This window comes from Podarcis vaucheri (assembly GCF_965113315.1).
Source record: "Podarcis vaucheri genome assembly, chromosome: 15".
Classification (NCBI taxonomy): Eukaryota; Metazoa; Chordata; class Lepidosauria; order Squamata; family Lacertidae; genus Podarcis; species Podarcis vaucheri.
In genome coordinates this window covers 27996111-28283402 of record NC_138753.1, presented here as the reverse complement: position 1 = coordinate 28283402, position 287292 = coordinate 27996111, and the positions used below count along the sequence as shown (strand labels likewise).

Sequence of the window (287292 nt, the reverse complement as noted above, 5' to 3'; positions counted from 1 at the left end):
CCCTCAGCTCCATAAGAGCCCTTCTGCTCTGCTTCCCTCATTGCAGATGCTGAAGCAGTTGCTCCTTCTTGCACAGAGGATGCTCTGTGCGGACAACTCTGGATGGGAGATGCAGCTTCGTCCCTCTGAAATGGAAGCCCGCAGTGTGCTTTCTAGGTTTCCCAGTACATCTAATGGGTTGTGGTCTCCATAAAAGGTTGAGGGGTCACATTATCTCCCCACATGCTCACACTTCCAAAGCTGTGGCAAATTTATCCCTTCTCTCTATGACAGTGTGGGAGGATCTCATCTCCCCCTCCATCGATCTCAAGGGCAGCTCTGGCAGCCAGTCCTCAACATTCCACCTGGTCCTCTAGACTTAGCTCCCCATTGGATGAAAAGAGTTGGAAGGGCAAGAGGAAGCCATTTGGAAGTGAACAGGGCTGCACTAGACTGAGGTGGATGGTGGAGAAGACTGGGCAGTTCTCCAGTGAGCCAGCCTTCAATAAGAGGTTCACTCACCAGTCATGCCCATGGAGATGCATATTAGGCACACAACTTCCCAGTCCATATATCATTCGATCCCCAGCCTGGCAACACCTCCTCTTGCACCTGTTTGTCCTCATTCTTCTCTTCTCCTTTCCTTCCCTTTTGCACATTTGTCCGTGGTCAGTGATAGATTACCCCGAGCAGTTGCTTCAGCAGGAATTTTTCAGCCAGAGACAAGCTACAAGCTCTCCAGTTTTGCTCTCCCCTTTTTACTTTCAGGCGGTTCATGCAGTTCTGTCCTTTTCTTCTTAAAAAAAGCTTGGTATGGCTGCTTAGATGTACCTCCAGGATCAGAGGAAGTAGGTCTCTGAACACCAGTTGATGATTGCTGTCATGTCCGGATTGGGACTGTGCATTGGTCTGGATTGAGGAGCCTGTGACCCTGCAGATGTTGCTGGACTCCAACTCCCAACAGCAGCAGCAATGACCAGCATCTAGACAGCAATAGATCCTCCACCTTTGTTGTATACTGGATGCTGTGGGAAACAGTGTGGTTCCAGGCAAGTAGATTCTAGGCAGTTGGGGTGCAGCAGGGTTCCATTATATTATATTATATTATATTATATTATATTATATTATATTATATTATATTATATTATATTATATTATATTATATTATATTATATTATATTATATTATATTATATTATATTATATTATTATATTATATTATATTATATTATATTATATTATATTATTATATTATAAATCACCTTGTCTTCCAAGGAGTTCAAGGTGGCCTACATGGTTCTCCTCCCCATTTTATCCTTACAACCACTCTGTGGCACAGTTTAGGCTAGGGGTCAGCAAAACTATTCAGCAGGGGGCCAGTCCATTGTCCCTCAGACCTTGGGGGGGGGATGAATGAATTCCTATGCCCCACAAATAACCCAGAGATGCATTTTAAATAAAAGGACACATTATACTCATGTAAAAACATGCTGATTCCCGGACTGTCCATGGGCTGGATTTAGAAGGCGATTGGGTCAGATCCAGCCCTCGGGCCTTAGTTTGCTTACCCATGGTTTAGGCTGAGAGACCGTGACTGACCCAAGGTCACCCACTGAGCTTCATGGCTGAGTGGGGATTTGAACCTTGGTCTCCCGGGTCATTATCCAGTGCTCTAACCATTACACAACACTGGCTCTCTGATGGCAGATAGAATTGTGTCTCTAAACTGCTAGGTCCCTTTCTCATTTTGCTTTGTTACCTCTTTTGAAGAGTGGTGGGTTTACCCTTTTGATGGCATTTAGGAAAGGGGTTGCCAGCTCCACTACTACAATCTGCATGTGATTACTCTAGTCCTTCAAGCTGAAAGTTGTATCCAAGACTTCTGTTGACTAAGTGGGGCATGTACAATGGGGAAGAACAGTAGCTCAGTGGTAGATCACTTGCTTTGAATGCAAAAGGCTCCTGGTTCAATTCCCAACAACTCCATGCAGGGCTGGGGGAGATTCCCTGCCTTAAACCCCAGAGAGCTACTGCCAGTCAGTGTGTACAATACTGAGCTAGATAGACCAAGGGTCTGATTCTGTATAAGGCAGCTTCTGGTGTCCTATGACTTTCCCTCACCGGCTCCTGTACAACCTTCAAAATCTTCTCCAAATGGTTTGGGGGCACTCTGGAGCACATTTTGTGGGTGGGTAGGGGTCTGAAGGGGCAAAGAGAGGAAGGGGAAGCCCTGATGTCATGAACTGGTTGGACACAGAGGAATGGTGGGAGGAACCAGTTGGGGAACCACCAAGCGAAGAAGGCAAAGAACCTGGGGATTGATGGTGGGACAACACTGAGTCATCACAGGGAGAAGACCAGGAAGAGAAAGTGCCAGAAGCTGAAGGGATAACAGGGCTTTGTCAGCTGGGAGAGCCTGTGGCAGGGAGAAGCCCAGAATCAGAAGCACAAGGGAGGCCAAGAGGCAGAGATGGTGAAGAGTGGTCCCTTCCAACTCTACAATTCTATGACTTCTATGACTTCAATTATTTCCTCCCTGCACTACCACTATGGCTCAAGATTCCAGCACCACCACCACACCCCCAGCTTGCAATGAGTCCCTAGCCACCCATTGGTCTCTCCCTCCCTCTTTGCATGCTCTCTCTGAGACCATCCGTGTGAATTGGAAACCTTGGTGGCTGTGAGTGGCTGCGTCCGTCAGGTGGTTAACAAGCAGCATTAAAGCTCCTTAGCGGAAGAACAGAGACATCAAGGTCTGAAGAGTGCCAAGGGGCAATTGGGTTGAGGGAGAATACATTTTTAATAAACTATATTTGACTTCAGTGACGAACAAATGATTAAGCAGGTTGACAGCCAATGGCACAAGGAAAGAGGAACATCCCTGGGAGGTAGACAGTCCCTGGCAGATAAGGAAAGGAAAGCGGGTGCGGGGAGAATGCACCAGAGGGCCAGAGGGGATGGAAGTCAAAGTGCAAATAAAGATATGAGACTTTGACTTTCATGCACACAGAGGGGAGGGGAGGGGAAAAGAATCAAAGTGATTTTAATAAGACTGTGCTGAATGTTTGTCTGTCTTTTAAGATGAAAGTGGCGCTTCCGGGGAGACCCAAAATGTTTCATGGGGCAGTAGGGAAGCTCTACCCTACACGGCAGTTACCCTTCACTTGGCAAATGTTTCTTCCATGGAGCAATCCCAATCAATAAGGGATCATGTAATGGACACGATGACTACATAGACATTGCTGAGTGTTCGGTCCTTCAACACTGGGACTCTGCTGGGTGCAGAGGTGGTTTTAGGTGGTGTGACCTAAAACTGCATGCCGTGCTGATGGGGACACCAAAACAATGCTGCAGAATTTTAGCGTTGCACAGGGTACCACTGAAATTTTTGAGAGCCCAAAGTCCACCACTGCTGTGTGTGGCAGACAACAGTGGTTAGGATAAGACTCTTGAGTGCTTCCTTGATGGATCAACTGACAGTAAAGAACTCCTGGAAGATACTCGGAGGAGGACTCCCCTACAAGATCTCCATCTCCCCAGCCTCACAGAAGTCAAAGACAGATGAGAACAACCCAGTCAGCTCCTCTAGAGAAGTAGACTCATGCCCTTTGCTTTTGGTAGATCTCAGACAGTCCATACAGGTCACGAGGGGGTCAGTAACTCAGGGGTAGAACACTTGTTTCACATGCAGAGTGTCCAGTTCAAAGCATCTCCAGGCAGGGTTAGGAATGTTCCCTGTATGAGACTCTGGGGGGGTCAGTATTGGTCAGTGTGGGCAATGCAGAGCTAGATGAACCAGTTGTCCAACTTAGTATAAACCTATATTCATTGGGTGAGCAGGGTAGAAGTTAGTTTGAGTGAGCTCCCATGTGGTCAGCTGGAATCCTCAGTTGCCTTCCCTCCTGCCTTCTGCAAGTGCCCTGGAGTCAGCTTTGTGTATTTATTCCAAGGCCTTTGTGACAAACACAATCAAGAGCCAGGGAGCTGGAAGTCAGTCACACAAATGCACATCGCTTGTGATAGAGGCTGAGGCTGAGATGCAATCAGAGATGGCAACTCCTGAGCATGGGGATCTCTCTCTCTCTCTCTCTCTCTCTCTCTCTCTCTCTCTCTCTCTCCCCAAGGAGCTTTACAAACATCAAGTTAGATCAAGCCTTGAGAGAAAAAAATGTTTTGGAGGTTTGCTGCAAAACTTGCAAGAGAAGCGATTTGGTTTTATTTTTTTTAAAGTCACATTCTAATAACCCTGGAAGTCCTGGCAATTATTATTGAAATGAGTTTGTAAACGGTGTTCCTTTGCTCTGACTGGGCAGGGTCCTCTGTGTACCCCAAAAGTCAAACAGTGCTTCCCCAGCTACAAAACATTTCCCCTCTAAGTGCATGGAAGAAATGGGCTTTGCTTCCTTGTGCCATTGCATGCACAGATCCAATCCTTCTTATTGTTAGACTGGAATTCACAGCCACAGAATGCCGTGATAGACACAGACTTGGACGTCTGTAAAAGTGGATGACACAAATTCATCGAGGAGAAGGCTAGCACCGCTACCAGCCATGATGACTATGTCCTGTCTTTATTTGTTGAAGGCAGTATGCCTCTGAACACCAGTTGCCCGAAATCTCAGGTGGAGGCAGTGATGTAGCATGCAAGTCCTGCTTACAGGCTTTTAATCAAGACATCCTCCTGAGGAATATACGGGGCCTTTTTAAATTGCAATTGCCCCCTAAACCTGATGTTTTCTTGTCTGGCATTCTTGCTCCAAATGTTAAAATGAACCGAAAACCTGATCGTTGGAAGCAGAATACATTATGATGCGGAGGCAAACTTCCTATGTATTATGAGATGGAGAAGGCTTCATCCTTTCTCCCTCTTGGACAGCATCAGAATCAAGGCCCTCCCTTCCCCTTCCACACTTGCGCACAAGACACTCCTTTCCTCTATTTATCTCAATGTCATTTTCTTCGAGATGTGAGCTGGAACAAATGTCGAGCAGCTGCTGGCTTCTAAGTGCCCTTTAGGGACCCCCTCAGCAGACACTTTGCAGAATATAATGATGACATTCTAACGAGCATTAATGCACATGTTGTCATTTTTTCCTATATTTACACTTCCCGCAGGAGGCATCGTTCTGAAAAGGGAAGAAAGAGAGAGAGAGAGAAAGTTTTGCAGTGTAAATTTCAGTGTCTGAGCTTCGCTGGGCAGCCATAGCCTCCGTTTGGAGTAAGTTGTGATAGCATGAGATTGCATTTGTTTATTTTGATGTGAGGTATTGGATTTTTTGTTGTTGTTTATTTGTTTAACATTCAGATCCCCCTCTTTTATCCAAGGAGCTCAAGGTGGTATACACATTTTATCCTCGCAACAACTCTGTGAGGCAGGTTAGGCTGAGAGGCAGGGACTGGCCCAAGGTCACCCATTGAGCTTCAGGACCAAATGGGGATTTGGACCTTGGTCTCCCAGATCCTAGCCCAGCACACTAACCACTGTGCCATACAGCTGAGAGATTATCTTGGCCAGCTCTTCAAAGCAGCAGTGACTGGGCAGGGAGAGGCCACTCAAGGGTGGATTGCTAACCTCCACTGCCATCTCCATACAACCTCCATGGCCTTTACTGCTGCCACCCCAGCTGAGTGGGTGATGTGCAGCTGGAGCAAGAAGATCCCTGCTGAAGCAAGTAAGAGATCCAATTAATCTAGTTTCTCATCATGTGCCACCCCAGGGAATCCTGCTGTCAGGGACTGGTCTGAAGAGGAGGAATGGTGGAGCCCACCCTCTCCTCCTGCACTTCCCACAGAAGAGGGAGACCACAGTATAGATCAGGGGTCCCCAAACTAAGGCCCGTGGGTAGGATAAGGCCTGAGGGACTCGTTTATCTGGTCCAAGGCGACCCCCACTGCCACCACCCACTCTTACCAGTGCTGCACTGCATGGCTGCCCATTTCTGGGTCGGAGGAGCACCAGAAATAGCTTGTGCCCATGCAGAAGCGTTATTTGCACATGAACAAGCGTTATTTCCGGTGCACATCCGGGTCGGAGGAGGCCCGTGCACATGCGCACAAGCTATTTCCAGTGCTCCTCCGACCCGGAAGTGTGCTGGAAATGTCGTGTGCGCATGCATATGGGCATGTGATCCCCCGCCCTCTGGCCCGCCACGTGATCAGCACTGGAGACACCGACCTGGGGCACGGTAAGTTTGCTGACCTCTGGTATAGATTTAGAACAGTGGATTGCAGAAGGGCATAGTTCAGAGGCTGCAAAGGGGAGAAGCTGGGAAATATTGGGAGGGGAGCAGGAGCAGGAAGAAGAAGCACCAGAGGAGAGACAGCTAACAGACTCAGTGTCTCTTGAAAGCATTCCTGACCCCCTCTCCCAGAACCAGGCATGCCTTGAGGGTAGTAGAACAGATAGCTCAGAGACAGAAAGCACAGATCAGCCGGCACAGTGGTGATGTAGAATAAGAGGGGATGAGGGGGGTGGGACTTTATATGGAGCAACACCATTGTTTTTGGGAGACCGCATTCCTTCATCTCTCTCTGTGAATATTGAATAAATTACTTGGTAAGAACTTTTGTTTCTCTGTTTCTTGGCTGCCACCGTGGGAGGGATAGGATTCCGTGAAGCCTGACACCTGCAAGGACTCTTGAAGGAAAGAGCCTTCTCTTACTTCTGCTGCCAAGCAGCAAGGTGCTCAACAGTAGACTGCTTCCGAGCATGGAGACTTCATATAGTCTTAGCACTCCTCGATAGATGCATCTCCATCAATTTCTCTAAGCCCCCTTTAAAGCCACCAATCGACACATTATTGGTCCACCTAGTCCAGCGTCATCTGTTTTTACTGCCAGGAGCTCTCTCATCTTTTTTTTGAAGGAAAAGGATGCATAATCAGAAATTCTGGGGATTGAACTTGAGACCTTCTGCATGCAGAGGAGCTGCTCTGCCACTGAGCTACGGCCTCAGACCCCACCACCTTGGGGTGTTAGCAAGGTTTAGCTCACATCAGAGTGGGTCACCTGGCCCCAGAGTCCCAGGTACGTGCTTCATCATTCAGATGCCATGGGTGCTCTAGTGCATGGGTAGGCAAACTAAGGGGCCGGATCTGGCCCAATCGCCTTCTAAATCTGGCCCATGGATGGTCCTGGAATCAGTGTGTTTTTAAATGAGTAGAATGTGTGCTTTTATTTAAAATGCATCTCTGGGTTATTTGTGGGGCATAGGAATTTGTCCTTTTTTTTCTTTTCAAAATATAGTCCGGCCCCCCACAAGGTCTGAGGGACAGTGGACCGGCCCCCTGCTGAAAATGTTTGCTGACCCCTGCTCTGGTGCATGGCTATAGTTGCTTGGAATCACAGGCTCTTCCTCCTCTTAACTTGCACTTGTGGAAGGGTGAACTGAGCAGGGGATCCACTGCATACCCCCTCCACATATATGCTCTGCTACCAAACAAGCAAATAAAATTAAAATGGAGGGAGAAAGTCGATGCACGGTATATTTCACATTATGCAGCTGAAATGGATAAGGTCGTTGCTTTGTCCTCTGCTTACTGATTTTATCAGGGGGAAGATTGTATCAAATAAATAATGCATCAAAAGATTTTTCTTTCCTCTCCCCCCTCCCACCCTCGGCTACATTATCCCGATCGGGAACGTGAATCCAGCCGCTATGATAAACAGTAATAAATGGTCGTGCTTGTCTCTGAAATTTTTTTGCCAGCAAATTTCTGAACCAGATTAAAAAGTAAATTAGATTTCTTCTGGAGAGGGTTTTTTGTGGGGGGGGGGGAGGATGTTGTCTGTTGGTGTTCTTGTGCAAGATTGCAGCTTGGGGGTAGTGGATAAGTAGAGTGTGGAGGAATCTATGTGGTAATGATCTCTCCTATAGGAAGCATCTTATCAGGAAAGTCTCAAACTTGCTTACAATATAATGTGCAATGCAGAATTTATTTACAAGGGGCCTTGCCCACTCAGATAAAATTGTTTCCAAAGCTTAGGTGATTGCAGGAGACAAGTTGTGAAATGCAGCAGATAGGAACAAATCAGGTATTAATAACAGCAGAATGAAGTAAAGAAATGCATTTTCTTTATCCCTTTTGGAGCAAAACTGTCCTGGTTTTTTGTTTGTTTTTTTACCTCCAGTTCCTTGCGAAAATAACTGAGCAGACTGAAGGGATTCCAGGTACCTAGGACTGTCAGGTCGTTTTCTGAGAGGTGCAAGGAGGCAGGTTATGGGGCAGTTAAGTCACTCCACATCCTAGCTCTTGGTGCTTCTGGGCATGAATACTTTCTTGTTAACACAAGAGTGCCATAGAGGTGCTCTGCGGCTGCTTGTTGCTTGCTGGAGCTGTCAGTCCAGGGAAGGAAGTGACAGCCACTTACTGTAGCAACAGCCACTTCTGTGATCTCCAGTGTCTGCTTGCTCCACCCCATCATGCCTTAGCCAAAATGCCTCTGCCAGCATCTCTGCTGTGGCAGCCAAGGGAAGGGGCAGGCACAGAGAGCCAAACCCCACCCATCCCTTGGTCATACTGAGTTGTGACCAAGACATGTAGGCATAGCAGAGACATACAGCCATCATGCAAGGCAAACGCCTGTGTGTGTAAGAGTGTGGAAACAAATATCGCCTGTGCATTCTGTATTATCATGCACCTATAATTTTTGGACCTGTGCACAATTTTTCAAAAGCAAATGAAACCCCCGAAGGGTGTTTTTTGTCTGCAAAATGCAGGCACAGCCTCTCCCTCCAATTGCCCACCCTACTTGCTTTCCCACCGAGACTCTGTGCCTTTCCCCTCCCCCACCAACCTCTTTGCATGCAATGCCCTTTCCTGTCCATGCATTTGGACAGCCAAATTCCCAGGGACTGAACAGCTGCCTGGCTGATCTGAACAGTGCTCCAAGCCCCACATGGCCTGACTTCTATAATTGGGGTCAATCATAGAAAGCATCCTGAGCCTGAGACGTTGGAGAGCAGGCGGGTTCGAACATTGGGAGCTGCTGCTGCTGCAGCAGCAGACAGGGCTCTGGGGATGGCAGAGAAAGCCTCTGGGCTGCCCTTTCCTGCCCTTGCCCTCTGCTCGCTCCCCTGCTCTTGCCTGCTGCCTGTTTTTCTGTTCACGTAGGCTATCTCCTTGTCACTCACAGTTTCTCTGCAGTCTCTGTGGGTGCGTGCGCATGCATGTGCTTCTCACATGTCTGGTGCTGGCCTCCAGGCCTGCTGTTGAGTAAAGGCTCCTTTGCCAGCCACAAGAATGACCGGGGCCTTTTGGGTGCCCTCTGTGCCCTTGACGTTCTCTCCCTGCCATCCCAGCTCAGTTTCATCTCTTTTGTAGCCCAGAAAAAGGGATTCTTCTGAAATTCTCCTTATTCTGATTTCTCCCCTAGATTTTAGGTTTCCAAACTGCTTTATTCCTGAAGTGGAACTGATGCATTAGAAATGAATTTGGCACTCATCTATTTTTCTTTATGTTCCAAATGTTCTGCTGTCAAAATTTTGTGGAGGCAGAAAATAGAATCCCTATGACCCACATGTGTGGGGTAAATAACAAAAGGATTGATGGGTAACTGAATTCAAAATGCAGGGTTAAAGCCCCCAGTAGCAGAGTTTAAACACACAAAATTCAAGCAACAGTATAGTATTAGGAATATAGGTTGTTCTATGACATTTAGTTGCATAAAGCACTCTCCTCTTTCTACTCCTCTTGCAATGAACAAACCACACACTGCTAAGTAAGCTTAAAACAATTTACTGACAAAACATTCCAAAGGTCAGATTCATGCATTTATCCAAGCAGCAGCAAAGAGAACTCAAGCAGAGTAGAAAAAACAGAAAGATAGCTTCAAACACGTGTTCTAAGTTGAAACTTGCTTAGGCACATCTTTCTCGGTCAGTTACATGACATGGAGAGAGAAGGAACAGGAAGAGGAGGCTTCACTTCCTCCATCATCAGAGTAGAAGGGGCATGACCTAGCTGAGTCTAGGGAATCTAACTCTGTGAACTTAACCCTTTCCTGCACTAACCAGCACTCGAGCACAATTATGTTTGACTGCAATTTCACACAGATTTTACCATGGCTGTTAGTTCTTCAACATTCTCCACACCTTTCTCCATTTCTCTCTCCCTCTGTGTTTTTTAAAAACTAGGGGCTTCACTCATCAACTCCCTTCCACTCACCCTATATTAACCCTCTAGACACTAGAGCTTCCCCTTCCCACTCCACTAACCTCATTTTTCACCATCTCAACTTCCTTCTTCCGTTCTGCAGACCAACTTTGTGCCCATTTTAAACCCCATGCCCGTGCTTCCTCCCTCCTCTTGTGCAGCATGCAAATCCAGGATTGTTATGTGGCACAACAAATCCTCCAACAGAGGCTGAGCAATGACTGCCTTACATTTTTATGTATATAGGAAGTGTACATATGCGCTCTTGTAAGACACCACACACACACACAGAGAGCCAACTCAATGAATTTTCCCCTGTGATTGTTAGCCACATACTAGAGCTCACATGAGCCACAGTAAAGCACCTTCAGGCCCCAAGGCCATTTGGGGTCAGAACCAGCCCCTTAAACTGAGCCCAGAAACAAACAGGAAACCAGTGCAGAGTAGACAGCACCAGAAGGATGTGCCCTCCTCAGTCAGTTCCTGCCAACAACCTGGTGGCTGCATTTTCCATTTGTTGAAGTTTCTGGGTGATATTTATCTGAAGGCAGCCCCAAGCCAGTCAAGAATCCATGACTGTGGCCAGGTCTGTTTCTAAGCTTGGATCTAAACATACTTCATGTCCTTCTCAGACCCTCCAAGTATCCTTATTTTCCAGGGATTTCCCTGATTGAGAGAAACCATCTCAGTTTCTGATTTGATCCCAAAATGTCCCACTTTTCCTTGGAACGTCCCTATTTTCATTGGATAAATGTTGGAGGGTATGGAGTGATCCAACCCCCAAGCCATCTGAAGGCAATACTGTATAGAAAAGGTTTTTTTTAAAAAAATGTTTAATGTTTTCTTATGTTTTTATATATGTTGGTGGCTGCCCAGAGTGGCTGGGCAACCCAGTAAGATGTGTGGGGTATAAATAGTAAAATTATCATTATGGAATGGGGTGGCCCTATTTTCATTGGAGAATTGTTGGAGGGTAGAGGCAGTGAGAGATTTTACTTTCTTGGGCTCCATGATCACTGCAGATGGTGACAGCAGCCACGAAATTAAAAGACACCTGCTTCTGGGGAGAAAAGCAATGACAAACCTAGACAGCATCTTAAAAACCAGAGATATCACCTTGCCAACAAAGGTCCGTATACTAAAAGCTATGGTTTTCCCAGTAGTGATGTATGGAAGTGAGAGCTGGACCATAAAGAAGGCTGATCGCCGAAGAATTGATGCTTTTGAATTATGGTGCTGGAGGGGACTCTTGAGAGTCCCATGGACTGCAAGAAGATCAAATCTATCCATTCTCAAGGAAATCAGCCCTGAGTGCTTACTGGAAGGACAGATCCTGAAGCTGAGGCTCCAATACTTTGGCCACCTCACGAGAAGAGAAGACTCCCTGGAAAAGACCCTGATGTTGGGAAAGATTGAGGGCACAAGGAGAAGGGGACAACAGAGGACAAGATGGTTGGACAGTGTTCTCAAAGCTACCAACATGAGTTTGACCAAACTGTGGGAGGCAGTGGAAGACAGGAGTGCCTGGCGTGCTCTGGTCCATGGGGTCACAAAGAGTCAGACATGACTAAACGACTAAACAACAAAATGCCTTCTACCTTGAGATCTTTGAGGAGGGGCAGTGGGGAAGCAGAATAAAAGAAAGAGCTAGGAAGCCGGACTCAGTTTTGTGCTTGCACAACAATGTCGGTTTCTCCCTCCCGTTGCCAAAATCTGTCTGGATGAACTCATAAAGGCTGAAATCAGGAAGATGCTTCCCCAACAGTAGAGGCCAGTGTTGGTGTCTCACTGTCTGCTAGGAAGGATAAACAAACACCTAGATCATTCCTGGCCCTTTCTGCTCACCTCAGCAGTTCATGGCAAAGGAGCAGCAGCCTTTTTCATTGAGATAAATATAGTGTAGGAGGGTCATTAGAGTGAGCGATTTCTCAGCTGCTCATGGTACGCCTGCTTTGGCTGATATCTTTGCATTTAAACTCAGGAATAACAGGCATAAAGGCTCACAGCTGAAAGTTTGCAAGCTGCACCAAAGCATAGAGCTATGTAGACAATAAAATACTCTCTCCCCCCCCCATATTTTTTTAAAAATACTTCCTCTGCACAATTGCACCATAGAGTCAGAGTCCTAGCAGAGGGCTTACCTTTTCCTGTTTGAGCATATCAGCATGCTCAAACTGTCAAGTGACACTGTACTTTGGAGTCTGTCTATATAATAATAATAATTTATTATTTGTACCCCGCCCATCTGGCTGGGTTTCCCCAGCCACTCTGGACAGCTTCCAACAAAGACACAAAATACACTAAATGTCACACATTGAAAACTTCCCTGAACAGGGCTGCCTTCAGATGTCTTCTGAATGTCAGGTAGTTGTTTATCTCTTTGTCATCTGATGGGACGGCATTCCACAGGGCGGGTGCCACTACCGAGAAGGCCCTCTGCCTGGTTCCCTGTAGCTTTGCTTCTCGCAATGAGGGAACCGCCAGAAGGCCCTTGGTGCTGGACCTCAGAGTCCGGGCAGAACGATGGGGGTGGAGATGCTACTTCAGATATACTGGGCCGAGGCTGTTTAGGGCTTTAAAGGTCAACACCAACACTTTGAATTGTGCTTGGAAACATCTAGGCTGAAGACTGCAAAAGCAGGGCTTCTTCATGCCTTTGGCAAGGAGCTGTGTGTGTGTTCCCCAAATCTAATGTGCCCTAGGCAAGGAGATGTATTGATGCCCCCCTTACCCCACTGTGGTGACCAGATTCCTCCCCGTGGGGCCTGGAGGAGCCTGTGCACCTTGCCTGACCACCCAGAGCAGCAGAGGAATGGCCTGGGGGTATGCAGGCAGGCTCCTACCCACTCCAAGCCAGAGTGGAGAGGCACAATTTATGTGTCCCCCTGGGCCTGCGCCTTTGGCAGAGGCCAATTTGGTCAACCCCTAATTACACCCCTGTTTCCACCAATAACCCCTTGAACTGTGAAGCACGACATTTTAAATCTCCCATATGGTTAGTTGCATTAGCGGGCTCCATATCCTGATGCCCTATGAGTCACGTACCCAAACCAGCATGCCTTTAAATCCACATCACTGGCTGGCAGGAAAAGCCTAGACATCTTCATCCTACTTCTCACCTTCTAGAGACAATGGTTGGTATTAATTGCCCTTTCCTCCAGAATTTTCAGCCTATATGGGTCTGCCTTCCATGCACACCCATTGGTCAATTGCCTTTCCATCTGTCCATCATAATCATCCTGATTAAACAGCATTAAAAACATGGTGCCAGACCCCCTAGTCTACCGGAGGTGGAAGGGTCCATCTTTGCTACATTAGTTTGTAGCAACCTATGTCTACTAAACTAAAATGTGGTATGTATCTTCTGCATTAGTTTGGCTAGTATGGGACTAGGTAGACCAGTATTCTGGTTTCCTGTGCCTAGTGCACGCTCACCTTTCCACCCTCGTCACCTTTTCCCTTCTTCTCTTAAATAAACTTCTCAATAGGATTCCTGGGCTGTACTTGTTTCTATTGACACGCAAGAGCCGTCAATTCCTCCATTGTGCTTAGATCGCTTGCACTACATTGCTGGGTTCAAGAGCACAGGAGAGCAGGGGAGGTGACAAGTTGAAAGTGCCTAGCAGGAGACTTGGAATTTGGCTGGCAGCCCCCTCCTCCAATGTAGCTAACCCCAAGTTGATGGGATTCCTGCAACCATGGACCTAGGTGGCAAGTGGGTAGATACAATAGTACTCTCATTGTCAGTGCTAATTAGTGGGTACTGGGATAGTGTCACATCTATCTCCCCATAGGGGAGCAGGTGGCACTGTGATCTGAACCACTGAGCCTCTTGGGCTTGCCAATCGGAAGGTCAGCAGTTAGAATCCCCATGATGGGGTGAGCTCCTGTTGCTCTGTCCCAGCTCCTGCCAACCTAGCAGTTCGAAAGCACACCAGTGCAAGTAGATAAATAAGCACTGCTGTGATGGGAAGGTAAATGGCATTTCCGGGTGCTCTGGTTTCCATCATGGTGTCCCATTGCACCAGAAGTGATTTAGTCATGCTGGCCACAACCCAGAAAGCTGTCTGTGGACAAACACCAGCTCCATCGGCTTGAAGCCAGCTGAATGCTGTACTCCATAGTTGCCTTTGACTGCACTTAACCATCCAGGGGTCCTTTACCCTTTTTCCTTTACACTTCTTCCTAGTGGAGTTATTTTCCTAAAATGGCTCATTATGCCATTTCTACATGCCATGTTAACTGGGACAAGGTCACCCAGTGGGCTTCATGGCCAAGTAGGAGGAGGTTTCCCAAGTCCTAGTCGGACACTCTAACCACTATACCACCACCGTCTCCATAATGGCCTATTGGCTGCTGTATTATTTTGTATTGTGTATATGTGTGTGTGCGCGCACACACACACATCCTCACAAGGCATTGTAATGGAAGCTTTAATGTTGTTTGCATGAATCCATAATATGAAAATAGAGAAAATAAATAATAAATAAAGCAAATATTTGACCGACAGTCCCGATGCTTATACAGGAGGGTAGGCTGAGAGCAAAGAGATAATAAATATTTCTAATTGAATCTGTTACAAAACTCCCAGCAGGCTGTGCGTCTGTACACTGTCTTGCCCTTCGTTATTCTAATGCATGATGAACAGTGACCATTTTCCAATAAAACTTTTAGTCTCTTTCTGACTTTCTCTATTTTTGGTAATATCAGTCAACTTCAGCTTCTCCCGGATTCTGTTTAACCATTCTCTTTTGTGATGGAAATTTTCTCTGTTTCCACTTTGGGGTTATTATATACTGCAATTTTAATGTGTTTTGCACCGTATGGGGCCTTGTGATTTCAAATGAATGGTGGTATATTTGCAGGCTGTGAGCAGTCTATAAATGGAAGTTTAATAAATAATAATAATAATAATAATAATAATAATAATAATAATAATACGTGTGGGCATCCCAGTGGGCATCTGTTTGTCCACTGTGGGAGCAGAACTGGGCTATTTATTTATTTACAGCATTTGTGTTCCACTCTTCAGCTAAAAAAGTCTCCCCTAGCAGCTTGCATACAGTCAGTCCGAACAAGGCCGTCTCTGCCTGCAGGAGCACAATCAAAACAAACAGGACACACAAGGGGAAAGGAATAGGGAGGCTAAAGGGTGGGATTCAAATTCAGGTAGCAGTTCTTAAGGACATGTTCTTATAATGACCAGCTTGCATAGCTCAGGGGGCAGGAGGTGCCTGATGGAGCAGGGCTTTTTCCACAAAGCTGATGGAATGAGCCTTCTGCTTCCCATCTCTCGCACTGAGACTGCCTAGTGGAATGACTTCTCCCAGATGATAGTATACTCTCAAACGGTTCTCCAATGAAAAGAGGGACATCCTATATCCTCCAACATTTCTCCAGTGAAAATAAGGAAAAGCAGGACATTCCAGGATTAATTCAGAAACAGAGCCGGTTTCTGTAAATCCAGGGCTGTCCCTGAAAAATAGGGACCCTTGGAGGGTCAGTGAGAGAGAAGAGACCTGACGGAGATGACCTGTCACACCAGAGATGAAGGAGTGAGCATGACCAAGTCCACTACAGTCCAGCTTCCTTTAAAACCTTTGCTATTTGTTTTTCCATCCACTGCAGCCAAAACTAACGATGCATTTCAATGGACCTCAAAAACAATGCAGACAATAAAGCAATTATTTCCATAAAAATTGTGACTAAAAAAACCAAGCCCACTAATGACAAATGTGATTTCCCTTTCTGACTGCTGGCAGACATGTGGTTTGTGGCAATTTCCATTTCTGCTTCTGGTGGAATTCTCCAAAATCCCTAGCCGGATGAAGAGTGGGGGTTGTGTGAGGACCCAAGCAGGCTTTGCATCCTGGGACTCAGCTACATTAGTCAAAAAAACTAGTGTTTTGAATGCGTTATAAACATGCAACACCAGATGGTGCTGGAGAGCAAAAAAAAAGTTTCTATGTGATTTTCCATAGCAGTTTTTTCCTTTTGTTATAATGATTTAATTTCTGACTTATTTATAGCATTTCCCCCCTGTGTGTAGATCCATCCCTGAACCCAGTCTACCTCTTCAGCCAGCAACATGGCAGCCTCAAGCTCATCTGGCTCACCCTCTGACTCTGAATCTGAGCCTGGAGCTGGGACCATTACATCAACCTCCAAAGGTTTGATCCTCTTCATTTCTCACATATCCCAAGCAGAGAGAGTGGTACCCAAGAAAGATTGGTGGGAAGCAAATGTTTCTAGGTGACTCAATCAAGTGAGCTAAGCAAGCTCCTGGTGAATTGGGTGTGCTTCACAACACCAGCAGGTTCTTTCTCTCAGCCTCACTCTTCTCCCCCACCTGCTTCCTCCTGTGGAAACACCACTTGGGAGGGAGGGAGTCGAGAATCACAGCTTTAAGCTGACTTGCCAGCTTTTGCCCTCAGCTGTTTTCCTCCTCTCCTAAATCCAAGGACTTAGCTTTGGTGCTGTCACAGCTGTTGAGCCGACTGACAAATCTATTTTGAAGGTGAGATGCAGAGGTTGTACAAATAAGGTTCACCAGGAAGGTGGGGCCTTACAGACATGTAAAGTTGGAGGGAATCCCTCGCTCTAGAAGGGGGGGGGGACCAGAAAAGCCTCTGCGGGTGTACAGATATGTGGAATAACCAAGGGATCGCTTGGGGGCAGAATAAAATGTGCAAAGCAAGTTCTTCTGCATGAGTGAAATTTTATGAAATTCACATTTGAATTACACAGCAGAGGAGTTGAACTTTGCAGCAAATGTTTCCCTGTCTTCTTTTGTGGTTGAGAAGTTCTACATTTTTTTATTTCCACGTTTTGGAATTCACATTCCGTTATTTCAATATTAATGCAACAGGGTTTTGCATTCTGGCTCTGAAGTACATCTCCTGCTCAGATGGAAGACTTCAGAATGATTGCCTTAGAATAGGCAACAGAGACTCCAAAACAGTCTTATGACCCTCATTTTACTCTCTCTACTGCATAGTTAGTACATAGATTGCTCCATGTCAACTGTCCTGATCTAGGTAGAAGTACAAGGGGGTGGATGGGCATGTTTCTCTCCTGGAAAGCATGGTCTGCTCCATTCACTTCAGTTGCAGAGGATTATTCCATGCACTCACTGCGAATTGTGGCCATCAGGAGTAATGTAGAGCTTTTAATGCATCAACTGATTTCTAGCATATGGATAATACCATGAGAACATTTATAAGTTTCAAAACTACATCTTCTTCATTTTCTAGTCAATTAATTGCAGCAAATCCATCTCATCATTGCTGAGACATACATTAAAGTCATCCAGTAGAATAATGCATAATTTGGACTATGCATTTCAAGTGAGGGGAGCGCTGACGTGGGGAGATGCACTCCTTAGGCAACTGGATAAAATCTACCTTTCGTATGTTTATGTAATGCTCTAAATTATTATGGAGAATCATGGTGTAATTATTAGTGTGTTGCATCAAATGTTAGTCATAGCTGAATTGAAATTAATGGGCATGGTTAACATAGGTCCATTGATTTCATTTGGTTTGCTCTGAATAAAACTTAGTCAAACAGAGCCCTAAATGAACAAAAAATAAATCCTTGCTGATATTTAGAGATGGTCAGCCAGCTTGATTCCATCACGAAAACAAGCAATTTCACGATGTCATAGAAAAGATGGGGAGCGGTCGGTAGTTTTGCTGCTTTGAATTCCCCTCTCAAGTAAACATTTTGGAGCAGCTTTGCTAATTTGTTTTCTGATTAACAAGGCACAGATGGGCACCAGATGAAATCAGGATCAAATCTGGATTCAAAGCCTAATCTTGTTTTGTGCCGCCTCAGATGTCTCTTTTGCCAGCAAACTGAATCAGTGGTATGAACAAATAAATCAAGCCCCAAATCTGCCCTGAGATAATAGTGGACTTTAATGCCATGCATTGCAGGGCTGGCTTTCTCTGCAGCAACTCCAAAGAGTGAAGGTGACTGTGTGCTGGCTGCTCAGCCTGGTGTGAGTCCTGTGCTTTAACGAGTTACGGGCTGACATGTGCTTCAAGCATGTGCAATTCTCTCCTCCCTCTTCTCTTTATTTTAATCCTTCCCTGGTGTCTCTAAGTGGCTCCATTAAGGGTGCCCCCACTGCTTATCATAAGTGAAAATACGTCTCACCTTGTTTATGAACAATAAATGGTTTACATAGCACATGTTAATCACGGCTCTGCACCTTTAATCTGAAGTGTTATCCCTGGCTTCAACAGGCACTCATTTAGATTTCCTGTTTGTAGCAATAATTCCTTTTTAATATGCTAATTGAGCAAGCCAATGAACCTGCCGCTCACTTATGAGTTTTTTTAAATGGCCCTTCCTTGCCGGCTGAAGGTCATTCTTTCAGCAGATTTATGAAGAACCCTTAGGCCCCTGGTATCATGTGGGGGGAGGTTAGCGCTGTGGTTGTCTTAGCATATTAAGAAGCAGCAACTTGAAGTAGCAGTGACACGTTCTAGGTGGGAGATGCTGAAAGGCTGGTGATTCACTTCTGCAGACTTTTCCTTTAAACTTTGCTGCTGCAGATATTAAGGGATTAATTTGTTTACTCTAATCCCTACTATGCTGCAAATAAGCAGGGTTTCCTTACTTAGGCCATTCAGTTGTGACCCCCTCCTGCAGTTTGCACAATGTTGCCCTGCAAAAATAAATGTGAACCGTGTTCCTTGATGCCCTCCAGATGGCACCATCGCCGCCAGTTTGTTTCCCACTGTAAACCATTCCCAAGGTGGCTGTCTCTCAAAAATAAATAGGAAGTTGCCTTTTCCCAAGTCAGACCACAGGAACCCATCTGGCCCAGTATTGTCAGCAAGTGAGTGGCAGTGACTGCAGGATTCTGAAGGCGGTTGCAGGATGGATGGTGGTTAATGGATTGAGGTTGAATCCTGACAAATCAGAAGTACTGCTTCTGAGGGACAGGGGGTGAGCAGGGGTGGGGGACTCCCTGGTCCAGAATGGGATAACTGTGCACAGCCTGGGAGTCGTTTTACACTCACAGCTGTTCATGGAAGCATAGGTTAATTTTGTGTGGAGGGCAGCTGTTTACCAGCTCCATCTGGTATGACTGCTGAGATCCTGCCTGCCTGCCTGTGATCTGCCTCACCAGAGTGGTGCATGCTCTGGTTATCTCTTGCTTGGACTACTGCAGTGTTCCCTGTGGAGCTACCTTTCAAACTACAACTAATCTAGGATGTGGCAGCTAGACTGGTGACCGGAAGTGGCCGCCAGGACCATATAGCACTGGTCCTAAAGGATCTACACTAGCTCCCAGTACATTTCAAAGCACAATTCAAAGTGTTGGTGCTGACCTTTAAAGCCCTAAACAGCCGCGGCCCAGTATACCTGAGGGAGCGTCTCCACCTGAGGTCTAGCTCCAAGGGCCTCACTGTGAGATGTGAAGTTGCAGGGAACCAGGCAGAGGACCTTTCGGTAGTGGCACGCCGCCCCCCCCCCCCATGAGGAACCCTCCCATCCAATGTCAAACAGTGTATGACTTTTAGAAGACATATGAAGACAACTCTGTACAGGGAAGTTTTTAATGGTTGATGTTTTATTGTGTTTTAAATATTTTATTGGGAGCCGCTGAGATGGCAACACAGCCAGATGGGGAGCATTAAAATAAAATATAATAATAATAATAATAATAATAATAATAATAATAATAATAATAATTCCATGCAGGAGTCTTTCCTAGCACTAACTGGAGATGCTGGGGATTGAACCTGGGACTTTTCTCATGCAGAGAAAGTGCTCTTCCATTGGACTATGACCCTTCCTTTAACATCAGATTAGGATGATAACAGTGGCACAAACTGCTGGCACTAAAGAGTCCTTCCACATGACCCTTATACATGGCTCATGGGGATCACTCCCTGTTTTCCTCTGCTAAGCTGATTTGGGAGACAGTTACCTAAGGGCACCTGCCCTTGGGGACCCATGATCATGGCGATGGCCTAAGGAGGTGGTCCTTCAGAGATGCTAAGCCTAAGCCACCCATTGTTTCATAGGCCAATCCCAGCATTTAGAATCAGAGCTAGAAGCCAACTGGAAGCCAATGCTAATTTGTATTATCAAAAGTAGCACCATATGTTCCCTGCAGCCCACTCCACTCAACAGTCTGGTGACTGCATTATCTTTCAGCTGTAGCATTCTGGCAATTTTTCAAATGCAGCCCCGCATGAGGCACATTACAATAATTGTCTCGAGTGAGTATCTCCAGCTTCCCCCTGCCCAGATGCCAAAACCCAAAACAGAGGCTTTCCCTGCAGCCCTCAGTATTTATTCATTATCTTTGTCCAGTTCTGAAACAGGAGCAGAGATCCTCCCCTTTGCTCCATAGTGCTTTAGGTCTTCCAGGAAAGAAAGAAAGAAAGAAAGAAAGAAAGAAAGAAAGAAAGAAAGAAAGAAAGAGAAAAAGTTGCAGAAACATCGAAGTCCAGCTTTCCAATGTAGCTGGAGCGGGGCTTTATTTAGCATAAATGATGCCTTTCCCTCAGTGTTCATCAAGTGCCTTTCCTGCTTCTTCTTCCATACAATCCCTCAGCAACTTGCCACTGCCAAGGTCCACCCAGATCTCAGCCTTTGATAAGGAATCCCTTTGCTTCTCCTGGGTGACAGAGCTGTCTCTGCTGATGCTCTCGCCCATTCCTCTTCCTGCTCTTCTTAGAAGCCAACATTCGGGTGATCTATGAGGTGTTTGGAGAAGGAGCAAATGCTGCTTATGCATTATATACATGTCTTGTCTGTTCCACTTGATAATGTCATTCTTTAATATGCACAGCAGTAGCTTTTTTTAGCCGTTTCTGGTTTTTTCCCCCTTCCGAGTCTGCCAGAAGCGTATGGTGAGGTCTTTTGTCTCTCTTCCCTCCCTATAATTTCAGGGACGTCATTGTTTCACAAACTTTGTTTTACAAACAGTGGAATAAAAAGGCACACCACCAACAATAAGCTGTCACATATAGCACTAGAGGACCTTCAAAGTGATTTGTGTACATTGTTTCAGCAATCTTTACAGCAGCTCTGTAAGGTGGGCCACAATTCTCGACCCCATTCTGCTGATGGGAGCAGGAAGAGTAATCAATGTTCCTTAAATGAAGTTCTAAGCAATATAGCTCTGATATTGTTGGTAATATAGTTTTTATATTGTTACATGCTTAGGTGTGTCTACCTCAGGTATCAGAGCATCCCTTCAGTCTTCCTCCAAGGGAAACCATATTGCCTGTTCCCACATACACTTGGGAACTGCAAGGAATTTGACGTCCAAATTCTAGCTTAGATTTGTTTGCTAAATTCCTAAAGTTTTGATTTTAGGTAGTTTCTTTTGTATATATTCAACAGATAGAGTCTTCTTCTTTGGCAATCATTTGTAGCCAAGTAAGATTGTCTTCCATGAACACAGTCTTAACAGTGAGTCTGTAAGTGACTGTGGAGGCCAATTCTGGATCCACACGTCCTTCCACAGTGGGGACATAGGTTTCCGGGCAGGAGTTGATCATGGTGAGGGTTTGCCAAATGTGCCTTCCTCTTAGCTTGTTTCTCCCTTTTGTCCTGAGTTTGAGTGTCTTCAAAGTCCATGACACCTTTGATAAAGGCTGTTCTCTAATCGGAGCGCTTGCCAGTGTTTCCCAATTGTCGGAGTTTATATTACTTTTTTTTAGATTTGCCTTGAGAGAGTCTTTAAACCTCTTTTGTTGACCACCAGCATTACACTTACCATTTTTAAGTTCAGAATAGAGTAGTTGCTTTGGAAGATGATAATCAGGCATCCGCTCAACATGACCAGTCCAGCAAAGTTGATGTTGAAGAATCATTGCTTTGACACTGGTGATCTTTGCTTCTTCCAGTACATTGGCATTAGTTTGCCTGTCTTCTCAAGAGATGTGTAAAAAATTTTGGTGACACCTTTCATGGAATCTTTCAAGAAGTTGGAGATGGTGTTTATAAGTGGTCCATGTTTCACAAGCATGGTAGTACAATAGCTTTGTAAACAAGCATTTTGGTTTCCCTGTAAATGTCCCGGTCCTCAATCACTCTGCACTTCAATTGGGAGAAAGCAGAGAAGAAGAAGAAGAAGAAGAAGAAGAAGAAGAAGAAGAAGAAGAAGAAGAAGAAGAAGAGTTTGGATTTGATATCCCGCTTTATCACTACCCGAAGGAGTCTCAAAGTGGCTAACATTCTCCTTTCCCTTCCTCCCCCACAACAAACACTCTGTGAGGTGAGTGGGGCTGAGAGACTTCAAAGAAGTGTGACTAGCTCAAGGTCACCCAGCAGCTGCATGTGGAGGAGCGGAGACGCGAACCCGGTTCCCCAGATTATGAGTCTACCGCTCTTAACCACTACACCACACTGGCTCTCAGGCAATGCTCAGGCAATGCTTGATTTTGGCATCAATGTTGGCCCTTATGGAAAGATAACTGCTCAGGTAGGAGAAGTGATCGACACTTTCCAATGTTACACCACTGAGTTGGATTTGTGGTGCTGCAGAGGGGTTGTTTTGTGCTTGTTGGTGCAGCACTTTGGTTTTTTGGATGTTGAATGATAGGGCAAGCTTTTCATAAGCTTCTGAGAACAATGGGCAGGCTTCTGTCATATATGTGTGTCCTGTATAATACAATAAAGACAGAAATGAATTATTTGCACTTGCTTTCCTGATCAGCAGCTGTATTGGTCTGCTGCTTTTTTTAAAAAAAAAATGCACAACAACAACCGATTAGCTCCAACAGAATACAGCTGTCAACAAAACCAACAAAAAGTTCCAGACCCCTGTTAGAGAATTTAGGGGCTTCTCCAGGGTGAAAAAGAAAGTGGGAGAAAAGCAAGACATTAAGTTCTGTATTCAGCTTAGCCTATTTATTGTAGTTCATCAAGATTTAAACAAAAAGCAACCAACATGTTCTTAATACAATTTTCAGTGGTGCGAATTTCAACCTATTTTTGGATTGGTGCAACACTTTTCATATTGCTTCCCCTTCCAGCCACCAAAGGGCAAATGCAGAGTGTGGGACTGTCCCATTTTCAGCCTGGGACTGGCTGGCTAGGGAGTTGGGTTGGATCCAGCTTCCTTTTCACTCTGCAAGAACAGCAGACAGGGGAGCAGAACTCCCTCAGGGTCCCTTTTACAACCTCCAGTCCACCCTAGCTTATGCCAGGGAACTGCTGACTTCTTTACAGCCTCCACTGCTTAGACTGCACTTGTATTTTCCATCAGAACTGGGTAACTGCCAGCAGGCACATGGGGTGATTGCTAAAAGTTCAGGGACACAGAGGCTTCCTATGATTGGCAGAGATGCGGTGCACTTAAACAAACCCGCAGGAAAGGAGATGGAGGAGAGAGGCAGCCTGTCTGATTCATAACAACAGCTGCAAGCCCATTGTAGCTACTGCCTCTATTCAGTATCCACAGGGACCTTGCCCTCAACACTGAACTTCAGTATTTCATTCTCCTCTCCTCTCTCAAAATCCACTGAATCAAGCACTTGATGTGCAGTACTTACCACTCTGTGCCTCAGCTAGTCTTACCCCTGCTGGTCTGTTCTTATGCAAATGCCTGTGCTCACCTCCTCTGGAGTGTACAACTGGATAGCTCAGTCGGTGGAGCATAGGACTCTAAATCTCAGGGTTATGGGTTCTGGCCTCACTTTGGGTGAAAAATTCCTGCCTTGCAGGCAGTTGGACAAGAAGACCCTCCGGGTGTGGGATATTTACAATGCAGTCAGGCCAATAATGCATGTTTGGGAACTGAAGCTCACAGAGTTTTCCTGCAAGTTTGCTAGAGGGAACTCAGAGCTCCTCCCACTGCAACCTGACAGGGGGAGGGCAAAGTCACACATAATCTTCTCACCTGGCTGGGCACTTCTTCTTTGTCCTTTGCTCTTTTTCTTCTCTTCCCTCTTCATCTCATCACTAAGCCAGAAATGTGAGAATATCTGCTTGCATGTTTGCCACCCTGGGCTCCTTTGAGAGTAAGGGCCAGGTGTACATTTAAAACACTGGTATTGATAGTAATACTGAAAATAATAGTGTCAGACCTCCACCTGCAGTGTCCTCTGAAGACCAGATTCTGGAGAAAAACAGCTTAGGGGAGCTGCTGCAACTACATCTGGATTGTAAGCTTTCATGGGAAGCTGCCTTTCCCTAAGTCAAGCCATTGGTCCAGCTAGTTCAGTATTCTCTACTCTGACTTGCAGCAGCTCTGCAGCATCTCAGGCAGGAGTTTTCCCCAAACCTACCTGGAGATCCTCTTAGGGATTGAATCTGGGAACTTTGACATGCTTGGTCACTGACCTGGACCTCCTTCCTTCTGGTCGGCCACTGTGGGGAGCTGGATCTTTGACTAGATGAGGCTTTTTTTTTTAGTTCTTTGTTTTGAAAGCAGTTAAGATATGCAGTGACTTGCAATCTCAATCACAGGCAGTCTGTAGTCCACTGGTAGTAGGGGTACAATATGGGCATGTCTTTAAGTTAACATCTTACATTAAAAACCTGACAGTACCAAACTATCAAAGGCTTTTCACCAAAGCCAGACTAAACGTCTTTCCTTCTGCAGTGTTGGATGGCAGGTTGAGAGGAGTTCCCTATCAGGACAGACTTTGCTCGTGTGCTCAAGACATCGATTCCATAAAACATATTTTGTTGCACTGTGCAAAATATGAGCAAGCCAGGGCTGAACTGATATTACCCTTGCTGGTACCTTTCCCGGGAAAATCAGAGGCTCACTATGTCAGGTTCCTATTGGAAGACAGGACAAATGCTAGAACATTAGCAGTGGCAAAGCTTTTATCAGTAGTTGCAAGAACCAGTGATCCCCATATTCTAAGCAAAATGCTTGTTTAACCTGGAGGTAGGCTGTATGAATTGTGTATTGCTTTGTAACGATTTGTTGGGTCTCTGGATCGTAATAAAGATTGTTGTTGTTGTTAAGATGTGCAAAAGGTCAGAAGGTCTCTCTCTTCCTCCAGATGGTGCTGTGGGGCTGGAGATCCAGCCAGGGAGCCTCCCACTTCTGTCCTTGGCAGATGTGATATATAAAGTGTGTGGGAGAAGCAGCAAAATGATGGAGGCGCAAAGCTTCATGTGTAATGAGCCAGTGCTGGCAGAGAAGAGGCTCTGCTGTCACCTGTGGGCAGGTGGTATGAGCTGGAAGCATTCTCCCTGCTTTGCCTGATGAAATGCTCCCTTGGGGAAGGCAGCTCGAACTTCATGGTAGAAAAGAGTGGGGACCCACCAGTTTTTATCTTTCCAGCTCAGGAGCTCAAAGGAGCATCTTTCCAATAGATGGGTGCTGAGACGATGTGGTGCAGTAAAGCCCTTTGCTCACACGCACACCCCGCCTGCTATCCTTTTAAAGTTAGCAGTTGGCAAAGAGTTATCTGCTGCCTTATTCTGAAGGAATAAGGAAGGCATCCGAGCTCCCAGTAAATAGATGGCTCCATAAATAAGTGATGGAGGAGCGCAAAGGGATCCCTTGAAACAGCGGCGGAAAGAACAGCACATGAAGCAATTGGTGCGTTCCCTGCTTTTGGCTGTAGTCTCAGTGGGACACTGAGCTGCAGGAGTGGCGAAAACGACACAAAGAGGGAAAACTTAGCCCCCTGCCCCCTCCCCAGTCCCCACACGCGGAGAGATATGAAAGCCCGCGGGGAGAGGGAAGGGGAGTCGCCGAGGGACGAGCCCCATGGCTGCTCTAAACAGCGGTATAATTTCAGCCCGACTGGGGATCCAGCTTTTCCGGCAGAGCGCTCTGGATCCGGAGGGCCTCTCTCCGGCTGTGCATAAAGGATCACAAGGCAGAAAGCGGAGGGGCTCTGAACCAGCCGGTTAGCAAAAGAACTGAGAAATCATGTTCTGCCTCAGAGCGCTTTTCAGCACCGCGGACAGCTCTGTCCTCTCGTCTCGCCGCAGGCAAGAGGAAGGAAAGGGGGAACGGCTGCGGGGAGAGAAGAAGAGCCCAATCTTTTTCGGGGAGGAAAACGGAGGAAAGCCCGCGTATGGCCACATTAGAGTTTCCCCGCGTCTCCCTTTGTCAGAGAGGGCAGAGCCCAGGTAGCCGGGGTCAGCTCATTTAACCAGCTTCTCCTTGTTCCAAGTCTAATTCAACAAACTCCATAGCAACGCATGAACCACTCTGCTTACCTGACCTTGCCCGACCTCACTGTTAACATCTTTTTTCCTACTAAGTTGCTTCTAAAACAAGCCTGAAATGCCGCTAAAGCTCCTTTGACTCGGAATTGATGCTGGAGCCAGATGAAACGGAGGCCTCTGGCAAGAGCAGCGAGGAAGCTGGGGCGGAGAGAGAGAGCAGGTGGAGAAATTCCTGACTGTAGCCGCCCCCCCCAGTCCCGCCGCTGTCCTTGCCTGAGCATAAAGGCATTTCCAGATGCTGGGAAGTACTGGGAAGTTTCTTGCTAGGGAGGAAACCCCCACCCCCAAGGAAAGAGTCTTCCGTTCTTCTGCCTCACTGGAATTTCTTGAGAATTTTGTCTCGTAGCCCAGAAACTTGATCTACCCACCCCCTCCAGCACCCATTGCGTCTCATTCACACGTCACCAGCATTGCTTAAAAAGAGTAAATAAAACACGTGAGCCCAAAGGTATTACTGAGCCTACATGATGGTGCTCAGGGGTACCAACCTGGGGAAAAAATGGGGGGGGGGGAGAGGTAAGCCCCACCCTGTATAACCAATCACATGATGAGGCACACCCACACCATTTGAATGGAGGTGCCCATCAATTTTGGGGAGGCCCTTCCCCCTCAAATATATTATTGGGGGGGCTGAAGGGACCTCGGCCCCTAGCACTTTGCTCCTATGATGTAGCTAGTTTCTCATGGTTGCTTCATGTAGGAGGGAGAGAGAGTAAGTGCACACAAGAGGAAGGGGTGGAGCCTGGAGGTTTTATGAGACACCATGAAGTATATTTCCCCCAACTATCTGTTAGTCTCAACCTTGTCCTCTGGTGACTGGAGACAAGCAAGGTTACTTATACCCAGCATTTTGGTGGGCAGCAGGATTTCATTTTTATATGCCTGTTGTCTTTGTTCATGGCGTTTTCTTGGCAGGGATACTGGAGTGGCTTGCCGGTTACTCCTCCAGGTGGATCATGTTTGGTCAAAACTCTCCACTATGACCTGTTCATCTTGGGTGCCCTGCTCGGCATAGTTCTTAGCTTCTCTGAGTTATTCAAGCCCCTTCGCCACGGCAAGGCAGTGGTTGGATGGTGTTCTTGAAGCTACCAGCATGAGTTTGATCAAACTGCGGGAAGCAGTGGAGGACAGAAGTGCCTGGTGTGCTCTGGTCCATGGGGTCACGAAGAGTCTGACACAACTAAACGACTAAACAACAACAAGGATTTCATTTACTTTATCATTGTAAGATAGCCAAGGGTGTTGCATGTATTTCCAACATTTCTCCAGTGCCCCCACAGCCTCCCCAGCTGCCTGCACTTCCTGGTCTGAAAAACCCCAATGGGAGGAGTCATTGCATGACATTTCCCCCTGGGTGTTAATTGGATCTTGTTCTTAGAAGGAGACTTCTTTCCTTGGAAACTATCCAGCTAATCTTCATACTCTCATATTTTCCCACTTAGGAATTGATTTTTACATATGCACTCTACCTTTCAGTCCTTTTTAAACTGCTGTCATCATTGCCACTCAATCTTACATATATTTGATTTAAATCATCATCACCTGCTCTGAGAATCTGGCATCAGTTAAACTAGGAATTTAAAGCAGAGGGGCAGAAAATACGTCCAAGGATTCGCCTTCCCCTTGAAATCACCAACTGAGAAGCTCAAGAGGAATGAATCACAGCGCGAACAATGTCTGTATATTTACTCAGAAATAAGTCCTGTGTTCATGTACTGTAGACTTTGCCTACTTTCCTAAGCAGGTCACAGAAGCGACCAGTTACTACCATTGCAATGGGAGATCATTTATTTTGACACCCTTTTGTGAACGGGGTGGATGCCAAGGTGCGAGGAGAGAGAATGAATACATCCCCATTGCCAGGGAACTTGGATGGAGCTCCTTTATCTGAGTCAGAGCATGTGCAATAGTCTAGCTGAGAACATTTGGTCACACTTGCTGGAATCTGCATGAGATGAAAGTGCTATTGTGCTCAGGTTCTGCTTACATGTTTCCAACAGGCATCTGGTTGGCCACTGTGAGAATAAGATGAGCCATTGGCTTGATACATCAGGCTCTCCTTGTCTTCTTATGCCTTATCTTCTGTGGATTTGCCTAAACCCCCTTAAAGCCATCTAGATCAATGACCATTACTACCTCTTGTGTTATCAAATTTGATGCACTGCATGAAGAAGTCCTTCCTTTTGTCTGTCCTGAATTTTCTAATGTTCAGCTTCATTTGTCCCTGGTGGCATTCTCACACGACCTGGCAACTGGCAACATGGTGCCCTGCCATTGGCAAGTATGCTATGTGATTCCTGATTGGCTGGGATCGTGCGGTGAAGAAGCCCTTCAATTAGTGCCTTCAGAAACAGCATTGAGTATCAGCAGCAGGTCAGGGGAGCAATGGCTGTGCACAGGCAGGAAAATATTGCATGAAAAGAGTGGAAAGGGAGACTTTCGGAGGACCCTTTTTAGACCTGCTTTACAAAACAACTTCTGCATCAAACAGCAAATCCATAAAAATTCAGCACAGCAATATATCACACTGGAAAATGGTTGGGATGTTATGAGAAAAACACATACTGTGACTTTTTAAGAAAAAGGTATCCTAAGGGCCCTCCTTTCCTACCGTTGGGGGAATCTTGATCTTATTTTATTATTTACCAGCAAGCTGTTTCTATGCAGCCTCAGGAGTGACTTCTGCAGTTCTCCAAACAGCTGTGGAAAGCTTTCAGCTGCTCGCTTGCTCTCCTCCACAGCATCCCCTGTGGAGACAACCTGGGGCGTCTTCCTCCCACACCCACCAGTGGCTGAGGGAGGGCAGTCAGTGTGGGTGGATTCAGCAGCTGCTGCTGCCATTCAAGGCTCAGACCAAATCTTTTGCACATCACCAGGGAATCAGGGATGGGAGGTGAGAGGGGATGAGGGGGAAAATTCAGATAAAGCCCACTATGCTTCCTTTGTCTTCAAACACCCACCCACACACAACCTGACACAAATATTCAGTGGAGACCAAAGGCATTTCCATGGGTATTTTATTTCTAAAGAAGAAGACATTCAGGCTCAACATGCACAGGGACACCTAAGCTGTGGTTTCTTAGTGGTGATGGAAACACATGTATGGTATAAGAACATAAGGAGAGTTTGCTGGCTCAGGCCAGTGACCCATCTTGTCCAGCGTCCTGTCCTCACAATGGCCAGTCAGATTCCTGCTGGAGACTCGCAAGTGGGGCTTGAGCACAGGAGCACTCTGCTCCATCGCAATTTCCTGCAACTTGTATTCAGAATTATACTGCCTCCGGCAGCGGAGGTAGAACACAGCCATTGTAGCCTTTGATAGCCATATCCTCCATGCATTTGTCTAATCCTCTAGAAAAACAATGAAAGAGAAGGCATCATGGAGGTGCAGGGCACAATTTCTTAGCTCAATGCACTTCATTGTCTCCCTCTCCAAGGTCTGTAACCCTGCCATGGAAAACAGGTGCTTGGGCTAGGGCCAGCAAAATACACAAAACTCCCCAAGCAAATTTTTCTCATGGTTTGTCACTGTTTATCATGCCACTGCACAATTTAGGTTCATTTGAGAACTTTCTCTTGACAAAGCCATCACATTGGCTGGTCCCATTTTGCAAGGGTGCCAAGATCTCTGTGTCATCATATACCTGACTGAGATAACTGTTCCAAGCTAAGAAGCACACAGAGAGAGCTTTGCTGTTTGGAAAAAAGCTTCCCTCCTCTGTTTGGAGGAGTCTTTTGCAGTGGCAGGTTGGGGTACTATTGTGCCCTGTGTGAGGGGGAAAATGGGCAGCCACTCCACGCCCCCTTCAGTGCTTGTGCTGTCTTCCCAGTGGTTGGTAAGGAGATGCCTGGCTTTGGGAAGGAGGCATGAGGGCTCTGGCTGGGTCCTAGAGCCCTCCCACCTCTCTCCCAAAGCTGGAAAAGCACGAACCAGGCTTTGGGAAGGAGGGAGGAGGAATCTAGGACCCTGTCAAAGCCACACACCTCCTTTCCAAAGCCCAGTGCATGTCCAACAGAAATACATGGGTATCCATATATGCAAAGGTTTTGTTGGACAGAAATGGATCTGCAAGTCCTTTCCTAAGGATGCCTTTCCTAAGGATGGAAACAGAACTGCAGTAGGTAACAACTAGGTAAAAACAACAACGTTTTAGCAGGTTTTTGTGGTTTTAGATATTTCTAATAGTTTTTAAATATGTTTTAAAAATATATGTTTTTATTTTTAATTGTATTGTCTCACCACTTTGATGTCTGATGCCATGGGCTGTTTTGGGAGGAGAGGAGACATAGAAAAAATAATAATCACTAACTGGCTTTTATATTTTAAGACATGAGTGATCAGCCATCATGTGTTTCTTTTCCCCAGGAGGCCTTGATACAAACTCAAACCTGAATCGTAGCACCTAAAAGGACCTCATGATCCTGTTAGCTGTCTCCGCCTACTTTCTGTCTTTGTTCTAGATGCAAACATGTAACTCTACCCCCCTTTTGTTCTTCCTCCCCTCCCAACTTGCTTTGTTTACCATCTTGCATAACGAAGAGTTCTGCAGAACTCAAAAGTTTGCAAACTATTTGGCGACATTTTGCCTGACCTGATAAAGATACTGCTGCAATATGCATCCTTTCCAAGACCACCTAAGAGAGTTTTTGCAGCCTTAGGTCTACTGGGGGGGGCAACCTCCGAGGCCCACAAAAGTAATAAAGTCTGTCCCACCAAATCTCCTGTAGCAGGAGGTGGTGTTTTTTCCATTGTGGTTACTTCTTCCCTGTGTTTTTGCTTCGAGCTTCCAGGCAGACTTATAGACTCTGGCTACCTTTGCCACCCAGGGAGACAAACCTGTCAGTTTTCTCTTCCTTTAAATAATAATTTGGATTCGAATTAAAATACCTTAAAGGCCTCATTAAAGCTAAATTAAATGTGTAGCCAAGCATCCTTTATACATTTTAATCAGATCTTTGCCCATTTCAAGCAAACATTACTCTTGACTGTTTATACTCGAGGTGTAGCAAAGCCGCTCCTGACAGCTCATTTCCCTTGTGATCAGATCTGGTTTGTGGGCTTCCCAGAGGCATTTATTTGGTAGGCTGATAGGAGACCAGGATGCTGGGCTGGACAGGCCATTGCCAGTTGGGAGCTCAAGTTCCTTTCCCAATACGGACGGTTCTGTTCATACCATCCATTGGCTAGCTGGGGCTATGAATGTCTTGATGATATCTATACCAGCTTTACCCAATCTGGTGCCCTCCTGATGATGATGAACGACAACTTCCACCATCCCTTGCCATTGGCTATGCTCTCTGGGGCCAATGGAAGTTGCAATGCAAAACATCCGGAGGCCATCAGATAGACAGTGTATTTTCTCCACTGGCCAATTCATTGTCTGTTTAGACTGGGAATCCTGTGACCCTCCAGGTGTTTCTGGATTCCAACTCCAGCCAGCATCCCTGCAGCTGGCTTTGCTGCTCAGGGCTGAGGACTGTTGGACTCCAGCCCCAAATGTAGAAATTAACTTCATATGTTCAGTATGGTATGTATTGTCACAATGCAGAGCTTCTGAATCAGCATAGGCCTGGACTGGCATTCACTTATTTTATTTATCTTGCAACATTTAAAGGTAAAGGTAAAGGGACCCCTGACCATTAGGTCCAGTCGTGACCGACTCTGGGGTTGCAGCGCTCATCTCACTTTATTGGCCGAGGGAGCCGGCATACAGCTTCCAGGTCATGTGGCCAGCATGACAAAGCCACTTCTGGTGAACCAGAGCAGCGCACGGAAATGCCGTTTACCTTCCCGCCAGAGCTGTACCTATTGAACTACTTGCACTTTGATGTGCTTTCGAACTGCTAGGTTGGCAGGAGCAGGGACCGAGCAACAGGAGCTCACCCCGTCACAGGGATTCAAACTGCAGACCCTCTGATCAGCAAGTCCTAGGCTTTGTGGTTTAACCCACAGCGCCACCTGCGTCGCAACATTTATTTACCGCTTTATCATAATAAAACTTCTGTGGGTTTTCAAAAGTAGATTACTTCATCAGATGCATAAAATGAAATTTTTGGTTGCAGGTATATATGCTGAACAGTGAAGGAATAATAAGTAGTGAGGTCAGGAGGGAGTGAAATGCATAAAGTATAGATAATGGCAATTCAAGTAGAACTAAAACATGTAAAAAAGTAAGCACCATTACCCTAACCCTTTACAATAGTGATAGTTGATCTGCCAAACAACTTGACAGCACAGAAGTGGGAAATAGCTGTCCTTACCCAAAGGAGTAAAGCTGAACTTCTTGATGAATTGTGATTCCACCTTTTCACACTGCAGCTTTTTACCCAAGCTGATGCAATCTGAAATTCAAATTTGTTTAAGTATGGCCAGCTGAAGATCAGGGGCAGAGGGTGGCATCGAATGCCCTTGTTCCATTAGCACAAGGATTTACAGTTGTGCAACAAAACAACCTCTTTCCTCTCCCATGTGCTCTCCAAACCCTCCCCAAATCTGCTCCAGGGGTTAGGGTGAATCCCCAGAATAGATTTAGGGAGTGCATGGAGGGGAAAGGGAGCAGTGAAAGTTTCATTGTGCAAGGGTAAATTCATGAGCTGATGGAAGAAGACTTAGCACTACTTTGGAAACAAGCCAAAGATTCCTGATAAAATGAAATGCCCCCCTTCTGGTGTGTGTGTGTGTGTGTGTGTGTGTGTGAGAGAGAGAGAGAGAGAGAGAGAGAGAGAGAGAGAGAGAGAGAGAGAGAATAGTGCCATTTCAGATTTCTGATCCTTCTGCAGAGGGACTGGCCTGTTTCTCCTCCGTAGGATTCAGAAGGGTATTTATGGCAGACTGTGGCATATATCAAATTAGAAGAGGATCAGGTGAACAAGCCCCTATTGTTGTGGATGACATTATCAGGTTGTGTGATGGTGTTATCCATTGCTCCCCCCCAAAAAAAAATGTTTAGGGGTACTCTCATTTTGACTCAAGAAATTCACCATTTTGTAGTTCAAATCGGGGGAAATAAATACAGTAAATGGACAAAAGGCCGCCATTGGGGGTAGCAACGGAACTGATGATTCACCATGCTAGAGCATAAACCATTAAAAAAACCAGTTTCTTCTCCCGTTAGATTCACAAAATGTTTAGGGGTATGTGTACCCCTGCACCATCCCCCAAGGAAAAAAGAACACTGGTGTTATCAGAAAATATTGTGGAGGCAGAGCTGGGCAATGAGTTTTGTTGCAGGGTCTGATTCCTGTGCCTAACTGATGTGGTTCCCTGTTCAGATCATGACTCAAGCTAACTGTTACCTTCTGTGTGTAGTGTGTCAAGGCAGTATGCATGTGTGTGTGTGTGTGTGTGTGTGTGTGTATAAAAACATCAGACTAGGGCATCAGCCTGGGGCACACTAACCTGCCTCTTTGAGGGCTCCTTTGTGTGCACTCATTGGATTTCTGTTCCTGCTGTCCTTTCGTTCTGATGGAGGCTCTCTAATTTGTAAACATTAATAGCCATTATTATTATTAAAAAGGGACGAAAGTGAGTGGCCCTGTGACTAATTATTTTAAGTGTTTTCAACGAGCCTCGGCTCAGCTCTTTCATAAAAAAATATCCCCCTGCTGCGAAGACCAGATTGTTATGATGATCAGATCTTTCCTTAGCCCTATTAATTTTACCCAGAATAACAGCAGAGCAGATGTGGGAAAGAAGGCTAGCCTGATTAACATAATTCTTTTCAAAGACCATTTCCTTCCCTAAAGGCCACCGTAGCCACACTCCTATCTGCTTTCTGATCTAATTACATCCAGGAGAATTCAGACACTGACGGGCCTCTGCAGCAGATGTCACTTCTCAGATAGGAAGGCCCCCTTCAGGTTATGGAAGCAGATCAGAGAATCAATTGAAATTAACAGCCCTATTGTCACATCTCCCCCACCTCCCAGCCACCTCTCTCAATCCTTGAAATAAAGTTGCTTTGCAAATAAGTGAGTGAACACACCTCTTCTTAACAGGTGTGGACACACAGCCACTCAGCAGTGCTTCATCACTGAATGCCTGTCCAATCAGAGGGCTGTTCCACCAATGACAATGAAGCATCCTGAGGCAGCCCACTAACCATTCCAGAGCTAGCAACCAAGCAACTGACCATAGGCCCAACTCTTGTGCAAATTAGCCCTAGACAAGAAGATTTTGCTTCAGTTAAAGCTTTACCCCTTCCATTTCAACTGGGCTTGTGCAGCTTTCCCTTTAAGAGTTTCTCTATAGCAGCAGCTCGGGTCAGGAACTACATTTTATTATCCGCCACAAGCCTTCCTTTGCTGTATGATGAAGGCCCAGTAGAAGGTGCATTGCTTAAAAGAATCATTTCCAGTCTTACCTGTGTCCTGCCCATCTACAGCATGGGTGGGGGACCTAATGCTCTCCAGATCTTTATTTGGATCACCACTTTTCCCCAATCAAGTTCAAGGTGGCACACATGGTCCTCTGCCTTCCCATGCTAACCTCACCACAACCTGTGAGGTAGATTAGGCTGAGAGAGAGAGTGACTGACCCAAGGTCACCCACTGAACTTCATAGCTGAGTCTCCCATGTCCTGGTCCAACACCCCATCAGTTCCAGCCAGCAGGTCAGGGTGACGGGTGTTGGAATCCAGACACATCTGGAGGGCCACAGCTATCTCACCCCACACTCCACCTCCTGTGGGGTGAGGGAGCTGTGACCCTTCAGATGTTTCTGGATTCCAGCTCACATCACCTCTTCTTCCTGTGGTTTCCAGAAGCTGGTATTCAGAAGCATTAGTACCTCCATCTGTGGAGGGTAGAGCAAAGCCATCATGGCCAGTAGCCATCAATAGCCCTCTCCTCTAAGAACTTGTCTCATCCTCTTTTAAAGCTATCTAGGCTGGTGGCCATGGATGATGGCCAGCGAGTTCCATAGTTTAGCTATGTGCAGCACGTAGAAATACTTTCTTTTCTTTGTCCTGAATCTACCAACATCTGGCTTTGTTGTGTAATATATTGATCTGCCAATCTCAACAATATATGTATCAGCCTCAGACATAACTGTAAATTGGTTAAGATGTCAGGCACAGACCTTCACACATGTCAGCGACTGCAAAGGAGGAAAGCATGGGAAAGCGAGGCTTAGCAAGATATGTCCAGTATCATGAATTGTATAATTGGAGTGTGGGTGTGGGTGTGTATTTCATTGTAAAAATGTCAATTAGCTTTCAAGAAAGAATAACAACACCACCAAAAGTACGCAGTTCCCACTTGGGGAAATAGCTCTTGCGCCTTCCATGAACACACAATCCTGAGTCTACTGTGCACTGTCCAGAGCTCCCCCCCCCCTTGCACATCACAATGCAATAGTGTGGTTGGGGTGACAGGCCAACCAACCAGCCATTTACTGTTGCATTAAATCCATGTCTCAGCGGAGGCGGCAACTTTAGGGTCCATTTGCTGGCTGGCTGGCAGTTCCTTTTTTTTTTATTAAAAAAACCCCCAACATCTCAAACATTTGTTTGCTGAATGTAATGTTGTTATTACATTAACTTTCCCTCACAGGAGCACCGAGCCTTCATTACTGCTGATGCTAGGATCGCCAGCGTGTGGAGGTCTCCGAACAGCGGGTAATTTTTTTTCTGCCATATGTGCTGGGCTTAGCAGGCACAGCAGAACCAGCGAAAGATGGCACGGCCACACGTTTGCAGTCGCCTGGATCCTGAAAGAGGAAGCGGTGTTTCCTGTGGCTTTGGGAAGAAAGCATCTTGAGACAGCCATGTAAAAAAGAAAAGATAAAAGGAGGCAGTGTGGCACAGTGGTTAGCGCGTTTGGCTAGGACCTGGGAGACCAAGGATCAAATCTCCATTTGGTCATGAAGCTCACTGGGTGACCTTGGACCAGTCATTGCCTCTCAGGGTTGTTGTGGGGTTTAAATGGGGAGAGGGAAGAAATGATGGCATATGTAAATGCAATGAATAAATGAAGGTGTAGGAAGGCTAATGAACATTCCTCTGATATTTCATGACATAGGGGTATAGAAACACTTTACACACACTCTCCCTCATATATATATATATATGAGGGAGAGTGTATACTGTATATATATGGGGTTTAGGCAGCAGTTTCTTCCAGCCCAACCTGGATATACCACCTGAAACCTTCTGCATGCAACACAAGTGCTCTACAACTGAGCTATAGATCAAATCCTTCTGGGCAGCCTGAGATGGATGAGTGATAGGTACACTGTTTGGCAGTAGAGATGTGAAGGTTTGGGGGGTGGGATGGAAGTGTTGCAGAGGAAATTTCAACCTTTTTTTCTATTTCCCCCTATTATTTTGGGGAAATTGGGAGGCAAAACCAGAAAAAAGTGTGGGAGGAGGACATTTACCAATTTTTGCAGGCCTTCATATCTCTCTGTGGCCGTGGTTCTGTTCCTACCCAATGGGTCAGTGCTAGAGGCTGATGGTCTGCCCTTTGAGTTTTGACCTGTGGGGTAGTGCAAGATTTGTCCTGGGTGTTTTTTGAACCTCTATGTGAAACTGCTGTTAGGGTAACTAGGGTGGTAGCTCAGTGCTGGAACATCTGCTTTGTACGCAGAAGGCCCCAGGACCAATCCCCAATACCATCTTTGGATTGGGCTGGGGGAGAGTCTCTGCCTGAAATCCAGGAAGGTTGTTGCCAATTGCTGTAGACCAGTACTGAGGCTACATATGGACCCAAGGTCTGATTCAGAGTAAGGCAGCTTCTTCTGTTCTGTGCTGGTAGAGAACAACCAGTCACTGCAGATTGTCCGGTGCTGGATATGCTGGTGCCTGGATGTGGGTGGCGTTGTGGTCTAAACCACTGAGCCTCTTGTGCTTGCTGATCAGAAGGTCAGTGGTTTGAATCTCTGCAACGTGGTGAGCTACCGTTGCTCTGTCCCAGCTCCTGCCAACCTAGCAGTGCCAAAGCACGCCAGTGCAAGTAGATAAATAGGTACCACTGCAGCGGGAAGGTACTGTAAATGGTGTTTCCTTCTGGTTTCCGTCATGGTGTCCCGTTGTGCCAAAAGTGATTTAGTCATGAGGCCACATGACCTGGAAAGCTGTCTGCCGACAAACGCCGGCTCCCTCGGCCTGAAAGTGAGATGAGCTCCTTTGACTGGACTTAACCATCCAGGGGTCCTTTATGCTTACCTTTTTTATGCTGGTGCCACCTAACAGGACTGGCATTGGGATAGCATCTTCAGGCCCTTCTTTGGCCACAGTGTCCCAGGAGGATGTACCACTGGTCCCTCCCTCTTTCTCAGGCTATGGTAGCAGTGAGATAGGGCCCACCCCAGGAGGATTGGATCCTATCCCCTCCCCAGCTACTCCACCTCCTCATCTTCACTTCCCCCTGCCAGTCAGAAGCAAACACTGCTCACCACCAGCCTAGTGCTCTCCACTATCTAAAGCGGCATATAAATCCCAAGGATAACAAACGATCAGCCACCTGTTAATTCAAACATCTCAACATCTCCTGGCGATAAGCCTGCAATATATCTGAAAGAGGCAGTTGCTTTGCAGCTCTGGAATTCTGATCAACCTTTATTTACAAGGATGAAGACGGAGGAAATTTCCTGAGCTTTCTGCCACACGCTCTCATATGTCTGTGCTTTATATTGCTTTTTCCCTCCAGGTCTTAAACCCACAAGGATAAAGTCAGAATGCACAGTGTGAATAATAGACGCTCCCACACATATAGGGCAGAATGTTGGGCTGTCCCTTTCAGCGCAAAAAAGCATTTGTTGCGTCTTTCATGTCAAAGCGAAGCATTCAGCTCAAAGTAAGCAATATATACATTTCCCCCCTCTGCAAGAAAGAGGGGGTGGGGAGAGAGAATCCCTGGAAAAACACAAGCCTGCGGTGCAAGAGGGGGGAAAGGGAGAGAGGGAGAGAGCTCTAGTTTAAATGTTATGAGTATCTTTAAGTCACTAATGCCTCCCTTTCCAAATGGGTATGTTTCTGTTGCTGAAATTGGCAGCAATCAGATTTACAAGTGCTGAGAAAAAGATTTCTTTGGACAGATGAAAGAGAAGCATTTCCTTCTAAATACTGGTGCCTTGAGCCAAAAAATACGGCTCTCTGTAGCTTTGCATAAGGGCGCCTGCATTCAAAGAGCTTGTTTTCACATAAAATATAGCTATTGCGAAAGGAAATTTGAGGCTGGCTTCGGTGGGTTGGTTTTTTTTTTTTAAAAAAAGAAGGCTGTTGTCGGAGTTGTATGTTTTGTAAAAAGGTGTGTTTAAAAAGGAACTAGTGAGAGAGATAATGAAGGAAGGCAAGGGAGGAGGAGGAGGAGGGCTAAATCAGTGGTGGAGGCAGCATTGGGACTGAACTGTGGAAAGAAATAACTGCCTTTGACAGTGCCTGTGTCCCCTGTGTGTTTCCAAAGTCCTCTCATGTTCCTCATGAAGATGTAAGCTGAAAGAGGGAGACAGTTCTGGCAGGCCAGTGTCACAAGGAATATCAGAGCCCCAGAGGGAGAGGGGGGCAGTTAACCATTAAGAGTGCAACCTCAACACTCCCCAGCCTGTCCTAGTTGCTTAGCATCACCGCTTGCGCTGTGCAAGGAAAGAGGACGTGGGAGATGGAGGACCCACCTGGATGGAATGGAAGGGCAAGTATGGCAGGTGGGAGAGGATGATGCTCCCCACCCTCTGGCTTAAGGACTCTTGCTGTTGGCAGAAATAATAGATCAATGCTCAGTTGGTGGGGCACGTGCTTTGGATGCAGAATATGCCAAGGTCAATTCCTGACATTTCCCATTAAAATACCCATCACTGGAATACAAGTTGCTGGGGACCAGAGAAGGGGAGAGGGCTCTTGTGCCCAAATCCTGCTTGCAGATTTCCCAGAGGCAATTGGTTAACCAACAAAGATGCTGGACTAGATGGGTCACTGGCCTAATCCAGCAAGCTTGTGCCAGATACCTTGGAGAGCTCCTGCCAGACAGAGTCAATGATATTGGACTACACAAGGACAGCCAACAGATCTATACTATACAATTAAATAAGCCTGCTCACCTTTTCTGGTTGGCGGCATTGCGGCCAGGCATCGGGGACTCAATAGTTATCGAGTGCAGGGGTGGAGAGTTGACACCCCCCATGTGTTGTCCCGGCCGTATCACCAGCACTGGGGAGGGCCATGGCCAGTGTGGTCCCACTGGCCAATCAGCATTGGTAGTGGGCATGGACGTGGCTGATTTAACTATGGTGCAGCTGGCGGGGTCTTCCTCTCTTGCCCTTTTGCTGGATCTCCCTACCCACCCACCCTCTTTTCATGCTTTGCTCTGATATGACCTTGCTATGGACAAATGTCAGCCACCATATTGTTGGGGCTGAGTAGGAATTTTTCCCACTTGGCAAATTGGCACCAGCCATTTGGTTTTTGCCTACCTGGTAGCAATCGTCCCAACTTTGTGAGGTTAGGCATTGGGTAAGCCTTTCTTTGGATGGAGGGGAGGTTGTAGCCACTGCCTGCCCCTCCTCGTTAAGGGTATCCTGTTAAAGGGATCCAGAGGTGTGGATTCTGTCTGACGCCTGGATGTGGGCTAGGGCCATGCCACGACCCCAGCAGGGACTCCTCAGGGTGCCACTATTTGATGTAAGTCATAGGGCTCCCCATATTGGTGGTTTACCCTTCATTGGACTCCCTGCAGATGGGCGAGAGTCAAGATACAGCCTAGCTTCGCCGAATGTCTAAGCCAAACCGCTCACATCTGTAACCAATAAAGTGTTGGGAAATTCTATTCCACCTTTAGTTGCAGACATGGAACTGTTGCATGTCACATGTCTGTTTACATACCAGCACAGTCTGCTGGGAACTTCCATTGTGCTTATAGCTTTTGCTTTTCACTCTCTCTCTGAGAAGAAGAAATGGAGACATGTTTTCTTTGTCCTGATTTATGCTTAATAAATCTTTAACTGTTAGTATTTTTCCACAAGCCTCATGCCTGTTCTGTTTGTGCCGTATGCTCTGCTAATATAGCGTGCTCAGGCTTTTGAAGTCTGGGTCACTGATTTACGTCGCACCAGAAATCGGGGGATCGTCATGGCTGGAAGGGCATGATCCAGCTGGGGGCTAGCCATCTGGCATCTCGACCCCCGAAGGATGCTGACATAAAGTTGTGGCCTATTTGAACCCATAAACCAAAATACTTTGTGTGTTTATTATCTACTAGGGAACTGTGCGCCTTGGCACACACGTATCATCTTCATGACAGTCGTGGCTTCTCCCAAAGAATCCTAGGAAAGTGAAGCTTGTTACGGGTGCTGGGAGTTGTTAGGTGACTTCGTTCCCCCCAAAGAGCTACAATTTCCAGAGTAGTTTAACGATCAGTCCCTCTACTCAGGGAACTCTGGGAATTGCAGCTCTGGGAGAGGATCAGAGCAACCTTAACAAAATAAAGTTTCCACGTTGCTGGAAATGTAACAAACTAAAAGTTTCCAGGAAGAGCTGTTCAACAGTGGAATGGACTCCCACGGTAGATTGTGGACTCTCCTTCCTTGGAGATTTTTAAGCAGTGGTTGGGTGGCCAGCTGTCATGGATGCTTTAGCTGAGCTTCCTGCACTTCAGGGGGTTGGATTAGATGACCCCCGGGGTCCCTTCCAACTCCACAATTCCATTATTCTATGAGGGAAGCCATGACTGTTTAAAGTGGTATTGTATTGCTTGAAATGGTGTGACACTGGACTAACTTAGTGTGAGGCATGTTCCTATGTAGAGAGAGGAGTGGCATGTCCAATTAAAGCATCAAAATTTTTAGTTCAGCCAAAAGGAGGGTCACAGGCACTTGTGAAATGGACAGAGACTTTGGGTAATCACTAGCTCCGTGCTTAGGTTCCCATTGCAACATGGAAGGTGCTGTTAAAGTGGTCCCTTGCCAAGGCTGCAGATCCACTAATGGTTCCAAACATTTGCAAAGGATTGCTGCTCGGAGTTTCTCAGAGTTTGCTGTCTGCTGCGAGAAGCCACTTTCCTCCAGCTAATTGTATGTTTGCTCCCCTGGAAAGGACACCAACTCCTTGCAAACAGATTGTATTTTGATGCCCACAACATCCCCTCCCCTTTCAGCCTTGTTGGTGTTTTGATCAGGGAATGATGAAAGACTGAAATCAGATTTCTTTGTGGGCAGCCCTCATTTATCACGATGGTTTTGATCAACAAAACAGCATTCTGGATCTCTCTCTCCACCCCCACCCCCCACATCTCTTCTCCTAATAAAAAAATTATAACTTAGAAGTGGGAGAGTGAAACCCTGCAAGGAGCTGGCTGACTGGGCTCCATAAAAGTAAGGGGAAATAATAATAATTATCTCTCCCCAAAAGGGAGCTGCTTCTGTCCGCACCATCAAAGTTAGGCTGCGTCCTCCAGATGAAAGCTTTCCCTTTCATTTGCTTCCTTTTAACACCTCATTTGTTTCAAATAAGTGTGTGTACCTAAATCACCAAGAGCAGCATGAAAACAGAACCCTTCCATGTGGCCTGTGCCTAGCACCCAGGGGGGTTTTCTGAGCCCCCATAGAGGAGAATAAAGGTGGTGCAAGACTAAGGGGTAGAAGCATCTTTACACTTATTAATCAGCTTAATGAGGACAGAAGTTGCCAGACAGCCCTGCCCTGCTCTACATAAAACCGGACCCCTCCTCACCAGCATAGTTCTTAGTGTTGTGACCATTTGTTTCAATTGGGCCTACATAGGAGAATTTCCAGTTGGGTTGCGTCATGTGGCTGTCTGAAACACTCCTCCGAAACAAGGCAAGTGAACACCTTTATTTATTTTATGCAGATCATTTCTATGCCATTCACCATCACCATTACATTTATTGCCTGCCCTTCACCAGCAGGTGCCAGGGTGGATTTCAACAATTAGGTAAAGGTAAAGGACCCCTGACATGGGTGGTGCTGTGGTCTAAACCACAGAGCCTAGGGCTTAACGATCAGAAGTTCAGCAGTTCAAATCCCCGCAATGGGGTGAGCTCCCGTTGTTCGGTCCCAGCTCCTGCCCACACCTAGCAGTTCGAAAGCACACCAGTGCAAGTAGATAATTACGTACCACTGTGGCGGGAAGGTAAACAGCATTTCTATGTGCTGCTCTGGTTCACCAGAAGCAGCTTAGTTATGTTGGCCACATGACCCAGAAGCAGTCTGCAGATAAATGCCAACTCCCTTGGCCAGTAAAGCGAGATGAGCACCTCAACTCCAGAGTCGTCCGTGACTGGACCCTACGGTCATGGGTCCCTTTACCTTTAAAGGACCCCTGGACAGTTCAGTCCAGTCAAAGGCGACTATAGGGTTGCAGCACTCATCTCACTTTCAGGCTGAGGGAGCCAGTGTTTGTTCACAGACAGCTTTCCGGATCATGTGGCCAGCATGACTAAACCGCTTCTGGTGCAACGGAACACCATGACGGAAACCAGAATGCATGGAAATGCCATTTATCTTCCCGCTGCAGTGGTACCTATTTATCTACTTTTACTGATGTGCTTTTGAACTGCTAGATTGGCAGGAGCTGCGACAGAGTAATAGGAGCTCACCCTGTCATGGGGATTTGAACCGCAGACCTTCTGATCAGCAAGCCCAAGAGACTCAGTGGTTTAGACCACAGCGCCACCCATGTCCCTATGATTACAACAATTAAAAATGCTTAAAACAGATTACAATCACAGGAATAGGGTGGGCCCTGAATACACCCATCTCAGGTGTTGGAGGGCTGGGTAAAAAGGTTTGTTTAATATATAATAATAATAATAATAAATTTTATTTATATCCCGCCCTCCCCAGCCGAAGCCGGGCTCAGGGCGGCTAACAACAATAAATAAACAATATAAAATTATTCAAACAGTGTGCATAAAAAAATCAAAAGTGTCAGGAATTGGGCAGAGGAGGAATGGTGGAGACCGCCTCCCCATCCTGACCCTCCCAGAGAGGAAGAAGAGGAAGACAGCATAGATTTAAAACAGTGGTTTGTGGGAGGTCACAGCTCAGAGGCAGATGAGGGGGAAAGTTGGGAAATAATAGGAGAAGCGCAACAGGCAGAACCAAAGCAGTTGGCTGACATGGTATCACTAGAAAGCATTCCAGACCCTCCATCTCCCAGAACCCGGCGAGCCTTAAAAGTAGGAGAGCACAGCTCAAAGACACAGGGCACTTAATGGCACCCATAGAGGAGGTGATGATGATGATGAATGAGGAAGTGGGAGAGAAGGGGGGTGGAGATTCACTCGGGACAATGCCATTATCTAAGAGGCTGGGCAGCAGCTAAGCAAGCCGATTGGGCGTCTGGGGTGGCGCGAATGCCCTGAGCCTAGGGGCGGGGTGAGCTGGGGCAGAACACTCTGCGAGGCCTCCAAGGGGTCTGCCTGCCTCCTCCCACTCAGCTGCCCTACAGCTGAGAGGGAGGTCTGGGAGGACCATTTAGGGCAGTGCGGAGCCTGCGGGCACCCAAATCACCATGTCACTCCCAGGAGAGATGCGTGGCTTGGGCTTCTGCAGGCCTCACGGTGAGTGCCGCCTGACATTTTGCCACACCCCTCAGTGGTGACACCCCCTTCCTTCACCCCTGAGGATGGGTTCTATATTATCTCTCTGTAAAGTTTGAAATAAAAAAGGACAATAAGAAACTTTTCCTTGTCTTTATACTTTCCTGGGCAACTAGCCAGGAGCCACTGACAGCACCCTGACAAAAAGGCACAATTACAAAAATGTACAATAAAAGGATCAATAGAATGACATACATTCTACACACATACATACGGTAAAGGTAAAGGGACTCCTGACCATTAGGTCCAGTTGTGGCCGACTCTGGGGTTGCGACGCTCATCTTGCTTTACTGGTCGAGGGAGCCGGCGTACAGCTTCCGGGTCATGTGGCCAGCATGACTAAGCCGCTTCTGGTGAACCAGAGCAGTGCATGGAAACACCGTTTACCTTCCCGCCAGAGCGGTACCTATTTATCTACTTGCAATTTGATGTGCTTTCGAACTGCTAGGTTGGCAGCAGCAGGGACTGAGCAACGGGAGCTCACCCAATCGCGGGGATTTGAACCGTGACCTTCTGATCGGCAAGCCCTAGGCTCTGTGGTTTAACCCACAGTGCCATCCGCGTCCATACATACATACTAATTAATATATCCTTCTATCAGTGCTTATTTTTTCAACATACACAGGTCACCCCCAATGGGAGTCCCCTAAGATGCTGACCTCACCCTGGTCTCCCACTCTTTGGTTATGGGTGAGTATTAAGGTCTGATGGAGCTTCCTCAGGCTACCCACAACTGTGGTCAGCAGTCACCCAGGCCCTGCAGTCGCCCAGCTCCAAGCCACATCAGGCTAAATGATGGGAAAAAGGACACTCTTCCACTCATAGTTCTCCCTCTTGCCTGTGTACACCTTTGTTCTTCCAGCTGCCTCACCCAAACAGCTCAAATTGCTGATTTGTGTTGTGTTTGGAGGGAGCTTGAGGCTCTCAGGAGAAGCAGGCAGTGTCCTGGAAGACCTGTTCCCTGCCTTGCTGGCCCTTTCCCACCTAGCCTGGGAGGGAAGGGCCCTGATTGACTCCAGCTACAAAGCTGAGACTGCTGAAGATGCCAAAGACCATCCTAGCTGTCTCCTAGTGCAGACCCAGGTCACTGAGTCTGCAATTCCGCTTTTGTGGCCTGCCATGAACCATCATTGGTAGGATTGGCAGTAACAGCAGCAGATGTGTTCTATGCTTTAAATAATATTTCATTCTCTTTCAGATTGTGCTGTGCATTTTATATTTGACTTCCTTTAGCAATGTTTTCTTTTGAAATGTTAAGATTTTTTTGTTAACTTTGCTGTGTTAAATGTGCATTCTGTTTGAAATATTTAAGATGATATTTTAGTTTTCTGTTAATTATATGTGTACTTTATATTTGACTTCATAATGTTTTACTCTGGATTGTTTTATTTGATGTTTAAGTTGTAAACCACTTTGAGACCCCCCCCCTTTAGATATATAAAGCAGCATAGAAACAATATAAATCATCATCATAATCATCATCCACCTGCCACTGTCGGATATTAACTTAAAATAAATTTGCGGTTTAATGGTTGATGTCACCAGATTCACTGCCTTTCTGAACAAACCTTAGGTAGAAGTACTAAGGAAAAGATCAAATACAAAACACTTATCAGAAGGACTCAGCTACTAACTCTGAAGACAAAGTGTACATTTTAAGAACCAGCGCCGAGTGAATTGTAATTGGTTCTGGAACAGTTTTGCTTAATTGTCAGAGAAGGTTCCTTCATTTTGATGCCAACAAGCAGCTTCCTGAATTTGCCCAAACTGTTTCTTTAAAATGTGTTAAAGTGAAACAAATGTGGGATGCTAAGGATCGTACAAGGTGGTCCAAATATGCTGAAAGAGTCCATCCTGTGGCCCTTCCATTTGCTGGCTGGCTCCGAGTTGGTTGCAAACCTCCAGCCATTCCAACAACCACCAGAAGGTGCTAATCTCACCACATCTGACAATTCTAAAATAGAAAGAATAAAGCAAATGGTAGCAAATAACAGATGTTCTGAAACATAATTAACAGCTAAACAGTTCTGGATTCCCACCACCATCCCCTCCCTCCATTAAAGACTTAAAATAGCTACAAGGTTCTGTGAGGCATTTATGCAATATGTACAGCACTGAGGGAAAGTAAAGCCTTGGAAGGCATCAAGAGATGAAGAAGCATACAGGTGATTCAGAAGCACTTCATATGTTCTCAGCAAGGAGGATTAAGAGATGAGGAGCAGATGGTTTTGCTTTCTGCTCCCTTGCTTATTTAGAACTTCCAAAACCGAGCCAACATAGCTCCCTGCAAAAGGAGGTTTGTGTGTGTGTATGTTCTAGATGTGAAGAAATGGCTTTGTGTAGCAAGAGATCAGATCCCCAAAGCCACTCTCAGTAGTGCACGTTGTGAGATGGCAAATGTCATCAACTTGCAGTGTGTGTGTGTGTGTGTGTGTGTGTGTGTGTGAACAGGCTAATCTGTCACGGCAACAGCAACCAAAAAAAGCAAAGAGACTTGCAGCACTTCAAAGTCTAGAAGATTTATAGCAGCGCATCCTTTTGCAGACTAGGGTCGACTTCATCAGATTACAGAATGCAGTGCTCACCTGGAAGATCTGTGGGCATGGAAGGGGAGGGAGGATGTGGACATACGGTCGGGGGAAAAATAATAACAACCCACAATATTTTTTTCATAAAGTTTAACATAAGCCAAGCGGCCATTCACTACAGCAATAATTGGTATGCAACCATCTTGCCATTGCTAAGTTAATAAGCACATGTGCTGAAATGGGAGTCCATTGTCTTGATCAAGTTTAAATTGCTAAGATCCAACTCTGAAGCCAGTCGTCTGTGCAACATTTTGCTTTCCATGGCCATTCGACCTCACTGATTAGATATCCCCCACTTTATAGTCAGGTGTCTGTGTTTATGTACATGGGTAACCACACACCTGCCAATGGAGACTAACTTCCTGCACCTGTAGTCCACAAAAGCTTATGCCATAATAAATTCCTTTGTTTTTAAGGTGCCACAAGATTATCTGTTTGCTTCTAACCAGTTTTATGTCAGTTGTAGGAAGGCTGTTTTGCCATTTTCCTTTGAGCTCCGTGATGGAGGAAACATGGAATAGGGATATAATTATAAATAATTAACCAATTAACAAAATAAAATTATAATTATAAATAAAGTTACATCTTCCCCATAACTAACACAGATCTTTCAGTGGGGTTTTTTATGATTATTATTGATTTTAATTGCTTCTCCCTCCCCACTTTATTTTTCCAATAGGGACCTGAGAATTATGAATAAATTCTTTAAAGAATGAGTAGTATCTGAAGGGATTCATCCCTCTGCTTCTGCTTTTGCTTAAAAGATGCATCACATCAATATCATTTGTTTGTTGAGAGCTTTTGTATGCTCCTTTCCATCACAGGTGACCTCCAAGTGGTTTACATAGAATACTTCATCATTATCAATGCAAATCATAAAATACGATTAAAACATCAAGCAGGAACAATGGTAATCAATTCAGCAATGCAAAAAGAGACTTTGGGCTGAAAATGATCTAAGCATGGCCTTCAAACGATTTAGAAAACAGATGTATCTTGCAACAAAATTGAACAATGGCATCCTATGAAGCTGATTTATACTGAAATGGACCATTAGTCCATATGATCCAGTGCTATCACCTTTGATTGGCAGGGGCTCTCAGGCAAGGAGAGGACTTTTCCATCACCTGCAGCCTAAACTTTTAGCTGCCCCTGAGACATCCAGCATGCAAATTATGTGTTTTGCTACTAAGCTGTAGTACATAGGAAGCTGCCATATACTCAGACCACTGGACCATCTAGTTCAGTGTTACGCCATACTGACTGGCAGAGATTCTCCAGGATTTCAGATAGGGCGTGTTCCCAGCTTGGGGAATGAACCAGAGACTTTCTGCATGTAAAGAAGATGCTCCAACACTGAGCTATGGTCCTTCCCTGAGGCGTTGTCAGGCACTGAGCTCATGACTCCAGGTACTGAAGCTGGAATAAAGAAACAGGCATTGGCTGCATATGGCAAGGAGACCAGGGGAAATGGGGCAGAAGCAGTTGGTACCTCTTTTCAGATGCAATGGAGTCAGATTGATGGTGGCAGCAGCCACCTGTAAGTCATGGGACAGGTGGCAGCTCCCGTGTCAGCTGATGGTGGCTAGCTGATCCCACAATCTGTATGAACCCATCCCAGAAAACCTCCAGGAAGTCGAAACACACGTGTTAGTTTCATGGTGTGCTCTGGCCACCCCAAAAGGCAATGTGGCAACTAACGGCAGCGGCCAAATCAGCTCCCTTCCCTGAGAAGGATCTTTCGTGGGTCTCCATGCCCAGATCACACTGACATACCGTGCATATTGCCAGCATGTTGAAACAAATGCTCCTGGTTAGCAGCAGCTCCCGCTTTGATCTTAATCCCTGACGAGCACGTTGGGGAGGTGGGGAGGGGGAGGCCCGGAGGCGACCTTCTCTCCCAAATCAATACTTATCTTCTATCTGTGCTTCTCTCTCAACATGAGCTTTGTCGCACATCAGAGAAGAGTGAGGCAAAGAAAATTTCAGGGCCCAAGAAAATTGTTTCTCTCCATCTCTCTCTCTCACTATGAAGCTCAGCAGAGTGAAATAGGAGGTCTCTTTATGAAATTGAAATGAAAATGTTTGATCCTTTAGACAAAGCTTGCTATGTATCTCCATCCTGCAAAGACCAGGGTGCTCGCTGACACCACTCTTGCACGTCACCAGAATTCGCTGCATCAGTCCCTAGGGGTGCGGCTAGGTAATTAAAAAACTCAGGGCACAGACCCTCCGATATAAATTTGTGTGACATTTGCATATGCTGATTTATATGAGCAGGTGTACATTTAGGTTCCTGCGCAAAGATGCAGGGAGGCTGGAAGCTCACTGCCATTTTACAGCATGACCTGCAACCCCCTAAGCAAAGCAAAACAAAGCCAGTAGCTATGCAGAGTGGATGGAATAGGGCAGGTGATCTGGGGGAGTAGAGATGGATGGATGGCAATCCATTCTGATTTCCCAGTCCCCCCCCCCCAGTCCTATGCTTGGCTCACAACATTTCCATGTTGTTTTGCTTTTTAAAAAATGTCATTATGGAATTTTGCCTGCATCCTAGTGAACTTTCTCCTAATATATGCATTTGTGTACAGGCAAACCCCTGAACTGCGCAGGGGTTGCATTCCAGGTCATCATGTGCTTTCGGGAAATCACATGTAATTGAAAAATCCTGCAGAAGCTTGGAAACACCCCCCCCCCCCGCCCCTGCCTTGCTCCTACCCAATCTCTGTTCCACCCTTTTAATGACATCTTTTATGACATTTGCAGGTCACTTCTGGGTTCGATGCAATGAGCATATACACAGTCATGTGCATATGGAACACGTGTAAATGGGGGGGGGAGGTTTGCCAGCATATGATATTGCCCAATTTATTTATCTGTCAAATTTATCTATTAATTACTGCACACATTGCTGCAAGTCCCCTTAACATAATGCATTTTGCATGCTATTTGCACTCCTCTATGCATTGTTAGGCACATTTTCCCCTACAGACATATTTTGCATGCCTATTTGGGATGGAGGGCTGCATCTCAACATTTAGAGAAGTGCAAATCTCAAAGGACTGGTGCATTTTGGTTTCCATATCATTTCAGGGAGTGCCAAGGAGGTAAGTTTGCATTAAACTGTGAACCAAACCAACTTTCTCTCTCCCCTTCCCTTTATTATCTGAAACCCAGCTTGGAGGAAACAGTAAACTATTTGGACATCCAGCTGCCTCTGTACAGTTGTACCTTGGTTCTTGAACGCCTTGGTACTCGTATGTTTTGGCTCCTGAATGCCAAAAACCCAAAAGTAAGTGTTCCAGTTTTTGAATGTTTTTCAGAAGCCCAATGTCCAACATGACTTCTGCTTGAGTGCAGGAAGCTCCTGCAGCCAATCGGAAGCCACACCTTGGTTTTCGAACAGTTTCAGGAGTCGAATGGACTCCCAGAATGGATTAAGTTTGAGAAGCAAGGTAACCTCTGTATGGTGATAGGAACCCCGTTTGGGGGTGCCTCACTTCAGCTCCCCAACACCCAGTGCAGAAAGACTTGAGATTTGCAGGGCCCAAGGCCACCCCCTAAAAAATACCTCAATCAGACCTTCCTAGTGCAAAGTAAACCTCTGTCCCCAATTCATGAACAGGAAAATGTCACCACATGCTCTCCCCACCTCCCTGTGGACTGAGAGGTCCTGGCATATGCAGTGACAGCGATGCTACAGGGCTTAGTTTCCTTTGCATGAGAGAGCACTGGAGGCTTACTGCATCTGAAATATTTGCTTTATTTATAAAATGATACAAATAGAACATCAATGGAGGCAAGCGAGTACTCCTCCTTCCAACTACCCAAGAGAGTGGCAGAAGGACACCAAGCTTTGGAGGAGCAACCTGTTTTGTCGAAATGCGCTTATTTCTATTCCATTTTTTAAACAACAGCCCTCACTTGTTTTATTCTGCTTCTTGTTTTATTCTGCTTCTTATTCTTCTTTGGCAATCACTCATAGCTGTAAACAATATTTTAACAGTGGGTCTGTAAGTGGCTGTGGAGGCCAATTCTGGATCTACACGTCCTTCAACAGTGGGGACATAGGTTTCTGGGGGGGAGTTGATCACGGTGAGGGTTTGCCAAACGTGCCTCCCTCTTAGCACATTTCTCCCTTTCATCCTGAGTTTGAGAGTCTTCAAAGCCCATGACACCTTTGATAAAGGCTGTTCTCCAGTTGGAGCTCTCACAGGCCAGTGTTTCCCAGTTGTTGGTGTTTATACTACATTTTTTTCAGATTAGCCTTGAGAGAGTCTTTAAACCTCTTATGTTGACCCCCAGCACTACACTTTCCGTTTTTAAATTTGGAATAGAGTAGTTGCTTTGGAAGACGATCATCAGGCATCCACACAACACTGACCAGTCCAAGGAAGTTGATGTTGAAGAATCATCGCTTCGACACTGGTGATTTTTGCTTCTTCCAGTACACTGGCATTACTTCGCCTGTCTTCCCAAGTGATGTGTAAAACTCATTGCGACTGTGCTGTCCATTGTGAGAAACAGCTATACTTCTGTACTCATACTTGGAGCAGTCTTCACTTCTCAGGTCCAGGCACAGGCTACCTGCCACCATTTTCCTACCTGCCTGACACCTGCATTTCAGCATCAGGGGTACCAAAAGAACACAGGGTGCACCAGCCACAGTATGTCAGCTCCTTGCTCTTAGACTTCAAGATGCCTTTCTAGTCAAGGCATATAGCACAGCAGGACCTCTTGGACTGTCAAGGCTGATCAGCTGCTGAAAAGCAAATTATTTTCCCAGTTAACATCAGATGAGGCAGAAGTGAGGAAAGAACCCCTGATCATTCAGGGGCTCTTTGCCACCTTTTGCTCTCCTTCAGATTCCATTCCCGCTCCATCTTGATTATGTAAATGAATGCAAAACCAAAGTTGCTTGTTTTTTAACCCTAAACAAGGCCACACAGAACCACGATGTCCCATTATTCTCATCAAGAAGAACCTTGAAGGGCTTTTAACTTTGATACAGCTTCCTCCCCTCTCCCTTCAGTTTCCCTCCTTCTCCCAAGACTGCACAGAAAGACACCAATTAAAGGAGAAATGGCAGTTCATCTTCCCAGTTCACGTCTTTGGGTCTGACACATCTCTGGTATTTGACAGCAATTCTAGTTTGCAAGCTCTTGTCTGTTGTTCAGGAACACACACACACACACACACACACACACACACACACGTCTGCAGACAAATCCCACAAGATCTGTCTGTCTTGCCACCGTCCACAATGGTTTATGTTTTTTTTTAATGAGGACATGCAAGAAAAAACTTCACCATTTAAATAGTGTCCCCCCCCCCATTTTTTATTGTGCAGTTCAGAGCAATAATCACTAGAGGCTTTTTCTCCTCTTGCATCTCTCCTCCCCTCGCCCCCCCCCGCCTGTCCTTGCAAGAGTCTTTCAAGTTTTGTTTCGATTAAGATCTTCAAGCCAAGGGATCCTCCTCAGATCAGAGCAAAAGTTGATGGAGGCACTCCCTCCCCACCCCCCTTTCCTTTTTGATATTCAAAAATGTCATGTTTTGTAGTTCCACATATCCAACACTGTTCAGTAATGATTACATTTTGTGAACATTACACCAGGAAGATCTGAACCAAGCTCAGCCTTTCTTGCTTTCTTTCGAGAACACTCTCTTTCTCAAAATGTACAGCAAACAGGAGATGGGGAATGGTTAGAAGACAGCTTGAAAACCTGAGCTGTTAGAATTAAGCACCCTTGTTTGCATTCCAGTTTGCAGTAATACTTGGTATAAGACAGAAGTGAGGTACTTTACCTCTGAAGTGAATGCGAGAGGCAACCACTGCTGTTTGAAAAGTTGGGGGTGAATAGGGTGAATGACTGCAAAAGGGGAGTGGGTTTAATAGAACTGAATATCCATGCGGAAGAGAGGATTTCAGCAGCTGCTATCCTTCTGCTTCTTGCATGACTAGCAGTCTCAGCTGAATATTCTCGGCTCCACCCAACCCTGAGGGCAGAACTGGATGTGATGCCAAATCTTGAGCAACCACATCATCGTGATTTAAAAACAAAACAACAACAACAAGCATTTGGGGGCTTGATTTTCCCTTGGGATTGTGGCATACAGTGAAGGGGGCTTGAAGCATTTCTTCCTTCCCTTCAGTCCCAGGATAGCTCAGTCAGCAGAGCATAAGACTCTTAATCTCAGGGTTGTGGGTTTGAGTCCCACATTGGATGAAAGACTCCTACATTGCAGGGGGCTGGACTAGATGACCCCCATGGTCCCTCCTAAGTATACAAATCTGTGAAAATAGGTCTGTTCTTATGCTCAGAAGGGAAGCCCTTAAGTTCGGTTGGTCACTTATTTGTACATGCACACACACACACAAAATGCTGATGCAAGGAGCCGGAGATGCCCTAACAGTTAATTAGGCTTATCCCTGCAAATGACTATAGCCCAGCAGCAAAGAATTAATCATATAGAAATAATAGATTCAGCCAGCTCATAAACTCCATCAGCACAACAGCCCCATGAACTCCCGTTTCCCTTACTGAAGAGGAAATCCGTCCAGGCCTCGCTTGTAGCCCAGGCCATCAAACCCCCTCCCCACCTCACCTCTGTAAGCACAAACAGGCAGCTTTTACCATGGAAGCGGGGGGGGGGGGTTTGGGGGCAAGAACTCAGGGGAGCTGAGTTCCCTTACCTTTTACAAATTAATTACTGTTGTTGTTGTTGTTGTTGTTGTTGTTGTTGTTGTTCCGGGGTGGGTGGAACAACTGTAACAACACAGTAGAGTCCTCTGGTTTGTTTTAATCCAGCTGAGATGTTGCTGAAACTGGCCACTAGCTCTGCACTTCCCTCTCTGGCCTCTGCTTCAAGGGGGTGGGCTCCTCCTCTGGGCCTGCCTGGCCCATTGCACAGCAACGTGCAGGACTCTCCTTGAGTGGTTTATCACAGCGGGGTGTAGATCCAGCTGGACTGGGACTGTCTTGCTGCAAGAGCAACCTCTGTCTGAATCTGCGGTCACACTGTAACTCTCAGCCTCTAACCCTGTCCTGGAAGAGCCTCCTTCTCCTGACCCTCCCAAACCACCTGTTTCTAGCACCTCCCAGTTCATCCCTTCCCTAGACTGCTCTTCATTGTCCCACCACCAGGATCCAGGATCCAAGTTGTCTTCTTCTGTGTCCTCCCTGAGGGGCTTTTGGGTGGGCAGCTCCCACCACTCTTCCTCATCCAGCTAGTCCCTGACACTTTGCAACCTGCATAAAATTTCTGGAGAGGGCTGCTGGTTGTGCGCAGCCTTATTTTAAACAAACAAACACTGATTCCCTTCATGACACGGCACAGAAAACACATTGCGCCTTGAGATCACCCCAGCAGGCTCTCACCACTGGTAGCTTTGGGGGGGGGGGAGAGAAACTGAAGAACATTTTTAATTCAGGAAAGCCTTTGAGGAGTCTCATGGGGTGGTGGAACATCTACTGAGAAAAGAGAAAACACCTTGATCATTCTAGCCTGCTCCCCTCCCCTCTGCTGCTCTCTAGAGGCATTGCAAATGTGAGGCCCTGCGCTTAGAACGAGGATGAAACTTTATGAGGCCAGTTCATCCATGAGGCTGGAAAGAGGCCTATGAGACTATCAGGTCACTGGCATTATTGGTGTGCCGTGCTTTCCTCCAAATCCTGCTTTAGGGGTCTCCAGAGAGAGAGAGTGAAAGAGAGAGAAAGCGCTCTGAGCTCTGCTTAGCTGGGAGTTTCTCTGAAGCATAAAGAGAGCATAAAAGCATCGCGCGGTGCTTGGAGCTGTGTAAATCATGCATGTTTACTGCTTTGAAATCCTCATCTTCCAGCCACGCCTGCCCATTTTCTCCAGGCCCTTAGTGGTAGGCAGGCGAGCTTGAACAGCACGGCTGATTTACAGGCAAGAACCTCCAAGCTACAGCATCTAATCTCAGCTCAGAAGGAGCACCTTGCCAGAATCACCGCAAGGCTGGTGGGTGTCGCTGGCAGATAAGAGATGAAAACAGTGATTACACCTCTCAGAGGCTGGTGCAGATGATCCTGGAGGTTTGTGCTGGCCTCTGGCTTGGGATTTTCTTCCTGATGAGGGCAGCAATTACCACAATGCAAAGGGAATGGAGGAAGGGTCATAGGACAATCCTAACGCCCACATCCCTTCCTTAATGGCTATTGGAAGATGGAGAGCTTTCCAGTTAGCAACAGGGCGGAGATGCCTTCGTGCCTCACACACTGCTATTTATAGCTTCCACGTTGATTTTTCGATGATTACCTTTCAAAATTTTAAATGTGAGATCTGCTTTGTAGAAATAACATGGTGCAAACTAATTACAGGCTTCGCGGTTTTCGATGAAGGGAAAGCGCCCTCCTCCTCTCAACCTGATCATTTGGTAGAGAGACGCTTCCAGGGATTGCGAGGGGGGAAAAGAGATGTTTATGGTCACAGAGACCCAAACACTTAAAGGGGTGGAAAACTGGGTGCCTATTCCAAGCATTCGGAAATGACTTAATTGGCCTCTCTCAAGCACGGACGTCTTTCTCCTAAATGGCAGGTATGCGGAAGATGGATGGAGTGGCATTGACTGAAAAACAAGCCTTTGCATTGGGGGAAACGCTGGGAATGCCAGCAAGTTCACATATCAGTATGCCTCATACGATAGCCTGATGGTTGGCAGGTGAATGTGAGAACTGACTCCATTTGGTAAGCATTTATGCTTTGAGCTGCTGAAACTCGGTCGTCTGTGGCATCAGATTTGTCTTGGCTCATTCATACCTGCAAGTTGCTGCTTGATGCTGAGAGGAAGGAGTGCAGGAAAAGGGCCTGCCGCTCAGAGTAGAGCAATTGCTTTCCGTGTAGAAGATTGCATGCAGTGGTGTGTGGCCAGTGGACCCGGGGAACTAGGCTAGTACCCTAAATGTTCCCCTGGCACCTCCTTCCCAACATCCGGGAACCTTCTGTCTGGATTAGGGAGGGAGGTGTGATACTCTGGCAGGGTCCAAGAGCCCCACCACTACCTTCCCAAAGCCCAGGAAGCTTCTACCTGGTTTAGGGAGGGAGGCTTGGTGCTCACCATTGTGACATCATGCACATGACGTCCTTCCCAAGTTGCCCTCACAAGCTGGTGCCTCTGATCCTAACTGTTCCCCTATTAAAATTTTCACTACAAGCCACTGGTTGCATGTTCAGTACCTGCACCCTCTCCAGATAGGGACAGGAAAGACTCCATTCTGGAACTCTGCTAAGCTGCTGCCAGTCACTGAAAACAATATATAATGGATATGTTCTACTTCTGCTGTAGGAGGCATTGGGACATCTGGTTGGCCCCTGCAAGAACAGAGTGTGGGGTTTAGATATGCCTTTGGCCTGATCCAACAGCCAAGCTCTTCTTACACTCTTAGATGGATCAGTGATCTGACTCATTGAAAGTTGGGTTCCTATGTGCATGCATTTGGGAACCAGCCTGTAGTTGGGAAGGATAAATTAGTCATGTGGTCAGCGCCCATGAGCTGTTTTGCAGCACAGATCAATCTGCGTTCTAGGTGCAATTTTACATTAGAAGCCATCATGAGAGCCTTCCTAAAAAGCAGAAGATAACAAAGGAATAATCCCAAAGCGTTGTTGGCAGATGCTTATTCAAACTTGCAATCTAATGTTGCTTTGTTTCCTGATTTGAGCACCTTTCATGAAAGCGACCAGTCACTACTAGCCATGATGAATATATGCTACCTCCAGGATCAGAGGAAGTATGGGATTAAATACTACCTGCTGGAGATCATGAATGGAAGAGAGCTATGGTGCTAACGTCCTGCTTACATGCTTCCCATTGGGGCATCTGGCTGGTCTGTGTGGAAACAGGATGCTGAAGTAGAAGTACCTTTTTTCTGATCCAGCTGCAGGGCCCTTCTTATCTTTTTCTCTAGTTTCTGGCTAGAGAGGTATTTACAACCTGAGTCTACCAGTAAGCTCAGTCCAGTTGTAACCCAATGAGTACAGTCCCTGTTGTAAACCACCATGGTAAAAGAACACTGGACTTGATCAGGTTAACATTAGCTTGAACTGCAAGGGATATCATTATTTGCTCAGCTGTTTATTTATTCACTGTGGACTTGAACGCCCATGGGCAAGGAACTGACTGGTTATCTCAAATCAATATGTGAAACTCAGCTACCCCACCCCAGAGTTTCTTGGCTCTCTTAGGCTGCAATACTGAAGCCATTTCAGAAACCACATGTACCAGAATTCTCTTTGTTGCACAAGGCCTAAAGCTTAAGAAGACCTTTCAGAGAGAAACCTGGCAATGGTGTGCCACCTTGGCTTCCTAGCTTGCAGTCCCCAAGTCCCCCCCCCCAACCTCTTTCATTGACACCTGCTCTTCCTTCAGCTTCAAAAGCCCCACTGCATGTTCAGTCCCCTGATGGATGAGAACCAGATATGGTTCCTGGCTTGGAAGAAAGGCAATGCAGTTGCCTCCAGCAGCAGCAGCAACAACAACAACAACAACAACAACAATAATAATTTATTATTTGTACCCCGCCCATCTGGCTGGGCTTCCCCAGCCACTCTGGGCGGCTTCCACAGAAACCAAAAAACACTAAAATATCATACATTAAAAGCTTCCCTGAATAGGGCCGCCTTAAGATGTCTTCTGAATGTCAGGTAGTTGTCCATCACCTTGACATCCGATGGGAGGGCATTCCACAGGGCGGGCGCCACCACCGAAAAGGCCCTCTGCCTGGTTCCCTGTAGCTTCTTTTCTCGCAATGAGGGAACCGCCAGAAGGCCCTCGGCGCTGGACCTCAGTGTCCGGGCAGAACGATGGGGGTGGAGACGCTCCTTCAGGTATACTGGGCCAAAGCCGTTTAGGGCTTTAAAGGTCAACACCAGCACTTTGAATTGTGCTCGGAAATGTACTGGGAGCCAATGTAGGTCTTTCAAGACCGGTGTTATGTGGTCTCGGCGGCCGCCCCCAGTCACCAGTCTAGCTGCCGCATTCTGGATTAGCTGTAGTTTCCGAGTCACCTTCAAAGGTAGCCCCACGTAGAGCGCATTGCAGTAGTCCAAGCGGGAGATAACTAGAGCATGCACCACTCTGGCCAGACAGACCGCGGGCAGGTAGGGTCTCAGCCTGCGTACCAGGTGGAGTTGGTAGACAGCTGCCCTGGATACAGAATTGACCTGCGCCTCCATGGACAGCTGTGAGTCCAAAATGACTCCCAGGCTACGTACCTGGTCCTTCAGGGGCACAGTTACCCTATTCAGGACCAGGGAGTCCTCCACACCAGCCTGCCCCCTGTCCCCCAAAAACAGTACTTCTGTCTTGTCAGGATTCAACTTCAATCCATTAGCCGCCATCCATCCTCCAACCGCCTCCAGGCACTCACACAGGACCTTCACCGCCTTCACTGGTTCTGATTTGAAAGAAAGGTAGAGCTGGGTATCATCTGCATATTGATGGACACCCAGTCCAAACCCCCTGATGATCTCTCCCAGCGGCTTCATATAGATGTTAAAAAGCATGGGGGAGAGGACGGAACCCTGAGGCACCCCACACGTGAGGGCCCAAGGGTCTGAACACTCATCCCTCACCACCACTTTCTGAACACGGCCCAGGAGGAAGGAGCGAAACCACTGTATAACAGTGCCCCCAGCTCCCAACCCCTCTAGACAGTCCAGAAGGATGTTATGGTCGATTGTATCAAAGGCCGCTGAGAGATCCAGCAGAACTAGGAAACAACTCTCACCTTTGTCCCTAGCTCGCCGGAGATCATCAACCAGTGCGACCAAGGCAGTTTCAGTCCCATGATGAGGCCTGAACCCTGATTGGAAGGGATCCAAATGGTCCGCATCCTCCAGGCGTGCCTGGAGTTGTTCAGCAACCACACGCTCAATCACCTTGCCCAAGAATGGAAGATTTGAGACTGGGCGATAGTTGGCCATACTGGCCGGGTCTAAAGATGGTTTTTTAAGAAGCGGTTTAATGACCGCCTCTTTCAGCGGATCTGGGAATGTTCCCTCACAGAGGGAAGCATTCACCACCCCGCAGAGCCCATCGCCCAGCCCTTCCCGGCTTGCTTTTATTAGCCAGGATGGGCAAGGATCAAGGAGACAGGTGGTTGGTTTCACGCGTCCAAGCAGCCTGTCCACATCCTCGGGGACAACAATTTATTATTTATACCCCGCCCATCTGGCTGGGTTTTCTCAGCCACTCTGGGCGGCTTCCAACAGAACACTAAAATACAATAACCTATTAAACATTAAAAGCTTTCCTAAACAGGAGTGTCTTCAGATGTCTTCTAAAAGTTTGGTAGTTGTTTTTCTCTTTGACATCTGATGGGAGGGTGTTCCACAAGGCTGGTGCCACTACCAAGAAGGCCCTCTGCCTGGTTCCCTGTAGCTTGACTTCTCACAGCTAGAAGGCCCTCGGCGCTGGACCTCAGTGTCCGGGCAGAACGATGGAGGTGGAGACAATCTTTCAGGTATACAACAAATAATAAACAATTCATTTCTTCATTCATTCATATTGCACTTCAAAGCATTCCAAGTGCTCCACAGCCATTCCTTTGTAAGTCTTTCAGGCAGGTGAGTGTTGCTACCACATATTAAAGATAACAGGGGAGGTGGGGATGAGGCCGAGAGAGAGTTTTGCTCCAAAGCCAGCTCTCCTGTCTATCATGTTGTGTTACATCTCCAGTTGCTCCAGCCTCTTGGATCAATGTAAGAGCCTCCTGTCTCAGTTCAGGGATTTACTGTAGGCAAGGAGGTTTCAGTGTGTGCAGAGTCTCCCTCCCAAGCTTGCAAGAGCTTCTCCATCTGTGTCAATAGGGCATGCTATATTGCTGTCCCTTTGAGAGCTCAACATGCCTTTGATGAGAAATAGGCAGCCAGTGTGGAAAGGATCTTTGTCAGTGTGCAAGAGAACTCACACACAGAGCACTAGATCAAGATATGCATATGTGAGAGGGGATGCCAAAGTCCACAGCTGGGCATTGCTTTTATTGGGGCCAACCAAAATGTCACAAAAGAGACTCCCATATCAATCTCTGCAACCACAGCGGGTCGGGTCTGTAAACTTCCGACAGTTTGCCTTCAGCCCAAAGACGCACCCCTGTCTCTCAAGACAAACAGATGCCAGCCAACCAATGGCTATTAGTCATGACAGCTAAATGAAGCTCCATGTGCAGAGAGACAGTATACCAGTGAGCAGAAATTTTTTGAGTACCAACAACAGAGTGATTACCTTTTTCTAGCACAGTTTTGCAAACTTCCTAGAAGCCCCTTACTGGCTTTGACAGGCAACTGCATTGCATGGGTCTTTGGTTTGATCTGGCAGGGCTGCTCTTCTGCTCTTAAGGTCAGTGCCAGCACACTCACACATACACATGAGCTTCACAGCAAGAAAACTTCAGCCTGGTGCAGCCACCAATAATGGTTGTGTGTATAACTGGGGTGGTGGTGGAGGAGGAGGTGTTGCCCTGAGTGCCCAGAACCAGAATTATAAAGGGGAGGGACCTAAGAGTATTTACACAAAGGGTTTAAGCCATTTCTTGTTCTGCCTACCCACTCTGCAATATGAATGGAAAACATGGATTACTCAGAATGCTAACCTGCATTTATACTCCCTTCGCTCATCTCCTCCTCCTTCTCCTCCTCCTCCACATCATGCCCAGAGTTAACAAAAATAGTGCAGGAGAGGACTAGAGTCAAAGTAAGCTTCATGTGTGCTAAATGCCCAAAAGCCCTAGTAAAACAAGGCCTGTTCTTTCCCTTGGTGCTTGTGTGTCTTGTATGAAAACCCACTTTATGAAATCACATACCTTTTGTGTTTGCTTTGACATTCTACTTTCTGCCTCAAATGCTATTACAAAGCAATCTCACTCTCATTTTAGTTTTATCTGCAAGATATACATTTAATAGTTGCCTTTGGACTGCACTATTCATATTGTCATAACACAAGGAAGCTGGAAATGAATTTGGAGCCACTTCAATTAGCAGCGCTGTTTCCTATTGTTGTTTGTGTTCTGTTATTTGGGGGGAGATGGGGCTTACACCGCCCCCCTTTACTGCCACACTTGTGTTTGTTTCATAAGAGAATGGCATATCCTTTAACTGTGTACAATAAACAGAAAGGGGGCAGAGTTATTAGTGAGCAAATCTAGCTGTGACAGACGGATCAGAGATTAGATATTGAATTGCCATTACCTTGCAAACAAATGAATGAATGAATCAAAGGCTACTATTTTTTTATTTCTTATTGGGTGGAAACAGACAGCTGGCAATAATATAGTAACCACTTAAAAGCTTAAAGCTTGGTTGCTGGAACCGTCTGTGTGTGTGCACACACATGCATTTGTGTAGACACCTGTGGCTTTTGGCAACATAGTTGGCTATATGCACCCTACTTGCTTATTTTCAGAGTCATTGTCAGTGGTAATAGCAATAACACAGAGGGCTATTAAAGCTGGCTCAAGGCTCTTTGTTTCCACCCACAATTTTGGGAGGCAAGTGGAAAGTTTCTGAATTTTCCATCATTAGCTTAGCCACCACAGGGATGGACTACTGGAGATCAGAAGAACCCTGCTTGCTCATATGCAAGGTCTACAAGTTCCTGGATCCTATTTCTACAGTAGCCAGCCAAATACCTCCAGGAAACCTCCAGTGTATTCCACAAGCAATGGCCTTCACTTGCTCAGTAATTGGTTTTTGGAGACACATTGCTTCCAATCATGAAAGATGGCTGGACTAGGAATTCTCAGATGCAGATTCCTCTGGCAACAGTTGCCCTGTGGTGGAGATGGATGAACTTGCAAGGCCTTCCCATGTGGATTCGCTGGCACTGGAGCCCACAACTTAACTCCTGAACCCTGAGGAGCACCTGTGCTGTCAAGGCTCCAGTGACCAGATCACGGGCTCCTCAAAGGGTCAGGACAGCCCTGAGAAACACCCTCCCCTCAAAGCAGCTTGAAACCCCCTGCCTAGAAAAAGCCAGCCACTGCAGGAAAAGAGTCCAGCCCTTTAACAAGCCACATGCAGCATTCAATGGGGTGGGACTTTCATCTTGACTACCTAGCCCAGGCTAGAAAGCTATAGCTGTTGATCCAGGAAAGAGCTGAGACAAGTGACTTTTTCTCCATCAACAGCAGGGTTGCTAGCCGTGGTGCTGAACCTATTGAACCTTGTCCAGGGTCCGGGGCTATTGGTCTTCATCTTCTTTGCACTAGCTACTCTCTCAGTTGTGAGCATCACAATTGATCAGGATAACAGGTTCATAATTAAATGTAGCCCTTCTCAGGAATCATATTTGATTAACGATCACATGGGTGTGTGGGTGTGGGTGTGCTTCAGGACTGCCCTAATAGGCGGGGAGTTCCAAAGTGTAGGTGCTGCCCAAGATTCTTCTTCTTCTTCTTTTGGAGACAGGACAGGATATGCTTAAATGGTGTTTTAAATGTATGCTGTGTATGCAACCATAGAGACGAGGGAGGGAGAGGGAGAGCTGAAGAGGGACGGGGATCAGGGACATTGCTCTTGCATTTTGTGTCTCTGAGCACCATAAGTGGGCATCAGGCAGAAATAAACTGCAGCAACAGTCAAATGATGGACAGCAGAGCAGGGACAAAAGTGCTCTGCTCCAGGGATCTAGTGATGGGCCTTTCTGATTCAGCTGCTGCTGCTCCAGTGCCTGAGAGTGGAAAATGCCATTGATTACAGGCCTATCAAATTAAATCCTCTCCTAAGCAGTCAATTATTAGCAAGCACGAAAATGCTGGAAATTGGTTATTGGCTGGCAGCTTTTTGTTTCCTCTGACAGTTTCCTGTTGGACTCATTTACAACAATGTGCATCACGTAGAGGTACAGACAGCAGTGTATGTATGCTATTAGTTCTTCTTTCAAAAGCACATTGGAGGTATTCTGAGTATTCTTGCAACATGCTTGCTTTGTTGTTTGGAGCTGTTTGGGAACTGGAGCTCAGGTTCTCCTCTTGAACCATCTCTGAAACTGGGACTTAAATGCCTCGGGAAAACATACAGAGCATACAGGAGTGTGGGGGAAGTGGCTTTCTCATTGCTTACCCTTGAGATGCTCCCAGGGTCTTTAGGAGCCATTCAATGATCAAAACATATTTGGGGCCAAACCAGATGTTTGATCTTTCTGCCCCTCACTGTCTCTGCAGGGGAAATTCTGTAAATTGTGGAGTGACTCAGTCTAGCCAAGAAGGCTGAGAAGGATTTCAAGGGACTGGGGGTGGGGGATCAAAACTAGACTGCCACCCCCTTTGTTTTACATTTTAATACTTGTCATCTTGTGCCAAATCATCTCAATTCACCTTACAATAAATGTTAGAAATATTAAAAGATATGATAATAAAACAAAAGCAAAATAAAAACACAAATGATTAAAACAACACATGCAGGATTTTACAGCAGCAAACTATAACTGCTGATACAGCAGCTCATTTGACAGACACACAAACCTCCCAGAAATGCCCTCTGAAGCAAAGGCAGCTTAACCTGCTGTGGGAAAACCAGCAACAAGGGGGCAGATGTTTGAAAATGTTTATGTTTCAAAATGCTGATGATTCAGAATTGGGCATTGCATGTTCTCTACCACCCACTACAGTCCACAGTCTGGCGCATTCATTTTCTACCCACTACAGTTTTTGAGAACTCTTCAAAGGTAGCTCCATGTAAAATGTATTACAGTCTGTGTGTCTGGATGTGACTACGGCATGACTATAATAATGTCTCGGTCACTTTGTTGCATTTTCCAACTTTGGGTCATAGAATCATAAAACTGTAGGGTTAGAAGGGGCCCAAAGGATCACGTAGTCCGACTCACTGCAATGCAGGAATCGCTGCTAACTTGTAGTGCAATCTGAGCAAATCTATGCCAATTGGCTTGGTTTCCACATTCCAACTGGGATTCACACACACAACAATTCTTGGCGCATGCACTGACGCACACAAGTACACATGCTTGACCATTTTAAAGCAAAAAAACATGCAGAGTGGTGTTTTAAAAACTGTTGCCTCCTCATTTCCTATGGCACCCAGGAAGAAGCAGCTGCCTTGCCTACACTCAAATATGCAATACCATTGCAAGTTCCTGAAACACACACACACAGCACAGACATGGTGACTTTGGGGTGCCTTTTTCATGGAGCCACTGTTATCACATGACTACAGAGGGGAGAAGGCACCTCGTGATGTGTGACCCCCGACCCCAACTCCAGTCTGGTTGTGTGAACACATCTTCTGATCCCTGCATCCAAGAATGCTCTGTGCTAGATGTTCTTCTAAGCAAGCCGACTTCCCCACATGAGTGGGAAACCATTAGAGCAAAGGAGAGCATCTGCAGCAGTTCTACACCCTGGTTTTCTTTGAAGAAGAAAAGCTGTCGTTTAGCATCCGGGTAGCTTTCCCCTCCAGTCCACTGCCTTCTTCGTGCTGGATATCCCTCCTACCACCAGCAGGGCTTGTGCAAAAGGGAGAGAGAGAATGTTCCTAGTCATTCTAAGAACCTCCACTTCTTGTTGTACAAAGACTCAGGTCAAGAACAAACTCGACAGAAATGAAAGAGCAGGAGGAGGAGAAAAAGAGAGGGGGGAGAAAAGAAAGGTGCTCCCAAGGTTAGGGATTTTTATTTTTATTTTAACTCTCTGATATTAAGTTTGTATTATATAGGTTGGTGGATTCTTTCTGGAGTATCATCCCTGACTACAGAGGAGGAAGGGCTGCTGGTGAAATGTGCTGCGTGTGCACTGCAGATAGGGGAAGCTGGAAAACAGAGATCTGGGCACGGCAGGGTGGGGGGAGAAGGAGGTCTTTGAAACCTGTTTGGATTCTGTGTTTCTAGCTAGCCGTGACACAAGGATGCATGAAAGAGAGACAGAAGAAGGAAGGATACGCAAGCCCCATCCCTGGTGCATCAACAAGATATCAAGCAACAACAGGAGCTTCCCTGTGTAAGGCTTGTTTGTTGATTTAGTGGGGGAAGGCAACTGATGGTGTGGGTAGGAGATGTAGGCGGACAAAATTATGTGCGGTGTGGAGAAAGTAATACTAGAACCCAGTAGCACCATCCAGTGAGAGTGAATGTGGGAGAGGGTGAGTCAAGACAGGCAAAATGAAGGACTTCTTTAAGGAGCACAGAGTTAAACTGTAGAATTTGCTCTCATAATATGTAGTGGCGGCTCCCAACATGGATGGTTCCAAAATGAGGATTAGACAAATTTAGGACAGACATAGCTATCAGTAGTTACCAGCTATGGTGGCTCTATATTTTGCCTCCAGTATCCAGGGTGCTTCTAGACCAGGTTTTAATATTTCAAATGGTTGTTCAGGGATCTCAAATGGGTCATTGGTTGGCGTGGAAGGTTCCCTCTTCCTTGGAAAGAGTGAATTCAAGTTTAAGGAGGGGTGCGCGGACACAAACTGGCATTTTGATGCTGACAATGGATGCGTGAGAAGCACTCATCCCACAATAAATGCCCAACTGGAAGAACCTCAAGGTGGAAGGGCCACAGCTCAGTGGTAGAGCATCTGCTTTGCATGCTGAAGGTCCCAGGTTCAACCCTTGGCATCTGCAGGTAGGACTGGGAGATAACTCTTTCTCAAACACTGGACAGATTCTGCATGCTAGTGAAGACCATACTGGGCCACATGGAGCAAGGGTCTGATTTGGTTTAAGGCAGGTTCCTGTGTTCCTATGTTTGCTGCGGAGTATAAGTTCCTATCTTTGCTGGGAAGCACTATATTGCTGGTGCTGCAACCTTCACAAATGCCAAATTGTTTCTCTATATTCTATAAATCAGGGCTCTTTCTCTGGGGCTCCAGGAGGTCACTGTTGCCATGAACTGAAGAGGAAAAGAAGATCTTGCCCCTGAGAATTCTCCTTGCAAGATGACACCTTCCTTCTGGAACGAAATGAGATGAGAATCCCCTCTCAGATCCAGCCTGCACTGCCAAGGACTGCAATTCAATCCAACACCTGCAAATTGAAAAGTCTTTTAAAAGGATGTACAACCAAAGCCTTTGTTTTCTTAGCAGAATGTGGCTGCTATTAATAAAACTTGAATTAGAAACGGTCCTCTGCCTCTCCCTCTTTTTTAAAAAAGGAAATTGTTCCTTTATCTGTGCAAACGAACATTCGTCATATTTGACTGAAGACGTAATGTGACAAGACAAGCCCTAGCTGTCAGTCAAATCGCTTCGCTATAACACGAGGCATATGCGCGACCTAAGAACGCCTGGCTGTGCCATCTCTTGTTTGTTTGAAACTGTCACCCGTACAGCTTCAATCCCCGACCAAGAAGGGAAGAGACTATTCCACTTTTGAAGGGCATATCTGAGAGATTGCAGGGAGACATTTCGTTATGTAGAAATAAAATATGAATTTTAATGTGAGGCATTAACATGAACTCTTTTAGGAATAACTACAGGACTTTATGATGAACGTATTAGAGCACTGTTCTGCCATCACCGCCTGCCACTCTTCATAAATCAGCTCCAACAAGTTAATTCTTCATAAAAGAGGATGAATTTGATTCTCAAGGATGGATGGAGGAATGAGAAGGAAGAATTATACCGTCACCCTGAGAGCTGGGCGGCCATTAAAGAAACACAACGCAGAGAACATACAGATTGAGTTTGTTGGTCCAATGGGAATCTAGAAAACCCCATTCTCCAGTTCACTGGGGGATTTTGAACTGGGAAAGAACATCAGACAATCTTGCCAACACTAAAAAAAATACAATCTCCTCCAGTTAAATTTTATGTATGTGTGGATGTTACATAGCACTTAAAGGACTGAGCTACAGAGGAAAAGAAGCATTATATCAATGCTTCTATCAGGTCAGACTCTTTCTCCATCTACCTCAGTATTGTCTACACTGACTGGCAGTGGCTTTCCAAGGTTTCAGACAGGGAGTCTCTCCCAGCCCTATCTGGAGATGCCAGGGATTGAACCTAGGAACTCCCCCGACCAAAAAATGTACTCTGCGATCAAACAGTATTCCTCCCCATCAAATCTGGAACCTCTGCCATGAACTTACAAAGGAGCCAAGCCACGGTATCTCATTGTCTGTCTCCCTTCTGCAAAACAGAGATGATGATACTAACCCACTTTACAGGGTTGATAATGTTGAATGGTTTCTTTAAATGTAAAGGTTCATCATTGTTCCACTCCATGTGTGTGTCTTTAAGGGGCCAGAGCAAGGGCCAGAGCAAGATAACGAGACCCAGCTTTACAGCTGTGTAACATAGCAGGTGCTGCTGAGTTGTATTTGATTAAGGTGTGTCAGCATTTGGGTAGAGTATATAAGGAGCAGCATCTAGCTCTCCCATTACCCTGGGGGATGGGTTGGTGGTTGGGTCTGGTTTGTTGATGTATTTAGTGTAAATGGAGTTTTTGTTTTTCTTATTAAAACCTTCTTTAAGTTATTTTTGAGTCCTTTCTTTTTAATGCATGATCTCCCCAGCAAGCTCTCTGCAGCGCTACCATACTGCAAATAGCCAACATCTTTGGTTATGGGCCCAGCTGCTGAGTGGATGACTGCATATTTTTGGACTCTGAGAAAGGTTTGAAAACTCCTTCTCCTGTTAGCGTTGTTTTTGTGGGTCTGGAAGAGTTTCAGAATGGTTGACCGGGTTCCTGAAGCTGAGAAGGCTCTGGTCTTCCCACAGCTAACAGATGAGAACTATAGTTTATGGTCTTTTCGGGTGGAGGCGCTTTTGACCTCTAGAGAAGTATGGACCTATGTAACTGATGACCCTCCTGACCCTGTAACTAATGCTTGGTCGAAAGGAGATGCAAAAGCCAGGGCGATAATTAATTTGGCAGTCAGCGACCAGCAAGTAGTCTATATAAGAAATAAGAAAACTGCCAAAGAAATGTGGGACAGTCTTGCAGCAGTGCATGTTAGAAAAGAGTCGGCGTCTGCATTGACGTTTTCAAGCAGTTGTACCAGACGAAGTTGCAGCCTGGTGGTGATTTGGCAGCACACTTGAGACGTCTGGAGGCAATACGCGGCGAATTAATTCAAAGGGACATGGAGGTACCTGATATTCAGTATGTTTTTATCATCCTGTGTTCCCTTAATGAGGACTTTGATGGTATAGCTAGCCAGATATCTGCCGTTCCACCAGCACAATTAACTGTGGAAGGGGTAACGGCAAGATTAATGGGCGAGTTGGATAGAAGGGAGGCTTGTGCCATAAGCACTCCTGTTTCCAGAAAGAATGAGGAACACCATATGCAAACCTGTGGTGATACAACTGCATTTAAAGCTGCAAAGCGTTGTTGGTTCTGCAATAAGCAAGGACATTTTGCAAAGGACTGCAGAGCCAAAAGAAAGCAAAGTACTCCCAAGCCTGTTTCTGTTCGTCAGTCACGGTCGTCAGCCCAGCAGCCGACATCGTATAGTAGAGACAGAAACGAGCCGCGAGCTTTTCACGCTCGGACTAAAGATCGTAAAAGAATTAAAGATGCCAAGTGGAAGTCTTTTGTTATTGACTCAGGAGCATCGCAGCACGTTTGCAATGATCGAAGCTTGTTTATTTCTTTCGAAGAGGAAATTGGTAATGTACATTTAGCCAATTCACAAGTCCTGCAGTCGCTTGGCAGGGGTACTGTTAAACTTGACTCTTTAAACATAGCGAACTGCATTTACTGCCCGTCAATGGACAATTTATTATCAGTAAGGTGTTTTGCTCATCAAGGCATAACTGTGCGTTTCTTAAAGTCAATGTGTGAGTTTTTCGAGGGGAACACACGTCTATTGTATGCCCGGGAATCTGATGGTTTATATAGACTGAATTTTCGAGCCTACTCCCAATCGCCTATAAATTGCAGAGCAGCACAGTCAAGCCAGGGGTTGAGGAATGTAAGACCACATTCTGGGTGTGTCCACATGGCGCACAGAATTCTGGGACACCTGAATTTTGCTGATGTAATTAAGACACAGAATATTGTCAATGGCCTCAACTTAAAACCATGCAAATTCTTTATGCAGTGTCTATCCTGTTGCAAGAATAAGATTAAGGTTGCACGCAAGGGTAGGTGCTCAGATAGAAAAGTAACTGAGCCCTTTGAGCGTGTACATTGTGATTTAGTTGGGCCACTCCCACCATCATTAGGAGGTTCGAAGTACTGGCTTACCCTCATAGACCAGTATAGTAGATACTGTTGGACTTATGCAATAGCTGAGAAGTCCCAAGCATTTGAGAAGTACAAAGTTTTTTGCAACTGGGTAAAAACGCACTTTAACAAACCTATTAAGAATCTGTTTTCTGACCGGGGCGGGGAATTTGTCTCTGAGGATTTTGAGAAATTCCTGGAAGCGCAGGGGACTACTCATGAGTTATCTTGCCCCCGAAGTCCCTGGCAAAATGGGCTTGTTGAAGTTGTGCAGCGTGACCTGCAGGCAGGGGTTAAAACTTATCTGCACGATGCTAATCTGCCCAAAGACTTTTGGGCTGAAGCACTCCATGCCTTTTGTTATGTTAGAAATCGCAGTTATCATTCTGGTTTAGATGTCACCCCCTATGAGAAGTTGTTTAAAAAACGCCCTAATCTGAAATACCTACGTATTTGGGGTTCAGATGTAGTTATGCATTATCCTGCTAAGCAGAAATTGGGTGAACGTAGTGTTCAGGGAAAATTAATGGGCTACCAGCAGGGGGCGTACAGAATTTACATACCAGCAACTGGCAAATTTCATATTACCAGAAGCATGATACAAACTGTAAATTGGAATGGGGTTGCTGTTTTCCAAGATACTGATGGTATAAATGATACTGAGGAAGAAGAGGTAGAAGAAGCAGCAGCAGGAGAAAATGGTGCTTCTGAATTAATGGGGAAAGACAAAAAGCCTGTTGAATCTGATAATTTGTTTGATTTAAAGTCACAGGCACCCGAGGGGAGGTTAGATTCTCTTGAGTTTTCTGACCGTGAGCTTAGCCTACAGGCACCTCTTCAGTCTGACAATGATGATTTACAACCTGAAACTAGTAGTTCACTGAGTCCAATTAAGTCTGAGGAGTCTGACTCTCCTTCCGGACTGAGACGTTCAGATAGAAAGAGGCAGAAGCCACAACGTTTCGCAGATGAACATTTTAATACTGTGTATGCCAATAAGGCGGTTTTTGAGCCAAAAAGCTACAATGATGTTCAGAATTTACCTAAGCACCAAGCTGTAAATTGGTATAAAGCTATGAACTCTGAGATAGCTTCTTTAAAAGAGCATAACACTTGGTCTCTTGTACCACAAACCCCAGATATGAGACTTATTGATTCAGAATGGGTTTATAGAGTTAAAATGAATGACAAAAATGAAGTTGTAAGGTACAAGGCGAGATTAGTTGCTAGGGGTTTTCAACAAATTCCAGGCGAAGATTATGATTTGTGCTATTCACCAAGTGTAAAATATGAAACAGTTAAGCTTTTGTTAAAAGATGCATCACAACGTGGACATTCTGTTTATCACCTAGATATAAAAACTGCATATTTGTTTGCAGATTTAAAAGAACAAATTTTTATGCGTGTCCCTGAAGGCATAGACGCTGCTGAAGGTTTGGTATGCAAATTAAATAAATCCCTTTATGGTCTGCACCAAAGTGGAAGGAATTGGCACCAAACTTTAGCAAAAGAATTGCTAGATATTGGTTTTTCACAAGGAAAGGCAGACAATTGTGTGTTTATAAAGGAAAGGGCAAACTCTGTAACAAAAATATGTGTGTACGTAGATGACGTGTTAATTTCTACAAAAACTAAACAGGAATATGAACAGGTAGTTTCACAGTTACAGAAGAAATTTGATGTGGTGGAATTAGGCATAGCTAAAAATTACTTATCCATGCAAATTGAGAAAGGCGAAAATGGATCTTTTCTGGTTCATCAAACTGCAAAAATTGATGATCTAGTTGAAATGCTACGTTTAGAAAATGCAAATGGAAAGGAAACACCTATGGTGTGTGGTTTCACCTTTACAGGTGAAGATAAGCCATTTCCTAACAAAACTTTGTATCGTTCTGCTATAGGCAAGCTAAATTTCATTCAAAGAATCTCAAGACCAGATATAACTTATGCTTTTCACTTTCTGGCAAAATTTGTGGAAAAGCCCACTACACAATGTTTCTCTGCTCTTAAGAGAGTGGTAATGTACCTTAAACATACCAAGCATTATAGGTTGCAGTTTACATCCAGTATTGATAAAGGTTTTGAAATTTTCTGCGATGCATCTCATGCAGTAGAACAAAATAATTACAGGGGTGTGTCTGGTATGGTGTTTTGTTATAACGGTTGTCCATTTGAATGGAAGTCCCAGACACAAACCATTATTTGTCTCTCCACAACAGAGAGTGAATTATGTGCATGCGTTCAGGCCACTCGTGATGTAGAATGGTATCTGCAAGTATTTGCAGACCTACAGATGCAAGTAACACTACCAGTAAAAGTTTACCTTGATTCCCAGAGTGGACTCGCTATCCTATGTTCAGAGACCAATACGCAGCGCACTAGAGTCTTAAGGTTACGTTTACAGTTTGTAAAGAAACTAATTGCTGATGAAATGGTTGTATTTAAATATGTTCCAGGTGACAATCAAATTGCGGACATTTTTACTAAAGCACTTCCAAAGGTTACACATGAAAAACATGTACAAAGTATGCTTTATGTTTTTGTTCCACAATGATGAACCGCAGGGGAAATGTTGAATGGTTTCTTTAAATGTAAAGGTTCATCATTGTTCCACTCCATGTGTGTGTCTTTAAGGGGCCAGAGCAAGGGCCAGAGCAAGATAACGAGACCCAGCTTTACAGCTGTGTAACATAGCAGGTGCTGCTGAGTTGTATTTGATTAAGGTGTGTCAGCATTTGGGTAGAGTATATAAGGAGCAGCATCTAGCTCTCCCATTACCCTGGGGGATGGGTTGGTGGTTGGGTCTGGTTTGTTGATGTATTTAGTGTAAATGGAGTTTTTGTTTTTCTTATTAAAACCTTCTTTAAGTTATTTTTGAGTCCTTCCTTTTTAATGCATGATCTCCCCAGCAAGCTCTCTGCAGCGCTACCATACTGCAAATAGCCAACAGATAAGGGGCACAAAAAGATAATGCATGTGTAAGAGTTTGAGGTTCTATTAATTTGCAAATGAGTGCAAATTAAGCCATGTTCTATTCTGCTTGTGGAAAACCAGGCTCCCTGCAGCAAAATGTGGATTATGTGTGTGCATGTATTCTCTTACTCTCTCTCTCTCACACACACACACACACACACACACACACACACACACACACACTGAATACGAATAGCCTGTACCAAAACTCTCTATTTTGCAATTTGCGTGAGTGTTTCAAACTTCAAACTCTTTTGCTTGAGTATATCTGGGGTTCTTTTCTCTGCGGGTACTTCTTTGCCATGCATCTCTTCTCTGTCTGTGGATAGCTGTTGACGGGATGTCACAGCTTCACCAGCAGAGTCTTTGATCTGGGGGCGGCAAATGTGCATATGATGGCATTGCCTTTGGGCACTGGCAGCAACCAGTAGCTTCAAACCTACATTGGGAGCAGAGAGTGGGAGAGCCAAAGCAATGTCAGTGTCAAAAGCAGGACCATGGACAGCTCCCAAGGCAGCAAACGACTCAATAGTATGGGAGCTCAACAGAGCCCTAGCGTCCTACTGCAGGCCTTCATGTGGGGCCGAATCACAAGACCTACCACCCGCTATGTTGCCTGCCACTGAGTCCTCTTCCTTTCTCTTCCTTCCTTAGGCTCTTTGCCCACACAATGGGTTTCAAGTAAGCCTACAGGATTTGGGGGATCCTGGATCAGTATCAGTGTAGGCTGCAGAGTCACTGTTTAGCCCAGGAGTCATTGGCAAGGATATTGTGTTTAGTGGCATTAGACCCTTGCAAAGGCAGGACCAGTCTCCATCCAGCAAGGTTCGACAGCCCAATGTGCAAGGCTGCCTGTCGATCCATGCAGGAGAGAGGCAAGTATGTGGCCCACAACAGGAGGGGTCAAGCTTCAGAGCAGGGAACAAGGAACCACAGGGCGGTGCAGGGTCAAAACAAAGCAGCAGCCATGATCTAAGGTAGTAATTAGGAAAAGGAATCAGGAACCCATGACAGACTCATCATCAGAACTGAGGTGCAAGCTCAGAGGCCAGGTCAGCCATGGGCCTGGTGGTCAAGGAGTGGCCCTTGAGGTGAGCTGTCTAAGTACTTAAGCAGGCTGGTGATTCAGCCTAGTCCACCCCACCCCCTGCCATCCCCAAAGACCAGCAGATGCAGCAGAACCAGATCAGAATTAAGCAGGATACACCTAAGAGTACATAATGGACTATACCACTTCAGGTTGTGAGTTGGAGGAGAGAGAGCGCAGATTTTTAAATGCTCCTGACTACTCATGCTTTTCTCCCTGTTGCATTAGTTCCACATCTCTGTTAACTTGCAGAGGTTATTTTCCACAGAGGAACACTCATAAACGGTGCCTGCCTTCCAGTTTGAAGTGGCCTGGCCCATTCTACCCTGTTGGGAGTCAGCCATCTCACTTTGCTGCCATGTATAACCCAGGCCTCCACCTGTCAAGCTTGCAGGGGTGAACTGGGAAGGAAATAATTGGGGCATGACCACTGGGAGCCCCAGTTCAAGACACACTCATGGACCCTCTGCTGCCTCCCTGCCCCTTCCTGTTATTGAGCAAGCCCTGGCTGAGTAGCAAAATCCTTTGCTTTTCCCACTACTGTACAGTTTCAGATCATTACCCCCCCTCCTGCTCCACCTCCTCTCTCTCCCTCCTCCTCCCTCCCTCCCTCTGTGTCTGGCTCTCATCCAGCCTCTCATTTGTCATTCCTATGTGCAAATATTTCACAAGGCAGTGAGATGAGTGACTCCTGACGCTCTTCAGTTGCACACATGTCTGGTCAGATAAGTTTCAGACGGGATTTTGATCAAGTAGTCGGATGGAGGACAGCAGAGTGAGGGAGCTGCGGCTGTAATGATGTGCTTGTCAGCCCTGACAGAGGTGCTGGCGATATCAGCAGCTTTGATCACTTGCGCTTGCCACGCAGACACTCCCGAAGCAGCGAGGATGCCTTTCAGAGGGGTCCTGTGCTTTCCGCCTCTCAAATAGGCGTTGTCTTGCAGAGATAACTGGATTCTGCTCAGATGGGCCCCTATAGGAAAGGTCCAAGAGTAGAGAACGTTAGGCAGAGCTGGAGGGATGGTGCTTTTGAGCCAACAGAAGAGGATCCAGCCCTCCTGCAAGCAGAAAAGAGCATTCAAAGTCAGAGGTGCCCACAGCAATCTTGTATGGTTTCTCCTGAGCAGGATTTTTTCCGACCCCCTTTCCTGAACAAAGATGCCCACAAACAGAGTGTATAACATGCAAGCTCTCCACACACAAACATCCAGTCCCATCTTCATCCTTGGCCTTCTTTGGTGCTATTAAGACAAGTCCAGCCTCTATCCATGGGGAAATGCACATACCCAGCAGGATCAAGTTATTTTGCTTAGGTGGCACCACATCAGCCTTCAGGTGTACGGGTGTTGATGTAGGCATTTCTGAATATGTCCCCCTCTCAGGGGCACCATCTAGGGGGGCAACAGAGGGCCAAGGCACCCCAATATTTTCAAGAAGGGGACCAGCCCTCCCAAATTCCACAGTGATCCTCAAAAGGACACGCCAGGGTGTAAACACTTTTGAGGATCGCCAGGGAGGTGGCAGAGCAAAGCGTCTTCCCCCCGCACATTCCATTGACAATCACCAGAGGGCCTTCCTGGAAGGTGCCCTGGCAGTCTCCACCAGGGACGCAACAGGGAGAAGCATCTTTGCCCTGCCGTGTCCTTTCACAAAGGTAAGGGGGCGGGCAGTGGGCGGATGAGTGGGAGATGGTCAGTCAAGTTGGTCTGGCTGTGTTGGAAGGGTGTCATGTGTGTGACATCATACACACATGGTGGCTCTCCCCCCTCCAATGTTGGGTGCAACTTGGTGCGCCTGCCCCCTCCAGAATCAGAGGAAGGGTGCCCCCCAATTACCAGTTGTTGGGAAGCACAAATGGGGAGAGCGCTGTTTTGCCCTGCTTGCTGTTGGCTTCCCAGCCAGAGGCATCTGGTTGGCCATGACAAGAAAAGGCAGCTGAACTAGATGGGTGTGATGGCCTGGGATTTGGACTTGGAGGCTGAACCTGAGGAATCCCAGCCTGCACAGGAGTCCCCGCCTCCAGAACCAGCTGAGCCAGGGCTGGGGCCTGAGCCTGAAGGGTCTCACCTGTGCTGGAACCTCAGGTGTAGACACCAGCTGAGTCTGCTCTGGCCCCTGAAGTGATGGAGGACCCATTGCCTGCAGGTGCTCCACTCTCAGCCCTGTCAGAGGAAGGTGAGGTTGCCTCTGGGTCCGGTAACCCTCCAGCCTCTCCTGAGCTGCAGAGGCTCAGGGCAGAGAGGCAGTTCCTGCAGGAGGAGTGCTCGCCTCCAGGCCATGAGAGGCGAGTGACCTGTGGACCGGGGCCACCCTATGCATCGAGGCAGATAAAAGCCAGTCAGCCCCAGTCCCAGGTTGCGGGAGCAACATTGTTGGTAGCTTGTTCCTGCCAGCACCCTGTCCTGCTCCTCTGCCAGAGTTCCTGACCTCACCTGACTCCCTGCCTTAGACCCCGCCTCAGCTTTGACGGACAGCGTCTATAGTGCACCCTCGACCTCGGACTGAACTCGGACCTCGCCGCGCGGTTAGCCCTCAGGACCAAAACAGTGGTACTTTGGTGGCCTGATCCAGCTGCCGGATTCTTCCTATGTTCTTTAAAACACTATGCAAAACTAGAAGTTTGGAATTGGCTTTCTCCATCCCCCCACCCTGTTATCATCTAAACGCCCACTAAAACTGTAGCATTCCCAGGACTTTGATGGACTGCTGCCACCGCTGATGTGGCTTGAAGCCAGAGCACCACATCAGCCCCTGTGGTCACAAGAAGGACGGCTCTCTCCGCTAATGTTATTTATTTTCCGTGGCTTCCTTTCTTCTGGCTCCAGCTGGCCTTTGTCCTGGCGGCTTCCCGGGACGAGGCCTTTGTGCGCTAAGCATGTTGCAGAGGCAGCTTAAAATGTTCCCTTTCGGCTGTAGCCGGGAGCCAAGCTGTGCGGCTTTTACCAGTGTTGATTTTATTGATGGCATTGACTTTTTCACAGTGGCACTTTGGGACGGTTGCGTCGTGGCGTGCCTGTCCGCGTGCCTTCAGAAACGGCTTTGTGTTGTCAAGTGCTGAGCTCCCACCCCCAGCTTTGAGGGGAATATATTTTACGAAGGATATTTTTTTTTTGTCGTTTCTTTTTTTTGCTCCGAGGATAAAAATATATCACACGCAACACCTCACTGCAGCCCCTTCTGAACTGTTGCATTTTTCTCTTGGCGGAGCCTCTTGAGCAGGGAGGAAATAAATGTACATCTTTATGTTCCTTTCTGCCTTCAATATGACAGTCAGTAAAGCAGAAGCGTTTGGGGCAATGCCGCCGAGACCAGATGCTCATATCTTTCGGTCATCCCTGTGGCATAGGAGGTGGTGCGGGGAGAAAACATGTCTTTCTCCAAACACAGTCCCTCTCATTCAATCTGGATTCAGAGCCTGCCATCTCGGAGCTGCTCCCTTTTTCTCACAGATCAATTTTTTATACTGGAAATCCAACACAAACGCAACCCCGGGAGTTGCAGGTATGAGTGAGGAAAAGGCCTTGCTTGGATCATTTGTGAAGGGGAAAGGGCTGAGTGTCCTGTTCAAAGAGGCAGGGTGTCAGGGGCTGGACTGAGAAACTCCCCCCCCGCCTTCTCTAGAACCTTCCTGAGAACAGGAGGACAGTATAGATTTAGAACACTGGTTTGCAGAAGGGCACAGTTCAGAGGCTGCAGAGGGGAGAAGCTGGGAAATACTGGAAGAGGAACAGCAGGAAGAAGGAGGAGCACCGGGGAGAGACAGCTGACAGACTCAGTGTCTTTGGAAAGCATGCCAGACCGCCCCCTCTCCCAGGACTAGGCGTGCATTGAGAGTAGCAGAACAGAAAGCGCAGAGGCAGAAAGCTCAGATTAGCCAAAGAAGGGGTGACGGAGAATAGAAGAGACAGAGGGGGTGGGACTTTACTTGGAGCAATGCCATTATCCTAGTTAGACTGCATTCCTTCGTGTCTCTCTGTGCATAGTGAATAAATTTCTTGGTAAGAACTGCTTTTTTTTTTTTTTTGTTTCTCTGCTTCTTGGCTGCCACCGTGGGAGGGATCAGATTACCTGAAGCCTGACACAGGGAAGGAGAATGAAGAGTGGCTGGGGCAAACCAGGCAGATGGGTAGGGAATAATAATAATAATAATAATAATAATAATAATAATAATAATATTGCGGGATCAGACCAAGAGCCATTTCTTGTTCAGTACTTCCCCCCTCCCATACACAGAGTGGCCAGCCAAATGTCTCTGGGAAGGTCACCGGCAGGCCATGGTGGTTATGGACTCCTGACACACACACCCATTCTGTGCATCCCCAGCTAGCCATCATGGCTAACAGCAGGCGATGGCCATCCCATTTCCAGTGTATTCAGAGCCCTAGACTCTCACGGCTGAGTTGATGATGATTATATTTACACCCCATCTTTCCTCCAAGGAGCTTAAGGTGGCCTAGATGGTTCTCCTCCTCTCCCTTTTATCATCACAACAACCCTGTGAGGTAGACTATGCTGAGAGACAGTGTCTGGCCCAAGGTTACCTTGGCTGAGTGGATTTGAACCCTAGTCTCCTATGTCCTAGTCGGACACTTTAACTTCTACACAAAACTGGGTTTGCTGGCTTACACACCTGTTTTCTACTCATCTGCCTGTTCCAGGGCTGCCCCTTGGACAGCAATGTTTGGGTGCTGAGTTGGATCGCAATGTTCTTAAAGATGGCCTGTGGTCTGCCTTGTGTCTGGTTGGCGTTATCTGCTCAGTAACTGCCTTGCAGAACAATATTCTCTGTTGCAGCCTTCACCAGCCCCTTCAGCCCTTGGAAATGCATGGTTAGGGCAAGCTTGCATGGATGGTGAAAAATGAGGATGTTTATCTTCGCGCCCGTGACCTTAGGAGTGTTGGAAGTTGTCCTTGAGCTTCACAGCACCTCGATCGTATTCTGGAGGACTCCCAGACACACACAACCCCTTCAGATTTCTTCTTCAGTTTGGTTGACACTGTCATTCTTCAATTTGATAAATGCTTCAGAGGGAAAGGAACAAATTGAGGAGGTGCAACACAGGGAAGAAAACAGCTTCTGAATGAGCACGGGCAATGGCAAGGGGGGACACCTCAAATCTTTGCAGGGGCACCAAGAGAGAGGGAGCAAGGTCCTCACAGGAGGCTGGAAGCCCAGGTAAGTGGAGAAAATTCTGTGGCACAGTGGTGAGTTCCAGCAAGTAATACCTCGAGGGGAATTATCTAGAGCTCAGTGCAGATTTCCAAATATCTGCATTCTGCCACCCTTTCTGACCCCATGACCCTAGGAAGGGCTGTACCTCAGTGGCAGAACACCTGTTCTGCATGCAAAAGTTCCTCAGCATCTCCAGGTAGGGCTAGGAGAGACCCCAGTCTGAAATCTTGAGAGTCACTACCAGCCAGTGTAAAGAATATTAGGCTAGTGGACCAACAGTCTGATTTGGCATCAGGCAGATTTCCATGTTCCCAAGTCTTTGTGTGGATTACCAGAGTATCCATGTGGCACTGTCCTCCATGCTCTGGCAAATTCCAGACTGCATTATTGCAATGCACTCTATGTGGAAGATGACTCAAAAACTTCAACTGGTCTGCAGCCAGGTTGCTGGCTAGGGTTCCATTTAAAACTCATATAACCTCTGTGTTAAAACAGCTGCATTGGTTGACAGTTTGTTTCTGGACCCAATTCAAGGTGCTCACATTCGAGTTTAAAGCCATAAATGCCATAGGCCCCAAACATCTAAAAGAGCCCCTAGAAGACCCTCCTGGATATTAAGATCAACCTCTTTGTAGTTCCACCACTCTCAGAAGTCCAGCGGGTGGTAGCCCAGGAGAAGGCCTTCTCTGTCGCAGCCCCTATGTTGTGAAACTCACTCCCCACAGAGGTGCATCTAGCATCTTCATTATCTGGTTTCTGTTGTATGCTGAACATCAAGCTCCTTACCCTGACCTTTGGTGCTAGAGATATATATATTTTTTCAGACACACCTGAGTCTTTGTAATACATTTTAAACGTTTTGTTAAATGAATGAATGAATATTTAAATTGCTATGACCTTTGCTTTACGGTGAAGGGTGGGCAAGAAATGAAATTCATCATCATCAGTGCTTTTTTCTAGAAAAATAGGTACCAATATGCACCATGAAGTTGTTACAGTAAGTGCCACACTTTTTAACAACAAAAAGAGGTGCCAGTACTGTATACCCTTGCATAACCCCTGAAAAAAGCACTAATAATAATAATGATAATAATAATAATAATAATACTGAATGCAGAGACTGTATACAGAGAGATGCCTGCACCTAGCATGCATATGGCAGAGAGAGTTCTGGTGATGGGTGTCAGGATAAGAAAAGATTCCCCCCCTCCCAGTCTGGTGCATAATTGACCAACCCAGAATCCCTTGGCAGAGCCCTTATCAAAGGTAAAGATGGAGAACCTGTAGCCTTCCAGATCTTGATGGACTATAACTCCCATCATCTCTGACTATTGCTCGGGATTCCTGGGGCTGATGCAATTTGAAGGGACGTGGGTGGCGCTGTGGGTTAAACCACAGAGCCTAGGACTTGCCGATCAGAAGGTCGGCAGTTCGAATCCCCGTGATAGAGTGAGCTCCCGTTGCTCGGTCCCTGCTCCTGCCAACCTAGCAGTTCGAAAGCACATCAAAGTGCAAGTAGATAAATAGGTACCACTCCGGCGGGAAGGTAAATGGTGTTTCCGTGTGCTGCTCTGGTTCGCCAGAAGCGGCTTAGTCATGCTGACCACATGAACTGGAAGCTGTACGCCAGCTCCCTCGGCCAATAAAGCGAGATGAGCACCGCAACCCCAGAGTCGGCCAGGACTGGGCCTAATGGTCAGGGGTCCCTTTACCCTTTAACAACTGGAGGGCTCTCCCAACCGCCTTATAAGGGCTCCCCCCACCATAAGGGTTGACATTTCTTGTGGCCAGGAAGCTGCGATGCCTCGCAGGAGTTAAACGATGCCCAAATACTTTTGTTATGAACACAGAAGGGCAACTTTATTTCATCCTTAGAGCTTGCAGGCTTTTTGCCTACATATACAGCACCCTCCTAAGACCATTTAAATGGAGAGCATCTGAAGAGATCTGACTTGGGGTGGGGGGCAAAAGGGGGCTGAGCATTTGCTTTGTCACTTTAGGGCTGGTGGTCCCCATGAGGTGGGGAGCATTTGGGATCTGAGCCGTCACCTGGACTGTCACCGCTTTTCCTTTTTTCTTGCGACAGGCCGAGATGAACCATTTTCCGAGCGTGGCTTTCCAATTTTGCTACACTTACTGTTTCAGCAATAAATCAAGAATAAGTCTGTTTGCAAAAGCCGATCCCCCTCTGGGTGTCATTTGAGCCCTGGGAGGCGTCAGGCAGCCTGGGAAGAGCATCGCTGTGTCTGTGTTATCCTGAAAATGCCACATCAAACGTACACAGAATTCTTAGGCTTGGAAATATGACCACCACTAAAGTGTCTATTATATTCAGGAGACTGGCAGAAACCTTTGCTCTGTGTGATTATCCAAGGTGGTTGTCATGCCATTCTCTGCACTAATGCTATGTAATTATGTATTAAGACACGCCGCAGGTAGGGCGTCTGAGGGCAATTAGAGCACACCTCACACGGTGCGATAAAGACACAAGGCCAAGGGACTTTTGTGTACCCGGGAAAGAAATAATTGCCTCCCAAATACAGTGTCTGGATTATATCTGTCTATAACAAGAATGGAGTTCCCAATGATAAAAAGAACAAAAAAATATCGTTCCGGCAGTATGTCTTGTTTCCAGAGAGGATGTGCTTAGATTGGGCCAAGGATACAGGAGAGATCTATTGTTCTTTCAGCTGCATGAGAAAAGACCTACTGGATCAGGCCAAAGAGGACCCATCCAGTCCAGCATCCTGTTCTCACAGCAGCCAATCGGATGCTCCATTCGAAGGCCACAAGCAGGACCTGAGTGCAACAGCAACTCTCCCCACTCACTGGCGTAAAATTCTGAGAGGGGTGCAACCAGGCACCCCCATGACAGGCTGAGCTCTTGTCACCTTTTGGAGCGATGGGGAAGCAAGCAGTGCCTGGGCCAGGCCTTCTGTGTCCAGGGCAGCTGTCTATCAGCTCCATCTGGTATGCAGGCTGAGACCCTACCTGCTCGCAGACTGTCTGGCCGGAGTGGTGCATGCTCTAGTTATCTCTCGCCTGGACTACTGCAATGCGCTCTATGTGGGGCTACCTTTGAAGGTGACTCGGAAACTACAACTAATCCAGAAGGCGGCAGCTAGACTGGTGGCTGATGGGTGGCCGCCAAGACCATATAACACCGGTCTTGAAAGACCTACACTGGCTCCCAGAACGTTTCCGAGCACAATTCGAAGTGTTGGTGCTGACCTTTAAAGCCCTAAACAGCCTTGGTCCAGTATACCTGAAGGAGTGTCTCCACCTCCATCGTTCTGCCCGGAAACTGAGGTCCAGCGCCGAGGGCCTTCTGGCGGTTCCCTCGCTGCGAGAAGTGAGGTTACAGGGAGCCAGGCAGAGGGCCTTCTCGGTAGTGGCGACCACCCTGTAGAATGCCCTCCCATCAGATGTCAAGGAAATAAACAACTATCTGACTTTTAGAAGACATCTGAAGGCAGCCCTGTTTAGGGAAGCTTTTCATGTTTAACAGGTATTTTGGTGTTTTGTTGGAAGCCACACAGAGTGGCTGGGGAAACCCAGCCAGATGGGCGGGGTATAAATAATAAATTATTATTATTATTATTATTATTATTATTATTATTATTATTATTATTATTGGGAGGTGCGGCATCTCCTTCTCTTTTTGGCCAGCGAAGGGACACCCACGCACCCCACCCTAGACTGGCCAAGCCAGAAGGTGGCACTGGCAGCCATGTGCCTCATAGGCTTTGTGTATCCCCCTGGGGCGCACCTTCACACCAGATGCCCAGTGCACCAGGGAGGTTCAGCACTTGCTCTGGCAACCCACGCTATGCCACTTGTAACTCCACCCAACTGGTATTCAGAGGTATTGTGCCTCCAATAGGGGAGGTGGAACATAGTCTTCCTGGCTAGTAGCCATTGATACTCCTCTTCTCCATTTTTGTAGCCATCACTCCTTCCTGTGGGATTGAATTATCAACTTAATATTGACAATCTATTCTATACTGTAATAAGACCTGTTCAACAATGGAATGAACTGCCTCAGAAGGTGGCGGACTCTACTTCATTGGAGGTTTGTTTAACATGAGATTGGATGGCCATCTGTCAGGAATATTTTAGCTGTGATTCCTCCGTTGGTCGGGGTTGGAATAGATGACCCTTAGGATCCCTTCCCACTCTGCAATTCAATGGTTCTGTCATTATAAATATATCTTATATACCAGCATCTGTTTAAGTCTCAGAGTAGTCCAGAGAAACATTTTTAACTAAAGGGGACCAAAGTATTCAACCCATCTTTTCCTCGCAATTCTTAGGGGTGAGATGGAATAAAGCTTTCTCCTGAAGGTCAGTTCAATCTCTAAGGGGGCAGGTGACTTTTCTTACCTTAAATAAATTTGAGATAAGAGCTTTATTTTTCCTTTTACTTAAGTAAAACAACAACAATCTTGCCACTCTTTCAAGCAGTGGACTACCTTCTGCAAGAGCTCAGTGGCATTCCACCCTGAACATAGTTCCCCTTGGGAATGCACAGCATGACTTATTTTGAAGAAGAAGAAGAGTTTGGATTTGATATCCCGCCTTTCACTCCCTTTAAGGAGTCTCAAAGCGGATAACATTCTCCTTTCCCTTCCTCTCCCACAACAAACACTCTGTGAGGTGAGTGAGGCTGAGAGATTTCAAAGAAGTGTGACTAGCCCAAGGTCACCCAGCAGCTGCATGTGGAGGAGCGGAGACGCGAACCTGGTTCCCCAGATTACGAGACTACTGCTCTTAACCACTACACCAAACTGGCTCTCCAGTGACAAAAATGGCCACACAACCCTGTTATTCATTGGACCATTTGGCGATTGCAGGGAAGATGCCTTGCAGCTGACTAGGGAGTGAAACAACAACAACTGTTGCTATTATATTATTAATTTCATTTATGAATCACTTCCTACACAGCATCACAAAACCATTTCACTGTATAATAAAATCCACTTGCAAAATATTTGCATGTATAAAACAGCAAGAACAACTGTATATATGAAACAATAAAATACACATCTATAAAATGTAAGCAATTGCATATATAAAAGCAATTTCAAATAAATTCAGATACCGACTAGGATAAAAAAAATCTCCACTTAGAAGGTTGGTTGATACATGAGTATCTTTTTTAAAGCATTAGATGTGCTCTCAATTGTTATCTAGTCTTGGGGATGACTATAATGTTTCTCCCAATTCTCAGAAGATGGGGAAGTGCTCTTTTACAGTCTTGTTATGTTACCTGGATGAAGACAGGAGACCAGACTGTGAATTTACAGAGATCAAACAGCTAACAAGAAGGACATCATTTAATTATTATGACCTTCTTTTCGGCCAGACAATTCTGTACCACCCACTGAGAGGATGGATCTGCCTTCCTGAATGTGAAGGTTTTAAATCCTTTACTATCATTCCTCTGCCTTTGATGATGACGATGATGATTAGATAAAGGAATATAGTAGCAATCTGCTTATTTTGAAAATCTGGATTTTCAGAACCTCCACCTCCGATATTTATTAATTTATTTCACGAGATTTAGACACTGCAATGAAACCTCAATGTAGTTTTCAAAAAGAAAGAAAGAACTATCAGTATTTTTTTATTTAAAAAACCCCCAGTTATTTAATACTTAAAACTATTCAAAACTATTCAAAAAATAACCTGCAATATGCTAAAAACACACACACATTAAAACACATCCCAACATTTTACATGTCCGGGCAGGCCACCCAAATGTTTTAGCAGGCGCCAGAAAGAGTACAGTGAAGATGCCTCTCTAAGTGTCAATAAGCAGGGAGTTCCAAAGTCAATTTCTTACAAGTGCAAAGAGAGTATTACATAGTGCCAGTTCCCAGTGGTTAGAATTGGGTGAATGAGAATTTTCTTCCTGGTCCCTCCATCACATCCCCATTGCCTGGCCTCACACATTGGAGCCCCAGTGTCTGTAGGAGGGAGCCAGCTCTGCTGGGGCACAGTTGGGGTTCCGAATTCACACAGCGAGCTTTGAAAGCACAGCATGCAGACATTCCCCCTCCAATCCATGGTGGGTGGTGGGACAGGGTGATTGGACTGTGATAGCAGGGGGCAGGGCAAGTGAGCCCATCCCGTTCTCTTTCATGTGATTGCCCAAATAAAGCTTTGGCAGATAGACTTATGGCAAGGGCATAGCATCACATCAGGTTAGATCCCTATCTAATTCTAAGGCCCTGAGGAACTCCAAAGGAGATTTTTGATTACCTGAAGTTTACTGCATTGTGCAGTGTGGGTGTGATCCTTGGCGATCTCTGGGCTTTCTGAAGGATAAGGTCAGACCACCTCAAAGGGTAGGTCGCTCCCATCGTAGTGTGCCATGCAATCATTTTGTGACCTCTCGGAAGGGAGAAGTAAAAGTCTCCCTAGGCAACTTGAGTACAGCACCGGAGAGCAGAGATGGAAGACAGAGATGATGTATTCATCTCGGAAAGGTGGGAAGATAAATTGTGGGGAGCTGAGAGGTGCAGCTCCTTAAATGGATGGCCCCTGCTCAGCTGTTTCTCTTGCTGAGGAGCTCCCAGTTTGTCACCTCAGCCAAAAACAGACAGCAGAGAGGAGAGTGAGCAAGCGAGGGACATTCTAATAGCCCAGGGGCAAAGTCAGTGCTGCTGGTTTCACTCTCTGCAACACTTAGGTGCTTAGCCTGTTGCAAAAAGCCATTGTCATGCTGGAGATCAGAGATATCCAAACTGATTCACATCTCCATAGGACCTTGGCTGCTTTTCTAACAGGGAGTTGGGGAAATGACCCCAAAGAGCCTTTCCCCTGAAATCTGATTACCTGAGTCCAATGAAGCCACCTCTTCCATCCAAATTAACTTCATAGAATCAGAATCATAGAATTCTGGAGTTGGAAGGGACTCTGAGGATCATCTAGTCCAACCCTTTTTACTGGTGATTGACCAAAGTTATATACAGTGGTACCTTGGTTTGCATACGTCTTGGTTTGCATACGTCTTGGATTACAAACACGTCAAACCCGAAAGTGTGTGTCCCAGTTTGCAACCTTTTTATTATTATTATTACAACTCATTTTTTTTAGGATTACGAACAATTTTTTTTTAGAGGCCCCATTGGTGAAAGCGACCTTGGGTTACAACCTGTTTTGGTTTACAAACAGATCTCTGGAGCAGATTATGGTTGTAAACTGAGGTACCACTGTATATAGCTCAAACCCCTGCAATCCAAGAATATGCAGGTGTTTCATACAAGAATCAAACCTGCAGTCTTGGTGTTATCACTACCACACTCTAACCAACTGAGCTACCCAGGCTCATACTGTACACCCAGGATGATGTTTAGGTCTCACGGCTTAGGTTCTCATGGGGGCTTGTGGTCCATTTAGTTGCTGCTCAGTTCAGAGAATCCAGAATCTGCATCATTCCTAACATGTCCAGCCTGTGCTTGACAACCACCAGCAAAACAGAGCCCTTCCCCCCCTGCAGGCTACTGGTTCCACTGCCCAACCTGGCTTACCTTTAACAAGTCTCTCCTGATGGTTCACTGAAATCTACCTTTCTAAATGGCCTTGGCCCATTATACCTGAAGGAGCATCTCCACCCCCATCATTCAGCCCGGACACTGAGGTCCAGCACCGAGGGCCTTCCAGCAGTTCCCTTGCTATGAGAAGTGAGGTTACAGGGAACCAGGCAGAGGGCCTTCTAGGCAGTGGTGCTTGCCCTGTGGAATGTCCTCCCAGCAGATGTCAAGGCAATAAATATCTGACTTTTAGAAGACATCTGAAGGCAGCCCTGTTTAGGGAAGTTTTTTTAATGTATGATTATGTATTGTGTTTTTAATATTCTGTTGGGAGCCACCCAGAGTGGCTGGAGAAACCCAGCCAGATGGTCAGGGTATAAATCATAAAGTATTATTATTATTAAGCCCATCCCATCTAGTCCTGACCTCTGGGACAACAGCAGAGAACATATGTTTGTCAGCTGCTTGAGCAGCACTCCAGATATTGGAACAGTGCTACCATGTCGTCATCGTCGTCCACCCCCCCCCCGCAAAAAAACTCCCCTCCTTCAGGCTAAATTTAATTTGCTATTACATTTGTGTAGCAATTTTCCCTCCCACTGGTGGTGTACATGGTGGTGCTCACTTCTCTATTTTATTCCCACAAGAACCCTGTGATGTGGGCCAGGCTGAGAGACAGTGACTGGCCCAAGATCACCCAGTGAGCTTCATGGCTGAGCCAGGATTCAAACCCAGACCCTAGTCCTACACTCCAACCACTAAATCACACTAGTATCATATCTACTTCCTTTGCGCTTTTCTTCGATCGTTTTTTTTTTGGGGGGGAGGGTCAATAAGGGGTGTTTTGATTGTTTATGAATTGGTTGTGTTATTTTTAAAGAGATGAATACCTCTTTTTAAACCCTTTGATTCCAGCTTGAGTGCTGGCCTGACCCTCCTCATCCTGCCAGCAGAACCCTGAAGCATTATAGTAGTCTTTGACAACTGAATCAACAGGAGTAAAAAAAATAAAATAAAATGACACTTCCTAGAGTTCAAGTTAGCCATGCAGGCTCCGAGCATGCTCACCAACCTTCCACCACAGAAAGTCAGGGACAAGGACCTTAGGCAAATCTCTTGTCTTCTTTCCATCCTTTCAAGAAGAGAGTGTGAGAAAGGAAGGAGGAGAAGGGGAAACGGCCTCGGTCCTGTATACCTGAAGAAGCGTCTCCACCCCCATTGTTCACATTGAGGTCCAGCGCTGAGGGCCTTCTGGCGGTTCCCTTGCTGTGAGAAGTGAGGTTACAGGGAACCAGGCAGAGGGCCTTCTCGGTAGTGGCACCTGCCCTGTGGAACGCCCTCCCAGCAGATGTCAAGGCAATAAGCAACTATCTTACTTTTAAAAGACATCTGAAGGCAGCCCTGTTTAGGGAAGTTTTTTAATGTTTAACGCTGTATTGTGTTTTTAATATTCTGTTGGGAACCGCCTAGAGTGGCTGGGGAAACCCAGCCAGATGAGTGGGGTATAAATAAACAAATTGTTGTTGTTGTTGTTGTTGTTGTTAGGACAGATGAGGAAGCAATGAAGCATTGAAAGCCAAGACTAAGGTGAGGGGGATGGGCTCAGTTCCTAATGACCCCAAATTGGAGACATTTGTTTCGAAATCTCACACACATGTCCAACATACTTTTCCACCTCTCCTCGTTCTTTGCATACAGAAGCATCTCCCAATGCTTCCACAGATGGCCGGGGTGGATTGTTCGGCAAGCTGGCTATCAGTAGGGAAATGTAAGTAGGAGCTAAGAACAGGTCCTGGGAGGTGCTCTATTATATCTACAGTGAGAAACTTCTCTTTGTAAACATGTTTCCCATCCATTATTAAGCACCTAGGTCTCATGAAATATTGAAGGCTTGTGCATATGAGGGAAATAAAGGAAGGTGGGCAGGTGGGCTGGGGGTGGGGGGACCGATCTATTCCATCCCCGGCTCCTGTAGCAGATTCTTTGTAGGCAAACCAAACCATTATATGACTCTTAAGGATGGCTTTGCGTGCTGAAGTCCCACAAAGCCCCTTCCCCAATAACTCAGACATCACACATAATTTTTGTTTGGTTTTTGGCATAATTTTGGCCACAACTTTATTTTATATACAGATTGAGAGTGGTTGCTTAGGCATTGGTTATGACTACGTCCCCCCCCGCCTTGGGGGACAGCACTGACTCCTTAGCCAGTCCCGGAGGAAACATGGTCAGAGTCAGATGGAGCTGCGTCACAGACTCTCACTGCTCCGCGCATGTTCCTTGAAGCTTACACGGCCCGCACCCTGCCGTCAGGGTTTGGACGAGGGGGATGGTAAGCTTCAGAATTCCTTTAACGGAATACCCGTCTCAGCAGCATTGGAGGGGCAGGCACAGCCAATCCATACCCCTCCACCAACCAATTTTAACCAATGCCTAACCGCCAACCTTACAAGTTGTGACGATTTGCTAAGCAGTAGGCAAAACCCAAAAGGCACGCACTAATCAGCCAATTGGACAAATTCCTACTGGGCCCCCGCACCAAGGCGAACGACCCCATGACAGGCAAAGCAAGGTCAAAGCGCAAGCCCAAACAAGGGAGGGCGGGCGGGAGATCCGATGTCCACAGCAAAAGAGAAAGAGAAAGCTGTGGACCCTGCTTATATAAGGGGACTAAACCCACCCCTAAATTGGCAACATCAATTTTGCCCCAGTAACAGCTTTAACCAATCTGCTCCATCCCATTGCCCTCAATGGGCTGGTCACTAACTGGGGGCTTTGTTTGGCCCCATCCGCAACACGTGCTCTCTCTTCTATGAGAACACGCTTTGCGTGCTGAAGTCCCACAAAGCCCCTTCCCCAATAACTCAGACATCACACATAATTTTTGTTTGGTTTTTGGCATAATTTTGGCCACAACTTTATTTTATATACAGATTGAGAGTGGTTGCTTAGGCATTGGTTATGACTACGTCCCCCCCCGCCTTGGGGGACAGCACTGACTCCTTAGCCAGTCCCGGAGGAAACATGGTCAGAGTCAGATGGAGCTGCGTCACAGACTCTCACTGCTCCGCGCATGTTCCTTGAAGCTTACACGGCCCGCACCCTGCCGTCAGGGTTTGGACGAGGGGGATGGTAAGCTTCAGAATTCCTTTAACGGAATACCCGTCTCAGCAGCATTGGAGGGGCAGGCACAGCCAATCCATACCCCTCCACCAACCAATTTTAACCAATGCCTAACCGCCATTCGAGCCCTTACGCTCGCCGCCAACCACTCACAAATTAAACCACACCCTCAGCCTGGACACTAGATCATCCAGCCACACATCATTCCCCAATGGCGAGAGATGAACCCCATCATCCCTGTAAAACTCAGTCGCCTTGAATGAAATCAGAGGGTGAGGAATTACAGCCCCACCCAGATTCACCACCAGCCTGCTTGCTGCGGAATTAATCCGCTTCCTTACACGTTCCGTGGCGACTGGGCAAGGACTACCCCGCCAGATGCGGCGTTGCAACAGCTGTGACCAAATTAGCTTAGTTGACGGCACCCGTGCCGCCAATTCCCCAAGGTCCTGTAATATGGTAGCACGCAGCTCGTAGCAGGAAGAGGAAACCATATCGTTCTCCCCGGGCTGCACCACGATCGCTGAAGGAGGGCCACATTGGAAGACACGCCTTCGCATGAGAGGTAACAATTCCCTCCACAGCATCCCCCTTCTGGAAATCCAGGACACCTGAACGCGGCGCGGTAATCCCAGGCCGTCACCCAGTCCGGACTGGCGAGCTCTGTCTGCAGCCCAGTGCACAATACTGTGCCCTACTATCCAAATACAGATAGCAGCCTGACCTAGGGTAAAACACACATATGTAAGTACAACAACACATTATTTCCTCACGTAGGTTCTGAATGCATCCGAACGCCACCGACCCAGGTCCTTTATCCTCTTAACTGACAAACCCCAGTGAGCGGCAGTTGTAGCCGCCCCAATCCTAAACGAGTGAGGGGCAAACTCAGAAGCCGGGAGGCCGCAAGCCTCCACAGCTTTTCGCAACACTCCCGCAAACTGGTGTCTCACCAGCGGGCGGCCATTTTCGTGTATGAACAGGGGCCCTTCGCCACCAGGGCGCAGGGCTAAATACTTCTTAAGGTCCTTCACCGGGCAAGGGCCACCTTCGCCCGTCGCAGGAAGTGTAATGACAGCGCCCCTACCTAGTTGATCCGTCTTTGAATTCCTGACGTGAACCTGCAGGTCCCTTGAAGACACACTCACATCCTGCATCAACAAACCCCTGGAACCTCCGTCCTGCTTGGGCTCGAGGACCACTTCGCCAACCCTCAGGGCCCCAAAGAAAGTTAACGAAAAGGCTGCTGAAAATAGCCGAACCTCAAATTTCGACCAACAGATGCTCCGCAGCTTAGACCGCATCTGCGCCAGCAATTCAAATGTAATGGGTCGCCTGGAGACGGGCCTGGAAGGAGTGAGTCGCCCCCATCCCTCCAGGGCCCTACGCACTACAAACTTCTTACACGGATCTTTATCAAAATATGCTTTACTAAAAAAGGAAATTGCTGCAGAATGCAGGCGTAGGGTCCTAGCTGCACGACGCATCTGGAATAGATGTGCCAGATACCGGAGCACCTGAGAGGTGGAGTGGGGGGTGGTAACCTCCCCAGCAGGCTGCCCACTAAATAACAAAAAGTCCGCCCAGGCCTTTTTATAGGACCTCAAGGTAGAAGGTGCCACAGATGCAGCTACTCCCTGTAAGACTAAGTTCTGCCAAGGTTCCAGAGATGATCCGGGAAAATTTCCGGACGGTCTCGAGCCACTGGCACCAGGGACCTGAAACGCTCCATCTGAAAACGGGACAGAGCATCAGCAATTTCGTTAGAAATTCCTGGGACAAAACGGGCAGAAAAAACAATGTTAAAACGCAAGCAATGCAAGACGAAGGCCCGAAGAAGGGCAGATACCCGAGGGGATCGTGAAGACTGCTTGGCCAGTACATTCACCACCGCCTGGTTATCAGTCCAGAAACAAACACGGTGATCCCTAAATTGTTCGACCCACAAGTGCACTGCCACTACAATGGGGAAAAACTCAAGAAAGGTTAAGTCCCTGGTTATAGCCTGCCCCCTCCATGCAGGAGGCCAGCGCTCAGCGCACCACCTGCCATCCCAGTACAAGCCAAACCCTAAGGACCCCGCAGCATCCGAATGCACTTGGAAGTCGTTGTGGAGGTTCAAAGTGTCCTGCCACAAGGACACCCCGTTGAATTCCTCCAAGAATTCCAACCAAATAGCAAGGTCAGCCCGTACCTGAGCAGGAAGGCGGACCCTGTGATGCGGGGCCTGCAGGCCCGAGGTGAGTCTGGCCAAGCGTGAACAGAAAGGTCGCCCGGGAGCGACCACCCTGCAAGCAAAGTTCAGGTGGCCCAGCAAAGACTGAAGTTGCCGCAGGGAGACCTTCTTTAAAGGAATCATCTCTTCGATGACCATTCTTAAATTGGTTATTTTTTCAGGAGGCAGGCTAGATGTTTGAGCCACGGTATCTAACAAGATACCCAGGTAAGTCAGCTTGGTAGAAGGACCCTCGGTCTTCTCAGCCGCTAACGGGACGCCCAGCTCTTTCGTTAAGGAAGCGAAGGCTTGCAATAAGACCACACAATCCCCCGTATTGCCTGCAGAGGCGACCAAAAAATCATCAAGATAATGCGTGACACCGCTTAAACCGGTTTTCTCACGTAAAGCCCATTCCAAAAACGAACTAAAACTCTCAAAGGCCGCACAGGCAACTGAGCAGCCCATGGGCATAGCCTTATCGAAGTAAAAACTCCCTTCGAACTGAAATCCCAGCAACCAAAAATCATCGGGATGAATAGGAAGCAGCCGAAATGCTGATTCAATGTCGCATTTTGCCAGTAAGGCGCCTGGCCCAAATTTTCGGATCATCTTGATTGCGTGATCCAAAGAAGCATACCTCACTGAACAAAGCTCCGGGGGAATCACATCATTTACTGATGTGCCTCTGGGATGTGAAAGATTATGTATTAGGCGAAATTCCCCCGGGGCTTTTTTGGGAACTATGCCCAAAGGTGAAATATGCAAATTGGGAAATGGAGGGACCGCAAATGGACCGGCCATGCGACGTAAAGCTAGTTCCTTGCCAATTTTTCTTCGTGCCACCTCTGGCATATCCCTAATCGATTTCTGGTTGGCTGGGTTTCTGGCAACCGGGGTAGAGACCACCGGGATTCTAAAACCTAAAGAAAAACCTTCGCGCAAATAAGACGCCGCCTTGGCATCGGGGTACAACTCCAACAAAGAAAGCAGCGGCTGTAGCCTTACCGGGGTGTAAGCTAAAGAGGAAATCAAGCTACTTCCCTGCTCCCCCGGCAGGGGCTTGGGCTGCGGTTTTTGGGGGCTGTTGAGAGCCCCCCCCTTTTCGAAAGGGGCGGCGGCCAGTCTGGCACGCGGACCCGGAATGGTTCCCTGAACACTTATCACACGCATGTGCGTATTTACAAGACTGCCGTGTGCAAGCACCCTTATTGAAATCCCAGCAAAAAAACTTTTTTCCCAACCTGGTAGGGGCAGCCTTAAACTTCTGGGAGTCAGGGGCCTTCTTCTCTATTCGGGGGGCCACATAAGTGGTCCAGACATCCAAGTCCTTCCGATCCCAGCGGGCCGTAGGGATCTTAGCCGCCCTACGCCTAAAATTCTGGTCGTAAGCTAGCGCAGCAGTTTCTCCAGCCATTGTGAAGGCGGAACGGACAATGGACAGATACACCCAAAGATGCAATGATCTCCTGGGGTAGGCTGCGGCCACAACTCCAGCAAAAACCTGAAAACTATCTAGCCAACGCTCGAAGGTCCTGTCGGCCTTAGCTATGATTGACCGCTTCTTTGGAGCAGGCAGGCCCTTATCCAGAGGCTCCTGACCTTCCAACGGGGGAGCTAAGCTAAAGATATCAACGTAGCGGCCGTCCAAGATCCTTGAGCGTAATTTGGCGGACAGGTGAGCCCCCGGAATAATGTCCCTGGCCGAGTTGGTAGAGACTTTTACATCCGGCACCAGGACCCCTTCAAGGCAGTCTAACACTGCCCCATATCTGGCCCTATGGGAGTTCGCCCTCCGCTCCCAAACCCATTTTGGAAGCCCCGAGGCTTCCCCAAAACCCCAGTATAACTTAAGGTGCGCTTCCTCATCGCTACTCGAACTCTGGGATGACTCACCTGATGAAGAGGACGAGGTGTCCCTACGCCTCTTCTTGGCACGCCTCCTTGAACTTCTCTTATGGCGGCGATGACCACCTGAGGACGTCTTCGGAGGGAGAGGGAGGCTATCCTCGACCGACGATTCTGATGCGTCACCCTGCTGCGAAGTGGCTGGAAGTGACTGAAAAGACACAACCTGTGAATGACCAGGAATCGCTCTGCCTGCAACTGCGGGCTGCGCAGGCCAACCCCGCACAACAAGGCCCCGTGCAGGTGCCCTTCTCCTAGCCCCCGCCCGGGCAGAGACCCGACCCCGTGGCACGGCCACCTGCGACACAGGCGGCACCGAGGACTGAGCCTGTGGCACGTCAGGCAAGTAGCCACTGGCTGGCACTGGCTCTTCCTCTTCTTCACTGGATGAAGACGGTGGAAGCGGAGCATCCACAGGGGGAGCCAGCATAGCAGAAGAAGTTGACGGGGTCGAGTGGCGATGCATCAGGCCATCCAGCTCCGCCTCCATCCTTGCCAGAGACACCGGGTCACCAGCCAAACTAGAGACCCTGGATTGGACTCGTTGTAAAGACTGGCCAGGTTGAGGAGAACGCAGAGCCTGAGATGGGCCTTTTATGGGCCGCTTAGCAGAGAGGGGAGGGGCCGACTTCCTTGTCGCCTTTTTTGGAGCCATGCCTGCTACTGGCTTTGGACAGAAAATCAAATAAGAGGAAATAAAACAAATGAAATTAAGTCAAAATTAAATAGAATTAAATAATAATACAATAAAATAATACAATACAAATTAACGAATTTTAATAAAAGAATAAACAACCAGCAGGCAGGAGAATAACCCCAACGCCCCAAGCGTATTCGGAGGCTTAGTCAGTGGTATAAGCAACAGGGATTAACAGGCAAACCTGAACAGGTAAAATTCAACAACCCCTGCAATACCAGATTGGCCACTAGAGGCCACTGCGGTGCGCAGCTAACACGAGCAGGCCCTGCAGTTACCAGATCCGGCCAGCAGGGGCCTCTATTAGTGAAACGGGGCAAGATGGCGCTCCCGCCAAAATTGCCCCCCGCAATTGGGGGATCACAAGTGAGGCTGGGCCAGGAACCAGGGATCGATTCAGCAGGAGCCCCCCAAGCGCCGATGAGGAGGCCCAGCGGCGCAGGTAAGGGCTCCGCAGCTCTCACGGCCCCCCGCCGGCACCCCTAGAGGGCCCGCAGGGACGGGAGGGGCGAGAGAGGAGGGGGAAAGGTGGAAAAACTGCTCCCCCGTTCGGGAGCCGAGAGGCCTCCACGGGCCTCAAAACGAGAAAGGCGGCCCGGGCCGCCCAAGCCTCGGCCGCAGCAGACCCCCGCGCCACCGGAGGCGGCCCGCGGCGCGGCAGGCCTGGCCGGATGGGCACCCCCGGCGGGCCGCGCGCAGCAGCCGCTGCAGCAGCGAGCCCCGGGAGCCCCTAGGCCCCGATGCCGGGAAGGCGGCCTAGGCCAACGGCGCGGCGCGGCAGGCCCGGCCGGATCCGGCCCAGGCGCGGGCGATCGAGACGCCCCGGCGGGCCGCGCGCAGCAGCCGCTGCAGCAGCAAGCTCCGGGAGCCCCTAGGCCCCGACGCCCGGAAGGCGGGCCAGGCCGCGCAGGCCCCCTAACCGCGCCGAAGCGGGCCGGGGCCGATCGCCGCGCCGCCGGACGCGACCAACGGCGCAGCGCGGCAGGCCCGGCGGGATCTGGCCCAGGCGCGGGCGATCGAGGCGCCCCGGCGGGCCGCGCGCAGCAGCCGCTGCAGCAGCGAGCTCCGGGAGCCCCTAGGCCCCGACGCTGGGAAGGCGGCCCAGGCCGCGCAGGCCCCCCAACCGCACCGAAGCGGGCTGGGGCCGATCACCGCGCCGCCGGACGCGTGAAGGCGCCTCCCCGCGGGCCACAGTCAACCGCAGCGGCGGCCGCGAGACCCAGGGGAACTCAAACGTGAGTAAGGGGGAAGGGGGGAGGGTGGGTAACAGCCGAACCGCAGCCGCCCCGCAGCAGCGGTAGGCCCCGGGAGCGGTAGGCCGTGGGTCAGTAGGCAGGCTCTAATGGCCAGGGATAGCCGGGCCAGATACAGCAGGGACCCAGCCCCCGCCGGCCAGAGCCTTCCCGGCCCGGACAACGGCTCGGCCGAGACCGGGCCGTAGCCAGTCGGGACCGGGAGATCACCCCCCCCCCCAGGGAGAAGACAGGATAAATTAACAGGGAAGAAAATTAAATTAATAATAATAATTCAGAAAAAATTAACTTAACCAATCGCTTGGGGATAAATTGAATTAGGAAGGAAAGAAAGGTAAAGCTAAGATCAATACGACCAAGATTTCTCTCGCTGTTTCACTCCGGTGTAAAAGATCCGATGTCCACAGCAAAAGAGAAAGAGAAAGCTGTGGACCCTGCTTATATAAGGGGACTAAACCCACCCCTAAATTGGCAACATCAATTTTGCCCCAGTAACAGCTTTAACCAATCTGCTCCATCCCATTGCCCTCAATGGGCTGGTCACTAACTGGGGGCTTTGTTTGGCCCCATCCGCAACACGTGCTCTCTCTTCTATGAGAACACGCTTTGCAGGATTGGCCAGAGAACCTGCTCAATTTCTGTTTGTGTCAGAAGCTGCTAAGTTGGAACTGGAAGCCTCTCGCTTCACGTGCAGGAGAAGAAGAAGAAGAGTTTGGATTTGATATCCCGCTTTATCACTACCCTAAGGAATCTCAAAGCGGCTAACAATCTCCTTTCCCTTCCTCCCCCACAACAAACACTCTGTGAGGTGAGTGAGGCTGAGAGACTTCAGAGAAGTGTGACTGGCCCAAGGTCACCCAGCAGGGGCATGTGGAGGAGCGGAGACGCAAACCTGGTTCCCCAGATTACGAGTCCACCACTCTGAACCACTACACCACGCAGCACACCCCCCATGTGGTGAGGCACCTGAACTGCAGATTGGAACATCCCCCCCCCCCGAACTACTCTTTAGCTCTAGAACAGGGCTTCCCAAACTTGAGTCTCCAGCTGCTTATGGACTACAACCCCCATCATCCCTGGCTAGCAGGACCAGTGGTCAGGGATCATGGGAAGTGTAGTCCAAAAACAGCTGGAGGGCCAAGTTTGGGAAAACTCTGCTCTAGAATGTCCCCACCCACCCAGGCCAGCCTCCTGAACAGAAAGGAAGTGTATAAAAGACTTCCTGTTTGGTCTGTGGCTGGAGCAAGAGTAGAAGAAGAGAAGAAAAGAGTTTGGATTTGATATCCCGCTTTATCACTACCCTAAGGAGTCTCAAAGCGGCTAACAATCTCCTTTCCCTTCCTCCCCCACAACAAACACTGTGAGGTGAGTGAGGCTGAGAGACTTCAAAGAAGTGTGACCAGCCCAAGGTCACCCAGCAGCTGCATGTGGAGGAGCGGGGAAGCGAACCCAGTTCACCAGATTATGAGTCCACAGCTCTTAACCACTACACCACACTGGCTCCCGTCTGCTTGGTATGGCCCTCCACTCCAACTCTCATTTTCTATCTCCTGGCTGACCTCTGACCAGAGGTGTCAGCTTCTCAAGACAACTGAGGGGGCGCGATGCGACATCCTGGTGTCAGGTGCATGACATTGTGTGACCACCTGACATCGCACGTGAGGAGCCGGGGCGCGGAGCCAAATGCCTTCTGAACATTGAAGGGGCCTGGGCCCTAAAAGAAACATGAGAGGGGGGCATAGGCCTTGCCCGCCCCCCAAACTGGTGCCTATGCCTCTGGCAGTTTCCAATAGCGGTCGTCAGACTACTCACCCTCCACCCCCAATGCTTCTGGGAAGCTCAAAACCTCAGAGCCTTGGATTCAGGGTGGCTATGCAGAGGCTCCAGTGTGGAAGGCAGAGCTGCAAAGTGGCGTCTGGTAATGGCTAAGAAACACACACACACACACACACACACACACACACACCAGCACCCTAAATTCTTTGGAGCAACAGGGGTATGAAATGCAATAGACACAAAATAAAATAAACTGCAACGTCAAGCATTCGATTGACGTTGGAGAGAGACGGAGTTCAGAAATAAGACCAAGGGTACATATTGATATAGGAATGTATTAGATAAAATGTAAAGAAATATACAATAATAAGAGTACATTCATTTGTAAAAAAGGAATATGCAACGGGATAGACAAGAAGTCCAAAGTGTTGGTATATATATGATTTTGGAATAGTTTTTTGCCCTTGTTGTTTTTCTTTTCTTTTTTTTCCTTTTAGTATATAAACTTTGCACACATGTTGAAAATTATAGTATAATAAGCCTCGTGATGTAATATGATAATGTTTACCGATGTAACATAAGAACTTTAATAAATAAATAAAATTCAAATAAAAAAATAAACTGACCTACCTTATAGAGCTGTTGCAAGGATTATAGGGTAACCTGCAGGATGTTTTCTTTTCTTAAAACAAAAACAAAACACACCTCAAGAATGTGAGATAAAGGGAAAGCATTTGGGTTACTAAGTTACTCCAGCTAATGTTATTTTTTTCCCTCTTTTTGGGGAGGAGAGGGTGGGATTCTCATGAAGGCTCCCCTAATTTGAATTTATCTTTTTATTTATTCAGAGAGGTTATGAACCACCCTCCAGCATCCACTCCCACAGCGCCGTACAGTTAAAGGAATAAACAACACTGTAAAAATGCAACCGTAAGACAATATAAAACACAAAAACAGCAGCGTCACATGACAGCAAACCAGCAGGACTGTAAAGCAACAATTAAAGCCAGCTGCTCAACATGCTAGAAATTTGCTTTCAAAAAAATTTCATTTAAAGGAAGGAAGGAACCATAGCTTGACCAATTGCAGCTAGGACCAGCTAGAAACTAGGTGGAGTCATAGATCTAAAAAAAGGTAAGATTTGCACACGCTGGCCAGCTTTGACTTGAAATGTTCATTTTGGGCTTCTCAGAAGTACGTAAAGACAAGAAGCGGTCAGCCCACAATGGTGTCCAGTGGAGAGATGCTGGAATTGCACTCTGGCATGTTCCGGCTGAAAAAAAAGCACTGCCGCCTTCTTCGAATTTTATTTTGGAGGCCCTGGCCCTAAAGAGCTGCCCAGCTGGCCTCACCAGTGGATTGTTGTTGTCAGAAAAAGGACCCCAAAAAATGAGCAAGCCACGCTGGAAACTGACAAATCTGTACAAACACATGGTAAAACAGTAAAGGACCCCTGGAGGGTTAAGTCCAGTCAAAGGCAACTATGGGGTTGCGGTGCTCATCTCGCTTTCAGGCCGAGAGAGCCGGCGTTTGTCCACAGACAGCTTTCCAGGTCATGTAGCCAGCATGACTAAACCACTTCTGGCGCAACAGAACACAGTGACGGAAACCAGAGCGCACGGAAACGCCGTTTACCTTCCCCACCACAGTGGTACCTATTTATCTACTTGCACTGGTGTGCTTTGGCACTGCTAGGTTGGCAGGAGCTGGGACAGAGCAACGGAAGCTCACCCCACTGCAGGGATTTGAACCACCGACCTTCTGATCGGCAAACCCAAGAGGCTCAGTGGTTTAGACCACAGCGCCACCCGCTTCCCTACACAAACACATTGAGTTCCAATGCAGCACACATGCACACCCCATCTCTCTCTCGCACTCTCTGGCAGCCATGGAGCATAAACAAAAATTTCCTTTTTTTCTTTTTTCTTTTTGTATAGCAACCTCATTCTATTTCAAAAGGGGGATTATACCTGTAACGATAATATGTGCCTTTAACACCTCCATTTGTGCCCAGGAGTTCCTGCATTTTTAAAATCCTCCACCAACCCGAAATCTGCGGAATACAAAATTGGGTTTGCCCACCCTTGTTTTGGTTTCCACGGAGGAAAGCATCGCTTTCTCTCCCCCCTCCCATGCCGCCACCACCTCTCCTGCCATTCATCAGCATTCTGTGTTATTTGTGCCAAAGAGACACCTGAAGACCAACTGCTGCAATAGCAGGCCGGCTCATCTCTCAGCTTCAGGCTGAGCTCACGAGGGAGGAGGGAGGGAGAGAGAGCAATCCAGCTGAGTGAGTCTGTGCTTGTTGTTGCTTTAAGGTTCAGGTTGTGTGGGTGGCAGCAACAGCACTGCGCAGCGGAGGACTGTTTAAAGCAACAGAACCTGTGGATCCCAGCACTTCTTTGCAAATGGAATCACAAGCTCACGACCAGTAGACTTCAAGACGACCCCCGGCCATTCCACATATGTCAGCTTGTTCAAATGACCTGTGTACCACATGCCCATGCATTACACAGTTTCTTACTGGCTCAGGCATGGACGCGGGTGGTGTTGTGGTCTAAACCACTGAGCCTCTGGGGCTTGCCTATCGGAAGGTCAGTGGGTTGAATCCCAGCGACAAGGTGAGCTCCCATTGTTCTGTCCCAGCTGCTGCCAACCTAGCAGTTCGAAAGCACGCCAGTGCAAGTAGATAAATAGGTACCTCTGCGGCGGGAAGGTAAACGGTGTTTCCATGTGCTCTGTTTCCATCACGGTGTTCCGTTGCTCCAGAAGCAATTTAGTCCTGCTGGCCACATGACCTGGAAAGCTGCCTGTGGACAAACGCCGGCTCCCTCGGCCTGAAAGCAAGATGAGCGCTGCAACCCCAGAGTTGCCTTTGACTGGACTTAACTCTCCAGGGGTCCTTTACCTTTTACATTAACCTTACTGGCTCAGGCACATGCACTGTTAAAAGGGTTGACACTTTTGCACATGGCTGACTGTGCCCCTAATACCCCTGCATTGTGGGTCCCCTATGTGGCATATCTGAAGAGCCTTCTCGCCCTTTAACCTTCAGCTCCATTTAAGCCAGCATTGCACAAAGTAGGTATCAAATCACATAATTGTAGAGCTGGAAGGGACCACAAAGGCCATCTGATGCAACCCCCTGCAATGCAGGAATTCTTCATGTGGGCCTCGAACCCTGAGATTAAGAGTCTCATGCTCTATATTGACTGAGCCATCTCAGCTCATATATTTTCTTTCCTTCTTTAAAAGGGATTTCTTGTTTTTTTACCCTCTCCCCCTGCTCTGCAAGGCAAAAGGTGCTGCAAGCAACTAACACAGAATTTGCAAACAGGAATAATATCTAAAAACTGACTGTGATTAAACAAAGCAAAACAGAGCAACTTTGTGAACCAGCTTTATAAACAGTGCTTTAAAAGACAGCAGCTAAAGGGGAGAGGGGAGCCCTGGCTGAATCAGGAGGTCTCTGCTTGGCCCCAGAAAGACATGAGGCTTGGGCCATGAAAATAGGCCCGTGGAGTAGAGTTCCAATGTCAGGGTGCCATCACTGAAAAGGCTCTATCAAGGGTCCCTGCCTGCCTATTGTCTGAAGGGGTAGGTGGGCTTAAGAAAGACCTTTGAATAAATTTTGACTGGTGCATAGCAACCTCCCTCAACCTGGTGCATCCCAGCTTCCATTAGCCCCAGCCAGCATGACCCATGGTGAGGGCTGGTGGGATCTGTAGTCCAATAACGTCTCTGAGGACATCTACCTGGGAAAGATTGCTGTAAGGAGCCACCATTTAAAGACACCCACTCCATACATTTTTAGCATAAGAACATGAGAAGAACCTGCAAGGGGCCCATCTAGTCCTTCCTCCTGTTCTTGCAGTGGCCAACCAGGGGCGTGTTCTAGGAAGCCAGCAAACAGGACATGAGCACAACAGCACTCTGCCCACCTGTGATTCCCAGCATCTGGTATTCAGAAACATAATTGCTGAAATTTGCCTTTTTTAAGAGATTACACCAAAGTGGACTGCAGACAAAAAGGGGTTGAGTTCTCTTCTGAGTGAGTTCTTCTGGAGGTTGACTACATGTGCCTGAAAAGTGAAAATCTGGGATTCTGGGATTTTGAAAGATTTTTTTTTTTTTAATCCTACTTGCGATACTTCTAGGTTTCCCCAGACATTTTGCTGATTCGCCATTTTCAAGCCCATTTCCTGACTGTATCCGGGAAAATCTTGACCTATGGCAGCCCTAGTATCACTGCAGATGAGAGCAGACATGGAATACTCCTCTCTCTCTCTCTCTCTCTCTCTCTCTGTGTGTGTGTGTGTGTGAGAGAGAGATCTTTGTACAAGGAAAACTATTATGTCCTAGCCTAGACATGTCACTAACATCCTGTTTTTGTGTGTGTGCACATGGATCTATCACTTAGACAATATTATGAAGCAGAAAAGGGATCTGGCAGATTCATGGAGGACTGGTCCTTCTCAGTGTCATCACGAAGCTACATGGTGCATCACGGTACCCATTACTCCATGAGGCGGGGGGGGGACAACAATGGGGAAGGACTTTTGCCCTCGTGCTGGTAGCTTTCTTAGAGTTTACTGGTTGGCCAGTGCAGGAGACCGGATGTTGGACTGGGTGGGCTGATCCAACATAATTCTTCTCAGTTACAATTAGACCTGAGAGTCTTGGGGACACAGCCTGGGGTCTTGTCCAGAGAAAACATCTCACAGACCCACCAAAGGCAGTCTCACTGTAGTCCTATGGGAGAGGTCTTGCTTAGAAGCTGGTGCAGTCAGCACACCCAAGAGACTCTCTGCATCTCGAAAAGACCTGCATTTGTATGACGAGGCAATTATTGAATCAGTGGCCACCCATTCCATCGTGGGCTGTGCTTTCTTTTAGGTCCATTTTCTTTCCATTGAATTTTTTTCATCATTTTATTTTGTTTTTGTTTTTTTGTTCTCCGGCCACCATATGATGGCATGCCAAGCTGTGGCACTTACTGTAATTTCATACAGTTCTCCAGACAGATATTGAAAAGGCATCTGGAAAAATTGATAGCGTATCAAGCCTGAGATTTCATAGAAGTCATTTTCAGAATACCCAGCCGTAGGTGCAGTGATGGTGTGTGCCTGTTGTTCGCGGAGGCGAGAACGGAGGCAGCAAGGGGGTCTTGTGATCTTAGAGCTCCACCTGCAGAACTGCAGTGAGCAGTGCAGACTGGCAAAGAAACAGTTCCCCACCGAGAAAGGACATTGTGCAGTGACTTTTGTGCCTTTGCAAAACAACAACAACTCTTTACTTAGTCCTACAGATGGGCCGTTTGAGGTGTTAGGGGAGGAGTAGTACCTATGGTGAGGGACACATTGTGTTCCTTCTGGGCTTGTCTACCTTTGGTCCCCACCTGGCACTCAGCCTCACCTGTGGCTCCTAAAATCTGTCAGCATGCAACAGCAGTCACATCCCAGGAATGGCTTCAACTGACTGGCTAAACCAGGTGTAAGTAGCTGATTGGTCTCAAACCCTCAGTGAATATGGGACTTCCCCTGCATGCAAAAACAAGCTCCAGCAGATTGAGTGGATAAGGCTAATAGTGGAGTCCCTAAGACGGTTGCACAGTGCCTTGTACTCCTTCCGTCAACTCATGCAGCCAAAGCTGGTGCCAAGCGTATTGCTCTGCTTTCCTTTGGACCACATCAGAGAGGCCAAGAGGGGGTTTTGTCATCTGGGCAGCCCAAGACATCCATTTATATTGGCCAGGCTTGCACCCTAGATCTGGCTCCATTGTCTCTCAAGACAGATGCCAACAACAACAAATTGTGCAGAAGAGGGAATTTCAGCCAGTATAGGTTGTCATGCAAGCTACACCTGCTGAAATCCTCCACAATTATTAAAAGGTGAAGGAATCCTGGCTTCTCCTTCTCTCTTCAACTTACGACTCTAACCCATGGCTTCTCCTACCCATCCTTCCCTTGGCCTCTTGGTCCACCAACACTTCATTTCCTATGTAGCTCACCTGGAGCTCGGATCAATTACAGCAGGGCTTTCTTGGGGGAAGAAGGCACAACAGGTAACCCTTTGTTGTTGTTGTTTAGTCGTTTAGTTGTGTCCAACTCTTCGTGACTCCATGGACCAGAGCACGGCAGGCACTCCTGTCTTCCACTGCCTCCCGCAGTTTGGTCAAACTCATGCTGGTAGCCATCTCTTCCTCTGTCGTCCCCTTCTCATTGTGCCCTCAATCTTTCCCAACATCAGGGTCTTTTCCAGGGAGTCTTCTCTTCTCATGAAGTATTGGAGCCTCAGCTTCAGGATCTGTCCTTCCAGTGAGCACTCAAGGCTGATTTCCTTAAGAATGGATAGGTTTGATCTTCTTGCAGTCCATGGGACTCTCAAGAGTCTCCTCCAGCACCATAATGCAAAAGCATCAATTCTTCGGCGATCAGCCTTCTTTATGGTCTAGCTCTCACTTCCATACATCACTACAGTTAACCCTACCTGCCAACAATGTCCTTCATCTCCTGTTCTTCTGCTTTATAGGGTCCCCCCCCCCTACTTCATCACCTTTCTAACTTTTCCCTCCTTTTCTCAACTTCCTTTGCTTCCTTGGACCTTGCTGTCTCCTCCACTTCATATCCCCTTCAGGGCTGAGTTTTGATTCAGGTCAGATGAGGGTGGAACGAGGGGAGAACAGGCTTATGCATGACCACTGAACCCAACCCCCCTGCAAACAATTGCCCATATAACAAAGGAGATTTGTTCTCTGCCAAAGAATAAATGGGTGGCCTCTTTCTTCACCTGGCTGGTGGTGAGGAGAACAATTGCCAGAGTGGTGTGGTGTGTGGCACTGCTAGAAGCAGGGAGACGCCAGAGAGGGAGAGCCATGCTTGATGTCTGCTTGAATCCAAGACTTTGATGATGGGGGAAGCAAGACCTTCTGGGATGTTAATGCTGAGAGCCCATCCATTGTAGGCTACAAGAAAGGAGATTCTGACTAAACATCAGGAAAAAAACTTTCTGACAGTAAGAGCTGTTCATCAGTTGAACAGTCTCCCTCGGGAGGTTGTGGACTCTCCTTCCTTGGAGGTGCCTTAAGCAGAGGTTGGGTGGCCATCTGCCATGGATGCTTTAGCTGAGATTCCTGCATTGCAGAAGGTTGGACTAGATGTTCCTTGGGGTCCCTTCCAAGTCCACAATTCCAGTGGCGTAGTGTGGGGGGTGCAGGGGGGCCGGCCGCACCGGGCGCAACATCTGGGGGTTAGGGTTAGGGGCGTAAATCCACGGGTTAGGGGGCGCAAAATTACTTGCCTTGCCCCGGGTGCTGACAACCCACGCTACGCCACTGCACAATTCTATGATTCTAGTTTGTATAGACATGCAAACAAACCATATACAGTCATACCTTGGGTTGAAGTAGCTTCAGGATAAGTATTTTCGGGTTGCGCGCTACGGCGACCTGGAAGTAATGGAGAGCGTTACTTCCAGGTTTCGCCACTCGTGCATGTGCAGATGGTCAAAATGACGTCACATGCATACACGGAAGCGGCAAATCACGGCCCGCGGACGTGGGTTGCGTTTGGTTCTGGATACGAATGGGGCTCCAGAACAGATCCCGTTTGCATCCAGAGGTACCACTGTATCATAAAGACACCACAGTCTCTGCTGTCCCTCAGTCCAAGGAAACCGAACCTGGAAGTAAGCACCTAGAATCTCGCACTGCTCAGAGACTGGGGTGGAACGCAACAGTATTCTCTAGAATAAGCACAGATTAGAGGTCGTGGGGACTGGGTGCTGAGGTGCACCAACATTCGCAGGACCTGGTCCATGGCCTACAAGCAATGCTTTCTCTTTTCAGAAAGTACAGAGGCACTTTCCACAAGGCATTAGAACATGCAGCCACACACAGAGGCTCCCTCGCTCTTATCCTGCACTCCTCTTGCAATCTTCTTGTGACGTGGATAGTTTTTCTGCTCTTCATGCTTGGCCAGGCTATCAGTTTCCTTGACTTGCCACTGGGCATCCGGCAGCTCACAGTGCCCGTCTTGTGATAAGGAGACAGCAATCATGCTGACTAAGTTGCAGAGCATTTTTTAAAAAAAATATCTTGCAGAGCAAAACCTTGGAATTTAGAAAACAGGGCTTCTTATTCAGGAAGCAACCAAAAAAACCCTTCAAAGATCAGGCAATTGTAGCAAGTTCAGTGGGGCGGGCTTCTAGATCAAGAAGTGACTTGCGTGTGTGAATGAATGGCCCATTGCACATAGAATACCTAAGGAACATTAGGGCACCACCTAACCATGCTTCAGCAAAAATGTAATGCTCTGCAGAGGACTCAGTCTGTACAGGCTGTACAACAAGAGCATGTTCACAAATGCATGTCCATCATGAGATTTCTGTAGATGTGTTAACCTGTGCAGATGTTCAGTGTCACTTCTGTACACATGACATTGTGGACACAGCTATACAGCTGCAAATAAAACTTTTTGTTGTAAAGTGCAATATACAAATGTGACACTAGATGGCAACATGGAACTATGCCAAATTCAATGTATTTTTCAAAACTTTTGTTAAAAAGCATTTTTCACAGTGTTTTTTTTATATGTGTGTAGATTCCACCCTGTGAAAAAATTAGCCCTTCCCTCATATTGGCTTTCTACACCTGCAGGAGGAAATCTTCAGAGCGGCCCATGCATAGAGACACTATTCACATGTACTCATGGACCTCAGGCATGCAAAGGGGAGGAGCCTCTCACCACTATGCTCCTTTTCCTGAAGAGAGAATAATGTAACTAAATGCCTGCATGGGGCTTCTTTCAATGTGCAAACCAGCTGCTGAAACAAGCATTGTGCTTGGCGTGACAGATCTGTTGGTGGCATTACCACCAGCATCCCATCACTGCCTGATGTGATCGCCAAGTGATGACTGTGTATGTGTGTACAAGTGTTAGTGGACAGCGATCAAGTTGGTGCACATGGATCTTATATGTGATATCTGGCCCAGAATCATTTTGAAATGCCATTCCAAAAATGGCACTTGGCTGGACTATGCGATTTGTGTATCAACTCAACAGCTTGTCCGACAAGCACCCTCTAGCTGGTCTGCCTTCCTTATGCTGATTCCTTTGCTTCCCATCCATGGCCCTGGCCTCTTCCTTCCTCCAGGTCCCAGCTGCATCTCCATTTGTTGCTAATCCTCGCTGCTGCTCCCGCCCCAGCGTTGCTTGACACTTGATTGTCATTTGGCACTGCTCACTCCAGACAAAACTCATACATACACCGAAAGCTCCTTCAGAGCCACAGATAAAACACCGCTCTGACACCTGGCAATTTATCCGCATCTCCTTCTCATCTGTCACTCAAAAACCGGCATGGAGATGTAAGGTTGTCAAGGGTGAGTGATCCCTGATGCTTCGAGGAGGCTGGATACGGCCTTTCCCCACTCGTGCGGGTTGGGAACCTTGCAAACAGGCAAATGAAAGCATTTACTAGCCTGCTCCCAAACGACCAGAGGTCCCCATGCTTACCAGGGACCGGTGCCTTCTATGAAATGTCCTTGGAAATTACAGCTGCCCTAGAAATGTCACCTTCTTTATCTGTTTCAGCCTAGATGGGCTCCCAAAGCAGCTTACTCTCAAAATGCATACAAGTATAAAAGATATACAAGTAAACACAACTCTAAATGGATCCATGGAGGGATGTGCACACAAGCAAAGCCTCCTGGTCCTTGCAGTTGGTGAAGACGACAGTCCAGGTTCCAGGATCTTCCCCACCGTCAACGGGATCAGAAGGTGAGCTTGGACTGGCATGAAGGAAAAGATGTTGACCCACAGAAATTGCTACCCTTCTGTCCATCTGCACTGCAGAATCAAGAGAAATGCAAAATTGATGTTGAGGTCCCTCTTCAGAAAGAAGCCCAATGAGTCTTGATATGAGGGAGATTTTTCAGAGGAGCTTTGTTCATTCCTAAATGCCCACTGAACAGCCCTTTGAGCATCTGCCTGGGGGAAGGGTTTCCCCAGCCTGGCTATAACTGTATCTGCATCTTGAGTGCATTGAGACATGGGGAATATTGCCTCAGTTTTCCTCGTTATAATGCTAGTGCCTCTGTCCTGTTTCCTAATGGTCTTTCCACACTGTCGTCTTATGGATCTGTAGCTTTTTGACCAATATAAAGGCATCCCATGCTAAATTTCATTCACAGCAGTGAGCATGGTGGAACAAAACAACTAACGTCATTAGACATCGCTACTCCTTCACCCTTTCTGCACATGCTTCTATTCCCCCATGATTCCTCCAAGAAAACAGCAGGGGGGAAATTGTATGCTGTGATATCACCCCAGATTTTGTCACTTTACTTCCAGTAAGCGGGCTGCAAACAGGTGTTGTTCTTGTTGTTTTTGGAATCAAATAACAGATAAATGAGTGCTAAGCATGCACTCTATTCCATTAGTTTTCTTGAAGTGGTGTTTACATTGTGCAAAATCTCAAATATCATGCAGAAACTTTGGAGAAATGGAATAAACTGCTGTGCAAATGCAGCCCTGCCTCTTCAGTCCCCACTCCCTAGATTCTCTTGTGTTGCTTTTTATCTATGTACCTCTCCAATTCTAACCACTCCAAATAACCAGCGCTTCTTAATAGAAAAAGGTGCTCATGAAGTTACAGGAAGTGTCACACTTTTAACATATATTTTTTAAAAAGTCGGTACTGAGTACCCCCCAGAAAAAAGCACTGCAGATAACCATTTGTCTCCCACCACTTCACTACCTGAAGATCATTTTGCCAGCAGCACATCCAGTCTTCCTGCAGGGCATCCATACAGACACCACAACATCGGTAACATGTGTTGTACCTTCCTTAGTGTTTCCAAGTTTTCCAGGCCTTCCAAGTGATTCACCCAACAAAATCGAGGTGCTGCAAGTTCAGGACCTACAAAGAGAGCACGTCTCCATTCAGTGCACCTTATTTAGCAGAACAGAGCATGTCCCTGTAAGATGTTATCAACAGAATTTCATTGGCCCCACCATCACCATGATCTCTGAGCTTGTCACAAATTTCACAAAAACGAGTGGCTGAAGCTGTTCAAGAACCAAATGCATAAGCTATATAGATCCCAAAATGCTTTGTGTTTCGCAAATCAAGAGTATCTTGGATTTCCCTGCTTAACCAAAGCATCTCCTGGGAGCCATAATTAGTGGTTGCTATGATATTGTTATTTTGAGGGGGTTCAGAAGAAGCTCCACCTTCCACAATGCGCCTTGTATTTCTTGTGACAGATAGCGACAATCCCCCCTCGGGAATTTGCTGAGAAAATTCTAAAGGATTTTCTATCCTTTTTTTTTTTTGGCAAGGAAATTCAACTTTAGGCCAAGAAATTATTCCTTTATTCCTTTATTACCTTCCTTCTTCCTCTGGAGCCTTTTGCACACACCCATTCCCCTCCCTCCACAATTAACCATGGCAAGGACAAAGCATTCAGGGCATTTTTTAATCTCTTCCATTTTAATTGGTGAGGGGGGAAAAAGCAATACTCACTCATCAGGCCTCCAAGTCTTAGGAATTTAATTAGATCTAATGACCAGATAAATTGAGGATTTTGAATAAGGACCTTCAGGGAATCTGTTGTGTGAGCAAGATCAGGCTGTTCCATTTCCTTCCCGGGCCTCTCTAAATCACTTCTGGAAATGCATTTTAAGTGGAGGGGCTGGGATGATGGAGGAGGAGGAGAGATCCTCTTGGTGATGCACAGGGAGGGGAATGTGCACGAGGGACCCCCAGATTTTGAAAAGTCACCTCAGAGTTTTCCTGCAAAGAATGGCAGGAGAGGAGAGAGGGAGGGAGGTGATGCCGTTTTCCAAAGAGCCATTGCAGGTGATTACTTGACAGACCTGACAACCACTTTTGAGGAAGGTATCGTAATGATAGCCCCACTGAGTGGGTGGGAAACTTGCCCATCAGCAGAAGGAACCTCAGTTCCCCAGCGACATCTGCACTTTTGACAAGCCTGTTGTGTGGAGCGTGTGCAGGATAATTTTTCACGTCCTTGTATTGTCATTTGGGGCACTTAAAGTGTCACCAAGATTTCACTACCCTAAAAGCTTATCTGTCAGTGTTGGTGAGTTATTCCAGCAAAAGGGTATCATCAACACCAACAATGGAAAACAAAAGGCGCCCGAGGTTTCAGATTCTATCGTGGCCAGTTCTTTATTTTCCAGGCTGCGTCCGCTGTCTTCCAAAGGACAGCCTCTCCACAAAGGGATGTTTCTCCAGGCTGGCTGGCAGGGTGAGGGTGGGATCCATGCTAAAACTCTCACATTAAACCTGGAATTAATTTAGTTTTCCCAACTGGAAAGACCTCTTGATTTTTCAGCCTCTCTTAGCTTGGGTGGTGTAATTCAAAAGGTTCACAAACTGCAGAAGAACAATCCATTTCCTTTTGTGAAATTGCAGATGAAACAGCTGGGAAAGTCAGGGAAAGAAAATGCCCAATTATTTACTTTGTTCGTGTGGGGGTGAGGAGAATGCTGAAGCCAAATCCTCAAAAACACCCTGGTGACCTCCAGATTTTAATTTCGTTTTCTTAGTTTTATTATTTCAACCATTTATATATCTCTTAACGCCGCAGTGGCTAGGCAGCATGCAGTGAAGATGCAAAAGGTACAATGACTATAAAGTCAGTTAAAATTAAGCATAATATTGGGGAAACTGACTTAAAATGCCTGCTGAAAGAAAACGGTCTTCACAAAGTGCCAGAAGTTCAGCATGGAAGGAAGCCTGTTTTGGACTCCAACTTCCGTCATCCCCTAGCCAGGTGGCTGTGCCAGGTGGGGTTGGTGGGAATGGGAGTTCAACAACAACTGGCAGGTGTAAGTTCGGAGAGGGCTGGTCTGTGATTCCTTTTGCTGAGGCTGTAGATCGAGCCATGATGGTTTTATAAATTGGAACTTCAAAGAACAAACTGACACACAAACACACACTCACATTTTTTTTATGCAAAGAGTCCTGGACTATGTCTTTGTCATGCATATCTAGAAGGATTGAGGTCCATTTAACTGACACAATGGTGTGTTGAAGTGATAAGAGGTTTTCTTGATGAATAATCTCATGCATTTTGAAACAGAGCAGGGATGGGGTCCCTCCCTTTAATGGTATAATCCCTTCAAAAGTATTGTTATCAATTGGGGGGCAGTCTAAATGATATCTGTGGGCCCCACCCAGGCCTGTGATTTGGAATCAAGGAGAGTTAGAATCTAGTTGAAAAAGCTACTGAACTGCTCAAACCATTTCTTCATAAGACAGTGGTCTTAGTTGGCCAGTTAAGTACCACCATTTCCATGTCCAAAAATGAGCCCTGTCGCCATAGAGACAAATGAGCAGGCTTTTTCCCACCACACCTGGCTGGATGCCATGTCATCCTAGGATGGAGTACAATAAGCCAAGGGGGACAGTATGTGCATGAGTTTTGGATGATGCTGTAAGCTTGTTTTGCTCTGTGCTGGCCTCTGCCTTCGGGATCTCCTTGGGAACCTAATGGAAATACAAGACCTGCTAAGGTATTTATTAGTGCTGTGAACCCCTCTGTCCAGGACTGTCTTAAGCATATGCGGCACCAGGGTGCAAAGATCCACCTGGCACCCCCCCTCCGGTTGCCCAGTCCCAGGCGTGCAGGAGGGTGGAGCCAGCTGGCTGCCTTAGCGTCTCACTGGCTCGGTCGCCCCCGAACTCGTGGTGCAGAGCCACCCACAGCAGAAGAGCCTGATGCAGTGCTCCGACAGACAGATGGGCTCTTCCCCGGACTCAACTCTCGGGCCCTGGACTCTCAGCCTGCCACCCCTGAGAGTCTGACGCCCGGGTGCCCTGCACCCCTAGCACCTATGGGTAAGTTACAGGTAGGTAGCCGTGTTGGTCTGCCATAGTAAAAAAAACAAACAAAAAAACAGGCCAAACCTTTCGCCAAAGAATAAACGGACATAAATCTGACATCAAGAATCACAAAACAGAGAAACCAGTAGGAGAACACTTCAATCTCCCAGGACATTCTATACAAGATCTCAAAGTAGCTGTTTTACTACAAAGGAATTTCAGAAATAGACTGGAAAGAGAAGCTGCTGAATTGCAACTCATTACCAAACTTAAAACCATGGAGAGACCTGGTCTGAACAAAGACATTGGATTCTTATCTCATTATACATGACTAAGCCATTTTTCACCTTCTCACCCCTTGCCTTTTCCTGTAAGACCTATTGCAGTCGTTAAGAGTCGTCAACAGGCTCATCTCAGCTATCTGCCAATCTCCCATTCCCACCACTCTTCTGAGTAATACCCCTCCCCACCTTCTCACTATATAGAAGGATCTGGCAACTTCTGTTTCAGTGTATCTGAAGAAGTGTGCATGCACACGAAAGCTCATACCAAGAACTAACTTAGTTGGTCTTTAAGGTGCTACTGGAAGGATTTTTTTTATTTTATCTATGGGTAAGACGGCCCTGCCTCCATCTTGTAATAAATACAAGTGTAAATAAAACTATATATTGTGAGGGCACCACAGCCTCCACTGGCCTTCATTCCAATGAAACTGAACTCTGGATAGATGTAGGCATTCCTGAAGTCTTTTGCCACTTAGCGATTGGGGTGTGCACAACACTATAACCCCCTTTTGTCCCTGCCCCACCAGCCTCCCAGAGAAGCTCAGCCAATCTCCACCCAACCACCTTGCAAGCCAAGGCTCCCCTGTGCAGCTTTGTGCCATGCTTCCTAAGGTGCCAGGAGAAGAATACCAAAGGAAGAAGCCTGCTTTTGTGAGCTAAACAGACCCTAACATTCTGTTAACGATATTTATATGACACTCTGTCCAAGGAGACGGATTTACATATGTATTAAATGCATGTCAGCCCACTACAAGACTGCCATGTCGTATTTCATTTACACTGGGAATCTAGTGCCAGCACAGGTCATAAACAAACAACAACAACAAATTGTATAAGCATGCATAAAATATTTGTTGCAAATGCAGAAGTGAATAAAACAGGCCCTGGATGGATAGGGAGCCCAGGGGGCATATCAAGCCGGGCCGAGTCAGAGGGGAATCACTCAAGTGCCATTTGCAACTCATAATCAATCGAAAAATATTTTATTTCCTTACAACATACACAGCAGCTGCCTGCACCTCCCACCAGACTGAGTGTGTAGTCCCTCTGTGTAAATTGATTCCTGTCTTTTTGATTCAGCTTTAGCTGATGCTGGAAGCCATGGGGAAGTCTTTCAGAGTTTCTTCCAGTCAGGGAAGGGATATCCTGGCAGCATTAGCTGAGACTCTAACTGAGGAGCTCTTGTTTTGGGGTCTGGGGTTCTTTGGGAAGGGTGGGGGGAGAGGAAGCCACACAAGGCTACGTAGCAGAGTCTAAGGATATAAGAAGTGTATCTGAAGAAGTGTGCATGCACACGAAAGCTCATACCAAGAACTAACTTAGTTGGTCTTTAAGGTGCTACTGGAAGGAATTTTTTTATTTTGACTAAGGATATAAGAGTTATTCATTCAGTTTGCATAGTAAGGCAAACTTACCAAATTGGCCCTTGGCAAATGGAAACGGAGCTACTCTTCAAAATGTGCCCTTCTCCAAGGCTGGTGACATAGTTTTCCAACTGAAAAAGAAGTGTGCACACAAAATAATGTTTATTTTAGTGGAAAATAGTGTTCAAAAATGCATTATATTGAAGAAAATTACTTGCAAAAATGCATTTATTAGACAGAATTGCACTCAAAATGTGTATAGATTCTCTCTCTCTCTCTCTCTCTCTCTCTCTCACACACACACACACACACACACACATATATTCATGATCTAATGTGGAAATGGGGATTAGAGAAAAAAAATGAGAAACCTAAAGGAACCAAAACTGATAGGTCCCTCCCTCCCTAACATAGACAACACAGTCCTCCCAAGAAGCAGACATACATTTCATTTCAGTTAATGCAGAATGAAATCATAGCATTAGCTCATTCCACCTGGGTGAAAAAGGATTTGAAGGGGTAAAGTGGCCCATGGTTCCCTTAATAACATGTACCCAACATCCTCTACCCCAGGCATGTCCAAAGTCTATTTGGGGGGCCTAATCTGGCCTGCCGATCGATTTAATCTGGCCCCCATGGCAGTATATGTCCTGGGGTAAAATCCTAAAAAAGAACCTCAACAACAGCAGGTTCGCTTCATGGAATCTGGCCCTCTTTGAAGCATTCTGACAAAGCAGGAAAGGCCATTTCACTTAACAGTGTCCTAAAGGGGTGGGAAGGTCCTGGGCGCTGTTCAAGGTCCAGGAAACTTGCTTCTTGACCTGGTTTCTGTTGGCGTACTCATTGATCCTCAAGCTCCCACAGAACTGGAGGTATTGTTTGCAGACTATTGGCAGTGGGGCCCCACTACTAGATTCTCTGGTCTGAAGCTTTGGGGGCCTTTCCACCTCTCTTGGGTGGCCCATTCCAACCTTTCCCAAAGCCTGACACAGAATGGCCACACCCCCAGGCCCTGCCTTTGCGTTGCAGAGGAGTTATGGGGAAGGGCCAAGACCTCACACTTTGTGAGCGGTGCTGGGCCTCCTCTTCCTCCACCTTTCCAAATACCTCTGCACCTTCCAGATGAGTCAAGAAGGAGGAAAGAGCCCTAACATTGTGAGGAGTGCCTGGGGCTTTGCAGACAGACAGCATGAGAAGTGAGGATGGTGGTGGAGTCAATTCAGTGGATTTCTGGCCCTTGGAATTTGCTCAGTCTGGATCATCTCTGGCATAGGACACAGGCAAATGGACAAATGTAGAGTGGAGGGACAACCCTTCGTTACACTTTTTGATACACTTGTGGGAGGGGTTGTTTGCTTGCCTGCACCGAAAGCTCACAAAGAGAAATTTCTGGAGGTTCTCATCCCAGGTGACACCTGCAGCCAATGCAGACATTCTTGTCAGAATGTTAGGGAAGGATGTGAATGGGCCGGTGACCTAGAAAGGAATCCCTACCTCTCCCAGGGTGTCAAAACACTTTAGCAGAGTGACAGAGGCTTTGCATGCCCACGTGTGCTCTAAGCCCTTTGGACAGATGAAGCAACCTCGTACTCCTCACGCTCCCGTCCCTTGTTATCTGCCACCGGCAACTCCTTGACTCCTGCCAATCTGAATCTTCTCATCATCTAGCAACATCTCTATGCAATCTGACAACGGAATCCCTTGCTAAAGCACACGGCCTATTTGTTTTGCTTTGTGTCTCAGTGGAAGCAAAGGCCGCTGCATTCTGTCCCCAAAAGCATGAATCGCCTGGTGACAAGCAGAGAACATCCCAGTCCAGTGAGAGCAATCTGTGGGTGGTGGGTGGCTTTTCTCTGTATATCCAGTTGTGGGAGACAGGGTGCAGTCCCACTGAACTGTCTGTCAGCATCTGCTGATTTGGATATGGAGGAACATCTGCAGCTAATAGAGTCATATGGCTGCCCAATGGTGCCTTTGCACTAGAGGGCTGTGTTTACCCAGACACAAAATGAGTCGTCCAGTTCTTTCCTATCCTCTCTACCTACTGCAAGGGGTTGCCCTTATGTCCAATCCTCCTCATCACCAGAGATGCCCCCAAACCCCAGGAGCACCATTTATGGGGTTGCAGGAGCTTTAGTGGGTTGAGGTGATGGGTGAAAATCAGGTGCTGTGACTTGCACTGCCTCCGTTGCTGGCTGGCAAGACCAGCAAGCCTTATCCTTCCGCCCTCTCTCCTGCTCTGGAACCATTTGTGGGAGCGGCAAGAAGAGACATCTTTATTGCTAATTCATTAAAAACACATAAAGAAAAATCTAACAGCAGATTAGCTTATGAGGGCAGTTTTTACAAGTGCACTGCAATTAGCGTATATAGAAAACAATTATTTCCTAGTAAAACTCTCTACTTAATCTCCCTCCTTATTTGCCCTCTATTGGATCTTCAATCACTCTCTTGCCTTTTAACGCACACAGGAACACAAACCCCTCTGCCAGTACTCTCACCTGCTTTCCCCAAAGCTCTCAGCCTTCACTGCCCAACTTGTACTTCTGTTACTGTAGGGAACATGGACCCTTGCACCAAATGGTAATAAACAAGGGCCCATCATTCAGTGGTAGTGTGTGTTTGGGTTGCATAACATTTCTGGTTCAAACACTTGCCTTCCTTATTTCACAGGAGGACTCAGCAAGTAGCAGGTTTGGGGTACATCTCAACCCAAGATTCTGCTGCCACCAGTGCAGACTAGGGATAGCTAGTGTGTTGTCCTCTACATGGTGCTAGACTACAAGCCCCACCATCCCTGGCCATTGGCCATGCTGGCTGGGCATGATGGGAAATGGAGTCCAGTAACCTCTGAAAGGTGGCAGGTTGGCTAGACCTGGTACAGATAATAGACGGCCAATGGTCTCACACTGGGTGGGAGCAATTTCACATCTTCTTTTTCCTTTTCTAAACATTGCTGCCATGCCTCAAAAAACAGGCACTCTGGACATGCTCGGAGCAGTCTCACTTTTTCACATTTCTATTGAAGTCAAGAAAACTGTGCAGTCGAACAATCAATTGGCCTCGCCCAGTTCTCTGCTTGATGTCTGTCTTCATCCAATGGCTCAACAACAGCAACAAAAACCCTGACAAGAAGCAAACACATAATTACGGTGATGCGTAATTCACTGACAAGACAATGGAGATTGTCTCAAACCACTCCCAGGGACGGAAGCTTGGGAGCAGAGAAAACAGAAGTGTTATTAATCTGTGGAGGGAAGGAAAACAAACAAATTAACAAGCTGCTCAACCCTTTTTTTGTAAGTATCTTAGCAGAGAGCAGAGAGAGAGAGAGAGAGAGAGAGAGAGAGAGAGAGAGAGATGGACAAATAGCCCTCTGGTTGCCCATCTGTCTATACTGCTGGCCAAGAACGGCTTCTTGAAGGCACACACACCTTCTGCAGCAAGTGAACAATCCATGGCTCATAGACAGGGGTCTGTAATCTTCATCCGTGCCCCCGCCCTAAGCTCTGCTAATGTTGATCCCCCACTTCTTATGCAAAGAACTGCTCACTTACATTTCAGTAGCTAGGAATTTAACCATTACTAGCGGGGATAGACTGCGGCAGCAGCAACAATGAAGAGTCTTGTGGCTCCTTAAAGGATAACACACCCTGACTCCCTAGAATTCAACAGAACTGATGTGGCCATGCCCTCTTCATCTGCATAACCCCACCCCAAATTAGATTAGATGCCAAAGTGTGGTGGCACATGGTAATTGATCTTTGGCAATGATATGGACCTCATTCTAAAAAACCTTCCATACAGCAAGCACACAGCTCCCCACAAAGATTTTCAACCCCATGCTTCTTCCTCCGGCATATGCAGTTGGTGTTGATCACGGATGGAGAAGCTCAGGACCTGGGAATGAATGTGGCTCTCTAGACATCTTTATCAGGTCCTTAGGCTAGAACCAGCTTGAATGGCTTTGTCTTACAAATCTCTGTGGACGTACTTATGTAACTTATTGCTCCAGATCTTCCTTGAACTTCCCAACTCAATTGTTACCTAGGGCATGAACTTTTTATTAGAGGGTTATTATTACACAGCTTTCGAAAACAAAGGAGGGCAGGTTAAAGCCCATACCGTTTAATTAGGCCAAACCTAATAATTAAGGCATAATTAAAGTTGGTATCAAGTAAAGATTCTTCTTAAGATTTTGGTTTTCGAGGCAGATTTTGTTCAATAATTCAGTTTGTTCTATCTTCAAAGATCTAAGACACGATAAAAGGAGATCTTATATCACTTCCAGAAGCCACTCAGGCCTGACTTTTTTGATCCTATGGAAGAAAAGAGTTGCATAAGCACCAAGTTCAGCCACCAAGAATGGTTCTCTAAAGCAGGTATGGGGAGACTTCTCTAGATGGACCACAACACTCATATTTCCTGGTCACTGACCAAGCTGGCTGGAGCTGATGGGAGATAGAGTCCAGTGCCATCTGGAGGACTGTAGATGTTTCACCAGCCCTACCCTACAAATCTGCCCCATGAAACCAAGACTATGACCTGCTCTAGGCTTCTCAGGAAGACCAGCGTAAAACACAGGGACAGTGTCAGATTGCTGTCAGCGGCTCCCGGCTGGTTGCCCAGGAAAGTATAAAGACAAAGGAAGTTTCTTACAGTCCATTTTATTTCAAATTTTACAGAGAGAGGCTATAGAACCCAGTCAGTTGGATAATGGTGTTGTCCCGAGTGAATCTCCACCTCCGCATCATTACCACCTCTGAGGGTGCTGTTATGTGTCCTCTGTCTTTGAGCCCTTTGCTCTCCTACTTTTAAGGCTTGCCGTGTTCTGGGAGATGGAGGGTCTGGAATGATTTCTAGTGACACCATGTCAGCCAGCTGCTGTTCCAGCTCTGCCTGCTCCTCCTCTCCCATTATTTCCCCACTTTCCCCCTCATTTGCCTCTGAGCTGTGACCTCCCGCAAACCACTGTTGTAAATCTATACTGTCTTCTTCCTCCTCCTCCCTGGAAGGGTCAGGATGGGAAGGCGGTCTCCACCACTTCTCCTCCTCCTCTGCCCATCCCCTGACATACAGAGGTCATTGTGAAGGCCCATAAAAGTCAACTATATATGAGCCTTCATAGGGTTAAGCACAGCCAATTGAATTGTGCTTGCAATGTTGAAGGAAGCAAGAAACGCTGCAGCAATGGCACAATACATTCCCCTCCCCACAGGAAAGCAAGTTAGCACATTCTGCAGCAGCAGAAGCCGTTGAACCGTCTTCAAGGACAGAAGAAAATCATGAAGACTCGAATCCTGAATGATGGTTGCCAAATCAAAACCTGAAATAAAAGACAGATGCATACCTGAAGCATAACTATCCAAAAATTGTATTAAAGGCCTTCAGTGATGGATACTATCTATTGATACAAAACCCTCTTGCAGATGCCACCAGCTTTTTAACTCCTGCTCTTGCCATTGAAGGAGCTTCAGCTATGTGAGTTTTATGACGAATCTGGGGTGTCATTATGAGAACATTCATAAGAAGTGACAGCACTTTGGCTCAAAGATGCAACAATAACATACCTGAACAGGCCTCTTGATGGAGGATTTTGGCAGGGGTGCAGGCAATTTTGCAACCCCACCTGCGTCCCAGAGCAAGCGATCCATATTGCTGGCTTCCCGAAAAGCACACGGAAGCAATCACCACCTTTTGACAGCAGACAATTAACTCCTCTGGAAAATGTGTGGCCAGATAAATCCCATAATGCACGGCTGCTGGACAATTCAACTGATGGATGGCATGAGACAGAGTCTTTTGACTTCTGAGGACCCTGGCATCAAGCCAGTCTGCAGCAGCAACGATGGAAGGATGGATGCCACCAACCTGCCGCCAGTCTAACGGCTGCTCAGTGACCTCTGTGATGTGACTAATTTCCCACTGGACAGATGTCAGGGCTGGGGGGGAAATGCCTGGGTCCCAGTCACTAATTGCCCTTTCATTTGGAGAAGAGTTTTGGCTGCAACAAAGCCTGGGAGGCTAATTTGCTTCTAGGTCACATTCGAGTAACGCTGTTGATACAGTCTTTCCTTTTGCCTGTCCTGAAGCTCCTGGCCTTCAGCTTCATTGGACGACCCTCACTGGGTTCTCGAATGATGATGAGGGAGGGAGAGAGAAAAACAAGGACTCTCTGTCCGCTTCCTCCATGCTATGAAATTGTGTACCAGTTTGGAAACCCAGCAGACCTTCAAGATGCAAATCCAGATTTTGAATATTCAAATGTCAAATATAAACATTGCTCACTTACGAGGGACTAAGGCTGGGACCCTGCTCTGAAGCTGGTTCTGCAGCTGCCTGAAGAGACCACAACTTAAAATGGGGTAAATTCATTCATAGCGGAGAGAAAGTGCAGTTATGCAGCAGGATATTGTATAATAATGGCAACAAGGGAGGTCTGGGACTTCCCCATTTGCTTACATGTTATAAGGTGTTCCAAATCAGGAATTTTGTGTCTTCCATTCAAGTTCCAGGAGGAAATCCATGGACTGATATAGAACTGGAAGACCAGAAGTTTAGGGTATGGCCTTTTCTTACTATTATCTAGAATTAATTTGCAAGGTGAAAAACCCTTAATTTGACATTTTTAAGCAACATGGTTGTGAGTTATGTTGTTTTATGTGTGATGTGACAAAAGAAAAATAATAAAAACTTTTTTTTATTTTAAAAAAGGGGGGGGGGGGAGAGACTGGCTTCCACAGTGTTCCAGACCAGGTAGAAATCCATTAAGCAAAACCACTAGGAGGTTTTATTACAACCAAATGCTGTGAAATAAATGAAATAATTTTTTGTTGATATGAAAGAAGGCTTTCAAAGCCAGTTTGATAGGGCTTGTCGTGGCTGCTGTTTAAAAGTAAACACCCACTGGGAATGTCTTAAGCATTTTAGATCCCATTCCAAGCGTTAAATCTAGTGGTTAAATTTTAAGTCAGCAATATGAATGCACATAATACAGGGTTGTGCTTTTTTAAGAGAAAAGAAAAGAAAAAAGTTTAGATCAGACAGAATACATTGTTTGGAGTGGTGTAAACATTAAAATTAGGATAACCTCAACTTGTATGTAATGACATACAGTACATTTCCTTGGCTGCCTACCTTGACTACCCACCTGTTTCCAGGTATCCCTGTGTGGCTTCTTCCTCATCTCCAAGGAAAGGCTTTTCCATTCCTTTATTTGCAAACTCTAGAACTTCTTAAGGACACAATAATTTGCAAAAAAAAAACAAAAACCACCTGTTTGCGGGTTTTGCTGGCTCCAAAGGTATGGGAAATGGAAAGGGTGCCATCTGCTGACAGTCAAGAATATTTCACTTTTTTTGAAATTGCACTGCCAACCAGTTTAGTGCTTTTCAATGGTGAAAGGGTGCAGCTCCTTTGTGCATTAATAAAGTCTTGCAGGACCACTAGCCCTTCAAAAGGGTGGTTGTGCTTGATTGCTAGATGAGCCACCAGTCCTTTACTTACTGTTTGTACACAGGCTGACTTCAAGCGCTTGAGGGATGGTCTCTCTCCCATTTTTGATGTACACAAGAAATGCAGTTTTAAATATGCTTCTAGCAGGTTTTTAAGTTGCTTGGTAGCCATATGAGGAAATCTGGTTGGAATGAAAGAAAAAAAGTAAATTGTTCCTTTTGATGAATTCATGGGGTGAGCTGTTGTCTTTCAGTCCCTGAACACTCTAATGAACATAATAACATTGACCCTGGTGCCACAGGGCACCATAAAGCTATGTTGTTTATATGCTAACTGGCAATTCCTCTGGTGCCCAGAGGTTTTAACATCTTTAGGCATTTCGGTTCCTTGTGACATTTCTCAAATGATTAAATTGAATCTAAATAGATCGGTGACAAATCTCTCTCTTGATTTGGAAAGATGGGCTTTACTTGGGCATAGTGTTTGGGGTAAGGCTAATATAATTTAAGAGGAACGTTTTATCACGGATAATTTATGTGTTTCATGGTATTCCTTTCTATATCCCCCAAGTGTATTTTCAATGGCATTTCAGTTTACATGGGGAGGGGGGTTCCTGCTCACCTCGTTTTTCACTTTAAAAGACGCCGTTGCCATTTTAAAAGGGAGGTTCAGTTTTCCAGATCTTATTTTATATTGTACCGCTTAGTCCATGCAAATGGTTGGAGAGTTTCTCTTTCTACAAATAAGTAATCTTGGAGATGGCCTATTTTGCACTTCTCTTCGGATGAATGGCATTCGGGTTTGCATATACATTTCCACCTGCAATGACATCAGACAGGGAGCCATGGGGTTTAATGCTTCATCAGTTACATTCTCAGCCACCCCTTGAAGATCCCACTGCCCTTTCTATTTCAGAATGCATGCTCGTCAGTTTCATACATTGGTTTAATTTAGATACTTATTTCGACTTTTGGAATGCCTATATTGATGCACACGTTTAAAACTGATGGAATATTATTATTGCCAGTGTCGTGGATTTTGTGATTGTTGTGAATAAACACAACCATTTTGCCAAAGGCAAAAGAAAAACACACACCAATAAATAAATTTCAGAAAGGGGCAAGATTGGACGTAGATGCACAAAGCATCCTCCCCCCTCCAAATCAAGACTTCTTTGCGCTCCACTTCGCTCCACCTTTCTTCCCACCCAGGACCACCCTTTCCTCTGCCTGCCCCTCAGAGCCAGTGTATCACACAGGACTGTGGACCTCAGCAGCCACAGCCACTCCTCCTCCTCGCCCACTCTCCAGAAGCTGCTACGAGATGCCCAAGGGAGGGAGTTCACAGCAGAAGCCATGGAGAGGCAACAAGATGTTCCCTCACAGCTGGCTCACCCTCCTTTCTGAGCCTGGCAGCGGCAGCACTGGCGAGGGAAATAGGGACATACAGTGGTACCTTGGGTTACAGGCACTTCAAGTTACAGACTCCGCTAACCCAGAAGTAGTACCTCGGGTTAAGAACTTTGCTTCAAGATGAGAACAGAAATTGTGCAGTGGTAGGCCCCATTAGCTAAAGTGGTACCTCAGGTTAAGAACAGTTTCAGGTTAAGAATGGACCTCCAGAATGAATTAAGTTCTTAACCCGAGGTACCACTGTACTGGGATCAAATCAGCAGAGAGGATGGCTTTCATAATTTTAGGATTGTTCCTGGAAAATCAGGACAGTTGGAGGGTATGCCCTTATGTTTTCATTCTCTCTCTCTCTCTCTCTCTCTCTCTCTCTCTCTCTGACACACACACACACACACACACACACACACACTTTTAAACCACATACATATCCTAAGACCCAGCCCCCATCATCTTAATTTGTCCAAAGGCAAATTTGCATCATGGGCCTGTGCTCCCAAGTCCTTTAAGTACCCCAGGAATCAGCTTCAATCGCTCTTCAGGGAGGGAAAACCCATGCATTAGTTGTCATTGCGCCGCTCAGCTTCAGCCCCTGATGGAAGATGACAAGGAATCGGATGTTTCTGGGAGAGAAAATGCAATGATGAATCATATTAGGCTATTTCATTTCATTTCGTAAGCAGAGGATGCTTGGAGTCATATGTCTTGCCCAATGGGTGTTGTCTTTCGAGCTTTCCAGATTTTCTTGATCGGCTTCAAGTAACTGTCATGTGAAATTGTAATGGATGTAGGAACTTGCAATTTGCCTGGCTCCGCGCCAGACTCCAGACCCTGGGATAGATGACCCAGCCTTCGATTCCAATAGGAAAATGCATTATAGATGCAAAGGATTCCACTGTTCATGAACAAAACAGGGGATGTGGCATGCCCTTCTTTCAGATGAAATTAAGAGTTTTGAGAGGCATCTGTCTTACAGGCACCAAATAAGGTTTCTTTAGGATTGTACCACTGAAAAGCCTGTTCTGTTCCCCTTCTTTTCTTTGAAGGTAGATTGTGCCTCACTGAAGCAATCTCCAAGCACAGAACATAGTACACGAGTGTACTTTAAATTGTCGAAAAACTATTTTGCTTTAAAGTTTGTCTAAAATATCTCTTTCCTCCAATCAAATGCATTTGCTTATCCATAATATAGAAACAACAACAACAACAACAACAACAGTTTTATTATTTGTACTTTGCCCATCTGATTGGTTGCCCCAGCCACTCCGGGAGGCTACCAGCATATACAAAAGCATAAAAAAACAAACATTTATAACTTTCCTATACAGGGCTGCCTTCAGCTGTCTTCTAAAGGTTGTATAGTTACTTATCTCTTTGACATCTGATGGGAGGGTGTTCTACAGAGAGGGCACCACTGCTCAGAAGACCCTCTGCCTGGTTAATAATAATAATAATAATAATAATAATAATAATAATTTGCTATTTATATCCCACCCATCTAGCTGGGTTTCCTCAGCCACTCTGGGCAGCTCCCAACAGAATATTAAAAACACGATAAAACTCCCCTAAACAGGACTGCCTTCAGATGTCTTCTAAAAGTCAGATAGTTGTTTATTTCCTTGACATCTGATGGGAGGGCATTCCACAGGGTGGGAGCCACTACCGAGAAGGCCCTCTGTCTGGTTCCCTGTAACCTCACGTCTTGCAGCGAGGGAACTGCCAGAAGGCCCTCAGCGCTGGGCCTCAGTGTCCGGGCTGAATGATGGCGATGGAGATGTTCCTTCAGGGATAGGGGGCCGAGGCTGTTTAGGGCTTTAAAGGTCAGAACCAACACTTTGAATTGTACTCAGAAATGTACTGGGAGCCAATGTAGGCCTTTTAGGACTGGTGTTATGTGGTCTCGGCTACCACTCCAAGTCACCAGTCAAGGCTATGCACATGGGGCAGTAAATAAGAGATTTATGTTGTTACTAATCATAGAATTGTAGAGTTGGAAGGGACCCTGAAGATGATCTAGTCCAGCAAAAATATACAGCTGTCACCTATTGGGATCGAACCTGTGACTTTGGTGTTATCAGCACCATGCTGTTACCAACTAAGCTATTGCATCCACTGAACTAATTATGATTAAACAGAAGCTGGCTCCATCAGCAGAGAGGTTGGTGTCCAAAGTTGTCTAGCATAATCCTGGCTTCCTTTAAAAGTCTAACTAGACAAGATGATGGATATCCATGATTCCATCTCCTGTCTCCTCAAATTGTAAAGATTAGCATTTACATGAAGCATGTCAGTTTCTTATAATGGCTGTTATAAAGCACAGCCTGTCCACCAATTCAGCAGAGCAGCCCTGACTTATAGGCAGGCGAGGATCTTTTCCCTTTTGGTATTTGCTTTCCTTCACTCGAGCACAGAGCCAAAGGAACTGTTGCGAGCTTTACTCAAAGAGTAAAGCTTTACTCAAGCATAGAGCTGAAGAGATAAATGCCAGGGGAACAGCTGCGTTCTGTGTCATTGCCGTTCCTTTGAGATTTTCAGCATGCTCAAACAGCTACTCCCAACAGGGCACTGCATGAATTAATGCGTTTGTGGGGAAAATATTATTGCTCGTGTGTATTTTTAAAGCAGCACCAGTGTGCCTGCCTCTTCACAATGAAACATAAGTCAACAAAGGACAGGTTCTAGGCCTTGTGCATTTACAGTCTAGCTTCCAAGAATGTTTGAGGCAGGAAAAGAAGGGGAACGGAAGGAGAGGTGGAAAAGGAGAGACCAGTTGGAACAAGTGCAGTGACATGTCCTGAGGGCTTGCTTCCACTGTGTGAGGGCTACCAGATTTAGCCAAAGGAAAACATGGATTCTAAGTAGGTGTGGGGAACCTTTCACCCTGCAGATAATAATAATAATTTACTATTTATACCCTGTCCATCTGGCTGGGTTTCCCCAGCCACTCTGGGCAGCTCCCAACAGAATATTAAAAATAGAATCAAACATTAAAAACTTCCCTAAACAGGGCTGCCTTCAGATGTTTTCTAAAAGTCAGGTAGTTGTTTATTTCCTTGAGATCTGGTGGGAGGGTGTTCCACAGGGTGGGTGCCACTACCAAGAAGGCCCTCTGCCTGGTTCCCTGTAACTTGGCTTCTAGCAGTGAGGGAACTGTCAGAAGGCCCTTGGAGCTGGACCTCAGCATCTGGGCTGAATGATGGGGGTAGAGATGCTCCTTCAGGTACACTGGGCCGAGGCCATTTACAGCTTTGAAGATCAGCACCAACACTTTGAACTGTGCTCGAAAACATACTGGGAGCCAATGTAGGTCTTTCAGGATCGGTGTTATATGGTCCTGGTGGCCACTCCCAGTCTAGCTGCCACATTCTGGATTAGTTGTAGTTTCTGGGTCACCTTCAAAGGTAGCTCCATGTAGAGCGCATGGCAGTAGTCCAAGCGGGATGTTACTGAACTACAATTCCTATCAGCTCCAGCGAGCATAGCCAATGCCCAGGGATGATGATGGGAGTTGTAGCACAGCAACATCTGGAAGCCAAAGATTTCCCACACCTGGTTTTCAAGATGGTTTTGAGAGAAAAGAAGGGAAGGTGGTATCAGGCAGATATTGTGGGAATCAGCTCCAGGAATAAAGAGCAGCCCAGCAGCAAGGACCTTTTGGGTGGCTGAAGGAGGTAGAGTAGAATCAGTAGGGTCATGGGCTGAGAGTGTATGAGAAATAAAGGCATAAATTTTGGGGGAGTAAGGATGTGGAAGGAGATGGGGAGTTAGTTCAAGGACTTGGGCAAATAAGCCAAACCACAGCCATGAGATTACTGCTGCCTTGACCAGAGGAATGTCCTGATCCCAAAGAAAATAATGAAAGAGTTTCTGTATCTTGCACTTCGTTCAAGTGCAGGATGATCCTAATTCCCCAGAGGAGTTACAAGAAGATGAAAGATTGCAAGTTTCGAAGCTCAACAAGCACACACACACTCAGCACTTCAAGCCGGGGAGTCTGATTTTGTTGTTTCCCTCACTTTGCTTTTTGGCAAGATGCATAACAAATTGGTCATAAATCAAGAGCCTAAATGATTTGGGAGGCAGGGGAGAGAATCTGCTTTGCAAATGACCGTAAACAAATTTCATGACAGCAGACTCAGTAGATGTTTTGGAGGAGTGAGCTTAGCATCCCTGCACTTAGGATATATGATAACTGTATGTCACCGGCTAATGAGTCAAACATTGCAGAGATGCAGGAAGTGGACACCATCCTTTGCCAGTGCAGAAAAGAAACAAGCTGGCAACAGATTCCACCTGTACCAAGAACTTTAGAACCATACAGGGCAAGTTTAGAGCTCATTTCTGTGTTCTTTGCTTCCAGGAAAAGAAAAACCAGTTTGCAAATAATATGGAAACGAGTGCTAAACCTGCACTGCATTCCATTATAGTTCCAGGCGTGACTTTTACATTGTGCAAAAGCTCAAATATATGTGGAAATTAACAGTTTGGGGAATGTTGTGGAAATGGAATAGACCGCCATGTGAATGCAGCTCACACACAGAGAGGTCTCTGTACATAGGTCCTCCTCCCACATCTTAGTTTACTAGTTAAAAAACAGATCTGTACTATTCTGCATCTTGCATATGAAAGAAAATGCAATGATGTGCCTATAAAAAGCCTTCTACATCCCAACGGTTGCTAGCACTGTTTGTCAGTCTAAGGCTGGTCCCCCGAGAAAACAGCATCTCTCAGAAACCTGCTGAGGTTGCCCAGGTCTTCCAGAAGCAGATCAAAGCTGAACGTGCTGCTTATATCCCCCAGACAATGCTTTTCCCCTCCCAATATTGGCTTCTGTTTTAGGAGAGAAGCTAGACAGAAATGCCCCAAGGAGAGATGTGTTTCCTGGAGACCTGCTTTGAATCTGTTGCTTTGGTAACACCCCCCCACACACACCTCCCCAAAGAAGAAGCTGTGGAAGGGACCTTCCAGCACATTGTATAGCACATTGACAGAAGTTGGGAGGCTGTGTGCAATTGTTTTGGGCTGGCCCTCATTCGCTACTCAGGTCTCGGTCTCAAGGAATCAAACTACCCCTGACTATGGCTTAGCATTCTTCTGGGACTGCACAGGTGAGTTCTTCCCAAGGTGTGCCAAAAGTTGTGCTAGCCATGCTGGAGACAGAGAGCTGGAGAGAGAGAGAGAGAGAGAGAGAGAGAGAGAGAGAGAGATCAAAAATTTGAGTTATACCTTTGGTTAGGCACCGTGCCTTTTTACATAACCCACTTTTCGATTAAGCAGTGTATATATAGCCTGTTAAATGAAATAAACAAATCAGTTTGGACCAATTCAGCTGCCACACAGTAGCAAGCAAGTTTATGGGTTCCTCCAAATGCTTCCCCGTGATAGAGCAGCAAGGAATGATGAGACACAGGGCAGGAAGCCTACATTTGCATGGAAACCATTTTTATATATGAGAGCCAGTTTGGAGTGGCTCTAGAAGTGGACTAGAACCTGGGAGACCAGGATTTAAATCTCACCAAGCCATGAAGCTGACTGGGTGACCCTGGGTCAATGTACCCCACTGCGGGTTCCTTTAGGGAAAGGAAGGGGTGTTGATGTAATAAGGAAAAGTGCTGTTTTTCTAGAAAAAGAGGTGCTGAAACTGTTAGAATTTCTATTAACCTGTTGGAGGATATTCCAAAACCCCACAACCGGGATTCAGTCCAAAACTTTGGATCTAGTACACTTCCAAGAACCAGGCCCCTTAATCAGCAGAGCATCATGTGGCTCCCAGGTCAGTGTAGAAATAAATCACAAGATACATTCAAGTACAGACAGAAATATTTTACCATTGTTCTTAAGCATAACCAACTGAGCTCCAGAGTGATTTGCGAGTTTTGAGCAATAAACGTGAGTTGACTACTGTCAGAGTTGTCTCGCTTCTGTGGGAGAGACCCAACCAATACATGTGACTTGCCTTGGGACCTTGCCATGGAGGGCAGTCAAGAATTCTAATTGATTGATTGAGCGGGAAAAATCTAGCTGTGATGGAGAAGCGTCAAAGCCTGCACCTTAAAATAGTCTGTAACTTGCCATGCCAATCTCTGAGTGGTGAGAGACTCCAAGGAGGCAGGCGAAGCACAAGCGACTTCTTTGGATATGCTACATCATGGTACTTAACTAGCCAACCATTACTTCACCAAAGGAACTGGTTTGACAGGCTTCCTCTCACATATTCTACACTCATGTAGAGTGGTGCATGCTCTAGTTATCTCCCGCTTGGACTACTGCAATGCACTCTACGTGGGGCTCCCTTTGAAGGTGACTAGGAAACTGCAATTAATCCAGGATGCAGCAGCTAGACTGGTGACTGGGAGCGGCCGCCAGGACCATATAACACTGGTCCTGAGGGACCTGCAGTGGCTCCCAGTACATTTCCGAGCACAATTCAAAGTGTTGGTGCTGACCTTTAAAGCCCTAAACGGCCTCGACCCAGTATACCTGAAGGAGCGTCTCCACCCCCATCGTTCAGCCCAGACACTGAGATCCAGTGATGAGGGCCTTCTGCTGGTTCCTCACTGCGGGAAGTGAGGTTGCAGGGAACCAGCCTTCTTGGTAGCCCTGTTTAGGGAAGCTTTTAATGTTTAATGCTGTATTGTGTTTTTAATATTTGACTGGGAGCCACCCAGAGTGGCTGGGGAAGCCCAGCCAGATGAGCGGGGCATAAATAAATAATAATAATAATAATAATAATAATAATAATAATAATAATAATAATTATTATTATTATTATTATTATTATTATTCAAAGATGCAAGGTCACAGGTTCATTCAGACTGACCACCCTCAAATTCATAACAAGTCTTTTAAGTTCAGGCACAAGAGCTATTATGCAGGGTGAAACATTAGTACCTCCAAGCCTCTTGGGCTCATCGATCAGAAGGTTGGCGGTTCGAATCTGGGTGACGGGGTGAGCTCCCGTTGCTCTGTCCCAGCTCCTGCCAACCTAGCATTTCGAAAGCATACCAATGCGAGTAGATAAATAGCTACCACTGTGGCAGGAAGGTAAATGGCATTTCCGTGCACTCTGGCACTCGGCAAAGTGACCTGTCACACCAGAAGTGGTTTAGTCATGCTGGCCACATGATCCGGAAAGCTGTCAGTGGACAAACACTGGCTCCCCCGACCAGAAGTGAGATGAGTGCCGCACCCCAAAGCCAAGTCTGACTGGACTTAACCATCCAGGAATCCTTTACCTTAACTTTGCTATACAAATAAGATTTCAAGTTGCACCAAAGAAACAGCATGGCTGTTCCTCTCCTCCCCTTTTTTTAAAAAATCTTGAGTCAGCAGTTATTTGCGTCTTTCCCCCCAGTGCTAAGTGGCCCATCGAGGGATCCTTTGCTAGGCACAAAGCAGAGGGAAGAAAAACAGACTGGGCCTCCATTTAGCAAGGTTGGCAGGTCATTTCAGGTGGCTGTCGCAGAGATTAACTGCCCATCCTTTACATCAAAGAGAACAAAGGTGAGCAAATATTTCCACCTGCCTTCTACCCACAATGCTTTGACTTCATCAGTAACCATTCCAAAGGGGTCATGTTGCCAGAAACATTCATCTTTTAAGGCGCTACACACTCCTTGGGCTTCTCCACACAACCTGTTTTATACATTCTGATTTGCTCTCACAAGCCCTACACAATGGTTAGCTCTTTACTGTCAGGTGTTTATTGAGGATTTGTTCTCATTTGTTTACAGAGCGGTTATATGTCAATGAGCATTCATCCTGATTGGCTTGTGGGTTGTTTACACATCTTTCTGCTTATTTATTTATTTATTTATTCATTCACCCCACACTTTTAAATCACTTTCCTAGCTGCAAAAAGCCCAGAATTTGTTACAACAGAATGATTTAATTTACTTCAGATGTTCAAACCCTAAAGTTTTGTTATGCATTTGAATTCCTCCCACAAAATATTGGCTGTCTGGAGGCACTCAGTGTTAGTTTTGCTGCAGAAGGCGAAGTCTACCCTTCCAGAATTCCAGGAGGGGAAAGTCCTGTTAATCCTTAGGATGCCACATTTTTCTGTGTTGCTTTCAGTGCCACAATTGAACAGATTTATTGTGACATCATGGACTGCAGGCCGTATCAGATGGCACACAGACTGTTATCCTAGGGTTGCAATATTTCAAAAAGTAAAAACTAAGACACCCCAAAAGTTATTGAGCTACACACACAAAAAAATGCCCCCCAAAAAGTGATTTTCCTATTGACTTGTCAAAGATCCAGGGCAAAGCGCCACCTTTCGGAAATTCTCCCTGGATATCAATTCCACCTTTGAAAACCCGCTAATGTCCAGGAAAATCCAGACATATGGCAGCCCTATGTTATCCTCAACAGACAGAAGGAGACAGTGGAATGAAAATCATCAGACCAAAATGGTACGTAATGCAAGAGGTGCACGGACGTCTGCGATATTTATATGCAAAGCATATATGTATACAAGATAAACACAGCGAGGATTCTCAACATCAGTGGTTTGGCGATAACACAATCATCTTAGCTTTGCTATGATAATTCAACATCAGTAGCAGGGGATAAATCCATGGTTTTGATTGGAATCTTAATGGATTCAAGATTCTTGTTCAACAATTTCATACTGAGTGCCCTCTTTTGGAGGTTTTTGTGTGCTTGCTTTAGGGTGGTAATTTCAGGGTCAGCCACAGAGATTAAACAACAAGAGCACTTTGCAGGGTTTTAGAAATGAAGAAAGCATTTGGGCTTCAGTCCTATGCCTACTTACCTGGGAGTAAGTCCCATGAACTCAATGGGTAGCCATGCATAGATTGCACTACGAGTGTATCAAAAAATGTCCTCTTGTGATGATTCGTTTAATAATAATAATAATAATAATAATAATAATAATAATAATAATAATACCCTGCCCATTTGGCTGGGTTTCTCCAGCTCCTCTGGGCAGCTTCCAGCACATATAAAAACCCTGTAAAACATTTCAAATGGGTAGCTGGTATCTTTGATGCATTTTTTTTTAAAAAGGTTGCTTGAGTTATTGTTCCCATATTTTGAAGAGCAAAAAAAGGGACACATTTGCTGACTTCTACTTTTAACCAAGGATCGATATGATGACTCTACCCATGAAAAAGAGGATGTGTTCTGGAAAAAGAGGACATATGTCAACCCCAGTTGTGAAATTTGTCAGGTGGACATTTCATATCCTATCACTTCCATCATGGATCTTAGAGGTAAAAAAATAGATTATTATTGAGCCCAGGACTCAAAGCACATTCACACATGCAATATGTGCAATATGGGTTAACCCCTCCCCTAGTCGCTCTCAGCTGAATGAGTGCAGTAAATCCACTGAAAAGGACTGGAGTTGAGGTGATGTGTGTGATATGGAAGTCCTATCAATGGCATTTCATCTGTGATTACCCCTTCAACAGAGAATTTGTCCCTTGACCTTGCAGTGAATTGATGTGCACGTGTGAACTCACCCTGACATAGCTGCCTAAGTTGCCAACTATTCAAGAAAACCCACCCAAACTGGCGTGATCCAGAGTTTCCAAGCTTAACAGCTGCTCTTCTGGAATCTACATCATGATGTGGTCAAGGTCTATGGCTCCCTGATCCCTGAGCCTTGTGGTGAGGCTGAGCTATTAACCTAACGTCACATTTTAATTTCATCTGCTGATGCTGCTTCAAGTCCAATCAGAGTTCAAAGAGTTCAGAGCCAGGACATGTTTGCTGCATCTGCTCAGGAGCCCAGGAAAGATTTATGAGAGGTGTGCATTGTTATGGCACCTGCCTGACAACCCTTTTGTTAGGTGAATTGCGGTTAATAGCTGGAGACAATTGGGTTAATGCTTCACCTGGGAGAATTGCATTAAGAGGTGGAGTCCTATCAGCTGGGGATCTCTCAGTAGTGTCTTGAAGAAGACAGGCAAAGGAGCAAGGAGAAAGCGACAGTTCAAGGGAAAGACTGGGAGACAAGAAAAGGTAAGATTTTGACTGGAGCCAATGCTGGGGTCGAGCACTGGAGCCAGTTGTCTGTGAATCTGAAGCAGAACTGATAGCAGCTGACCACACTCTCTGCTTTGAAGAGTCTCCTTGCCCCATTGTGTGCATACCTACAAAGTATTTATCACAAAGGCAAGACACCATCACTTTCTAGAATGCTTCAACCACAGGCAAGACCTTAGAGAGCAGGGTCCCTGCCCCTCAGAAGTGGTGTGTGACAATATTTCACTTTCTTTCTGGGAATGAAAGCACCATTCGCATCCACCATGAAGGGGCTCTCTGGAGAACTTTAGAGCAGATGTTTATGGGGTAGGTGAGGACAGGAGTGGAAGCGAGCAGGACAATCTGCTCCTTTCTTAAAGTTTGCTTATTTACTATATTTCTGAAAATATTTATAACCCAGTGTTCAGAGCAGTTTACAACAGTTATACATACACTGTAAAGTGTGTGTGTGTGTGTGTGTGTGTGTGTCTCTGTGTGTGTGCTCGCACGCTTTAATCCAGACTCCAGCCCTAGCCAGCTCCACTCCCTTGACCAGAAGAGAGACAGTGGCAGGAGGGCTCCCTTCCCCTAGAACAGGCATAGGCAAACTCGGCCCTCCAGATGTTTTGGGACTACAATTCCCACCATCCCTGATCACTGGTCCTGTTAGCTAGGGATCATGGGAGCTGTAGTCCAAAAACATCTGGTGGGCTGAGTTTGCCTATGCCTACCCTAGAAGCAGCCAGGCTGCCTGCAGCTGCACCCATGTCCTTGTAAGGAGCAATATCTGCAAAGCATAATAAAGCAAAGCACAATAAGAAGAGTTCTGCGTGCATTCTTAATTGCCTGCATAAGCCTGGCAGAATAGGGGGGAAAAATTAGTAGGCATTTAAAAGTTGAAACAGAAGGCACCTGCTGAATATCTATTGGCAGAGTATTTCACAAGCAGGGCCAATAACACTAAAGGCTCAGTTCCTTGTTGTCAAATGAGCCTTGCCCACTTGGGAAACGACCAACGACACGCCTCCTGAGTATGATCTCCGTGATCAACCTGGGATATAAGGTTCTAGGAGATCCCTGAGGTATCCTGGACCTAAGTTGTTCAGGGCTTTGTAAATTAATAAAAATTCAGAGGATAACATCACAGATGTCTGAAGCATCAAACTTGGGAGCGTTCTGTGAAGGATAGGGCATGAAGTAGGGAGAGCAGAGAATTCCAGCGAAAAGAGAAATGGGAACGGAAATTGCCAGTGTTCACTTCTTTGTCCCATACCTGGAACATAAATCAGTCCAGAGAATACAAGCAGTATTCACTGTCGTCGTTGCTTTCAGTCCACAAATGATACGTAAGACATTGTGTCATTGTCCCCGCATTTGTATTGCATTTCATTTGCATTGAAATGATAATATAATGACAAGATAAATCTATGTAATTAATGATGTGGCTTAGGACATGAGTAGCATCATTTTGCCATAAAGAACAGAGAGTTGATTTTTGCCAGAAGATGAACTGCAGCTGCATGGAGGAAGTGCTGCATGCGATGAATACAGGGCAGAATGAGAAACAATGCTTTCTTACTTCCATAGTATGGAGAGAGAGAGAGAGAGAGAGAGAGAGAGAGAGAGAGAGAGAGATGAGAATCATAGAACTGTATACTTGGAGACACCATGGGTCATCTAGTCCAACCCTCTGCAATGCAGGAATCTCAGCTAAAGATTCCCTTGCAGGTGGTCATCCAACCTCTGCATGGAAACCTCCAATAACAGTCCACCACCTTCAGAGGGAGTCCGTTCCATTGCTCCAATAAAAGTCCACCACCTTCAGAGGGAGTCCGTTCCATTGCTCTTAGCATCAGAAAGGTCTTCCTCATGTTTAGTCATAGTCTCTTTTCTTGCAATTTGAATGCAATTGGTTCTGGTCCTATCCTCTGGAACAGAAGAGAACAAGCTTGCTCCATCTTCCATGTGCCAACCCTTCAGGTCATTGAAGATAGCCATCATATCACCTCTTGGTCTTCTCCAGGCTAAGCAGACCTAGCTCCCTCAACCATCTCTCGTATGGCATGGTTTCCAGGACTTCTGTCATCTTGGTTTCCCTCTTCTGCACCAGTTTGTCAATACAGTGGTACCTCCGGTTGCGAACGGGATCTGTTCTGGAGGTCCGGCCACATCCTAAGGAATTCGCAACTGGAGGACCACTTCTGCGCCGCCTTTTTGTTTAATAAGACTTTTCCTGTTTGTTTGATCAACTCCTGTCTGAGGCACTAAGTTTTCCCTCATGCAGGTCCCACACACGAAAGCCTGTGGTAAATTGGGAAACTGTGCAATGGGCATACAGTGAGTTGTGTGTGCTATATTTAATTGGGGGGGGGGCAATTAGTAGGGTGAGTCCACCACACTATTAATTGGTGGTAAGCGGTGGATACACTACAGATACTTTTAATATAAGACTAATTAAAGCCATTTTTAAAATCTACAAACATTGAAAAAGCATTAGGAACATTATAGACACACGTAAAACAGCCACATACCCTCTCAGTTAATAGTTTTCAGGGATGTCAGGGACAGTATATTTCTGTCATCAAGTTCCTTAGTGAATAGGAACATTTCTAAGTCAATCCAGAAAGATAATTATGAGGGAGACAGACACATCTCACTAAGGAGGGCATCCCATAAACAAGGAGCCACCACCAAGAAATCCTAGGTCAGCATCATATCTCCCACATGCAATAAGAGTGCATCTTCATAACCCACTGCCAAAAAAAAACCCCTACCTGCCCTCCCCAAATACCAGGTAAATGGTGATTAATAGAATGACAGTGCTGCAATGGTGTGCAAAAAATAAAATAAAAAATCCACTAAAGAACAAGAACATGCCTGACTTTTTGACATAAGAAAAATGATGGAAACTCGCAGTGGAAAATGCAGGATAACAACCACATGACGTTGATTTTTTATATTGTTTATTATTGATTTATTAATCACTTTCTATACAACCATCTCAAGGTGATGTACAATAAAAACAATTAAATACAATAAGTACCTTTAGAACAAAGCTGAAACCATTCCGAATCGACACTCATGACAAAGACCCATTTTTCCAGCTAGGAAAGCCTGTCAGAACAAAAATGTACAATTGTTTCAGAAAGTGCAGATAGTGTGCTCCTGTCATAGCTCAACAGGAAGGCTATTCCACAGAACAGGGACAGGTTACTGCAGAACAGGCTTCGGAGATCCATGGAACTTGCAGGAGATGCTCTCCCACAGACGTAACTTCCCAACAAATTCTGTGAAAACGAATAAGCACCATTGCTCAATATACACTCCAGCTGGAAGTGATCTTAGTTTCTGAGAATCTGAGTTAGCTGAGTCATGTTTCCAGGAGCACAGCTGACTCCACTTTATCAACCTTGAACGTATTGAATTAGCCGAACATTGCAAACACACCAAAAGTGTTCTCTCACCCAAAGCTGGGTGTAGTGGGATAGAGAAGGATAGATCACAAAATTGCAGAGTTGGAAGGTACCCAGGGGCCATCTAGTCTCTCCCCTCCATCAGGCAAGGCCTCCCTCCACCTGCCTTGCTCTACCCACTAGTCTCTGCTTCTCAATGTGTATTGTATTATTTTAGGTACTGTGGCTTGCTATTGTTTTACTGATTTTAGTTTAGATGTTATTTATTGTAACTGTTGAGTGGATTTCTGTTTAACTTTTATATGTTGCTATTATTATACACTATTCTAATGATTGTTGAATGTTACTTTTTTGATGTAGGTTGCCTATTTTAAAGTTATGCTTTATTATCACATTTTTGTATTGCATTAGATTGTTATAAGATGTACATTTTTTGTTTCTTCAGCTTGTAAACCGCCTTGAGTATTGTAAGATAGAAAGACAGTACAGTGGTACCTCAGGTTACATAGGCTTCAGGTTACAGACTCCGCTAACCCAGAAATAGTGCTTCAGGTTAAGAACTTTGATTCAGGATGAGAACAGAAATTGTGCTCTGGCAGTGCAGCAGCAGCAGGAGGCCCCATTAGCTAAAGTGGTGCTTCAGGTTAAGAACGGACCTCCGGAATGAATTAAGTACTTAACCCAAGGTACCACTGTATACAAATTAAAAATGATGATGATGATCTAGTCTAACCCTTGCAAAGCAGGAAATCACAGATAAGTGATTAGCCGTTCCTTTCCCAACAGTTACTATTCCCTGCTGGGGGTCATCCAAAGGTCTGGGTTATGCTGCCACCAGTCCCAAGGAAGCCCCCAAAATTTGAGGTTTCCTTCTCCTTGCTGTCTCTTGCCAGCTGGACATGGTCTCCTGACCAAGTGACCTGTTGCTTTGCTGCCAAACACTAACTCAGCAACCACCCCTTTCCTCCCGAAATGAAGTGCACGCTTCCTGGGCTTAGGACAGCTTGTGGAAGCATTCCCTTGAAACTGTTTCACTTGGCAGCTTCATCCGCACGGCTTGCTTTGCTTACGTAGTCACCCTGCTCGCCCCACAACTATATGCAAGGAGGATTTCACGAGATCTGAGCCACCTTAGTGAGTGTGTTCTCCATTTCCCTGCAGGCAATCGTCATGATGTTCTTCATCACTATCAGCAGGAAAGGATTCCTTCTGACATTGGGCTTGGCAGGCTTCCTCATCCTGAGCTATACTCTGTACAGGAGGGTGTTCAAGGTAAGGGAGGGGGTGTAAGTTGCAGACAGAGCATTTTCTCTGTGTGAAAGAAATCCTATGTTCACAACAACAACAACAACAACAACAACAACAACAACAACAACTTTATTATTTGTACCCCACCCATTTGAGTGGGTTGACCCAGCCACTCTGGGCAGCTTCCAACATATATAAGAACATAAGAAAACATTAAAAATTTCCCTATAGGGGGCTGCCTTCAAACGCCTTGTAAAGGTTATATAGTTATCTCCTTGACATCTGATGGGAGGGTATTCCACAGGGAGAGCACCACTGCTGAGAAGGCCCTCTTCCTGGTTCCCTGTAACTTCACTTCTCACAGTGAGGGAACTGCCAGGAGGTGTCGAGGCTGAATGGTGGGGGTGGAGACGCTCCTTCAGGTATACTAGGCCGAGGCCATTTAGGACTTTAAAGGTCAGCACCAACACTTTGAATTATGCTTGGAAATGTACTGGGAGCCAATGTTGGTCTTTCAGGACCGGTGTTATATGGTTTCAGCGGCTACTCCCAATCACCAGTCTAGCTGCCGCATTCTGGATTTGTTGCAGTTTCTGAGTCGCCTTCAAAAATAGCCCCACATAGAGCGGATAGCAGTAGTCCAAGCGGGAGATAACCAGAACATGCACCACTCTGGTGAGATAGTCCGCAGGAAGGTAGGGTCTCAGCCTCCATACCAGGTGGAGCTGGTAGACAGCTGCCCTGGACACAGAACTGACCTGCGCCTCCATGGACAGCTGTGAGTCCAAAATGGCTCCCAGGCTGCACTTGGTCATTCAGGGGCACAGTTACCCCATTCAGGACCAGGGAGTCACCTGTTCAGCCCCCAACCTCACAAGCGGCAGAGCTGGAAAGAGCTTCTCCTTGCTGCTGGTCAGAGGGAAGGGGAGATGGACCAAGGGTCTTATTTGGAATCTGACATCTTTGTATGAAGGGCACTTTGTTCCTAGATACCCCAGCTCATATATGCCCTGTTGAGAGAGAGAGAGAGAGAGAGAGAGAGAGAGAGAGAGAGAGAGAGAGAATGAATCTGAATTCTGTTTCCTTATCATTTGCCTTCTCTTGTTTCTCTTTAAAGATCACTCTCTTTGGAGATCACATGAAGGAACCAGAGGATTTTCAAGATGCTTTGGAAACAAATGAAGACTTTTGCCTTAGATTCATGGGGAATAGGATTTGTCAGACAGAGAATGCAGCCCAGTGCAGGACTAGGGTGCAACGGTGGAAAAAAGAGCAGGAGGTGAAGGAAATCCTTACAAAACTGGACCAGATAATGCCCAGCATCACTTTCACAGATATAATGACCACCACAAGTGCCAGGAACAGCAAGGCCACCATATTAAATGAAAAGGGTTCTTATTGCGTTGGAGATCCCTTGATAGTTCGACTGGATTTGTACAACCACTTGGGGAAGCGAAAGGAATATGGAGGAGACTTCTTACGAGCAAGGATCTCCTCTTCAAGTCTTAGGGCTGGAGCTTCTGGGCACATCACAGACTATAAAAATGGGACATATCTGGTCAATTTCACTTTATTTTGGGAGGGCGATGTCAGAGTGTCCATCTTGCTCATCCACCCCAGTGAAGGAGTTTCAGCACTGTGGGCTGCAAGGAAAAAAGGCTACGACAAAATAGCTTTTACAGGCACATTTTTAAATGGAACATCACGTGTCTGCACCCAATGTGGTTTTGTCATAGAGACAAACGCGGAACTGTGCGAGTATCTGGATGAACGAGACCAAGAAGGCTTCTACTGCATAAAACCAAAGAATGTGCCCTGTGAAGCATTTGTTCTCCTGACGACTGACAACAAGCCCATCACCTACCTCACATCCTTGGAGCAGAGCCTTTTTAGGAGGTGTTTGCAATTCTATATCAGACCTATAGCTTAGACAGCAACACACTGGTTGTGAATGTGGGAAGATTTATTAGAACTCATTTGGCAGCTGAATATAAATATTGGTGGGAAAGGGGTAGGTCGGTCCCTTTTGTGAGGACCTTGGAGCAGTCTGGGAATCACAGAGGTAGAAGTCCAAACAAAACTGGGAGAGAAACCTAGAAGCTTTATCACATCTCGGTACATGAGTCATCTGCACCAGTAACTTCTCTCTCTTTGGGTTAAAGAGGAGGGAACTCTGTGGCCCTCCAGATGTTGTTGGACTCCAACTCCCATCAGTCCCAGCTACCATGACCAATGGGATGATGTGAATTGGAGCCCACCAACATCTGGAGAGCTACAGTTTCTCTTTCCCACACCTGGGTTAAAAGGTAAAGGTAAAGGACCCCTGACAGTTAAGTCCAGTCACAGACGGCTTTGGGGTTGCGGCGCTCATCTCGCTTTACTGGTCGAGTGAGACGGCGCTTGTCTGCAGACAGTTTTTTCTGGTCATGTGGCCAGCATGACTAAGCCACTTCTGATGCAACCACAGCAGTGCACAGAAACGCCATTTACTTTCCCGCTGGAGTGGTACCTATTTATCTACTTGCACTTTTTTCCCCTTTTTTTGGCATGCTTTCAAACTGCTAGATTGGCAGGAACTGGGACCGAGCAATGGGAGCTCACCCCGTCGCAGGGATTTGAACCGCTGACCTTCTGATCGGCAAGCCCAAGAGGCTCAGTGGTTCAGACCACAGCGCCTCCCACGTCCATTCACGCCTGAGTTAGAGACCCTCAAATATAGTGTGGAACAGAACCATTTCCAGAAAAGAAGCTACACAGTATTTGGGATCTGCCAGGGCCAATCTGGCTTTCAACAATTGCAAAATGCTACAAGTTCGCCAAGGAGTCCTTTGGCTGTTTCAACCCCCCTTCCCCATAAATTTGCTTGCAATTATTTCATTCTTATGCAAGTGCCCTTGCCAGATTTCCTGCAGCAGTCTCCTCCAGAAGATGGTCTTGTTTCTTATACCTAGCAATAGGTACCCAGTGCTGACCCAAGATGCTTTGCTGTCTGATGTATGAGACAAGACCACCCCTCTCCCTCCATAACCTGCAGAAGCCAACCAGACTCGCCCTTGAATGGTGGCAATGGGACAGAGTCCTCCATCATATCCACACTTTTTGCCAGCATGATCCCAACACATGCGTGACGCACGTGTAAGGTAAAGGTAAAGGGACCCCTGACTATTAGGTCCAGTCGTGGCCGACTCTGGGGTTGCGGTGCTCATCTTGCTTTATTGGCCGAGGGAGCCGGCGTACAGCTTCCGGGTCATGTGGCCAGCATGACTAAGCCGCTTCTGGCAAACCAGAGAAGCACACAGAAATGCCTTTACCTTCCCACCGGAGTGGTACCTATTTATCTACTTGCACTTTGACGTGCTTTCAAACTGCTAGGTTGGCAGAAGCAGGGACCGAGCAACAGGAGCTCACTCCGTCGTGGGGATTTGAACTACCAAACCTCTGCCCTGTGGCGCATGTGTAGAGAAGGTCAAATAGAGGCAAAGAAGCATTCTTATTTCCTATGCACTCATTTGCCATTCTCTTCTGTCTTTGAAGGGACAACATCGGGATTGAGATATCACAGAGTTTTGGGGAGATCCGTGTCCTATCCTGTAACAGTAAGTTGTCTTTTTAACCAACACGGGTTTCTTTGATGAATGGTGCACAGCTTAGCACCAGTTGTAGTGACACTTTGCCACCAGATCTGATGTAAACTCACCCCATTCCTCAGAACTATTTCTTTCAAGCATGCTAAACACTTTTGGAGAGATTGCTGCTCAGTGGCAGAGGATTGGCTTTGCATGCAGAAGGTCCCAGATTCAATTTGTGCTTCATGTCCAGATAGAACCAGGGAAAACTCCAGTATGAAATTCTGGAAAGCTGCTACCAGCTAGTTTAGGCAATAAGGGCGTAGATGGACCAATAGTCTGACTCGGAAGACTCTGGGCTGTATTTAGTGCTAGTGTTACTCAGAGTAGACCCATCAAAGTCCTATCTGCAGTGCATCTAAAAAGAACAAGGCTTTGGAGGAAGAGGGAAATCCACAGGAGTCCCTAATCTAAGCAGTATCTCAGAACTCAGTCTCTCACATAGTTTTTCAATGATATTGAATGGTCCTTTGGAACTCAAACTGGTGTGACCATATTCCAAAGATGCTTAAATCCCACACAAGGAAACTGAAGCTCCAGAAACCCAGCTCTCTCCATGTTCACCACCAAATATCCCTCATCTGTTTCTGTTAGGAAGTGCGACGATGATGGCAAGAGACAAATGCACGATTGGGATGAGCTTGCCCATTCCCAGCGGCTATGCCTTGCAGGAGGTTTGGCACCCACAGTTTTGCTCCGTATCTGATTTTAGCACTCTGGATCGAATCCAGGAATGCCTAAAGAAGAAGAAGATTTATCTCATGGGGGATTCAACGTTAAGGCAATGGATCTATTACCTTACTGAAAAGGTGGCAAGTACGTTCTCCTGGTATGCGGGTTGCCTTCAGATTTGCTCTGAGCACCCTTCACTTTTGGCTTCAGCTTTGCATCCCATTCCCATTCGCATACACATTGGTTGCAGTTGGTAATTTACAGCATGCAATTAATGGATAGCTCAGTTAATTAGTGCATGATAACACCATGGTTGCAGGTTTTATCCCTGTATGGGACAACTGCATTTTCCTGCATTGCAGGGGGTTGGACTAGAATTCAGGCATGGCCAAACTTGGGCCTCCAGCTGTTTTGGGACTACAATTCCCATCACCCCTGTCCACTAGGTCCTGTTAGCTAGGGATGATGGGAGTTGTAGTCCCAAAACAGCCGGAGGGCCAAGTTTGGCCATGTCTGGCCTAGATGATCCTCAGGGTCCCTTCCAACTCTACGATTCTATGAAGTTGTGGCCAACTTTTAAACCCTCCCCATGGACTTGATCTGCAGAGTCCAGAGCCCACATGCTCTTTCTCTGGTACACATTAAACACAGACTTAGCTACAATGAATGAAGAAGACTAAAAGTGCTCTCCCCATTGAGGATCCAAAACTGCCATTAAAAGTTGGGTCCACATCAATGCTACCAAGTAATACCACTTTTCAAATACAGTGGTACCTCGGGTTACATACACTTCAGGTTACAGACTCTGCTAACCCAGAAATAGCACTTCAGGTTAAGAACTTTGCTTCAGGATGAGAACAGAAATCATGCTTTGGTGGTGCAGCGGCAGTGGGAGGCCCCATTAGCTAAAGTGGTGCTTCAGGTTAAGAACATTTTCAGGTTAAGAACAGACCTCCAGAACGAATTAAGTATTTAACCCAAGGTACCACTGTAGTAGGATGCCTGATTCCCTTTTTTAGGTGCAAGAGCTGGTTGACCCCCTTTCCCTCTTTCAAACTCTCTTCCTTTTATTGTTTGCTAGCATTGAAGCTCTTTGATCACCACAGTGCTGGGCCATTCAAAACACACGTAGCTTTGGATCTGGAGAGGAGCACTTTCATTCAGTGGAAAAGACACGGGAACCCTTTTGTCTCTAGGAAACTTTTCTCCATAAAGGACGGCAATTACATCACCAATGAAATTGACAGGCTGGCTGGGGACAACGACACGGTCATTGCCATCACTCTGGGCCAGCACTTCCGCCCTTTCCCTATGGATCTTTTTGTGAGGAGGCTGCTTAACATCCGCCGAGCCATCCACCGCCTACTTCTGAGAAGCCCAGAAACAAGAGTCATCATCAGGACAGAGAACACCCGGGAGATGGACACAGACATGGAGCGGTTGGGTGATGTCAATGGCTACCCCCAAAACCTTGCCGTAATGGACATCTTCCAAGGTCTCAATGTTGGTTTCATAGATGCCTGGGACATGAACATTGCTTACGCCATTTATGACGTCCATCCACCTGACCATGTGATCTGGAACCAAATCATTATGTTTTTAACATACATCTGTTAGTTTAGGGAAGAGAGGGTTGGAGACAGAAACAGTACAAAGTTCCAGTCTATCAGGAAACTTAATGAAGATGGGGGAGGGCGGTCACACAGATTTATATCCCTAAGTCCTCTTGACATTTGATCACCTGGAGAGCGAATTCAGTTCAGGGCTGGGTGTGGAGAAGTCAATCAAACTTACTAAGCACTTAGGTCCAAGGATGGGTTGGTACCCCAAACATCCTCTGTCTACCCCCACCCACAACAAAAAAATCCCACAATATTCACAGATTCATCCCATGTCTGGAACAGAAATCAATCCAGTGAATGCAACTGCTATTTGCTGTTGCTTCCAGTCCACAAATGATACAAAATTTGATGAGAAAGCAAAGCTGGTTTTGTCTGCTTCTGAGCAACTGACCATTGGCCTTGCTGGATGGGACTAATGGAAGTTGCAGTGCAGCAACATCTGCTAAGGCACTAGGTCTTGTAGCCTTATTGGAATTCACCGATTGGGTCTGCGTTGCTCCGGGACAGGAGGAAGGAAGTCAAATGACACCAAGGTTGGTTCAAAGAAAGAGTTTATTCTGCTCTCTGGATAGCAGAAGGCACTTGCATGGTGAGTCCACAGCAAGTCCAAAGAAATCAGAGATTACATGCAGTATATATATCCTCCAGGCACCCTCTCCCTCCTTCCCCAGGAATCCAACCACGTCAGCCTATGTACGCAGGTTGACATCACATATGTTCTTGCTCTGGTATTCTTAACCATAAAAGGGTATTCCTTCCTGTACTTCTGACCATAAAAGGATCTTCCACTTCCTACTCTTATCTTGGAGGAAGAGGTCGTCATCTCCGAGAACACGCTCTGGCGTTGTTCCCGGACTTAGGTCTGTGCGTCTTTTGTGGTCAGGACATAAGATAAGGCACAGACGTGTCTTCTCTGTTCTACTGGTACAGTCAGGGTCATCCCTTGCCGCAGCTGATAAAGGAGAGAGTTTGTTTATATAGCTGTGTCTTGTTATGCATTTGCTCAACAGCTTAAGTTTTATGCATTTTAGAGTGCTCTCTTGGAGAAACAAGAAAAGGGGGGAGGGTTGAGTCAGTTTTAAACTGACTGCACAGAAACCCATTCCTTCAGTCTGAGGAAAGCTGCCTGGAGCAGGGGTGCCAACTCACCCTCAGTATTGTGGGTGCCCACCAATGCAACATGGTCATGTCACATCACACACACGCCTGCGCATAGTGAGTGTGATGTCACATGCACCATGTACAGGTGTGTCTCTGTGTGTGATGTTGCTTGCCCGTATTTCGGTGGCGGCAGCGGCTTCTCTTCCTCCTCCTCCTCCACCTCCCTGCAGCCAGCAAGGCACCCTTTTCCACATGGAGGAGCTCTGATGTCCAGGCCTGCTCCCTCAGAAATATTTTTCCGGAGTGCTGTGAACTTGCCTTGCTATAATATATTAATAAATAATAATAATAATAATAATAATAATAATAATTTGTACCCCGCCCATCTGGCTGCTTCCACTTTGGGCGGCTTCCAACAAAGATGAAAAATACATTAAAATGTCACACATTAAAAACTTTCCTAAACTAAGGTTACCAGATTTTTTTTCAATGAATCCGGGGACACTTTTCAACTTCAATGGATTTTGTATGGGGACTGATTTGTTAAATCCAGGGACTGTCCCCAGGAAACGAGGACGTCTGGTAACCTTACCCTAAACAGGGCTGCCTTCAGATGTCTTCTAAATGACAGGTAGTTGTTTATTTCCTTAACATCTGATGGGATGGCATTCCACAGGGTTGGCGCCACTACTGAGAAGGCCCTCTGTCTGGTTCACTGTAACCTCACTTTTCGCAGTGAGGGAACTACCAGAAGGCCCTCGGCGCTGGACCACAGTGTCTGGGCAGAAGAATGGGGGTGGAGACACTCCTTCAGGTATACAGGACTGAGGCCATTTAGGGCTTTAGAGGTCAGCACCAACACTTTGAATTGTGCTTGGAAACATACTGGGAGCCAATGTAGGTCTTTCAGGACCGGTGTTACATGGTCTTGTATGTTATACAAACATAGCCTTGTGACAGCATTGTATCTCTCAGATTTGACACTGCAAAGAAATTTCTGTTGCTCAAGGAAATAAAAACAAGGGATAAGTGAACTGAAGTCTTTTTCTTTTTTCCTTTAGTACCAAATAAGTGATACTTTCACACAGACTTACCTGGTTCCTATAAAAATCCATAGAGGGAAATGTTCAACTTAGGCTGGATCTACACAGTTCTGTTTAGCATTATTAGAACAATATTAGATACATTGTTCTAAAACGTCACAGGGCATACTTGTAAATTGAAGTGTTTTTTACCTTTTTTTGTTCAAAATGCTGTCTCGCTACTGCTGGTTGCTCTGCAGAGCCCTTTGTTTCTCATTTTAATATCGCATTGTGAACGTTAAAAGTAAGAAGTCATGTGTCCATATGCGTTATCAAAACCATTCCTTAACCCTTCCTTAAAGTGAAAAACCATGTGTGTAGATCTGCCCTCAGAAACATGTGTCAAAGGAAAGGAAACAAGGGTTGATAAGCAGAAGCTGAGCACTCTGTCCTTCTACACCTCTGCAGGAAGCCAAGGTCTGCAGGGCTTAGACACCCACACCCACCCACAAGCTTCTTTTGCACAGGTAGTTTTACAAGTTATGAGCTGCAGAAAGGCCCAGGTCCAATTCCTGGCATCTCCAGGTAGAGCTGGGAGACAGTCCTTGCCTGGAACCCAGGAGAGCTGCTGCCAGTCAGTGTATACAATACTGAGCTAGAATGACCATGGCCTGACTCAGTAGAAGACATCTTCCTATGTTGCAGCAGGCTCCCCCTGTTGATTGGCTTTAGAAATAACAATTTGGGGAAGTTTTCTTTTTCCATAGATTGTGGTACAGTGGTACTTCGGGTTACAGACGCTTCAGGTTACAGACTCCGCTAACCCAGAAATAGTACCTCGAGTTAAGAACTTTGCTTCAGGATGAGAACAGAAATTGTGCTCTGGCGGCGCGGCGGCAGCAGGAGGCCCCATTAGCTAAAGTGGTGCTTCAAGTTAAGAACAGTTTCAGGTTAAGAACGGACCTCCGGAACGAATTAAGTACTTAACCCGAGGTGCCACTGTATGTGGTTTTGATCAAAACCAGGAAGAACAGCTGTTCGATGCTGTTTGCATATAGAGTTTGATGCAACAGCAGAAGCTAGCTTTCGTTAAATGAATACTTGCTTGAAGCACACATTTAGCTGAAAGGTATTCAGACTTGGCAGAGCACAAGAAAGCTTACGTTTATTAAGGGAAGTACATTCTGGATAGGAAAGAGTTCTCTAGTCCTAGCTAACTAATGAGTTGGAGAAACAAAGGAGCCACACTTGCCCCTTTGTTCTCAGAAGGTAGATCCAAGATCACCTCTCGTCTCAAGGCCCAGAGCAAGTGTGAGCAGAGAGGAGGAGGGAATTGAGAACAGGATGCCACCTGAGATGTATTCGCCTAAACTTCAAAGGATGGAGAGAGGTCAGCATAGAGATAAAAGTACAGGGATGCTCTGGGAGTCTGGAGGTCCCTTTCTCTATCCATCTAAACTCCATGGAGTTTAAGCAAGCTAAATGCACCAAAACCTACCAGCGGATGCAACCATCCACTCAGCTGTTTTTGTTCTCATTGTTTACCAGGGAGCAAGATGGCGCCAAGCCAGAAGTGCACCGTCGGGATGAGCTCCACATTCCTCATTGGCTTTGTGTGGAAGGACCAGTGGCACCCCGTCTTTTGCAGAACGTCCAGCATGGGGACTGCGGATGAGATTAACACTTGCTTGGAAAAAAGCGGGTTTATTTCATGGGAGACTCAACAATGGCTAGAACATCTGGAAAACACTGTGGACAGTAGGTTCCCTGCAAAGCTGGCAGAGCACCCACCACCATTTGCTCAGGCACAGACTCGATGTTGCCGCCTCCTGTTACTCCAGATCCTTCCCAGGAACAGCTCCTGCCAGCAGGCAGTTGCTGTCTCTCACAAATATTGGTTTTCCATTCTCCATTTTTATTTATTGCATTTATTTCCCACCTTTTTCCTCCAAGGGGCTTGAGGCATGCAGAGTTCTTCCCCTCCTCATTTAATCCCCCACAACAACCCTGTGATGTAGTGAATGGCCTAACGTCACCTAGGGAGCTTCAGGATTTGAACCCTGGTCTCACAGGTCCTAATCCGACACTCTAACCCAGGCTTCCTCAACCTCGCCCCTCCAGATGTTTTGAGACTACAATTCCCACCATCCCTGACTACTGGTCCTACCAGTTAGGGATCATGGGAGTTGTAGGCCAAAAACATCAGGAGGGCTGAGGTTGAGAAAGCCTGCACCAGTAAAGTACCACTGGCTCTTTGAGGAAAGCGGTTCTACAGATTTGGGGCTGCTGCTTTGCGACTGCTTGTCACAGAGTTGGTTCATGCCTGGAAAGAACAGAATGCCCAGACTTGGAGTCAATGGGACCTAGGCAGGGGAGAGTTCCCCAGCTAATGAGAAATCCAGCCTGGAAGCAAATATAGGCTTAGATAATCCTTATAACCTTACAGTGGGGACAAATGAACACTTAACAGATTTTCCAAGGCGGTTCAAGGCTCTGTGGAATTGAATGGTTGTTCCCGAAGGTCCAGTACCCCCATTTTTGGAATACTGAGGGTAATAATGCAAGGGTGCCCTGGAATCACCCATCATGCAAGAGCCGAGTGAGTCATTTGGGGGCAAGGCAAGACTAGTGACAACACATTTTGGAATTATGCTCAATTTAAGGACTTCAGGTGAGATTTAACATGTGCTCCAAAGGAAAGCAATTATGTCTCATGGGAAATCTCACACAGATGGCGAGCAGCTTGTTCCTCACTAGGCGAAAAGGCAGCAAAAATTTGTGGGGAACCTTAGCCCCTTTAGATGTTGCTGAACTATAATTCCCATCACCCCCAGAAGACTTAGTCAATAGCCAGGAAAGATGGAAATTGTAGTTCAGAAACATCTGGAGGATTGAAAGTTTCTCACACCCAACGTAACAAGGCAGACTAGGCAGTTAGTGGGCTTTGTGTTAGTCGAGATACTTTCCATGAGGCCTTCAGCTCACCAACCACAGCCATCTGTCTCAAGCATCCATCTGCTGTTAATCCGGGGGTGGCTACTCTGTGGCCTTCCAGATGTTAGACTTCAATTCCCATCATCTTTGGCTACTGCCCATACTGAATAGGGCTTCTGGGAGTTGAAAGTCCAGCATTAATCCTTACAGATCATGGCTGTTATTTTTTCATTATCAAAACTGTCTTGGCACATGAGAACAGCTCTCCATGACAAAATGGCACCCACTCACCTGTGGTAATCAGTTGTGCATATGGCTTTATCTCCCTAGTATCAACTTGCACTGATCCTATGTCTTTATTTTGTTGCTAGCCCTAAAACCTTTTGACACCTATGGGACTGGAAAGCTCCGGAACCTGCTTTCTATTGACACGGCCAGGAACATCCAAGTCCAATGGAAAAAACATGGCCACCCCATCATTACGGTCCACGAATATACCACAAAAGACCACAGCTATGTCGCTCGAGAGATTGACAACGTGGCAGGCAACGGAGACACGGTGGTTGTCATCTCCTTGGGCCAGCACTTCCGTCCCTTCCCCATCAAGCTCTTCATTCAAAGGATGATCAACATCCGGGGAGCCATCCAGCGCCTTCTCCTGAGGAGCCCCGATACAAAGGTCATCATCAAAGCAGAGAACACCCGGGAGATAGACATCGACCAGGAGAGATTTGGTGACTTCCATGGCTATGCCCAATACCTTGCACTAAGGGACATTTTTGGGGATCTAAAAGTGGGTTTTGTCGATGCCTGGGAAATGACAGTTGCCTACGGCACAAGCAATGTCCACCCAGCAGATCATGTGGTTGTGAATCAAATTAATATGCTTTTAACTTACATCTGTTAAAACCTACATCTGTAAAACATCATCAATTAAAAACTTCCCTTCTAAAAATCAAATAGATGCTTATCTGTTTGACTTATGATGGGTGGGTGCTACTACTGAGGATAATAATAATAATAATAATAATAATAATAATAATAATAATAATAATAATTTATTATTTGTACCCCGCCCATCTGGCTGAGTTTCCCCAGCCACTCTGGGCGGCTTCCAACAAAGATGAAAAATACACTAAAATGTCACATATTAAAAACTTCCCTGAAGGAGGTGAATAGATGCATCATATTGAAGTCTTGGGCATGGCTAAAAATTGTCTCCTTGGATTCTGACCTAAGTGCCTATACCAGATGCCTACACCAAGGTGCCTGCCTGCAAACTTTTAAGCCTGAAATCATCAAGCTGGAAAGACAAGCGATATGTCACATGCCGAGGGGGAGACACAGTGAAGAGCACCTTGCCTTGGGCTGCTTAGGTGACCTTGAACTAGCCACGATCTTTCGGCTTCTGCTTCCGAGCTCCAAAATGGGGCAAGTGCCGCAGCGAGATTCCAAGGGGCTGTCAGAATAAAGGCACTACTCCAGTGCCACTCAGTCTGAATCCTGCTAGCAGCCCCCAAATGCACACACACAAAAAATAAGAGAAGAAAAGCAGAAATGCTTAAGTCTAGAAAAGAGGTAAGCATCTTTCAGCAAGGCTGGCTTTATTGCATAATAAAAGAGGGTGCCTAGAACCAAATTGGGGTTCTTTAACTACAAAAGGTACTCTGTACGCATGAACCAAATGGCTGCAGTTGGTTCAAGGCACTGGCCTGCAATTCAGATGTCAACGACCCGTCACATGTGGTAGTCAGTCACTGTTAACAATCTTGAGGAAGCAAAGTAACAGAAAGCAGCCCCTTCCTTAACCAACAGTGAACTGAAACGGCAGGCGGAGACACTTCTGGTGCCTTGTGCTTTTGCTAAAGAACCAGGCTGCAAGATCAACTGGCCAGCTTTTCATTGTCACCATTTTCCACTAGTTTTCTTTTCTTCTCGTCCGTTTTCCTCTTGAAGATGCTATTTCTGTAGAACTGAAGCTCTTTGATACTCTCCCTGATGTCATCCAGGGCTCTAAAGGGAATTCAGGAAATGTTAACATTCCTTTAAAAGAAGGCTGCACCATACAAACTCACCTCCAAACGCAAGGGCAGGCTAATTTTAAAAGAAGCTGAAAAAGGTATGACTTTACAGTGTCCCCCAAAATGCTGCAAACAGGTTGTGTATTTCTATGTGCTATGGAACCCTATAGAAGCGGAACTGAAGGAGAGATTCAAAGCTGGTTGGAGGCAGGAGAGCAAAAATGCCCTTACACACATGCCTTCTGCCCTGCTGGAATGAGACCAACAGAACTTTGGATTTGGCATCTTATTCCCTCTTGGTTCTCCACCCTTGCCACTTCTGAACTGCTCTGTAACACACACTTTCTCCTAGGGAAATAATGTAAATAAAGGAGGAAATGTTATTCTAATACAAAACATGCTACCCATCTTGGCGATAAACTTGCGGGCTGAATTACTATGATCCAGCACAATGAAAGAAGGTAGATAATAACAGCACGTTCATCTTGCTGAGTAATGACTAAGAGGCAAGTTCTGAGATGGACGGGGAAAGGTTCTTAACAGCACAGTTAACAGATGAGAAAAGGAAATGGCACACAGGAAGCTGCCTTATACTTGAGTCAAGCCTGATGGGCCATCAAGGCCGGGGAAAGCAACTTCTTGCCCAGTATAGCTGGACTACAACTCCCATCATCCCTGACCATTAGTCATCCTTACCACACTGCATAACCTGATTGTTGATGCTTGGTGATACAATCTGACACACACAAAACAATCACTCTTCAAAGCCAAAAAGTGTTACCTATGAGACGCAGCCTTCTTTGGAGCAAACTCGTAGTCTTCTGGGTACCAGCGTCTGCACACACAAAACAAGTCCCCATGATCCAAAATCTAAATTATCTACCAAATGTGGTGGACGCCATAGGCAAGAGCACCCAGAAACGCAGGAATCTGGAGCTGCCTCCAAATATAAAATCACCAGAAGCCACAGGCACACCAAATTTGAAACAATCTCATGCAAAAATCAGGACTGCGAGAATTCCAGCTTTAATTTTCTAAAACTCACGGAACCTAGTTATTACACTGCAGAGAAATATTTTCCACTTCCCAAAGTTCCATGTTACTCAATAATTTTACTATAGTTCAAAACCTCATGTTCATAGAATCATAGAATTGCAGACTGAGAAAGTTCCTTGAGGGTCTTCTAGTCCATGGGTAGGCAAACTAAGGCCCGGGGGCCGGATCCGGCTCAATTGCCTTCAAAATCCAGACAGTGGACGGTCTCGGAATCAGTAGAATGTGTGCTTTTATTTAAAATGCATCTCTGGGTTATTTGTGGGGCATAGGAATTCATTCTTCTTTTCCCCCCAAAATATAGTCTGGCCCCCTACACGGTCTGGGGGACAGTGGACCGGCCCCCTGCTGAAAAAGTTTGCTGACCCCTGTTCTAGTCCAACTCCCTGCAATGCAGGAATCTTCTGCCCAACGTGAAGCTTGAAGTCACAGCACTGAGATTAAGTGTCTCATGCTCTGCCAACTGAGCTATCAAATAAATAAAAAATAAATGCAAATATATTTTGCAGCTGTAGAATCTGAATCTTTCAGAAAGCTGCATCTACTGCTGACTGTAGGCATCTTGGTGGTCACATATTACAAGTAAGACCCGCAAGATTTCCTCAAAGTCTGTGGCATGCCATTTGATGCCCAAGGAGCCACCCACATACCCAAGCTCTGCCAAATGATGTAGTGGGTATTTACCTGCACAGTTCTTTGATGGTGCTCACATCAATGATCCTGTAGTGAAGGTGTTTCATGAACTGGGGCATGTGCTTGTCAAGGAATTTCTTGTCCGCATGAACCGAGTTTCCTGAAAAGGGTGGAAAGGCACAGATTCTGTTCATGCACTCAACATGGAATTCTCAGACAGGTGGCGAAGACACCCAGAAATCCCACCCACCCCCAAATCTCAATCTGAAATCTTTATTACAGCTGTAGACCAGCATACGTAGCGTGTGGTACAGTCATTTAAAATCTATAAAATGTTTTAGAAAGCTAAAAAGTATTAAAACAGAAATTATATATAATAGAAGCTAAATAATCTAAAATATAAATATACGGTAAATACAGTGGTACCTCTGGTTGCGAACGGGATCCGTTCCGGAGACCCGTTCGCAACATGAAGAGACCGCAACCCGCAGCGGCACATCTGCGCACTTGCGGGTTGCAATTCACCGCTTCTGCGCATGCGTGTGATGCCATTTAGCGCGTCTGCGCATGCACGAGTGGCGAAACCCAGAAGTAACCCTTTCCGGTACTTCCAGGTCGCCGCGGGACATAACCTGAAAGAACGCAACATGAAGCAGACGTAACATGAGGTATGACTGTATGAAAGAAGCTAAAATAATCTAAAAGAAGGATTAGGAGCATTAAATAGATGTGGAAGAGCATAAAAGGTTAGTATATGAAAGACTATGGCTAGCACAACTTCTCTATAGCACAACTTGTCTATGGTGCCCTTCTCTGACTTTGCACCACTAGAACTTGTACAATCTAAATTTTTAAGATCAGCCCTTCAAGTCCGAAAATGTGTCTCTGATGCCACTCTGAGACTAGAGACAGGCTTCACAAAAGTGGAGGCTAGAGTGTAGGTGACCATACTCAACTATTGGCCCAATTATTTTATTTTTATATGAACACATGAATCTGCCTTTGACAGAATCAAGACACCCACCCAACACCACTAGATTTTATCTGCAGTACTGCTACAGCCTAACCAAAGAAGGCACTTGGCCAAATGTCCAGGAAGGTGACATAAAATGGGGCAATTGGGCGCTGAATTTGCCCCGCTTTCCACTCACACTAATTCCAACAAATCTGAAGCTGCTGCATTTTCCCACCTGAACCTTCCCAGGCTCTACAATCAACATCATAAGATGCGCTGTCCCCGCATATACTTTCAGAAGAAAGAAGGAGGGGAGTCAGGGATTAAACCATCTGAATCTCAGTCTCTAGAACTCCCTTCCCATAAAGGCACAGATGTCACTTTCCCTTCTCTCAGTTAAACTTTTCATACCAAATGATATTTTGGAGAGATGGTCTATTGCTGATTCTCAAACTGGCTTTGATTAACCACATAGGGTTGCACCCAATGTTACACATACTCAGAGCAGACATTAGGTCTAAAATTAACAAACCTAGATGACTTGGGCCCATTAATTTGAATAGCTGAAGTTAGATGCAAACCACAAATTATGATTTGTTGATGTTAAGAGTGATTCATAATGGTTTTTTATATATATACGGTTTGCATTTTCTTTGTTTTGATCCATTAGCTGCCTCAGGCCCTTTGAATGGAAAGGGATAGTACAAATCAATAAAAATGCCTATCTTTCATAAACGTTAAAACCTCCTACCTGCAAGTGGGCAGAGTCCTGGAGGTGTCTGTTGACGGACAAAAGACAGAAATTCGTACTCTGCTTGGCGCAGCGAGATTTTGCTCTCCTGCACTGCCTTTGTAAGGCCAGACTGGAAGAAAGAGAGAAGCCAAAATTACATCATGTTGCCCGTGCCTTAAAAAGAGCCAGGCAGTTAAGATGTCATGCAAGAATCGATACTATTATTAGTTTTTATTAAACCTGTGGTCACTTCTTACTCAAAGGCCTCCAAGCCAATGACAACACATTTAGAACATAAGTATCAATATATTATACCATTAAAAACAGAAAGAAAACAACCCCCTTAACAGCCACAGGAAGGTTTGGCAGCACACTACTGAGAAAACAACATCTTAATGGATAGTGGAGGATTTGCACTACTAGATTAGGCCAAAATAACCATTTAATCCAGCCCTCTGTTTGCACCACTGTTGTTGTTGTTTAGTCGTTTAGTCGTGTCCGACTCTTCGTGACCCCATGGACCAGAGCACGCCAGGCACTTCTGTCCTCCACTGCCTCCCGCAGTTTGATCAAACTCATGCTAGTAGCTTCAAGAACACCATCCAACCATCTCATTCTCTGTCGTCCCCTTCTCCTTGTGCCCTCCATCTTTCCCAACATCAGGGTCTTTTCCAGGGAGTCTTCTCTTCTCATGAGGTGGCCAAAGTATTGCAGCCTCAGCTTCACGATCTGTCCTTCCAGTGAGCACTCAGGGCTGATTTCCTTCAGAATGGAGAGGTTTGATCTTCTTGCAGTCCATGGGACTCTCAAGAGTCTCCTCAAGCACCATAATTCAAAAGCATCAATTCTTCGGCGATCAGCCTTCTTTATGGTCCAGCTCTCACTTCCATACATCACTACTGGGAAAACCATGGCTTTTACTATACGGACCTTTGTTGGCAAGGTGATGTCTCTGCTTTTTAAGATGTTGTCTAGGTTTGCCATCGCCTTTCTCCCAAGGAGCAGGCGTCTTTTAATTTCGTGACTGCTGTCACCATCTGCACTGATCATGGAGCCCAAGAAAGTAAAATCTCTCACTGCCTCCATTTCTTCCCCATCTATTTGCCAGGAGGTGATGGGCCCAGTGGCCATGATCTTCGTTTTTTTGATGTTGAGCTTCAGACCATATTTTGCACTCTCCTCTTTCACCCTCATTAAAAGGTTCTTTAATTCCTCTTCACTTTCTGCCATCAAGGTTGTGTCATCTGCATATCTGAGGTTGTTGATATTTCTTCCGGCAATCTTAATTCCGGCTTGGGATTCATCCAGCCCAGCCTTTCGCATGATGAATTCTGCATATAAGTTAAATAAGCAGGGAGACAATATACAGCCTTGCCGTACTCCTTTCCCAATTTGGAACCAATCAGTTGTTCCATATCCAGTTCTAACTGTAGCTTCTTGTCCCACATAGAGATTTCGCAGGAGACAGATGAGGTGATCAGGCACTCCCATTTCTTTAAGAACTTGCCATAGTTTGCTGTGGTCAACACAGTCAAAGGCTTTTGCATAGTCAATGAAGCAGAAGTAGATGTCTTTCTGGAACTCTCTAGCTTTCTCCATAATCCAGCGCATGTTTGCAATTTGGTCTCTGGTTCCTCTGCCTCTTCTAAATCCAGCTTGCACTTCTGGGAGTTCTCGGTCCACATACTGCTTGAGCCTTCCTTGTAGAATTTTAAGCATAACCTTGCTAGCATGTGAAATGAGTGAAATTGTGCGGTAGTTGGAGCATTCTTTGGCACTGCCTTTCTTTGGGATTGGAATGTAGACTGATCTTCTCCAATCCTCTGGCCACTGCTGAGTTTTCCAAACTTGCTGGCATATTGAGTGTAGCACCTTAACAGCATCATCTTTTAAAATTTTAAACAGTTCAGCTGGAATACCATCACTTCCACTGGCCTTGTTATTTGCAGTGCTTTCTAAGGCCCATTTGACTTCACTCTCCAGGATGTCTGGCTCAAGGTCAGCAACCACACTACCTGGGGTGTACGAGACATCCATATCTTTCTGGTATAATTCCTCTGTGTATTCTTGCCACCTCTTCTTGATGTCTTCTGCTTCAGTTAGATCTTTACCACTTTTGTCCTTTATTATGGTAATCTTTGTACGAAATGTTCCTTTCATATTTCCGATTTTCTTGAACAGATCTCTGGTTCTTCCCGTTCTGTTGCTTTCCTCTATTTCTTTGCATTGCTCGTTTAAGAAGGCCTTCTTGTCTCTCCTTGCTGTTCTTTGGAAATCTGCATTCAATTTCCTGTATCTTTCACTATCTCCCTCGCATTTTGCTTGCCTTCTCTCCCCCGCTATTTGTAAGGCCTCGTTGGACAGCCACTTTGCTTTCTTGCATTTCTTTTTCATTGGGATGGTTTTAGTTGCTGCCTCCTGTATAATGTTGCGAGCCTCCATCCATAGTTCTTCAGGCACTCTGTCCAGCAAATCTAAATCCTTAAACCTGTTCCTCACTTCCACTGTGTATTCATAAGGGATTTGGTTTAGATTGTATCTTACCTGTCCAGTGGTTTTTCCTACTTTCTTCAGTTTAAGCTTGAATTTTGCTATAAGGAGCTGATGATCTGAGCCACAGTCAGCTCCAGGTCTTGTTTTTGCTGACTGTATAGAGCTTCTCCATCTTTGGCTGCAGAGAATATAATCAATCTGATTTCGATGTTGCCCATCTGGGGATGTCCATGTGTAGAGTCGTCTCTTGTGTTGTTGGAAAAGCGTGTTTGTGATGACCAGCTTGTTCTCTTGACAGAACTCTATTAGCCTTTGCCCTGCTTCGTTTTGATCTCCAAGGCCAAACTTGGCAGTTGTTCCTTTTATCTCTTGATTCCCTACTTTAGCATTCCAATCCCCTATAATGAGCAGAACATCCTTCTTTGGTGTCACTTCGATAAGGTTTTGTAAGTCTTCATAGAACTGGTCAATTTCAGTTTCTTCAGCACCAGTAGTTGGTGCATAAACTTGGATTACTGTGATGTTAAAAGGTCTGCCTTGGATTCGTATCGAGATCATTCTATCATTTTTGAGACTGCATCCCAGTACAGCTTTCGCCACTCTTTTGTTGACTATGAGGGCCACTCCATTTCTCTTACGGGTTTCTTGCCCACAGTAGTAGATATGGTAGTCATCCGAACTGAATTCGCCCATTCCTGTCCATTTTAGCTCACTGATGCCCAGGATGTCAATATTTATTCTTGCCATCTCATTTTTGACCACATCCAACTTACCCAGGTTCATGGTTCTTACATTCCAGGTTCCTATGCAATATTTTTCTTTACAGCATTGGACTTTCCTTTCGCTTCCATGCATATCCACAACTGAGCGTCCTTTCGGCTTTGGCCCAGCCGCTTCATCAGCTCTGGATCTACTTGTACTTGTCCTCCGCTCTTCCCCAGTAGCATGTTGGACACCTTCCGACCTGAGGGGCTCATCTTCCAGTGTCATAACTTTTATATGCCTGTTGTCTTTGTCCATGGAGTTTTCTTGGCAGGGATACTGGAGTGGCTTGCCGATTCCTACTCCAGGTGGATCACGTTTGGTCAAAACTCTCCACTATGACCTGTTCATCTTGGGTGCCCTGCTCGGCGTAGTTCATAGCTTCTCTGAGTTCTTCAAGCCCCTTCGCCACGGCAAGGCAGTGATCCATGAAGGGGGTTTGCACCACTAGACCAGGCCAAAATAACCATTTAATCCAGCCCTCTGTTTCCTACAGACATCGGCCCAGATGCCCCAGGGAAGGCCAGAAAACAGGGCATGGTGCATTGGCACTCCACTACTAATATTCAGAGGGAGGCTGAAACTGGATCTGGAAGACTCATACAGCCATCAAGACTAGTAGCCATTGATGAATGTGGCCAAGACAAGTCACTGATCTCATTCCCTTGCAGGAACTGCTGGTAAACAAGGAAGCGGTCTCCCCACTCCCAAACCCCAGCCAAAGGATGCAGCAATTTTAGCACAACAAAAAAAGGTTTAATATTAAAAAGTCTTCATAATGGACATGGGAAACTCTAATGCCATGCTAAGGACACACTGTGAAGCTGGGTGAAGCTGGCCCGTTTTGCACAGATGAGATAAACCTCCAGCCATCCTTTTCAAAGAAGTGCTTCATGCAGACGGCAGGGAACATGGCACGGTCAAGATAAGGTTCTGTGCATGTGGAACTGTAAAAAGATAAAGGAGGTCTTCTCAAGGGAGTGTGAGTGATGAAGAAGCAGGCCTCTACCTTGCCGTGATGCTCTTTGCACCATTCTGACATGCTGTCCAGTAGCTCATCTGGCTGGTTTATTATCAGGTTGGGACCCTGTCAGCAAAATAGGAGAAAACAATGGGGAATCAGATCAGACTGTTACATCACTGATGCTCATTTGTTGCTGTTGCTGCAATTATTAATATAGTAATACTAGCATTTTATCCTGATTCTCAGCCAATAAGGGTTCCCAGGATTTCTCTCACATATATCTGTGATGTGATAGCCACCACCCACAGACTGACAATCTAACCCAGTCATAGGCAAACTTGGCCCTCCAGATGCTTTGAGACTACAATTCCCATCATCCCTGACCACCGGTCCTGTTAGCTAGGGATGATGGGAGCTGAAGTCCCAAAACATCCGGAAGGCCAAGTTTGCCTATGCTTGATTTAGCCAGACATGACACAGAAGGAAGTGGAATTGAGAGGGAAGAGGAAAAAGCCAACTCAGGCACTTCTTCTTAAGTTATAGGATTCTTATAATGACCTGCTAGAGGAGTCAAAAGTGGCTGGCTTTTTTAAGAGTCAATGGAACGGCCCTGCAGCTCCACCTCTCTCTTCAGTCCAAAACAAGAGCTGCTAAAGGACAACAGTTCAGGAAGGAAGGGATGGGGGTGGGTGGTAGCAATATAAGTGGAACTGTTCAAACAGCAGTATGTATTATGAATAGAAATAATCACCTTTGTTTGAACACAAAGGGATGTAAACTTGTAGCACAATCAGATTCATTTTTACTCTCAAGTGTAATGGTGACAGTTTGCACCAGGTAAAACCTGATGAACTTTTAGACTTGATGGAAACAGGAAGCAGCCGTAATTTGGTCACCTTTCGAGTTCGCAATATTCAGTTGGCATTCACTTCCCTCGCTAAAAACATTTGGAAATAGCATGCATAAAAGGGGCTTTTCATCAGCCAGCTATGTGGCAAAGAAGTCAGTGGAAATTATGAGTGACTTGTTGGCCACTCACAGCAATTAGCTAACCAGCTGGCATTTAAAAAATACATATTGAAAAGAAAAAAAAGGACTACAAACTTAAAATCCTCTCTTCCCCCCTTTCCTCCATCCCAAAGGCATAGTTCAGATGTAAACAAAAATAGTACAGTTAACACTAGCACTAATATGGAGAAAAACAGAAAGTTACTAATGTCAGTATGAAGGAGAATATTAACACAAACAGATATTATGGAATGCAGTTTGTCCTGTAAAGTATTTGTTCAAATACTGGCTCAATGGCCACCAGACTGCCAAAGAAGTTTTTTGTACCAGTTTTTCAGAAATGGCTGTCCCAAATTACATTATACCATTTTTTCACATTTAAACCCTTTGTTTCCTTCCATTTTCTAGCTATCAATATTCTTCTTACCACTAATAAGTAACCAATTACATGTTCATATAATAACCCTTGGTAGTCTGCACTGAATATACCCAACAATGCTATTTCAGGAGGGTGGTTTCTTTAACGGTTTTCTCCAGTATTTTTGTTATTTCTGTGCTAGCTGGCATTTAGCAGGCACCAGCCCCCAAAATCAGCAACCAACATACCTCAGCCAAGATGTTCAAGTCCGAATCTGTTATGAGACAGGCCATCTCAATGATCTGGTCTTTTTCAATGTCGAGCCCCGTCATCTATATCAAAGTCAAAATGTTAACAACTCGGAAAATTGCCCTGGAGCACAGTTTATTTCTTTATTTCTTTAATGTCAGGCCATAGCAGTGATGTTCTTCCTGCTCACTTAAGCCAAGTGGTTAAATGTTTAGTTCGGGTTGGTGGTTATTCTAAATTGGGTATAACTGTAAACTGTTTATTATTGCTATTGCTGTTGGTTTCTATTGATTTATTGGTTGGTTTGTTGCTCGCAGAGGATATTTTGTTTTTTAATGTTTGATACTTTGTTGTGTTTTTATACATGTTGTAAGCCGCCCAGAGTGGCTGGGGAAACCCAGCAAGATGGGCGGGATATACATTTTAAAAATATTATTATTATTATTAAGTGTCAATTGTTTTAGGACCTCAAGCCTATACAAGCTGATAAAATCTAGGATTGTGAATTGCTTTGCTACAAGAGGCCCAGGGGAGGAGGTCAATCTTTTTAAAGTGTGGGCGCATTTGTAATAAATAGGCTTCTCGATAACTATTAAGAGCGATAAATGGCCTCCATATTCAGTGGCTTCTGGAAGCCAACAATAAGAAATGACGTCTTGTCTGCCACTGCTGGTTGCACAGAACTGATCCTCAGTCTGGTCACACATGGAGCCAACATAGCCCCTTCAAATAAAATTGTGAACTTGAAACCTCATTTCCTCATAGCACAAGGATGCAGCTTGTCCTAGGATAGGCTTTGTCAGCCTGGTGCCCTATAGATGGTTTGGACTGCAACTTCCATCAGGCTCCAGTGGGCCTATTTGAGGGCACCCTGCTGGTGAAGGCTGCCCTAGATCCCTTGAAAATTCCCGCACTGCTAATGTAGATATATGTTGTTGTTGTTGTTGTTTAGTCGCTTAGTCGTGTCCGACTCTTCGTGACCCCATGGACCAGAGCACGCCAGGCACTCCTGTCTTCCACTGCCTCCCGCAGTTTGGCCACTCATGTTTGTAGCTTCGAGAACACTGTCCAACCATCTCATTCTCTGTTGTCCCCTTCTTTCCCAACATCAGGGTCTTTTCCAGGGAGTCTTCTCTTCTCATGAGGTGGCCAAAGTATTGGAGCCTCAGCTTCACGATCTGTCCTTCCAGTGAGCACTCAGGGCTGATTTCCTTAGGAATAGAGAGGTTTGATCTTCTTGCAGTCCATGGGACTCTCAAGAGTCTCCTCCAGCACCATAATTCAAAAGCATCAATTCTTCGGCGATCAGCCTTCTTTATGGTCCAGCTCTCACTTCCATACATCACTAAGATATATGTTAGAACACTCCTTTCCAACCTACCAAGGGTCCCAGCTGCCCTAGGGTGACCAAATTTGATTTTCTGCTCCCAAGATCTCATTTCCTGTGAAATTAGGCTGCTTCTTCCCCCACAAACCAAGCTTTCTACATTTCCTAGAAAAAACACTTAAAGGGTGAATGGTCTCCTTCCTTCTCTCACACACATCCACCTACAGTGCCTATGTATCGTGGGGGATAATATGGGATGGGGGCACACACCAAGGCTCCCAGGAATAATAGGATGGGCACCAATCTCCTGCACATGTCCTGTAGTACATGAGTCGGGGGGTGGGTGGCATTATGCGATGCAACCCCCGTAGGATACACATCTCCTCAAAGGATATTCTAAGAGAGTCCAATCTTGCTCGTACACAGGCATACACTTACATTGCACCTGTCTCTTTTGGGGAAGGAGGATGAATCCTGCACCTACACTGCACCAGTATCTCTTGCGGGGATATTATGGGCTGCAGCTCCTCTGCAAATAACCCAACAGGCACATCTCTTGGGAACGTTGCCTTACATGGTGTAGGTCTTTCTACATGAACAGATATTAGAAAATGGATACTATGATACTAGGGGATTGCAATCCTCAAGTATTCACCCCCAGCTGTCTCAAGGGGTAGAGGGATTTTGCGGGACGCAGCCCCGCCCTCTCCTTACACATTGATATTGAACCATATATATATGATTCATATATATGATATGATCCTGAACCAAATCTCTCATTCTCATATATATATATATATATATATATATATATATATATATATATATATATATGCAGGTTTTGGTGTCTTCGGGTGTCTTCCCGTGTAAGAGTCGGGGTGTCTGTGCGACGTTTCGACGAGGTCTCACTCGTCATCTTCAGGCTGGTGCTTTCGGCTTCTTGTTACTGGAACAGAGCTCTGTTCCAGTAACAAGAAGCCGAAAGCACCAGCCTGAAGATGACGAGTGAGACCTCGTCGAAACGTCGCACAGACACCCCGACTCTTACACGGGAAGACACCCGAAGACACCAAAACCTGCATTCCTGTACCCGTGAAAATCTACGAAAGCATATATATATATATATATATATATATATATATATATATATATATTCAAATTAAAGTTTTGCAATCACATATCCAGCATACATCATAAGAACAAGATTCCAAAGAACCTCCTAGACTTCCCTCCTTCCCCTTTCTGGATCCTATTATAAATCATTTGCCCCTGCATCTTCTATAATAATCTGTTTTATATCTCCATTATATCCAAAATTCACCATTAAACTACAAGTGTTATTCCGATCCTAATAACGATTTTGACTGTTTACAATGATTTTTTAAGATAAATGATAAATTTTCTGAACTAAATCTCATGGGGGCATATTATGGGATAGTAGCTATTTGTATAACTGTTTCATACTTCTTCGAAGGCAATGTTCTGGGGCAGCGGGGAATCACGGGGCGGATCCTCCTCAAAAGGAGCTAAACCGCACTTGCCGCGGGGAAGGGGGGCATATTATGGGATGGAGCGCCCTTTTTTTCACCCCCCCCCCAATCCGCACCCAATGCCAGGGAGCAGGATACTACGGGATGGAGCCCCCGCATTGCACTCCACATGGTGCAAGCGTCTCGGGGGACGAAACGGACAGGATATTATGGGATGCCCCTTCGCAGAGGCCTCGTTACGTTACGGGGCGCCTCACCTCCAGGTCCACCCAGACCATTCTCTGCCCCATGCCGGGCTCCGCCGCCCCTCCGGCTCCTGCCATGGCTCGCAACCCGCTCAGGCAACGCCCCGACAGCCACCGCCTCCCTGCCGGCGCGCCGAAAAGCCGCCAAGCCCTTCCGCCAGCGCGCATCATCTGGAGAAGCCGGAGAAGCCGCAGACTACAAATCCCAGCAGGCCCCGCTCCAGCCCCGCCCGCTAGGCCATAAGGGACTGCCGCGCAGCCTCCTAGGATTTGTAGTTTTGCGTGGCGACAGCGGGAGTGAGAGCGTCCCTGCGCGCCTAGTGCCTCGCTTGGCATGCTGGGGGTTGTAGTTTGAAGGATGAGGCTCCGGCGGCGGCGGCGATCGGTTCCTACACTGTAATGCGAGTTCGTGCCCCAATCCTCCAAAACGGGAGGCTGGCCCAGTAAAAGGGTCAGCTGGGCTTGCGTTTTCCCCCCTTCCCCAATACAAAGCTGCATTTTCTTACCATATTAATAAAGCAAATCTAGCCCTTTTAAGTGAAAGCACTGAGCCGAAAGTTAACACGTGTTATTTTAAAAACACGCAATATGTGGTCTGTGCAATAAAGGAAAATCCAAGGCCCCTTCTTGAGACTCGTAATCTTTTTCTTTCTTAAAAATCCAAATATGCAGGGAGCAGGATTCCTGCCGCCCCCCCCCCCTCAAGCTTGGAAGTAAATGAGTAAAAGGATGAAAAAAAAATTATGAATACCACAATTAACTCAGGAATAGACAGGAAATAAAAGTTAAAATAATGCCTCAAAGTGGGGGGGGGTAAGAGACCCATCAGTGTTATCAACACTCACAGGCAGGTTTCAGGTGGGAGGCATTCCCAGCCCAAACCAGTGTCCCGTGCATTGGGTTAGTTCAAAGCGACACCAAGAAACAACACTGGCGCATGAACAATTTTGTGTCTGACATAGCGGTACTTAGAACAGAAAGAAAAATCCTTCTCATTGGCTCCTGTGTCACTTTCTGCATTTCAGGGATTCTTTTAAAGAGTGAACTTTGTGAAGCACTTACCTAGACCCAGGAAGGTTTAAGATGGAAGCCCTCGTCTGACCACATGACCTAAATCCACTGTACTTGAGCATTATTATGGCTGTCCACAGAAGCAGTACGCAGGTATGAAAAATTACATTCTATATTTGAAGATGGCAATGCTATTTAAGGAAACGTCATTACATGACAACTTTGCGCCTCAAAGCTTCTTTACACATTGCATTTGCATCCTGCACACGTGAAATGCCTTACACATTAGGAGTGCTACAGTATGCAATGTGTTTGCACCAACCCAAACACACGTTAGGTTCACAGAATACAAAGCTAGAACTGGAACATGCAGACATGGTGATGGAACATGCATTTATCATTGCAATATAAGAAACAACCCTCTGCAGCTGCCCCCCTTGTGTCTTCTTGAAAACCAGAGGAAGTCTAGATTCCCTTTTGTTTTTAAGTCCTAGTTGGCCTCATAATATGTTCCACTCCCCACCAAAAGAGAGACAAAACACTTTTAAAAAATGCACTTTTAAAAATTTATAGACTTGGGCTGCGATCTGTAACCTGATCAAGACTAATGGGAGTTGCAGTCCAAAGTATCTGGGTGGCACAAGGTTGCAAAAGGCTGGGTTAGGCCCTAACCGTTAGGGAATAACAAGGAACAGGGGGGAAATCAAGGTTGCCTTCTGGTTTTTAAAACCCTGAGGCTGCCATCCTAATGCCACTTACCCGATTCAATTCAATAGAGCTTACTTCTGCATTTACATGGTTAGGATTGCAATCTTTGAGGTTTTGCCTGCTTGTGAATGAAAGAGAACCCCACTTGCTCCAGACAAGTCACTGGCAGCAAACCCTCTGCTTTAATGGAATAGTCCTCCTGCCAAGAAACATCACTGGATGTCTTGCTCTGACCTATGCTAGTAATGTTAGTCAATCAACTTTGATATACATTCCCCTGCTCTGCACCAGGTGTAACGGGAAAAAAGGAGATTACAACTACCTCTGTGAATACAAAGCAGGTTGAAGAGGCACAGCACATGGCTGATGTGTGGACAGCATGTGTACAATCTGTCTAGAAAATACAGTGTGAAGACTGATGGCTAAGCATCTGGTGTAACAACTTAAGAAATGTGTCCTATTTAAGATGCAGGCTGAGCCCGTCAATGCAAAAGCTTGCTGGGCATTTTCACACATTCAGTCACTCTGAAAGCATCAAAGGCCACTCTCTCTAATACAAACTTTCCAATGAGAAGATTTAAAAAATAAATAAATCACTTTTGGATGCAAATATAACAAAGAGAGAACACCAGCTGTAAAATTTAGTTCTTAGGAAAATTTGCTTGCACACAATATTTTGAAAGAACGAGAATTTATTTTAGAGAAAGTAAAAATATAGCTAATCAAGTGCGTTTTTTAAAAATACTATTAACAGTATTGCTTGAGGGAGTTCTGAATTATGTAAACTTTTTTTTTAAAGACGGGTGCTTGTTTTTGCAACAATGCCATAAATATGTAAGCCAAAAGGTAACAATGAATCCTTTTATATTAGTGTATATTTGACAAAAATATTATATTTTTTAAAAGATGTCCCATTTAGGCATGCAGATAGAGGGTCACAAGCATCTCCCTCCTCTAGCTCCCCCCCCCCCAGATATAAACCCAAACAGCACGGAAGAACAACAGGGGTTCAAGAAACCAACAATTGATTTGGATTAGAGTAAAAGAAAAAGTGTGTGTGTGTGTGTGTGTGTGTATTTCAAGAGAAGTGACAGAAAAATTAAGGTAAGCCACATTTTACGGCTGCTGCAATTGCCCCCTTGTCAATTTTGTTGCAGCTGAAAATGACGAGGGTATGAATACTTTTCAAAATAAAATACTTTGCTGTGCAGAGCAGACAAGTTTTGTTTTTTTAAAGAAACAATTTGACACTGTCCAGACAATGCATTTATACATTGCAACTTAACATGGGAGTTATGCTCCAGGGATTGTTCCTAAAGCCAAAATTGTGTATAGTCAAAAGACATTGGGTACAAAGGCAGGTGCAATTACCAAAGTCTTTTTTTCTGGACGCCTGCTCCCCACCACTTTTTTATTATTTCTTTTGACGAGCACGTAAACCTGAATGTGCACGAGTAAAATGTGCACAAGTTGTAGGCTTGCTGCACTCCAGTTGCTACAGAGATTACTAATGTTCAAACGGAAGCACTGTGAACATAAACGGAAGCTACTGGAAACCATTTAGCTGCAGGATCTTTTTAAAAATGGCACCAAAAGTTCCCATTTCAAAAGTCCCACCATGTTTCAGTATAGGGGGAATCATAGTTAAAGACATTGATGGCATTTCAAATGCACAAACCTCAGAAGGATGGATGTCACAAAAATCCACCCTATTGAAAAAGCTCATCTCAGATTTATGATTAGTTAAAAGCTATTCCAAATTTAGCTGTACTTGCAAGTGGAGGCTAGCAGCTGCACTTCTGGGCAAGACCAGCCAAACACTGTAGGCCAATGGCCCCTCCCCCAAAACATTGACTTTATTTAATTTATTTTTAAAGATGAACCAATGCTGCAGGCTGGATGAAATAAAGCACTTGGCCAGACGACGCCCATGGACAAGAAGTTCATAGATACTTACCTTCGTTTCTCCTTTGTATTAAATATCAATTGTAATGTCTAAACTTTTCTATTCAATGAGGTTTTTAAAAATTATGTCAACTATAGAAAGGGAATGGACAGAGGCATGCAATGATTTCCTGAGAGGTTTTAATCGCTTAAATTGTTGGGAAAGTCTTTTTACGATACTGTGGGCTCTCTTGCTCGTAATATAAAAATCAAAGGACTCTCAATGAAAGCAGCTGGAAAAATTAACACACCATTCAATACAAACCATCAAGTCATCCAGCAAATTTGTTTCACTCTTAATATCTGAACAGGCTGCATGTTTGCTTAATACAAGTATTTAAAAGCAACATTTATTCCAGTAGAAAAACACTGTTACCAATATTTCCATGTGCCATTGAGCCTTCTACTCTGTGGCATTCATTTTTTCTGTGGGATTACTTACTACCAGAACCACCTCAGGGGCTCTCTTCATTTCTCATTAACACTCTACAAAAATACCAATGTTCATTTTAAAATACAACCAAAGCGGCACCTTTTTTTCCCCCTTACAAAATTAACTACATTAATTTCTCTTTTGCTTGTTTAAAAGCGTGGCACCTTCTCTTTTTTCCCCCTAAACCCTGAGAGAAAGTTAATACAATTGAAACGAAGCCACTTCTCACGAAATACATACTGCAGGTGATTTTTATAAAACAATTTTTAAAAAGCAACTCGTGCAGTTACTCGTTGCAAGCTCTCTGTAAAAAAACGATTTCTTAAAAAGGAAAGAGCCACTCCATTTCGCCAAGGAAAGGTATGCAAAATCTGCTCTGAATACTTGCTAGTGGCGGGAGGGGCGCCATTTGCCATCTCGGTAGTTCTCCCTCCGGTTATCGTAATCGTGACTCCAGCCTCCATAGTGCCTGTCATCGTGACCATATTCCTCCCGAATGCCCCTGAAATGATGCTCCGAGCCATAGTCGCTGGGGCGCTGAGGTTCCCGGCTGCTATAATGCCTGCTTTCAGTAGGATACGGATGGGAGCTCACTCTGTTCTTGCGCTGGGCCGCACTTGTCTCTGAACGCCACTGCATGGATGAAGCTGATGACTGGGTGAACGAGTAACTCGGGTGGTGCCCTGGCGAAGCAAATCCGGATGGCTCCGGGTGCAAGGAGTTGTGCCTGCCACTGTACTGCGACTGCTGCCACATATTATTCATCTGGAAACAGAAAGCACTTCTGTTAAGAAGAGGCATGGCCAATAGTCAGGGGTGATGATGATGATTTGTTCAATTCCTTACTTGCCCTTCACCATAAGGTCCCAGAGTGGCAGTGTAAAAATACAAATCAGTTAAAACTGTTTACATTAGAAAGAATAAGGCTGGTTCTAAGAACATCTCTCAGGTTGAGAGGTGTAGTCCAGCAACATCTAGACAGCCACAGTGTGCGGCTGCCAGACTGGTGAATGAGAACAGCCGCAGGAACTATATAACTCCAGATCTACATTGGCTTCCAGTACTTTTCTGAGTGGAATTCAAAGTGTTGTTATTGTTAACCACTCAGCTTTTTTGTCTGAGGCATGCACCGCTCCACTCATTTGCAAACCCTTTCCTGCCTATTTCCTGTTAACAGCCAAAAAAAGAACTCTCACCACCGCTTGTCTCTGGAGGTTATCTGGGGATGAGAAGGACCTCTGCACAGTTGGCGACTCTGTTGAGATGTTATCCACATTCCTCTCATACCTGCTAAGTGAAAACCAGAAGTCAATCGCCCAGAAGAAGTCTCAGATCATGGAATTCTGCACTAACAGTAATCACAGTCAACAGTATTCAATTGAAGAAAGTTATGCTGATGATCAAGGGTCTGGAAACCAAGCCTTATGGAGGGCTTTGGGTATGTTTAGCCTGAAAAGAGGAGACAGTGAAGAGATAGGATAGCCATCTTCAAATATCTGAAAGGCTGCCACATGGAGCACACTTGTTTTCTCCTGCTCTGGAGGGTAGGAGCCAAAGCAGAATCACAATTCTGTGATTCTGTCACTAAACTTTCTGATGGTTGGAGCTCTTCAACAGTGGAAAGGACTCCCTCATAAGGTGGTAGACTCTTCTTCACTGGAGGTTTCTAAGCAGAGGTTGGATGGTCATCTGCCATGGATGTTTTAGATGAGATTCCTACATTGCAGGGGGTTGGACTAGATGACCCTCAGGGTCCTGTCCAATTCTATGATTCTACTATAGGTGTTTGTGAATGGTTTTCCCAGGGGTGGGAAAAAATAGGTATCATGAAAATAACCAGGAAGCAAAGTACCAGGTAAACACTGGCATTAGCAGCTTTATGATTATAGCTATATTTCTATCCTAATCATTCTCATAGACATACAGTTATTTGTTCTCCTAGCCTCAAAACAAGGTTGTAAAATAAGCTAGGCTGAATGACAGAGATTGTGATTGGCTCAAGGTCACCCAGTTTGTGACTGAGTGGGAGATTTGAACCTGGGTCTCCCTGGTTGCAGAAGAACACTTCTAATCTAACCACTACATCATACAGTTTTCCTTTGATCCATCATCGTAAACTGTTATTGAATATATATTTTTCTAAGCAGAGTATAACTGAGCAATCTGTTTTCAGTTCATCTTCATTTTTATAACTGACACACTTGTCAAAGCAATACAGAAACACAGATCGCAAGCCTCAGGAGGTTTCTAGTAACAGCTTCTTTAATCTACTCTGCATCTCAATTTAGAAAATTCTGAAAAGACTCACAGCTTTCCCTAATGGAAACTAATTTGCTTGTCCATCTGTTGCTTTAGAAACAAAATTCCTGATGTGCCACATCAAAGTTCTCAATACCATTTGATTTTTGTAGTTGCTCTAGAAAGAAAAGCTAATAATAGTAATATCTTTTCTCAGTGCTAGAATTCAGTTCATATTATTCTTTCCCACTTAAAGACAAATGATAAACATAAAGGTAGAAAGGGAAGCTCAGACATAGGCTATTGTATTATGCCCACTTTGGAAAGCAGTCACAGAATTTACCATATGGTAATGAATGCTAAGAACACAATCCTACGCACAATTAATCAGAAGCAAGTCCCACCAAGTTCAATGGGGTTCACTCCCTAATAAGCTGCAATTCTAAATGTACTTAAATGATTTACCACAGGCTTCCTAAAACTGGTGCCCTTGAGATCTTTCAGACTCAGGGTTGTAGTCCAAAATATTTGGACGACACCAGGTTGGGGGAAGTCTGGCTTAACATTAAGAACTTACCTGCTACTGGCAGTTGTTGTTGGCAGTTGTTGTATACTGGAGGGGCTTCCATTAGCATATCCAGGTTGAGAATAAGGTGAATTGTTATCTTGAGATGCATGACTGCTCCCTAAAGGTAAAAGGACGTGTTTGAAGTGTAACTAAAACAAGTCATTTACATTGAGAAAGGTTAAGCCGACGCAAGATGCTAACAGATTGAAAACATGGCACATTACTTAATGGGCTCTGGAGTATCACACTAGAGAACCATTAAGACATACAAACAGATTTCCAAAACAAGTGTTGCAACCTACTGGAATACCCAGTGGTGAAGATGCAATCAAGATGCAATGCTAAGGACACTAAACTTAAGTTAACTGCAGATGAAACTCAGCTTTCCTAAAGCGAAAAACTTTGGACACTACTTCAAACAGTCCAAATAAACACCAAATACTGTTTTCATTTCCTTTATTTAAAAAAAATAATTAGCAATTCCAAGGCTCCACTCTAGAACTAGCTTGAGTGCCGGGGCTCATTTCAGAAATAATCTGAATTGATAAAATAATGCTTCTAGACACATGCAAAGTGCATTCCTCTGTGATCATAGGAGCTCAGAATACACACAGATCTGTTCTCAACTGAAAAGGGTACAGCAGATATGTAGAATGTGTGGCCCTCCGGATATTGTTAAACTACAACTCCCATCAGCCCCAACTAGCATAGCCAATTGTTAGTGAGGATGGGATTTGCAGTTCAGCAACATATGGAAGGCTAAATATTATACAAAGCTAGAGTAGGACATCCCTTCTAAAAACAGATGGCTTGTCCCCAAACAACTGAAACTCTTTTGAGAAGTGCATTTCAACATTTTTTAAAGTTCCTTTTAAAAAAGATTCTAACCGATTGTCTTCCAAAAACTGACAGAAAGCCCCCTTCAAATGAGTTGGCTCCTCAAGATAGCATACAAATATGCAGCAACACTATGAACACAAGAGTGGTTTACAGGCTCAGTGAAATTTTAATCTGATATATAATTCAACACAAAAAATGCACCCAGAATCAAAAGTTTTACACATCAGAATTTTAAGCATAAAAGGAATATGAACCCCCTTCAATTTTGCCTAGATGACCTAGGCTGTTTTAACGGTTTTGTGGATACCTGATCGAAACTGAATTTTGAGAGGTCTCCCAAAAAGTTTGATCCCATTAAGTAGATCCATGCCATAGGGGACAGATTCTTCATGTTTGAAATTCACAAATGCAAACTGCTTTGGTTTCCCATCCCTGTCCTTCGGAATCTTTACTTTAATGACTGGACCTGCCTGCAAACCAAAAAACAAAACAAAACATTAAAATAAAAAAAAATATGGAGCAACTTTCCCTTGAACGTTATTTAGTTGCATGCATCTGCATTCTAATGTAAACCTGTATTTGCATTCAAGTACAGTGTAGCGTGTTACCAATTAAATGAAAGATATGTATTGTCAGGCAGGTTCTAAAACAACTTTCTTAATAGTTGGCATTTTACATTTTTACTCTCCAAAGGACTGGAGAGTACGACATAGTTCTAGATTCACCAGGCAGGTGAAGGTGGTTCAAACTAGGTAATGGTCAGTTTACTGCTGGTCTCTAGGCATCACTTCAGGTAGGTGCTATGAAGGTAGAAAAGTACATGCCCCCATGTGAATCCAGAGCCATCAGGTCTGGGCGGGTGTACAAGATGGCCACAGGGACACCAACTTGGGTTCCATGATGGAAGAATTGCAGAAGAGAAATGTAAATAAAACAAAAAAAAAGACTTTGGTTGGTACTCAATATTCTCCAGGGAAGAAACCAACAGTAATGGATTCAGCCACATGCCAGCATGGAACAGAAAGTTAACATGCACTGTGAACCTCCTTCCACTCACAAGCATGCACCTCGAAAAGCAGAGGAAAACTCATTCACCTTTCAGCCATGCTGATTTTACGTAAGCAAGGAGCACTGAAGCATTCCTTTCAAGTCAGCCTCACAATGTCTTTCTACAGATCCATTATTAACTTTCTGTGAGAACATTACAATGGTTCAAATCACCCTCACCCAATAGAAATGGACATAGAGATTGAGAAGAAGAGGAGGACAGTTCTTCAGGAAGTCTACAAGAAGTGCATGAAGGCAACAACCCTCCCCCTATTTGCTCCCTCACAATTTGGCATCAAGGAGTATCCTGAGCTCCAACTTAGTTATTGGAACTAACAGACCAGTTCTCAAGGGCTTCATCTAATCTCCATCTAATCTCCTCTGAATGTCACTGAGTGTCTACACTTTTGTGTGTGTTCTAAACTTACAGCCAATCTACTTAATCATAAGACCCCAGGTTCCAGCATTATGAAAGTGGTTGGAACAGTTCCCTAGGTGCTTTTGCCACTCCATGTCTACATCTATAAATGTCTATTGTAGCCTTTTGTTCTACTTGAGCCTTGTAGGAAAGGTGTACAAACAGCCAACTGTGTCCTTGTCAAACCTTTTCCAGCTCTACAATTTCTTCTTCTTCTTCTAGATAGGAGCAGCCAGAGAACAGTACACACCACATTCCGAATGCAACTGCACCATAAAAGACATGACAATTCTGGCTGTCTTACTTTCACAGCAAATGTGAATATAAACAAATGTGATGGCACAGGACGATGTGGCAACTTTTTGCTTACACGTATGCTGAGCCTGACATCAATAGCCCTTGCATCTTGAAACAAGGGATCCACTACCTCTTAGAATTAGGTCTAGGATAGCTTCTCTTCAGGTCAGCTCTATGACTAACTGTTTCAAGGCAGAGTTGCTCACCATCTACACATTTTGCCTCCTGGTTGTAACCTTAAGTACCCATAGACAGCCTGGGCAAACATGACAGAGGCAACCCATTATTACAACACATTCCCCATTTCTTTCTCCCCCTCAAGACCACCCCCCTTGGCATTTTGCTCAGGGGATGAGACTACATCCCCAAAACTAAATCAGTTTTCAGGACTGGTACATCCACGGTGGTGCTATAGGACGAATTTCCAGTTCCTGAAACATTATGCTTCCCTTGAAATATAGAGCTAAACCATCCCCAGTCTACCTTTCCTGTTTATGCACCTCCTGGATTACCACTGAAGTTGCCCTCTTCTGACAACCCAGGGCGCCCAGATCAAAAACGCATTTCTGTTCATTTTGGTGCTTTTGTTGCCAATTCTGCAAGCTGCTTGTTTTTGTTTTTGTTGTTTTAATATTCTGATACTTATTTTTTAAATCTTGCCGATCTCACCCATCCACCCCGAAGTTCCCATTTTTCGGGCAGGAAAACAGCTAACGATCAGACCTGTTTGCCGCCAGCGTTTTACCTTTAGAAGAATTCGCACCTTGCCTTGTTTTAAGAGGGAAACGGAGGGAAGGGGAGCATCCCGAGGGGCTTTTCGCCTTGCAAGGGCTTCTGAACGAAGCCAAGCGAAACGGAAACCCGCTCAAAGGTAAAGGAAAGCGAGGCAGGCGAGACCCAAACAAAGCCAATGCCTCCCCGTCTCCCTTCCCAGATCCGATTTCACTCGCAGCGACACCAAAGAGATGCCAGTCTTTTTTCAGGGCAGCCCGCGCTCTTCTATAGCTCCTGGGCATGTGCAGAGGGCCGGCGCGTTAAAACGCAGGCAAAAGGAAACGCCCCCCCCCTCCCCACACATACAACAAGGCCGGCGCCCCCTGCGAAGTAGGCCGCTCTGAGCCCCGGCCCCTCTCCGAGGCCGAGTCAAGGTGGCCTGCCCGCCCCGTTACCTGGTGGAAGAGCTCGAAGAGCAGCTCCTCGGTGACTTTGGGGTCGAGGTTCCCCACGAAGAGGGTCCGGTCCGCCTCGGCCGCCGCCGCTCCCATCTCCTCAGCTCGCAGCCGGCTGCTGAACTGCGCAGGCGCGCGCGTCCGGCCCAGCCAAAGGGAGGAGAGCCGCCCCCGCGGTCGTTGCAATTGAGGCCCGCGGGCCTCTCGAGTGCGCAGGCGCCGATCCGGACCTTGGGCGTGACAGACTGTTGGTCTCACTGCGCATGAGCGGCTGTGAACATTCCTCGGTGCCCAGAATTGTGCCCTCGACGGCTCAACTGCGCAAGCGCAATACTCTCGGGACTGTGATTGGGTATTCCTTAATTATTGCTAATATATAACGTTCAGCGTTAAATGCGAACGTGCTTCTGCGGCGTATCAAACTCACTAAAAGCCGAATACTCGCGCAGAAGGGAAAGCACAAGTCGTTTCTAAGATACCTAAAAGGCGACGGCAAGCGAGAAGGGACAAATCGAGAGATTGACCGCTCTTCTTACCCCTTTTCGCTGTGAAAAGCGAAGTCTCCGCCCACTGCGAGACCAGCAGTTCCAAGGCTGCAAACCAGGAGCGCTTCGACCACAGTCTGCACTGTCCCGCTCCGTTGTTTCAAAACGTGAAAATCCGGAAATAAAAGTTGTTCAGTTTTTTTTTTTGGGGGGGGGGTGGAGAGGGAAGCAAAGTTGACCTTTTTTTTCCTTTCGCCAAAGTTGTACTTTTTGAGCTATTTTTTAAGGAAATTTGTCCAAAAATGCACCACTTCCTTCATACGCCTGGATTTTCCTGGATATTTTACCTGGTTTTTGGAAATTCAACCTGGACACTATTTTTGACGGGTGAATCCGTATGTGTCTAGGAAATTCCGGACATATGGCAGCCCTAATTGGATGTGCATGAGAATTACTTGCCTCAGTTAAGTCCACACACTGTGTTTCTGTGTGAGTCCCTGATGTGACTGTAGATTCCACTTGCTACAGCAAGGACTCATTCCTCATTGTGGGCACAAAACTTGGCCATGTGGATTATCATAAGAAAGTGCCTGCTCTTAGGGCTTACAATCTAAAAAGATGAGACGCAAGGGAAAGGCCCTGGGAAAGAGATGAAAATAATCAGGTACAGGTGCATGATTAAAATAAGTTATTCCGATGGACTCAGAAAAGTTCAAGGACAGAAGGAGCCAAACATTGCCAGTTTCTTAGCTGCACTGACGGAGTGGTCCAGTGTTCAGCCCTTCTCTTCCTTCCCTTCCTACAGCAGGACTCCTGCCTGGTGACCATTGGTGGCGGGAGCAGTGGATGGTTTTGCAAAACAGGAACACAGTGAATGCATAAGTGACTTAACTACTGTTCAAAAGTTTGAAACACTGTTCAGTCTGAAAACTTAAAATACAACCAAAGCTTTTATGTCTCTGCAGCTCAAAATGAAGGTTGGTGTATTTCATATCCTATATCCCCATGACTGGGGCGCTGTGTCCTTCAATATCTGCAGTAATTTTCTCCAGTCAGAACTGTTGTGTTTGCACAGTCTTCATAAATGAGTGGTGACCCCCTAAAACAATATCAAATGGGCATGCACACACCCTCCACCCTGATAAAGTGGTACCTCAGGTTAAGAACTTACAGTGGTGCCCCGCAAGACGAATGCCTCGCAAGACGAAAAACTCGCTAGACGAAAGGGTTTTTCGGTTTTGCGTTCCTTCGCTAGACGAATTTCCCTATGGGCTTGCTTCCCAAGACGAAAACGTCTTGCTCTTTTTTTTAAAAGCCGCTTGAAGAGGCGCAGTTGCGACGGACCGTGCTTCGCAAGACGAAAAACATCGCAAGACGAAAAGACTCGTGGAACGAATTATTTTCGTCTTGCGAGGCACCACTGTAATTCGTTCTGGAGGTCTGTTCTTAACCGGAAACCGTTCTTAACCTGAGATACCACTTTAGCTAATGGGGCCTCCTGCTGCTGTTCTCATCCTGAAGCAAAGTTCTTAACTCGAGGTACTATTTCTGGGTTAGCAGAGTCTGTAACCTGAAGCGTCTATAACCCAAGCTACCACTGTATCTGCACTGGCAAGTGTGTGTGTGTGAGAGAGAGTGTGTGTGTGTTTGCAGACCAACCACTATCACATGCAAGCACACATTTAGCATCACATCTAGCTGGGCCCTCCACCAGTGCCTACCTTCTCTCTTCGTAAAGATGCTAGTCATAGTCCCATCCCGATCACTGACACTTCACTTCTGTCCCTGCTTCTTTCCAAGGGAGCATCCTGGTCAAGGGGGCACCCTGTAGACAGGATAACCTTGGTTGCCTCTTGTCTATTTCCAGCCTCAGCTTTCAGAGAAAGCCAGCAACTGGAATTGCTTATTCCTGGAACAGGGTAGCCTAGGATTACAAAGGTTTGTGTTTGGTTGCTTTATTACACCCACTTTCAGCATTCTCTCCACTTTGCTCATGCAATGCATAATTTCATAAATCCTTATTATTTGGAGTGTTTTCTTCTAGACACCATCACTACCCCCCAAAATAAATTCCTGCAGCTCCTTCATGCTTGTGTAAGGTACCCAATCAGAGGGGTTTCCTTTGGTGATAAACAGAGCTTGTCTTGTACCGGCACCTTTTTTCTTAGAAGAAAAACACTGCAGGTAATGATAGTAAAATGTGGGTAACAATAAGAGAATGATAATCTCCCTGGTGTGCTGGGTTTCAGGATTCAATTAATGTTTTAGATTTGAGTTTGTGTTTTTAAGAAAAAGAAAAGAAAATCCAAAGGGAAATTTAATAATAATAATAATAATAATAATAATAATAATAATAATAATAATGTTTCTATACCACTGTTCATCTGCGGTTCACAGGGCTGTTTGCCCAAAACATCTGGAGGGCCAAGTTTGGCCATGTCTGGCCTAGGCAATAGTCTCCTTAAGCCACTTGGAAACAGCAGAGGTGGATACTTTCCATCCCAGTGCGACACCCCCAAACAAAACAAGCAGAGCTTCTGATTTCCTGAATACCACTGTTCTGTCTAGGTAGAAGCAGAGAGCCCTGAGGGCATCGAAGGTGTGCCTGGCCTTAGCCAAGCTGCTAGGAGGCAGTAAAAGGAGCAGAACCTGGAAAGAAGAAGCTTTTAATTAAAGACACACTATCCCCAAGAAACTTCAGCACCTGTACACACTTGAGAGGCTGGTGCTGCAATTGCGTTTCATTGCCAGCTGGTGGTGACGGAGAACAAGCAATAAATCATCTTTCGAAAAGGCCCAAGGAGACAGAAGGAAAACAGGTGGCTCCATCTGCCTCCCCTGACATTCCTCTCCCAGCAGAAAACAAATTAAATCACTAGTGAGCCAGGGCAGAGGAAGCTGGACGGCAGCAGCTGTCAAGCAATAAAAAGCCAAGTCTCTACCTAAAAGGCAAGATGCAGGAGTGTTGGGAGATAGGCCCTAGGAAACTTGTGAGTAGAAGGGAATGTTGGAAGAAGAACACAACAGGAAAGCTAGGAAGAAGACTGGTTTGGGTCTGATCAGCCAGAGAAGAATGTGCTTAATTCTGGGGGTAACCCCCAGTGAGGAGCGACTAAGGAAATACAGTGGTACCTCGGGTTACATACTCTTCAGGTTACAGACTCCGCTAACCCAGAAATATTACCTCGGGTTAAGAACTTTGCTTCAGGATGAGAACAGAAATTGTGCAACTGCTGCTAGGAAAATTAGAGCAAATTATATAGCCAAGGTAGCCATCAACTGTAAAGGAGATGAAATTATTTGATCCCATCTATCTACCTCAGGCCATGCTCTATCTTTGTCACCAAACTCTGAGTATAAATTGCACACTGTATTAATTGATATTGTTTTTAACATTAGTGACCATGTGATGATTTTAGCTTATGAATTTTATCGTTTAATGTTTTTATTTGTACATTGGGGTACTTTTATAGCTTTGTTTAGGGTATGTAATGTTTTAATAATATAAATGTTTTAAGTCTTTTTTTACCAATTCAGTATATATTTTTTTAATTGTCAAATAATTCTGTGTACATTGCGGCAGCCTTTGGCTATGTGCAATAAAACTGACTGAGACTGAGAACAGAAATTGTGCAGTGGCGGTGCAGCGGCAGCAGGAGGCCCCATTAGCTAAAGTGGTGCTTCAGGTTAAGAACAGTTTCAGGTTAAGAACAGACCTCCAGAACGAATTAAGTTCTTAACCCAAGATACCACTGTATGCCGTGTGGGAAGGTGAAGGGAGACAATGCAGTCTAGAGAATTAGACAGGAGTATAGGAAGGAAGTCCCATGGACTGCAAGAAGATCAAACCTATCCATTCTTAAGGAAATCAGCCCTGAGTGCTCACTGGAAGGACAGATCCTGAAGCTGAGGCTCCAATACTTTGGCCACCTCATGGGAAGAGAAGACTCCCTGGAAAAGACCCTGATGTTGGAAAAGATGGAGGGCACAAGGAGAAGGGGACGACAGAGGATGAGATGGTTGGACAGTGTTCTCGAAGCTACTAGCATGAGTTTGACTAAACTGCGGGAGGCAGTGGAAGACAGGAGTGCCTGGCGTGCTCTGGTCCATGGGGTCACGAAGAGTCGGACACGACTAAACGACTAAACAACAACAACATAGGAAGGAAAGCCCCACACGTTGGAAATAAAAATAGAAAAGGGTTCTTGTGATGAAAAGCGGATTTCCAAGCCCCATTGGTAAGCAACCCACTTGGCAGTCTCAGAGGCCAAGTGGGTCGCTTACCAATGGGGTAAAAGAATCTTTCCTGTTCCAGAGAAAAGGAGCAGCACTATCTTGCATGAGCAGCTGTGATGCGGCCGTGTAAAAGACCACAGCAGTGTTTGGTTGTGACCGGAAGACGGGCCTCTTAAAGACACTGGAAGTCATAATGCTGACACTGAAGATCAGATGTACATTACAGGTCCCCCAAATCAGGAATGCAACCACGCACTAGAAGGGCAAGAGTGGAACAAATGTGGGTCGCAGCTAGCCTGTGGGAGGCTTTCATCCACATCCCAGTGCCAGCTCTTCGAACAAGACTCTCTCCCACAGCAAGTCCTACTCCACAGTGCTTGTTCACACATTGCACTGAAGATTGGTACAAGCTGTCTCTGCACATGTGCAACTGTTTCTTTGAGTGTGCACTTGTTGCTTTGCATAGCTCAACTATTGTGGACACTCGGGTTGTGAACGTGGTCCGTGTGGGAGGCATGTTTGCAACCCACAGCGCCCGCAGCACCGCATCTGCACACGCACGGGTTGCGATTCGGTGCTTCTGCGCATGCGCAAAGCACAATTTAGTGCTTCTGCGCATGCGCAAGCACCGAAACCCGGAAGTAACCCATTCCGGTACTTCGGGGTTTTGGCGTGTCCGTAACCCGAAAACACGCAACATGAAGCATCTGTAACCCAAGGTATGGCTGTATTATGTACCAGACTGTACACTCATTGAACCTTACGTGTGAATAACTGGACAAGTGTACAGTCCAACTGTTGTGTACACAGATTGTGGGTAAAGGACCCCGAAGAAGATCACAATGAAAGCCAAATGAGACAAGCAACTGCTCTCACAGTCAGTAGACCCCAAGTGAAGCAAAACAAAACAGATGGTCGGTAGATCTGTTGAAGCCTAGTAGATCTGCGGAAGCCGGTAGAAGAAGGGAGATCCCCTTGGCCGCGCAGCTGTTTAAAATGGATAATCCATGCCCCCTGGTCGACCGGATTGGCCGGCTGGGGGCCATGACGTGGAGTTTTGCCTGCCCCCGCTGTGTGTGGAGGCCACATGGCCTGACCGCAACACCGCCCCACCAGAGGGTGGAACAGCTTTCCCATTCCAACAACAGTTTGTACATTTTTTAAAACAATAGTTTCTCATTATTTCCCCACAAATCCTTTTCAAACCTTGACAGTTCTTTACTGAAACCCACTCCTTTGACCAACCTAAACCATTTAGTAGGTGGTATTGTAACTAATCTGTTAATAAATGTCTTATATCATCAATTTTTTTCACCTTCAATTGGTTTCCTACTTCGGTTAATAGCTCTTTGTAAGTTGCCCATTCACCTTCCTTTTTTTTTTTAAACTGATATTGCTTCCAATGATGATAACCACCATGGAGTTCTACCTTCTAAAGATTTTTAGATTTTTCCCATATAGCATAAATTGATTTTCTTACAACATGGTTCAGAATCCCTTATGTACTTTGGTTTTCCCATACCAAAGATATACATGCCACCCAAACCACCCTCTTCCTGCCCAGTTGAGAAAACAAGGTCCAGAGTGTGGCCTGCCACATAAGTTGGGCCAATGACACGTTGGGACAGCCGCATGGTTGTCATGGCAGCCATGAAGTCCTGAGCCACCCCAGAGACAGTCGCCTCGGTATGCATGCTGAAGTCCCCCAAACCAGCAGCTTGGGAGTCCTTAACACTGCCTCTGAGACCAGCTCTGTCAGTTCAGGCAGGGAGACTGCTGGGCAGTGAGGTGGACAGTAAACCAGAGGAATCTCTCATCTGTTCTGATTGCCCAGTGTCAGGAATACATACTCTAGATTCCCCCCACAACTGGAAAGAGAACCTGGAGAGAGAGACGGAATCTCTGTAGACTACAGCAACTCCCCATCCCTGATCCTCCAGTCTGCCCTGAGTACCCAGGTGGGCACAGATGGGGGTGAGATCATGGATTTTGGAGGTCTTATTCGGAGCTGACCAGGCATTCAGCAACGGCAGCCACAGACCTGAGGGCTGGCTGGTAGGATAACCACAATTCCCCAGTCAAAATAAAAAAATTCCTTCCAGTAGCACCTTAAAGACCAACTAAGTTAGTTCTTGGTATGAGCTTTCGTGTGCATGCACACTTCTTCAGATACACTGAAACAGTGTATTCAGTGTTTCAGTGTATCTGAAGAAGTGTGCATGCACACGAAAGCTCATACCAAGAACTAACTTAGTTGGTCTTTAAGGTGCTACTGGAAGGAATTTTTTTATTTTGACTATGGCAGACCAACACGGCTACCTATCTGTAACCACAATTCCCCAGGTTGGAGGAATTGTCAACCAAATACTCAGAAGGATAAATTCCCCAGGATTTTGGGGGAACCTGATGTAAATTAAACCAAGCAAAACTCTCTGGGATGCCAGTTCAGAAGGGTTCTGCTTTCCCAGCCCATGGGTTGGCCTCAGCTTACTGCCAGTACCCTCCCAGTCACCCCTCCCTGCTCTCTTCCTCCCCAGATATAACTGCGTTCATTGTGTAATTTTGATTTCCTTGCTTTTTAAAGAGCTGTTTCTAAGTCCTGCACTGGTCTCTGAGCTTGGGAGCATCAGACGGGTGTTCATTCCCAGTGGCTACTCCCCCAGCGCGGGTAAGACTGAAGTCAAGCTTTTGCTGGCGTCAGTCTTTTTGGTCAAAGCCCAGCAGCAGAGACAACTCTTCAAGACAAGATCACCTCTGAAGATGGAAGCATCCCAGAGAAATGTTAATTCGTACCTTGCCCTTTCTATCTTCAACCTGCTGTGTTGCTGTCTGCCGCTTGGAATCGCAGCTCTCGTCTTCTCTCTCCAGGTAAGTCTACTTTGGGGTTCTTTGACTCACTCTGCAGAAGAGAATGCTGAACATTCAGCTCTTTATAACATCCATTGGGCAGAGGAGGGATGTTTGCATTTATATGTGCACATGTGTGAATGTTTAGTACGCTTGTGCGTACTTTATGCACAGTGTCTTCCTCCACTAAAAATTCCAACAATTTCCTCAACATGAAACTTTTGATCACAGATTTCTAACTGCCCTGGAGAATGGATTTGTAAAAGGGCTTTGTGTTTTTGAGTGTGGGGTGGTTTGTGTCTGGATGTTGTGGAGGGCTTTTGGTGTTGGTAGGCATGAAAATATTTGTCAAAGACGCAAGCAGCATAGTAGATTGCTTTGCAAATTAAAGACATTCGTGATTTTTGGAATTGCTAGTAGATTTTATCTGTCCTCCCCCCCCCCCCACTTTTTAATTCTCTGCAAAAGTTTGGTGCAGGGATGGAAGATGCCAATCTTGGCTGTTGGGAACAACACACATTTCTATTAGCAGCTTTCAGTACCATCAACCATGGTATCCTTCTGGACCACGCTGGTGGGATGGGACTTGGAGGCATTCTGCTACAGTGGTTCTGTTCCTTCCTGGAGGAATGAACCCAGAAAGGCGGGGGGGCTCCTGTTTGACACCATGGACATTGGCTGTGGGATCTCTCAGGGTTCTGTTCTGTTCCCTATGCTATTTATCAACTGCATGAAACTACTGGGAGAGGTTGTCCAGAGCTTCAGGGTTGGGTGTCATCAATATGCTGATGACACCCAGCTCTGTTTCTCCTCCCCACCTGAATCCACAGAAGCTGCCTTGGTTCTAAACTGGTGTTTGTCATCAGTGATGGACTAGATGTGAGTGAGCAAATGATAACTTAATCCATACAAGACAGAGCTGCTCTTGGTCAGTCAGAAGGCAGAACAGGGAAGAGGGATTCAGCCTGTGCTGGTTGAGGTAACACTCCCCCTGAGACCAAGAAGAGATATGATAGTCATCTTCAGGTATCTCAAGGGCTGTCACATGGAAGAGGGAACAAGCTTGTTTTCTCCTGCTCTGGAGGGTAGGACTCGAACTCGTGGCTTCACATTACAAGAAGGGAGATTCCAACTAAACATCAGGAATAACTTTCTGATGGCAAGAGCTGTTTGGCAGTGGAACAGACTCCCATGAGAGGTGGTGAACTCTCCTTCCTTGGACGTTTTTAAGCAGAGGTTGGGTCACCAGCTGCCATGGGTGCTTTAGTTGAGATTCCTGAGTTGCAGGGGGTCAGACTAGATGACTTCCAGGTTCCCTTCCAACACGACAGTTCCAGCATTCTATGATTCTAAGACACAGCTTTGCAGTTTGGAAAAAGATGGATCGATCTCTAATCAAATTGTAAATGTTTAATGCTTTGCCCTAAGCCACTGGCCAGGGGTAGGGTGCAGGGTGTTTCTTAAACCCCACAGATGCATGGGCCATGAGAGCATCTGGAGAAAAGATTGACTCTGGCAGGGTTTGAAAAACAAAAGTACTCTCCCTGCCCGCATGCCCAACACACACACACACACACACACACACACACTGTTCTTGGCTTATGGAGCTGTCTTGTGTGTCTGCTGCAAATGAGAAAATTGGAACCAGGAGAAAGAGTTTACAAACTGCCACTTGGGAATCCATTTTGCAACTTTTAGGAGACTGGAGGGCTGGAAGCGATTTCACAATACAATTAAAAGATGCACAAAACAATTGCGTGCATAAAAACCGTTGAAACAACTGCACCCATCAGGAACAGTTTCAAATTCAATACAGATGCTAACTATTTCATTAGGAAGGGTGGGAGGGGGTGGGAAATCACTCCAGCTTAACAGATGCTCACTTTTCGCAGTCCTGGTGGCTTAGAAAAGAGAACCTCTGCATATCCCTAGGACTAGCTTATCCCTAAGGCTGCAGGCAGCCTGTGATCTGTCAGGTACTGTTGGGAAGGGCTGCAACTCACTGGTAGAGCAATGGCAGTGCTTGCCATGGATCCCAGGAGCATCTCTGGGAAGGGCTGGGGAAGATTCCTGTTGAAACCATGGAGCACTGTTAGCTAGTCAGTCTCAACCTGCCTTGGTGCCCTCCTGGTATTTTGGACTACAACTCCATCAATCCAGCAACCAAGAGAGTCTGGAGGGCACCAGGCTGATGAAGACTGCTGTATAGTTGGTGATACTGAGTTAGATGGCTCCATCGACTCTATGCAAGCAGTGGCGTAGCGTGGGTTGTCAGCACCCGGGGCAAGGCAAGTAATTTGCGCCCCCTAACCCATGGATTTGCGCCCCCTAACCCATGGATTTGCGCCCCCTAACCCATGGATTTGCGCTCCCTAACCCTAACCCCCAGATGTTGCGCCCGGTGCGGCCGGCCCCCCCTGCACCCCCACGCTACGCCACTGTATGCAAGGCAGCTTTGCAAGTTCCGCTTCTGCTTTCTATTAACAACGATCAAATGTGGTCATAAATAGAGAGCCAGTGTGGTGTAGCCGTTAAGGAGTGTCAGACTAGGACTGGGAGACCTGGGTTCGAATCCCCACTCTGCCATGAAGCTCCCTGGGTGACCTCGAGCAAGTCACTCACTCTCAGCCTAACCTACCTCAAAGGGTTGCTGTGGGGATTAATTGAGGAGTGGGCAAATCATGTACACCAGCTTAAAGGTAAAGGTAAAGGGACCCCTGACCATTAGGTCCAGTCGTGACCGACTCTGGGGTTGCGGTGCTCATCTCGCTTTACTGGCCGAGGGAGCCGGCGTACAGCTTCCAGTCATGTGGCCAGCATGACTAAGCTGCTTCTGGCGAACCAGAACAGCGCACGGAAACGCCGTTTACCTTCCCGCTGGAGTGGTACCTATTTATCTACTTCCACTTTGACGTGCTTTTGAACTGCTAGGTTGGCAGGAGCAGGGACTGAGCAATGGGAGCTCACCCCATTGCGGGGATTTGAATCGCCAACCTTCTGATCAACAAGTCCTAGGCTCTGTGGTTTAACCCACAGCGCCACCCACGTCCCGTACACCAGCTTACTAATAAGAATAATACAGTAAATACAAAAGCTTTTCACACAGCTCCAAAATGGCTTAACAGCATATGGTTCTTTTAAACAAAGTGGATTCACGAGGGAGAGCATCGGAAAGGGAGAGAGATGTGCTCTTCCAAAAATTTAGGCAAAGTTTTTCTCCCACGCGGACTGTGTTGTCCCAAGGCAGATCTGACAGCCCCCACATGCTTGGCTGAGGAGCTCTGCCAAATACTCCCTTCGCTGCAAATGATCCCAGGGCGGAGGACAATCAACAACTTAAAGCCGTAAGGAACATTGCTAGATCCATACAATCAAATCAGGACAGATAAAGTAAATCAGTGGATCAGCAGCCAAACATTGCATACCCTCCCACATTCAACAGATGAAAACAGAGCTATTCCAGTCCACATCAGTATCACTGCTAATTAGCTGTATTTACTGATACGGGTTTCCTTTCCTCCTCAGGCTTCCTTAAAGGCAATACATAAATACAAAGATTTTTGTGTTTAAAATACTGCAGTTTTGCATGTTTCCTCTAATAGCTTTTGTACCGACCAGAAGGAAATGCTCAAATCAGTGTTTTGCACTCGCAATAGATGTCTGACAAAGAGGGGATTTACGTTGTCCTCCCCCATGCCATCCTTATTGCTCTCTTCCTCATCACATGCTGCCTTCCATCCTTTCAACTGGAGATGCCAAGGATCAAGCATGAGACTTTCTGCGTGCAAAGTAGGCCTTCTGCCACCAAGCTACGGCCCCACCCCAAGTTGGTGTCCTGTGTCTTGATATCTGCACTGTGCTGTGTGGGTCAATGGTCACTTGGCTCCTTCTGGTGTTCTGTGGGGGATCTGTGCTTCCCCTTTATAGCTTCTTGCCAGTGTGTCCTGTGCCACCATTTGGCATATTGGGGCAAGTGCTAGGTTCCCAGGGCTTTTACAGGACTTGCTGCTGCTGCTTCTTTTTTTTATAATATTTTATTAGGTTTTATCAATGAAAAAGTTTAGAAAAATACAAAAGCAAAAAAGGTATAAAACACAAAAATACAAAAGTACAAAATACAAAAAATACAAACATTAAACACAACAAGAAAGAAAAAGAAAAAACACACATAAAAGAAAGCAAAATTTCCCTCTTTCTTAATTTCTCTTCTTTAATTAACTTATTTTCCTGACTTCCTCACATCTCCCATTTTTGTATCCCTTTTTAAAATTTGTTCAGCAAATTCATGTCCTATTAGTTTATCTATTATTAATCCCCCCTTGCTTTTTACCTTGTTGCTAGAACCCCTTCTTGCTGCTGCTGCTTCACCCACACAGGGCAGGGAGCTAGGTGCATTCAGCACGCACCATTGCCATGGATGGGCAGCAAACAAACAGCTCCTGCCCTCAACCAGCAAGAGATGGGTGTTGCCCAATCTCCCCCACACCTAGGATCTGGGACAGGGCCTGCTTCCCAGAACAACTGCATGGTGCCACCATAAGAGCCCAGTAAGAGCCCTGAAGGATTGGATCAACTTCTCTAGTTTGTGGTAGCGAACTATGATTTTCAATGTCATTGTGTCAGCTCGAGTGGCCCTCCTTGTGCTTTCAGCTGGCCTTGCTGTTGCCATGGTCACCAGCTCTTCCCATGTCTTCGTCATCATTTTTGCTGACACCTCCTTGCTGTGGAGGTCTGGCTACCCTACTGGTCAGAGTTCTGCGGGGCTGTCAGTCTGGGGCAGCCTGTTGTGTAGGAGCAAGGCATTTCCTTCCTAAGTTGCCATTGCAAAAGGAGTGGTTTTGATACATTTTGGGGGCTCACCTGTTCTTAAGGTACAGGGACCCCTGACCGTTAGGTCCAGTCGCAGATGACTCTAGGGTTGCGGCGCTCACCCCATCGCGAGGATTTGAACCGCCGACCTTCTGATCAGCAAGCCCTAGGCTCTGTGGTTTAACCCACAGCACCACCTGCGTCCCATTCACCTGTCCTTAGTGTTACCCTATTTAAAAAAATGGAAAATCTGGACATGGGAACTTCTGACGTGGGCCACCATAGCCCTGGGTTTTCCTGGACATTTTTTTTACTGATTTTCAGAAATTCTCCCCGGATGCTATTTCCAACGGACAATCCCAGATATGTCTGGAAATCCCAGACCTAACTTGTTCCTTAGAAGTATGCCTTTCTTTACGCTGCACTTCTGCGCTGTTGGGTGAGCTAGAGTTAAGGTGAGAAGTGCAGACTCCCACAATACACCAAATAAAAATAAGCCTCTTTGCTTAGCTGGGATACTTCCTAGCAGGGGTGCCAGCCCTTTTGACCCCCCAGCTATAATTTTGTGGTAAGGCCCAGGCCAGAAGGCACGGAGGCAAAACATGGAGACAACTGTAGCGTGGCTCCAGTAGCCACTTCCTTCCCCTCCTCCTGCTGCTGTGGAGGGGGAGGTGTCAAAGCAGCCTCTCGCTAGTGGCAGTGCCAACAGAAGGAAAAGGAGGAGCTGCTGGCCGTTGAAGCTGCGTGGCCACCATGTTTGCCTCCACCCCCAGCTCCTCCCGATGTCCTGACATCATGCGTACGACATTGCAGAGGGCCTTCTCGGTAGTGGCACCCACCCTATGTAACGCCCTTCCATCAGATGTCAAGGAAATAAACAACTCTTTGACTTTTAGAAGACATCTGAAGGCATCCCTGTTCAGGGAAGTTTTTAATGTTTGATGTTTTATCATTTTATTATCATTATTATTAATATTCTGTTGGGAGCTGCCCAGAGTGGCTGGGGAAACCCAGCCAGATGGGCGGGGTGTAAATAATAATAATAATAATAATAGCCCCCCCGAATCGCCCTAACTAGCTGGCACCTCTGCTTCCTAGAGCTGATAACCAGATGTTATTACAGAGATGGATTTAGGGGAGCATGACTGGTGGCAAGAATCATCATCATCATCATTTTATTTGTATTTCGCCTTTCCACAGTTAAAACAACGCTCAAGGCGGCTTACAATATGAAAAGATTTACATAGTTACAAACATAGCATAGTAGTCATAAAAATAAATAAAACACATCAAAAACTACCTAACAATTACCGAACAATTTCCACATGAAAATAAAGATACAAAAAAATTAATATCAATAACAAAACAAAACCTTCCCCCTAAACACCCCAGTCCTTGCTGGGCAGCAGCACCGGCAGCAGTCCTTATGAAGCCTGTCAGGCCCTGCCCTGGGCCAGGTGGAGAGAGGCAGGGACGAGGCCCTCAGGAGGTAGGGGGGCCTGAATTTTTGCATTGCACATGGCTCCCAAGTGGGGGGGGTGCAGAGGGTGCCCTCCCAGGTGCGGAATAGCTGCTCGGGTGCACGGAGCAGTGTGCGTGCCCTGCAGCTGGGGGTGGAGTGAGCCGCCAATGGAGGACATTCAGCACGCCGCATGCTCACGCTGCACTAAATGTCACCTCCCTCAGCGAAGACACCTAGGGCGGTCTGCCCCCACCACACCCCTTTTCCTCCGCTCCTGGCACAGGGTACCACTGAAATCTGATAGCCCAAACTCTGCCGCTGGTTAGTAAATTCTTCTTAGGGGACGCTCCCTGAAGCTCCTCTAAGCAGGGTGTTCATGGTGTGTGGGTTTTTTTTCATGTCACAGAGAAGCAGGCGCTGTGCCAGGGGATAGAGGTAGCTTTTGTTGTAAACAAAATCTGCCCTTTTCCCCTTATGGGGTATCCAAGAGTTTGTATAGAGTCCTTACGTGGGTTCCCTATTGGTAGGAGGAAATAACAGAGGCCAGCCAGAGAATACTGAGAAGCAAAGCAGCTAGTAAGCCTGAAGGAAGGTTTTTTTCACCTCCTCCCTCCGTGCAGAGAAATATTTGGTCAGCTTGGTTTCAGGACTGTCTTCCTGTGCTGCTTCAGACATGTGGTTTATATATTTATTTATGTACCTGTTTGCTCGCTACATTTATGAACATTTATTATATATCTAAGACCTTAAAGGGACGTGGGTGGCACTGTGGGTTAAACCACAGAGCCTAGGACTTGCCAACCAGAAGGTCGGCGGTTCGAATCCCCACGATGGGGTGAGCTCCCGTTGCTCGGTCCCTGCTCCTGCCAACCTAGCAGTTCGAAAGCATGTCAAAGTGCAAGTAGATAAATAGGTACCACTCCGGCGGGAAGGTAAACGGTGTTTCCGTGCGCTGCTCTGGTTCGCCAGAAGTGGCTTAGTCATGCTGGCCACATGACCTGGAAGCTGTACGCCGGCTCCCTCAGCCAATAAAGCGAGATGAGCGCCGCAACCCCAGAGTCGGTCACGACTGGACCTAATGGTCAGAGGTCCCTTTACCTTTACCTTTAAGACCTTAAAATTCTTATAACACTTTGCAAGGGGCTGGCCAACTTGAATAAAATATTGTGGGGGCGCAGGTGAGCCCCATCCTGCATAATCAATCACATGATGCAGTGCACACATAGCATTTGAATGCCCATCGACTTTGTGGGGGCCCAGCTCCCTCAAATATTTTATTGTGGGGGCTGAAGGTGGCTCCTATGGCAGGTGCTGATCTCCAAATGCATGACATCAGACCAGTTGGGCTTACTCTCCCCCTGGGTTGATGGAAGCTGTGGAGCTGGAAGGTGTTCTAGCTTAAGCCACTCTGAGCCCTGATTTCTCTCTCCTTCCCCAGGCAAGAAATGCCAGCAATGAAGGAAACATCAATCAAGCCGCAAGCTCTTCCCGCACGGCCCGCATCCTGAATATCATTGGGATTGTCATTGGAGCAATTATGTTCGTGATTATTATAGTGATTGTTGCTGTCGGTTCAAAAAATAAACACTAAGAGGAGATGTCCTTCACGCTTCCTCTCAGAGAGTGCTCCTGTGATGGCCCTTGGGAGTGGATGCAGCGTGTTCTTACAAGGGCTTCCCGATCCAAGTAGTCACGATCCACCAGCAAAATTGTCAGTTCAAAGAGACAATGCTACAAAGCCGCAGTTTTTCTGAAGGGGGAGGGCTCTTTTGTACTATCTCTGATTAATTGCTTTGCTTTCTTTTTGAGGGGGGGAAAACCCACCCTACTCAATCATGCTTTGCATGCTTCGAGAGCATGGTGACATGTAACCCAATAAAACAAACGAATGAATAGATGAATCTTGCTGCGTGTTATCCTTTCCTTCCCTAGCAACTAGAGAACTGGAGGAAAGTTGGTTTGTTCGGTTTATTTAGGTGGTGACGGCCGTCAGTGTGCTTTGGTTTCACATCAAACGATCCAGGCCATAGCTGCATCAACGCAGCGAGCGCATCAATATTATTACTCATTTCTTGTTAATACCATATTATATTTTTTAAAGAAAAAAATCTCAAAGCAGTTTACAACACATTAAAACATCAAAGGCAACATAATTAACAGGAAACTAAAATATTGTCTTAAAGGTAAAATGTTGCAAAGGAGGTCAACTACAGAAAGCAAATTTAACATAGCAAAGCTAACAAACAAAATTCAAAAGAAAACATTACCTAAGGATGTCAAGTATAAAATGTGCATTTAAAACAGCATAGTTAGCAAGAGAATAAAATATTCTCAGTCAGCAGGGAGTTCTAGAGTGTAGGTGCTGCCACACTAAATTATCTGGTTCTTACAAATGTGGAACAGGCATCATGTGGCTTCCACCAATCAAAGTGGCCAAATGGTCACGTGTGGGGCAAGGCGATCCTGCAAGCAAGCTGGTCCCAAGTTGTTAAGAGCTTAGTATACTAATAGTAACTCCTTGTACTTGACCGGGCAGCAAATCCACCATCAGTAGGAAATCAAAATTAAATTGAAGCTGCGGTAAAACAGCAGGATAAATATTTAGCAGGGTGGCTCAAACCTGGTTGTTGTTTTTTGTTGTTGTTTTTTAACTGCAAATTGCTGCAGAAATGTGGAGAATGGAATTTAAGACAAAAAATTAGAAACTGAGAAAAAACGAAATTTGACATAATTGTCCGCGCTAAGGATTTCAGTTTGTTAGTGTGCTGTAAACAAACAAATTATTTGCTGTTTCTTATGACAATCACAACTTTACCTTTCTTTTACCAAGATCAGTGTTCTTTGGTTTTTTGGTTTTGTTTTGTTTTTTATAAAAATAGGTTAGCTTAAAAAATTAGAAATATTCATGGAAGGTGTGCCTTTCGATTAGTATTAACCAATATAAATACAGTGGTACCTTGGGTTACAAACGCTTCAGGTTACATACGCTTCAGGTTACAGACTCCGCTAACCCAGAAATAGTACCTCGGGTTAAGAACTTTGCTTCAGGATGAGAACAGAAATCGTGCTTTGGCGGTTAAGAACAAACCTCTAGAACGAATTAAGTACTTAACCCAAGGTACCACTGTAAATGGAACACCCAGAGGCCGTCTATCACAGAGTACCAGATACCTAGGGGAATGGTGGAGCAGGTCAGCCAAAGTGTTTTGCTCATGTGTTATTCTCAGAAGCATCTCAATGGACACTGTTTGGAAGCTGCATACCAGACTAGACAGATCTGCTCCAGCATAGCTCTGGATCAAACATTATTCACAAATGACCGCTGGATGGGAGCACCAGAAAATGCTCTCTACCCACCCCACCCCCTGTTCATGTGTCCATTTGCACATGACAAAAACATGAATCTATGACCACACATGTTCAGAAGGCAAGCAAGTGGAAGGGGGCAATGAGAGAGATAACTCAAGCTGGTTCTCAGTCACAGTCTCACTTGCTGAGCACACAGACAGATCATTGTCTTGAGGATGAGGGACTCTGGTTCTAAACAATGGTTTCCTGTTTCAGATAGCATCTTGCGGCTTTCAGCTAAATGCCTTCCAGATGTTGTCAGGCTCCATCTCCCAATGACCAGTTGACAGAGGTGATGTGAGCTGTGATCCAGCAATATCTGGGGTCATGCCAGTTCCACAGCCCTGGGGATCAGGGTTGGGGAATCCGTTGAACTCAGATTCCAAAGTGGGCTCATTTGTTGCAATCTGGTCAGATCAAGCCCCTGGATTGCATCCTGAGTTTACTTCAGAATCCACGGTCTGGTGGATTCCTTTACAGAGTGGCCCACGGACTGCATCGCTGCAGGAAGTTGCATTCTTGCCCTTGCAAACCCAGTAACGGACGTTGCAGCTTTGGTGTCTGTGAAAGAAACGAAAGAGGAGACTGCAATGTCAAGTAAACCAAGCAAGACAGAACCCCAAGTCCTGCTTTGAGGACTTGAAGAGGAGAACAGAGGGCAGAGTTCCTGATTGTATAGGCATTTCTAAGCACACACACACCCCTATGGAAATTGCTGAATGCACAAAGAAGTATACATTTCTTACAAAACGTTTGATTCCTGAGGATGCTAAAGCTATCCAATATCCAATACCTAGGGGCTGGAGGGTCTCACCAGGGGTGCAAAGTGTATGCAAAAATCACCCAGAAAGCTGTCTCCAGTTATTTGTGCAAGGCCATGAGTTTACACAAGAGTTGGGAGCTGAGCAGTAGAAGAAATGTCAAGGTGGTATGAAGGCAGACCGCTGGAGACTATGGAGTCTATGACATATATATGTGTGGATCTGCACCACAAAGAGATCAAACGTCCCATCCTTCTTGCACCATGGCACAAAGGCATGCAGGTTTTTTCCGCCCTTCCTCCTCGCCTTGCCCTCACTCTGGAGGCTTTGAAGCAGTTGGGTGTCACAAAATGTAGTACAGTGGTACCTCGAGTTACATACGCTTCAGGTTACAGACTCCGCTAACCCAGAAATAGTGCTTCAGGTTAAGAACTTTGCTTCAGGATGAGAACAGAAATCATGGACTGGCGGTGTGGGAGCAGCAGGAGGTCCCATTAGCTAAAGTGGTACTTCAGGTTAAGAAAAGTTTCAGGTTAAGAACGAACCTCCGGAACGAATTAAGTCCTTAACCCGAGGTACCACTGTAATTTCTAAAGTGGCTATTGCTGTAAAGTGATTTTTTTCCAGGGTGATGTCTATACAGCTCCTTGCCAAGGGCGCAAGGGACTCTAAGGTGCGTTCAACTGAACATGGCCAGAGCCCCCCTGAAATATACTTGGAGTCGAGTGTGGATTTCATGCTCCTTATTCAGCTCATAGTAGTGAGGAATGGAAGTTCACCCGAAATGTCTGCTTTATATACATTATTTACACAATGGGCCCCACGTGATTGCCTAATTCTGGGATTCTCCTGTAGGCCAATCAGGTTGCGGATTCACTTCCACCTGGAGTTGGATTGGGTGGCTCCTGCGGACCAATCAGACTGCTGCATTCTAGATCCTATTGTTTTAGGACCAATCAGACTGCCGCATTCTGAATCCTATTTTCATGGGGGAAATGTTGGAGGGTACGGAGTTATGTGACCCCCCGAGCCAAGGAAATAAGTAATTTTATACGACCTTTAGGTGACATCTGAAGGCAGCCCTGTATAGGAATATTTTTTAATGTTTAATGGGTGGTATATAAATAATATAATAATTATTATCATTACTACCGCTGCTGCTACTACTACTACTGTGGAATAGGACGTCCCTATTTTCATTGGAGAAATGTTGGAAGTATGGGCACAACAATGTACCGTAATTTATTCTGACCATAGAGCGTCCCCATCCCTCAGTATTATTGAACGACAAAACTACATGCAAATGCCGCTTCTGGTTTTTGATTTCTGTTGGTGCTTTAAGAGCTTCTTGCCTGATGGATGAATGCTCCCTAGGAAGCAGTAAGCCTGAAAATCAAAACCAGGCTTAGCAAAGCACTACTCCCACGCAGGAGCAGATATTAAAGAAAAACAAATTGCGGAAGCCATAGTTTCAGATCCACGTCTGTGTTCAGTCTAGAAGGGGTACCATAAACATTTTTCTTGTGCAAGCACAAATTGTGCTTCCAGGAACTCATCAGGACAGGGGGCCTCAGCCCAGGGGACGCTGGCCTCTGGATGCTTCACAAAGAAAAATATTATGCTATGAATCTGGCAGCTCAACACCCCTCCAGATCCAATTCAGCTCTACCTAGTGCTGCAGATGAAAACCACATGGCAACCACTGTCCCCGTTGCTCAGCTCAGCTCTTCTCCACCAAGGAGGAGCCACCACTTCTGTCCTCCCAAGTGCAAAGATGGGCAAAGTGAGGACATCATCTCCTGACAACAGCCAGGCAGGGCTTTCCCTGTGAGACACGTCCTCATTGCAGCTCAGCTCCTTGATCTGTCTTCAGCGTCAGCCTTGAGCCCTGATGCACAGAGGTCAAGGAAGAAGAGAGTACCTCTGTGGATGTGCAGAGTGCCTTTCACTCCCTGCCAGGGGCATTGCAGGGCATTTAAATGACACACCTTTCCCTGTGCTAATTTTTTAAGTGTAGATACTGTTATGTACTGAAGTTTTCACCCTGGGCCAGCAGGGGGATACTGTAGATATTTTTCACTCAGGTCCACATATGCAAATAAGGAATTGAAAGTGACGTTCAGTGGTTGAATAGTTACAGAAAGTTGTTACTGTTGCTTTGTAGTTGAGCTCTATATAAGCAGGTTGGCTGAACCCTTCAGCTCAGTTCTGTTCTGGCCTGTGAATAAACAAGAGCTGTTTGAAGAATCGCTGTGTTGTCTGATATGTTCACCCACAACTTAACAGATACAGGTTTAGGGCTCTGAATGAGTGAAGGTCAGTGGGAAGGAGTCCCAACAACAGACACAAAGTTTTGCAGCAGGCCCAGCTATTGGTAAGCCAAGTTTGGCTTAAAAAACAAAACAAAAAAAACTTTTTCAAGTTTGAGGCCCGGTGCAAAAGATGCTGTGTGGACACCCTGGGTACTTATGAACATTGATTTCATTGATTTGACCACTTTAGGTCAGGGAACCCTGGGATTCTCTAAACCCTGGGTCACCAACCGAGCACCCATGGGTGCCATGGCATCTGTAAAGGCTTTCATTGGTACCCCAGGAAAGGTGACCCAACTTCTGAGCTTTCTTTTCTTGAAAGAAAGTTATGGGGCTAAATGTGCAGGTACCTTCTAGGGAATTTCTGTGAAATGAGTTTGATGTGGCCAGCATGCATATTTTTCCTGGTACTGTTCTTGTTGGACAGCAATGACATCAATGTGTGGGTGAGGAGGGAGAGAGAGGGAGATAATTGTTGTGTGATATCCACAATCAGGACTGGCACAACATAGCTAACTTCCCGCTGTAAGCATAAAGTTGTCGGCTCTAAATTTTTTGCTGTGCCACACTCCCACATGGTAGCCATTTTGTGACTAGTACCCCCAGCACTCCCATTGATATGTGCCCATTGGTTCCAAAATTTTGGCTACCGCTGCTCTAGATGGTGCTGGACTACAACTCCCACAAGCCCTGACCTTTGGTCATGCTTGATGGGGCTGATGGGAACTGTAGTCCAACAAAATCTGAATGGGGAGCCACAGGATCTCCACCCCTGCTTTGGCTTGTAAGCCTGAGGTAGGACATATGTGGCTTCTAATTTCTGTGCTGGGCCTGGTGGCTTTCTTTTCCTTCTTTTAACATACAATTCTTTTATTAATTTTTTCAAACGTTTTTACAATAACCTTCAAATCAAATAATTACATTATTTCATAAGCTGACTTCCCTCTCTCAGCTCCTCAGTGTTTTTACTCAAACCTTTTCTATTGCGTTATATCGTTATCTATTACAAAAGGTTTCTCTATTACAATTATTTGTCATTTTTATTCTACTGATTTTATCTTGAATCCTGCCCACGATTTCATTTGACTGTAATATTTTTTTTCCTAAATAATCCATGAAAGGCTTCCATTCTTCTATAAAAAGTTCATCATTTTGATCTCTTAATTTCCCTTTCGGCATTGCCAATCCTGCTAGGGTTGCCATATTTCAAAAAAAAAAAAATGGCCATTTCTGAGCTATTTTTAAGGGAAATCAGCAAAAAAGCGCACTGCCGACATGGGCAGCCATACGTCCTGATTTTCCCAGACATTTCTCCAATTTCTTCCCAGGCACTATTTCTGACTGCAGTATTCCAGATATGTCTGGGAAATTCTGGATGTATGGCAAATCTAATTTCTGCATAGCCCATTAATTCTAAAAGTCACTCCTCCTTCAGTGGAACCTTCTCTTCTTTCCATTTCTGTGCTGTTATCAGACGCTGTTATCACATACATAGACTTTCTACAGAAATAACTAATCTCCAGAACAAAATATACCCTCCCCCCAAAAAAAAACCCCTCCTGCTTCACCCTGTTATTCTTTCAGTGGTCTTCCCTTCAGCTCTGGCGTTTTTGGGCCACCACAGTGCCGAATGCCTTTGCGTCTGTCTCAGATAGTGGCAAATCGATCTTGGTCTCCTTGAGCCACTTGACAGCAAAGCCTGCCTCCTTGAGGGCTTCCTCCACAGATGCCCACTCCAAGTAGAGGCAGGAGAAGGGCTGCTGGCCCACCTTGTAGTAGGTTTCGTTTAGGACGGAGCCTAAGATGAGGTGCCCCCCTGGTTTGACAAGGGAGCTGATGTTCTTCAGAGCGGAGCGGTAGGTGGGCAGGTCTTTGCAGGCCCCTTCCAGGCATAAGAAGGACAGCAAGCAGTCCGCTGGAGGCAGAGACACAGGGCCCAATGGGCTGGCCTGGGTCACGTCGCATTTCAGTACCTGCTTAATGGCTCTTCGGACCTTTTCTTCCTTTTCTTCCCACTTTTCCCTGGGGAAGAATGAAAGATGAACATGACAAGATCCTTGCACCCCACAATGCCCAACCCCTGTCCTCAGATGTTCCTAATTCCAGCCAGGCACATCTCAGGATCGCTCCACATCCTCAGCTGAATGTGTGAATAATTCCTGGTTGCCATGGATCTCAAAGGGTGAGCCAGTGTCCTACAAGTTACAAGCAAGGAGCAATTTACTCTATATGTGCTTTTCAGCTTTGCAGATGTTATTTTCCTATTAGACATTGGATCAGTAAAGGTGCTGTGCTGCTGTGCTCACGTAAACCAACTGGGGAAACTAAACTACAGTGCCTGATTGCTGCTTGTTTCATTTGCGGTCTACAAAAACCTGTGATGACTGTACCAACCTTCCTTCCAGAGGGTATCTGAGTGCCGAGGAGTCTTAAAATTCCACCTTCAATGTGGGACTGGCTGAAATGACTGGCAGAATCCGAGACCAGGGGAAAGAGACGGCGGAAGAAGATTGGATGAAATTTATAATTTATCTTAAGAAATATTGTAAAATTAATGAGTGCTAAAATGTTGCGGTTATAGAAAATAGGGGATTACAGCTGTAAAAGATTAAGTAAAAGAAAAGAATAAGGAAAAATTAGATAAAATCAAGGGGGAGGATTTGCTGAAACAAATTTGGGAATTGGGATGCAGAAAGGGGAGGTACGAGGAAGTCGGCGAAGTAAGTTTTAAGAAAAAAAAGGATTCAAAATTATACATGTTTGTTTTTGTGTGTGCATGTTTGTATTGTATATTGTGTGTGTTCTTATAATTTGTGAAAATCCAATAAACATTTATAAAAATAAAATAAAATAAAATTCCACCTTCAATGTCCCATGCCAGAAAATTCTCCATACCTGTTACCCTCCAGCTCGCACACATATTTCACCACCGGGCTCCAGTCGAAAGCTCCGGGCTCCTTCCTTAGCCATCGTTGCATCTCCTCCCTGTTCTGATCGCAATAATCTGTGGCGACAATTTCTCGGAAGGACTCACAAGCCGAGAGGAACTGGTAGATGGTCGGTCCACTTCCAATATCAATCAGGGTGTCCCCTTTTATGTCATCTGCATGGAATTAACCCATTAACCCATTCGTTCAGTTTTCAGCCTTGATTCTTGGTCAACAACAGCCTCGCTTGGTCATTTCACATTTAGTCAACAACTTTATATGTGAATATTAGAAGGGAAAGCTTTCACAGTGTTTCAAAACTGCTGCTGAATCACTATAGATCAAGGGTGGCTAACCTGTGCTAATGGGGGAAGACAGAAAATCAATTCTATTTGCATTGGTAGGCAAACCTGCCTAACCTCTTTTCAAAACAATATATGAAATGATGCACAGGTAGCTTTCAAAATTCACACATCTCTGAATTTTGCAGTGTAGATCTACAGTCAAGACATGGGTACAAAAATAGACATAGCAGGGTAAATTGTGCATAAAAGTTCATGTCTTTATGAAACAACATTTGAAAGGTATCAGGGAAAACTACTTTGCAAAAATCCATGTATTATACAAAAATTGCACACAGAATTCTGTCTGTTAGGAGACGTTTGCACTAAAATGCTAATGCATTTTCATAAGAACTTAATTATTCCCCCTGCAAATTGGAATGTGGAAATGTGGCGAACGCAACTTAAGGCTGGAAGAATGAGAAACAACAAATGACAGATTTGCTCATTTTGACTTGCAGCGCTCTAAATGTTGCTGAACCACAATTCCTATCATTCCCCCAGTGGCGTAGCGTGGGCGGTGCAAGGGGGGCAGGCCGCACTGGGCGCAACATCTGGGGGGGCGCTCACTGCCTCCGGAGTCGCCGAAGAGCCTCGGGCGCAGGCTGTAGCAGAGCCGCATGTCTTGCGGAACCGACGAGCTGTGCGCGCGTCCGGGCTGAAGGCGCCCGGCAGGCAGCGGCTCTCAGCACTCGCCGCGGAGGATGCGCCAGGCAGCCCCTCCTCACAGCCCCGCCTCTGCCGCTGCTGCTGCAGCTGCTGGGCCATGTTGCATTTTCCTCGCCTCTCTGCCCCCCTCCTCCTCCGGACAAGCGGCGTCGTTTGGGCGGCAGCGGCAGCGGCAACTCGCAGGTTAGGGGTTGGGGGGGCACAAATTACTTGCCTTGCCCCGGGTTAGGGGGCGCAAATTACTTGCGTTGCCCCGGGTGCTGACAACTCATGCTATGCTGCTGCATTCCCCTGAGCACTGACGCATGCTGGCTGGGGCTAATGGGAGCTGGAAAGCTACCACTGCTATAGATCCAACTGGTATTAAAGGTCTCTCCCACCATGGGCCACCTTAGAGGCTGGCAACTGTGGACATAATCAAATGGATCATTCATATCCCTTTCAGGGAATCTCTTTCCAGGCAACCCAGTTTTGTGACAGCTCTGGAGACCATGAAATACACCAGCACTTACCTAAAGTGAATGCCTGGTGGAGATTTTTCAGAAAGAAAAACAAAAAGGCATTCTTGTTTTCTTTTCCAGAGCTGAAGGTGTAAAAGGTGTCCAAATAGTCTTTTGGACTGAAATGTGCAGCATAGAAGTCTTTGTCGGTGAAAGCCATTTGCACGATCCTTGGAAACCTGCTCGGTTTTTGGAGTGTTTATAGGGAGTTTTGTTTACTGGCTCCTCCTTTGCATTCCTATTATGCTATCTAGGGTCATCAGGGGGGTTTTCTTCTTCTTTTTTAATGAAGTCACCAGAATTCCAGCCTATCAGGTCTTTCCTGCCCCTCTAAAAACCAAGCAAACAAGCAAATACCTTTTAAATATCTTCTAGGTTTACCTCTGGGACATCTTTCGTAAGCTAACCTTTTCTCCCCTATGTCTGAGAAATTATCTGTTGCAAACAATTATTATCTTGGAAAGGGAGAGAGAAAATCCCAACGTCCCCTTGAGTAAAAACACTTAAACTTTGGGATCACAATACCTGGAAATAATTAACTTATTTGCCTAATGTTATACTGGCCCTGCTTCTTGGAGCTGTGAGGCAATTCCAGGGTGCAGCATTTATGTAGGTCTGTTTTCCTTTGGAAGCAGCTCACAGCAGGTATAGTTCTAGATATAGCTTAACTTGTGGTGGATTTCTTCAATAAACACAACATTGTGATATTTGATGTGACTTTACTTGGTGAAACAGAACAGCAGCTGCTGCTGGGGAACCCACAAAATCAGACCCTCCAACTACGGTATCCCTATTTTCCAGAGACGTCCCTGATTTAGAGAATTTGTCCTAGTTTCTAATTTCATCCCGGAATGTCCAACTTTTCCTTAGGATGTCCCTATTTTCATTGGAGAAATGTTGGAGAGTATGGAGTTATCTGACCACTCAGCCATCTGAAGGCAATTCTGTACAGTCGTACCTCCATTTACGTAACCCTCTGGTGGTTACGTAAACTTCGGGATGCGTGTGCGGCAAACCCAGAAGTATTTTACCGGGTTTTGCTGTGTGCACATGCGCAGAAGCGGTCCTCAGGTTGCAGAAACCTCGGGATCTGACCGGACCTCTGGAACGGATCCCGTCCACAACCGGAGGTACCACTGTATAGGGAAGTTTTTTAAAAAAGTTTAATGTTTATTATTTTTCTATATATGTTGGTAGCTGCCCAGAGTGGCTGGGTCAACCCAGTAAGATGTATGGGGTATAAATAGTAACATTCTCATTATGCAATTGGACCTCCCTATTTTCATCAGAGAAATGTTGGAGGGCGTGCAAAATGGAGTCCACAGGCCTATAAATTGCACAGGTCTATACAGAGGCATTTCCTCACCTTAGTTTTACACATGTGTAGAAATTTGGGCTTGTCCACATTTCCACTTACAGTGGTGCCTTGCAAGACGAAATTAATTCGTTCCGCGAGTTTTTTTGTCTAGCGAATTTTTCGTCTTGCGAAGCACGGTGTCAGAAAAGTTTTGTAAAAGCTTCAAAAATCACCAAAAACCTCAAAAAAGGCTACCACACTGCATTCTATGAGTTGCTCCTCGAAGTCAAGTCGCAACTGCATTAACGGTGTTAAGAAAAAGGAAACAAACTTGCAAGACATTTTCGTCTTGTGAAGCAAGCCCATAGGGAAATTCGTCTTGCGAAGCAGCTCAAAAACCGCAAAACCCTTTCGTCTAGCGAGTTTTTCGTCTTGCGAGGCATTCGTCTTGCGGGGCACCACTGTACTCTGTGGTTTTCTAAGCATGTGCTCTAAGAGGTTTTCCACTTGCCTTGCCACTTTCTTTGCTGTTTACTACTACAAAGGCGAATCTGCAGGAGAAGCAATGATCCAATTCAGCAGTAAACAGCAACTTTTCCTGGGGGGGGGGGGAGGCAGGAAAAGTGGAAGTGTGGATGAACCCTAATTCATGTTCTTGGAGGAGAAAAATGTCTGCATGGTCAGAATTAGATGCCTGATTCAGCAGGAAGAATAGGGTGCCTACTGGCTGTCAGGCAAACTCAAAGCTGAGTTCTTCCTGTGCAAACATTCTGGACACTTACAGACTGAGTAAACAGATTCTCCCAACAAGGTCTTTTCACACTCTGTTTTACTGTTTTTACAGCTCTTGACATGTAGGCTCTCTAGCAAAGCATATACTCTAATTTCTTTAATCTCCAATCCTGCCCGCAATTTCATTTGAGTGTAATCTTTTCCTAAATAGTCCACAAAAGGCTTCCATTCTTCTATAAAAAGTTCATCGTCTCTGTCTCTTAATTTTGCTGTCAGCATTGCCATTTCTGCATAGTCCATTAAATTTAAAAGCCACTCCTCCTTCGGTGGAACCTTCTCTTCTTTCCATTTCTGTGCATATAATATTTTAGCTGCTGTTGTCACATGCATAAAATTTCTAAAGAAATAACTAATACTTTTTTACAAATTCCACCACAAAATATTTCCTGCTTTGCCCTGCTTTTCTTTCAGTGCTCTTTACTTCAATTCTGGCATTTCTGGGCCACTGCAACGCAGACCGCCTTCGCGTCTGTCACAGAGAGCGGCAAGTTGATCTTGGTCTCCTTGAGCCACTTGACAGCAAACCCTGCCCCCTTGAGGGCTTCCTCCACAGATGCCGGCTCCAAGTAGAGGCAGGAGAAGGGCCGCTGGCCCACCTTGTAGTAGGTTTCTTCTAGGATGGAGCATAAGACGAGGTGCCCCCCTGGTTTGACAAGGGAGCTGATGTTCTTCAGAGCAGAGCAGAAGGTGGGCAGGTCTTTGCAGGCCCCTTCCAGGCACAAGGAGGACAGCAAGCAGTCTGCGGGAGGCAGAGACACAGGGCCCAATGGGCTGGCCTGGGTCACATCACATTTCAGTATCTGCTTGATGGCTCTTCGGACCTTCTCTTCCTTCTCTTCCCACTTTTCCCTAAGGGAGAATGCACAATGAATGTGAAAAGATTCCCGCGCCCCACAATGCCGGACCCCCCAAGTGTCCCTAACTTCCAGGGACAGTCCCAGATTTACAGAAGCCATCCCAGTTATAGATTTGATCCCAGAATGTCCCGCTTTTCCTTAGGATGTCCCTATTTTCTTTGGAGAAATGTTGGAGGGTATGGAGTTATGCAACCCCTGAGCCAAGGAGATAAGTAACTGTATAACCTTTAGAAGACTTCTGAAGGCAGTCTTGTATTGGGAAGTCTTTGAAATGTTTAATGTTTTATTATGTTTTTATCTATGTTGGAAGCAACCCAGCATACTCTCTATACCTGTTACCCTCCAGCTCGCACACATATTTCACCACCGGGCTCCAGTCGAAAGCTCCTGGCTCCTTCCTTAGCCATCGTTGCATCTCCTCCCAGTTCTGTTTACAATAATCTGTGGCGACGATTTCTCGAAAGGACTCACAAGCCGAGAGGAACTGGTAGATGGTCGGTCCACTTCCAATATCAATCAGGGTGTCCCCTTTTATGTCATCTGCATGGCATCAACCCAATAACACATATGTTCTAATGTCAGCCATGATTCTTGGACAACAACAGCCTGGCCTGGTCATTTCACATTTAGTCAGCAACGTTATATGTGAATTTCAGCAGGGAAAGTTTTTCACGGTGTTTCAAAATTGCTGCTGAATCACTATAGATCAAGGGTGGCTAACCTGTGCTAATGGGGGAAGGGAGAAATGCAATTCTATTTGCATTGGCAGGCAAACCTGCCTAATCTGCTGTTTTCGAAACAATATATGAATTGACGCACAGCTAGCTTTCAAAATTCAAAATCTCTGAATTTTGCAGTGTAGTTCTAGAAATGGGCTCGCAAATACATATAGCAGGGTAAAATGTGCATACAAGTTTATATCTTAGCTAAAACAAAATTTTTTGAAATACAATGTATTAGGGAAGACTGCTTTGCAAAAAAATTGTGTATTATGCAAAAATTGCACACAGAATTATGCAGTTAAATCAGTACTAAAATGCTGATGCATTTCTGTGCGGATGTCATTATTCCCCCTACAGATTGGAAAATGGAAATGTGGGGAACGGAACTTAAGGCTGGAAGAATGAGAAACAACAAATGACAGGTTTGCTCATTTCGACTTGCAGCGCTCTAAATGTTGCTGAACCACAATTCCTATCATTCCCCTGAGCATTGACACATGCTGGCTGAATCACTATAGCTAACGGGAGCTGGAAAGCTACCACTGCTATAGATCCAACTGGTATTAAAGGTCTCCCCCACCATGGGCCACCTTAGAGCCTGACATAATCAAATGGATCATTCATATCCCTTTTGGGGATCTCTTTCCAGGCAACCCAGTGTGGCGACAGCTCTGGAACCCATGAAATACACCAGCACTTACCTAAAATGAATGCCTGGTGGAGATTTTTCAGATAGAAAATCAAAAAGCCATTCTCATGTTCTTTTGCAGAGCTGAAGGTGTAATAGGTGTCCAAATAGTCTTTTGGATTGAAATGTCCAGCATAGAAGTCTTTCTCGGTGAAAGCCATTTGCACGATCCTTGGAAATGCTCTGCTGAGAGGTTTTTGGCGTTTCTTTTTGGAGTTCTGGCTCCACCTCTGCATTCCTGTTATGTAACCAAGGATTGTTGTGATTTTCCATTCTTAAAAAATGAAGCCTTCCTGATTCCAAGATGTTGTGATATCCTTATTAGCTTCTATTCCCACCAGTCTAAAAAGCAAGCAAACAAGCAAAACAACCACCTTGCAAAATCCTTCTAGGTTTACCTCTCTGGCACTCTTCCATATATTTTCGAAATTATCTGTTGAAAACAATTAGTATCTTATAAAGAGAGAACGAGAAAATCCCATAATCCATTTATAAAGGTTAAGCTTTGGTATCACAATACCAGGAAGTAATTAACCTCTTGGCAGAATGGAAAGCTACCACTCACAATGCTTCTTTGAGCTGTGTGGAAGTTCCTGGGTGCAGCATTTATGTAACTTATGGATAGATAGATCAATCAATCAATCAATCAATCAATCAATAGATAGTATTTACAAATATATAGTTTCACTTTTGGTGGATTACTTCAATAAGCACACTATTGTGATGTTTGATGAGACTTTACTTGCTGAAACAGAACAGCAGTGGCTGCTGGGAAACCCACAAAAATATAGTCCAGGGCGTATGAAGTACACAGGCCTGAACAGAGGCATTCCTCACCTTGGCTTTATAAATGTGCAGAAATTCAGGACTTACTAGCCATGTGTCCAAGGGGCTTTCTGCCTAACTTGCCAGTTTCCAAGCTGTTTGCCACTAAATTGGAACAAATGTCAAACTGCCAATTGGACGTGCCAATTCATTTTTTTTTAAAAAAAAAACATTATTTTATTTATGATTTTCAATTTTATACATTTCAATAGTTTTATAAGCACTTTAGCATTTAAAAACTTGACTTTCCCCCCTCTTTCTGTGGTTCCTTAAACTTATTTTTAATATTTTCTGCATATCGAATTTATGCAGGCAGAGGGCCTTCTTGGTAGTGGCGCCCACCCTGTGGAACGCCCTCCCATCAAATGTCAAGGAATCAAACGACTATCTGACCTTTAGAAGACATCTGAAGGCAGCCCTGTATTGCAAATTTTTTAATGCTTTATATTTTATCGCTTTATTATTATTATTATTATTACTATTATTATTCCGTTGGGTGCCACCCAGAGTGGCTGGGGAAGCCCAGCCAGATGGGTGGGGTATAAATAATAAATTAATATACAGTAATAATAATAATTTTTATATACCTTAATTTGCTCATTTATTCTTCTACTTTAAATATATACTCTTATGAAACTGCAGGTTATTACAATAATCCTGCCAATGTTCTTATCTTTTTACAGCTTACTTGTAAATATTCAATAAACCATTTCAATTCTTTTATAAAAAGTTTGTTATCTTGATTTCTTATTTTTCCAGTAGGTTTCGCCATCTCTGCATATTCCATAAGTTTCTGTATCCATTCTTCTTTTGCTGGGACTTCTGCTTCTTTCCATTTTTGGTTGAGTAACATTCTTGCCACTGTAGTCACATACATGAATAAATTTCCATACAGTTTGGGTAGTTCTGTCCCTATATTTCCCAAATGGAAAGCTTCTGGATGTTGTTTTTACAAACATTATTTTAAACATCTTTTTCATTATATATCGTTTCCCAGTAGCTTTAACTTTACTGTAAGACCACCACATATGATAAAAAGAACCTTCTTTCTCTTTACATTTCCGGCACTTATTTGATATGGATTTATACATTTTTGCCAATTTACTCAGTGTTAGATACCATCGATATATCATTTTCATATAATTTTCTCTTAAACATAACATGCTGTAAATTTCATATCCGTTTTCCACAATCTTCCCCATGCTTCCATGTCTATATTAAGACCAATATCTACTGCCCAATGTATCACTGAGGATTTTACTTGCTCATACTTTGTCTCCCATTCCAATAATATCTAATACATTTTAGACAACACTTTTACATTACATTCCAACAGGTCTCTCTCCGGTTGTGATATTTGTTCCCCAAACCCTTATATACTATCTTTCTTAAATACTTCATTCAGATGATGATATTGTATCCATGTTGTTAATTTTCCTGATAATTCCTTAAATTATTTCAATTGATACTCTCCTCCTTCTTGTTTTAATAAATTTAAATAAATTGTACAGCCTTCTATCATATTATTTTTCTTTACTGCTATAGCTTCCAACAGTTATCGCCAAAGTGGTTTTACCTCTAATAGATTTTTGTATTTATACCATACTCTATATAATTTTTTCCAAATTATATGATTTTTAAATCCTTTATGTACTTTCACCTTTTTATACCATAAATGAGCATGCCAACCAAAAATATTACTATGACCTAAGTCTAGAATGGGACGCGGGTGGCGCTGTGGGTAAAAGCCTCAGTGCCTAGGGCTTGCCGATCGAAAGGTCGGCGGTTCGAATCACCGCGGCGGGGTGCGCTCCCGCTGCTCGGTCCCAGCGCCTGCCAACCTAGCAATTCGAAAGCACCCCTGGGTGCAAGTAGATAAATAGGTACCGCTTACCAGCGGGAAGGTAAACGGCGTTCTGTGTGCTGCGCTGGCTCGCCAGATGCAGCTTTGTCACGCTGGCCACGTGACCCGGAAGTGTCTCCGGACAGCGCTGGCCCCCGACCTATAGATGTGAGATGGGCGCACAAACCCCAGAGTCTGTCAAGACTGGCCCGTTCGGGCAGGGGTACCTTTACCTTTACCTTTAAGTCTAGAATATGTGAATTTTCCAATGTCATCCATTCCTTCGGCCAACAAAGCCTAGAAGCTTCATAGTATAATCTGATATCTGGCAGGGAGAAACCTCCTCTCTCTTTTGCATCTATCAATATTTTATATTTTATTCTCGGTTTTTTCTCTTGCCAAATATATTTTTGCCATACGTTGAAACAATCTGTCTTGCCAATCACCGGAATTGTTTGAAACAAAAATAACATTCTAGGTAATACATTCATTTTTATAGTTGACACTCTGCCTAATAGTGAAAGATTCATTATGTTCCATATTTGCAAATTTATTTTAATATCTTCCCAAGTTGATGAATGTGCCAATTCAACAGTAAACAGCAAGTTTTCCATGGGGAAAGTAGGCTGGATGTTGAGACCCTGCTAATCCCTGGATCCAGCAAGTGGTAGCATCTAAGCATGGATTCAAATTCCTGGTGAGGTAATAGCCTAAGTATGGGCTGTTAGAATACAGGAGTGCCTGGTGTGCTCTGGTCCATGGGGTCACGAAGAGTTGGACATGACTAAACAACAACATGGGTTGTTAAGGCAACAAAGGAAGTGACTCTTTGTCAGTACTTAGAAAGACAAAGGCCAGAGTTGAGAGTAGATCTAGAGACTGTGATCTAGAGTATGATCTAGAGACTTGCATTTGGAAGCTAGAAGGAGGCAGAAGCCAGAGAGTCAGAGACATGCCTGATTTCTGCTGGAATTCAAGGCCATGGCCATGAGAGAAACAAGACCTTCTTGGGGTGTTAATGGTGTGAACCCCTCCATCGTAGGCTTGGGTTGTATATGTGTGTAAATAAACCATATATCCTAAAGGCACCACAGTTTCCACTGTCCCTCATTCCGAGGAAACGGGCCCCTGGGCCCCCTGGAATCTTGCACTGCTTGGAGATTGTGGTGGCGTGCAACAATATGTTGTATTTAATCAGAGTGTTGTATAGTGCTATGAGGATCTCCTACATTTTAAAACGTTACGAACATCAGCAATAACAACTGTCATCCAGTAATAGAACCAGATGCAAATTCATAGTTTTGCTGTGGGTTAAACCACAGAGCCTAGGACTTGCCGATCAGAAGGTCGGTGGTTCAATTCCCCACAACGGGGTGAGCTCCCATTGCTCGGTCCCTGCTCCTGCCAACCTAGCAGTTCGAAAGCATGTCAAAGTGCAAGTAGATAAATAGGTACCGCTCTGGCGGGAAGGTAAACGCTGTTTCTGTGCGCTGCTCTGGTTCGCCAGAAGTGGCTTAGTCATGCTGGCCACATGACCAGGAAACTGTACACCAGCTCCCTCGGCCAATAAAGCGAGATGAGCACTGCAACCCCAGAGTCGGTCACGACTGGACCTAATGGTCAGGGGTCCCTTTACCTCTAAGGGACCACGAGGATCATCTAGTCCAACTTCCTGCAGTGCAACAACGTGGGGCTTGAACCCACAACCCTGAGATTTAAGACTCTTGTGCTCTACCAACTGAGCTGTTGCCTCTGATGCCTTGCAAATTTTGCATATTCGAACCATCTCATTCGGGATCTCTAAAACACCATTTCCTCTGCAGCGTACTGTAAGTTTTATCATCTCACAACTTTGGCACTCTCTTGGGCAATCTTTGCTCAACTTCTGGGAAGGAATGCTGTGGCTTCTCAGTTTGTTTCGCAACACATTTTTATTGTTGCCCAGATGTCAGTTTTAAGGCTGATGATGGGAAACAAGATTTCAAGTGCACCTCTGTATGTGAAGTGTCATTTCTTCTCAAGCCATGCACTGCCACGTGCCTATAAAGTTCATCTCCTACACTCGATTCAGTCGCGTTGATTGTATTGTTCACCTGCTGGTCAGTATTACAGCACACGCACGAGTTGCCATTTTGTGCACATAGCTGGGGAGGTCTAGCTGCAGAGACCAAAATACTGTTATAGGTGTGGTCAGACCACCTTCTTTGTAAGACAACGGCTTTAGCTGGCCAGTTAAGTACTTCCATTCACATGTCCAAAGAGTACCCTGTTGCCATGGAGACAAAGGAATGGGCCTTTCCCCCATCTTTTCTGGCTGGATATCACATCATTCTAGGAGAGAGAACAATAGGCCAAGGGTGGCAATATATGTGAACGAAAGAGAGTTTTGCCTCAGGCTGGAAGCTGGAAGAACAGAGGTTTGTCTTGCTTTGTGCAGGACCTAGAGTTGTGGCTTGGGGATCTCCCTGGGAATCTAATGGGGGAGGCAAGATCTTCTAGAGCAGTGGCTTTCAACCAGTGTGCTGTGGCACCCTGGGGTGCCTTGAATGATGGTCAGGGGTACCGTGGGCGACACTGGCCTCTGTCCCTCTTTCCTCCCCTCCTTGCTCTGATGCCCTTTTGTTTCTCTGTCTCCCAAAGGTTTACACAACTGTTTATTGCAGCAGCCCTGGCTATAAGTTCCACAGATGAATGGTGCCTCTGGAAGGCATCTCTCTTTGCAGTATGTGTGTGGGGGGAGGGCAGCTCATAGACCAGGGACGGCAGCAGCAGCTGCCTGGAGGACTCCCAAGGAGAAGAAGAAGAAGAGTTTGGATTTGATATCCTGCTTTATCACTTCCCGAAGGAGCCTCAAAGAGGCTAACATTCTCCTCTCCCTTCCTCCCCCACAACAAACACTCTGTGAGGTGAGTGGGGCTGAGAGACTTCGGAGAAGTGTGACTGGCCCAAGGTCACCCAGCAGCTGCATGTGGAGGAGCGGAGACACGAACCCGGTTCACCAGATTATGAGTCTACCGCTCTTAATCACTACACCACACTGGTGTAGGAGAGGGGAGGGGAGAGGAGACTGAGTGAACACTACACAAGGGAGGGTGTAGTAATAATAATAATAATAATAATAATAATAATAATAATAATAATAATAATAATAATAATAATATTTTATTTATACCCCGTCCTCGGGGTCAGGGCGGCTAACACCAGATATATAATACAGTGGTACCTCGGGTTACATACGCTTCAGGTTACATATGCTTCAGGTTACAGACTCCACTAACCCAGAAATATTACCTCAGGTTAAGAACTTTGCTTCAGGCTGAGAACAGAAATCGTGCTCCGGCGGCGCAATGACAGCGGGAGGCCCCATTAGCTAAAGTGGTGCTTCAGGTTAAGAACAGTTTCAGGTTAAGAACAGACCTCTGGAATGAATTAAGTACTTAAACCGAGATACCACTGTACATTAAAAACACAAAATCAAACAACTGATTAAAACATAACTCAAAATCACAGTAAAATCAAAATAAAATTAAGTGGCCAACCCACGAATCACAGCCATGAAGGTAGGGATATTAAATATTTGCCAGGCCCAGTCACCCATGCTGGTCCCATATGGGCCGATAGAAAGGGCCAAGGGAGTCACTTACATACAGGGTTTCATGGAAAGAAGGGGGTCAGAATGGGCCCGGGCTAAAGTCCTGGTGGAACAGCTCCTTCTTGCAGGCCCTGTGGAAAGATCTCAAATCCCGCAAAGGTGAGAGGCTGCCAGCTCTGCAAGCAAGGGTTGACATAACTGGGTTCCTGAGCCCCACAGGGGGGTTGCAGAAAGAATGTAGTTGGTTAAAAGAGCTGTGGACTCAAAAAGGTTGAAAACCTCTGTGCTAGAGTGTTAGTGCTGTGAGCCCTTCCATCCTAGGCTCAGTTTGTATATATGTGTAACTAGAACCATACATCCTAAAGACACCACAGTCTGCACTGCCCTTCATTCCAAGGAAACAAAACCCTTGGGCAGCCCTGGAAGTCCTTGAATCTCATCGCTTGGAGACTGAGGTGTGCACAATACTTTAAATCATCTCCTTTTGGTGTAGGCATGGCTGAATAGGGCCCAACACTGGAGGGATTACACGTGACTACTGCTGCAGCTGGTGGGCAGCAGAGAGAGAGTGCAGAGATCTAACACCAGCCTTTGTTTGCTTTGAGAGGGGCACACCGATCCACTCTGTGCATGCAGTCGTTGCTGCAGCTGGCATGAGTATGCTAACAAAGTTGGAATGACTCTTTGAGCACAGTCACATCAGTTTAGTGGAACCACAAGTGTAGGGCAAAATCCGTATCCTGGCAAAAGCTCTTTGCAGTAATTAATCAAAACGAGTTTCCCCCTTCTGGGATGGGAGAGCAGACGATTTAAAAGGTAGATGATTAAAAAGGAAGGCTGGGATTGTAAAGTAATTAGTCTGATCAATATATCTGCTAAACTTTATGCCTGGTTCCATCTGGGAATACAAGAACCTGCTAAGCAGATGAAAACTCTGTTACAGTTGAAAAACAATCTGTTTCTGGAAAAAGTGACTCAACAATTGGCTACGTTTTGCTTTCTATAATCTGAACCAGAGAGGGGAGGAAACAAACATATTTCTTGCCAGTTTTAGTTACAGGCAGCAGAGATGGTGGGACAACAGCTCAGTTCAACATGGATCACAGAGGACTTTGGTTAGCTCAGGGTTTATCTCTGCAGAACCTCAGGCCCAAGGGCAGAATGTGAACCATATATTTCTAGCTGGCCCTCAGGAGCCTGCTCAGGGCACACGACACCCTTGCTGGCCCTTCTCCACGCACACCCTTGAATGCTTGAGCCTGGCTGGAATGTGCCCTTGAGCTTTGATAATGCTTTTTTGGTTGCCTGGATAGAGATGGGGCATGTCTTTACAGGAGAGGACCTCAGTCTTTCAAATTTCAGCTGCACCCTGTGCAAGGCCAAAATTCAGCGCCCCCTTGCCTTCTGTTCTGCTCAATGCTCTACAGCTACGTCTTAGTTGTGATGCCCTGCGGCGCACCCTAGGCTTGGCGCCTAGCGTGGTGAAACCATTCACCTTGCCCTAAAATCGCCTTTGGTGTGTAGAAACCTCAGACTTGGAACATAGCCTATGGTGCAAATGTAGAAGTCACAGCTGTAGTCCAGCCTACTTTTTGCCACTGGCCATGCCTGTGATAAGTCTCATGGAGATGTTGTGGAGCGTACGAGGCGTTGGATTGCAGGGAGGAGTGGGATCAGAGAGCTGGGGAAAGGTCCTGTCAGGCTGTGGAGCTGGGAGCCTGTGATCCCAAGAGCAATGTGTCCCAGTGGAGGGACTCTGGAGCTTGGGAGATGGAGATCTGGATCCCCAGTAAGGGCCGAGTGGGTTGTCAGGAGAATGGCCCACGTGTAATATCTCCACCCACGGCTCTGTCTCAGGTGCTTCCCTCCCCACACCAGCAAAGAGTTAATCCCTTCCAGGGAGGCATCCGGAGATAAGTCCAATGGTGAGCCAACTGGAGTGTGAGTGCCTGGAGGCAGTTGGAGGATGGATAGTGGCTAATAGATTGAGGTTGAATCCTGACAAGACAGAAGTACTGTTCTTGGAGGACAGGGGGTGGGCTGGTGTGGAGGACTCCCTGATCCTGAATGGGGTAACTGTGCCCCTGAAGGGCCAGGTGTGCAGCCTGGGAGTCATTTTGGACTAACAGCTGTCCATGGAGGCACAGGTCAATTCTGTATCCAGGGCAGCTGTCTACCAGCTCCACCTGGTACACAGGCTGAGACCCTACCTGCCCTTGGACTGTCTTGCCAGAGTGGTGCATGCTCTAGTTGTCTCCTGCTTGGACTACTGCAATGTGCTCTACGTGGGACTACCTTTGAAGGTGACCCGGAAACTACAACTAATCCAGAATGCGGCAGCTAGACTGGTGACTGGGGGCGGCCGCCGAGACCACATAACACTGGTCTTGAAAGACCTACCGTATTTTTCGCTCTATAACACGCACCCGACCATAACACGCACATAGTTTTTAGAGGAGGAAAACAAGGAAAAAATATTCTAAACGAAACAGTGGATGTATGATTTTTGTGGTTTATGCTGTAGCCACAGACATGTGATCTGATGGTGAGTTTGGGGTAGCCCAATGCAAAAATCCTGAGGATCCATGTGGATCCATGCTTTGTAACCACGTTTTTGCACCACTGCGGCCCCAGGCAACAGTGGGTGCGTGATTTTTTGTGTGCAAGCTGTAGCCATGGACATGCTATGTGATCTGATGGTGAATCTGGGGTGGCCCAGTGCAAAAATCCTGAGGATCCATGTGGATCCGTGCTTTGTAACCACGTTTTAAGTGGGGAGGGAAGGAAAAGCACTCAAGGGACAAGGAGCACGCGTGGGGTGGGTGCAGAAGGATGCTGCTAATAATGCAGAAGAGGGGTATAAGGGGAGAAGGCTCCTCTCCTCTCCCACTTTGCTCCTTCTCTTCTTCACAACTGCATTCCCATGGTCTTGAAATTATTATTTTTTATTTTAAAAAATACAGCTTGCCTAAATGGTAAACATGACCATCATCGGAAAATGCTCTCTTGTCTGGTTTTTGATTTTTTATTCATATATTTGGTCCTATTACACATGATTGACAACGTTCAGAATTACAGAAAACAAACTGTATACGTTTGCCAAAAGGAAAGAAGTGATTATATAGCGTTCCTTACATGCCAGAATGAACCAATGCCATGTATTGTTTTTAATATTCAATTGGGAGCTGCTGAGGAAACTCAGCTAGATGGGCGGGGTATTATTATTATTATTAATAATAAATATTCCAGATAGTAATTCTGCAAGTACTGCAGTAGCTCATTATTATGCATATTGCTGCAGGATATCAGACTTATGCCTACTGCCAAGAATTTCACATTAGAATTTGCAAAGCTGTGAACATAATGAAGAAGATCCACTCCCAACCAACGTGGGATACTCAGCTGCTGCTTGAGGGTTCCCTCCAGGTATCAGGGGGGCCACGGTGAGAACAGGAAGCTGGACTAGATGGGCCATTGGCCTGATCCTGCCGGGCTCTTCTTAAGTTCTTAAGCTGTAGTTTGGATGACTGTGTCATGAGAGGCAGGCCTATGTGGTGATCAGGTAGCGGAATTCCCAAGGTTATTTATGTGTGTGTGTGTGTGTGTGTGTGTGTGTGTGTGTGTGTGACTCCGTATGCCTATTTTCCAGGGACAGCCCTGGATTAACAGAAGCCGCCCTCGTTTCTGATTTGATACTGGAAAGTACAGCAGTATCTTGGTTTTTGAACATAATCCATTCCGGAAGACCATTAGACTTCTGAAACATTCGAAAGCAAAGGTGCAAAGGGGGGTCTGCAAATTCAGTGGAGAAAACTGGAAAAACCCGCAGCGGAAGCCGTTTGACTTCTGAGGCACATTTGAAAATGGAAGCATTTATATCCGGGTTTTCAGCGTTCAAAAACCGAAACGTTTGGCTTCCAAGATGTTCAAAAACCGAAGTACCACTGCACCACTTTTCCTTAGAACATCCTTATTTCCACTGGAAAAATATTGGAGTGTGTATGTCTGTGTCTCTCTCTGTGTGTAGATCTATATCTCTCTATCTCTATCTCTATCTCTATCTCTATCTCTATCTCTATCTCTATCTCTATCTCTATCTCTATCTCTATCTCTATCTCTATCTCTATCTCTATCATCTCTATCTCTATCTCTATCTATCTATATAGCTGCCCTCGCTCACACTGACCTGCATGTGTGGGGTACGTCTAGACATTGATTAATACTTTCCTTTGGCCTCCTGTCATTTCCCACAAGCACCTACACCTTGATACGTTTCTGGGCAACCAGGAAATAGACAGTCTTACAATCACTATGTATGGGTGAATAGCTATTTTTGGCCCCTTCAGACCATAAGATATCAAAGCCTGCCTCTGTCACTGCACTGTCTACAGTTTCCTTCTCAAGGTAAAGGCAGAAAAATGGGCGCTGGCCAACCACGTAGAAGCTTCCTCCGAGAGCTACCAGGAGTACAAGGTGCCCGCCGGGCTTTACAAGGGAGCCAACGTTCTTCAAGGCAGCACAGTAGGCACTCACGTCTTTGCAGGCCGAGTCCAAGCAAAATGCGGAAGTCACACAGCTAGCTTGGGGCACCACCAGCGGAGCCAAAGGGTTGACTTGGGTCACGTCACATTTCAGCACTCGCCGGATGGTGCTTCGTACCTTCTCTCCCTTTTCTACCCATTTCTCCCTGGGGAAGAGCAAAGGTGGGAAAGAGCAGGAAACAGTGAGCATGCAAACCTCCTTTTCTGGAATGCCAGCAGCCTTGTCCCCCTGCAGGAGCATGTGAAATAAAGCAACTTCTTTATTAAAATATTCAGCTACCGCTTTCCCAGTTGCTGAAAGTGGATTACGAAACTGGAAGGGGTGTGAAAAGTGCTTTGCTGCTGCTGGTGGCCGAGGGCACATGCCTTAATTTTGTTGCACTGATCAAATTGGCTTGGCAGGCTTTTGCAGCAGTATGAAACCTGCCATCCTTGTTTAGAGGTGAAATGGGGATGGGTGTTGTCAGGGAACTGCCATCGGAGGAACAGGTGGTGGAAGGGCTCACGGAGGCTGGGAGAGACTCAGCAGTGGAAGCAGGAACCAGCAGGGGGAGAGGTGGGTCTCTGGTGGAAGGGCTTACGGAGGCTGGGAGAGACTCAGCAGCTGAGGCAGGAACCAGCAGGGGGAGAGGTGGGTCTCTGAGGGAAAGCGAGCAAGAGGGAGGGCTCAGGGACACGTCCAGTGAGAACAGTGGGGAGGTATCTGAACCTCCCATAGGGAGACCCACTCCTCGCCGGAAACTGTCATGCCGCGAGTCCAGAAGACGTGTTTCCGTTAAGGAGCTTTTATGCTGGAAGCGATTCCGAAAGCAACCACTGTCGGAATCTGCAAGTGACTAGAGCAGCCATGTCTGAGGGGCTCCGTCACAAACAGAGGTTTGTGGGCTTGAACAAACTCTGAGGGACTATCATTTACGCACAAGCAGCTCATCATCCCATCACAGGTGTGTACAGGCCAGCTGCCACATTCTGGTCCCATCCTAGGTGGTGGCCATATTTCTGTTATAAGGAATATGCATTCTAAAAACAGCGGCAGAAGATTCTTGCAGCACCTTTAACACAATCCTAATCAGACCTACTCTGAAATAAATCCTATTGAATTTAGCAGCACTTACTGCTAGGTTATTGTTGCAGCCTTAGAAACTTAAGAAAGTAAGTCCAGTTCATCAGATGCATGGAGATTATGTGTTTGTTAGGACAAGCTATTTAAAGCAATTCACAAATACCTCCCTTTCTGTAGTATTCCCAAGTGTAGGTCCCTGAATGGTCACTCTGATCAGAAACCAGAATGTTGTGCTGTGCCCCTCTATAAATGTCGTTACTTAGTATAAACTTGTGGAGAAACTATAGCTGAAATGTCCAAATCTACCAAGGATGCTGCAAAAGAGAGTTCCCAGCATTGGCAAGAGGTTGCACTAGATTGAAGTACTTTCAGTGGCGTAGCGTGGGTTGTCAGCACCCGGGGCAAGGCAAGTAATTTGTGCCCCCTAACCCATGGATTTGCACCCCCTAACCCTAACCCCCAGATGTTGCGCCCGGTGCGGGCGGCCCCCCCTGCACCCCCCACGCTACGCCACTGAGTACTTTCAAACTGTTCCATGAGTTTATTAATGAATGGAAGTTAAAAGCCCAGTACCTGTCTCCCTCCAGCTCACACACATATTTCAGAGCCTGGCTCCAATCAAAAGCATCTGGGTCCTTCTTCAACCACCTCTTAATCTCCTACCTGTTCTGGTCAGTGTAATCTGTGGCAATGATCTCTCGGAAGGACCCGCAGGAAGAGAGAAATTGGTAGATAGTGGGTCCGCTTCCAATATCAATCAGAGTGTCTCCTTTAACGCCATCTGCATTTGAAAATGATAATGAGGTTACTGTTACACCCACACACGATTCCTCATCTTGGCCACATTTTGTCTGCCTTCACTGGGATGATGATGGCATCTTTTGCACAGGGTGACAAATTGAAGTGGCAGTAGACTTATTTGCTCATGGGGTCTTAATCATAAGACGCATGCAAAGTTCCTGGATAATAATAAAAGCTTGGTATGCCTATATGTCCAACTGCATGCACTAAAATACCCTCTTTCTCCTCATTAATAATACTAATTAATTTATATAGCACCACCACTGTGCACGGGGAATGATAGAATGCAACAGGGAGCTTACAGGGTCAAGAGGGACAATGTATACCATTCCATTATTTCTCCTTTCCCATCAAGGAAGCTGACTGACTCACAGGCACTAGCAGAGAAAGAGGAGTGCGGGGGAGCGCACCGCCCCCGGCAGCGCGATCCCATTGGGGTGGCATCACGGCTGCCCCCCGCGCCTGTGCTGGGTGCCCAGCCCTCGCAGGCGGAGTGCCCCGCCCCCGGGGAGCGCACCATCCCTGCCTGCTCTCTGCCCCCCCCCCCCGTGCTGGAGCATGAAACTCTGCCACTGCTCAGAGGCCATTGCCCTTCAAAGATATGAAGGGTTCAACAGGTACTTATCCCACCCAACAGTTATGCTGCTCTGATTTCAATTTGCTTGCTGTACACTTATTCATACAAAACATGAATTTGGAAGCGTTCTCTCCATCATGAACAACAAATTGACAAAGCTCAGCCAGCCCACCAGTGCCAGAAAGCAGTCTATGGGGTACTCACCCACGGTGAAGGTTTTGTGGAATTTTTGCAGATAAAATGTTAGGGTCCTATTTTCTTGGGTGCCATCTTCCTTGCTGAAGGAATAGTACATTTTTAAATAATCTTTTGGAGCAAAATGCTTCCCGTAAACATCTATCCCAGTGAAGTCCCCCTCCATCCTTCCTCCAAGTCTGCAATGCACACAAGTGTTCCTTTCCATTCTCATTGATCCAACCTCCCACCCCACCCCAAAACATATCCCTGCCTATTCCTGGAATGAAATCTCTTTCCAGTTGTGGACGTCATCTGGGGAACATTTGGAATTATTAACTAGTGCTGCTACTGCCAGGGTAAACCTCTTGCAGGATGGGTAGGTTTGGTTTGTCCAGTATTATCTCAATAGATAATGCTTAGGAAATCTAGGAAATTTGCAAAAGTTGTTTACTTCTAAAGGAGAAACCTCACTTTCTTACAACTTAACTCTTATTAATTCATCCCCTATAAAAACAGATCATTTGTATTCGAATAATAAATTAATCAATTCATCAGCCTAGATCATCAATCAGTATATTATTATCAGTTCAGCAATTCATTAATTCATCAATTATTCTGGCCTTCATCAGTTGAATCTATCAGTTCATCCATAAAATAGATAGTATCAAATAGGAAATACTGCAGGGATAAGCCGTTTGCAGGATGGGTAGGTTTGGTTTGTCAAATATTATCTCAATAGCTAATGCTTAAGGAACTGGGTGTCTCTTAAATATCCACATAATGTAGTTGCCAACTTTTCAGCTGCCTCTAATCCCCTCTCTTCAACAGCAGCCCAGCCCAAAGATGTTAATGAAAAAGGAACTGCCTCTAGTGGTATTCCAGCTGCTGGATAAGCTTAGCTATTTCATTTCTGTTTAGGGGAATGCTCTTAAACAGGGGTCAGCAAACTTTTTCAGCAGGGGGCCGGTCCACTGTCCCTCAGACCTTGTGGGGGGCTGGACTATATTTTGAAGAAGAAGAAAAAAGAACGAATTCCTATGCCCCACAAATAACCCAGAGATGCATTTTAAATAAAAGGACACATTCTACTCATGTAAAAACACGCTGATTCCCAGACTGTCTGCGAGCCGGATTGAGAAGGTGATTGGGCCAGATACAGCCCCCGGGCCTTAGTTTGCCTACCCATGCTCTTAAAGGTACAGAAGCAACACAAGGTTTGGGGAAGGTGCCTCCTCTGTCAGAATATGGCAGCTCCATTCTTCTTGCCTCCTCTTTTTTAAAAATAGGATATAGGGGTGGGGAAGTGTTTTGTATAATAGAAAAGTCTTGGGCCTCTGCATTTGCCAAGTTTTCTCAAACAGTTACACAACCAAGAACTAGGGAGGAACAGAGAGAAGCAGGGCGACAGAGTCCATTTCCACCTGGGAACTAACATTTTATCTCTGTTGAGCATGGAGGCTGACATTCAGTTTGCTGGTATACACACCTGCTGTTCCATCAGTTGTGAAGGTGGACTCAGGGTACCTACTGCAGGGGCCAAATTAAATGTGATGCTGAAACACCAGTCTTTGTATTTATTATGCAAGTCTTTACAAAAAACACAAATAGCATCAGCTGGGAGACGTGATATTTATTGGGATTGTGGCAGGCATGGGGGGGGCAAGCGATTGACCCATTTCTCCTGTACTATGACCCTCAGGAAAATCCCATCCATTTTGCACAAGAGGGATATCTCCCATTGGCACCAATGGGGTATATTCCTCGAAAGAAATGCAAGCTCCAGTAAAAAGGGGGGTGCCTCAAAACCACCCCCTTGCATTAATGCTGTCAAATTCCCAGTTCTGAATGTTTTCTTCCACTCTGTAAGGTAAAGGGTCCCCTGACCATTAGGTCCAGTTGTGGCCGACTCTGGGGTTGCGGCGCTCATCTCGCTTTATTGGCCGAGGGAGCCGGCATTTGTCCTCAGACAGCTTCTGGGTCATGTGGCTAGCATGACTAAGTCACTTCTGGCGAACCAGAGCAGTGCACGGAAACGCCGTTTACCTTCCCGCAGGAATGGTACCTATTTATCTACTTGCACTATGATGTGCTTTCGAACTGCTAGGTTGGCAGGAGCAGTGACCAAGCAACGGGAGCTCACCCCTTCACACCGCCGACCTTCTGATCGGCAAGTCCTAGGCTCTGTGGTTTAACCCACAGTGCTACTCAACGTGACTCGTCTAAGCATATATGCACACACAAGGAAAATGCACGGGTGTGCCGTAGTGCTTTGTGCACAAATCATAATCACATATCACTGGGCAGTTCTGTGTTTTCCCTTTTAAAAGTCCTGGCATGGTTCATGGAAGCTTTGTGAAATCTCTGCCCAGAAGGAGCCTCTAGTAAAGGCTCATAGCCAAAAAATGAAGGGAAGCTCTTGCACAATCGAACATTTAACTCTAGCCTTTGGACTGGGTCTTGAACTTCTGTTCTGAAATTCCTGTGTGGTTTGAACTGTGGATTCAGGCATGCTGATGTGCCAGACAATTTGAAATTGAACAAAGCTGGCATTCAAAAGCACACCAAAGCTCTTGGAAGCTGGAGCGGGAAACGAAGATGTCAAAAGGGCATAGATACATGTTTAGGGTTCCCAGATCTCTAACTGGAGGCTGAAGATGCACCCTTCCTAATAACAGCTACATATGAAGAGGCTTCTAGGTGGTGTCATGTATCTCTAGGGTTAGTATTTTTTATTTCCTGTATTTTAATGCCAGAGAAATCTCCACATGGTTTACAAAAATATAACATTTCAAAAATATTCCAAACAATAAAACTTGAAAAAAACCCTATGCTGTGAATTTCAAAGCATGAATTTGGGTGCAGCAAAGAATAGGGTGTTGCCAGAATGCCTTGGGCTAATGTACCAAAGCATTCTCTCAGTAAAAGTCAACAGGAGAACCTCAACGAGAGTCTTGGCTCAATTCCAGGTGGGCAGGACACTGGCTGACTTCTCCCTTCCCTCCTGATGGAAGGGCTTGGCTGGGAGAAGCTACACCAGGACCCTTTGAAGGCTCAGAGGAATGGCAGGGCCTTGGAGGAGAAAGGGCACATGGCTCCACAGGAAACCTGCTGCTATTCCTCTTCCACAGCCCTCCCCATGGGCTCACTCTCATCAGCATGGAGCCCCAGGGAAGGTTGCCAAGGCAAATGGCTTGGTTTTGTCTCTGCTGACTGACTGGCAGCTGCTCCCCCTGGGATTCAGGGAGTTTCCAGTCCCACCTGCAGTTGCCTTTGGGGATCGAACCCACAGCCTTCTGTACACACAGAAGTCTGCTGTTTCAACATCACATTTAATTTGGCCCTTGCAGGAGTTATCTTGTTAATAATTCCAAATGTTCCCCAGATGAAGTCCACAACTGGACAGAGATTTCATTCCAGGAATAGGCAGGGATATGTTTTGGGGTGGAGTGGGAGGTTGGATCAATGAGAATGGAAAGGAACAAATGTCATTTGTGTGTATTGCAGACTTGGAGGAAGGATGGAGGGGGACTTCACTGGGAAAGATGTTTACGGGAAGCATTTTGCTCCAAAAGATTATTTAAAAATGTACTATTCCTTCAGCAAGGAAGACGGCTCTCAAGAAGATGCTCTCCTAAATTTTTATCTGCAAAAATTCCACAAAACCTTCACCGTGGGTGAGTACCCCATAGACTGCTTTCTGGCACTGGTGGGCTGGCTGAGCTTTGTCAATTTGTCGTTCATGATGGAGAGAATGCTTCCAAATTAATATCCTTTTTTTTACAAGCGTGTCCACCTTTTGCAAAATTTCCAGGGGTCATCCCGTTCCCACAAGAATCGTGGTGGGAGGCAGAAGTGGGATCAACCACCCTTTATCCCTGGAGCATTTGTTGTTGGGGCCAAGGACAGTGAGCCAGTGGGTCACTTCTCAGACCAATTAGTTATTTCACTGGGCAAGTGGCCAAGAGGACTCACTGCCCCTTTGCTAGGTCCCCAAGCTGCTATTCAGCCGGGTCAAGAATTTTGTTTTGATCCAAACAATCACTTCCTTGATCAAATTTTCCACAGCCAGCTGGGATAGTTCAGTTCATAGAGTGGCTGCATGTCCAGCTTTGCAAAGGACAGCCCTCACATGAAGGAGTGCCAGAGGAACGATCCTCTCTTTGGACATCCTCTGTCCCGTTCAGTTGTTCCTTAAAGATGCAAACCCCTAAGAAAAGAGAGCAGGAGGATTGCCTTGAAATTGCCCTCCACTGCTGAGCTTCTAGGCAGCAGACTGAGCTAGTCATCCGGCCACAGCAGTCACACTGTGATGAAATGGACTGTGATTCTGTTCAAATTATAGTATAATGATTTCAAAAAAGAATAGACGAGGAAGAAAAGCATGTAGCATTTTTAAAAAACAAACCAGCTTAATCTAAGCATGCATAAAAATCCATGTGTTGGTAAAGATGCATTCTGTTTGGGGAAATTGCTTGGAAAACATGCATGAAATGGATGCACCTTGCTCAACCTTCTGCATGAGAAGCTGACCTAAAAAATCCCAATTGTTCTTTTGCATCTGATCACTGTTGGCCATTGCTGGGCAACCTGTAACCTCCATGGTTGTGCACTCCTCTCAGCCAGCATGGCAATAGGCAGGGGCGATGGAAATTGCCAGCCAGTAACATCTGGAAGGCAAAGGTTTCTCCTTCCAGGGAAAACTGTATTGGCCACTGACCCTAAAAAATGTGACATTAGATGTTTTGCATAACATTAGATGTTATGGCAAGCAAGTTCATATCAGAGCAGTCATTCCAGCTTGCAGTAGGATATTCCGTAGCACTGGAAAAACTACAATTGTCTTCCTGCCCACAGCATAACTGCTGGGTGGGAGGAGTACCCTTTTGGAGTATACATTGTCTCCTTTGAGCCTGTAAGCTCCGTGTTGCATTCTATAATGCCCCATGCACAGTGGTGGTTAAATACATTAATTAATATTGTTAATGAGGAGGAAGAGGATATTTTAGTGCATACAGTTGGACATATAGGCATACCAAGCTTGTGTTATTATCTAAGAACTTTGCATCATAGAAGAGCATGCATCTTATGATTCAGACTCCATGAGCAAATAAGTCTACTGCCACTTCAATTTGTCACCCTGTGCAAAAGATGCCATCATCATCCCAGTGAGGGCAGACAAAATGTGGCCAAGATGAGGAATCGTGTGTGGGTGTGGGTGTAACAGTAACCTCATTATCATTTTCAAATGCAGATGGCGTTAAAGGAGACACACTGATTGATATTGGAAGCGGACCCACTATCTACCAATTTCTCTCTTCCTGCGAGTCCTTCCGAGAGATCATTGCCACAGATTACACTGACCAGAACAGGGAGGAGATTAAGAGGTGGTTGAAGAAGGACCCAGATGCTTTTGATTGGAGCCCGGTTCTGAAATATGTGTGTGAGCTGGAGGGAGACAGGTACTGGGCTTTTAACTTCCATTCATTAATAAACTCATGGAACAGTTTGAAAGTACTTCAATCTAGTGCAACCTCTTGCCAATGCTGGGAACTCTCTTTTGCAGCATCCTTGGTAGATTTGGACATTTCAGCTATAGTTTCTCCACAAGTTTATACTAAGTAACGACATTTATAGAGGGGCACAGCACAACATTCTGGTTTCTGATCAGAGTGACCATTCAGGGACCTACACTTGGGAATACTACAGAAAGGGAGGTATTTGTGAATTGCTTTAAATAGCTTGTCCTAACAAACACATAATCTCCATGCATCTGATGAACTGGACTTACTTTCTTAGGTTTCTTAGGCTGCAACAATAACCTAGCAGTAAGCGCTACTAAATTCAATAGGATTTATTTCAGAGTAGGTCTGATTAGGATTGTGTTAAAGGTGCTGCAAGAACCTTCTGCCACTGTCTATAGAATGCATATTCATTATAACAGAAATATGGCCACGACCTAGGATGGGAGCAGAATGTGGCAGCTGGCCTGTACACACCCATCCCCATTTCACCTCTAAACAAGGATGGCAGGTTTCATACTTCTGCAAAAGCCTGCCAGGCCAATTTGACCAGTGCAACAAAATTAAGGCACATGCTGTCCACCACCAGCAGCAAAGCACTTTTCACACCCCTTCCAGCTCTGTAATCCACTTTCAGCAACTGGGAAAGCGGTAGCTGAATATTTTAATAAACAGGTTGCTTTATTTCACATGCTCCTGCAGGGGGACGAGGCTGCTGGCTTGCCAGAAAAGGAGGTTTGCATGCTCACTGTTTCCTGCCCTTTCCCACCTTTGCTCTCCCCAGGGAGAAATGGGTAGAAAAGGGAGAGAAGGTACGAAGCACCATCTGGCGAGTGCTGAAATGTGATGTGACCCAAGTCAACCCCTTGGCTCCGCTGGTGGTGGCCCAAGCTAGCTGTGTGACTTCCGCATTTTGCTTGGAATCAGCCTGCAAAGACGTGACTGCCTACCGTGCCGCCTTGAAGAATGTTGGCTCCCTTGTAAAGCCCGGAGGGCACCTTGTGCTCTTGGTAGCTCTCGGAGGAAACTTCTACATGGCTGGCGAGCAAATGTTCTTCAGCCTTTACCTTGAGAAGGAAACTGTAGTCAGTGCAGTGACAGAGGCAGGCTTTGATATCTTATGGTCTGAAGAGGCCAAAAATAGCTATTCACCAACATATAGTGATTGTAAGAATGTCTATTTCCTAGTTGCCCAGAAACGTATCAAGGTGTAGGTGCTTGTGGGGAAATGACAGGAGGCCAAAGGAAAGCAATAATCTTACAATGTCCAGACATAGCCACACATGCAGATCAGTGTGAGGGCAGCTATATATCTATATCTATATCTAATCTAATCTAATCTAATCTAATCTAATATTATCTATATCTATCTATATCTATATCTATATCTATATCCATATCCATATCCATATCCATATCCATATCCATATCTATATCTATATCTATATCTATATCTATATCATCTATATCTATATCATCTATAATCTATATCTATATCTATATCTATATCTATATCTATATCTATTTGTTGTTTAGTTGTTTAGTCGTGTCCGACTCTTCATGACCCCATGGACCAGCACGCCAGGCACTTCTGTCTTCCACTGTCTCCCGCAGTTTGGTCAGACTCATGTTTGTAGCTTCGAGAACATTGTCCAACCATCTCATCCTCTGTCGTCCCCTTCTTGTGCCCTCCATCTTTCCCAACATCAGGGTCTTTTCCAGGGAGTCTTCTCTTCTCATGAGGTAGCCAAAGTATTGGAGCCTCAGCTTCACAATCTGTCCTTCCAGTGAGCACTCAGGGCTGATTTCCTTAAGAATGGATGTGTTTGATCTTCTTGCAGTCCATGGGACTCTCAAGAGTCTCCTCCAGCACCATAATTCAAAAGCATCAATTCTTCGGCGATCAGCCTTCTTTATGGTCCAGCTCTCACTTCCATACATCACTACTGGGAAAACCATGGCTTTAACTATACGGACCTTTGTTGGCAAGGTGATGTCTCTGCTTTTTAAGATGCTGTCTATATCTATATATCTATATCTATATCTATATCTATATCTATATCTATATCTATATCTATATCTATATCTATATCTATATCTATATCTATATCATCTATATCATCTATATCTATACACACACACGTGTCAAACCCTCCAATATTTTTCCAGTGAAAATAAGGATGTTATAAGGAAAAGCGGTACAGTGGTACCTTGGTTTTCAAACCTCTTGGAAGCCGAATGTTTTGGTTTCCGAATGTCAAAAATCTGGAAGTAAATGCTTCCATTTTTGAATGCACCTCAAAAGTCAAACGGCTTCCATTGAGGGGTTTTTTCTTCATTTTTCTCTATTGAATTTGCAGACCTCCCTTTGCACCTCGGTTTTCAAATGTTCAAAAGTCAAATGGTCTTCCGGAATGGATTACATTTGAAAACCAAGGTACCGCTGTACTTTCCAGTATCAAATCAGAAACGAGGGCGGCTTCTGTTAATCCAGGGCTGTCCCTGGAAAATAGGCATACGGAGTCACACACACACACACACACACACACAAATAAATAACCTTGGGAATTCCGCTACCTGATCACCACATAGGCCTGCCTCTCATGACACAGTCATCCAAACTACAGCTTAAGAACTTAAGAAGAGCCCGGCAGGATCAGGCCAATGGCCCATCTAGTCCAGCTTCCTGTTCTCACCGTGGCCCCCCTGATACCTGGGGGAAACCCTCAAGCAGCAGCTGAGTATCCCACGTTGGTTGGGAGTGGATCTTCTTCATTATGTTCACAGCTTTGCAAATTCTAATGTGAAATTCTTGGCAGTAGGCATAAGTTTGATATCCTGCAGCAATATGCATAATAATGAGCTACTGCATTACCTGCAGAATTATAATCTGGAATATACATGGCATTGGTTCATTCTGGCATGTAACGCTATAATCACTTCTTTCCTTTTGGCTCATGTATACAGTACGTTTTCTGTAATTCTGAACATTGTCAATCATATGTAATAGGACCAGAAAAATGAATAAAAAATCAAAAACCAGACAAGAGAGCATTTTCAGATGATGGCAATGTTTACCATTTAGGCAAGCTGTATTTTTTAAAACAAAAAATAATTTTAAGACCATGAGAATTCAGTTGTCAAGCATTGCTGACAACAAGGACACGATTAGTCAAATGATGAGGGTGAGGGTAAACCCAACTTTCCCCCTCAGCTCCCAGGGCAGTTACAACAATTAAAACACAATATTAAAAACTTACAGAAATGAGGTGGATCATAAAAATATCTCAGGTGTTAGAAGCCAGAGTTTTTAGGGAAAATAGAGATGCAGAAGCCACAAAGCCACTATGTTCCTAGTACTCCAGGAGGGAAATATGACCCAAATTGCTCAAATCTGCTTTTCACACCATTGGCATATTAGAACACCATCCCTGAAAAATCAATAGAGGTGAATGAGAATAATGCAAGATGAAAGGATTCTGCTTAAACCTCGTCTATTCTATTTGTGTTACATGCAACAAGCAATAGGTAACAGCTGAAAATTTCCTGTTGAGTAAACTGCAACAGAACCTTTGCAGGGAGTCACTGCTGGTGTGTATAAAAACCACCAAGTCTAGTTTACGACAGCTTCTGCCACTGCAGAGAAGCTTTGCCTTATTTCAACATTGCTAGAAATATTATTTCCAGACCACTCCTGACATCACCTTATTTGACCCAAACAGACACACAGAAAGAGAGAGTGAGAGCGAGCCAGCGAGAAAGAGCTAAGATTTCAATCTGGGACAATATAAAACTGCCTTCCATTCAGTATCAATTAACACCTCATTTATTCCAGTGGTTTCTGCAAGAAGAAGAAGAAAAATTCTCAAATACACATTTAGAGGGGGATAAATTGTCTAGCAAGTTCTCATCTAAATTGTAGAAAGGTTGACTGACCACATAGCCAATCATGAATATGGTTGCTTTGGAGAATTTCCTATTCGCTTCAAACAAGGAGTATCTGATTTAAATATTAGGTTTTTACACTGTTGTAACCTGCATTGGGACTTTATGGTGAAGGATAGGCAGGAAAACTAATCATTATTATTTATTCATCATCATTATTAGTAGTAGGCTGTCTCTCCCATTCGCAAGCACAGAGGTGAATTTCAGGACCCCTTCACTCATCTCACTGCTTCCTCCTGGGAAAACTCACTGTTTACCTCTCAGTTGGTTTTTCTGCAGATTGATGTTGCAGCAGGGCAAATGAAAAATCAGGAAAACACAGGACAAGTGGCAAACCTCTTGGACCTGAGCTTTCTAGGCACGAGACAAGCAGAAGTGTGGCTGAGCCTGTAATGTTGCACAATCACTGTGGCAATAGAGGAATTCAGTGGAATTGCTGCGCTTATGGGAATTCGTTGCGAAAGAGATTGCACATTTATTCTGCAACGAAGTTACCAGCAACCTGCTTTTGCATTCTCTTCTGCAACAATATTCTCTTGCGTGCTCAGGCTCTGCACTCTCTCTGCCCCCCACCTCTTTGATGGCAAGGTAAATAAAGGACACAGCACGGCTTGAGTGGAGTCAAGTTTATTGACAACAAATGTAAGAGGTTTGGCACAGGCAATTGGGCAACCATTTACTTCTGGCCTGCCTGCCGGAAGTGAAACCAAGGCTCAACCCAGCAGCGGGGGTTCCCATGACTTACATCAAATAAGGGGGACCCCTGCGGGGTCAATGCCAATGCCAGATTTACATATAAGCTAAACAATCTATAGCTTAGGGTCCCACTCTCTTGGGGGCCCCCAAAAAAATTGAAGGAAAAGAAACTGGATGTACATTTCCAAAATATAAGATAAAAAACAAATAAAATAAACCCTACATACAGTAACAGTGTTGTGTGTTGTGTAGGTTCCTAATAGTTCCATAAATTGCCATATTTATAGCATATATTTGTTAAGTTGTGTTTGAACATATCAGGTGACACAGCAATTCTCCAACAGCTCTTGTTTATTCATAGGTCAGAACAGAACTGAACTGAAGGGTTCAGCCAGCCTGCTTATATAGAGTTCCAGTACAACGTAACTGTAACAACTTTCTGTAACTATCCAATCACTGAATGTCACTTTTGATCCCTTATTTGCATATGTGGACCTGAGTAAAAACTATCTACAGTATCCCCCTGCTGGCCCAGGATGAGAACTTCAGTACATAACAATATTCAACAATTTGTTGTTGACAAAGGACATTGGACATATAAAGGGCCCCATTACCTTCAGTAGCTTAGGGCCTCATCAAATCTAAATCCGGCCTTGGTCACTGCCTTGAGGAGTGCTGAGGTCCAAGCTGCTGCCTGGACATACAGACCCAGAAGCAACTCCTCCCAGACCCCTTTAACAAGATACCCTAGATTTTGAGAGGCGCAGGCAGAGATTACTCCCCAACCAAGACTAAGGCTTACCCAATGCCTAAACCACTGAATTGGTGACGTTTCCTTCTTAGAATTACTTTATTATTTCAAAAAGTGAAAATCCAAACACGAGAGTTGTTGGGCTTTTTTTGGGGGGGGGGAGTTGTTGTTGAGCTGTTTTTTTAAAAAAGTTTGCTTTTTAGTTGCACTTTCTTAAAAAAAGTTTTTGAGCTATTTTTAATAAAATTTGCAAAAAACTACACTTCCGACATGGGTTGCCATACGTCCAGATTTTCCTGGACATTTTGGCGATTTCCACCGGTACGCAGTTTCCAACTGCCCTATTCTGCCTATGTCCAGGAAATTCTGTATGTATGGCAACCCTAAAATAGAGGACAATTCCCCCTTCAAAGGAGGGTACATGACCATTCCAACAGAAGAGCATCTTCTTACCACATCCTGCCCCACCTCCAGGGACAGCGGGCAGGGGAAACAAAAAAAAACCTGTGACAGAGCCAGTGCCTACAGACAAAGGCAGAACCCCTTTAGGACCAGCGGACTACGCAGGCTTTCTGTTGGTTCCACACCATTGCTGGAGCAATGATTTGTGCATTAAACTTGCCACTCTTTTAAACCAAGTTGTCATTAAGGATTTATGGAAGGATGACTGTACTTTCAGGCCACATCCTATGCATGGATTTAGAGTTATAACCTAGCCTGAAAAGCTTGGAATCGGGAAGAAAAAGCAGTGGATTCAAATGCGATTGGATCCAGTCTCTTGTTACTATGAGCCAGGCCGCTGCTGAGCTTCTCTGAGGCCCTGGTCCTGTTCTTGGCACAACAGCCTAAGTCCGGCAGGCCCCTAGGGGGACCCCCTGGCCAGCTGAGCCCTTTGAAGCCTGGGGCAACTGCATACCCTCCAAGTGTCCCGATTTTCCAGGGACAGTCCCAGAATTACGAAAGCCATCCCAGTTTCTGATTTGATTCCGGAATGTCCCCATTTCTTCCACCAGCACTGCCTTCACTGAGCTCAGAGAAGCCAGCCCTTGTCCCAAGCAACGACAGTGGGGTTGGTGGTTGCCGTGAAGGAGCACCCTGTTGGCTCTCCATAGTCACCGCTCCCAGTCTCCTCCCTTGGGCAGCTCATAGCGGCAGCTGAAGCACAGGCAAGGAGGAAGAGAGGGTGCCACTGCCAAGGCCCAGCCCTGTGTAACATGCTGGCTCTGAGGTGCAGGCAGAGGGCAGGACCACCCTGAGCAGAAAGAAAGGGGAAGCACATGGAGCCTTGGTTTTTATTTTTTTTAATGAGCCCAATAAAAGACATTGCGTTCAACATTGGGAATAAGCAATAAATCACTAACCGGTAAGAGAATGTTGCAATGATGATCCTAGGACCTAAAATCTCTTTTCTCCTTTGTTTGTGATAATGGAACAAATAAAGGATTTGGCTTCAATCAATCCAGAGATTTGCTAACAATTTGCAGAAAGCAAATTGCCCCACTCTAAGATTTGATTTACATTCTCCACTGTGTAATGTCTGTTAAGCATCAGTGGGTCCTCATGAGGACTTTGGACTTGTGTTTCTTTTCATTCACAGAATCTTAGGACTACAGAGTTGGAAAGGATTGTGAGGGTCATCTAGTCCAACCCCCTACAATGCAAGAATCTTTCACACAAATTGTTGCTGTATCATGATAGCGTAGCAACAGCAGTTCATTCTCTGGTGCTGCCCTTGGTACAGAATGCAATGACCAGTTCACTAAGTGCTACAGCATGATGTGATCACATTACATCGGGGTAGTTTGTTTGTTTGTTTTTGAGTAGGAACTCAGGGGAACAGAGTTTTTCTCTTTTTTTGAATTTCTTTTTGTCGTTGTTGCTGGGGGCAGGACTGGAATTTTTCATGAGGATTGGATGAAGTTTACAAGCAAGTTTAGGTGACACAAGCAAGGCTCTTCTGGGAATTTTATGGAAACCCAATGGGACAAAATCATGCACAAGCAACATTTGACAAAGGGTCTCATGTATTAAACAAACATACTTGCTGATCCAAAATATGCTGCTCTGTTTAATTAAAGTTTGCACACTAGCTGTGCTTTAGTGTATTAACAAATACGAGTTAGAAACATAACAATTTGATTCCAGACCACGTTTTCTGGCGGGTGACCTTGGTGAGCTTTGTAGGCAATTGCCATGTCCCAGGCATCAATGAAACCAACATTAAGATGCTGAAAAATATCCTTTGTTGCAAGGTATTGGGCATAGCCATGGAAGTTGCTATATAGCTCCTGGTCATCGTCCATCTCCCGGGTGTTCTCTGCTTTGATGATGACCTTTGTATCTGGGCTCCTCAGGAGAAGGCGCTGAATGGCTCCCCAGATGTTAACCATCCTTTGAACGAAGAGCTCAATGGGGAAGGGGCGGAAGTGCTGGCCCAGGGAGATGACAACCACAGTGTCTCTGTTGCCTTCCACCATGTCAATCACTCGAGCAATGTAAGTGTGAGATTTCATTGAGTGCATAAAGAAAGATAAAAAGGGATGCCCATGCCTTCTCCAATGGATTGTAATGTTTTTGGTCATGTCCACAACGACAGAACTCTGGATTATGCTCTGTCCTTGGGTATCAAAGTACGAAAGCGCTAATATGGGAATAGATGCAAAATAAAGACAAGTTACATGTATATATGTAAAATCCTCTGAGAAATCACTGGGCTATTTCAAGTGGGGCAAAACAGAAACAGAAAAGGAACAGGACAAGCCAGTTAATTACCTTGTACAAAGTTCTGAATAAAACACCAAAAGATAATCAGGAGACCAGGAATTGAAAAACCAAAACTGATATCAAGTGAAAATAATTTGCAAATATATTAGTCAGAAGTTATAAAACACAGACTTCTTTATTTAGACTTCCTACGTCTAAATAAAGGTCCTCTTGACAAAAACAGAGGGATCTGTTTTTGTTGTTGTTTTTAAAAAGTTGCTCCACTTTTACAATGAGAAATATCTTGCACCTAATAAAACCACCTTTGCAGACTTGGGGGTCCCCCCACTCCTCCTACTTTTTGTGAGGAAAACTTACTGAGCAAAGATGTTGCTTGTTTAATAAACAGCCAAAAACATCCACCTGCAGCAAGCTTGGTTCTCTTTCTTAGGCACAACTTACTGCTCTCCCATACTCAAGTCCCCTAGAAAAGTTCCTTAGAATCATAGAATCATAGAGTTGGAAGAGACCACAAGGGCCATCGAGTCCAACCCCCTGCCAAGCAGGAAACACCGTCAGAGCACTCCTGACATATGGTTGTCAAGCCTCTGCTTAAAGACCTCCAAAGAAGAAGAGGAGGTAGAGGAAAAGTCAGCTGCAGGCATGAAGGCATGCTCTTTACATAACCTAAATGAGTGAATGCAGAACAAGCACATCTGTCTCTACTGTATATCTCTATCTATCTATCTATCTCTCTCTCTCTATCTATCTATCTATCTATCTATCTATCTATCTATCTATCCTCTCTCTCTCTCTCTCTCTCTCTCTCTCTCTCTCTCTCTCTCTCGGGATGTGGGTGGCGCTTTGGTCTAAACCACTGAGTCTCTTGGGCTTGCTGATTGGAAGGTTGGCGGTTCGAATCCCCATGATGGGGTGAGCTCCTGTTGCTCTGTCCCAGCTCCTGCCAGCCAAGCAGTTCAAAAGCATACCAGCACGAGCAGATAAATAGGTACCACTGTGACGGGAAGGTAAATGGAGTTTCCGTGCGCTCCAGTACTCATCATGGTGATCTGTTGCGGCAGAAGCAGTTTTTGTCATGCTGGCCACATGAGCTGGAAAAGTTATCTGTGGACCTCTTGACAAAAGGGGTCAAGAGGGGCCACTTCTCTCAGCCTGAAAGCAGAGATGAGCGCTGCACCCCATAGTTGAATTTGACTGGACTTAACAAACCTTTTACCTTTACTATCGATTGATTGATCGATCTATCTATCATCTATCTATCATCTATCTATCTATCTATCTATCTATCTATCTATCTATCTATCTATCATCTATCTATCTATCATCTATCTATCTATCTATCTATCTATCTATCTATCTATCTATCAGTGCTGGATCCTTTCTAACCATACCGCTTCAGCCACCAAATAGAATGATCTCTGATAACATTCCCTTCATTTCACAAAGCTTTCTAACTTTCACTAAACCCTCCTGCCATCCAAGGAAAGTGTCTCTAATCAGGCTTTCACTGCAACCAGATCAGTTCAGGTGGCTCTTTATGGCCAACATCAAGCTGTACAGAAGTCTCCCTACATCATCATCATCATCATCATCATTATTATCATTAAATAATAAAAGTTTCTGGGTACATAGAAGTTGATACTGTTAATAGGCCAATACTACATTGTGGTTTCTCTGGGTGGGAAAACGTACTGCTCACTCTTTTGGAGAGATACTCGATCCATTGCCACACAGTTGGGTCTCCCAGGAGGAAAACCTGCTTTCCCTGTAAGCAAGAGTAAACATTATCCAAGGTGCTGCCATTGAGCACTTTGCAGAAAGCAGGATGCCATTGGTTCTGCCAAACAAAGCCACTGGGAGACGGGGAAGTCATCCCGACTCTGCAGTTCATTGTCTTATTCCCTACCAAAAGGAAAAGAAGAAATGAGAAGATGAAAATAGTATGGAGGATTCTGTTTGAGCTTTAGAAACCCCATCAGTCAACTTGACCAGCTCTGTATTTGGGGGGTTTAACAACTCATGGGAAAGGGGTCCTTGGGGTGGGGGATGTTGTTCTCTTTCAATATCAAGACCCATCTCTTCCCATATGAATAAACTTGGACTCTGTGATCATCCTCTGTAGCCCAGAAGATGGCAACAAGAGAACGGGCCTTTTTTGTGGGGGCTCCCCACTTGTGGAATGCTCTCCCAAGGGAGGCTCGCCTGGAGCCTTTGAAGGAAAAAGAGAGGCCCTCTTGGCCTATGTGTCCATAATGTTGGCTTCTCCCCAGTTAGATTATGATTACAAATGGCATGACCTACTAAGTATAACCCATTTAGCTGTCCACAAGGTGCTTTCAAGAAGCAAAAGTCAAACTGTCCGCTTGCAAGGGACCTTGTGGTTGCACATTTCCTGAAAATGCTGGTGCAGATCTTGTGTTTAGAAATTTCCTGGTAGTGTGTGTACTTTTAGGGGGAAGGTATAAATTGTTCAGACTTTGTGGATGGAGATTTCCTGGCATTTTCAGTAAAGCAATGAGCAGGAGGGAAGGAACAAAATAAAATAAAATAATTCCTTCCAGTAGCACCTTAGAGACCAACTAAGTTTGTTATTGGTCTCTGAAGAAGTGTGCATGCACATGAAAGCTCATACCAATAACAAACTTAGTTGGTCTCTAAGGTGCTACTGGAAGGGATGTTTTTTGTTTTGTTTTGTTTCGACTATGGCAGACCAGCATGGTTACCTACCTGTAACTAGGAGGGAAGGGACAGTGGCCAAAAGATTCTGGGAATTGAGCCCCATGCATTGAGCCCCAAGGTTTTCTGTTGAGACCTATGCCTATGCTTAATGCCACATGTATGTAACCCATTGTAATCAGGATCAAACGTTTCTCACATGTAACAATGTATTTGAACAGTCTAAGTATTCACCGTGTGCTCACCAGAGGTGCCCAGATTCTTTGGGTGCTAACCCACTCTGTGCCTTCTGCTATAACCAAATAAACTGCTTTTTGTTTTCCACTCCCGGTGTGATCATTGGCTAAGTTAACCCTGTTTGAATTGGATACTTGTCCACAACACTTTCATCAATTCAGTTTACATACTGCCCTTTATCAAAAGATCCCAGGGCTGAGTACAACAATAAAAACACATTAGAGAACATCAATGATAAAAACATAATAAAAAGCATACTGACAGACAGCCTATTAATAAAAGAGTCATCATTGTAACAGTCATCTCCTCCGCTTTCACAGACCATAATTTAATAGCCATAGGCCTGTGTAAAGAGGAATGACCTTTGAGTGTAGACAACTGTAAAAAGGGAAGACTTGTGTTCATTGCTCCATGCTGTTTCAGAGGTGGATTTAGCATGACCTGCATTGGTAAAAAGGTAAAAGTAAAGGACCCCTGGACAGTTAAATCCAGTCAAAGGCAACTATGGGGTTGCGGCGCTCATCTGGCTTTCAGGCTGAGAGAGCCGGCATTTGTCCAAAGTCAACTGTCCTGGTCATGTGGCCAGCATGACTAAACTGCTTCCGGTGCAACAGAACACCGTGACTGAAACCAGAGCGCACGGAAATGCTGTTTACCTACCCACTGCAGAGGTACCTATTTATCTACTTGCATTGGCATACTTTTGAACTGCTAGGTGGGCAGGAGCTGGGACAGAGCAACGGGAGCTCACCCCGTCGCGGGGATTTGAACCACTGACCATCTGATTGGCAAGCCGAAGAGGCTCAGTGGTTTAGACCACAGTACCACCCGCGTCCACTGGGCACCGAGCTGAGAGGGCGCTGCAGGGGTCACTGCAAAAATGACTTGGAACAGAGGGTGAGAGGCAGGGGGGTGGGATATTGGTGTCACACAGGGCGCCTCTGAAATGTGAAAGCCCAAAGTCTGTCACTGCGTGTTTCTGCTCTGATCACACCCACCACTGGAATACAACCCTGGAAGGTTTGTTGGCTTTTTGCAGTATAGTAACGCTGCAGAGAGCTTGCTGGGGAGATCATGCATTAAAAAGAAAGGACTCAAAAAGTACTTAAAGAAGGTTTTAATAAGAAAAACAAAAACTCCATTTACACTAAATATATTAACAAACAAACATGACCCAACCACCAACCCATCCCCCAGGGTAATGGGAGAGCTAGGTGCTGCTCCTTATATACTCTACCCAAATGCTGACACGCCTTAATCAAATACAACTCAGCAGCACCTGCTACGTTTCACAGCTGTAAAGCTGGGTCTAGTTATCTTGCTCTGGCCCTTGCTCTGGCCCCTTAAAGACATACACATGGAGTGGAACAATGATGAACCTTTACATTTAAAGAAACCATTCAACATTTCCCCTGCGGTTCATCATTGTGGAACAAAAACATAAAGCATACTTTGTACATGTTTTTCATGTGTGATGTAAACTGCAACCTATAATGTTTGGTATGTTTAAGGTACATTACCACTGTCTTAAGAGCAGAGAAACATTGCATAGTGGGCTTTTCTACACTGTGAAACATCTTTTAACAAAAGCTTAACTGTTTCATATTTTACACTTAGTGAATAACACAAAACAATCTTCACCTGGAATTTGTTGAAAACCCCTAGCAACTATTTTTGCCTTGTACCTTACAACTTCATTTTTGTCATTCATTTTAACTCTATACACCCATTTTGAATCAATAAGTCTCATATCTGGGGTTTGTGGTACAAGAGACCAAGTGTTATGCTCTTTTAAAGAAGCTATCTCAGAGTTCATAGCATTATACCAATTTACAGCTTGGTGCTTAGGTAAATTCTGAACATCATTGTAGCTTTTTGGCTCAAAAACTACCTTATTGGCATACACAGTATTAAAATGTTCATCTGCGAAACGTTGTGGCTTCTGCCTCTTTCTATCTGAACGTCTCAGTCCGGAAGGAGAGTCAGACTCCTCAGACTTAATGGGACTCAGTGAACTACTAGTTTCAGGTTGTAAATCATCACTGTCAGACTGAAGAGGTGCCTGTAGGCTAAGCTCACGGTCAGAAAACTCAAGAGAATCTAACCTCCCCTCGGGTGCCTGTGACTTTAAATCAAACAAATTATCAGATTCAACAGGCTTTTTGTCTTGTTTTCTTCCTCTTCTTCCTCAGTATCATTTATACCATCAGTATCTTGGAAAACAGCAACCCCATTCCAATTTACAGTTTGTATCATGCTTCTGGTAATATGAAATTTGCCAGTTGCTGGTATGTAAATTCTGTACGCCCCCTGCTGGTAGCCCATTAATTTTCCCTGAACACTACGTTCACCCAATTTCTGCTTAGCAGGATAATGCATAATTACATCTGAACCCCAAATACGTAGGTATTTCAGATTAGGGCATTTTTTAAACAACTTCTCATAGGGGGTGACATCTAAACCAGAATGATAACTGCGATTTCTAACATAACAAAAAGCATTGAGTGCTTCAGCCGAAAATGCTTTGGGCAGATTAGCATTGTGCAGATAAGTTTTAACCCCTGCCTGCAAGTCACGCTGCACAACTTCAACAAGCCCATTTTGCCAGGGACTTCGGGGGTAAGATAACTCATGAGTGGTCCCCTGCGCTTCCAGGAATTTCTCAAAATCCTCAGAAACAAATTCCCCGCCCCGGTCAGAAAACAGGTTCTTAATAGGTTTGTTAAAGTGCGTTTTTACCCAGTTGCAAAAAACCTTGTACTTCTCAAATGCTTGGGACTTCTCAGCTATTGCATAAGTCCAACAGTATCTACTATACTGGTCTATGAGGGTAAGCCAGTACTTAGAACCTCCTAATGATGGTGGGAGTGGCCCAACTAAATCACAATGTACACGCTCAAATGGCTCAGTTACTTTCCTATCTGAGCACCTACCCTTGCGTGCAACCTTAATCTTATTCTTGCAACAGGATAGACACTGCATAAAGAATTTGCATGGTTTTAAGTTGAGGCCATCGACAATATTCTTTGTCTTAATTACATCAGCAAAATTCAGGTGTCCCAGAATTCTGTGCGCCATGTGGACACACCCAGAATGTGGTCTTACATTCCTCAACCCCTGGCTTAACTGTGCTGCTCTGCAATTTATAGGCGATTGGGAGTAGGTGCGAAAATACAGTCTATATAAACCATCAGATTCCCGGGCATACAATAAACGTTTGTTCCCCTCGAAAAACTCACACATAGACTTTAAGAAACGCACAGTTATGCCTTGACGGGCAAAGCACCTTACTGACAATAAATTGTCCACTGACGGGCAGTAAATGCAGTTCGCTATTGTAATGTTTAAAGAGTCAAGTTTAACAGTACCCCTGCCAAGCGACTGCAGGACTTGTGAATTGGCTAAATGTACATTACCAATTTCCTCTTCGAAAGAAATAAACAAGCTTCAATCATTGCAAACATGCTGCGATGCTCCTGAGTCGATAACAAAAGACTTCCACTTGGCATCTTTAATTCTTTTACGATCTTTAGTCCGAGCGTGAAAAGCTCGCGGCTCGTTTCTGTCTCTACTATACGATGCTGGCTGCTGGGCTGACGACCGTGATTGACGAACAGAAACAGGCTTGGGAGTACTTTGCTTTCTTTTGGATCTGCAGTCCCTTGCAAAATGTCCTTGCTTATTGCAGAACCAACACGCTTTGCAGCTTTAAATGCAGTTGTATCACCACAGGTTTGCATATGGTGTTCCTCATTCTTTCTGGAAACAGGAGTGCTTATGGCACAAGCCTCCCTTCTATCCAACTCGCCCATTAATCCTGCCGTTACCCCTTCCACAGTTAATTGTGCTGGTGGAACGGCAGATATCTGGCTAGCTATACCATCAAAGTCCTCATTAAGGGAACAAAGGATGATAAAAACATACTGAATATCAGGTACCTCCATGTCCCTTCGAATTAATTCGCCGCGTATTGCCTCCAGACGTCTCAAGTGTGCTGCCAAATCACCACCAGGCTGCAACTTCGTCTGGTACAACTGCTTGAAAAACGTCAATGCAGACGCTGACTCTTTTCTAACATGCGCTGCTGCAAGACTGTCCCACATTTCTTTGGCAGTTTTCTTATTTCTTATATAGACTACTTGCTGGTCGCTGACTGCCAAATTAATTATCGCCCTGGCTTTTGCATCTCCTTTCGACCAAGCATTAGTTACAGGGTTAGGAGGGTCATCAGTTACATAGGTCCATACTTCTCTAGAGGTCAAAAGCGCCTCCACCCGAAAAGACCATAAACTATAGTTCTCATCTGTTAGCTGTGGGAAGACCAGAGCCTTCTCAACTTCAGGAACCCGGTCAACCATTCTGGAACTCTCCCAGACCCACAGAACTACGCTAACAGGAGAAGGAGTTTTCAAACCTTTCTCAGAGTCCAAAAATATGCAGTCATCCACTCAGCAGCTGGGCCCATAACCAAAGATGTTGGCTTTTTGCAGTATAGTAACGCTGCAGAGAGCTTGCTGGGGAGATCATGCATTAAAAAGAAAGGACTCAAAAAGTACTTAAAGAAGGTTTTAATAAGAAAAACAAAAACTCCATTTACACTAAATATATTAACAAACAAACATGACCCAACCACCAACCCATCCCCCAGGGTAATGGGAGAGCTAGGTGCTGCTCCTTATATACTCTACCCAAATGCTGACATGCCTTAATCAAATACAACTCAGCAGCACCTGCTATGTTTCACAGCTGTAAAGCTGGGTCTCGTTATCTTGCTCTGGCCCTTGCTCTGGCCCCTTAAAGACATACACATGGAGTGGAACAATGATGAACCTTTACATTTAAAGAAACTATTCAACAAGGTTATCCAAGAGGTAAGGTGGCCCTCACATTGAAAGGATTGCCCATTTATATGTAATATATGGCAGCCATTGTGGTGGTGTAAGCCTCTTCCTGGCAAGTTGGGAGTATAGGATGGTTCTGCCCATCTCAAGGTATTTGAAGGCTGTGATGTGCTAAAAAATGTATCCCAAATTCCTACATTCATTATATGTGCCAACAAAATGTTGCATTGAGAACTGGAAGGTCTAACTCACTTCCACAGGATACAACATGGATGCCCACAAATGGATGCAGGATCTCAGCTCCAACTTTGTTCCTTCAAGGGGGAAAAAGGGAAGTCAGCATATTTGGAATATTTCCATCATCGATGTTTCCCACTAAATTCTCACATCTAACATGTTGCTGCTGTAAATGGAAGGTGAATCTTAATCTGATTTTGCAAAGCCTTTTGTACATTGTCAGGTTTTTATTGGGTCAAGTAGAAAATGACATTAAAATGGACCTGATAAAAAGAAAGAAATTTGGTTCAATTCACTCCTTGTGCAACAAATGCTTAAGGGAAATATTTGTTCTATTATTTGCATTTCCCCTGTAAAGTATTCCACATTACAGTGGTACCTTGGGTTAAGTACTTAATTCGTTCCAGAGGTCTGTACTTAATCTGAAACTGTTCTTAACCTGAATTACCACTTTAGCTAATGGGGCCTCCTGTTGCTGCCGCCAGAGAACAATTTCTGCTCCTGAAGCAAAGTTCTTAACCTGAATCACTATTTCTGGGTTAGCAGAGTCTGTAACCTGAAGCGTATGTAACCCGAGATACCACTGTATAATGTACTGTTTTTCTGTCTTTTTATTAGAAGCCTTTCTGAATGCTGCACACCAATATTTTAAATAAATGGAAGTTCTTATTGTGACAAGTATGACTTCTATATTGTTGTAATGTAATTTTATTTATTTATTTTTTTGCTCTGGAGCTTCCCCCACAAAAACCCATGCTTTAACACTGAATTGGAGCAAATGGCAAACCACAAAAACCCAAAATTGCTGTTTTTTGTGCTTCAGCTTTAAGGAGCGAGTTTTGTGGGTGAAACTCTGGGACAAAGAGAAGAGCACTCAGACATGGAGCTATAAAGCACAGATCTGTGCCTAGGAAGTGTAGGAAGAAAGGTGAGTGTGGATAAGCCCGATATTGGTGCTCTGAGGATTGTCTGGGTCTGGATCTTAGAGATTAACTAAGATACAAGTTAACAGAGAACACAGGGTAAAGATGTGCCCACACAACCAACACCACTCCAAGCACTGTTCACTTCTATTGCAGAACTTGCCCAATCTTCAACTGGAAATTAAGCAATTGTTTGCCCCACATAACTGTTGAAAGCCAATATTTTGCAACACAAATGTGTCTTTAACTAGTGATGTAACCAACTGCCTTTGTGATGCATGCTGAAGCCTTGGATTCAACAGATGAAACCTTCTTCTCATCTTCTTCCTCAATACTGCAAACAGATTCCAATAATCTTGAGGAACTTGACTCATCATTGTATTGAGCAACCAAGCTGGGAAGAGGATCTATCTTGGGAGAGGAACAGCTTACCCATTTGTAATCATTTCAGCCTGCACAACCCCAGAAGGGGCACGTACACACACATGGGAACAAAAGAAGAAGAGGAGGAGGAGTTTGGATTTGATATCCCGCTTTATCACTACCCGAAGGAGTCTCAAAACGGCTAACAATCTCCTTTCCCTTCCTCCCCCACAACAAACACTCTGTGAGGTGAGTGAGGCTGAGACACCACTACACCACACATCACCCCCCATGTGGTGAGGCACCTGAACTGCAGATTGGAACATTGCCCCCCACCCCAACTACTCTTCAGCTCTAGAACAGGGCTTCCTAAACTTGGGTCTCCAGCTGCTTATGGACTACAACTCCCATCATCCCTAGCTAGCAGGACCAGTGGTCAGGGATGATGGGAAGTATAGTCCAAAAACAGCTAGAAACTCAAGTTTGGGAAAACTCTGCTCTAGAATGTCCCCAACCACCCAGGCCGGCCTCCTGAACAGAAAGGAAGACTATAAAAGACTTCTTGTTTGGTCTGTGGCTACACAACACAGGCTGGATCAGGCCAATGGCTCATCTAGCCCGCCATCTGACCAAAAACCTGCAAGCAGGACATGAACATAAGAGCTCCCTCCCCTCCTGTGGTTTCCAGCATTGCTGACTAGCTGTGGAGGCAGAGCATCACCACCATGGCTAGTAGCCACCAGTAGCCCTCACCTCCATGAATTTGTCAAATCCCCCTTTAAAGCCATATCCCTAACTCCTATTTTTAGATACTTCTAAGAGACACCGCATTGCACCCGCTTATTCATCATTGACCCTGGGGATTCTGTATGGCTTTCTGACGGCCGACGAGCTCCAGAGAGCAAACACACAGACCCAAACTGTCTCAAAATGAAACATTCACAGAATGAACAGCAGAATTCTTAAAATACCCGGCTGCGAGTTATGAAATGCATTGACAGCTGGCCTTAAGAAGAGACAGGAGAGTGAAATACCTCTTAAAAAGTCTTCGTTCCAAGTCTGTGAGGTAGGATTTGTGTGTTAGTTCAGACTGAAGTTTCACAAGAGCTTCACACGGCACCCTCTTTGGTTTCACACAGTAGAAGGCTTCCTGGTCTCGTTCATCAAGATACTCACATAGTGCTTCTGACAAAACCACACTTAGTGGAGACGTGTGAGGCCCCATTCAGAAACTTGCCCCTGAAATCCATTTTGTTGTAGCCTCTCTTCCTCGCAGCCCACAGTGCAGAAACTCCTTCACTGGGGTGGATGAGCAAGATGGAAACTTTGACATCGCCCTCCCAAAATAAAGTGAAATTGACCAGGTATGTCCCATTCTTATAGTCTGTGATGTGCCCAGAAGCTCCAGCCCCAAGACTTGAAGAGGAGATCCTTACTCATAAGAAGTCTCCTCTGTACTTCTTTCTCTCCCCCAAGTAGTTGTACAAATCTAGCCGAACCATCAAGGGGTCTCCAACACAATAAGAACCCTTTTGGTTTAATATGGTGGCCTTGCTGTTCCTGGCACTTGTGGTGGTAATTATATCTGTGAAAGTGACCCTGGGCATCAACTGGTTCAGCTTTCTCAGAATGTATTTTACTTCTTTGTCGTTCTTTTCCCACTCTATCCTCATATTCATCAGGAAGTCTCCTTTCATGGGCAAAATTCTGTTCCAGCTGTCTTTGATGGAAGAATTTCATCAAATTTGAATACTTTCAAATTAATCAAAAAAGTGATTACAAGTAAACCTGAATGCTAGGAAAATATGGGATTCGTTCATAAAAGTCTAGGAAGCATAGGAAGCAAATCAGTCACATTTTTTAAAAAAACAATAATATGCTTTGTTTTAATCAAACCCCTACTGGCAAATCTGCTGGGAAAATCTGAAGCATCCCATATTAAATATCTTTTGGATGACAGGGCTAATGTTATTACACTGGCCGTGGCAAAGTTTCTCTTGGAAGTTAAAAAAATCAAGGATCATCATGCTTGAGACAAAACAAAATGACTGCCTCGGTTCCTCTCTCTTTTGTGGTTGGCTGTCTTAACTGTATTTTGTTCTGAAATTGTTTGATGGGTCTTTGGACCACAATCAAGATTTTATTTATTTATGCTTTGTTTTAAAAAGTATTTTATAATTTTCCCTAATCAATTACTTTAAGTAATGGCTGGTGTGGATATTAATATTGGCATTTTTTACATTACTTTTCAGTTAAAAAAAAGGAAAAAAGAGGCTCCTATAAAGGCTTACAAATATCAATTTAAAATATTTACGTAGTGTCCTTCATGTTCTAGATCCTCTTCCTCCTCTGCCTCCATGCTATCAATGTACGATTGCTCTCAGAATAGCAAAAGTTCATATTTTTGGAGGTTTGTCCACACTTCCTCTAGTCCTGCTCCTTTCCTCAGGCGAAATCTGCTCTTTAGTGATCAATCAGATCAAACAGCAATTTGGGTTTCCTCCAGATCAGCATTTGCTCTGACCGAACACAAAATAGCAGGTTTTCCTGGGAAAGGAGAGCAGTAAGTTGAAAACTGCTCAGACCCATACCTAAAAAGCATGGATCAAGCAGAAAACAACAGCCCCATGCTTTCTAGGCTGTGGTGTAACGTGGGTTGCCAGGACCACGTGGAGTGGTGGGAGCAAGAGAAACCGAAGGAGTACACATGCACATTCAATGGCTTAACATCATCCATGTCACACAGGAGGTCGCAGCCGCAGAGATAAGAAAAGAAGAGTTGTTCCATACTTCGAAGAGGTCACTTCCTGGTTCACATAGAGAAGCTGTTTTCAATGGAGCTGAGTGATGGAAGCACACACAGCTGTATTGAGGCAGCTCCAGGTGTTGAAATTTGGCGCCCCTAACAATTTTGCACCTGGGGCAACCGCCCCTGTGCCCCCTATGTTACACCACTGTTTCCAGGCATGGAACAAGCAGAAGTGTGAACGAGCCCACGGCTTTGCAAGCCCATTTGCTCCACTACTTTCACCCGGGAATACCCGTGATTTAGCATTGCATCAGGACAATTGGGAATTGGGTTTTTCTGAGAATTGCTGTTTGTTCTGATTTAGCGCTAAAGAACTGGTTTTCCACGAGGAAAAGCAAAACTGCTCGATTTTAGCTGGAAAGAATGGGACAAATGGAAAACTGTCCAGACCCCTGTGCTTTCTAGGCATGAACAAGCAGAAGTGTGGGCGAGCTCTTAGGCCCCTAGTATACTTCCCTGCTATGCTATGCATCTACCTGTACTATTCCCCCAATACCTGCTCCTGTAAGGATTTTGCTTTCCTGACTCAGTACTGGGTTATAACCTAGGAAGATTTTCCTGCTGGTTCTGCCTGCATCTTCCAGGTTGAGATAATGCTTTGCTTTTGAAGCACCCTTCTCTTTCAAGTATAGATGCTGCTGCTGCTGCTTTCACATCCTTCACTTCTCCCTCGCTCTCATTCTAGTATGTGAGGAGGAAGAGAGCATTCCACCCCACACAGTTGTGAAGTTTTGTGAAACCAGGCTCATCTTTGCCTTTGACAAGCGCCAGCAGCGGCCAGCCTCCAGCAACACAAGGCAAAAGGGAATGGGAAGAGGATCGAGCAGTGAATAGATATGAGAACTGAAAAAGGCCTCACCAATGTCACCAGCAAAGTGATTGATCTGATTTGTTAATACATGGCTCATTTTGACACCTCTGAAGATGAGAATCTGGAGCATGCAATGAGAAAGAAAGAATTACAAGCGTTCACAAGGAGAAAACAGAGCAGTAGTAAGGCACAATTCCCAAGCAAAACCTCCATGCGGAAGCATATCTGAATAGCAGGTGCCAGGGTTGATAGTGGACACAGGTTTAAAAAACAATGTTCTTCCACAGGGGGAAAGGCTGCAATAAAAGGTTTTTCTGAAAAATAGAGAAACATTTACTCAAGGTGAATATTGCATTTAAAATTCCATTCTGTGAAAGTGTCACACCGCAAGAGCCAAACTATTTACTTCTATTTTTAAATGGTCACCAGAGTCCAATCCATGTTGTATTTCAGGGCCATCAGGTGCTAATTAACTAAATGTATTAACAACAACAACAAAAACAACAACTTTTTATTTATACTCCACCCATCTGTTTGGGTTTCCCCAGCCACTCTAGGTGGCTGACAACAGAATATTAAAAATACAATAAAACATCAAACATTAAAAGCTTCTCCAAACAGGGCTGCCTTCAGATGTCTTCTGAATGTCAGGTTGTTGTTTATCTCTTTGACATCTAATGGGAGGGCGTTCCACAGGGCGGGCGCCACTACCGAGAAGGCCCTCTGCCTAGTTCCCTGTAACTTGGCTTCTCACAGTGAGGAAACCGCCAGAAGGCCCTCGGCGCTGGACCTCAGCATCCGGGCAGAACAATGGGGGTGGAGACACTCCTTCAGGTATATGTGCATACACCATTTTTTTAAAAAATCTTTATGAATTAGTTTGTGTTATTGAATAAGGTAAGACACTCTACCTGGGTATCAGTTTTGTAGATGTGGACAGTGTAGATGATGAAGAAACTGACTCCAAGCACGAAAGCCAGGAAGACTGTTGAGGTCATGGTACAAACCAAAGATATTCCTGTCACCTCTGTCAAAAGGCACAGATAAATTCCTTTTCATCGCCTTTGGTTTCAAACCTGTTGCAACCAAAGGCAAGGGGAGAGTAGTAATACTTTCCAACAGACTATTCTAGAGTGTATGTTTTTAAAAACTCACTGAAAATTCATTTAACCCAGTAGCCTGTAAGTATTGACATCAGAAAATCATTAGTAGAGTAGTAGGAGCAGAACAATGGGGGTGGGGGTCTCTCTCTCTCTCTCTCTTCTACTCTGTTTCACTCTTACTGATCTTATTATTAGGATATGCATTTCTATAATGCAAATAAACCTTTTAATAACTGAAAATACTGCTGATTTTCAGATATGAAGACCTCCACCTGGTTGCAGTTCCTGAGTCTTGAATGGATGAATATGCACTCCCTACTTCTCTGAGTTCAAACTACTACTACTTCAAACTGTGGGAGGCAGTGGAGGACAGAAGTGCCTGGCGTGCTCTGGTCCATGGGGTCACGAAGAGTCGGACACATCTAAATGACTAAACAACAACAACAAACTTCTCTCAGTTGTAAGAATTCCCATGTTACATATTGAAAATAAGTAAGTAAAATAATAATCATGTTGATAATAATACTTCCAGGGTAGAGATTACCAGCAGATGGCTTCCTTTGGAGAGTACTTGAGCCTTTGGTCCTTAAAAACAAGCAAGCAAACAAACGAACAAACAAACAAACCTTGCTTGCTTACAAATATATGAATAACACAGGTGGAGACCACTTTCAAACTCCTAGCCAGTGGCGTAGCGTGGGTTGTCAGCACCCGGGGCAAGGCAAGTAATTTGCGCCCCCTAACCCGTGGATTTTAGTAGGGGCAGAGAGCAGCGAGTGCGAGCGCCCCCCCAGATGTTGTGCCCGGTGCGGCCGGCCCCCCCTGCACCCCCCACGCTACGCCACTGCTCCTAGCTAGGCCTCTTTCTGGGTTTATCATTTCCTTGTTCAAAACTGCTTTTGTGGCTGTCTCTCTTTCTCTCATGGTGGGTGAAGGGTGCCCTCTTTTTCATCAAAACTGCTGCCAACCACCTGACCTCACCTCCAATCTCTGATGTTTGATCTCAAGGATGGAAGAAGGCATGATGCTCAGGCAGGCCCTTTAAAACACAGACTCTCTGACCATAGGAATCAAAGTACAGTGGTGCCTCGAAGACGAAAAGAATCCGTTCTGTGATTCTCTTCGTCTAGCGGTTTTTTCATCTTGCGAAGCAAGCCCATTGACGGATTAGCGCTATTAGCGCTATTAGCAGCTTTTAGCGGCTTATCTGCTGATCGGATCAGCTGATAAGCGGCTTAGCGGCTTAGAAAAAGGGGGGAAAGGGGGGAAAAACCAGCAGGAACTCGCAAGACATTGTCGCCTTGCGAAGCAAGCCCATAGGAAATTCGTTTTGCGAAGCACCTCCAAAACGGAAAACTCTTTCGTCTAGCGAGTTTTCCGTCTTGCGAGGCATTCGTCTTGCGGGGCACCACTGTACAGTGCTACATTGGGCTCAAAGACTGGTGAGGGAGCATAATATCCCAGAAGACTACAGAAAGAAATAGGGTGGGAGGGCATAGGAGCCAATGCCTAGAGACTGAGGCCCCCCCATTTTTTATGGGGACAGGCCCTACCAAAGTTGATGGGCATTGCCATTCAAATAGTGTGAATGCACCATATAATGAAATGTTAGAATGTTGTATTATTTTACTGTTGCTAGCTGCTCTGAGCCCAGCTTCAGCTGGGGAGGGAGGGCTATAAATAAAATTTCATTATTATTTTATTTATATCATGTGATTGATTATGCAGGGTGGGGCTTACCTGCCCCCCCCCCCCAATATTTTATTCTTCCATCTGGGGATGGAAGAATCTTAGCAAATTTGAGACACAGTGTGGAAAAATGCTATGTGTATATCTGTACATTCTTTGCCCTTTGTTAAAAAAAAAAAAAGGTTTCTGCGGCCTCCGTTGACATAGAGCAAAACCCTCAAAGTCCAAAACCTTGAACTCTTACTATGTTGCAGGCCTGTTTGGCAGTAGCAGCTTGGCAACAGATTCTGCAAGAGGGGTAGCGCTGCTTCGAGTATTTATAGGGGCCTGGATCAGAGAACTCCATTTTGATTGGTCAAGGGACCGGCAGGCTCTGATTAGCTGGAAGTTCTGGTTGGTGAATAAAGGGTAGTTAATTGTCAGTTGCGGAAAACAAATGTCAGTTCGGAAAGTCGGTTGGGAAAGTCAGTTGATGGACGAAGTGTGAGGCAAAGATTTGAGAAGACTGAGGGGTTAGGGTCAATAGTGTAGAGCTGAGGTCTGAATATTAAGCTACTCACCCCAAGTGTGTTAGCAATACAGTGGTACCTCAGGTTACATATGCTTCAGGTTACACACTCTGCTAACCCAGAAACAGTGCTTCAGGTTAAGAAGTTTGCTTCAGGATAAGAACAGAAATCGGGCTCCGGTGGCGAGGCAGCAGCAGGAGGCCCCATTAGCTAAAGTGGTGCTTCAGGTTAAGAACAGTTTCAGGTTAAGAACGGCCCTCTGGAACGAATTAAGTACTTAACCTGAGGTACCACTGTACTTGGCTGGTGAAGAACTGAAGAAGGAAGCCAGTGGTTGGGTTAGGCTAAGATGGTTGCCCTGACTAAAGGTCTCGCCAGAAGACACAGGCCTTGAAAAATCAGCTAAACAGTCAAAGTTAGCCAGAAACACAACCGGGTCAGTTCTGAGGTCAGAGGCTGATTGTCCCCAGTAGCAAAACCAGGTTGCGTGTGAATTTGGCTGGTGTGGATATTTAGTGAAATTGGCCTGAGGCAAAAGCCACCAAAAGGTTGGCATTACTACAACAGCGTCGCTTGAGTCTTTGGAAACTATCAACAAGCACATGAAAGAACCCATTGTCGATATCAATATCCCTTAAGTACATAAGGAAATTTAATCTGGACAGCTTTAGTCCATAGTTCATGATGTCTCCATGCCCAAGCCTATTCAACCAAGTTACAAGGCGGCTTCATTCATTCTTCTAATTCCTTTTGCTGCTTTCTGCGTATCAACTTTGAACATAATGGTGAGTGGGGAACGAAGACCCCCTGGGGATATGCAGGATTACCTCTCTGCACAATAACCACCACATACATACCTTCCGTTAGGTGATAATAAAATAATAATAATAATAATGATAATAATAATAATAATAATAGTTTATTATTTGTATCCCACCCATCTGGCTGGGTTTCCCCAACCACTCTGGGCAGCTTCCAATAAAGATTAAAAATACATTAAAATGTCACACATTAGAAACTTCCCCAAATGCCTTCCTAGCTCAGAAGGCGTTACCTGCAAATGGGTGGAACCCTGGGGTCACTTACTTTAGTCGATAATGGGGCTATCCCATGTCACAGCTAAATTCCTAGAATCCTGGCACTGGAAGATCTAGTACCAGGATCAGGCTGGCATAACCTACCGTATTTTTCGTCCCGTAGGACGCACCTAGTTTTTTGGGGGGAAATAAAGGGGAAAAAAAATTCCTTTATTTTGTCCCCCAAAAGCAGGTCGGGGAAACCGAACCAGGTCGAGGAACAGCGGGATGGCGGCGCTGCGCCTCCCTGCTGTCCCCCGAGCTTGTGGGGCTGGCCCATGTCTGCCCGGCACGAGGGGCGCTTTGCATCAGGGCGCCTCTCGCGCTGGGCGGCAGGCTGCTATCCGCAGCGTGGGGAGCCTTGTGGGGAACTCCTGCAAGGCTCCCCACGCTGCGGATGTCTGCTGGGCGCGGGGGGCGCTTTGCTTCAGGGTGCCCCTCGCGCTGGGTGACAGGCTGCTATCCGCAGCCCAGACATCCCTGCAGGACCTCCCGCAGGGCTCCCCACGCTGCGGATGTGTTCCTGAAGCCTGGAGAGCGAGAGGGGTCGGTGCGCACTGACCCCTCTCGCTCTCCAAGCTTCAGCAAAAGCCTGCATTCGCCCCATAGGACGCACCCAGATTTCCCCTTCATTTTTGGAGGGGAAAAAGTGCGTCCTATAGGGCGAAAAATACGGTATCTGCCAAAACAGCACATTCTTTTTGTGCTACTCAACCCACCTATTCTATGAGCTACAACAGAATGCTTTAAAACAACAACTCCAAACTTCAGCAGGTGGAGAAGACCTTGTGGGTACCAAGGAAGGAGTATATGGGTGACACACTGGCAATCCCTGCCTTAGTTTGAGGCACCTCTTAGAGACATGTGTAAAAAAGGGAGGTGATGATTTCTTCCGGAGGAGGTTTAGCAAAAGTTATTCCACACCCCTTCTGGTCCACGGAGATCTTTTTCCAGCACATTCTGCACACACTCATCCAGTTTTGCAGAGAGTCCGTAATACATATTATCAAACAACTGGTTGGATAATAGAGAGCTTCAAGGTCCAGGCCATTGATTTTATTTTTATTTATTTAATAAAAAATGTAAGTCGCTTCCTTGACAGAAGGCACCTGAGTGACAATCTAAAACTTTCTTTATATATGCAGATAAAAACAAACATGAAAAACAAGTTAGCACAATTTTTAAAAATATACTGTATTTTTTGCTCTATAAGACTCTATAAGACTTTTGCTCTAAAAAGTAAGGGGAAATGTGTGTGCGTCTTATGGAGCGAATGCAGGCTGTGCAGCTATCCCAGAAGCCAGAAGAGAAAGAGGGATTGTTGGTCTGGTGCGTATTATAGAGCGAAAAATACGGTAATTAAAACAGTTGCTACACATATATGAAAATTATATGCCTTGGTAGGCTTGCGGAAACAAAAACAATTGCTGAAACCAATACAGAAAAGAACCCGATGAAGATCAATGGGAAGGGAGTTCCAAAGAGTAGTGCACATAATAGTAAAAATACAGTGATGCCTTGCAAGACGAAAAGAATTCGTTCCGCGAGTCTTTTCGTCTTGTGATGTTTTTCGTCTTGCGAAGCACGGTCCGTCGCAACTGCTCCTCTTCAAGCGGCTTTAAAAAAAAAGCGCAGGACGTTTTCGTCTTGCGAAGCAAGCCCATAGGGAAATTCGTCTAGCGAAGCAACGCAAAAACGGAAAACCCTTTCATCTAGCGAGTTTTTCGTCTTGTGAGGCATTCGTCTTGTGGGGCACCACTGTAACATACAAAATGCATTATTTTCGAGAAAGTTGCTTGCAAGAATGTGTATATTGGTCAAAACTGCATACGGAAACATGTTTAATAGGAGAAATCTACACTAATATGCTGATGGTGTTTCGTGAGGATATCTTTTTTTAAAAAAAAAAATCTAATTGTAGTGGAAATGCAGGTAACCAAATTTAAGAAACTTGGAAACTTGGCAAGCCAAAGCTGACAGATTTCTCTATCCTGAAATCCAAGCCATATTTCTGACAAGGTAGCTTCTGGACACACAGACAAGGGCCAGGCACCGGGTTTAACTGAATAGCCCAATGGCCATCCAGAGGTATGATGAAGCATTCCTTTTGCAAACGAAAAGCATTCCGCACAAGCACAAAGGCACATTTTGGTAAACAGAATGGTGGCAAGCCCTGCTGCACAACTAGAAATCAATACAGAGTTCTATTTTAGTGTCTGTTCTCAGTGCCTTTAGCTCCCTCTTCTGGTTTCCACTCAGCCATGTGCAGTACTTTTGCCTATGAATAAAAAGCTGAATTGCTGCTCATCTAGTGCAGCCCGAGCAACAGTTGTTGTAACCTGGCTCAGCGGAAGCCACCCTGGGATTGGAAGATTAGGCTATTAGCAAATGCATACCAGGATGCTACACACAAGCTCAAGTTTCCCAAGAGACTTCACGTGATAGATCATGTTTCTCACTGAGATTTAGCGAAGAGGCTTCCTGCTGGTTACTTGCACAGAAGCAGCTGCCCCCAATCTGATTATTCGCTATTTGAGAGTGATTCCACAGCTAATAATTTAAGGTTTCTAGGAACAGCATCTTTTAGCCGGGGTGAAGAGGAATGTTTTAAAGTTTTCCTGAATGTTAGTAAGGGTGGCAGACACATCTCACCAGGGAGGGCATTCCACAAATGGCAAACTGCCAACAAGAAGACCCCTGGCACGGATCAGTGCCAACTAGGCAGCATTCGGTGGTGGACTCCCTGCCAATCGTAGGGCCCAAGATGGTTGATATTGAGGGAGGTGCTTTTCAGTACTTGGATCCCAAGCTGTTTGCAGGTTTGCATGCTGGTACTTAAATTGGGCCAGCAACCACTGCAGTGCCTTCAAGAGTGGAGACACATGGTCCCATCGGGCTGCTCCAGTCACCAGCCTAGCAGCCACAAATTGAACAGGCAAGACAGTTCTCTCCGTTGATCATAAGGGCCAAGGTCATTCTTAACAGAGGTATGTTAGAAACATCATGATTTGGCTCCAAACCACTTCTTCTGGTGGGTGAACTTTGTTTGAATTATAGGCGATAGTCATGTCCCAGGCATCAATTACGCCAACCCTGAGACCTCGAAAAATGTATTTCATGGCAAGGTATTGGGCATAGCCATGGAAGTCGCCAAATCGCTCTGAGTCTGCATTCATTTCTCGGATATTCTCTGCTTTGACAATGACTTTCGTGTCAGGGCTTCTCAGGAGAAGGCGCTCAATGGCGCGGCGAATGTTTACAACCCTTCGCACAAAGAGATCCATGGGAAATGGTCTGAAGTGCTGGCCTATAGCGATGACGATGGCTGTGTCGCTGTCCCCTGCTACTTGGTCGATTTCCCGAGCAATGTAATTCAGATCTTTCACTGAATAGAATGACTTTGTCACGAGGGGGTATCCGTGTTTTTTCCACTGGATGAATGTGTTCCTCTCCAGGTCCAAAGCCACATGTGTCTTGAAGACTGGAACGCTTTGGTGATCAAAGTACTTCAGCGCTAACAAAGAAGAGGTTGGAAAGAGGAAATGAAATACTTTAATAGGAATGTTTTGAAAACTAATAGCAAGGAAGTTGTGATGGTTCCAAGGGACAGCTTTTTTTAAAAATAATATTTTTATTAGTTTTCAATTACAATATTCCAATTATAGCCCCATTATAACAATGCCATATTATAATACAATTACTAATACCAACAATTCAGATGCCAAATTATATAATTTAGGTGCCCCCCTGTGTGCTAGAATTGATGGTTTGATGATTTACTTTATTTCTGCATTCCCAAATCTTATTAATTTCAATTACACTCCAGTCAAAATAACAATCCCTTATACAACAACTGCAATATTAATGCCTTCCATTTTTATTGACACATTAAATGATTTATAAATCAACAGGTGAATTATTCAAACTATATCCTTTTTCTTCCTGTGTGTAGCAATTATTCTGTCCATGGTGTTTCTTCCTGTCCTTGTAAAATGTTATGTCTATCTTTTCCTAGTTGTTGCTGTTTTCCATCATGCCTTGGGCGAACAACTTTTCTGCCCTACATGTCTTGATCTTCCAAGGGTCCAACAACATTCCCTCCCCAAAAATTATTCAGAGCACTTGAGCTCATTCACAATACTAGGTAGTCAGGTCCAAGACTCCATAACTTAGTGGTAGAGCACTTGTTAGCAAGCAGATGGTTCCAGATACTTTAACTGGAAATGTCAAGGATTGTATCTCATGTAAGAAGGCAGGGAAACTCCTCTTTATGAAGACTCTAACGCCGCAGAATTACGCAGCTATCTTTGTGTACCTATAGAGGGCTGCATTCCTTAAAGCCAGTGTTCTTCAATTTGGGTCATTGACTAAGTTGGCTGGGCATGATGGGAGTTGTAGTTCGACAACATCTGAGGACCTGAGGCTGAAAACCACTGCCTGAAACTACAGTCCCACATCCCACATTCTGCAAAGCAAGCTGCTTTGGAAACTTAAGAAACTGCCCATTGCAATAACAGGTCTTGGGGATCTGCTGTTCAAAGGAGGGTGTAGTCCAAAATTTCTAAACTGGGAAGGAAGGAAGGAAGGAAGGAAGGAAGGAAGGAAGGAAGGAAAACAACATTTTGGATCTCCGAAGAGTGAGAAAATCCAAAACCCAGCCAGGACGTACTTGTCACTCTCTTGGTAAGGTAATTAATCCATTGAAATGATGTTGAATCCCCCATGAGATAAATCATTTTGCTCTTCAGACTCGCACGGATCTTATCCAAAGTGCTGAAATCATGGATGGAGCAAAATTCTGGGTGCCAGGTGTTGCGCAAAACGTAGCCGCTGGGGACAGGAGAAGCCATCCCAATCCTGCACTTCTCTCTCGTCACCTTACTCGCTGAAGAAATATAACAAATGAGAGGATGAAGAAGGAAGTAGTCGCTGATACTGCCTCTGACCACACAAGACCTCTCCAGGAAGTGATTGGCTATTCAGATTCTCATCTTTGTAGGAAATCAAGTCATCCTAAGCAATAACTGAATTTTCTCCCTTCCCATGACCTCTCTCTCTTGCCCCTTTCAAACTCTCCCTCCCATCATCTTTTTTCAAATAGTCCTGTTCTTGCCACATTGCACCCCTCAGTCTTACAATACCAATTAAAAATACAGGCCCTCCCTCAATTTCGTCATTTGTTGCATTCAAGTTGTGACCAGAACCAGATAGTCTAGCTTACTTTTGCAGGGCACGACACGAATGTTCCCGAAATTCTGAGGTATCTGAATTCCAACACTGGATGTTCAAGAAAGAGAAAATACTCATTAGAGAAAAGCAGATGAGGACAAATTAGGTTTTTACACACCTTAATGGCTACTGCTGGAAACTCAACACTTGAGCCAAGCTTCCATTGGAAGGGGAGTGGGAACACCTGTTTGTAACTGTTTTGATAACCGAACTTTGGAAAAGAGATGGAAGCACAACTTCTCCCTGTTTTCAAAAGCCACTTTCAGATCCTCTAAGTATCCCTTTTTTCCAGGGACAGTACTGGATTTACAGAAGCTGTCCAGGTTTCTGATTTGATCCCAGAATGTCCCACTTTTCCTTAGGACATCCCTATTTTCATGGGAGAAATGTTGGAGGGCATGGGATTGTGCAACCCCTGAGCCAATGTTTTATTATATTTTTTAGTGTTTCATGTTTTATTATATTTTTATATGTGTTGGAAGCCACCCAGCGTGATTGGCGCAACCCAGTCAGATGGGCAGGGTATAAATAATAAAATTATTATTATTATTATTATTATGGAATAGGATGTCCCTATTTTCATTGGAGAAATATTGGAGGGTGTGCACTTAATGGTCTGTGAAGAAACCTTCCCTGGTTCTGCAAATGGATGGAACAAGGGAGATTTTCTTCCCAGCATGGCCAGCAGAGATGATAAGATATCATCACTCAGATTTTGTTTTCAAAGAACCTTTTAGAGGATCCCATAGGAGTTTTCAGTACTTCCCTAAGATAAAGCATTTGAACAGCAAACAATGTACCTGTTTAAAAGTCTCTTTTCTATGGCTGTTAAGTATGAGATGGGTCTGTTGTTGGACGAAAGCTGGACGAAAGCTTCACATGGCACATATTTTGGTTTCACACAGTAGAAGGCCTCCTGGTCTCGCTCATCTAGATACTCGCACAGTTCTGCATTTGTGGTCTTGTTAAATCCACATTCAGTGAAGACATCTAACGTTTTGTTTAAAAATTTGCCTTTGAAAACTATTTTGTCGTAGCCTTTTTTCCTTGCAGCCCACAGTGCAGAAACTCCTTCGCTGGGGTGGATGAGCAAGATGGACACTCTGACATCGCCCTCCCAAAATAAAGTGAAATTGACCAGGTACGTCCCATTCCTATAGTCTGTGATGTGCCCAGAAGCTCCAGCACTAAGACTTGAAGAGGAGATCCTCGCTCGTAAGAAGTCTCCTCCGTACTCCTTCCTCTTGCCCAAGTAGTTGTATAAATCCAGTCGAACCATCAAATACTCGCCAACACAGTAAGAGCTTTTGTAGTTTAAGATGGTGGCCTTGCTGTTCTTAGCACTTGTGGTGGTATTGATATCAATGAAAGTGATGCTGGGCATCAGGTCGTCTAGTTTTCTAAGGACAGCTTTAATTTCTTTGTCCTTTTCTGCCCATTCCATTCTAGCATGTCTCGGGGTTCCATCTTTCATTGCCCAAAGTTCACTCCTGCTGTCTGTGATTGAAGCATTTAATAGTATTAAAAAGGAAGCCACCTTATATTAGACACTTAGTGCACGTAGCCCAGTATTATGGACTGTCTGTATATTGGTGTAGATTCTGCAGGGCCTCAAGCAGATGGTTTTTCACATTAGCTGCTACGTTGTCCTTTTAATGGGAAATGTTGGGCAGTCATTCTAAGTCAAGAGTCAGCAAACTTTTTCAGCAGGGGGCCAGTCCACTGTCCCCCAGACCTTGTGGGGGGCCGGACTATTTTTTTGGGGGGGAGGGGAATGAACGAATTCCTATGCCCCACAAATAACCCAGAGATGCATTTTAAATAAAAGCACACATTCTACTAATGTAAAAACACACTGATTCCGGGACCGGATTTAGAAGGCAATTGGGCCTAATCTGGCCCCCGGGCCTTAGTTTGCCTACTTGTGTCCTAGGTCTTACTGTTCTACCACCAAGTTGCAATCCCTCCATCATCTTAAAAATGTTTTAATTTACAAGGATCTGGGAAACAGAGGTAGGGAATAAGCTGCACCACATATTTTCTTTATTGAAAATTAACATTGTTCACAATGCGTTGTGTTGATATAATGCTTGGTGTGGTTACAAAATTAACAAGAAAATGCTTACCAATACCTGCAGGAACTTCATTTTCTTTAAATTGCTTCCCAAGGCCTCCAAAGATGGTAAACTTGAGTGTGGAATTAAAAATAAATAATTTCAAGGGTGAGCACAGAGACACTGCCTCAGCTCCAATGGGTTCATTTGCAGCAAATTGGAAATGATGAAACCAAAATGTGGGTTCTTCCCTAGTTCCCCAAAATAATTTCTCATCCTGAATCACCAAACAGAGGGGTGGGGGGAGTTTATTCTCAGGCCACTGATTTCTGGAGGCAGAATCAAGCCAATACCCTCACAATTCAATGGCACTGAATGATAGATTCCCACTTTCCTCTTATAACTTGCTGAATAAATACATATATACATCTTCAGGCTGGATTTGGCTAAACTGTGAAAGCACAGGAGGGGTTGTTTCAAAGAGGTGAACTGGCACAATGTAACAAGAGATGTTTAATATGGTGATGGGCAAAAATGCCAACTTTGTTTTTTAAGAGGAGATGTCAGCTTCATGCAGTTCTGGTGTAAGTAATGGTCTGTGATACTCCATATACAAAAGCAGTATATCCCTAAATATCAGGTGGCAGGGGCAAAAGGACCGGGGAAGGGGGTCACTTTCACACACAAACACACACAGTTCCATGCATCCCAGAGGTCTCTGATTGGCCTCAACCGAAAGCTAAATATTGGATTACGTGGCAGTTGGTCTGATTTAACAAGGCAATTTATGAACGGACAGCTTACAGGTGCAGACACTGTGTGGATAAATACAAGAACACTTGGAATGAGTTTATACAAAATGTAGTAGGCTATTAACATTTTCATAAGCACTAGGACAACAACGCTATAGCAATTTATACATGAATGTATGGGGATATTGTATACTGTTTCTTCTTTTTGGGTATATTTTCACATTTATATGTATCCTTGTTGTTTTTCTCCCTCTCACTTTTCCTTCTTTCCAACACTTTATTTCTTTTAACTGAAATCACGTTGATAAAATATAAATACTAGAAAACAAACAAACAAGCAAGGCAATTGTAACATTCAGTGCATTTCCCCCAGACATCGGGTGCTGGAACACACTTCCCTCAGAAAACTCACTTCAAGCTTGTTGAGGCTGCTCAGCTGAGGTGAGGGGAGCCTTCTGCACCTTATCTGAGCAGCTGAATGAATCCCTACCTTGCATTTCTGGCTCATGTGAGCCAGAATGGTGGAGGGGGGGCTTGCCCAGCTGAGGCAGAGCTTTCACACGCCTCTACTATTAGCCAGGAGGCTGAAGAGCTTCAGCTAAGCCTTGCTGCACCTCCAACTTGCAAGGAGACCCTTTCCAGAGCTCGTAGTGGATGTCCCCTTTGGCCTCCTGGGAGGGTCTCCTCATGAATCAGAGGCACAGCAGGGCTTTGCTGAGGCTGGTCAGGTCTCTCCCTCCACTTCCTTGGCCCAACTGAGAGGTACACCGTTCTGGCTGGAAAAAAAGCCCTGGTAAAATTGCTACATTTGTTGCATACATTTAATCTCTTATTATAATGACAGTAGTTTTTGCATCACATTGCCATTCAACAGTGTGTGTGTGTGTGTGTGTGTGTGTGTGTGTGTGTGTGTGTACACAGTGGTACCTCAGGTTAAGTACTTAATTCGTTCCAGAGGTCCGTACTTAACCTGAAACTGTTCTTAACCCGAAGCACCACTTTAGCGAATGGGGCCTCCCGCTGCTGCCGCACCGCCGGAGCACAATTTCTGTTCTCATCCTGAAGGAAAGTTCTTAACCTGAAGCAATATTTCTGGGTTAACGGAGTCTGTAACCTGAAGCGTATGTAACCCGAGGTACCACTGTATATATAACCCTACCTACAAAGATTTCACTTCATGCATCTGATGAAATGGGCTTAAATCCACAGACGTTTATGCCGCAATGCATTTGCTAGATTCTTAAGGTGCTGATTTGTTTTGTTTTTTGCAGCTCCAGATTAACATGATCATACCTCTGGGAACTCTAAATTAATATTGTGGTGAAAACTCCTCTCTCTCTCTCTTATTTATTTATTTAAGTTCCAGTTGAGATGCTCACTTTATGTTTAAGGGTCACCAGGCACTAAACACATATTGGATGTAACATCAGGGAGTGACCCTCTTTTTAAAAAGGAAAAAAAACCTCTTTAAGGCACTTTATATTCCACTCTTTCGCTTTGCCAACATTTTATTTTCATAGAAAAAACTGGGTGAGGAATGATTCCTACCTTGGTCTCCATTCTGTGGAAGGTGTAGCTGAGGACAAGGACTGTTCCCAGGACAAGGGCCAATAAAGTTGGCGGCCTCAGGATCTGCACTAAAAGCATTCTGATCAGCTGTGTGAGAGGAGAGAGTTACTCTTGATTTCAACTCTTATCAGTGTAGCATATCTGAATGTTGCTTTTAGGCTGAAGGGGAATTCAAGCACTGAATAGAAATTCATGGTAAAAACCAATTTCATTTTTACATGCTTGAGTTCCCCCTGGTGAGGACACATTACTACCCTCTGCAGAACCTTTCTCCCAAAGAGGCATCAGAAGAAGAGTAAACACAGAAATAGTGCTTCGTAAATGTGTGAGAAGATGTCCAGGTAATAGCTTTATAGCTGTCTATGAGAGGAAACCTGTTCTTAAAAGCTGCTGAGGTTGCTGCCCCCTTTAATGAACATGAGATCGCCCCATACCCTCCAACATATCACACAGCAGTAAATTAATCAAGCAGAGTCTTCTTCATGAACAGAATAAAGGTTTACTGAAGAAAATAAACTTGTTCATAAACAGCGTAGTCAAAGAGCATACACAGAGTGCTCATAGCAGCTATCTTAGTCTTCACAGAGGCACAGATCTTGGTTACTGATTAACTGGAGTCCTGGAGCCACTCTGTCTGCAACAACACAACATACTGGCTGACACACACACAGACGACACTGAGGCCCACAGAGATGGCTGGTTACATTTACAGTCATACCTCGGGTTACAGACGCTTCAGGTTGCATTTTTTCAGGTTACGGTGAAGGAAGGTGAGGACAGGTGACCTCACCTAGGCCCGAAGTCACCCCCCCCCCCAAAGCAGGCTCAAAGCTTCTCAAAGCTTTTCAAAATCATTTTCTCAGCAGCTAAGCATCAAAACATTCCGCTTGCTGTAACTAAAAAGATTGCAACAAGGTAGAGAACAGAGCCCATTGTCTTCTCAGGCCTTTCTCAGAACCACATTGCAACTTGCTTTCTCTCCGGGAACCATGCCAAAGCACAAGAATGAAACAACGGGAACACTCTGAAAACCCCCTCACCCCCTTTCCTGCCAAGAGTCCACAATAGTCCCAAGACAGCTTTCTGTTCATGCTCAGAGGACTCCTGAAGGAGGAGAAAGGAGGAGGGAACTGGAAGGGGTATATATGCTTGTGCACATGATTGTGAACTCGTGCATGCTTTTTGTGACTTATCACACTTGCTCCTTCTACCAGTTCATGGATGGTAGAAATAAAAGCCTTTTCTCCGAAACTATTCCTTGAGTGTCTGTTGACTCCCACTTCCCTTTCCCAGGCGCAATATTTTTCCCACCCGAGGGCAAAGCCTCATAAGGCTACAACGGACCCACCGAAACCAGGAAGTACCGGAACGGGTTACTTCCAGGTTTCGGCGGTCGCGTATGCACAGAAGCACTAAATCGCGCATTGAGCATGCGCAGAAGCGCCGCTGCGGGCTGTGAACACTGCGGGTTGTGAACGTGCATCTCACACAGATCACGTTTGCAACCCCAGCGCCCACTGTATAGGGAGCCCAAGATGAGGCATGAGTCACAGTGGCACAGCATTTTACTGCTAACAGTTAGCTTTGAAAGATTTCGGTAGGCCTCGTAGGCCACACTGCCTTAGGCCTTGCCTGCTTCTGCTCTCAAGAACCTTTGTCTCATGACACAACACTCCTCAGATGAAAACAGCAACATTTCTCACTCGCCCCATCTGACCCTCCTAACCCCCCCAAATTTTTTGTACCCCCATTTCCTATCAGAAGAAGGTGAGTGCCACCACCACTTGACCGATGGGATACAGCACACCCTCACCAGTCCTGAGAAAAGCCCTTAATCCAGATGAGAAAGATTCCTTGTGCTCTGCTCGCCCTTTCTCCAACCCCCGGGGGCGGTTCTGCCCTCTGCCTGCCCTTCAGAGCTGGTGCGTCACATGGAGTTGGGACTCACGAGGTTGCAGCCTCTCGTTTTGCTTGCCCTCTCTGCAAGGGAGGAGAGTCAGCAGGATGCTCTCTCACAGCCACAATCCTTCATGAGCATTATCATCACCATAATTTATTACGGTCAAAAACCAGCTCGAAAAGTGTAGCAATGTGCTTAGGGAAGCCATTTTGAGAGTTAAAATGTTAAGCAAGGAAGCCATTTTGTTGATCTAGGCCACGCTCCCATATCCAGTAAATACACTCAGACACCCGCTACTCAGAGACACACAGAGATAGGCTGATAAGGATTACCAAATAAGGACATGGAAGGGTAATGTCCAACTCCTCATGCCTTAGCTCTAGGCAGAACCTAAGGTTCTAGAACACAATCTCCCAGCAAAGCAGTTCTTGTCTCTAGGCCGAATCTAGTGTATCTATCTGAGTATGTGCAATGCTGTAACTTTTGATTGAATAAAGACCTGATTCAAGAATGTATAAAGGGAAGCCTCCCCTGTTGGGAGGGGCCGAACTTTTGAACTTATTCCTCCGTGCCATTGCTTGCTGCCGGCAAGCAATTAAAACTTTATTGCTTTATTTCTCTGATTGCTGCGTGGTCATTTGACTGGCCTAACCAATTGCTACAAAAGCACAACTGGGACAGCTTTCACAAGACTAAAAGGTACATGTAAAACGGTGTACAACAACAGCTTAAAAATTAAAATCTAAGATAAGCGCATATACACATAAAAACCTAAAAAAATTGGGCTACCAGGCAAATTGGCCCTGACACCCTGGAGGTTGACTTTGCCTGTTTTCCTAGCGAACTAATTTGTTTCAGGGGGTGGTCTGCGCCTGCAAATCTGCACACAGAAACTGGTGACCATCCAGGTCGTATTGTGGAGGAGAAAATTGAGTTTAGACTTATCCGGAAGGTCAGCAAGCCTCACCAGCTGGGGGTCAATGGTATCTCTGCGTACCTTGACCTTGCTGAGTACACATTCCCGTAACTTACATTTGTGCAAGGTTTTGTTATAAGAATTTTAAGGTCCTATATGTTCATAAATGTACCAAACAAACACATACAAATATGTAAACCACATGTCTGAAACCTACAGAAAAGTCCTGAAACCATTTTCTCTTTCCCAAAATGACCTCAAATATTTCTCTGCAAGGTCTAAGGAAATGGGGAAAAACCTCCTCATTGTCTTTGAGCTCACAAATCCTGCCTTAAGGGCACATTTAAGGTGTGGATATGGTGAACCTGTGACCTGGATTTGGGAATTTGTTGTTGTTTAGTCATTTAGTCGTGTCTTCATGACTCCATGGACCAGAGCACGCCAGGCACTCCTGTCTTCCACTGCCTCCCGCAGTTTGGTCAAACTCATGCTGGTAGCTTTGAGAACACTGTCCAACCATCTTGTTCTCTGTCGTCCCCTTCTCCTTGTGCCCTCAATCTTTCCCAACATCAGGGTCTTTTCTAGGGAGTCTTCTCTTCTCATGAGGTGGCCAAAGTATTGGAGCCTCAGCTTCAGGATCTGTCCTTCCAGTGAGCACTCAGGGCTCACTGGAGGGCATTTCCTTCAGAATGGATAGGTTTGTTCTTCTTGCAGTCCATTGGACTCTCAAGAGTCTCCTCCAGCACTATAATTCAAAAGCATCAATTCTTCGGCGATCAGCCTTCTTTATGGTCCAGCTCTCACTTCCATACATCACTACTGGGAAAACCATAGCTTTAACTATACGGAGGACCTTTGTCGGCAAGGTGATGTCTCTGCTTTTTAAGACGCTGTCTAGGTTTGTCATTGCAAGATGCAGGTGTCTTTTAATTTCGTGACTGCTGTCACCATCTGCAGTGATCATGGAGCCCAAGAAAGTCAAATCTCTCACTGCCTCCATTACTTCCATTCGGGAATTAAGTAGTTATAAAAAGAAAAGAGTGGCCAAAACCCAGATAATGCAATCAGGTAACCTGCCAGACAGGAGAGAACACACTCAGCATTCTGTTTTAGATCACCCCCTGTGATATATGTATGATGTATTGGGGAAGATGGTCCTGGGCTACACCCCTTCTGTTGATGTATGTATGATATTTCTGGGCGTGGTCTGGAGTTTAAGGATGTGCAATTTCAAAAGTCTATATGAGGGCAGGCACATCTTTGTTCTGGGTTCCTCCTCTTTCCTGCTGGTGGCAAGTGAGGACTCTGTTGGAACAGTTTAATAAAGAACAGGCTTACTCGCTGCTTTGCTTCTCAATATTCTCTGGTTGGTCTCTGTTATTTTCTGCTACTGATAGAGAACCTACAAAAGGACTCTATATGGGCTCTTGGGTACCGCGTAAGGGAAAAGGAGCAGGGTGTTTTTTTCTCATAACAGTTTGCAAATACAGAGTTGATGGACACAGATCATATTCAGTAGCAGCTATGATTAAGATGATCCTCATTCGGTACCAATGCACTTTGGCCAGAGATTTTCGCAGGATGTAGAACACAATGTTTGCAGCTCCAAACAGGAGTTCATATGCACCGTGTTGCCGGCGGGGAGGTGTGTGTGTGAGAGATTGAGTAATCTGTTCTGGTCAGGCACAGCGAGGCGAGAAACTGGGTGAGAGTTTATCATTTGGGGAGAAGACCAAAATCTAGGAAACCAATCAGAAAGTGGTAGGAGGATCAAAGGCAATGAGCTGGAAGAGCAGAGAGGAGAAAGGAACTACTGGTAAGTCAGTGCAAGAGGTTAGGGGTGAAGGGAACAGTGGAGCTAGAGGAACCAAGTAAGAGAAGGAAGGACAAGGACCAGAAGAGAAATTGGACCCAGGGTTGGACCTGACACTTTGCTTGCAAGCTAGGATGATGTTCCATGTAAGAACCAATTGGTTAGCATTTGTTGCTCTTTCCTTTGTGGATACTTGTTGGGGCTTTTCATATATTAAAAACCCCCACAAAACTCAACTCCTTTGAACTTGTCTGATATAGCAGTGCTTGGTTGAGATGATGGGATCACTGCAATGGCATCCAGGACAGCAGTAGAGTAGGATCCCAGTTGAAGAGTGATTGAGGCCTCCTTATAAAATATCACATAAAAATCCCGACAGCTACATCATTTTGGAGCTATTTGGAAGCTAGATCTTAATGCTAGTCCTCTTAGAATTTCTGGTGCTCACTGCAGAAGGATCTCAGGGAAGCAGGAATGCAAGGAGAAGTGTGGACTTTTGGCTTGAAAAGGTTCCCTGCCACCACCTTTAACAAATTCCCTGTCATAAGAAGGAAGTTGGCTAAAGGGATTTGGATGTTTGGTTTTTCTTTTATTTATGCAGCAGTTTCTACCCTCTAACGCAGAAGACAGCGATAGCCATCACAGTGCCCTCCAAATGGTGTTGGACTGGAACTCCCATCACCAGCCTGTATTCAATTATGTGGGGCAGGGCTTACCTGCCCACCTCCCAATATTTTATTCAGGTTGGCACCCCTGCCAGCGGGCATGCTGGCTGGGGCCAGTGGGAACTGGAGTCTCCAAATCTGGAGGCCACCATGTTGCCTACCCCTGGCATAAACAATACCGCAACAGTTACTGTATAAAAACAGGTAACAGAACAATATAAATTACAACTGAGGTACCGTATTTTTCGCCCTATTGGATGCACCGGCCCATAGGACGCACCTAGTTTTTTGGGGGGGAAATCAAGGGAAATTTTTTTATTTCCCCCCCAGGTTTGCGCAGCCATCCCCAAGCTAGAAGAGGGAGACGGAGCGCTCCGTCTCCCTCTTCTGCCTTCAGGGACAGCTTGCCCCGCTGTCCCCCGAGTTTGTGGGGCTGGCGGGGGGAGAAGCAAGCTTGCTTCTCCCCCCCCAGCCTCCAGATCAGGTCGGGGAATAGCGGGGTGGCAGCGCTCCGCCATCCCCCTAACCCCCGAGCTCTTCTCCCCCCCCCGCCAGCCTCCAGATCAGGTCGGGGAATAGCGGGGTGGTGGCGCTCCGCCATCCCCCTATCCCCTGAGCTTGTGGGGCTGGCGGGGGAGGGGGAGAAGCAAGCTTGCTTCTCCCCCCCCCCCGCCAGCCTCCAGATCAGGTTGGGGAATAGCAGGTTGGCGGCGCTCCGCCATCCCCCTATCCCCCGAGCTTGTGGGACTGGCGGGGGGGGGGAGCAAGCTTGCTTCTCCCCCCTGCCAGCCTCCAGATCAGGTCGGGGAATAGCGGGGTGGCAGCGCTTCGCCATCCCCCTAACCCCCGAGCTCTTCTCTCTCTCTCCCCCCCCCGCCAGCCTCCAGATCAGGTCGGGGAATAGCAGGTTGGCGGCACTCTGCCATCCCCCTATCCCCCGAGCTTGTGGGACTGGCGGGGGGGGGGGAGGAGCAAGCTTGCTTCTCCCCCCCTGCCAACCTCCAGATCAGGTCGGGGAATAGCGGGGTGGGGGCACTCCACCACCCCCTATCCCCTGAGCTTGTGGGGCTGCAGGCTGCTGCCCACAAGCCTTGTGAGCCCGCGGGACATCCCTCCGGGCTTGCAAGACTTGCGGATAGCTTCCTGAAGCCTGGAGAGCGAGAAGGGTCGGTGCGCACCGACCCCTCTCGCTCTCCAGGCTTCAGCGAAAGCCTGCCTTCGCCCCATAGGACGCACACACATTTCCCCTTCATTTTTGGAGGGGAAAAAGTGCGTCCTATAGGGCGACAAATACGGTAGGCACAAGCAGATAAAATAGCATGTTTTAACACCACCAGCTACCTACCTGACCAGGCAGAAGCCTAGGATGCAACAAGAATGTCTTCACTCCCCGGAAGAAGAGCATCAGAGAAGGGAAGTCACCCAAGCCTTGTGGGACAGCCACTGCATAGGTTCTGTTTCTGAACAGCCCTACAGTCTGTGATTCTGTGCTTGAGGTAAGACACAGATAAGGTCTTCCGCCCCATACCCACCCAGATCTTAAGCATTGGGCTGGCTGGTAAACAAAGAGGCCCCTGAGTCACCCTGAACCCAAGCCATTTAGGGCTTTAGCAGAAATTAATCACCAATATTTGGAATTGTGCCCAAAAGCAAATTGGAAAGCAGTGCAGGCATTGCTGAGTCCGTGTAACCAAGGCTGTGTTGACATGGCAGTTTATTCCCTTTTCACGACTTTTCCCTGTTAATTTCCATATGACTGTATATTTAACAACAACAACAACAACAATTTTATTAATTAACTCCCCAATAAAATATTAGAGGGGGGTGAATGCCGGAAAAGTTGAGGGCCATTGCCATTCAAATGCATACCTTTCAACATTTCTCTGATGAACACAGGGACATCCTATTCCGTAATAGTAGTGGTAATAGTAATAATCAAATTTATTATTTATACCCCACCCATCTGACTGGGTTGTCCCAGCTACTCTGGGTGGCTTCCAACACATATCAAAGCATAATAAAATATCAAACATTAAAAACATTTTTGATACAAGGCTGCCTTCAGATGTCTTCAGTTGTATAGTTAACTATCTCCTTGACATCTGATGGGAGGGCGTTTCTCAGGGAAGGTGCCATTGCTGGGAAAGCCCTCTGCCTGGTTCCGTGTAACTTCATTTCTCACATTTGACTTTTCACATGATGCAAAAACCAGTTTCAGAAGTATGGGGGCATTATAGTGCAAGTTGAACCCAGAAAGCATAGGGCTAAATGGGTTTCCCACTTCTCATGTGCTTCCTAGACATGGGTCTGAGCGGTTTTCTGCTTGCCCCACTGCTTTCTCCAGGAAAAAATGGCTCTTTAGCCCTAAATCAGAACAAATGTGGACAACCCAATTGATGTTTGCTCCGATTCAGCACTGAAGAGTGGGTTTTCCCAGGGGAAAGTGGTGGGAGAAGCAGAAGTCTGGATGAGCCCATGGTCTCATTGGTATGCACCCAGTAAACCCCAATTGAGTCTAAGCCATGGTAGTCCCAGAGGCAATTTGGAAAACCCATTGCCACCCTTCCAGTTGCTAGAATTGCTTTTTATAAACTGTAACCCTTGCTTACAGAGATCTAGCAAAAATGGGTTAGCGATTCTTACCTAGCTGTTCCACAAGAGATGGGGAAGGGCTTTGGACCCAGATCCTGTCCTGGGCCACTTAATCCCTTACTCACCAATCTCATTCCCATCTGGATTCCTCCACGTCCTCGTCTCTAGCTCTGTTCCTTCTTTCTCTCATTCTTGCTTGCATTCTCCCCTCACTGATGTCGGCAACAAAAGGTGAGAAAAACTGTGCTAGTCAGACAGTATATTTCTCTTCTCCTTGTTTGGCAGTGAAGTGCCTCTCTCCTTGCTTGGCAGTGAAGTGCCTGGGGTGTGGGGTGGAGGGGAGAGTGTGTGTCGCAAATAAAGTCAACTTAAATGTGAACATTGGAATTAAGCCCACAATAGCAGTCAAACTGGATTGCCACCCACTATTCATTTTTCATCCACTTTTTTTTTTAGCATATGTGTTTGTGTATCTCAAAACAAGAGGAAGAGAAATGAATACTTGTCTGTCTAGCACAATTTTCGCCCTGCTACTCTCATCAATAGGGACGCGGGTGGCGCTGTGGGTTAAACCACAGAGCCTAGGGCTTGCTGATCAGAAGGTCGGCGGCACCGCGATGGGGTGAGCTCCTGTTGCTCGGTCCCTGCTCCTGCCAACCTAGCAGTTCGAAAGCACGTTGAAGTGCAAGTAGTTAAATAGGTACCGCTCCGGTGGGAAGGTAAACGGCGTTTCCGTGCACTGCTCTGGTTCACCAGAAGCGGCTTAGTCATGCTGGCCACATGACCCGGAAGCTGTATGATGGCTCCCTTGGCCAATAAAGCGAGATGAGTGCCGCAACCCCAGAGTCGGCCACGACTGGACCTAATGGTCCAGGGGTCCCTTTAACTTTACCTTTATTCTCATCTATACAGTCGTATCTTGGTTGTCGAATGTTACCCATTCTGGGACTCCTGAAACGGTTTGAAAACCAAGGTGCGGCTTCCAATTGACTGCAGGAGCTTCCTTCACTCAATCAGAAGCCATGGAAGGAGCGTTGGACCTTCGGCTTCTGAAAAACATTCGCAAACCAGAACACTCACTTCCGGGTTTGCAGCATTTGGGAGCCAAAACGTCCAAGTACCAAGTGACTGGCCCAAAGCCTCCCAGAGAGCTTATTGGGTGAGTGGGGTTTAAACCTAGTCCGACACTCTGCCAACTATGCCACACTTGCAGTGAGGAATTTGTCTCACGGATAGATAGGTTGGGCCATGGAAAAGAAAGGGGAGGGCCAGAGGAGACAAACAGAGAATGCAGTTCATAAGCATTCATTGCAAGCCTCTGAGCATGTGCTGAACACTTTTCATTCACTAAGAAAAGCAAGATAGCAGTCTCAAGATTCCCCCAAATTTGGAATCAGGGCAGAATAAATGAAGTAGTTGCAATGGACAGGCAGGCTTAGACTTCCACACCTCTCGCTACAGAGAGAGGTCTTGCACTTTGCAGGGCTAAAAGACCGGGGCAGGGGTGTGGAGCGCTTTTGGGAGGAGGTATCTTCAAAATTTTTGAACCAAAGTTCGGCCGCATTTTCAATGCCAAGGCTGGATGCAGGTGAGTATTCCTGGACATGCCTTTACCTCTGCGCCAATCTACTTGGTGTTAGGGAAGGAGCTGAAGGATCATAGATTCCTCATACCTGGTTTATATTTTGTCTTGAAATCCCAGAAAGCTACTACCTGTCTTTCTCAGTCCTACCTGGAGATAATGGCCATGACTGAACCTGGAACCTTCTGCATACATGCCATGTCCCCTCTCCACATTACGTTTTTCACCCCCTCCCCAATTTTGTCTCTGTAATTTTGCGTATTATCATCTGCATTTTTATTACATAAAGAACCCAAAGGTTTCTGCGTACTCCACAAAAGTTTAAGAACCACAAAGTCACTGCTCAAAATCTTAAAAGCCAAATACAATTGGATCCAGAAGAAAAGGGAGACTGAGAGGGAACAGGAAATCAGGCTTAAGGAGGCTGTACTAAATCCATAGCAGCAGCAGTGGTAACAGTAAAGGTAAAGGTAAAGGTAAAGGGACCCCTGACCATTAGGCCCAGTCGTGGCCGACTCTGGGGTTGCGGCGCTCATCTCGCTTTATTGGCTGAGGGAGCCGGCGTATAGCTTCCGGGTCATGTGGCCAGCATGACTAAGCCGCTTCTGGCGAACCAGAGCAGCGCACGGAAACACCGTTTACCTTCCTGCCAGAGTGGTACCTATTTATCTACTTGCACTTTGAAATGCTTTCGAACTGCTAGGTTGGCAGGAGCAGGGACCAAGCGACGGGAGCTCACCCCATTGCAGGGATTCGAACCGCCGACCTTCTGATCGGCAAGTCCTAGGCTCTGTGGCCACCCACAGCGCCACCCGCGTCCCTAATAATATTGAAATATTATTAATAATAAATAGCAGTAATGATTCCTCTGATTTAAGGTTGGGGCAGGGTGAAGATGTGAGTTTTGGAGCATCTTGCTTCTGGCAGCTTGTGTAAAGAGTTGCTGTTCAGTTCCTTGCAGGGAAGAGACACTGTTGTCAGTTTGTGGCAAGAAAAGCAATACAGGGTCTTGTGGCACTCTAAAGGCTAAACAGATGTATTTCACAACAAGCTTTCATGAACTTCTACTTCATCGGATGCCTGGTATGCTATCCTCTGCAGGCAGGGTGTAGAGAGAGAAACAAAATTATTAGGCAGCAAAGAACAATGGGCTCCTCCCAAGTTCTTTAGTAAAGAAATAAAGCTAATCTACTGAGTCATCGTTTTCTGCCTTCTAATTGATGAGTTTCCTTGCACTTGGTTGCCCTCTGACTTCACTGCTTTCATTTATTTCTCTCTCTATGCCCTGCCTGCAGCGGATAGCATACCAGCAGCGGCGTAGCGTGAGTTGTCAGCACCCGGGGCAACGCAAGTAATTTGCGCCCCCTAACCCGGGGCAAGGCAAGTAATTTGCGCCCCCCCAACCCCTAACCTGCGAGTTGCCGCTGGCGCTGCCTGCTGCGCAAACAACGCTGCTTGCCCGGAGGAGGATGGAGGCAGAAGCAGCCGCCGCCTGTGGCTGGGCCGAGGGGATGGCGGCGGCGGCAGGGTGCAGAGGCTGCCCGTGCCCGGCCAGGCGTCGGTGGCGGTGTCGGTGCTGCTGCAGCGGTTGCTCCTCCTGCGAGCAGTGAGCGGAGCGCAGCCACAGCGACGGCGGGGGGCACGCGCGCTAGGGCGCAAGGCTGGCGGTGGCGGCGGGGAGCCCGGCGGAGGAAGGAACTTGTCCCTTCCCTCTGGACTCGCGCCCCCCCCAGATGTTGCGCCCGGTGCGGCCGGCACCCCTGGCACCCCCCACGCTACGCCACTGCATACCAGGCATCTGATGAAGTAGAAGTTCATGAACAGATGGTTCCCCGCTTTTCAATAACTGCAGTACATATTATCTCCATATTTTTCTAGGGAAAATAATGCTAAGAGTTGACTCTAAAATAACAGGAATGGAGTTAGCACACTCACTGCTTTATTTTAACGTGAACATTCGCAGAAATGGAGTGAAATGTACATATTTAAATTGAAGTCTCACCAGGGCTCTTTTTATGCAAACCGTATGCTTTTAAATAACACTATGTGCTTGCATAAAACTAGTATGTCATGGATTTTAGAAGGTAGCGGTTGAATTGTATTCTCTTCAGCGGCTGCATATGCAAAACAACTGAAAACATTATATATATTTTTTGCCAGTGTAGCTGAGCTAAATATCTATTAGGCATAATTCTTTGGATCAATGTCCTAGTTTTTAGCTTGATATGAGCACTGCCTCTTACTTTCTGTCTGATGTTTTGTGCTGCTCTCCCTTTTCCTCTACAAAAATGACCCAGGTCTACCCTTGGGCATGGTGGGCAGGACACAAAGGTGTTCTGCTCTCTGTACTGGGGCTTTTCGACCCCTGCTTCCTGTGCTGGCCACCATATGTGTCCAGGGCCGGATTTAGGTTTGATGAGGCCCTAAGCTACTGAAGGTAATGGAGCCCTTTATATGTCCAGCTTTCCTTTGTTAACAACAAATTGTCACTGCATCTTGTATTGAATATATGCTACATGGTATCTGAAGCTAATGCTAATAGGTATCTAAAGCCATTTGCACATAACAAAATATGTATTTTATCAAAGTTATTGCTGAACTGAAATACGATTAGGAAGAAGTATATTAATAATGAAATACAATTAAGAAGAAGTATATTAATAGTGAAATACAGTTAAGAAGAAGTATATTAACAGTGAAATAATTATTAAGCCCCCCCCCCCATCCAAACAATAACTATCATCAGTGCGGGTAAGCAAAAAATTTTTATTTTATTTTTTATCATCTACAATACATACTGTTTTATTTATTTTATAGTGCTGTACATTGATTATTGCTTTCATTTTATGGATCAATGGTCTCATTGGATAGTACAGTTCATGTTAAATTGCTGTTTTAGGGGTTGTTTTTAAAAGTCTGGAACGGATTAATCCGTTTTGCATTACTTTCTATGGGAAAGCGCGCCTTGGCTTTGGAATGCTTTGGTTTTGGAACAGACTTCCAGAATGGATTAAGTTTGAGAACCAAGATACCACTGTACTACCTCCTTGCAAGGAGGGGAAGGAACTCTGTTGCAACAGAAAAATAACAGAAATGCCTTGCTTTCCCCTGGATCCTGCCTCCATCCATTCTTCTCTGACCAATCATGGGCTTAAGGGACTCAGAGTCCCATGGGGAGTTGACCCCAAGCCCACCTCAAAATAATGTCCCAGAGACATAGTAATTAAATCTCATCATTTCCAAACGAAACATAGCATTATGAGAATGACTCACAATGCACCTAGTTGAACCTGGGGAGGAGTAGAAATCTGGATCTTTCAGGATCTCAGCAGTGAAATGCTGTGAAAAAGGCAGGAACTTTGAAAAATTAGAGAGGCCTAGAGCAACAAATCTAGAGGGGAGTTGCCCTTTAAATTAATAGCATTGCAGCATGGCACTCCCTTAACTGCTATTAATAACAGAGATCAAACGAGTTGTTTACTGCCATAAAATTGAACAATACGACAGTTGGGAGAAGAGGAAGATAATAATAAGAGGAAGAACAATTATTGGAAACTGCTCTTATATTTTACCTTCTCTATTAATATGTCTCAAAATCAAAGTTGAACTTGCTTAACTGTTCGGTGCCTTCAAGAGGAAAACAAAGGACAGCTATGACAAGCACATTTAAGGAAATTTTTAAGGGAGCCAGCAAACATCTTAATACTGGGCGGTGTCATACAGGAAAGAATATGATGTCTAATGTTATAAAATGGCAAAGACACAGACATCCCAAGCCTTCACCTTCTCAAACTTCAGGGGGTGCTTTATTAAGAATCCTGCTCATCTTCTCACGATATTAGGGTTGCTTATGTAATCTAAACTTGTTCAAGCTCATTCATTCCCCCCTGTAATGGGAACATGATGCAGTGCAGCAAGTTGCATAGGTAAGAAGAAAGGGAAAAGGACGTTGTGATGTAACCCGGGCTCCTTCAGAGTGTCTTTACCCCTCTCTTTTCCCCAGCCCCCTGCTGGGTGGGCAAGGGGGTGTCACAAAGAAAGTCAGCTTAAAGGTGATCATTGGAATTAAGGCCGCAATAGAATAGCTGAATTGCATTTCCAAGCCCTACTGAAAGTGTGCAGGTTTCTCTTTCTACATGACCCACAAGGGATGGAGAAGGGTTTTGGACTTGGATCCTGCCCTGAGCCCGGTTAACCTCTTACTCACCAACCTCCTCCTCCAGCCTCCTCCATGCCCTCCACTCTGTCTCTCACCTCCTCCCTTCTTGCTTGCGCACTGTCCTCCCTGATGTTAGCTGCAACAGGTGAGATCAGCAGGATAGGCAAGCTGGTATTTGTTTCTCTTCCCCTTGCTTTGCAGTGAGGAATTTGCCCTGCATAGGTTGGGCCATGGGGGAAGGGGAGGGCCAGAGGAGAGAAATGGAAATCCTCTGAGTGTGTGCCACTAAGCTCACTAAGAAAAGCAAGCTAGCAATCTCAAAGTTTCCCCAAACATGGAATTAAGGCAGAACAAAGGAGAGTGCTGTAATAGACAGGCAGGCTTAAACCTCTCACTTGGGAGAGCGAGAGCAAGAGAGATTTCACTTTACAGATAGGCTCATCCCCCAGCTCTGGCAAAAGGCATCTAAACATATTTGAACCAAGGATAGACATTTTTCCCAGCACAAAAGTTAGCCATCTTTAAGAGTGTGATGCTGGGCCTGCCTCTGGGCACAATGAACCCACCTGCCCCTGGTTTTAGATGTGAACGTGACTTGCATACAGTGTTTTTAAGGCCACAGAAATCTCCCTTATACCGGGGTCAGGCTATTGGTCTATCACTGGCCAGCAGTGCCCACAATCCAACAAGCATTTCAGGCGAGGAGGTTTCTTTCCCAGCCCTACCTGTCTATAAGTGCATGTGGCAAGAGGTAGGAGAGTTAGGGCCTCAGACATGGAGAGTAACTCACTGATACAGAGGGAAGGCATGGATAGGGGGTGCTGGTAATCAAAGGAAAGGCTTAACAAACAACCGATCCATCTGGAGTGTATGGCAGCAGGGCACCAGTAGGGGGAGACAAAGCCAATGACAGGCACCTTCTGTTTCAACTTTTAAACGCCTGAAAACATTTCTGTTCTGTCAGGCTTATGCGGGCAATACCATTTTCCAACATTTTTAGCTGATTCCTGTTTTATTTTAGATAGATGCTAGCTAGCTAGCTAGAATGGTTTTATAGGTAATTGTTGTAAACCACTCTGATATATATATGCAGCCCTCGCCGCAGCCACCAAGTGTGTCCCATATTCTTAATTGCTACATTTTCCAATCCAAAATTTTCTGCTTCATCTGTTATTTGTTTTGGTGCTTTATTACACCCTTAAGTGTCTAAAAGCAACTGATAAAAATGTTCCACATGTTTAGCTGACTGTCTTGCCCCATTCAAAATCCTTTCCTTTGCATAATTAAAGCTTTCACTCTTGGTTTATTTTACTGCCTTAACATATATAAGACAAAAACATATCAATCTGACTTCCGACCACGTGATCTGGTGGGTGAACCAGGTTTGTGCCATAAGCAACTGTCATGTCCCAGGCATCAATGAAGCCCACCTTCAGATCTCGAAAAATGTCCTTTAGCGCAAGGTATTGGGCATAACCATGGAAGTCCCCAAATCGCTCCTGGTCTATTGACATCTCCCGGGTGTTCTCTGCTTTGATGATGACTTTTGTGTCTGGGCTCCTCAGGAGAAGACGTTGGATGGCTCCCCGGATGTTGATCATCCTTCGAATGAAGAGCTCGATGGGGAAGGGGCGGAAGTGATGGCCTAGGGAGACGACAAGTGATGGCCTAGGGAGTGCTGGCCCAGAGAGATCACAACTGCTGTGTCTCTGTCACCTGCCACCCAGGCCAATCACCCTGGCAGCCCCCCATCACTGCTGCTCCCTTGATGCATGCATAGGCAAAGACTAGAAAGGGATCAATCAGGGATCAGAGTGGCCCGTGGAAGGTGTATTGTCATAAATAGGCGAGGATCAAGAGCCAAGGCAGCAGTGAATGACTGGAAACAGGCCCTCTAGTTGAGCAGACTGAGGAGGAAACTCTGAGCCTCAGCTGGGTGGGGTTCTCCAAGCACAGAAGAGATGCCTGTTGCATGTGTCAGGCAGGGGGTGGGGAGTGTACAGAAGACAAAGGAGGTAAAGTTCTGGGGTGTGACTGCTGGGGACCTGTTTGGGACACTCTCTCCTTTCCATCTTATACCTTGCTACTCAGTTTCTTATATAATGAATGTTGTAGCAAAGAAAAAAATAACAATTTACAGCCTTAGACTAGGAGATGGCTCTTTTGTGGGTAGAAAGGACTGTGAGATAGCAGAAGAGGACTGTGAGTTAGCAGAAGCAGGCACTGTGTGTTACTGGAAGCTTTGCTACATTGAAGAAGAAGAAGAGTTTGGATTTGATATCCCACTTTCTCACTACCCAAAGGAGTCTCAAAACGGCTAACATTCTCCTTTCCCTTCCTCCCCCACAAAAAACATTCTGTGAGGTGAGTGGGGCTGAGAGACTTCAGAGAAGTGTGACTGGCCCAAGGTCACCCAGCAGCTGCATGTGGAGGAGCGGAGACGCAAACCCGGTTCCCCAGATTACGAGTCTACCGCTCCTAACCACTATACCACACTGGCTCTTGAGATTATATCTAGGTGGGAGAACGTACTATTGACTCTCTTTGTGAGATACTCCATCCATTGCCGCACAGTTGAGTCTCCCAGGAGGTAAATGATCTTTTGTTTCAAGCAAGTGTTAATCCTATCCAAGGTATGGAAAGCTGACATGTTGCAGAACACAGGATGCCACTGGTTCTGCCAGACGAAGCCCCTGGGAGATGGGGACCTCATGCCAACCTTGCACTTCTCGCTCACCGTGGTCGTCGCCATGCCTACCAAAAGGAAATGAGAGACAAGCAGGTGTCAGTGAACTCTGTGACTGCAGCGCTGTGAAGGAAAGTGTGAATGGTCCCACAGCTTCCTGGGCAATCATTGGGGATCCCAAGCTATAGGAAGAAGGACAACCAACAGGCACAACCCTTTATTGCAGCTCCTCAATTCCACACCTGGCAAACCGTGTGCCAGCCCAGAAGATGTCGTCATTTTCAAGGATGGGGAAGAACCAGAATAGCAATGGAGTTATTTATTGTAATTATTTGGCCTCCTGCTTCTATGCCAAGAGGTTTTGGAGGGTCTGAGGACAAGAGCAGCAATAAAGGATAAACTTAAAAAAATGTGGAAGGCAGGTGAGCAGCCAAAAAGTCTTAGCTTAAAATAGAGGAGAAGACGCCAAGATCCAAAAGGTCTGGCTGAATGAAAAGAGTCTTTCTTGGGAATCTCCTAAAGCACACAAGAGGTTGGGGTGCAGGAGGATGTTGGGGGCCAGAGTCACTAGGTTGGATTGAGCCCAGAAAAAATATGCTTGGGGATGGCGAACCTAGACTTTCTTGCACCCTTGGCAAAGAGCTGTATCTGCACCGCCTGTCCCTTGTGGCCCCCTTGTCCAGAGCAGTGGAGGAGAAGCCCAGGGAGTATGTGGAAAGGTGAGCAAGGCTACTAGCCACTTCAAGCCAAAATGGACAGGCATGGTTTTTGTGTTATCCCACCCCCCTTGGTAGGGGCCAGCCTCACCTAACCCCTAGGCATGCCCCTGGATGGACCACACAAAAGTTGTGACAATAATCAGAATGTCCAGCTCACTTTCACAGGCAACAACACGAATGTCCCCATATGTCTGAGGAATCTCAGCTCCAGTGTTGGACCTTTATGAAAGAAAAAATGGCCATTAAAAATCAAGTTGGAATATAAGTCCATTACCCAGAGTGCTGTGGGCTTTATCCCACCCCATTCTCACACCTCAGTGGCCTCTATTGGAAATGGAAGCCTTGGCTAGATGGTTCTTGGTGTGTTCCGGCAAGATGATTATTGTATTGTCGTGTTCTCCTTAGGTGCAAATGGAAAGTTATATTGGAGTTTCTTTAAGACAGACCCCAGAGTGTTCCAGCTGTGGAGGATGTTTGTGAAATCAAGGAAGCATTGCTCCATCAAGTTCAATATTGTCTACACTGACAGGCAGCAGCTCCCCTACAGAGAGATGCTGGGTATCAAATTTAGAACACTCAGCTTGCAAAACAGATGCTCTACCATGGAGCCACAACCACATCCCCATATTACATTGAAATGTCTCAAGGCTGACCCCAGAGTGCTCTTGATTTGGAGGAACCAAAATTAATAGTGTTAATAGTCCTACCCTCCAAAGCAGGAGAAAACAATCTTGCTCCATCTTCCATATGACAGCCCTTGAGATATTTGAAGATTTTTTTTTAAATAATCTTTATTAAGTTTTACAAAAGGTTACAAATAACAGAGCAAATAAGAAAGAATAGAAAGAATAAAGAAAGAAATCTAGGGGGAAAAAACACAGAAAAAAACACAAAAAAGAAACAACAAAGAAAAATTCCACCTTTTGACATTCATTTTCAATAACTTCTTTTCAGGACTTCCCCACGTCTCCCCTTATTGTATTCCAACCCCAGTTGTTTATTCAAGCAAGTTTTTCCCTTAATATCCTGAAACGTAATTTATTAAATTCACTTAATCTTGATTTAATTAAAATAATTTTTGTAATAGTTTTTAACTTTAATATAGCACCTATATAAAGAGAAGAAACTGAAGTGTAAAAATAGAGTTAAAAAAAGAAAAAAGAGATACTTTTCCTAAGGTTGCCACTATTTCCCCTCCACGGATTCCCCATTCTTATAATAATAAAAAGCCTATAATTTTTATACTGCAAAAGCAAAAAGCAAACCCCCTTTGGACTTCTAGATCCCACCCCTCTCCTCCCGGTTTCAATCCCTAACCAAAGTCCAATTAGTCCATCTTTCTAGCCTGGTGATCTTACGTCTGAGGCACACAAATCTCTCTCAGTCCCTTTCAGCCGGTTTCTTCTGAAGTCTCTCATACTAAACACCCAGGACCGAAGGAGTATCTTCCCAATGCTGACTGTGGTTCTTCCAACAAGGCATACTTGTTTAAAGATGGTGCTCCAGCTCTGTTTCTTGGGTCTGTACATCCCAAATAGTCCAACTTTCACCTTGGTCAGTTTAAACTTCTTCTTTATAGGTCTCCAGTTCTTTTTTTCCTTCTGTGACGTTTCCGCCATCCCTTCTTTCAGCTCTTCCTGTTCAGCAGATGTCTTTTCCTCCTCAATCTTTGGTTCTTTTTCTTGTCCAGCTGCATGTGTTTTGAACATCGAGCCCCTTTCCAACTCAATGGGTATGTTTTCAGTTAACTTCAGGTTTGAAGGGCTTGTAGACAAAACATGGTCTCTCTTATTCATCTCTTGCAACTTTCCCACGAGAAAGATCAATTTTTTCAGGCCAGCACGTATTTCCTGTATTCCCTGTTTTAGCTCCATTCTTGTAATGTCCAAGAATCCCCTCTAGAGGGATTCTGGTTACTTAGTGTTCTTTTCCCTTCCGATCCAAAAGTCAGATTTATTTGTATCAATCTTTCTTAGCTTTCAATATTTTGTAGCAATATAACCGGTTAGAGTTTCAGCTTTCAATTTTTCCAGCTTTGACAGCTAGTTTGACAGCTGTCAAAAGTTCCTGTAAATCCACAACAGGCTCTTAATACGGGTTTCTCCCGGGCTTGAGAAAGGTGGTGCTTAATCCAAACAAAGTAAGCTCTAGTCCTCCAGCACATTAACTTAGTTCTTTAAATCCGCGGAATTTATATCCTTATATCACGACAATTCTTCCCGCAGCCTTAGTTGACAGGTCCTTGCTTTGTACTGATTACAATAGGGGGGAGGCGGACTTCCTCTTTTTTTTTTTACCTCCCCCGCTCGTGCCAAATCCAAAATTTATAGTCCAAATTTCAAGTTACTCACAGGTTGTTGTTCTTGCCTTTGAATCCAAATTTGATAGGAAGAAGTCAGCGCTGTCCGACAAATGGCATGCGGCTTCGCTCGGCAGGGGAAGCGGAGAACTCACAGCACCATGCTGCTCCCCGGCACCCGCTCCGTAGCCTTTAAAAAGGCTCCTTCACGAGTCGGGAGGGCGCTTGAGGTGCCCGCCGAGTCACCATGTCCACGGGCTCCGTGCCCGTGGTTTTTGAGGGTCCCCGTGTCGCCGGCACGGCAAGACCCAGCCCCCTGCTAAGCCGATTCCCTCCGGAGCTCGGAGGGAATCCGCCATTAGCCGGATGCGCCAACCCGGAAGTCCCAGAGATATTTGAAGATTTGAAGGTGGACGCGGGTGGTGCTGTGGGTTAAACCACTGAGCCTAGGACTTGCCGATCAGAAGTCGGCGGGTCCAGTCCCCGCGACGGGGTGAGCTCCCGTTGCTCGGTCCCTGCTCCTGCCCACCTAGCAGTTCGAAAGCACATCAAAGTGCAAGTTGATAAATAGGTACCGCTCTGGCGGGAAGGTAAACGGGGTTTCCGTGCGCTGCTCTGGTTCACCAGAAGCAGCTTAGTCTTGCTGGCCACATGACCCGGAAGCTGTACGCCAGCTCCCTCGGCCAATAAAGCGAGATGAATGCCGCAACCCCAGAGTCGGCCATGACTGGACCTAATGGTCAGGGGTCCCTTTACCTTTTCCCATCATATCTAGAGCACATAACGTCCTCCAAAGAATTCTAGGAAGTGTAATTTTCTAGAGCTACAATCCCCAGCACCCTTAACGAACTACAGTTCCCAGGATTCTTTTTGGGAAGCCATGTGCTTTAAATACATGGTACTCATGTAGACTGTGTAATACCCCCACCCCCCGTGTCAGAAAACAGTAGTTTTTTGCTGATTGATGTGACTATTTGCAGAGATATAACAATGGTAACAATTGGCTGGTGAGACCCCAGGTGTTTTGCTGCCTGAAGCGAAGAACAATACCTGCTCAAAAGGCTGTGTTCCAAGGCAGTGAGGTAGGAGATGGTCTTGCTGTTGGACTTCAGGCTAACAAAAGCATCGCAAGGTACATTATTTGGTTTCTCACAATAGAAGGCCTCTCGGTCTCGTACATCTATCTAGATACTCACACAGTTCTGTGGTCTTGTTAAAACCACATTCAGTGTGGACGCTTGATGTCCCATTTAAAATTTTTCCCGTGAAAACTATTTTGTCGTAGCCCTTTTTCCTTGCAGCCCGCAATGCAGAAACTCCTTGGCTGGGGTGGATGAGCAAGATGGACACTCTGACATTGCCCTCCCAATGAAGGAAGGGAGGGTTTAGCCCTGTCACAATATAGATTGCAGTATAGATTGCCTGAGCAGCCTTGGCTTTAGATTCCAATATAGATTACTTAAACAGGTTTGGCTTGTGACACTGGCCAAGTAGATAATAGGAGAAGCCACGTAGGCACAAGGAAAAGGCTTACCAAATAAGACAAGGAAATAGGTGAGGAACTTGCTTAACGTGATTATCCTCTTAAGGTAAAATGCTTGGTTGGCGATTGGTGATTGGTGAAGGGAAAGGTGTAACTTCAGTATAAGAATGCCTGCCAAATGCCATGTATTGCGGCCAGTCTTTGGAAGTAATTCCACTGGCAGCCTCTGCGCAGATCTCAATAAACCCTTTTCTCTTAAGAGGAAGTTGCTTCTTTGGTGCTTTTGTGCTCTCCTCGGTCCTGGGGAAGCGGGCAAATGAATCCCCCCCTAAACTAAGGCTTCACCAAAATAAAGTGAAATTGACCAAGTACGTCCCATTCCTATAGTCTGTGATGCGCCCAGAAGCTTCAGCCCTAAGACTTGAAGAAAAGATCCTCGCTCGTAAGAGGTCTCCTCCGTATTCCTTCCTCTTGCCCAAGTAGTTGTATAAATCCAGTCGAACCATCAAATGCTCGCCAATACAATAAGAGCTTTTGTAGTTTAAGATGGTGGCCTTGCTGTTCTTAGCACTTGTAGTGGTATTCATATCCATGAAAGTGATGCTGGGCATCAGGTCGTCTAGTTTTCTAAGGACAGCTTTAATTTCTTTGTCCTTTTCTGCCCATTCCATTCTAGCATGTCTCTGGGTTCCATCTTTCACTACCCAAAGTTCACTCCTGCTGTCTTGTGATTGAAGCATTTAATAGTATTAAAAAGGAAGCCACCTTAAATTAGACACTTAGTGCATGTAGCCCAGTATTATGGACTGTCAGTATATTGGTGCAGATTCTGCAGGGCCTCAAGCAGATGGTGAGCGGTGGCGGCGGAGAGCGGTTGCTGAACAGCTTGGTAGGTTTCTGGATGAAACATCTGCTCTGGACCCATTCCAGTCCGGCTTCCGCGCTGGTCATGGGACCGAGACGGCTCTGGTCGCCCTAACAGATGATCTCCGCAGGCAGCTGGATCGAGGCGGGTCAGGGCTGCTGATTCTTCTAGATCTGTCAGCAGCCTTTGACATGGTCGATCACGAACTCCTGGACCACCGCCTTGCCGACGTGGGGATCCAGGGCACAGTCCTTCAATGGCTGCGCTCGTTTCTCTCTGATCGGGGACAGAGGGTGGCGCTTGGGGGGGAATTGTCATCACGCCACTCCTTGGTGTGTGGAGTGCCTCAGGGTGCAATTCTCTCCCCGATGCTTTTTAACATCTTTATGCGCCCCCTCGCCCAGCTTGTCCGGAGTTTTGGGCTGGGTTGCCATCAGTATGCTGATGACACCCAACTCTATCTGTTGATGGATGGCCATCCTGACTCGGCCCCAGACACACTGACCAGATGTCTGGAAGCTGTGGCTGGATGGCTACGTGGGAGCCGGTTGAAGTTAAATCCTTCGAAGACAGAGGTCCTCTGGCTGGGGCGGGAAGATATGGGATCAGGGGGGCAACTCCCATCTCTTGCGGGGGTGCAATTAGTGCCAGCACCGTCCGTTAAGAGTTTGGGTGTAATCTTCGATACCTCCCTCTCTATGGAGTCGCAGATTACAGCTATAACAAAGGCGGCATTTTTTCATCTCCGCCAAGCTAAGCAGTTGGCCCCTTATCTCTCTCGTCCTGACCTAGCCACTGTGATCCATGCGACGGTCACCTCCAGACTGGATTATTGTAACTCGCTCTACGTGGGGCTGCCCTTGAGACTGACCCAGAAACTCCAGCGGGTGCAGAATGCCGCGGCGAGACTCCTTATGGGGTCTTTGCTGCGAGAGCACATTCATCCGGTATTATACCAGCTGCACTGGCTCCCGGTGGAGTACAGGATCAGGTTTAAGGTGCTGGTTTTAACCTTTAAAGCCCTATACGGCCTAGGACCCTCGTACCTACGGGACCACCTCTCCTGGTATGCCCCACAGAGAAACCTACGGTCTGCAAATAATAACATCCTCAAGGTCCCAGGCCTCAGAGAGGTTAGGCTGGCCTCAACTAGAGCCAGGGCCTTCTCGGCTGCAGCTCCGAACTGGTGGAATGCTCTGTCAAAAGAGACTAGGGCCCTGCGGGACCTGACATCTTTCCGCAGGGCCTGCAAGACAGAGTTGTTCCGCCAGGCCTTTGGTCAGGGCGCAGCCTGACTCCCTCCTCTGGCAACCTGCACATAATTCTGCATAATTGGTTGCCATCAATTTGATTTAATTAATTTTATAATGAAATATTTTTAGATTGTGTGATTATTTGACTGATTATTTGATTGTTGTTAGCCGCCCTGAGCCCGGCTTTGGCTGGGGAGGGCGGGATATAAATAAATTTTATTATTATTATTATTATTATTATTATTATTATTATTATTTTCACATTAGCTGCTACGTTGTCCTTTTAATGGGAAATTTTGGGCATTCATCCTAAGTCAAGGGTCAGCAAACCTTTTCAGCAGAGGGCCGGTCCACTGTCCCCCAGACCTTGTGGGGGGCCAGATTATATATATATATATATATATTTGCTTTCGTAGATTTTCACGGGTACAGGAATGCAGGTTTTGGTGTCTTCGGGTGTCTTCCCGTGTAAGAGTCGGGGTGTCTGTGCGACGTTTCGACGAGGTCTCACTCGTCATCTTCAGGCTGAAGATGCAGCATAGCCATCTTCTCAGAAAAACTCTTCACAAGCTCAAGAGGTCAAGACACAAAAGCTTTAGCAACTAATCTACACTTAATGACCCACCCAGTGGTATTCAGAATATCACTCATGAAATCACTCAAGATATCCCTCAAGTAATTAAGGAACAAAAGAAGAAAAGGCACACTAATCTAGGAACTTCCTCTCTGCCCAGAACGTTGGAGGCTATACACCACACCCCTCAACAGTATTTATAGGAACTCAAACACCAGATTCTGCTCTGTTCCAGTAACAAGAAGCCGAAAGCACCAGCCTGAAGATGACGAGTGAGACCTCGTCGAAACGTCGCACAGACACCCCGACTCTTACACGGGAAGACACCCGAAGACACCAAAACCTGCATTCCTGTACCCGTGAAAATCTACGAAAGCAAATATATATATATATATATATATATTTTGGGGGGTGAACAAATTCCTATGCCCCACAAATAACCCAGAAATGCATTTTAAATAAAAGGACACATTCTACCCATGTAAAAACACACTGATTCCCGGACCGTCTGTGGGCTGGATTTAGAAGGCGATTGGGCCAGATCCAGCCCCCGGGCCTTAGTTTGCCTGCCCGTGCCCTAGGTCTTACTGTTCTACGACCAAGTTGCAATCCCTCCATCATCTTAAAAATGTTTTAATATACATGCATCTAGGAAACAGAGGTAGGAAATAAGCTGCACCACATATTTTCTTTATTGAAAATTAACATTTTTCACAATGCGTTGTGTTGATATAATACTTGGTGTGGTTATGAACATTAACAAGAAAATGCTTACCAATACCTGCAGGAACTTCACTTTCTTTATATTCCTTCCCAAGGCCTCCAAAGATGGTAAACTTGAGTGTGGAATTAAAAATAAATAATTTCAAGGGTGAGCACAGAGACACTGCCTCAGCTCCAATGGGTTCATTTGCAGCAAATTGGAAATGATGAAACAAAAATGTGGGTTCTTTCCTAGCTCCCCAAAATCATTTCTCATCCTGAATCACCAAACAGAGGGGTGGGGGGTGTTTATTCTCAGGCCACTGATTTCTGGAGGCAGAATCAAGCCAATACCCTCACAATTCAATGGCAATATAGAGTATATGTAAAAAAATAACCCTACCTACAAAGATTTCACTTCATGCATCTGATGAAATGGGCTTAGATCCACAGAAGTCTATGCTGCAATGCATTTGCTAGTTTCTTAAGGTGCTGATTTGTTTTGTTTTTTGCTGCTCCAGATTAACATGGCCATACCTCTGGGAACTCTAAATTAATATTGTGGTCAAAACACCTCTCTCTCTCTTATTTATTCATTTAAGTTCCAGTTGAGATGCTCACTTTATGTTTAAGGGTCACCAGGTACTAAACATATATTGGATGTAATAATAATAATAATAATAATAATAATAATAATAATAATAATAATAATATATTTTATTTATATCCCGCCCTCCCCAGCCGAAGCCGGGCTCAGGGTGGCTAACAACAATAAAACAGTACAACAGTACAACACAACACAACACAACACTCTAAAATCATTCATTATAAAATTAATTCAAATCAGTAACATCAGGGAGTGACCCTCTTTTTAAAAAGAAAAAAAAAAACCTCTTTAAGGCACTTTATATCCCACTCTTTCGCTTTGCCAACGTTTTATTTTCATAGAAAAAAACTGGTTGATGAATGATTCCTACCTTGGTCTCCGTTCTGTGGAAGGTGTAGCTGAGGACAAGGACTGTTCCCAGGACAAGGGCCAATAAAGTTGGCGGCCTCAGGATCTGCACTAAAAGCATTCTGATCAGCTGTGTGAGAGGAGAGAGTTACCCTTGATTTCAACTCTTATCAGTGTAGCATATCTGAATGTTGCTTTAAGGCTGAAGGGGAACTCAAGCAGGGAATAGAAATTCATGGTAAATACCAATTTCATTTTTACATGCTTGAGTTCCCCCTGGTGAGGACACATTACTACCCTCTGCAGAACCTTTCTCCCAAAGAGGCATCAGAAGAAGAGTAAACACAGAAATAGTGCTTCGTAAATGTGTGAGGAGAAAGATGTCCAGGTAACAGCTTATACACGGAGTATACACGGAGTGCTCATAGCAGCTATCTTAGTCTTCACAGAGGCACAGATCTTGGTTACTGATTAACTGGAGTCCTGGAGATGCTCTATCTGCAACAGCACAACATACTGGCTGACACACACACACACTACACTGAGGCCCACAGAGATGGCTGGTTACACTTACAGTGGATGCTCGGGTTGCGAACATGATCCGTGCAAGAGGCACGTTTGCAACCCGCAGTGTTCACAACCCACAGTGCCACATCTGCGCACGCGGGGGTTGTGATTTGGCACTTCTGCGCATGCGCAAAGCGCGATTTAGCCCTTCTGTGCATGCATGACCGCCGAAACCCGGAAGTAACCCGTTCTGGTACTTCCGGGTTTCGGCAGGTCTATAACCCGAAAAAACACAACCTGAAGCGTCTGTAACCCGAGTGGTACCTCAGGTTACATACACTTCAGGTTACATACACTTCAGGTTACAGACTCCGCTAACCCAGAAATAGTACCTCGGCTTAAGAACTTTGCTTCAGGATGAGAACAGAAATCGCGCGGCGGTGGCGCAGCAGCAGTGGAAGGCCCCATTAGCTAAAGTGGTGCTTCAGGTTAAGAACAGTTTCAGGTTAAGAACGGACCTCCGGAATGAATTAAGCACTTAACCCGAGGTACCAATGTATAGGGAACCCAAGATGAGTCATGAGTCACAGTGACACAGCATTTTACTGCTAACAGTTAGGCTTGAAAGATTTGTGTGGGCCTCGTAGGCTGCACTGCCTAGGCCTTGCCTGCTTCTGCTCTCAAGAACCTTTGTCTCATGACACAACACTCCTCAGATGAAAACAGCAACATTTTTCACTCCCCACATCTGAACCTCCTAACCCGACCGCACCCAATTTTTTGTCCCCCCATTACCTATCAGAAGAAGGCGAGTGCCACCACCACTTGACCAATGGGACACAGCACACCTTCCCCAGTCCTGAGAAAACCCCTTAATCCAGATTCTATTTTATTTTATTCTTTGGTAGATGCCGACGTGGGGATTCAGGGCACAGTCCTTCAATGGCTGCGCTCGTTTCTCTCTGATCGGGGACAGAGGGTGGCGCTTGGGGGGGAATTGTCATCGCGTCACTCCTTGGTGTGTGGAGTGCCTCAGGATGCGATTCTCTCCCCGATGCTTTTTAACATCTTTATGCGCCCCCTCGCCCAGCTTGTCCGGAGTTTTGGGCTGGGTTGCCATCAGTATGCCGATGACACCCAACTCTATCTGTTGATGGATGGCCATCCTGACTCGGCCCCAGACACACTGACCAGATGTCTGGAAGCTGTGGCTGGATGGTTACGTGGGAGCCGGTTGAAGCTAAATCCTTCGAAGACAGAGGTCCTCTGGCTGGGGCGGGACGATATGGGATTGAGGGGGCAACTCCCATCTCTTGCAGGGGTGCAATTAGTGCCAGCACCGTCCGTTAAGAGTTTGGGTGTAATCTTCGATACCTCCCTTTCCATGGGGCGCAGATTGCAGCTATAACAAAGGCGGCATTTTTCCATCTCCGCCAAGCTAAGCAGTTGGCTCCTTACCTCTCTCGCCCTGACCTAGCCACTGTGATCCATGCGACGGACACCTCCAGACTGGATTATTGTAACTCGCTCTACGTGGGGCTGCCCTTGAGACTGACCCAGAAACTCCAGCGGGTGCAGAATGCCGCGGCGAGACTCCTTACGAGGTCTTCGCTGCGAGATCACATTCACCCGGTGCTATACCAGCTGCACTGGCTCCCGGTGGAGTACAGGATCAGGTTTAAGGTGCTGGTTTTAACCTTTAAAGCCCTATACGGCCTAGGACCCTCATACCTATGGGACCGTCTCTCCTGGTATGCCCCACGGAAGACCTTACGGTCTTCAAACAAAAACATATTTTTGGTCCCAGGCCACAGGGAGGTTAGGCTGGCCTCAACCAGAGCCAGGGCTTTTTCGGCCATGGCCCCGATCAGGTGGAACGCTCTGTCACAAGAGACTAGGGCGCTGTGGGACTTGACATCTTTCCGCAGGGCCTGCAAGACAGAGCTGTTCCACCAGGCCTTTGGCCAGGGCACAGCCTGACTCCCTCCCTCGGCAATCTTCGCGGAGCTCTGGCCCAATGGTTGCCAGTGGCTTGAATTAATTAATTTTATAATGAATGATTTTAGAATCTTGTTTATGCTGTACTGTTTTATTGTTGTTAGCTGCCCTGAGCCCGGCTTCGGCTGGGGAGGGCGGGATATAAATAAAATTTATTATTATTATTATTACAAAAAGAAAAGCACACACCAATGAATACATTTTAGAAACGGGCAAGATTGGATGAGGAAGTGAGGCATCTGATCAAGGCCTGTATTTTAAAATGAGCTTAAAAATATATTTGCAAATGTTTGTATGTTTCATGCCAGGCAGAAACCAGCTGGCTAAGTACTCTGGCAGCTGTTTATCTTCCTGAACAGCGCCCCCCCCCCCCGATTTATAGCAGGAGACGAGTTTCTCAAAGTTGTAAAAGGGAATTACAGGCTGGGAGCAAAGGTTATACTGACCCTACATATTACAGAATACAATCAAGCTGCAAAAACACTAATTAAGAGTTGGTAAATAGTAAGATTTATTGTTTAACAGAAAATAATACTATGTGCCTCCCATCAGACTCTAGTCATATTTTCCTAAGGTTAAAGGGCAAGAGCTAATGGGAAAAGCAGCTGGCTGGGAAAGGAGGGTGTAAACTAAAGAGGCTGCTTTTGAAGCTGTTTTCTACTGAGTTCCTTTTTTGCTTTGAAAAGGCCTTTTCTTCTAAAAAGCTATCTATGTTAATGTATGAAATTTATTGGCTTAAATGTAATTATGCAAAGGATTTAGAAAGTAAGAAATGTTAGATTCTTATGTTAGATTCTTATTTCATTGATGATGTGTGAGAATGTGAACCCAAGATCTCTGTTTAGACAGAATTTAATACCATGAGCCATCTGTTTTAGCCATTTGTTTTGGAATAAAGGGGCAACAGGGGCCAAAGGTTATCTGGTAGTTAAGGTGCCTTGTCGAGGCAAATATAAGATATATGGCTACTTGTCTGCCATTTATGGATAGAAGGAAATATAGCTCTTTGTCTCCCATAAAAGGTAATAGGAAATGGGTGTATCTTTTATGATTGGTTCTAGCAAACAGCCAATAGGAATTTCAACCAGGCTGATTGGACAGAGGCAGCCAAAGGAGGAGCAAGGGGGCTGGACTGAGGGAATATAAGTGCTGGCCATCAGGGCTGGAGTGGGCAGAACTTTGGTAACCATATACCACTGTGTCTCTCATTTATTTGTCTGACAAATAAATTATTATTTTAATTTCTCTATTGCTGCGTTGAATATTTAATTCCAGCTAAGCGTTAACCACAAGCAGGGTGCTACAGAAGCACAAGGCATATATATATATATATATATATATATATATATATATATATATATATGCTTTCGTAGATTTTCACGGGTACAGGAATGCAGGTTTTGGTGTCTTCGGGTGTCTTCCCGTGTAAGAGTCGGGGTGTCTGTGCGACGTTTCGACGAGGTCTCACTCGTCATCTTCAGGCTGGTGCTTTCGGCTTCTTGTTACTGGAACAGAGCAGAATCTGGTGTTTGAGTTTCTATAAATACTGTTGAGGGGTGTGGTGTATAGCCTCCAACGTTCTGGGCAGAGAGGAAGTTCCTAGATTAGTGTGCCTATCTAGGAACTTCCTCTCTGCCCAGAACGTTGGAGGCTATACACCACACCCCTCAACAGTATTTATAGAAACTCAAACACCAGATTCTGCTCTGTTCCAGTAACAAGAAGCCGAAAGCACCAGCCTGAAGATGACGAGTGAGACCTCGTCGAAACGTCGCACAGACACCCCGACTCTTACACGGGAAGACACCCGAAGACACCAAAACCTGCATATATATATATATATATATATATATATATATATATATATATATATATATATATATTATATATGCTTTCGTAGATTTTCACGGGTACAGGAATGCAGGTTTTGGTGTCTTCGGGTGTCTTCCCGTGTAAGAGTCGGGGTGTCTGTGCGACGTTTCGACGAGGTCTCACTCGTCATCTTCAGGCTGGTGCTTTCGGCTTCTTGTTACTGGAACAGAGCAGAATCTGGTGTTTGAGTTCCTATAAATACTGTTGAGGGGTGTGGTGTATAGCCTCCAACGTTCTGGGCAGAGAGGAAGTTCCTAGATTAGTGTGCCTTTTCTTCTTTTGTTCCTTAATTACTTGAGGGATATCTTGAGTGATTTCATGAGTGATATTCTGAATACCACTGGGTGGGTCATTAAGTGTAGATTAGTTGCTAAAGCTTTCGTGTCTTGACCTCTTGAGCTTGTGAAGAGTTTTTCTGAGAAGATGGCTGTGCTGCATTTAGTTGTGCTCTGGCTTGGCTTCGTGTATAGGGGCGAGCTGTGGTTTTGTGCCTTGTGCCAGCCAGATCTGTGTAGGGATTGCAGGGGGGTGCAGCATCCGGAGGTGCCACTATAGTTTGGCTACTGGATGGAGTCTGTAATATGTCTGTGGAGAGGGTCTGGGTTTGGGTCTGGTGTGGTTGATTGGTGACGGCGTTCTGTGTGCCTCTGGTTCTGGTGTCGGTTTTTGTGGGGAGGGCTAATTTCCAGATGTCTGGCAGGCGGGACGTGTCGTCACGCTTGTTCATGTTGTGAGGGTGTTTCTCTATCTCGATGGCTTCCATGATTATTCTCTTGTGGTGATGTTCCATGTTAAAGAGCAATTTGGAATCTGCAAAATTAATTTCGTGTCCTGTTTCTTTCATGTGTTGGAAAAGAGAAAAAAAAAAAAAGAAGAAAAAACTTCCTCTCTTTTCCAACACATGAAAGAAACAGGACACGAAATTAATTTTGCAGATTCCAAATTGCTCTTTAACATGGAACATCACCACAAGAGAATAATCATGGAAGCCATCGAGATAGAGAAACACCCTCACAACATGAACAAGCGTGACGACACGTCCCGCCTGCCAGACATCTGGAAATTAGCCCTCCCCACAAAAACCGACACCAGAACCAGAGGCACACAGAACGCCGTCACCAATCAACCACACCAGACCCAAACCCAGACCCTCTCCACAGACATATTACAGACTCCATCCAGTAGCCAAACTATAGTGGCACCTCCGGATGCTGCACCCCCCTGCAATCCCTACACAGATCTGGCTGGCACAAGGCACAAAACCACAGCTCGCCCCTATACACGAAGCCAAGCCAGAGCACAACTAAATGCAGCACAGCCATCTTCTCAGAAAAACTCTTCACAAGCTCAAGAGGTCAAGACACGAAAGCTTTAGCAACTAATCTACACTTAATGACCCACCCAGTGGTATTCAGAATATCACTCATGAAATCACTCAAGATATCCCTCAAGTAATTAAGGAACAAAAGAAGAAAAGGCACACTAATCTAGGAACTTCCTCTCTGCCCAGAACGTTGGAGGCTATACACCACACCCCTCAACAGTATTTATAGGAACTCAAACACCAGATTCTGCTCTGTTCCAGTAACAAGAAGCCGAAAGCACCAGCCTGAAGATGACGAGTGAGACCTCGTCGAAACGTCGCACAGACACCCCGACTCTTACACGGGAAGACACCCGAAGACACCAAAACCTGCATATATTATATATGTATACACACACACACACACATACTTCGGGTTACATACGCTTCAGGTTACATACGCTTCAGGTTTACAAACTCCGCTAACCCAGAAATAGTACCTCGGGTTAAGAACTTTGCTTCAGGATGAGAACAGAAATCATGCTTTGACGTCGCAGCAGCAGTAGGAGGCCAGTGGTGCTTCAGGATAAGAACAGTTTCAGGTTAAGAATGGACCTCCGGAACGAATTAAGTTCTTAACCCGAGGTACCACTGTATATATATTCGAGATTCCTTGTGCTCTGTTCTGCTTGCCCTTTTTTCCTTGCAGCCCATAGTGCAGAAACTCCTTCGCTGGGGTGGATGAGCAAGATGGACACTCTGACATTGCCCTCCCAAAATAAAGTGAAATTGACCAGGTACGTCCCATTATTTTACTGCCTTAACATATGTAAGACAAAAACATATCAATCTGACTTCCGACCACGTGATCTGGTGGGTGAACCAGGTTTGTGCCATAGGCAACTGTCATGTCCCAGGCATCAATGAAGCCCACCTTCAGATCTCGAAAAATGTCCTTTAGCGCAAGGTATTGGGCATAACCATGGAAGTCCCCAAATCGCTCCTGGTCTATTGACATCTCCCGGGTGTTCTCTGCTTTGATGATGACTTTTGTGTCTGGGCTCCTCAGAAGAAGACGTTGGATGGCTGCCCGTATGTTAATCATTCTTCGAATGAAGAGCTTGATGGGGAAGGGGCGGAAGTGTTGGCCCAGAGAGATGACAACTGCTGTGTCTCTGTCACCTGCTACAAGGTCGATGTCCCAAGCGACATAGCTGTGGTCTTTCACTGTATACTCAAAAGAGCCTACAAAGGGGTGAGCATGTTTTTTCCAATTGATTTGAATGTTTCTAGCCATGTCCACTGCGACCAGTGGATCGAGTTTCCCGAATGCATAGTGCTTGACATATTTCAGAGCTAATGTAGGAAAAGAGAAAAAAAATCAGTACAAGTTTTTTGGTCATTGCCCTTAGAAAAATTAGGGGACTACTTCTTGTGGGGAAAACTCTACTGCATGTCTGGTGTACTCTCTTGGATCTGATGGTGCTATTTGTTTCAGGACAATTACAGAGACATTTGTATTAGCCTGATTTCCCCACTACTTCATAAGTACTGTACCCAGGTCTCACAGAGCAATTCTATACCTCCCTGCTGTTCTCAGATACCAGTCCTGCTACAACATACAATGTTGCTAGATTCTGCACAGCAGTGCTCAAAATTTGTCGGGGGATGACCTGTGCCACAAACCAGATTTAATGAACATATCAGAGTGCTCTGTAAATTGGTAAAGTCTTTTATATATCAATCTTTTAGCTCTTCCACACCCACCCAATGCTCCTATCCCTTCTTCTAGATTCTTTTAGCTCCTTTTAAATTCTCATAGACTTTTATATTCACCTTCTGTTTTAATACCTTTTAGTTTTCCAAAATGCTTTTCAGATTTTAAATGACTGTATCCCACCCTTTAATGCTGGTCTATGACTGTAATAAAGATTTGTACTGTAGTGTATTGTTTCAGGGCAAATACTTTATCTCTATCCTATTTAACAGGCTGCCCCCACACTGCAAGGAACTCCCATGGAGCAGAGGACAAACATCTTCTAGATGTCCTTTCTCCATTCCTCTTGGCTATAATCTCTTTGCTTCAGACAGTTGCTTGGTGGCATGGAGGGGAAAGAGATACAGTCATACGTCGGGTTACATACGCTTCAGGTTATATACG

At 45.7% G+C, this 287292-nt stretch overlaps 9 protein-coding genes, 3 long non-coding RNA genes and 1 pseudogene across 23 annotated transcripts in view; 4 read left to right on the top strand and 9 right to left on the bottom strand.

Annotated features, from left to right (window-relative positions):
• LOC309519616 overlaps positions 1 to 976 on the bottom strand; it is an 18402-nt gene extending 17426 nt beyond the window's left edge. For both annotated transcript variants that reach the window (XR_014213880.1, XR_014213881.1), the window contains exon 1: positions 502 to 976. This is a non-coding gene — a long non-coding RNA (uncharacterized lncRNA). The remainder of the gene's footprint in view (positions 1 to 501) is intronic.
• Positions 977 to 85707: 84731 nt separating this feature from the next.
• Positions 85708 to 191498, top strand: LOC309519657. The gene is made up of 2 exons (XR_014213940.1): positions 85708 to 85755; positions 191269 to 191498. It is a non-coding gene; the product is annotated as an uncharacterized lncRNA (long non-coding RNA).
• On the top strand, positions 133658 to 147299 carry LOC309519432 (NXPE family member 2-like). 4 transcript variants are annotated; one of them, XM_082200406.1, is made up of 8 exons: positions 133658 to 134223; positions 135276 to 135386; positions 136480 to 137258; positions 138897 to 138958; positions 139583 to 139804; positions 140742 to 141155; positions 144954 to 145163; positions 146711 to 147299. In XM_082200406.1, the coding sequence occupies exons 2-8, from the start codon at positions 135285 to 135287 to the stop codon at positions 147244 to 147246; spliced, it is 2325 nt and encodes a 774-aa protein (XP_082056532.1). In that variant the 5' UTR covers positions 133658 to 134223; positions 135276 to 135284; the 3' UTR covers positions 147247 to 147299. The 4 variants fall into 4 exon arrangements, with proteins under 4 accessions (XP_082056532.1, XP_082056531.1, XP_082056530.1 ...); XM_082200405.1 differs by having other exon boundaries at positions 133658 to 134259; XM_082200404.1 differs by having other exon boundaries at positions 133658 to 134331.
• Positions 147927 to 160816, bottom strand: REXO2 (RNA exonuclease 2). Its single transcript, XM_082200639.1, has 7 exons — positions 160643 to 160816; positions 157568 to 157651; positions 155999 to 156076; positions 151753 to 151864; positions 150098 to 150206; positions 149142 to 149195; positions 147927 to 148352 (listed from the first exon to the last, which is right to left on the bottom strand). Exons 1-7 carry the CDS (start codon positions 160799 to 160801, stop codon positions 148223 to 148225), a joined length of 726 nt encoding a protein of 241 aa, XP_082056765.1. The 5' UTR covers positions 160802 to 160816; the 3' UTR covers positions 147927 to 148222.
• RBM7 (RNA binding motif protein 7) lies at positions 164418 to 171492 on the bottom strand. Of its 2 annotated transcripts, none has more exons than XM_082200651.1 (5): positions 171304 to 171492; positions 168680 to 168842; positions 167542 to 167650; positions 165923 to 166016; positions 164418 to 165491 (listed from the first exon to the last, which is right to left on the bottom strand). In XM_082200651.1, the coding sequence occupies exons 1-5, from the start codon at positions 171397 to 171399 to the stop codon at positions 165114 to 165116; spliced, it is 840 nt and encodes a 279-aa protein (XP_082056777.1). In that variant the 5' UTR covers positions 171400 to 171492; the 3' UTR covers positions 164418 to 165113. The 2 variants fall into 2 exon arrangements, with proteins under 2 accessions (XP_082056777.1, XP_082056778.1); XM_082200652.1 differs by having other exon boundaries at positions 165923 to 166013.
• Positions 178357 to 187043, top strand: LOC309519596. Its single transcript, XR_014213850.1, has 2 exons — positions 178357 to 178892; positions 186581 to 187043. It is a non-coding gene; the product is annotated as an uncharacterized lncRNA (long non-coding RNA).
• Positions 191499 to 193082: 1584 nt separating the features above from the next.
• Positions 193083 to 200719, bottom strand: LOC309519349 (uncharacterized protein). Its single transcript, XM_082200182.1, has 6 exons — positions 200370 to 200719; positions 199279 to 199486; positions 198515 to 198938; positions 196013 to 196193; positions 194459 to 194666; positions 193083 to 193585 (listed from the first exon to the last, which is right to left on the bottom strand). Exons 1-6 carry the CDS (start codon positions 200590 to 200592, stop codon positions 193159 to 193161), a joined length of 1671 nt encoding a protein of 556 aa, XP_082056308.1. The 5' UTR covers positions 200593 to 200719; the 3' UTR covers positions 193083 to 193158.
• An 8903-nt stretch (positions 200720 to 209622) lies between these two features.
• On the bottom strand, positions 209623 to 214019 carry LOC309519538 (nicotinamide N-methyltransferase-like). Its single transcript, XM_082200650.1, is given in 4 exon segments — positions 209623 to 211303; positions 212794 to 212879; positions 212883 to 213001; positions 213803 to 214019. Coding segments are annotated over 4 exon segments (840 nt in total). The 5' UTR covers positions 214008 to 214019; the 3' UTR covers positions 209623 to 210873.
• A 3229-nt stretch (positions 214020 to 217248) lies between these two features.
• On the top strand, positions 217249 to 220612 carry NNMT (nicotinamide N-methyltransferase). Its single transcript, XM_082200658.1, has 3 exons — positions 217249 to 217449; positions 219027 to 219234; positions 220079 to 220612. The coding sequence occupies exons 1-3, from the start codon at positions 217293 to 217295 to the stop codon at positions 220506 to 220508; spliced, it is 795 nt and encodes a 264-aa protein (XP_082056784.1). The 5' UTR covers positions 217249 to 217292; the 3' UTR covers positions 220509 to 220612.
• Positions 220613 to 224877: 4265 nt separating this feature from the next.
• LOC309519928 (NXPE family member 4-like) lies at positions 224878 to 242929 on the bottom strand (annotated as a pseudogene). Its single transcript, XR_014224626.1, has 8 exons — positions 242836 to 242929; positions 242392 to 242497; positions 241219 to 241334; positions 240356 to 240428; positions 237722 to 238407; positions 235400 to 235478; positions 229103 to 229304; positions 224878 to 227327 (listed from the first exon to the last, which is right to left on the bottom strand). The product of XR_014224626.1 is annotated as an NXPE family member 4-like (transcript).
• A 3658-nt stretch (positions 242930 to 246587) lies between these two features.
• On the bottom strand, positions 246588 to 279837 carry LOC309519458 (NXPE family member 2-like). Of its 6 annotated transcripts, none has more exons than XM_082200463.1 (8): positions 268011 to 268477; positions 262300 to 262494; positions 254268 to 254375; positions 252040 to 252100; positions 250714 to 251410; positions 249906 to 249961; positions 249354 to 249569; positions 246588 to 248198 (listed from the first exon to the last, which is right to left on the bottom strand). In XM_082200463.1, exons 2-8 carry the CDS (start codon positions 262312 to 262314, stop codon positions 247663 to 247665), a joined length of 1689 nt encoding a protein of 562 aa, XP_082056589.1. In that variant the 5' UTR covers positions 262315 to 262494; positions 268011 to 268477; the 3' UTR covers positions 246588 to 247662. The 6 variants fall into 6 exon arrangements, with proteins under 6 accessions (XP_082056589.1, XP_082056593.1, XP_082056590.1 ...); XM_082200467.1 differs by having other exon boundaries at positions 252040 to 253009; positions 268011 to 268465; XM_082200464.1 differs by lacking the exons at positions 262300 to 262494; positions 268011 to 268477 and adding an exon at positions 260928 to 260945.
• Positions 268628 to 275773, bottom strand: LOC309519337 (NXPE family member 4-like; the record flags this gene model as incomplete). Its single annotated transcript, XM_082200173.1, has 5 exons — positions 268628 to 269593; positions 270448 to 270669; positions 271478 to 271539; positions 274812 to 274981; positions 275468 to 275773. The coding sequence occupies 5 exons, from the start codon at positions 275771 to 275773 to the stop codon at positions 269232 to 269234; spliced, it is 1122 nt and encodes a 373-aa protein (XP_082056299.1). The 3' UTR covers positions 268628 to 269231.
• Positions 279838 to 285815: 5978 nt separating the features above from the next.
• Positions 285816 to 287292, bottom strand: part of LOC309519594 (NXPE family member 4-like) — a 7231-nt gene continuing 5754 nt past the window's right edge. Inside the window, exon 6 of the mRNA XM_082200746.1 lies at positions 285816 to 286487. Within this exon, the coding sequence (XP_082056872.1) occupies positions 285952 to 286487 (536 nt within the window). The 3' untranslated portion in view covers positions 285816 to 285951. The remainder of the gene's footprint in view (positions 286488 to 287292) is intronic.

Bases quoted from the DNA above. Each gene is read 5' to 3' on its own strand.
- LOC309519432 (XM_082200403.1), top strand. From the start codon at position 134,940: ATGCTGCCACCAGTCCCAAGGAAGCCCCCAAAATTTGAG. The intron at 139,805-140,741 runs GTACGTTCTCCT...ATTGTTTGCTAG, and splicing joins CCTTACTGAAAAGGTGGCAA to CATTGAAGCTCTTTGATCAC. The intron at 141,156-144,953 runs GTCTCAATGTTG...ATTGTTTACCAG, and splicing joins CGTAATGGACATCTTCCAAG to GGAGCAAGATGGCGCCAAGC.
- LOC309519458 (XM_082200463.1), bottom strand. The intron at 252,101-254,267 runs GTAGGAATCATT...TCCACACTCAAG, and splicing joins TCCACAGAATGGAGACCAAG to TTTACCATCTTTGGAGGCCT. The intron at 251,411-252,039 runs GTAAGCATTTTC...CTTCAATCACAG, and splicing joins TGAAGTTCCTGCAGGTATTG to ACAGCAGGAGTGAACTTTGG.
- RBM7 (XM_082200651.1), bottom strand. From the start codon at position 171,399: ATGGGAGCGGCGGCGGCCGAGGCGGACCGGACCCTCTTCGTGGGGAAC. The intron at 168,843-171,303 runs GTAACGGGGCGG...TTTGGTTTGCAG, and splicing joins TCTTCGAGCTCTTCCACCAG to GCAGGTCCAGTCATTAAAGT. The intron at 166,017-167,541 runs GTAAGTTCTTAA...GTTTTCACTTAG, and splicing joins ACAACAACTGCCAGTAGCAG to CAGGTATGAGAGGAATGTGG.
- NNMT (XM_082200658.1), top strand. From the start codon at position 217,293: ATGGAGGGGGACTTCACTGGGAAAGATGTTTACGGGAAGCATTTTGCT. The intron at 217,450-219,026 runs GTGAGTACCCCA...TTTCAAATGCAG, and splicing joins CCACAAAACCTTCACCGTGG to ATGGCGTTAAAGGAGACACA. The intron at 219,235-220,078 runs GTACTGGGCTTT...TGCTCTCCCCAG, and splicing joins TGTGAGCTGGAGGGAGACAG to GGAGAAATGGGTAGAAAAGG.
- LOC309519349 (XM_082200182.1), bottom strand. From the start codon at position 200,592: ATGCAGAGGTGGAGCCAGAACTCCAAAAAGAAACGCCAAAAACCTCTC. The intron at 199,487-200,369 runs GTAAGTGCTGGT...GATGCCATGCAG, and splicing joins CCACCAGGCATTCATTTTAG to ATGACATAAAAGGGGACACC. The intron at 194,667-196,012 runs GTAAGTGCTGGT...AATTCCATGCAG, and splicing joins CCACCAGGCATTCACTTTAG to ATGACATAAAAGGGGACACC.
- REXO2 (XM_082200639.1), bottom strand. From the start codon at position 160,801: ATGATGCGCGCTGGCGGAAGGGCTTGGCGGCTTTTCGGCGCGCCGGCA. The intron at 157,652-160,642 runs GTGAGGCGCCCC...ACTTTGATATAG, and splicing joins TGGTCTGGGTGGACCTGGAG to ATGACGGGGCTCGACATTGA. The intron at 151,865-155,998 runs GTAGAGGCCTGC...TCTTTCTTCCAG, and splicing joins GCAAAGAGCATCACGGCAAG to TCTGGCCTTACAAAGGCAGT.